Source organism: Pleurodeles waltl, chromosome 5, assembly GCF_031143425.1.
Source record: "Pleurodeles waltl isolate 20211129_DDA chromosome 5, aPleWal1.hap1.20221129, whole genome shotgun sequence".
In the NCBI taxonomy this organism is placed as follows: Eukaryota; Metazoa; Chordata; class Amphibia; order Caudata; family Salamandridae; genus Pleurodeles; species Pleurodeles waltl.
Window position 1 is genome coordinate 1,122,500,602 of NC_090444.1, and position 288,358 is coordinate 1,122,788,959.

Here is a 288,358-nt window from a genome sequence, read left to right on the forward strand (position 1 = left end):
GGGAGAAAAGGTCTCGGTCCTCAATAAAGGCCCTTTCAGCAATCACCTAAGGTGTGTGCATATCACATCTCCCACCTTCCCGCAGGGTCAGGTAGTTGTGTCACTTTGGGAAGCCAGGAAATACACAAAACTGACTGCTTTTGTTGCAGCCTACGAGCGCCACTGTTCCTGTTGATGACGCCCTGCTGTTGAAATTTTGCTGGGCCCTGTACTTCAGTATATTGTTTGGACATTATGGGGCAGGAACCATGGAACACTTTCATAGGGCGGCATTCTAAGCTATGGCATATTTTTGTCCTCCCCTTCCCACTATATTTGACAAACTCGACTGTGTTAACAATGTCTCTAACAACTACGCACATTTAAACTACTTCTTATGAGGGTAACACATCTGCTGCCCAATCAGGATGCTACATGGAAAATATCAACAAAGGAATGAAGCTAAAACTTATCTCTATATTCTGCTTTTAAAATTATTTTTGTGATTGATTTCATATGCTCTGGCAGACAGTAGCACTGTCAAGCACAATGGAATTGGAATCAATCGTTTCAACTAGAACTATGGCAATTGATTTCAGATTGTTGGTATACAAAGAGAAGATTTAAAAGAACAGATACTCAGATTTTACTCAACATATAAGTCCTTTGAAGTCATGTCATGAGGCACAGATCAAAGAAAAATACATTGGAGCTAATCCCACATTTCCACAGGCGTGAATCTGCATCATGGCTCTAAAGGGAAATTTGATTTCATGCTTTCAGATGAACTTAAGTTATTGTTATTCAGCCTATGAAAAATGGCACTGGTCACTAAGCAGAGTATTTGTACCTGTAATTTCAATTATATAACACTTCCTAATCCCCACCAGGCACATAAATGCGTCAGTGAGACTGGAACCCTGCTACACAATGAGGAACTGCTTGATTGAAGGTGTTGACTTGCAGTGTGACTTGTGTGAAGGGCAGTTTTGTGATATGTGTAAGTGCCAGATTGGTACTTCTATCCTCTTTTAGGTTTGGATGACAGTGTCTTTAATGGGAGGGAAAAAGAAGAACGCAATCACTTTTTATCAATTTAATGTTAACTATGACAAGTCTCAGAAGAATCCATCCAGGAGCAAAAAGGAAGCAGTCCATGACATGCACTGCATACAGATAGTCCTGATGGATGCTTTAAATAAGCCAGAGAAGCACTGGATGCAGGTGCTCTGAGTGACAACAAAGCTACCCAATGTAGATTGTCTACAGCCAACATAGAATATCCCCCAGGGATGCATAGGAGAAATGCAGACACAGGAAGTGCTCTTTAGAGACTATCCAGGAGCAAATGAGAAACAATGAGGAAAAAGTAGTCTATTTGTTCCCCCTGGAGTGACAGAGGAGCAGCACATGTATGCACTGTTTACATGATATTTGACAAGCAAGCTATAAACGTATCTCCTTTTTTCTTGCCACTGTATATTTAAGCCCATCTGTAAAGTACGTACCTTCCATCAGTGCATACCTTCCTAGCTAGTGTGTTTATTGCCATTTATTTGGGTTTCAAAGAACTTCCTTAGCAACCCCTAGACTGTCTGCACCTAAAACCTCTAAACAAAAATGGGAAAAATTGCACTCCCACACTTAGCTTCCAGCTGGCCTCCTTAGCCATCATAACAGCTTCACTGTACATGAGAATATATATTTGCCTTGCTTTACACCTCCCACAAAGGCAAACCATTAATGTAGATCCCATCAGATTTCCTTTATGGTGCTATTATAGAATGTATTGAATTTAAATGACTGGTAATCATTACATAGATGATTACCATTTGCGACAGCAAACTGTTTATCTTATTTCTTTCCACAAGCCCCAGACGTGCTTCTCATCCTAAAAATAACTTTTCTCTAAAGTACTTTGTATTACCTTTCTACAACGTCTAAGTACTGGAAATTCCTAGTGCTAACTTTGCTCAAAATATCTGTCCTCAGCAAATCGACTTTGCCAAGATTTGAATTTGTGATTTGCAGATCACCACATATCTCAGCAGGATGTGTTTAGCTCAATTAATCATTTTTTCAACAAGACATGGATGACAAAGAGTAGGTTTAGTAGGATTCTAAGGGCCATATTTATACTTTTTGATGCAAAACTGCACTGATGCAGTTTTGCATTGAAAATATTACCGCCGGCAAACTCCATTACTGTGCTCTGTGCGGGCGTCAAATTTATACTTTGACGCACGGCGGCGCAAACCACAGGTGTAAGTAATTTTTTTTGGACGCACACCGCAGCGTCACGTCGTAAAGGAAAACTACGTTAACGCAGCGGAAATGACTGTGAGCCGATTTACGACACCGCAAACCTGATATTGGGCGTTTTTTGACGCAATAGCGTCAGAATTCCCCGCAAGCACAGCCATTTCAGCAGAGGCGAGACAAAATGGATCCCAGATGCCTGTACAGACCCCAGGAAGATGACAACAGACCAGGAACCAGCCAGGAAGACCCACACAAGAACCAGGACAGGGAGAAGAAGAAAAGAAAGTGTTGCTTCAGTGCAGAGGAGCAGGAAATCCTGGTAAAAGAAGTGACGGAACACCATCACCAACTGTTTGTCACCTCAAAGTTGCCAATCGGTGGGAGAGAGGCAATATGGCAACAAATTGTTGACAAGATTAACAGTGTGGCAGAAGTACGCAAAACAGTCATCAAGTGCAAGAAACGCTGGCATGACTGCAAGCGCAGGACCAAGGAAAAGATGGCCAGGAACAGGACGGCGGCTCTGCAGGCTGGAGGTGGGAGTCCAGCACACCAGGAGCCCCGGGACCACATGGAGGAGATGGTGGCAGCCGTCATCCCTGTGGAGATCGTCAGAGGGATTCAAGGACAGGACAGCGCAGACTACCAGGAGACAATGCACATGCAGGGTAAGTTGCATGGGAAACTAAAATGCACTAATGTTAACTGCAACCGGGGGGGAAAACCTACTACACAATGCATGTAAGTCATCACATACATGGAGTGGCATGGGTAAAGGGGTACGGCACAGGGGCATGGCCAGTTCAGAAAAAAGCTGGGGCACACCATAACACAACACCAACAGCAGTTCCATGGGGGTATGCTGCCATGCCAACCATGTAGCAAAGGTAAAGCCACGCCAGGAGGGAAGGGCACAATGTCAAACTGACATCCTGTCACACGTCAGCCACCATACTCCCTATATTAACTACAGCCCAATTAACAACCTCTAGCCATACCGACAACTGGAATGTAACAGTGACAACAGTTGCCACTACCACCTCCGCTGTGTGTGCAGCTCAAGTAGCCAATGGCAGTAACGTCCCCATGGATCATACACACCTAAATTAGAGGGTTTAGGATGACAACGTTAACAATCCCCTGAAACAAGACAAATGTTCCAGTCCTGTCAAATGTGAATGCCCATAGTTGCCGCAAACATCAGCCAATGTCATCAACATTAGGAGGTACACAGCACTAATGTCATACCCATGCTGCATATGTCAGGGTCCACCCTGTGCTTGGGTCACAATGCAACATCCCAAATGTCATACTGCTCAGACAACAGCATTGAGGGGGAGGACACATGTAACTGCTCACTGAAATACACCTGCACAGTCAGAGGAGGAAATAGGACACTGCTACGACTATAAGTGCAATCCAATGTACCACACATTCCCCAACATCAGCTGTACACATTACCAATGCTGATATCCATATCGTGCCATAACAATGCTATACATTGTATACACTACATTTCAACTACATATTGGTGGATGTGAAAGATCAGAGAATGGGGCAGGTCCAGATTGTTAAGTGTGCTGCTAGTGCCATCAGAGCACCCACAGCCAGTGAAAGGTCTCACCATGAGAATGGAAGTAGACGGAGGGTTGAGTAGGACAAGAAGGTGGCAATGCACTATTTGGCCAAAAGCAACACCTAGAGGAGATGATGCTGACAAGTCTAACAACTGACCACAATACATGTAACATGCAGGTGGGGCATAGGCATGGGAGAATGCTAATATGAAAGACAGGAACAATGAACAGGAACCAAGATCACAATGCAAAATCATCACAAGGCAGGCATGTCACATCACAAATGCCACAACACAGACACACTAATTGTACCGAATTTCATTGCAGAGGACGATGAATCTCCTGCGGATATGCCTGTCCAGGACTACCCGGATGACATGAATGACGAGCTGACAAACATCAGCCACCAGACCCTCCAAGATGTCCTTGGAACCCTCCAGACCCCACCTTCAGTCACAAGGAGGAGCACAGAACAAGCAGCCATCACAGAGGACCCACCCACCATCCCAATTGTAAGACCTTCCAGCTCCAATACAGCTGAGGACTCAGACGACACAGGCACCAGCTTTGAGAGAACTGTAGTCGGAGGACAGCGAGAGCTGACCAAGGAGGTGCGGGTGGGGATGCAAAATATGGCAGCCAGCCTTGAGGGGATGCTTTTGTGTATGATGTCATCTGTAGATCAGGCAGCAGCCATGCAAGCGCTAACATCCATCCTGCAAGGACTGCAACAAACTGTAAAGGAATTCACCACTGCAGTAAGGGAGTTGCCACAACACCTCGCACCCCAAACCTTCCACTGCATGCACAAATGCAATCATGACCCCCTCAGGGCCGACCTGGATGCCTACCATCGTGATGTGGTTCCTATTCCTAAGAACCAGCAGATCCTCCTTGCAGCAGTACTTCCCTTAAGACCCCCACAGGTAGCAGCTATTGGGATGTCTGACTCCACGTCTACACACACTGAGGTGTGTGTTGCCCCTTCACAACCACCGCCACCAAGGACAGAGGAGGCAAAACACACATCAGAAGATGAAGACATGGAACAGATCACCTTCACACGTAAAAGTACCCGGAAGCACTAGTCCCTGCCACATGGTCACCTATTACCAAGGTCCTGCGCTTTGTAACAACTGTACTCAAGCACTGTTCTGCAAACCACTGTCTATCTTGTCAGCCTGCCTTGTGATTGTCTCTCACTAACTGATTGGTAAATCCTGTCCCTCTACGCTGTCTGACACATCACCCCAGCATGTCCAATGAATTGTCCTTTAGCACCTGTGTAGAATCACAATGGAAGATGTCACTATAATGGACTCACAATCATGGACAATGTACATATAGCACTACAGCACTTTTCAATAAATAACACTTACACAACCACTTTGTCTCTGTGTAATGTGACACATCAACTGTGCAGTAGACCATTGAATTTTGCCTCCTGTCAAATTACATAGCTTGTCAATACAACTGTCCTGAAATAATGTAGTCTGATAACTATGCACAGTGGCCTGGATTCTACCATACTCTGCCCTTCCTGAGGGTAATATCTGATGAAAAGAGAAACTATAGCCCATAATGCTATGTTGGACAGAATAATGCTTCCACAAGGGATATCTAAACCATAAATTTTGCCTTCAAAATGTTGCCTTCATGCAAAACTAACACATGTAACATTTCCCACAAATCTAAGCGAACAGTCACCAAACTGCATGAATGGAGGTGTATGAGTTTACATCCAAACAAGTAATCATGCTGAACAGTGTAACAAATGATCTCTGTGAGTCATGTACACTATACTACAAGAGAGCTTAGTACCACTCACCTTATAAGGGTTTCCTTGGACATTAGACTGCAGTCAGACATAACACAGTGTCCCCAATCATAAATCTGGAAGCACTGTATGTGACATTGAAAACATACTTAATGAAAAAAACACGTTGGGACCCATAGTAACGGTGATTGGTGGTTGCAATAAATGGTCTAATCTTTGCAAGGTAGCTTTGGGGTAGCTGCCAATGTTATAGCTCAGTTGGGATTTGTTTGCAGCATAGGACACAAAAAGTAATACAAAAGAAATACTGTACACTCATGCCAAGGCCCTGATCTACAAGCATGTCACACATACTGTAAAGGGTTTACTACATATTTATTAAACTGTAAAAACAGAAGTGAAAACTCGGGGAAAAGCCTTACCTACCCTAATCTACTCTAACTACTCATTACCCACAACTGTCCTTAACTAAACTAAGCTAAACTTACTTATCACATTTAACAAAACGTTCTAAACATCAACCCCCCACCCCTCTTATGAGACGGGACACATGAAGGACAACAGATACTAACCTAAACACATACTATCCTATGCTAAACAAATATATATTTTTTTGTATTTTGTTATACATTTTTTATATATTTTTTTATTGTTTTTTAAACACACAAGAACCCCAACATTGCCCCCCACCCACCCACCGACACACTCAAAAAGAAACAGTAGAAATAATCAGGACCCCCCCCACCCACTAACAATAACTAAACTAACATCCTATACTAACCTAACACTAAGCCCCCTAAACCCACAAAGTATAAGAATCAGGAAAGAGGAGGGAGGGGAGGGAATCATGTCTGTCAACACTGCTACAGGTTGGCCCTCCGGAGGGTCCTCTTGATTGACCGCACCCGCTGGTTTACATGTCGCACCTCCTGCCGCAGTCGACTCAATTTCCACAGGACACGGTCCAATTTACGCTGCATCTGTACAAAAGCAGCAGGGTCAATAGCTGCAGCTGGGGTGGTCTGGGTGCCAGCTGAGAAAGTGTGGGGCCATGTAGTGTCCAGGGCTGTGGGCTGCCCTGCAGGTGGTGCTGTGCTAGGGCCTGGAGCACTTGCTGAGCTGGTTGCCGCAACTGTCCCAGCTGCTGGTGGTGCCACCTGGGTGGTAGTGGTGGTGGTGCTGGTGGTGGCTGTGGTGTGCGAAGAAGGGCCGCCTTGTGGGAATGGCCTCCAGGCACCGGAGGCCTGTTTGTGCAGGTATCTGCGGGCCATTCTTTGGTACCCAGACTCTACCTGAAGTATGTGCTGATACCTAATTGCCTGCCTGTGAAACTCCCAGACCTGGATGGGTGTCATATTAGCAGCTGTGAAGACAAATATATAAACTAGCATTAGGAACTGCATTGTGTGAAATGGCACAAGAAGTAAATCAGACAATACATCAATTGTACTTGTAATACAGATCATTGATTGTCCCTGAGGAAGTACATGGCAGGCCAGCCTACAAAGGTTCTATCACACATAGCACATCCAAACCCTACAAGATGGGTGACAACTGGCATGATTTTGGCATCATAGTTCTGTCAGTTGTCAGCTAACAATCATGCAGTACATCCTCCGCCAATGCCAGGGCTACAAATGTCATTGTACAGGATGGAAATCTAGGGCCACATGATCTGCAAGTTGTCAATGGACTTGCTAGTATAGTACTCATGTGTGAAAAATGAGTGTGTATACTAGGTTCAGAGAAAAAGATTCACTGATTTACATGTCTGTGTACCAAACTTGTATCATCAGTCCTAGGTACATTACTCACAAACCCATGCCTGTGTTTGAGGGTGGGGGGTGGACTAACAACTAACAATTTCAAACAACATGGACACCCAGGAAGTTTAAAAAACTGGACATGTGTTTGGCTCAACACACACACCACAGGTAAGGAGTATCTACAAATAGGTGACAGCAAACCCTTGACCAATCCCAGTGCCATACATGTCTGGAAATGCAGACCTTTGTCCACATCATATACTTCCAGTAAGCCATGACTTACAACAAACACAGAGATGCATGCACACCTAGGTCATTGCACTCAAGTGCCACATACTCGTAGCACTACAAATGGAGCTACATGCTGCTAGGAAGTTCAACCTACAGTTTTATAAGTACATTAGTGAATTGGGAAGCAGAAGTCTGTGGGTAAGCATTTAGCAGCCCCATTCTGGGAGAATGTGGGTCTGACAGGCTGACTAAATCACAGATTAGGTCCAGTGCAACTCTTGCTGATACAAGTGTTATCCACATGACTCATCCCCATTCACACAGCGGGGCCTACAGGACTGACCTAGAATCCCTAAATAAGACAATAGGATAAGGATTGGCCTACTCAAAGATGGTGATAAAATGAAATCCCACTCATGGAACAAAAAAAATGATTGGCCAGCGCATCACACCTTGCTATGTGTTAAACACACAGTAGTCCATCACACATCACCAGCAAACACAACACATAACCGACATATCAACATTACTGGAGTTGTCTGGGTCCTCTAATGTAGCCACCTCGCCAACAGTGTAGGGTGCGGGTCCACCTGTAAGGCATGGAAGGGAGAAATGTGCTCAAATTCTGTGCACTGTCCAACAATTCCAAAGACAAATACTATGTGTAAGATTACATAAATAAGTAAAGCCACTCAGACATGATGATACTGCATCCGATATAGCACGGCTAACATGTACATACCATGGGTCTCCTGTGAGTTTTACACACATATCTGCACACATGCAGTGGCCCTAACTATCATGTGGTGGCAAACATGCTCCTTCATTAGTGAACAGACATAATAATGGAGTGTATTCATCTCATCATGTGTATCAAAGAGAGACATCCAAAGCCACTTTCCTTGAGGAGTGCATTACCATTCAACCAGCCATTGTGCCCATGACAAATTTATGACACACAGGTACAATGTACAGAGGGGCAGGGACAGTTGTAAGCCCTCATGTTGTTACAGTTTCTTCATTTGATGAGGCGAAGCTATGATGAGTTGCAGCAACCATAGAGATGTGAACCCATGTGCATACCTTTGGCCAGCCATCCCTAAACGAAAGGTGGAACAACAAACACCAAATACCTGTCTAAGATGTTAGCTGAGGGCAGCTTGAACTTGTTCCCTATGTCTCCAAATCCAGATCTGACATGTATCCATAATGACGAAGGCCCACAATAATCCCTAAGATTTCATTAATTTCCGTGATCGCTTTCCTTACACACTCAACAGACACACATGAGACATATGTTTGGGCCACATTGCTATCATCAATTGACGTGAAGCCTGCACTAATTTTCAGCCTCATGTAGTGTTTCAAAAGTCAGTCTAGCTGTTGGGTCAACAAATGTTGGTAATGATTTGGAAATTTCTATACCTCACAGGCAAATGTGACCTATATCTATACATACATAATTGGCTCCTGATTTGTGACGCTGTTTGACACAAAGGTGGCACCAACTTACGTTAAGCAAAAGTATTCAGTAAGTTTGCAGAGCACTTGCTTCCTAACAGCTAGCAATTGTGGTCCTTAACATAGTACATAAATGACCCTGTATGCTTCCAAAGCATTCCATAAACTCAACAGCATTGCTGGCAGAGATTGTACAAATCATCTGATGACACTACAGAGCATTTAATTGTGCACATTTACATGATGTGTACTCACCAACAGGGCCACCAATCACAATGCCCAGGTGGTCCAGCAGATCTTGCTCCCTGGAGATGAGGTCAGCCCAGCGGTGTTTCAGCTGGTGGTCATTCCTTGGTCACCAATAAATGTGTTGCAATTGATGCAAGACCTTTCCCCACCAGAGCCTCCATGCCTCAGTGTGATACCCCTGTATCACCCGCCCACCTTCCTCAATCACAATGGGGAGGAAATGGCACACCAGCCATATGAAACCACCAAGCTCCTCCTCACCCATCTTGCCAAGACTAGGTCTACCCAACATCTTAGCAGCAAAAGATAAATAGGGGATAAAGGGGAACAAAGGAGAATAGGTGGAAAGTAGAATATGAAAAAGTTAAACTAAAAAACTAAAACAGCCCAACTAGACCCAAACTATCACTACCCACAACAGACTCCCAAAAACAAAAAAGACAATACTATACAACACAATTGTACACAATAAACACTTAGACAGGATACAACAACAATATTTTATTCACAAAATGACAAGAAATGGACCACACAGGAGTCAAAAGCACAATTTAACCAGACAAAACTCTCAACACAGCCACACAGTCTAGAAGAATCACAGACTGCAAAGTGAAATTGAAAGTCAACCCACTGTACATAATATGTAGACAGGATATCCTATTACATCTCTTCCTGCCTAAAATGGTGGCCGTTTTAAAATTGTTTGACGCATACAGTCAGGGCGTAATTTTTTTCGACGCACAGGAGTAGAAATGAGCCCGCATCCAAATATTTGGAAATAGTCTAACACTTAACCAATTTTCTGAGGTACAGTGTGGAAGAGTCAATGGTGTTTTCAGGGCATTATGCGTCGTTTTTCGGGCATAAGCGTCACTTTTTGACCCTTGTGCATCTTTTTTAACACATATGTGTCAAAATTTCAGAGCATTAACTGGGTTTGGGTCATTTTACCATTTTAATGTTATGTAACATTTATGACACAACTGAGATAGGCTGATTGCACCCACTTTGGTCTTGACGGTGTATGGGCACATGTGAGACATCATACTACTGCGGACCATGATCCGCTACTTCATTAACAGGATTTTCACTCTTGGCTGACGCACTAGATGGCCATATGTGTGGCCTACATATATGTATTGCACAAATTGGGCTTGTTTGGTGTCAGGAGAGGATAGCAATGTGACGCACAGAAGTACATTACCTCAATGCCTATGGCTCAATGTGCGTGCATTGGCTACTAATGTAGTTGTTGACCAGTGTGTGTGCATGACAAGATGCATTATTGCAAATATCTTTGTATGAATGTGAAGTCAATGTGTCCAAACCTCAGATGCAAGTCAGTGTGGAAATGAGAGAGGACATGTGTTAGTCATACATGTAGCAAAATCTGTTGTCTGCACTTCCAGGTTTTTGGGTAACGTAGACACCACAAATGACAAAGCATGCACCGGATAGATGGCAGACGCTTGTTCATGTCAATGGTCCAAAAGTTGCCCATCACATGTCCTGGAAATTTGGATACTGCTTCCTAGGCACTTGTTGGTGAACCCACCGTGAGTAAGGCACATGTACAGACTAAGTGGGTACCATTTTATTGACACGGAAAGCCAAAGGTGACCCACAAATGTAATATCACCCCACAGTTGTGGTCATATGACTGAGCCACAACTCTCCTGTGGCAGTGGTGGACCAGCAGACAAGGCAGCACGTGGCCACATATTTCCAGTGATCAATTGCACAGAGGTGTCTGGTTCATGTGTGTGGTCCAATGTTGATTCTGTATATTTTTAGGGGTCTATGTTGTCACAGTTACGTCCAGGTCTCATCATGAGTCAGTGGCGGCTATTCCTGTATCTACTGAGTATCCTTCAGAGATCAATGGAAGTAAAGCCAATGAGGACATGAGAACCTACATGGGTATGGTCCCGCCCTGTCACTGCAGACGTGTTATGAGACTGTCAACAGGCCAACCTTGGTGTGTTGAGTGAGATCATATCTCAGGAGTCATGTTCCGGCAGGTGTCATTACAACATTTGTACACAGGTTGGCCTGTAAAGTTCCCACTGCATCTGGGAACATAATAGCCTCTGTGTTGATTAATCTTGCAGCTATTCAGCACGGACAGGCCATCAATATGTTGTGAGCAATCTGGTGTGAACTGTCAGGGTCCTAACATGTGTGGAATTTTCATGCACATTATCAGAGGTTGCTGGTTCTGCTGGAGGCACCATACCCAATCCCTGCATACGGCCCTGGTACACTGTCACACTTTGTTGTTCATGCATACATGAGACCCAGACAAGGGATAGGCCATGATTTGGGTATTTGGAGACAAGTTCACAATTATGGTACAATAAAAATGCAGATTATGCTATACAATGTATTTGAGTATGCATTGAGGAAACACCTGACAAAATACCCCCAGAGGAATGTGAGGGTTGGGAAAGCAAATATGCTACATATGTAGCCACAAGGAACCTTTAGGGTAACGCACAGACAGGTTTGAGTCAGGCTGACAGGATGCAGAGTCAATCAGGATCCAGCAATTTCACAAGGTACATACTCAGTGGTCTGACTACGACTGGTCGGATGAAGAACAAGACAGTTGACATGGAAAACTGTGTTTGTCCTGTGTTTTGGAAGGTGACACATAAACCCAAGGGCTCTGTTACACGGCTTATTTTTCTAGCAATGCATAACAGTGTAATCAACAAAATGGCAGCTTCTATGCTGTTCCCAGCATCTGCAAGGGCAGTGCATGTTCAAATGGGTGGTCTGCATGGAGGTGCTCACAGGTATGTGCTGCATCAGTTTCTCACAAGTCCTGTAGGTGAGATTTGAGTTCAAATGGCCAACAGTAACTTTCACATGGGAAGCAATCTACAGCTGATAACAGGGCTTAGAAACTACAAGCCAGTGCATTATTTGACCTGACACCCATGCAGTCAGATGTACTATGACTATGGCATACCATACGAATGGGTGAAGCACACTGGATTACTATTGTTAGTCTGTGTGTGTGTAGAGGAGGGAATATCTGGGTACACATATTACCATTCCAGGGACCTCTTCAGACAGGTGGGGTGAGACCAGGAGCATAGGTGTGTCAGGAGTTAGGACATGGGCTGACATGTACATGGAATGTCATGTGCGCAGTGCTTGTCATAGGTGTGGCACTTTTGCTGTCTATGTTCTGCTTACACGGAACTCTAGTCACAGATAGTCCTTGCAAAGATAGGTGCAGTACGACTTACTGCTGTCAAGGGTCTGGTCATACATTCCTGTTACAAATGCAATTGCATATCCACTGCCTCATGTATGAGGCATTTTTTTTCCCTTATTGACTGATGGTGTCTTAGTTGTGTGCCATATGCTGCGATGAACCATGTTGCCAACATGTATGTGTGAAAAAAGTGTGGTCAACTGCTATTGCCCTTCAAAGGTGAAATGTACAGGATATATGTAATTTACAGTGTGTGTGTGTGTGACTGTTGTATAATATGCATCACAATTGTTTCGTAATTTTCTGTGTCCTGATTGGTATGTCAGCAATGCTCCATGAGGCTACACTCTTATTCTGATAGAGATAAAGGTGAACACAAATTATTAGCCAGACCATGATATGGTGATTATTATTGGTGTTTATTTACATATGTTGCTATAGTGATGATGGTGAGTTGTTTCAAAAGAAATTGTTCACAATATGTTGGCACCTATACAATCCAGCAGCTGTGTTTTGTTGGCCCCCCTCATATTGCAGGCCAGCATCCTCCTCTTCCTCCTCTTCAGCCATTTGTGGCTCTGGTTCTAATAGGGGAATGTTCCTTCATACACAAATGTTGTGCAGGATGGCACATGTTAAAATGATCTTGCAGACCATTTCTGGTGAATTTAGGAGGCTGCCACCAGTGATGTCAAGGCACCTGAATCTCGACTTCAGGATGCCAAAGGTCCTCTCGACTATGGTGCGTGTCCTCCTATGTGCCTTCTTGTAGGCACGCTCTGCTGCAGTGCTTGGGTTACCAAATGGTACCATAATCCATGGCTGTATCCCATACTCCTGGTCAGCTGAAAGAGAAAATTATTGGGATCATGTTGACGTATCGTACCCCATTCATATCACCTTGCATGGCAGTAGTTGTCTTGTGTTGTCTGTGGCTCTTTTGTGTTATTGTGTTGATTCCTAGGCTTCTAGGATGTACCATCTGCATTGGGTTGTTTCCTTGGTTGAATGAGTGTTTGCCTGCTGACCGGTTGTCAGCAGTATGTTTTGGGATTTTCAGTACAGAGTGCACTCCCTAGCATTGTGACTTGTGATACAGGTGTTCCTGTGTCTTCACTGGGGGTGAGATGATAGTTCCATACACAGATTCAATTTGATAGTGGTGGTAACACGTTAGCATCTATGTACCCTGGACATCCCATACCTTTAGACATATGCAATGGATTAATTTTATTATCAGCGAGATGCTTACATTTTCAAGGTGATAATTAGCCAAACCTCTCCATACGATGTGATCATTGACGTCTTGACATTAGACTGTACACTATTTTCAGATGTGTGACACGTTCACTGCAGACCTATCAAACATGCCTAGCGGTGTCACAACCTTAGTGTGTTCCTGTTCACATGTCGATGTCGTAGTGTATGTGTTATTTGTCCTAGAAGATTGCTGTGCAGTGTGTATATAAGTAGGTTTCTGTACTTACCAACAAGTAGTCCATTGACATATCGTCCATCCTGGAAGTGTTGATTTATGGTACAGTGACGGAAGATGAATGAGTCATGGACACTCCCAGGATACTTTGCCACAATATTGGTGATCAATCCTTGGTGATCCACAATGGTCTGCACATTGATGGAGTGTGTGTGCTTCCTGTTGCAGTATAGGTGTTCAGTTGCAGCAGGTGGCACAAGGCGTACATGTGTTAAGTCAATGGCACCAAGGACGTGTGGGAATCCATTATTGAGGTAAAACCCCTGTTTTGCCTCCGGCTGCTTCTGCTGTGTGTTTGGGAAGTAGATGTGGCGGGGTGTGAGTCCGATGATGGCATCCAATACTTTGGGCAAGAAGGCGGAGAATGATGGCTGTGATGTCCCAGCAACCAGGGCGCCAGTGGTTTGAAAGGAACCACTTGCCAACATGCATAGTACGGCTGCAGCTTGGTTTCTGTTGGGATGGTGCGGGGTGTCAGCAAGCTGGGTGCCAACTGTGGCTCAATGTTGCGCAGCAGCTGCTGAATCGCTTGCCTGTTCCACCTGTACCTCTGGATGATGTCATGTTCCCTGAGGCCATGAAGGGTTGTCCTGGTGCAGACTATCCTCTCCTGCCTTCTGCGTTGCCTTTGGGGTCCCTGCTGGTGTTGTGGTAGCTGCTGTTGTTGTTGCTGTGCTCTGCGTCTGCATGCACGCTGGATGAGAGGCACCTCCATGTCTCCCTTTTGCTGCTCTGCTGTTGCTTCTGTGTCTTCTGATTAAATACATGTGTGTTTGCCCCATTTTAACGCCTGCCCTGACCCAGGCGCTAATTTGTGATGCAAATCGGGCTGTATGTCATTTTCCAACTCCCGGCCGTATGGGATTTTTGCCCGGAAGCATAAATACAACGCACAGGCGTTTAAGTCATTTTTTGGAAAGGAATGCCTACCAGGCATATGATTAATGCAAGGTGGTTTCCCGCATCCAGAAAATGACGCACATGGCGGGATTTTGACATCCGCGGGCTCGGCCGTCAAAGTTTAAATATGGGACAAGGTTTGCGCCGAATGTGCGTCAAACTTTTTGACGCACATTCGGCGCAGACAGAGTATAAATATCCCCCTAATTTTTTGGGTATCCATGTAAACTACCATGTGCTATATTCATGTGCACGTTTGGTAAACTGTTGCTTTAAAACAAATCTAACTGTGGTTTAATAACTTGACATACCCCAACACCATTAAAAGAATGTGAGAAAGTAGGTTCTACCAATAAATAAATCTCGAGTTCATTTTTGGTTTTGAACCTGTATCTTTTGAACTATGTAATTGAGTTTCACCCATTGCAGAGTCCTAGGTAAAATGGTTTTGAGTTGCATTCTCTGGTGCCCCCTTTTGAAAACCAGATTGACTGATGTAGGGGCATGGGGTAATGTGTTTTAGGGTTGCACATGAGACATGTGCACGTGTAGGCACACATGCACGCTGAGGGAGGAAGGCTTCTCTTTGAATCTGTCTACAGGTAGCACTCTTACAGAAGGGCCCTAGACTAAATTGTAATGATTCGATTGGAGACTGCAAGGAATTGCACTGTCTTGCTTGGGTAAAGTGTCTAAAAGTAAATTGTTGTTCATATTTGTGAACTTTATGCAATTCGTGATTAACTGTGACCTAAGATGGGGCCATGATACAAGGGCAAGCATTGCTACCTCCTATGTGCAAAGCAATATGTGATAGTTTTTTAAACATGTGGGTTCCTTAACATAATTTATATTTTGCTAAATTTTTCTGGGTCAGTTCTTATTGACAACCATCCTTTTAGCAGCTGGTAGAGTAATTTAAGCACTCTTTTGCAGTAGCTGACAGATCAAAGGCCCTAGGACATATTATGCCCCTTCCAGGATCTCAGATTTTTATTGGTGGAAGAACAGTATGGGGCTGGAATCTCCATAGCAATCATCCTGAAAATGGTTCCTAATCCTGTTTAGAAATGCTTCCAGAAGTAAATGACAAGGTCTTCCAGAAGTCTATCTCTTCTTCCAAGTAGTAAATGCTTTTAGGTTCTGCGGGGAACAGTTATTCTGAAGTTGACAGAGATTGGTTCGGGCGGGATGTGCCTTACCATTGGTTTGAGCAGTTATCCTACCCACAATACAGCATGGGCATGGAAAATAGAGTGGACTGTTTTCTTTCAGTGACACAAAGGGCAGAGGGAGGATGTGGGACACCCTCACATGACCCTTAGATCAGTAAGATAATAAAGCAAATGAAGTCTCCTAGGATGGAGAATCTCCGTGCCTTTGAAGCGCTTAAAGTTGGAAGACCCTGAGGCAGCTGACACTTCGTATTATGAGTTGAAGAATGGTAATTAGGCAACCAGTAAGCAAAAAGAAACATGACTGCTGATGGCTGCAGGTCTTACTGTTACACGAAAGTCAATAAGCTTATGTTGTTCATGATGAAAGGTATTTTCAAAGGCCGTAGGCCATTTTCGTTATACTAGTCAAAAGTAATGTTGAAGCTATAGGACTTTCCTGTTTAATTGTTAATTCCTTAGCACAATAAAAATATGACATTTGAATAATGGAAAGTGATAAATGCTTTTGCCGTTGATTATGATAGGGCTATTACTATTTTTAGAGTTATGGCATGGTGATGTACAATTTATCAGCTTGTCAGATGTTATCACACAGATAATAGGAAGATGGTAGATAAACAAACCTCGTAGCCCACAGTGGTATTTCCTTAGGGCACGTGAACTGCACCATGGCTGTTCTGCAAGACCTCTTCAGAAAGGGTTCCAGTGTGTAATTACACCTGAAACCTTGTAAATGTATGGAATGTTGGTCATAGGAGTTAACTATATCAGCAATAAAGTGCTTTTCTTAAAAATAAAAATAAAAACAGTGGTTGTACAAGGTTTTATTAAGTGTTATTTTTGCATTCCTGAGATTCTAGTTCATAGCCTCTCCTGTTTTCAGTCTTTGACTGATCTGCCTTGTTAACCAGAGTGAAGGGATACAATGGATATCTATTCCCAAGTATGAGGGATCACAGAATAGACATCTCATGACAGTAGGAGGAAAAAATGTATTTTGCAAAATTAAGGACCAGGAATTCCTGATTTCTCTGAGAAGTCCCTAACGAGATATGTCTCACTGGATATGTCCGCTAGGCTGAGTTTCTCAAAACCTGGTAGTCCTTATAGGCTCCATTCTTACCTGCTACTTGCCCTGCATTTAAAATTACCTGTTTGCTGTTAGTACCTGAAAACAAGGATTGATATAGCCAACAGGTCTCCCAACCTTTTGGCTTTGTCAGTGCTTGTTTTGTTTTGGCACAGTTTTGTAAAACCTTATTTTTGAGGAGCTGTCAGGCCCTTGCCAATGTAAATAAAAAAATAGAATAAACATTTGGCTAAGAGCAAAACTATTTTTGACCTCATAAACATAGACTTTACCATGGCAAAACATGGTACTGAAGTGAAATACTCTGTGCTTTATTTACAAAGTAAAATGTACATGTAAGATATACTTATGTGTACGTCTACTCCTACATCTGTTTTGCGATTCATGATTTACAACTAAAGATTTACACCTATGTGGAGACTTGCTTGACTCCACCCCCTCAAAAAAGGAGTAGAATCTCCAATTAGTTGATTTACAAGTGTAACGTTACTACAAGTAGTGTTTCTCTTGTTGGTGGAGATATCCACTGCCATGGCATAGATTCTACTTTGGCTACATTTAATAAAATTGTGATTGACACAACAACAGACTAGTGTATTAAGAGGTCTGACCAAAAGCCCAAATAAGTAAGTATATTTTGGGCCTGTTCCACAAGGGTAATGAACACATGTATATTTACTCATGTGTATATTTACTCCCACACCTGGGAGTAACTCACCAGCTTTTTGCGATTCACCATTTGCAAGTGGAGTTTTACATCTAGGTAAAGACTTACATGTCACCGTAGTATCATAGGAAAGTATGGATCCCCCTAAAACAGATTGAAAGAAATACTAGTAACTTTTGGCCTGTTGGTTGACATCTCCATGACTTGGGTACATGTCTTCCTATGAGAAAGTATACAGAAATTAAAGAAAGTTTTTTTTTTTTTAAATTAAGAATATTTGAATGTATAATATGAATGTTAACTAATTAAAATAGTTATTATTAACGTGAAAATATTAAAATCAGACTTTACAGCACATTACCCCATCAAATCCACTGTATATTAAATAATAAAATAATTAAACAATATTAACTGTAGGAAAGTACCATCTTCCTTGGCATGTTACCCCCATTGTTACCTGTATATAAGTTTGTCTCACTGGGATCCTGCTGGTCAGGACCCGAGTGCTCATAGTTTATGGCCAAATGTGTGTGTCTGTATGGTGCTTGACTGTGTCACTGAGGCTCTGCTAATCTGAACCTCAGTGCTTCTGCTCTCTCTGCTTTAAGATTTGTCACTGTAGGCTAGTGACATCATTTATCAATTCCAAATGGCACACTGGACTCCCCTTATAAGTCGCTAGTAAATGGTATCTAGGTACCCAGGGCATTGCGGTTCCAGGAGATCCACATGGCCTGCAGCATTTGTTTTGCCACCCATAGGGAGCTCAGACAAACCCTTACACAGGCCTGCCATTGCAGCCTGCGTGAAATAGTGCACACAATATTTCACAGCCATTTTCACTGCACTTTAGTAACTTATAAGTCACCTATATGTCTAACCTTCACTTGTCGAAGGTTAGGTGCAAAGTTACTAAGTGTGAGGGCACCCTTGCACTAGCAAAGGTGCCCCCACATAGTTCAGGGCCATTTCCCGGGACTTTGTGATTGCAGGGACGCCAGGAAGGAGAAAAATGCATTTCCTCTGAGAGCAGGGTGTTACACCCTCTCCATTTGGAAATAGGTGTTACAGGCTGGGGAGGGGTAGCCTCCCCCAGCCTCTGGAAATGCTTTGAAGGGCACAGATGGTGCCCTCCTTGCATAAGCCAGTCTACACCAGTTCAGGGACCCCTGCTCTGGCACAAAACTGGACAAAGGAAAAGGGAGTGACTACTCTCCTGTCACTCACCACCCTAGGGGTGGTGCCCAGAGCTCCTCCAGTATGTCACAGACTTCAGCCATCTTGCTTTGCAAGGTGTGGGGGCACTCTGGAGGGCTCTGAGTGGCCAGTGCCAGCAGGTGACATCAGAGACCCCTCCTGATAGGTCCTTACCTGATAAGGTAGCCAATCCCCCTCTTAGGGCTTTTTAGGGTCTCTCCTGTGGGTTCTCTTCATATTCTGCTTGCAAGATTCCTTCAGGAATCCTCTGCAACTACTACTTCATCCTCTGACCTTGTATCAACCACAGCCTGCTCCAGGAACCGCTGTAACAGCAACAAAGTATCCACAAGGGATACTTTTCTTCTGCAACTTCAGCTCCAGACAGCAACTGCAACAGTTTCCATAGTGTGCACTCCCTGTCTTCATCCTGCACGAGAAGGACTGAAGAAATCTCCTGTGGGGTGACGTAGTCACTCCCCTGCTCATGCAGGCACCTTCTAAGTCATCGACCAGTACTCCTGGACTCCTCTCACAGCGATGAGAGTGCTCATGGACTCACAGAGAGTGGACTCCATCGACACAGACTGTTCTGAGGTCCTGCTGGCGCAATTTGGAAGAGGTAAGACCTTCCCTTCCCTGAGAGCGACAGTACCCCTGTGCACTGTGTCTTCTTCACATCCTGAGGCCTCTGTGCACTATTTGCAAAATTCCTTTGTGCACAGCCTGGCCCAGTTCTCCAGCACTCTATCCTGCGACGCTCAACTTGCTGAGTTGTTCTCCGGCGGCGTGGGACTTTCCTTTGTTGTGCTGTACCAACTGCGTTTTGCACCTCCTTTGTCCCTGTGTCCTGGAAACCCCGTGGGTGCTGCCTGGCATCCTAAGGGCTCTCTGAAGTGCTGAGAGCCCCCCTCTTCCTCCTAATCCAGAGTTGAGGCCCCCAGGTCCCTCCTGGGCCCAGCCAGCGCCATTTTGAAAAAAAATTCACATTTGTCTTAACCAAGGCGTGTTGGCAACTTCCAACAAGAAATCACATGTGCATCCATCTTGATGTTGTGGGACATCCTTTGCATCATGCAGATACCCGCTGGCATCTTCCTAGGGTGCATTCCTGCAGTCTTCGTCCAACCGGGGACTCTTCTTTTGTACCCTCTTCTGGGTTGGCAGGGGCTCCTGTCCTTTTTGGAACTTCTTTTGACTTCTGGACTTGGTCCTCTTCTTTTGCAGGTCTTCAGGTCCAGGAATCCAGCAGTTGTTGTTTGCAGACATGTTTGGTTACTGCAATAATCCATATCACTAGCTGTAGTGTGTCCTAGGAAACTTGCAGTACTTTACTCCTGCTTCTCTGGGCTCTAGAGTGGGGTAATTTACTTACCTTTACTGTATTCTTAATCTCCCAGCGATTCTGCACACACTACACTTGTCTGGGGGCTAATTTGTGATTCGAATTCCACTTTCTTAGTATATAGTTTGTGTTGTACCCTAGACCTATTTTCTCCCATTGCATTCTATAGCATTCCTATTGTTTGCACTATCCCATGCCTAATTACTTGCCTTATTTTGGTGTCTAGTATATATATTGTGTATAATACTTACCTCCAGAAGGAGTATTGCCTCTAAGATATTTTTGGTACTGTGTCACCCAAATACACTATCTTTATTTTTGGTAACACTGAGTATTGTCTTTACTTGTGTATAAGTACTGTGTAACTATAAGTGGTATTGCATGAGCTTTGTATGTTTCCTAGTTCAGCCTAAGCTGCTCTGCTACAGCTACCTCTATCAGCCTAAGCTTCTAGAACACTATTACTTCACTAATAAGGGATAACTGGACCTGGTATAAGTTGTAAGTACCCAAGGTCCCCACTACAAACCAGGTCAGCCTCCTACATTAACTTACTGTGAATTTGTAGCACTCCTTTAAGTAAAATACTCAGTACCACTTTCATTATTATTTAATAAGCTTAGTTTAAAGGTATATATTTAATTACTTTACATGTTTACATATTGAAAAAATCTAAAAGTTAAGGCCCATATTTATACTTTTTGACGCTAAACTGCGCTAACGCAGTTTAGCGTCAAAAAATTTAGCGCCGTCTAACGCCATTCTGAAGCGCCATGCGGGCGCCGTATTTATGGAATGGCGTTAGCCGGCGCAAGCAGACCGGCGCTGCCTGGTGTGCGTGGAAAAAAACCACGTAGACCAGGCAGCGCCGGCGTAGGGGGAAAATGGCGTTAGGGCGTCTTAAAATGGGGCAAGTCAGGTTGAGGCAAAAAAATCGCCTCAACCCGATTTGCGCCATTATTTTCGACGCCCAGACGCCATTTAAATGACTCCTGTCTTAGTAAAGACAGGAGTCATGCCCCCTTGCCCAATGGCCATGCCCAGGGGACTTATGTCCCCTGGGCATGGTCATTGGGCATAGTGGCATGTAGGGGGGCACAAATAAGGCCCCCCTATGCCACACAAAAAAAATTAAAAAATATAAAAAATTATACTTACCTGAACTTACCTGAATGTCCCTGGGGTGGGTCCCTCCATCCTTGGGTGTCCTCCTGGGGTGGGCAGGGGTGGCAGGGGGGGTCCCTGGGGGCAGGGGAGGGCACCTGTGGGCTCATTTTGAGCCCACAGGCCCCTTAACGCCTACCCTGACCCAGGCGTTAAATAGTGGCGCAAATGCGTGGTTTTTTGACCCGCCACCTCCCAGGCGTGATTTTTGCCCGGGAGTATAAATACGACGCATTTGCGTCGCCGTCATTTTTTTAGACGGGAACGCCTTCCTTGCATCTCATTAACGCAAGGAAGGCGTTCACGCAAAAAAATGACGCTCTTTACTCATACTTTGGCGCTAGACGCGTCTAACGCCAAAGTATAAATATGGCGTTAGTTTTGCGCCGAATTTGCGTCGAAAAAAACGACGCTAATTCGGCGCAAACGGAGTATAAATATGCCCCTAAATATTTAAAAAATAAGTGCATACTTTTTTTTTTACAATTGCTAATAAATATTCATATGTACTTTTTACCATTTAATATATACCTCTAGCTTATTTAACATTAGTTCCTATAGTATGTTAGTTAAATTCCCTGACTCGATTTTTCTCTATGGGGTGTATTGCAGTACCATTGGTTTGCCATTTGTGGTGTTTGACTTACATCAAGGCTGGGCTGGTATATGTTTGTGCCTGTTTTGACACCTGTAGGGCTGTAGCAACTTTAGAAATGCATTTTGTGAATTGCACTTGTTTTTTTCTTTTGTATGTGTTGTGTATTAGCAAGTCTCTCCCAAACACCCTCTAATTACCTACACTCTGCACATTTAGTAGTGATCATAACGATTATTCCCACCCCTCCTCTAAAGCAGTCTCACACTTACTAGTAATTTGTTCACCTATGTGTGGGGAATTCGCCACACTGACAACGTAGGTGAGGTGGAGATCTCGGTCTGTACGTTTATGAACTGTGTATTGTAGTGGGATGTAGTAGATGAGAAGTGATGCTATAATGCTACTTTACATACTACAATGCAGTTTGTGAATCTAGCCCTATACATATAATTTTAGCAAAAGCAAAGGAACTTGGCTAACACCATACCCAAAATATGGAATAACGTAAGCTGACATCCAAGAAGTACAATTACACCCCGCTGTAAGTACAGCACTCTCAGGCAGACTTCATTTTCTTTTCCTGTAGCACAGAGAGGAATGCAAAAACAACAAGCCATTATCTTTTCACGAAATAATAGCATTTTCTCAAGAACACACATCACGTTTACAGAAAAACAAAGATGTCCAAGGTGCTATTAGAACGTGCCTTCAGCAGTGAGGAATTACTGCTATTATGGGTCCATTTGAGGAAGACATTGTTCCCAAAGTTGCAAACACAGCTCTACATTCCTAATAATATTAAGTCAATACACAATTATTTGTTTTCCTGTCAGGCTTTGCCGTCTCTGGGGGATAATGTACACTTTACCATAGAAACAAGTAATTTAACCTGGAATCACTTCAGTGGTCATGAGGGTGAGGCTGTTTGTAATGGAGCAATTTTCTTAAGTACGGAGTTTATAAGATAGCCAGTCATTAATCTGGAAAGCCCTGACAGACAAAATGTAGTAGTAATAAAAGCTAATTGCCTGTTAGCCCCAGGTACATTTTCACAGCGCAAGAGCCAGAATCCTTGTCGAAAGTAACATGTATTCAGGAGAAACAAGAATATTTGTCTCAACTTCACGCATCGAGGAACAGTAAGGCCATATTGCTCTACACTGCTGCCATTTCACTCTGCCTTTGCCCGCTGCCAGGCAACAGGTATAGCTGCACCGTGTTCAATGAAAAAATAAGATGGGAGGTCCTAAGTTCTTAACACAACTATGCACAGATTTACAAAAAGTGACAAAGAGCAGCGTTGCGTCAGAAAAGGTTGTGCTGCGTTATGAAACTTTTGCGACATTGGCAGCCATATTTATTATGAGGCATTCTACAATGCAAAGCTCTGCCTCATATTGCAATGTGCCGTAACACAACTCATCCTTCCACGATGCAACTCCTTCATTGGGTGCCACAAGTCAATGTTGTGTCACAGAAGACATACTTGTGTTGCTTCTCTGTTTAAAAAATGTCGCCAATCCCCTGTAAAATGCCAGCTTCTTAAACATGTTAAGCTAGAAATATGCTAACACCCAGGCGGGTACTCATCCAGAAAAAGGGGTTGGCCAAGAGGAGAGTAGAAAAGAAAGGAACATTTTACAAAGAAGGAGAATTACATTATAATTTCCGGGTAACAAAAAAAGAAAATCATCTGTATGTCACCTTAAAATTACCATCGTTCAAGAAGGAAGCTTTTTGGAGAGCTATAGTAGATACAATAAATGCTGTAGTATTAACATACAAACTATTGTAGACTACAAGAAAAGGTGGCATGATTACGAGCAAATGACTAAGGAAAAACTGTCAGGGTCCCGACTTTCAGGGGGGAATTTACACCAGCTGAAGAGCAGGTGGCAGCATTCTAGGATCTTGGAAGGTTGTTGCCATTGGTGGCACTGATACTGATCTCGGGACGTTTCTACATCTCAGGGTAAATTAGCATAGCAGAATAGTCTTGAAATATATACGTATGTTCATAGGTTTTTAAATACATATAAATGTATGATGTATATGTCAGCATGTTCCTCATTGTTATCAATGTGTGGTGTTTTAAACCCATGAAATTTGCATAATATTAAGTATGTTAAGTAAACACATTTATTCAGCATATATTACATTATCCTCCATTAAAAAAAATATCTGGAATGGGATTACCACGTTTTCATTAGTGACCCAATTTTGAGCATATACAACTTGAACCAAGAGTGTTAAAATCGCATGCAGAAAATGTGACCTAACACCATACCTAGAGTTAACAGATGTAGAAACACAAGGGGGCAGATCTACAAGCATCTAGCGTCTCCTTGTGCTAAATTAGCATAATTTTTTTCATGCTAATGTAGAGAGAGGAGGCAATTGTTGCTGCACCAGATTTACAAAGTGGTGCCACTTTGACCCCTCCGCTCCACATTACGCTTGCGTCAGGCATAATGCATACAAAGGGGGTGTTCTGGCATTAGGAGGACCACAAAAATAGCAAAATTGAAATATACAAGATTTCACTGTGCCATTTTTGGTGTCGTACTTTTAACGCCTGCTCAAAGCAGGCATTAAAATGACACACCCATAGACACCTATGGGCCTCCCTGCACCTAGACACCTATAGGCCTCCCTGCACTTTGCTGAACTAGCAGCAACAATTTTTACACTAGTGTAGTAAAGAGCCACAATACTGTCAAAAGCGTTGACACTATTGTCCTAATGACCGCCATGGTGCACCGTATTGTAAATACAGCACACCCCTGCTGTGATTAGGTGGGGCAGGGGAGACACAAGAAAACTGGTGCATCAGTGCTGATGCACCAGTTTCTTGTAAATCTGCCCCAAGGTGTGTTAATTCTAGGTTTAGGAATATCGTTTTTTCCATGTGTCAAAAAATCAGAAGCAGAACAGTGTCTCTTGTGATTTTACTAACCTTAGGAAAATCGTGTATGGGGAAACCGGCTGCGGAACGAACTTTCCTTTTAGTATTTGATGTTTATACTTAGAAACAGGTGCAATTAACACGGAAAACTTCCACCTCCTCGAGGTAAGAGGTTAATTTAAAAAAATGTAAAAATACATTTGAAAACATATTTAAATTGTTTGTAATCCTGGAATATATTTAAAAAAAAACTAAAATATGTACATTTTGCTATCAAAGTTGAAAATTACAATTTAAAAGAGAGTTTGAAAAAAAAAACCTTTAGTTCGGTAATCACTTAAATTAGTATCCCCCTACATAAACACCTGCACACAGACCTGTCCCCTGAAACGTCCATGCCTCACGCTTCAAACCGACACTATGACAGAAGCTGTTGACCTGGACATCAGCCTCAATGCTAGGTAGATCGACGTTGAAATAATGATTCGAGGTCAACATGAGGATTCAGCTCAGCATCAGTAATCAATACAACATCGCAGAAGAAGACACCTAAGTCTAATCAGAGCAAGGTTAAATCCTTTCAATATGACCTCAGCATACATGCTCAGAACATGTATAATAGAGATTCTGTACTTATGAAATGACTGTCAGTGCTGCGTTGTCTTTGCTACGTGTGGGTTTCAGGTTCCAGTGGGCACTATCCATGCTATTTCATAGCTTACATTTGCAAAAGTTTTTTTAAGAACTCATTTTATAAAATTTTCCCAGGCATAAACCGCCCATCGGCCAACAGTTTAAGAACACAGTGAAAACATAACATAACGAAACAGGAACATAAAAATACACCTGTACAATGCACCTTAGGGCCTCACCCACCCCCATGTTCACTACATTCTCAAAAGATTTGAAGCAAATATTACCAGTCGTGCTACATTTAGGCCCATATTTATACTTTTTTAGCTCCGCAGTTGCGCCGCTTTTTGATGCAAAAACGGCACAAGCGTACAAAACACAATTGTATTTTGCAAGTTTGCGCTGTTTCTGCGTCAAAAAATGATGCAAATGTGGCACTAAAAAAAGTATAAATAGGAGCCTTAGTGCCTCAATAAATTACATCTTCACAGGAAACACAGACAGTCAATAATGTAAAAGCAACATTTTATGTAATTTGTGGATTGGACTGAGGACGTAGCATTACTAGCTCCACAAAATAATGAACAGATATTCAGCAATAGCAAACAGCAACTGAAAATAAAGGTGCAGTTTGTGTGTGATGTGGACCTAATCAACACACATTGTTGTGCCAGCTTCCCTTGATCAACTCACCACTTGATGAAAATGTAATTCCTAGAACAATGGCGAAGTAATGGAATAATGAAGGTAACGTTCAGAAAGAACATTGGGGCATATTTATACTCTGTCTGCGCCGAATGTGCGTCAACATTTTTGCTGCACAATCAGCGCAAACCGTGCATCATATTTAAACTTAGACGCCTGAGCCCGCGTATGCCAAAATCCCGCTGTGTGCGTCTTTTTCTGGATGCGGGAAACCACCTTGCGTTAATGACATGCAAGGTAGGCGTTCCCATCCAAAAAATGACTTAAACTCCTGTGTGCCTTATTTATGCTACCGCGCAAAAATGACGCACAGCCGGGAGGGGGAGGCGGAAAATGATGCACAGCCTGATTTGCGTAAAAAAATAACGCCTGGGTCAGGGGAGGCGTTAAAATGGGGCAAACACACCTGTACTTAATTAAAACACACAGAAGCAACAGCAGAGCTCCAAAAGGAAGACATGGATGTGCTTTTCATCCAGCAGGCACGCAGACCCACTGCACAGGACCAACAAAAGCAGCTTCCACAACACCAGCAGGGACTCCAAAGGCAACGCAGAAGGCAGGAGAGGATATTCCACACCAGGACAGACCTTCTGGGACTCCGCCAACAAGACATCATTCAGAGGTACAGGCTTAACTGGCAAGCCATTCAGCAGCTGCTGCACAACATTGAGCCACAGTGTGCACCCAGCTTGCAGACACCCAACACCATTCCGCCAGAAACCAAGCTGCTAGCTGTACTGCACATGTTGGCAAGTGGCTCCTTTCAAAACACTGGCGCCCTGGTTGCTGGGATCTCACAGCCATCATTCTCCACCTTCCTACCCAAGGTACTGGATGCTGTCATCTCCCTCACACCCTGCCACATCAGCTTCCCCAACACACAGGCGAAGCAGCAGGAGACAAAACAGGGGTTTTACCAAATTTATGGCTTCCCACACATCCTTGGTGCCATTGACTGCACACATGTCCACATTGTGCCACCTGCTGCAACCGAACGTCTATAATGCAACAGGAAGCACACACACTCCATCAATGTGCAGGCCATTGTCGATTACCGGGGATTGATCACCAACATCATGGCAAAGTATCCTGGGAGTGTACATGATTCATTCTTCTTCCGTCACTGCACCATCAATCAACACTTCCAGGATGGACGATATGGAAACAGACTACTTGTTGGTAAGTACAGAAACTCAGGTATATACACACTGCACAGAAACCCTCTAGGACACACAACACATACACCACAACATCGACACATGGACAGGAACACACTGAGGTTGTGACACCGCTAGGCATGTTTGATATCCTCACCCAATGGGATACACACCTAGGGACAAATTACAGTTCCAAATAACAACAGATGCCACTCCAGAGCCACAAAGGGACAATTTAAAACAACACAATGACAAAGACATGGCCCCAACTGGCAGTACAATTTGGAAGATTAATCTTTCAATATCACATTCATAACACTCAATCCAACACTCTTCAAACCAATACGTACTGTGTAAGGGGTGTGTAATGTTTTTTGCTGCAGGTCAAACACCATGACACACATAGCATGATGATGACTCCAATGAAGGTCACATGCAATCATTGAGGCTGTACCAATATCTCACATCACTCCTGCTGTCACATTGCCCACTATCAATAAGCAAGTGGACTGTGCGCAGAACACATCTTGATGGGACAATGTTGAAAGTGCACATTCTTACACATACGCATTGCGACAAATTAACACACACACAACAGATGTACTGCCATACAGACCTTCTAAAACTCTAAATGACAACCTCACAACCAAGTTAGCCATCGGAACCTGAACATGTTCAGTAGTATAGGAACACGTAACAACCTGAGTCGACTTGGCAAGGGCAGAGAAATAGGTCTGCAGTGAAATTGTCACACATGTGAAACTAGTGTATAGTCAATTGTTAAGATGTCAGTGCTCACAATGTACGGAGATGTTTTGCACATTGTCACCTTGCAAAATCTAAGGGTCTCACTGATGGTTAAATTAATCTATTGCATATGTCAAATTGTATGGGATGTCCAGGGTACATAGATGCAACCGTGCTACCACCACTGTCGAATTGATTCTGTTTATGGAACTATCATCTCACCCGAAGTAAAGACACAGGGACACCTGTATCACAACTCACAATGCAAGGGAGTACACAGTGTACTGCAACTCTCCAAAAATACTGCTGACATCCAGTCAACAGCCAAACGCCCGTTCAGATAAGGAAACAACCCACTGTTGATGGTACATCCTAGAAGCCTAGGAATCGACACAATAACACAAACACCAATAAGTCACAGACAACACAAGAGAACTACTGCCATGGAAGGTGATATTTATGGGACAAGCTACATCAACATGTCCTCACTCATTTTCTCTTTCAGCTGATCAGGTGTATGGGATCCAGCCATGGGTTGTGATCCCATTTGCCAACCCAAGCACTGCAGCAGAGCGTGCCTATAATGAGTCACATAGGAGGACACGCACCATAGTCGAGAGGACCTTTGGCATCCTGAAGTCAAGATTCAGGTGCCTCAACATCACCGGAGGCAGCCTCCTATACTCACCAGAAATGGTGTGCAAAATAATTTGGACCTGTGCCATCCTGCACAACATATGTGTAAGAAGGAACATTCCCCTATATGAACCCGACCCACAAATGCCTGAAGAGGAGGAAGAGGAGAATGCTGGCCATCAAAATGAGGGGGACCATCCAAACACAGCTGCAGGATTGCGTCAGAAACAACATATTGCCCAAAATTTCTTTTAATCCTACTCACCTATCACCGCAGTCTTACCATATATGTCAATACACACCTATACTAATCACCATATCATGCTCTGGATAATCATTTTTGCATAACATTATCTCTAACTATCAGCTTCAGAGTGTAGCCTCATGGAGCATTACTGAAATACCGATTAGGGCACAGAACATTGCTAAACTAGTTAGATGCGTATGAATGTACAGCCACATTCACTCACACTGCAAATGCCATATATCCTGTACATGTCACATTTGAAGAGCAATAGCAGAGGACCACACCTATTTCCCACATACATGTTGGCAACATGGTTCATTGCAGCATATGGTACACAACTAAAACACCATCAGTCAATAGTGGAAAAAATACATCATACATGAGGCAGTGGATGTGCTATTGCATAAGTAACAGGAATGTATGACCAGACCCTTAACAGCAGTAACTGTTACATCACCTATCTTTGCAAGGACTATGTATGACTAGATTTCCATATAAGAAGCAAAGTCATAGCACAAATGCCCCAGGTATGACTAGCATTGCTCACATAACATCCCCTGCACATGTCAGCCCATGTCCTAAGTCCTGACACACCCATGTTCCCGGTCTCACCCCACAGTCTTCAGAAGTCCCTGGAATGGTGATATGTGTACCCAGATAATCCATCCTCTACACACTCCCAGACTCACAATGTAAATCGAGTGTGCTTCCCCCTTTAGTATGGTATGCCATAGTCATTGTACTTCTGTCTGCATGGACCTCACGTTAAATAATGCACTGCCTTGTAGTTTCTAAGACCTGTTATCACCAGTACAGTGATTCCCATGTGAAATGTACTGTTTGCCCTTTGAACTTGAATCTCACATACAGGACTTGTGAGAGACTGATGCTGCACAAACCTCTGAGCACCTCCATGGAGACCAGCCATTTGAACATGCACTGCCCTCGCAGATGCTTGGAACAGCATAGAAGCTGACATTTTATCTATATCACTGTTATGCCTTGCCGTTTAACTCAGCTGTGTAACACAGCCCTTGGGTTAATGTGTTACCTTCCAAAACACAGGACAAACACAGTTTTCCATTTCAACTGTCTTGTTCCTCCGTTGACCAGTCTCAGTCTGACCACTGTGTATTTACCTTGTAAAATGTCTGGATCCTTATTGACTCTGCATCCTGTTAGCCTGCCTGGCTCCTGTCTTTGCGTTACCCTAAAGGTTCCTTGTGGCTACATTTGTATCATAGTTACTTTCCCAACCCTCATATTCCTCCTGGGGTATTGTGTCTGGTATGCATACTTGTAGGAGGCTGGCCTGGCTTGTAGTGGGTACCAAGGGGTACTTACACTCTGTACCAGGTCCAGTTATCCCTTATTAGTGTAGAAGAGGTGTTTCTAGCAGCTTAGGGTGATAGAAGGTAGCTATAGCAGAGCAGCTTAGGCTGAACTAGAAGACATGCAAAGCTCCTACTATACCACTGGTGTCATATGCACAATATCATAAGAAAACACAATACACAGATATACTAAAAATAAAGGTACTTTATTTTTATGACAATATGCCAAAAGTATCTCAGTGAGTACCCTCAGTATGAGGATGCCAAATATACACAAGATATATGTACACAATACTAAAATATGCAGTAATAGCAAAAGGAAGTAATGCAAGCAATGTAAAGTTACAGTAGATTGCAATAGTAGCACATAGGTATAGGGGCAACACAAACCATATACTCCAAAAGTGGAATGCGAATCACGAATTGACCCCAAACCTATGTGAGCTTGTAGAGGGTTGCTGGGACTGTAAGAAAACAGTTAGGGTTAGAAAAATAGCCCACCCCAAGACCCTGAAAAGTAGGTGTAAAGTGCACCTATATTCCCCAGAGAGCACAGAAGTCGTGATATGGGTTTTCTGCAAGAAAGACCAACACCAGCAATGCAACCAAAGTGGATTTCCGGACGAGAGTACCTGTGGAACAAGGGGACCAAGTCCAAGAGTCGCGACAAAGTCGAGAGTGGGCAGATGCCCAGGAAATGCCAGCTGAGGGTGCAAAGAAGCTGCCACCAGATGGTATAAGCTGTGGATTCTGCAAGAACAAAGAGGGCAAGAAACTTCCTCTTTGGAGGATGGATGTCCCACGTCGTGTAGAAGCTTGCAGATGTATTCCCACGCAGAAAGACCACAAACAAGCCTTGCTAGTTGCAAGGGTCACAGTTAGGGTTTTTGGATGCTGCTGTGGCCCAGGAGGGACCAGGATATCGCCACTTGGATGAAGAGACAGAGGGGGGACCCAGCAAGCCAGGGAGCCCTCACAGAAGCAGGCAGCACCCACAGAAGTACCAGGACAGGCACTTGGAAGAGGAGTGAACCGGAGCTCACCCGAAGACACAAAAGGGAGTCCCACGATGCTGGAGGACAACTCAGAAGGTTGTGCACTGCAGGTTAGAGTGTCAGGGACCCAGGCTTGGCTGTGCATGAAGGAAATCCTGGAAGAGTGCACAGGAGCCGGAGCAGCTGCAAATCACGCGGTACACAGCAATGCAGTCTAGCATGGGGAGGCAAGGACTTACCTCCACCAAACTTGGACTGAAGAGTCACTGGACTGTGGGAGTCACTTGAACAGAGTTGCTGAGTTCCAGGGACCACGCTCGTCAAGCTGAGAGGGGACCCAGAGGACCGGTGATGCAGTCTTTTGTTGCCTGCGGTTGCAGGGGGAGGATTCCGTCATCCCATGGGAGATTTCTTCAGAGCTCCTAGTGCAGAGAGGAGGCAGGCTACCCCCAGAGCATGCACCACCAGGAAAGAGTCGAGAAAGTGGCAGGATCAGCGTTACAAGGTTGCAGTAGTCGTCTTTGCTACTTTGTTGCGGTTTTGCAGGCGTCCTGAGCAGTCAGCGGTCGATCCTTTGGCAGAAGGTGAAGAGAGAGATGCAGAGGAACTCTGATGAGCTCTTGCATTCGTTATCTAAAGAATTCCCCAAAGCAGAGACCCTAAACAGCCAGAAAAGGAGGTTTGGCTACTTAGGCAGGAGGATAGGCTAGTAACACAGGTAAGAGCCTATCAGGAGGAGTCTCTGATGTCACCTGCTGGCACTGGCCACTCAGAGCAGTCCAGTGTGCCAGCAGCACCTCTGTTTCCAAGATGGCAGAGGTCTGGAGCACACTGGAGGAGCTCTGGGCACCTCCCCTTGGAGGTGCAGGTCAGGGGAGTGGTCACTCCCCTATCCTTTGTCCAGTTTCGCGCCAGAGCAGGGCTGGGGGATCCCTGAACCGGTGTAGACTGGCTTATGCAGAGATGGGCACCATCTGTGCACACCAAAGCATTTCCAGAGGATGGGGGAGGCTACTCCTCCCCAGCCCTGACACCTATTTCCAAAGGGAGAGGGTGTAACACCCTCTCTCTGAGGAAGTCCATTATTCTGCCTTCCTGGGCCACGCCTGGCTGGACCCCAGGAGGGCAGAAACCTGTCTGAGGGGTTGGCAGCAGCAGCATCTGCAGTGAAACCCCGGGAAAGGTAGTTTGGCAGTACCCGGGTCTGAGCTACAGACTCGTGGGATCATGGAATTGTCTCCCCAATGCCAGAATGGCATTGGGGTGACAATTCCATGATCCTAGACATGTTACATGGCCATGTTCGGAGTTACCATTGTGACGCTATACATAGGTAGTGACCTATGTATAGTGCACGCGTGTAATGGTGTCCCCGCACTCACAAAGTCCGGGGAATTTGCCCTGAACGATGTGGGTGCACCTCGGCTAGTGCCAGGGTGCCCACACAGTAAGTAACTTTGCACCCAACCTTCACCAGGTGAAGGTTAGACATATAGGTGACTTATAAGTTACTTAAGTGCAGTGGTAAATGGCTGTGAAATAACGTGGACGTTATTTCACTCAGGCTGCACTGGCAGGCCTGTGTAAGAATTGTCAGATCTCCCTATGGGTGGCAAAAGAAATGCTGCAGACCATAGGGATCTCCTGGAACCCCAATACCCTGGGTACCTCAGTACCATATACTAGGGAATTATAAGGGTGTTCCAGTATGCCAATGTGAATTTGTGAAATTGGTCACTAGCCTGTTAGTGACAATTTAGAAAGCAGAGAGAGCATAACCACTGAGGTTCTGGTTAGCAGAGCCTCAGTGGGACAGTTAGTCATCACACAGGGAACACATACAGGGCACACTTATGAGCCCTGGGGCCCTGGCTGGCAGGGTCCCAGTGACACGTACACTAAAACAACATATATACAGTGAAATATGGGGGTAACATGCCAGGCAAGATGGTACTTTCCTACAATACTCAAATAAATTGTATAGCATAATCAGTTTATTTATCTACCATGGATGGGAATTTGTCTCCAAATACCCGAATCATGGCCTTTCCCTTGTCTGGGTCTCATGTATGCATGAGTGACAAATTGTGACAGTGTACCATGGCTGTATGCAGGAATTGGGTATGGTGCCTCCAACAGAACCGACAACCTCAGATAATGTGCATGAAATGTCGACACATGTTAGGACCCTGACAGTCCACACGCTGATTCACATTGCTCCCAACATATTGATGGGGCGTGCGTGGTGAATAGCTGTGAGATTAATCAGCACAGAGTCAATGATGTTCCCAGATGCAGTGGGAATTTTAGAGGCCAACCTGTGTACAAATGTTGTGCCGGTACAAGAATCCTGAAATATTTACTTTTTCAGCACATCAAGGTTGCCCTGCTGACTGTCTCATAACACGTCAGCAGTGACAGGGTTGGACCATTCCCATGTGTGTTCTCAAATCCTCATTGGCTTTTCTTCTATTGATCTGTGAAGGATACTTTGTAGATACAGGAAATAGCGCCACAGACTCATGACTAGACCTGCACGTAACTGTGACAACATAGACCCCAATAATTATACAGTCTAAACATTGGCCCACACACATGAACCAGACACCTATGCGCATTTGACCACTGGAAATATGTTATCACGTGCTGCTTGGTCTGCTGGTCCTCCACTGCCACAGGAGAGACATGGCTCAGTTATATGACCTCAACTGTGGCGTAACATTACAAATGTGGTTTATCTTTGGGTCTCCATGTCACAAACACGGTACCCACATAGTATGTACCCGTGCCTGACTCATAGTGGGTTAACAAACAAGTGCCTAGGAAGTATCCAACATTCCAGGACATGTGATGGCCAAGCTTTGGACCATTGACATGCACAACTGTCTGCTATCTATCCAGTGCATGCTTTGTCATTTGTGGTGTTTATGTTACAAAAAAACAAGAAAGTGCACACAGCAGTTGTTGCTACATGTATGACTAACACATGTCCTCTCTCATTTCCACACTGACTTGCATCTGAGGGTTGGACACATTGACTCCACATGCATACAAGCATACTTGCTAAAATGCATCTTGTGATGGTCACACAGTGGTTCAACAACAATAGTAGTAGCCAAATCACACACATTGACCCATAGGCATTGAGTTATTGTACTTATGTGCATCGCCTTGCTATCCTCTCTTGACGCCAACCATGCCCAAATTGAGTGATACATATTTGTAGCCCACACATTTGGCCATCTATTGAGTCAGTGAAGAGTAAAAATCCTGTACACCAAGTAGCAGATCATGGTCTGCAGTAATATGATCTGTCACATGTGCCCATACACCGTAATGCCCAATGTGGGTGCAATCATATTATCTCTGTATTGTCACAACTGTCATGTACCATTAAAATGGAAAAATGACCCAAACCCAGTTAATGTCAGAAATTTTGAGGCATACGCATCAAAAAATGACGCACTTGTGTCTAAAAATGATGCTTATGCTTCGAAATATGACGCACAATGTCCTGAAACATCCATTGGCCCTGAGCGGTATTTCCCACACTGTCCCCCTGGAGATTGGTTAAGTTTGAAACATTTTTTAACCATATGGATGCGGGGTTAATTCTACTCATGTGCGCCAAAACAAAAGCGTCATAATATTTTGACGCATAACAATAAAACACACCGCATTTGAGACAGGAAGTGATGTAATAGCAAATCACGTTTACAGAATTGGTACAGTGGGTGTACTTTCACTTTGCAGTCTGTAATATTTCCTGACTGTGTGGCTATGTCTAGAATTGTCTCTCTGTGCATTTTGTGATTTTGTCTTCAGTGTGGTCTTTAAATTGTCTTTTTGTGTTTCATAACTGTCTGTGGTATCCTGTCTGAGTGTTTTTGTGGTCATTTGTGTTGTCAACATTTGTCTTTGTTCCGTTGGGAGTCTGTTGTGGGTAGTGGTAGTTTGGTTATAATTGGGCTGTGTTTGTAGTTTTTTTGCATTTTTCCTGTCCTACTTTCTCTCTATTCTCCTTTGTTCCCCTTTATCCCCTGTTTATTTTTCTGAGATAATGTTGGGTAGGCCTCGTCTTGGCAGGATGGGAGAGGAGGAGCTGGGTGGGTTAATTTGGCTGGTGTTCCATTTCCTACCCCTGATGATTGAGGCAGGTGGTCGTGTGATCCAAGGTTATCACAGAGAGGCATGGAGGCTCCGGTTGGCAAAGTTGTTGCGCCATCTGCAGAGGATATACAACACACCACAAAATGACCACCAGCTGAAGCACTGCTGGGCTGACCTTGTATCCAGGGAGCAAGATCTGCTGGACCACCTGGGGATTGTGATTGGTGGCCCTGTTGGTGAGTACAAATTAGGTTATTGTGCACGTTTAAATGCTCTGTAGTGACAGTAGCTGATTTTTTCATAATCTGCCGGCAATGTTTTTGAACATGTGGAATGCTAGTGAAACATACAGGGCCATATTTCTATTTTGTTAGCACCGCAATTGCGACCTGTTTTGAAGCAAGAGTGGCCTAAACTTACAAAATACAATTGTATTTACTAAGTTTGCACCGCCTTTGTGTCAAAAAGCAACACAAATGTGGTGCAAAATCTGTTTAAACATGGGCCATAGTTGCCTGTGAGGTGTAGACATTTTTGACACATTACCGTCATTTGTTGACGCAACAGCTAGACTAACTTTATAAACACAACAGGAGCCTGAAAATTAGTGCAGGCTTCACGTAAATTGATGATGGCATTGTGGCGCAAACATATGTTTCATGTGTGGTCGGTGAGTGTGTCAGGAAACAGATCATGGAAATCCCAAACACTTTCAGAAATATTGTGTCCGTCCATTGTTTTCGGATACGTGTCTGAACTGGATCTGGACACATACGTAACAAGTTATAGCTGCACTCAGCTAACATCTTAGACTGATATTTGGAGGTTGTAGTGCCACATTTCAATTAGGGATGGCTGGCAAAAGGTATTCACATGGGTTCATATCTCTATGGTTGGTGCAACTCACCGTAGCTGTGGCACATCAAATGAAGAAAATGATACAAATTGAGGGCTAACAACTGTCCCTGGCCTTCTGTACATTGTATCTGTGTGTCTAAAATTGGTCTTAGTCACAATGTCTGGGTGACTGGTATTGCAGTCCTCACAGGAAGTGGCTTTTGGATGTCTCTCATGAAAACACATGATGAGAGGAATACACTCCATGATTTTGTCTGCTCACTAATGAAGGAGCATGTTTGCCACCACATGATAGTTAGGGCCACTGCATGTGTGCAGATATGTGTGTATCACTCACTGGAGTCCCCGGGTCTGTACATGTTTGCAGTGGTATGTAGGATGCAGTATAATCATGTCTGAGAGGCTTTACTTTCTGAGGTCATATTCCACATAGTATTTGTATTTTGAATTGTTGTACAGTGCACAGACATTGAGCACATTTCTCCCTTCCATGCCTTACAGGTGGACCGGCACCCTACACTATTGGACCCAGACATCTCCAGTAAGTGTTGATATTTCTGTTATGTGTTGTGTTTGTTGATGATGTGTGATTGACTCCTGTGTGTTGGACACATAGCAAGGTGTGATGAGCTGGTCAATCATTTGTTTTGTTCCATGAGTGGAATATCATTTTATCACCATCTTTGAACTGGCCAATCCTTATCGTATTTTCATATTTTGTGATTCTAGGTCAGTCCTGTAGGCCTGGCAATGTGAATAGGGATGAGTCATGTGGATAAAACTTGAATCTGAAAAAGTAGCAGTGGACTATATTAGTGAATTAGTCAGCCAGTCAGACCGTGATTCTCCCAGAATAGGGATGCCAAAGTCTTACCCAGAGACTTCAGCTTCCCTATTCACTAATGAACATGTTTGACTGTATGTTAAACTTCCTAGCAGCATGTAGCTCTACATGTAGTGCTACGAGTATGAGGCACTTGAGTACAATGGCCTAGGTGTGCATGCAGATCATGGCCAGAGGTGTGCTTGCATCTATCTGTTTGTTATAAGTCATGGCTTACTGGTAGTAAATGATGTGGACAAAGGTCTGCATTTCCAAAGATATGTGTTGATGGGATTGTCCAAGGTTTTGGGTGTATCCTATTTGGAGTTCCTCCATACCTGTGGTGTGCTGGCCAAACCCATGTCCAGCTTTCCAAAGCTTCCTGGGTGTCCTTGGTGTTAGAAATTATTAGTTGATTGTCTACCTCCTGACTCCCATACACTGGCGTAGGGTTGCGAATAGTGTACCTAGGACTGATGATCCAAGTTTGGTACACAGACATGTAAATCAGTAAATCACTTGTCCAAACCTAGGATACTCACTCCTGATTAGCACATACTTTCTATACTGGTAAGTCCATTTACAACTCGCATATCTTGTGGCCCTAGATTGCCATCCAGTACATAGAAATTTGTTGGCCTGGCAGTGGTGGAGGATATGCAGCATGATTATTACCTGACAACTGGCAGAACTATGATGCCTACATACATTGCACCGACAAGGGCCCATACTTCCTCGGCTGGCACCCAGACCACCCCTGCTGCAGCCATAGACCCTGCAGCTTTTGCAGAGATGCAAAGGAAATTGGACCGTGTCCTTCGAAAGATGACCAGACTGCAGCAGGAGGTGGCACAGGTCAACCGGCGGGTGCGTGCCATTAGAAAAAGACCCTGAGGAGGGCCAGCCTGTAGGCATCAACGCGGACATGATTCCCTCCCCTCCCTCCTCTTTCCTGGTTCTTAAACTTTGTGGGTTTAAGGGGCTTAGTGTTAGGTTAGTATAGGCTGTTAGTTTAGTAAATAGTAGTGGGTGGGGGTTTCAGAATATTTCTACAGTTTTTTATTATGTGTGTGGGTGGGTGGGGGTCAATGTTGGGGTTTTGGTGTTTTAATTTTGTTTTACAAAAGAACATTTACAAAAAAATATATATTTGTTTAGTATAGGATAGTATGTGTTTAGGTTAGTATATGTTGTCCTCCATGTGTCCCGTCTTATAAGGGGGGTGGGGGGTTGATGCTTAGATCGTTTCGTTAAATGTGATAAGTAAGTTTAGCTTAGGTCAGTTAGGGACAGTTGTAGGTAATGTGTAGTTAGAGTAGATAAGGTTAGGTAAGGTGTTTCCCCTAGTTTTAACTTCTGTTTTTACTGTTTAATAAATATCTAGGTAACCCTTTACAGTATGTGTCAAATGCTTGTAGATCAGGGCTTGCCATGAGTGAACAGTGTCTCTTTTGAATTAGCTTTTGTGTCCCATGCTGCAACCATATCCCAACTGAGCTGTTACATTGGCAGCTACCCCAAAGCTACTTAGCTAAGATTCGGCCATTCATTGCACCCATCACTCACGGTTACTATGGACCCCAAAGTGTGGTTATTTTGTGATGTATGTTTTCAATGTCACATACTGTGCTAAGTCTGCCTGCAGCCTGATGTCCAACAAATCCTTATAAGGTGAGTGGTAGTATGGTCTCTTGTAGTATAGTGTACATAACTCACACATATCATTTGTTACAATGTTCAGCATGGTTACTTATTTGTATGGAAACGCATACACATCTGTTCATGCAGTTTGTTGTGTGTTAGGTTAAATTTGGGGCAAATGCCAAATACAAAGGTTTTCACTTTCAGCAACAATTGAAGCCACTATTTTCTGGCTTAGACATCCCTTGAGGAAGCGTTATTCTGTACAACACGGCATTATGGTGTATAATTTATATTTTTCTAGGAAATAACCTTCAGGGAGGGCAGATGATGGTACAATCCAGGCCACTTTGCATAGCTATCAGACAAGATACGTTCAGGTCACGTGTATTGACAATCAATAATCATTGACCTGAGGTAAACATCACTGATGGCCATCACGGTTGATGTGTCACATTACACAGAGACAAAGTTGTTGAGTAAGTATGATTTATTTAAAAGTGCTGTAGTGCTATATGTACATTGTCCATGATTGTGAGTCCATTAGTGTGACATCTTCCATTGTGATCCTAGAGAAGTGCAAAAGGACATGTCATTGGACATGCTGGGCTGAAGTGTCAGACAGTGCAGAGGGACAGGATTTGCCAATGAGTTAGTGAGAGACAATCAGAGGGCAGGGTGACAAGATAAACAGTGGGTTGAAGAACAGTGCTTGAGTACAGTTGTTGCAAGACTGGCATGTTACAAAGCACAGGGCGTTGGTAGTAGGTGGCCATGTGGCAGGGCCTAATGCTACTGGGTACTCTTAAGGGTGAAGGTGATCTGATCCACGTCTTCATCTTCTGATGTGTGTGTTGTCTCCTCTGCACTTGGTGGTGGTGGTTGTGAAGGGGCAACACACACCTCAGTGTTTGAAGACATGGAGTCAGACATCCCGGTAGCTGCCAACTGTGGGTCTCATAAGGGCAGTACTGCAGCAAGGAGGAGCTACTGGTTCTTAAGAATAGCAGCCACATCATGGTGGTAGGGAGCCAGGGGTTCAATATTGCATTTGTGCACACGTTGACAGGATTGTTGTTGTAGGTGTTGGGACAACTCTATTACAGCTGTGCTGATTTCCTTCAACCTTTTTTCTAGTTCCTGCAAGATTGTTGTTCACCGTTGCATAGCTGCTGCCTGTTCTTCAGTTGACATCATGCACAAATGCACCCCCTCTAGGCTGGCTGCCATAGTTTGCATCCCCACCCACACCTCCTTGGCCAGCTCCCGTTGTACTCCAACTACAGTTCGCTCAAAGCTGGTGCCAGGGTCGTCAGAGTCCTCAGCTGTAGTGGAGCCGGCAGGTCTTACAATTGGGATGGTGGGTGGGTCCTCTGTGATGGCTGCTGTTCTGTGCTCCTCCTTGTGACTGAAGGTGGGGTCTGGAGGGTTCCAAGGACATCTTGGAGGGGCTGCTGGCTGATGTTGGTCAGCTCGTCATCTGCAATGAGAGATCGTACAATTAGTGTGTCTGTGTTGTGGGATTTGTAATGTGACATGCCTGCCTTCTGATTATTTTCACATTGTGATCTTGGTGATCTTGGTTCCTGTTCATTGTTCATGTCTATAATATAAACATTCTCCCAGGGCTATGCCCTACTTCCATGTCACATGTATTGTGGTCAGTTTGTGAACTTGTCAGCATCACATCCTCTAGGTGTTGTTTCAGGCGAAATTGTGATTTGCCACCTTCTTGTCCTACACAACCCTCTGTCTACTTCCATTCTCATGTTGAGTGCTTTCACAGGCTGTGGGTGTTCTGATGGCACTAGCACCACACTTAACAATCTGGAACTGCCCCAGTCTCTGATCTTTCACATCCACCTATATGTTGTTGAGATCTAGCATATACTATGTATAGCTTTGTTATGGCACAATATGGATGTCAGCATTGGTAATGTGTACTGCTGATGTTGGGGAATGTGTGGTACATTGGATTGCACTGATAGTCCTAGCAGTGTTCCATTTCCTCCTCTGACTGTGCAGGTGTATTTCTGTAACCTGTTATATGTGTCCTCCCCTTCAATGCTTTTGTCTGAGCAGTATGATATTTGGGATGTTGCACAGTGTCATTGGAGCTATTGTGAACCAGACACAGGTTGGGCCCTGATACATGCAGCATGGGTATGGCATTAGTGCTGTGTATCTCCTAATGTTTATGACAATGGCTGATGTTTGCAACAACTTTGGACAATCACATTTGACAGGACTGGAACATTTGTATAGATTTCAGGGGATTGAAAACGTTGTCGTCCTGAACCCTCCAAGTTGGGTGTGTTTGATCCATGGGGATGTTACTGCCATTAGCTACTTGACCTGCACACACAGCAGAGGTGGTAGTGGCAACTGTTGTCAATGTTACATTCCACTTGCAGGTATGGCCAGACGTTGTTAATTGGGCCCTAGTTAATGTAGGGAGAATACTGGCTGACATGTGACGGGCTGCCAGTTTTACGTTGTACCCTATCCTACTGGCCTGGCTTTACCTTAGCAACATCCTTGGCATGGCAGCACACCCCCATGAAAAGGTTGTTGGTGTTGTGTAGTAGTGTGCCCCACGTTTCCTCTGAACGTGCCATGCCCCCGTGCCGTGCCTTACATGCATTGTGTAGTAGGTATGTCTACCCCCCTGCTTTCAGTTAACATTTGTGCATTTTAATCCCCATGCGACTTACCCTGCATGTGCGTTGTCTCCTAGTAGTCTGCGCTCTCCTGTCCTTGAATCACTGTGACGATCTCCTCAGGGATGACGGCTGCCACCATCTCCTCCATGTAGTCCAGGGCCTCCTGCAGTGCTGGACTCCCACCTCCAGTCTGCAGTGCTGCCTTCCTGTTCCTGGCATCTTTTCCTTGGTCCTGCACTTGCGGTCATGCCACTGTTTCTTGCACTCGATGACTGTTCTCCGTACTTCTACCACACTGTTGATCTTGTCAACAATTTGTTGCCATATTGCCTCCTTCCTACTGATTGGCAACTTTGAAGTGACAAACAGTTGGTGCTGGTGTTCTGTCACTTTTTTAACCAGAATTTTCTCCTCCTCTGCACTGAAGCAACACTTTATTTTCTTCTTCTCCCTGTCCTGGGTCTTCTGTGGGTCCTCCTGGCTGGTTCAAGGTCTATTATCATCTTCCTGGGGTCTGTGGAAGCATCTGGGATCCATTTTGGGTCACCTTAGCACATTTTGCAGTGCTTGCGCCGCTTTTTGATGTAATTGTGTCAAAAAACGACTCGTATCCAGTTTGCGATGTCGTAAACTGCCTCACAGTCTGTTTTGCTGTGTTAACGTCGTTATCGTTTACAACGTGACGCATTGGTTTGAGTCCAAAAAAATGACACACACCTGTGGTTTGCACCGCCGTGCGTCAAAGTATAAATTTGATGCCCACATGGCACAAAGAAATGGCGTTAGCCGGCGGTAATATTTTTTACGCAAAACAGTTTTGCATCAAAATGTATACATTTCGCCCATTGTTTTTAGGTATGTTGCAAAATAGTTGTGTTGTCAACGTATTAACAATACATTTCAGTATTAATTGGATTGTTTGTAAGATACATTTCTGATGTTTGAACCAGAGTTCCGGAACATTATAAAACGTACCGCAAAAGTTTGAAAAAGAATTATGCCTTGCGGTCTTCTGTATAATATCTGTCAAAGAAGATTAATTCATAGGCCTAAAGAAAGTCATGATGACATTCCAAATTTAGCAACATGGTGAAAAATATGATGTAAATCAATATAAACAACACTGCCTTGAGGGTAATGCAGCTGGAACTAAGGATGACATTATTTCAAATTAATTTGAAAAGTTAAGAATGAAAAGGCAATTTATAGAAAAAATGAAATAAAGCATTTGTGTTAAAGATACAAAATGTACATTTACAAAAAGGAATATTTCTGTGAATAAAACAAAGTAAATGCAGAAGATTTTCTCTGAAAAATTAAGCACAAGTATGTCAAATATTGAAGATAAACATAAAAAGATGTTCTTTTTTAGTCTTTGAATTTTTTGCATTATGCTTCAGTTATGCCCGATTTTAAATTGGTTCAAGTTTGTTCAATCCCGATGACTCAAAAATAAACAGGTAATGATTGCACCTCCCTTGAAATAGCCCTCTACCAGTTTAATGCAAAAAAGTGAAAACACTGACCAGTCTTCTCGAAGTGGACTAAGCTTGAAAGAGGCAAGAGAATGACTTACCTTTCTCTGCTTATACAAGAATATGAAGAGCAATGAGGACTACCATGAACAGCCCACAGGTATCAGGACACTGCAATGGAGATAGCAAAGCATTTTCTGCAGCTAAGGATATGAAGCTTCAATAGAGGAAATGTTATGAAGTAGCCACCTCTGTGCTGCAGATGAAAGAGGATAGAAGACAGTGTAGTGTGATGTGAGTATCAATGATGGAACCCTTTTGGCTCCTGACGGACAATGTAGAGCTGTTATGTAAGTGTTAGAATGTGTTGAAATGAATGCAGGTTTAGAACGTAAAGTTCATGGTTACTTGCAGATAAATAAAGATGTGTAATATATAGCTCTGTGTGGGGGATATTCATTGGTGGGTACCCAGGTGGGGAGGATGCTCCAACTGGTGATAAGAGAGATTGACAGTGCTCTCCCACAAAGTTTTCCTTGGCCCACGCACACTGCTCATACATGGCACATGTGCCTTCGTCGAACTGCAGAATCAATGGTTGGTGTATTTGGAGTCAAAGCACAACTCCAGATGGTGTGAAATATTTGAACATAAAGAAAGCTTTACTGAAAAGTCTATGGCCCTGATTTATACTTTTTTTGTGCCGCATTAGCGTCATTTTTTGACGCAAAAGAGGCGTAAACGTTCAAAATACAATTGTATTTTGTAAGTTTACGCCTGTTCTGCGTCAAAAAATGACGCTAATGTGGCATAAAAAAAGTATAAATCAGGGCCTATATGTTTTGGCTAAGAAGCTGCTGGCAAGGCCATACTGGGAGGTATTGCATTACTATTTAATATAAAGCTATACAGTGAATGAAGTAATAATGTGAAAGGTGATCACAAAGGGATACAGAAAAGAGCGCTAGCTGACAGAACAATTGATAAGAAAGCATACCATTGTTACACTTACTGGACCCATGAGCAGAAGAGCTCTATAACCTCAACCGTGAGCGAGGAGACCCAAGGAGAAGCGCAAGGGTTGTTCTTATTGATCTATCCAATACCTGAAGCAGCATACCACCAAAGCTGCCAGGTGGTGGCTCAGCACAAAGAGAAAAGCTCCAATGGAGACCAAGAAAGAGGTCACATTTCTACAGACTATCCAAGATGACCCAGAGGCCTCCATGTCACAAGGCCTCAGAGATGGTGTGCATGAACAAATTTGCCAAGACCACAAAGTAAAGTTGGAAAGAACTCCAGTTGCAGTGTAAGCCAATCCCATTAATAGTTACAATGCTGCTTCCTTACTCAAACTACCATTACCATTCAAAACTGCCAAAAAGCATAATATTGGCTATAGATGGACTGCCTGAACAGAGTCATTTGATGACTTCATTGATGTATTAGAAGAAACAGATAACAAAAAAGATTTTCCACTGCCTGAAGAATCTAGCTGGTAATGCTGTAAAAGAAGTGTGAACAACCACAAATGATGGAAGGAATGCTGAACCAATCAAACATTCACCCCCACTCACAGATCTGGGTTTAATCCATCAATTCTTTTGCTCACCATGCCACCCCAGTTTGGACCCAGCCAAATGTAAATCAGTCTTGACCCTGTTCTCCATCTGTGCTAGAGTGGAGGGAGGAGTGGCCACTTACACCTGAATGGGCTGTGGCTGCCCTCTCACAATGCAGTCTCCAACCCCCTGGTGTGTGCCTGGTGTCTGCCCTGGGCAAGGCAGGATCTTGTGAACAACAGAGACCTCCCTTTGAAGTTTACCTACTTCAAAGGCAGAAAGTAGTATAAGTAGTGGACCAAAAACCTCAGACTTTAGATCTTTTTCAAGATTAGTTCTGGAACCAAGAGGAACCTCTGCCAAGGAGAAGTACTGCCCCTTTGCCTGTGACTGTGCTTTGCCGGGTTGGCCTGCAGTAGCTGCTTCTGCCTGAAAAAGGACAGTGAATGACTTTTGTGCGACTTCCCACTGGTGAATAATCTCTGAGGGATTGAACTGAGCTTCCCACCTACTGTTGAAGTCTCAGGGACATCAAAGATTTCGCTCTGCCAGCACCTGGACTCTCTGCTGAGAATCTTGCCCTGCCAAGTAGTACCCTAACCTGTCTTTGGCCCGTTGAAAGGTAAAGCAGGTGGAAAAGGACAGAAATACATACACAGCCCACTATGTGGGGAAACCCTGGACCCACCATCCGCAGTGCAGGTCATAAACAACGCCCACCCAGCCTTGAGGCTAAAAATAGACACTCCACCTGCATCCCGACTGGGATTGCAGCTGGAGAAACGACGCATAACACTGGCTAGCAGTTGCTGATAACGACCCACACAACGTGGTTTCCTGACATTGTGCAACCAGATGCAACATCACTGGGCATGAAAAATCAACGTAAAGCCTGCCCGGATCTGAGGTGCCCATCTGGGAATCAATGCATTGCTCTCTTGTGGGAGAGAGAAAACGACGCACGCTGACCCGACCGGAGAAGGAACGACACACAGTCTAGCTTGCAAGTGAGAAATCAATGAATCGCTGGTCTTTTCCAATGCACGCTCGCCCGTGTGGCTTTTTTTTATGCTAATCAGGTACTTTGTGTATCAATAGCATTCTCACTCTTTTCTAAGGATTAAAACTCTTTTCTAAAATTCATATCTGGACTTGTATATATTAGATTTTTGTCATTCTGGTCTTGTTTAATTTAGATAAATATTACCTATTTTTCTAAACTGGTGTGGCATCCCTTTTGTAGCGTTTTCACTGTATTACTATGTGTGTTGGTACAAATACTTTACACATTGCTTTTGAAGTTAAGCCTGCCTGCTCGTGCCAAGCTACCAAGAGGGTGATTGGGGGTTAACTGAGGGTGATTCTCCTTCACGCTGACTAGAGTGAGGGTCCTTGCTTGGACGGGTGTAACCTGACTGTCAACCAAAGATCCCATTTCTAACACCTGGTATCACAGGATCTTGTCCATTTAGCTTAAAGACTCATGTATTCTGAAATAGAAATACATTTCTGCATTCACTCGTTCCCACAAACTTAGTATCAGTTCTGGATTGAGGCCTTTAAATACAAAGCTTCCCTATATGTTGATAATCTAAACCAAGCTTTCCTTGTGTGTTAGTTACAGTACATGCATGATCATTCTTGTGATTGTGTTTCTCTAAACCCTTCCCTATTGTCTCCTTCATTGCCTTTCTTCTATCATCAGTCTGATCTAGAAAAAACATTCTCAATTGATGAAAGTGTCTATGTGAGGTTGTTCCTGTGTGCATAGGCTGTACCAAATGTAAATGTAGGTTCAAAGAAACCACCTCCAATGTCTATGTTCCTGGCTTTAGCAGTACTACTCAAGGGTTGGTTAACTGAAATAAAAGAAAACTCTAAATCAAAATTTGAATAGAAACACAGTATGTACTCCTGATTATAAAGTCTTGATAATTGAAGACAACTACTAATCCCATAAATTAGTGGTAAGAAATGATATGTAATCCCTTCTTGTATTGATGAAGAAACTTGTGTGCACACATAACATCTTCTCACATCCATAGTCTCAAATATCAATACAGCAAACGATATAAAACATTAGAAGAAAGATCTTCTTGTGAACTGTCTAAGTGTAAGTAACTCTCATCTTTACAACACTTGTCTAATTCAGAAAGCATAGTAGTCTCTTGTATTGGAAAAAAGTGTATAAGTAGTTTCAGCTTTATCAGAAACACTCATGCTCATGATCAATAGCAAATTCATCAACATGCATACAATTTCCATTCCAACACCAGTACTTGCACCTATTGTTTCTATTGCGATTGGTATCCATGGCCTGTAACGAAACAAAAAGTGAAAGAAAAAAAAAGATATAACTATGCAGTCAAAATTAATCTTCAGTCTTCTTTTCAATTATTTACAGCTGGGTTGTGGTTTGTACTGGATCACTTGGTTGGAATGCGGTGACAATCACTTTGAGGTCACAACATTCCAGGGAGAGTCAAGCTTTTGGGGGAGATTTGAATTTGGTCAATTTCGATTGATTTGTTGCCTGAGGAGGTTGGATAAACATGCTACAAAACTAATAAAGGTTTATGAAGAACCTTTGAAGTAAAAAGCATACTCTTAACAAGCAGCTTATGGGCTCTCTAGAATTTGTCAAAAATCAGTTTAGCAGCTTTGAAAAATCAGTTTTCAAATGTCTCTTACTAGATCAAAATCTGCTGATCACTATTACTTCCAGTGTGCAGTGTCTTTCCTGCTCATTGGGAAATGTAATTTCAAACATTAACTCAATTACAACTTCAAGTTCCAAACTGTTGATTCTCACAATCAAAACAAAGGAAATAAACTTGTGCTCCCACTCATCAGCTGCAGAATATGCCCGGTAAGGACCTGATTATCTTCAACTTGCAACTCTCTTTCTCTTTCATTGTCAACCGGCACTTATTTCTTCTTCACTCAAATCTGTTACGTCTCTTGTTTCTGCTTCCTCATTTACACTTGTTAACACATCAGAAACTTTTCAGTTGCACGCAAAGAAGGTCATTTTTCTACTTTCACAGTTGTTCTAGACAGTGATGGCACTACAGGACTTACAATTCTTCTTGGTTCAGCAGGAATTTGACAAGCTCTTCTTTGACTTGCATCATCTGCACCATTAGCCACTTCAGGAGGAGCCAAATCTGCATGACCTGCATCAACTCAACTCCACTTTTGGCTCTTCAAGAAACAAGATCTGTTTTATCTCTTTTTCCCAGTTGTCTGCTTCTGGGACTGTCCTCCTTATACTTGACTCTCCTGCTACATCAACTTCCACTTCAGCTGATAGAAGAGTATCAGGATTGTCCTCAATTTAATCTGATAGAGGAGTACCTGGATCTGGGTCTTCACCAGTTTGCACTGTCTTTACATCTGCAGTCTCTTGTTCTGTCTTTGTCACTTGTTCTTCTTGAGACTGTACAGTTTCTACTGGTGCTTTTATGAACACTAGATCTTCATCATCCAAAAGATATGGCATGAGTGTGTCTGGCATGAATCTAGTTTGAAATCCCAGCACACTTCACAGCAGTCGTCGTTACCAGGATAATTTGGTAAGGTCCCTTCCACCTAAGTTCCAAACAAGTCTTCCGCATATGTTTCTTGATCACCACCCAATCATCAGCCCGAAGACTATGACACTGGTCTTGGGATGATGGCACAACTGTAACTTCCACCTGGTGAGACGAAGAGTGAACCACATCAGATAGACCCTTGCAGTGTTCTAGCACCAAGCTATCTGTTATGTTTACCAATGCATTTGCAGGAACAGCTGGTAAACTAATTTCTCTGCCCATTAGTATCTCATGAGGGCAGAGACCAGGCTTTCTGTCAGGTGTACTTCACATGTTCATCAGAACTAAAAGTAAAGAATCAGGCCATGTCAGATTTGGATACGCACACATGTTTGCCAATCAAACTTTTAGAGTGCCATTCAATTGCTCTACTAGTCTAGAAGCTTCAGGGTGGTAGCTTCAGTGGAGCTTCTGCTCAATGTTTAAGGATGAACATAGCATTTTTATTACCTCAATATTACAGTGACTTCCTCTATATGGTTCTAAAGAGGCCAGAAAACCAAATTGTGGGATCCACTCTATAAGTAACAGCTTTTCTACTGTGATGCTATCATTTCTATGTGTAGGGTAGGCTTCAATACAATGACTAAATATAAAGACAATCACTAACATGTATCTCAAACTACCACAATGAAATCCATCTGCATTCTGTTAAATGTACCACCGGATCTTCCAACGAGAGTCAAATTGACAACAGTTCTCTCGTTTTATGTACAATCACACCATGAATGGGAAAAAGTGGAACTATAAAGAATAATTAATATATATCACCTAGTACATCCGGCATGCCTGTAGATACTCTGAAAATAATTGCATTCAAGGGGGGTAAGAAAAAGATTGCAAATAACAATCATATAGTTAAATAATAACAAATAACATATGTATATGATTTCACAATTCCACTCATTGTGGCGGCCATCTTAACACATTCTCGAATCACGGTGATGATATTAAGTGAAAAGTATATGTACTTTATGGGAATGTAATGTTTTTTTTGTGGGTGTGTTATCTGTTTTACTTTGCAGAATTTTGTCTATGAATATGTCCTGTGGTCATTGGGAATTATCATTTCTTTTATAGGAAATCTCTTTTAGTTTAGAGGAAACTAATGATTATTTTTTTTAACTTTGATTTCCTTTTTTGGGTTTCTGCAAGCATTTCTTTTTCAAACAGTTTTTCAGATCTTTTATGGTCCCTTGATACTTTGAATTACTTTGAGGGATCTATTAGATTGCTTTATTTTTTTTATTTTTTTTTTAATTTGTATTTTTCAGGTTTGGGTAGGAAATGTTATTTTTTAATTCTTGTGTAATTTCTATGTGATTGTCATTTGGAAATGTGTAGTTTATGCCTTGTATTTATTTTATCTGACAGATATGGTTTGTTGGTTAAGTTTTTTGGGCGGTGAGATTCAGATTTCTCATGTGAATAATGCAAATATTTTATTTTATCAGTCATGTTTAAGATTGTTTTTTTTATTTCATGTTTTGACTAATGTAATAAAATATTATGTGAAATATTTATTTTAAAAATATTTTGTCATATTTGTTAAAAATTGTTATCACCTTTTTGGGACTTTTTTTGCTATGTTTAATTTTATAATATGCTTTTGGCTATAATTTCTAAGTAATCGGCTCTTTTGTTGTTTTATTTTAAAGTGTAGCATGCCATACATTCTTTTGTTTGCCTGCTACATTTAGGAGCAGCTTGGGTTGCAGATTGCTTTATTCATAATTTTGGTACCTTTGCTCTTTTTGTAATGCTTCTATACATTTATAGAGTGTAAGTTGGGTTGTGATTAGTGTGTATTGGAAGGCATTATGCCATCCTTCCACTGCATTCTTTGTTTTGGCTTCCTGTGCCAAGTTGTGTGGAATTTGAGTTGGCATCTCTATCCAAAGGAATGCAGTCTACCAACCCAAGTGTCTTCGAACGGAGCTTAGTTTGTCTTCATTTTGTTGATAGAAACACCTTTGGGTCTGATTCACAAAGGTAAACTTACACGTTTGCATAAGTTTATGGCTGTTTGCTATTCACAAAGGGATTTATGTATATTTATGAGTGTTGAGTTTTTGCACAGAAAAAGATAGGTCTATAGATTTTTTGCTGGTTTGTGATCGGTGTTGTTATTCAGAGGGCTAGCACTTTTCAAAGTTGTGGTATTTTAGGAAAGTACATGTAAGTATGTACTTTAGGAAGTACATGAAAAGAGATAACAGTTGGAGAGTGTTTCATTAAATATTTGCTATTTTACATTTATTATTTAAATTATAAGAAAGGTTTAGTTTAAATAATATTTGAACATAATTAGCAGGGTAGTTTTTATGTATGTATTTCATTTTTTAAGGATCTGGTCAGAAAGTTTATCTGCAACGTTTCCTTGTCTTGCAGCATTTGTAATTTTAGAATTATTTAGTAGTTGATTAAATGTGTGTGCCTTTTATATTGTTGATTTAATTGTTTGTCAAAATGTATCTGTTACATTTATGGCCATGTATGTTAAACACTAATTTAGGTTTTATTTAAACTGTTTGAAATATAAGTTGATAGTTTTGAATGTTATTTATTTATATACAAGTATTACTTTGTAGGTTGTTTTATAAATGTTTGTAGTTAAATCAGATATGTGGGCTATATTGTTATCAGTTTAGTTATATATTTTATTGGGGTAATTTATAAATATTTTTGTCATGTTATATAATTTGTTTACTCAAACATGTGTATGCATAATTGTTTAAAAATGAAGTGATATTTGTATATTACAATGTAATCATTTTTGTTATATTATAATAATCAATATTGTGTGAATTAATATTTTTGACATGTTATATGTTTGTTTAAGCTCTCAATCTTTTTGTTTACAAATATTTGTGTTTTCGATATAAGTAAAAATCAATATTTTCTAACAATGATATTTGTGTTGTCGATATTTGTCATTGTATTAGTTAAGTATAGGAAGGTGATATTTTTTAACTAGGTGTTTTAAATTATATTTTTGTGTTTCAATTTTATATAGATCAATATTATGTCAGTGATCCATTTTTTAGAGCACCTAAATTATGAACGTCCTCCCAAGGCTTTGCCATAGTGATTCATAGTATGATTAATCCATTTTATTTGCATATTGCACCAATAATATTTACTGTACAGTTCCCATTGTCCTAGGGTGGATATGCTATCTCCTCTCTCCAAGGGATCACTGTGTTGTACGTTTTGGTGCTTAGAGCCTGTTCCTGGGTCACATGGGTGTAATTGTCAGTTGGACTTTGTTTATTACTCCCAGACAGGCACACAATGAAGAGATTAGGTGTGTCTAATGGGTCATTAACTGGCAGGTTGATAGGGAACGGATCTGGGCCAGGCTCCACTTTCAACTGAATAGGCTGTGCTCTACGTTCACACAAAGGACTTGTCATCTCTGCATTGTTCATACAGCCAGCTTGGATCCAGGACAGGGGAAAGAGGGAAATTTAAACACTTTAAAGGGAATTCTCTGGAAACTACCCCTACTTCAAAGGTGCACCAGGTATGAAAATAGGACTCACAAATCCACTCTTAAATTCACTTTCTAGGCTGCCAGAAGGACTTTCAAAGGACTGCCTTCTGTATACTTCAGAAGATTGTCTTGCTGTACCTGGAAAGACTGCTTTGCTGCCTGAAGTCTGTCTTGAACCCTCAGAGGCCTGGCCTGCTGGTTGAGCCCTGTTCTAATGATCACCAAGTGCTATTAGAGTGACTCTAAGGAACTGTTGGCTGACCTCCTGATAAGAGCCTAAAGGACAGAAAAATCTCCAACCATCCAGAACCCACACCAGGGCCTAGCCTCAATGAGTCCTAACCCTGCAGGTGGTGCCCTTCCAGTCCTGGTCCTATGGTGTTGGGGGCTAAAGGTATCCGGCTGGCCAAAAGTGAAAACTTTGGACTTATAAATTTTTTGACTAAGAACTACTCGGCAAACCAAGAGAAGGCTGGGACCAACCTGCTCATCCATTGGCCCAAGGTGCATCGCTGGTCAGCCTGATTTCACAACAGCTCCTGCTATGCTCTTCTCCATAGCAGCAAATCCTATTCTGTGGTCTTTCACCTAAGGGTCTACCAGCGTTGGAGAACTCTGATTGGCTACAGCCTCTAGCTCCATGCCACTGGAGATGTTCAATCTCCCAAAAAGTGACTAAATCTGAACAAAGAAATCTTCACTGTGGCTTCATCATCAGCTGTTCCACAACAATGATGCTCCTTCCTCCGTAACCACCTGCAGCCTTGATCCACTGAGCTTTATTTTCTCAGAACAATTTCTTCAATATTTCTTCTAAATCCAAAAGTAAGCGCCAACCGGGCCCAATCCACTCTTTATGATTTATGCTCCAGTGCAGTCGGCCATATTTTTCAACTTTGGCCCTGACATGAGCAACTAGATGTCCGCGGTTAGCGCTTTGATCTTTAAGTTGCTTGTTTTTACCTTAAAGTTTTAAAATTCATAAGTTATGTTCTAGTCTTTGGATTTTTTTCATTTTGGTGTCAAATAATTTATTAAATTTGCTCTATCTACCTAAATTAGTGTGGAGTTTTTCTTGTGTTGTGTTTACCCCCAATTACTGTTTGTGTGACACATGGATATTTTACACATTGCCTCTATGTTAAACCTGACTATCTGCCAAGCTACCAGAGGGTGGAGCACATGTTAAATGAGAGCTTTTAGTGGGTCACCCTGGCAATGGTTGCAGTTCTTACTTTAGCAGTGTTAACATCCCACTAGACCAACAACCCATTTTCTCAAAAGCAGGTACTGTGATCTGCAAGTGCAAGCAACAAAACATCTTATATTCAGGGCACACTAGAAGAAAAGGGTGTTAAGCCACACCACTCCAGTCCATTGCTGCATTTCCTGATTCCACACATCTACATGCTCAGCTCTAGCCTTTGCGTTCATTCAGAAATCCCTCCTTTCACTGTTAAAGGTGAAACAGTATTACAAAAATCAGAGTCTGAACTGAAAGTACTTTAGTGCTCAGAAATTGCATTCTGAAGCTTAATTATAAAAGAACTAAGCTCTACCTCATTCATTTCAAGGCAGTTACATAGATCCATAGAGAACATCTCCATGTGTATAATCCAGAACATTGATCATTAAAAAACCAAACACAAACATTACCTTTTTGAATGCCAGTAATTTGTAGATCACACACTGTCTCCTTGCACAGATCTGACTGCCACATTCAGGCCGATCCGTTTCAGCTTTTGGCTTTAATCAGTTAGATCCATTCCTAATCAAGGCTATAAAACATTAGGTTTAAAAATGCTAATGCTCAGAGATCTGGTCTCCTAGTTAGACCTATCTGTGGGTGCCATCTGTGTTAATATGCAAGGGAAGCAATCCAGAACGACCTCTGAAACTCTACTTGCCTTTCAACTAACTATAATGGCACCCTTCCTGTTCCTCTCTGTCTCACATGCATATAACATCCTACTTAATTTTGCAACTGAATTGGTATTTGCTATAGGGTAGCCTTGCTGCTAGCTCCTTTTCTGTCATGAGAGTTGTGGTTCTCTTGTGGTTTTCCTTCAAAAGTGCTCTTCTTTCTTATCCCAACTTTTGCAGAGCCTTCTTTAGAAAGAGTAGCAGATGATGTGACTTTCTCACAGTTATTGAAATGAATACCATGTGGATCCTGCAATATCTTCTATTGTTCTTGCCCTCTAACCATCAAGGGTCTCATCATTATGGCCTGGACTTAATCTTTTGCCTTCTTTAAGGTTCTTCATCCCTTCTTGTCTGCTGTTCCACACAGAATGATTAACATGTTATTTTAAGGTAGTAGCATCAAATAACCTTACGCAAACACAATGTCGGTACAATTTAACTGCATCTACCAGCTCTTAAAAGAGTAATGTAATTTCAGAGCATTACCCTTATTATTCAGATATAAATATAATGTATGTCTCTTGAATACCTGTATTAAGTATCAGCAGAGTGTTACATATTCACACTCGAACCACATGTTCCACTTTCACCCTGACTCTAGCTCAGTGTTGGGATCTGTAGACTGACAGAATGATGAAAGCATTCCCCCTCCTGTGTTCTTACAAGAGTCCATGGAACAACTGCAAAGGGGAAGCAACCATAATATGAGTTTTAATCCATTAGGTTTGTCCCCACCTTCTATCAAGCACCTATCTAGATTGCCACTTCATCCAATTCTACTCTTACCTTTTGTAAGTTGCAAAATGGGCCATATGGTACATCAAAGAAGGTTGTCTCTGATGTGGTTTCCATTGTCACCTGCAATGTGGCAGGCTGAAGCCTCAAAGTGAGCTTACCTGATCAGTGCTCTTTTGTCAATGGGTTAGACATTTGCTTATTTCAGGAGACGTGTGGTACCACACCCGTATGCAGGGTTGGGTATCTAAATCTTTTATATCAGCAATTATAAATTACATGGGTGTCCATCTGATGGATTAGCAGTTTTGGTGAGATCCTCACTTAATTGTAAAATAGATAGAATTGTGATAGATTCTCCTGATAACCTAGGGCTGCACTTGAGTATAGACAAGTACTCAAAAGTTGAAGTCTACAATGTATATGTGAGAGGAATGCAGGGAGGCAGGTTGTCCAATTTTGAAGCTAGAAAATCTCTAGGAAGCCAGAAATCAGTCCCCATATATCATTGCAGATGGGGACAACAATACCACTTTTGAACCTCTTGATAGGGAGGAAGCAATGTGGGCTGGAGATGAGGTTGAAAGATCGCCTATACTGCAGCTTGACGTCCCTCCAGTTAAAAAGTGGAAGTTGGTTTTGAGCTCAAAACACTTACAATAGAACATGGACTAAGAGCTCTAAATGGTAGAACATGTTCTGACAGCAGAGGGGCAGCCACCTAGAATAAATCTCACCACAAGAGCTATATCCACTACATCAGTGGTTTCCAACCTTTTGACTTCTGTGGACCCCCAATTCATCATTGCTGGAACCCGGGGACCCCCTCTGAATCATTATTGGAATCCGGGGACCCCCCACTGAGTCATTACTGAAAGCTAGGTACCTAATCTGTCAATATTATTTAATTGTCTAAGCATTCGCGGACCCCCTGAAAAGGCTTCGCGGACACCCAGGGGTCCCCGGACCACAGGTTGGGAACCACTGCACTACATATTCATTGATTTAGGGTTGTGGCAATAAGTAGATGATATGGTCATGGAAAGTAGGATTGAAAATGATCACAACACAATATTTTTTGATGTCTATTGGGGGAAACACACTTCTGATCCCTAATCCTGTTGTGTTACCAAGGATGTCCAGTTAGCCAGTAACAGATATTATCTTTAATGGAGTCAGTTGTCAGCATGAGAGTACGCCTTACCCTCTATTGAGAATGAACTGTCAAGTCTATTTGTAAAGCTCATAGCTGTCATGGTCACAGGTATAATCCACAGGAAGCTACAAGCTTCCACTAAAGTTTCTTCAATCAGCTAATCTGTCATTTCCTTGTGCCTCACACCATTTGAAGAAGAGCACAAAAAGATATATCCTAGTATAACTCAGCATGCAGGAAATTAAAATCTAAAACAACATTAGCTATTAAGAATAAAAACACAAACCAAATTTGCACTTTGTGTAAGGCCTATAAATATGCGCAATAAAAAGTTAAGTGAGATTGGGAAGAACAAAGGTAGTGCAATCTCCTATCTACATGTCAAGAGAAAGACATGACAAACTTTTGGTCACTAGTTCGAAGGGGAAGAACTGATGCAGTAGCTTATCCAGCAAATTACATTTTGCCCTAGTGTGGGCTAAATATTTCCGATCTTTGAATGATGATGACCTGACATATAGTATCAGAGAAGACCAGGTTTCCATTAGTATAGAACAGACAAATCTTGTGGAGACATTTTATCTCCAGTATGTAGAACTTGCTATAGGTGCCATTGCACAGGGGAAAGGCCCTGCACCAGATGGCATCACTAATAAGATCAATCTCTCTGCGAAAGCAATCGTATTCTATTTTTTTTATTGAACAATTGCTCAGTGCACCATGCATAACACTGATAAATTTGCAACAAAATCAACAGTATTTGATTCTCAATCAAAGTCCATACAGCAGAGGTGATCACATCGTACATATCAACATTACCATAACCATAACCATGTTGAAATCCCAATCCTAATAGTGAAGTCCTATTCCCCCTTGGCTTCAGTCACTGTAAGCTGACCACTGCCCTGTACCTTCTCCCACTTTTTAGTGCAGCCCCTACTTTGGTAGACCACATTGTTAGACTTTTCATCCTTGTTGTGGTCTCCCTTAACTTTTTGCCTCAGTTTCCCAGGTGGTTCATGTGTGCTGGACTCTGTTTTTGCTGTTTTTGTTACCCTGGGCATTTTACCACTGCTAACCAGCGTTAAAGTGCAAGTGCTCCTTTACAAAATGTGCATATAATTGGCTTATTCATGATTGGCATATTTGATTTACTAGTAAGTACCTAGTAAAGTGTACTAGAGGTGCCGAGGGGCTGTAAACCAAATGCTGCTAGTGGGCCTGCAGCATTTGTTGTGCCACCCTTATAAGTAGCTCTGTAATCATGTCTCAGACCTGCCACTGCAGTGCCTGTGTGTGCAGTTTTAACTGTAAATTCAACTTGGCAAGTGTACCCACTTGTCAGGCCTAAACCTTCCCATTTCTTACATGTAAAACACCCCTAAGGTAGGCCTTAGGTAGCCCCGAGGGCAGGGTGCAGTGTATGGTTAAGGTAGGACATATAGTAATGTGTTTTATATGTCTAGACAGTGAAATATTTCTAAATTAGTTTTTCACTGTTGCAAGGCATGTCCCTCTCATAGGTTAACATGGGGGCTACCTTTAAATATGAATAAAGTGTAGATTTCCTTTGGGAGCAGATAGACATATGGAGTTTGGGGTCTCTGAGCTCACAATTTAAAAATGCATCTTTTAGTAAAATTAATTTTAAGATTGTGTATTTGAAAATGCCACTTTTAGAAAGTGAGCATGTTCTTGCTTAAACCATTCTGTGACACTGCGGCCCATATTTATACTTTTTGACGCAAAACTGCGCTAACGCAGTTTTGCGTCAAAAAAATTAGCGCCGGCTAACGCCATTCTGAAGCGCCATGCGGGCGCCGTATTTATTGAATGACGTTAGCCGGCGTTAGCCGCCGGCGCCGTCTGGTGTGCGTTAAAAAAAACGACGTACACCAGGCAGCGCCGGCGTAGGGGAAAATGGAGCTTGGGCGTCAAGAAATGGGGCAAGTCAGGTTGAGGCAATTTTTTCGCCTCAACCCGATTTGCGCCATTTTTTTTCACTCCCAACCCTCATAGAAATGACTCCTGTCTTAGCAAAGACAGGAGTCATGCCCCCTTGCCCAATGGCCATGCCCAGGGGACTTCTGTCCCCTGGGCATGGTCATTGGGCATAGTGGCATGTAGGGGGGCACAAATCAGGCCCCCCTATGCCACAAAAAAAAAAAAAAAAAACACTTACCTGAACTTACCTTAATGTCCCTGGGATGGGTCCCTCCAGCCTTGGGTGTCCTCCTGGGGTGGGCAAGGGTGACAGGGGGTGTCTCTGGGGGCATGGGAGGGCACCTCTGGGCTCCTTCAGAGCCCACAGGTCCCTTAACGGCTGCCTTTTGCAGGCGCTAAAAAACGGCGCAAAAGCGGCCGTATGTCATTTTTTTTTACCCGCCCACTCCCGGGCGTGAATTTTGCCCGGGAGTATAAATCCGACGCACATGCCTCGGAGTCGATTTTTTAGACGTGAACGCCTACCTTGCATCTCATTAACGCAAAGTAGGTGTCCACGCTAAAAAATGACGCAAACTCCATGGACTTTGGCGCTAGACGCATCTAACGCCAAAGTATAAATATGGAGTTCGTTTTGCGTCGAAATTGCGTCAAAAAAAACAACGCAATTCCGGCGCAAACAGAGTATAAATATGCCCCTGCCTGTTTGTGGATTCCCTGTCTGGGTCAATTTGACAGTTGGGCCGCTTGCACCTCTCTCAAGACAGTGACACAAAGGGAGCTGGGTGTTAGTCTGCATTTCCTGATGAGACATCTGTGCTAGGAGGGAGGGGAGGAGTGGTCACTCACACCTGAAAGGGCTGTGCCTGCCCTCAAACTATTCAGTCTCCAACCCCCTTGTGCGTGTCAGGGGTCTGGCCTGGGCAAGGCAGGATTTTACAAACAAAAGAGACTTTCCTTTGAAGTAGGCCTACTTCAAAGGGCAAAATGGGTATAAGAAGGGCACCCAAAACCACAGACTATAGAATACTTCTGGAAACCAAGAGGAACCTCTGCCTGTAGAAGAGCTGAAGAGCTGAGAAAGAAAAGCTGCCCTGGCTATGACTGTGCTTTGTGGAGCTATCCTGCAGTTGCTGCCGCTGCCTGTGCTAGTGGACAAAGATAGGACTTTGTGTAGCCTTCCTTCTTGTGAAGATCTCCAAGGGCTTGATTTAGAGCTTGCCTCCCATTGTTTGAAGTCTCAGGGAAAGCAAAGACTTCTCTCTGCTAGCACCTGTAGCCTCTGGAGAGACTCCTACTCTGCCAAGTGGTGCCCATTCTGTTCCTTGGACCCTGAGAAGACAAGCTGGCAGCCCAAGAGTGAGAAATCCACACACAGATCGCTGCGTGGAGGAAAAATCAATGCATCTCTGATCCGTGGCTGAAAAATCAACACGCTGCCAGCTTTGCAGCTGAAAATCAACGCTCGCCTGCAATGTGACCCAAAGATCAATGCCTGGGGCTGGAGAAACGACGCACAGCATCACTGACGGAGGCAGGTGAGATCGCAACCCTGCTGCATGGTTTTTGGATCATCGTGCGGCTGGATTTCTGACGCAAGCATCGCTGGGTGCGTAAAAACGACTGAAGGCCTGCCCGGACCAGACGGTGCTGACCGTATCGTCGCATCTCTCTCCTGCAGAGAGAAGAAACGACTCACACCACTGCAACAAAAGGAGAAACTACACAAGGTCTCGCTCGTGATTGAAACCGATGCATCGCAACCCCTTTTTGACGCACACTCGCCCGTGCGGGGTTATTTTAGATGCACCCATGGTACATTTTCACGCTAACAGCATTAGCGTTGTGTTTAAAACTACATTAAGACTCTTTTTGCTTTTTAATTGATAACATGACTTGTGTATTGTGGATTTTTGTAATTTTGGTCTTGTTTTGTTTAGATAAATATTTCCTATTTTTCTAAACATGTGTTGCGTCATTTTGTAGTGTTTTCATTAAGTCACTGTGTGTGTTGGTACAAATACTTTACACCTAGCAGTCTGAAGTTAAGCCTACTGCTCGTGCCAAGCTACCAAGGGGGTAAGCAGGGGTTAGCTGATGGTGATTCTCCATTACCCTGAGTAGAGTGAGGGTCCTTGCTTGGACAGGGGGTAACCTGACTGCCAACCAAACACCCAATTTCTAACACACATGCTCCATGCGTTGGCACCGATATAAGTCAGATTCTGACTCTTCAACCATAGGTGATCTGTTCGCACCCCAGGTCCATGCTATATTGTGTTTGGCCACCCAGGCTACCAAATTCAGCTAGAACATCCGGCCCACAATTCTTTCCCCATTGCTTGTAATAGAATCCAATGGACTTTTAACAACACGCTGAGGTCAGTAACAAGGGCCATTATTTGGGTTATGTTTCTCCAATATTGTTGGACAGACGAGCAGTCCTAAAGTAAGTGGAAGAATGTTCCTCTAGTGCAAATATCAGACTCACATGTCCCTAGTTTAGACAGAAGAGTTCTGGAGTAATATGACCTGTGCAGTATTCTCAACTGGACAATAAGAAATCAGGACTGGATGGTCACTTCCCGGGGCTCTGTACTGCCTCCACCCAATCGTTGTCCTCAATGAGCCCAAGGTCCGCCTCCCAAGAGTGCATCCTATTCTACAGCAATTCTTTAGGTACGTGAGCACCAATCCCCATGTCATGGAAAGACACTGAGATATTTTCTATCTGCAAAAAAAAAAAGGGATTGTAGACTGCCAATCAACTGTAGACTGGCCGGATTGACTTGTTCCAAAAGATCTTGTGCCAGGTCATTTTAGATCAAATTTGCATATGGATTGATAAAGGGCAAATACTCTCCCTCTTCCAAGCAAGCTGCAGGGAAAAACTTAGCATTGTGGACCAGGTATTCTACTTTCTTTTAATGTACCGGATAACAGTGATTATTGGCAAGGGCCACTTATATTATATGGCCTTTGTAGACCTAAAGTCTGCATTTGATCTGGTCCCTCAGCAAAACCTGTGTAAAGGGTTATGGCAAACAGGAGTGCCTCCTAACTTACTCTCAATTATTGTTCGGCTCCATGAGAATAATTATGGTATTGTATGTTGGGGTAAACAGGGGCAGCTTACAAATCCAATTCACATTAGGAATGGAGTTCAGCAAGGCTGTGTAGTTGCCCCCACCCTGTTTTCCCTATACTTGAACAAAGTGGTGCACTTCCTTTTGGTTGTACCTTTGGATGCCCCATCCTCAGCCAATGTGAAGGTCTCCACTCTATTGTTTGCTGACAACACCCTGTTTCTGTCACAGACATCTAAAGGGTTGCAAACTCTACCATCATGCTTCAAGGAGTTTTGCTCACTAAGAGGACTCAACGTCAATGCAACTAAATCAGAAAGGACAGATGATGGATGGAATGCTGAACAATGCAAACATTCATCTCTACTCCCAGAACAAGATTTATCCTATTGTTTTTGTGCTAACCACACCACCTCAGTTTGGACTCATCCATATGCAAATCAGTCTTGACCCTTCTCCCCATTTGAACAGTCTTACCTGAACTGCCAGGCCAGGTCCTCCTTGGACCGGAAACAAGCATCCTGGTAATAGTTTTGGATATCACCCCTCCTCAATCAGGCTAGCTTGAATCCAGTGGCAGAGTGATCATGGGACCCATGTCTGGGCACACCCTTCCCACTCAGGGCGACAAAAGAAAATTGAACAGATGATGGACCGAAGGCTGAATATAGCAAACATTTGCTCCCAAGTCACAGATCTTGGTTTAATACATTGTTTTTTTGCTCACCACACCACCCCAATTTGAACCTGGCCATATGCAAATCAGTCTTGACCCTTATCCCCATCAGAACAGTATAGCCCAAACTACTCCTAAACTAGCTAACTATGCAGAGTTCTTTCAGGATGAAATAAGGCTTGACAGATTCCACAAAATTGAATGGTATAAAAACATCAGAAAAGTGCTATTTTCCCTATGCCTGTCGAGGTATTGGGAGTTTACATTGTCCGAGCCGATTCCCTCGAAATACCAAATCAAGAAACTGTCCTGGCATTGAGTGGCTCAAAAATAATCTGATAAGAGCTCCAGAGGGTCTCCTTCTATGAATTTTGTGTGGTTCAATTTAGGTCTTCTATATGAAAAAATCTGGACTGTATTACCAATTCCCTAGTTGGGAAAACTATAAGTACAGTTCAGAATGGGCTCTTTGCCTCTCAAGAAATTCACCACAAAATAGTCACCCTATTCTGAGTCCTCATTGACCTGTCTAATCTGTAAAAGAAAGGCTTAGAGATGATACAACCCATGTATAGTTTGTTCACAGGGCTTACATGCTTCCAAGGCAGACATGGATCAGGTCAATCGGCAAAACTTTAGGCACAAGAAACTGTGCAACAGCCATGAGAATTTCATTCTAGACCTCTTAATGCATGTGCCATTGCAAAGTTTCTGGACTGGATGTAGACCATTAGACGCAAAGCCTTAGTGGTTGCCTTGGCATTTTGTTCTGTATTGCCTATTTTGTTCTTTCCAGTATAACACCAGTTATCTCTTCTAGTATCTTTGCAGTGTGAGCACTGCCTTCCATAACTTAGCAATTCCCATCACGTTGTGCTGTTAATTCAACTATTTGCCACTTTTTCACAGTTTGTTGCTAATAATTACTATACATGGTGCCCTGTAGCAATTGCATCTAGGAGTTCAGATGTTATATCTGATAATGAATTTTGAGTCATCTACACTTTGAACATTATATGAAATATTATAAGTCTATTTTAATAGTGAATGGTTTAGCGCCAACAATGTTCTCTTTTTGCCAGGTCCTTAATCCATGTGGGTGCCGGCCCTGAATCCTCTTATTCGTACTTTTTAATATTGATATTATCTGTTCTTTTTCTTTTTTTTGTTATTGGTATTCATTGTTTTATTTATAAAGGTTAGGCAAAAATTTGTTTATCCTTGATTGTTGTTATTCAAATAACAATAGGTATTGTTTTCCATATATAGCATTGCTTCTTACTAATACCTGTTCATGAAAGTCTTCCTTTTTTTACAAGATCACTTGTAAATAAAGACTGGGCGACTGTCTTTGGCCCTACCTCAAGCACATGTTTGAACTACGGTTGAACCATGGTTGAAGAAACAAACAAGCTGTGACATACGCATCTCCTACACCCTGAGAAAATGAGTGTTGGATGACAATCAAATACTGCGGGAACCAGTCATGAAAGCATTTAATATAAGTGTGAGTTTTAAAAATACCTTTCACTGAAAATATTTTATTTACATATTCATGTTTTGATTTAGTTCATATAGAGACACCAGGAGTCAGGGCAGGCCCACAATGTCCTGCTACAAGCCAGGAGGTGGTGCATGAATGAACCACTCCAGATGGTCACATTTACCACACAGAGCAGGACGCACCAGGAATTAGGGCCAGGGCCTCAAGGGCCACAAAGCCCTGCTTCAAGCTAGGAGGCAGGAATCATCAACGCCTGCTGAGTGCTTTTAACTGCTGCATTTACCACATGGTTTCTGATGCACAGGCGTTAGTGCCAGGACATCAAGCCCACAGAGCCTTGCTACAAGTCTGGAGTGGGGCCAGGAATCATCGCACTGGCTGGATGCATTTATCCATAAAATGTCCCCCACTGTGCGACAATCCAGGAGTCAGGACCAGGACATAAAGGCACAAAAAGCCCTGCTGGGCAGGAATAAACTGTGCCAGATGGTGTCTTGTCTGTAGACATGCAAGCACGCTGCTCTTGTTGCACACATGCAGTGCTGCTAGCGCAACATAAATTAGACAACGTAGAAAGCAAAGTTTGCATCAGGCGGTGGCCCAGCAGTCGTGGTCACCCATTACTCAGTACTTCCAACTCTGAACACGCCTGCCTGCCGCACCGTATTTATTGGACTCCACACATGACCCGCGGGTCACAACATAACTGCCCAACAGGAGGGGGTGCATCTGCAACACCCCTCACATCTTGAAAAAGATGGTAGTGCACGGGACCCTGTTTTGTCACAGGTGCGACACTACATCCCTACCAAAATTACAAAATAAAACAAAACAAACTTCATCTGCACCGGAATCAGCAGCCAGACTCTCTGTGGTCAAGCTTATCGCACCACTCAGTTATACCAGATAATCATGCAGTCTAGTCAAAGGTGCTGGGTTGCTCCTCAAATTATATTGCGACACAGCAGCCCGTCCAGCAGGTGACACCAGCCCTCCGGGGATGATGGTAGAGCCACTGTCCTGCTCAGAGGCCTCCGGGTCACTGTCATCAGAGCCTCCATTTGGCAGGGGTCCTTCTGATCGACTATCAACCGATGCCTCATCGGAATCTGCTGGACTAGAATCATTTGGGTTGTTTCGTCAGGCACAGGTAAGGGGGGTTGAAACCTTTCAAACCACGAGATCTTGCAAGCAATTTGTTCAGATCCCCTTTTCACCACCACAAAGGATCCCTTGTGCCTAGTAACAGTCCAGGGGCGATCCTAGAATGGTAGCCAGAATTAGCTGCCAGGGAACCTGTTCTGGATTAGAACTCCGTCTCCTACTTGGAAGTCTGAATGACGTGATCACTGGTGACGGCTTGCCATGTCTTTAGACCACTGCCTTTTGGAATACTCTTGGTTCTCATTCACCGGTGCAGGCGTCCAGGACTCATGATGGGGAATGACATCTGTCACAACGCGACCCATTGAGAGGTGACTTGGGGCAACTCCTGTGTGGAATATGTTTTTTTAGGTTTTTTTTAGGTCGTTTCTGTGTCTCTATGGGGACAGGTGCACTAGGCTCTCCCGTTTCTGGACACCAATGGCAGGAGCGTACTTACTCATCAACTCTCTCATCCATCATCGGGAACCACACTTTGGTTCTCAGTCGGCTTTTGGTTTTCACCATGCCTTGGTGGCCAGCATGAGATATTTGGAATGCTCTGTTAGCAAGGCTGGCAGGAATCACTAACCGGTGCCCTCTGTGGAGATACCCTTTGTTGCTGATGGAAAACTCTGTCGTACATGGTACAGCCCTTCCATGGTCTTCTGTGCTTCCAGGGTGAGAAGACGCCACTGTTTCTGCCTGGTGTACCAGGTATTAGTCCTCATGGCTTGCAAGGCTTACTGTATGTTTTCATCTGCTTGGGTGGCTTGATGTATAGCTTCCACGAGATGAACAAAGGCCTGGACCTCTCCACCACACACCTCACGTGCTTTTCTGTCTCTAGAGCTTTGAGTTCTTCTGTGGGGGTGGCGGGCCTCGGGTGTCTTGAGAGGTAATCCATCAGGTTGCTTGTTCCAGGGCGGTATTCAACCTTGCAATTGTATTCTTGCAGTTAAAGCATCTATTTTTCTAGGCGTGGGGGCTGCTTGGAAGCAGTGCCGTTTAACAATGGAATGAGCAGTTTGTGATTGGTGGTGACAATGAACCGATGTCAGTACACATACAGATGAAAATGTTTGCACCCCCAATGAATAGCGATCGCTTCCCGTTCAATCTGGGAGTACCTTCTCTCGGTCTCAGTCAGGGACTGGATCACGTAGGCCACCGGGGCACATTCTTCTGCTTGAACTTTCTGCAGGAGCACCGCACCAAGCCCGTCGGGCTGGCATCTACTGCTATGGTGGTTTCTAGTTGGGGTCAAAATATTGCAGCGTGGTAACTGCAGATAACGCATCTTTTGTCGCCTTGAATGTGCTGTCCTGGGCTGGACCCTATGACCACGCAGCGGTGGCTTTGCTCAGATCCCTCAGGGGTAGTGTTAGGGACGTGAGAGCCTTAATGAACCACCCACAGTAGTTCACCATGCCTAAAAAAACTGCGGACTTTTGTTACATTTGTCAGGGGGAGAGCGTTCTTGATGTCTGCAACTTTGTCAGGGTCGGGAGTGACTCCTTCTGACGAGAATGTGCAGCCAAAAAATGGCATCCTTTTTTTCAGGAACTCACATTTCCCTCTGTGAAGGGTGAGGCCAGAGCCATATATGCGCTGAAGAACTTTCTTTAGCTGCGTATGATGTTCCTGAATGGTCTTTATGTCGATCAAAATATAATTGCTGACATTGATGACACCTGATAGGTCTCTCAGTTGCTCACGAATGGTGTTTTGAAAGACTTCTTCAGCACTGGAGATCCCAAAGAACAACCTTCTGTATGGCAAAGTCCGACGTGGGTAGAGAACATTGTGATGTATCTAGACTCCTCCACCAGGAATAATTGGTGATATCCAGCCCTTAGATCGAGCTTTGAGAACCACTTTGCTTCACTCAATTTTCCTATGAAGTCATCAATAGTAGGAATAAGGTGTTGTTCTATTTTTAGCGCAGCATTGGGTAGCCTCATGTCGACAAAAATTCTGACTTTCCCCAGTTGTTTAGGTTTTTTGGTGACTACAATCGGGGATACCAACAGTGTGGGGCTTTCTAACTTCTCAATGATCTCTGCAGCTTCCAGTTTTTTCAGTTCTCGTTCAACAAGGGGTCTGAGGTGTAATGCTATTTGTCGATGTCTGGTTGGATCGACTGGTCAATATGTAGGGTGATTTCCTTGTTCCTGAGACACCGTATTCCTTCGAATACCTGGGAGAATGACTCTAAGATCTCACTGAGAGACTCAATGTAGACGCCAAGGGGCATATATATACTCAGTCTGCGCTGAATGTGCATCAAAAATTTTGACGCACATTCAGCGCAAACCATGCCCCGTATTTAAACTTTGACGCCAAAGCCCGCGGATGACAAAATTCCGCTGTGTGCGTCATTTTTGGGATGCGGCAGCCCGCCTTGCGTTAATTATTTGCAAGGTAGGCGTTCCCGTCCAAAAAATTACTTAAACGGCCGTGCGTCATATTTATGCTTTCTGGCAAAAATGACGCACGGCCGGGAGGTGGAGACGGAAAATGACGCACAGCCCCCTTTGCGTCAAAATTTCACATCTGGGTCAGGGAAGGCGTTAAAATGGGGCAAACACACCTGTATTTAATCAGAACACACAGAAGCAACAGCAGAGCAGCAAAAGGGAGACATGGAGGTGCTTCTCATCCAGCGTGCACGCAGACGCAGAGCCCAGTAGCAACAAAAGCAGCCACCACAACACCAGCAGGGACCCCAAAGGCAGCACAGAAGGCAGGAGAGGATATTCCTTCCCAGAACAACCCTTCATGGCCTCAGGGAACATGACATCATCCAGAGGTACAGGTTGAACTGGCAGGCCATTCAGCAGCTGCTGTGAAACATAGAGCCACAGTTGGCATCCACATTGCTGACACCCCGCACCATCCCAACAGAAACAAAGCTGCTTGCCGTATTTCACATGCTGGCAAGTGGCTCTTTTCAAACAACTGGTGCCCTGGTTGCCAGAATATCACAGCCATCATTCTCTGCCTATTTGCCCAAAGTACTGGATGCCATCATTGGACTCACACCCGCCACATCTTCTTCCCTAACACACTGCAGAAGCAGCAGGAAACAAAACAGGGGTTCTACCTCATTAGTAGCTTCCCACACGTCCTTGGTGCAATCGACTGCACACATGGATGCCTTGTGCCACCTGCTGCAACTGAACACCTCTACCGCAACAGGAAGCACACACATTCCATCAATGTACAGGCCATTGTCGATCACCAAGTATTGATCACCAACATCGTGGCAAAATATTCTGGGTGTGTCCATGACCCATTCATCTTCCGTCACAGCACCATCAATCAACACTTCCAGGATGGATGGCATGGCAATGGACTACTTGTTGGTAAGTACAAAAACCTACTTATACACACAATGCATAGCAACCCTCTAGGACACACAACACATACACCACAACAGCAACATGTCAACAGGATCACACTGAGGTTGTGAAATCGCTAGCCATGTTTCTTAGGTCACCATTGAACCTGTCACACATCTGAAATTAGTGTACAGCCTAATGTTAAGACGTCAATGATCACAACGTTTGGAATGTGTTGCCTAAATGTCACCTTGCAAATTGTAAGCGTCTCAATTATGTTTACATTAATCCATTGCATAAGTCTGAAGGTATGGGATGTCCAGGGTACATTGATATGAACGTGTTAACAACACTGTCAATTTTAACCTGTGTATGGAACTATCATCTCCCCCCCCCCCAGTGAAGACACAGGGACACCTGTATCACAAGTCACAATGCTAGGGAGTGCACACTGTACTTCAAATCCCAAAACATACTGCTGACAACTGATCAGCAGCCAAACACTTGTCCAGCCAAGGAAACAACACAATGTAGATGGTACATCATACAAGCCTAGGATGTGACACAGTAACACAAAAGAGTCACAGACAACACAAGACAACTACTGCAATGCAAGGTGATTTCAATGGGGCTAGCTACATCAACATGATCCCATTAATTTTTTCTTGCAGCTGATCAGGGGTATGGCATCCAGCCATGGATAATGACACCTATTGGCAACCCGAGTACTGCAGCAGAGCGTGCCTACAATGACGCACATAGGAGGACACACACCATAGTTGAGAGGACCTTCGGCATCCTCAAGTCGAGATTCCGGTGCCTCGACATCACTGGTGGTAGCCTCCTATATTCCCCAGAAATGGTCTGTAAGATCATTCTAACATGTGCCATTCTGCACAACATTTGCATAAGAAGGAACATTCCCCTCCTGGAACAAGAGCCACACATGCCTGAAGAGGAGGAAGAGGAGGATGGTGGCCTGCAACATGAGGGGGAACAACAAAACATGGTCGCTGGTTTGCGAAGGCGGCAACATATCGTGAACAATTTTGTTTAAATATAATCACCATCACCACTTTATGAACTACTTTAAATAAACAGCTATAATAATCACCATATCATGGTTTGGCTATTCATTTTTGCACACCTTTATCTCTAACTATCAGAATAAGAGTGATGCTGATATACCGATTAGGACACTGAAAATCCCAGAGCAAATGTGATGCGTACGATACAACGGTCACACACACATACACACACTGTAAATGACATACATCCTGTACATTTCACCTTTGAAGGACAATAGCAGAGGACCACACCTATTTCACACATACATGTTGGAAACATGGTTCATCGCAGCATATGGCTCACAACTAAGACACCATCACTCAATAAGGGGAAAACAAGCCTCATACATGAGGCAGTTGATCTGCTTTTGCATCAGTAACAGGAATGTATGACCAGACCCTTGACAGCAGTAAGTCCAACTGCATACACTCTTTGCAAGGACTATCTGTGACTAGAGTTTCATATAGGCAGAACATAGACAGCACAAGTGCCACACATATGAGCAGCATTGCGCACATGACATTCCATGTACATGTCAGCCCATTTCCTAACTCCTGACACACCCATGCACCTGGTCACAACACACCTGTCTGAAGAGGTCCCTGGAATGGTAAGATGTGTACCCCGATATCCCCTCCTCTACACACACAGACTGACAATAGCAGTCCAGTGTGCTAAACCCTTTCCTATGGTATACCATTGTCATAGTACATCTGACTGCATGGACCTCAGGTCAATTAATACACTGGCTTCCAGTTTCTAAGCCCTGTCAGCACCTGTAGATTGCTTCCCGTGTGAAAAAATCTGTTGGTAATTAGAATGCAAATCTCACCTACAGGACTTGTGAGAAACTGATGCAGCCCACACCTGTGATCACCTCCATGCACACCACCCATCTACATGCACTGCCCCTGCTGATGCCTGGAACAGCATAGGAGTTGCCATGTTGTCAAATACACCGTTAAGCATTGCTACTAATTAAGCCATGTAACACAGCCCTTGGGTTCATGTGTCACCTTCAAAAACACAGGACATACACAGTTTTACATGTCAACTGTCTAGTTAGTCCTCCAAACAGTCTTAGTCAGACCACTGATTATGTAACTTGTGAAATTGCTGGATCCTGATTCACCCTGCATCCTGTCAGCCTGACTGGCATCTGTCTGTGAGTCACCCTAAAGTTTCCCTGTGGCTACATATGTACCACACTTACTTTACCAAACCTCTCATACCTCAGAGGGTATTTGGTAATGTCCTTCATCAATGCATACCCAAATATACTGTATAGCATCATCTGCCTTTAAATTGTACCATATGATTTAAATCCGCTGTGAATACAAAAATTCATGGCCCATCCCTTGTCTGGGTCTCATTTATGCATGAACGACAAAGTGTGACAGTGTCCCAGGGCCGTATGCAGGGATTGGGTACGGGGGCCTTCAGCAGAACCAGCAACCTCTGATAATGTCCATGAAAAGTCCACACATGTCAGGACCCTGACAGTTCACACACAGAATTACATTGCTCACAACATATTGATTGGCCGTGTGTGGTGATTAGGTGCAAGAATAATCAGCACAGAGGCTATGATGTTCCCAGATGCAGTGGGAATTGCAGAGGCCAACGTGGGTACAAATGTTGTAATGACACCTGCCGGAACATGACACCTGAGACATTATCTCACTCAGCATACCAAGGTTGCCCTGTTGACAGTCTCATTACACGTCTTCAGTGACAGAGTGGGACCATCCCCAGATAGGTTCTCATGTCCTCATCCACTTTACTCACATTGATCAACAAAGGATACTCAGTAGATAAAGGAATAGCTGCCACTGACTCATGATGAGACCTGGACCTAACTGTGACAACATACACCCCTAAAATATACAGGATCAACATTGGGCCACACACATGAACAAGACAACTCTGTGCAATTGATCACTCGAAATATGTGGACACGTGCTGCCTCGTCTGCTGGTCGACCACAGCCACTGGAGAGTTGTGGCTCAGTAATATGACTTCAACTGTGGTGTCATCATACATTTGTGGTTCACCTTTGGCTGTCTGGGCCAACTACATGGTACCTACTTCCTCAATGCATGTGCCTGACTCATTGTGGGATTCACCAACAAGTGCCTAGGAAGCTGTTAATCTAGGACATAGGATGGTGAAATTGTGGACCATTGACATGAACAAGCGTCTGCCATCTATCTGGTGCATGCTTTGTCATTTGTGGTGTCTACGTTACCCAAAATCTTGGAAGTGCACATAACGGATGTTGCTACATATATGACTAACACCTGTCCTCTCTCATTTCCACAATTTCTTGCATCTAAGGTATGGACACATTAACTTTACATTCATACAAGCATATGTTTAATAATGCATCTTGTGATGCACCCACACTCGGTCAACAACTACATTAGTTCCCAATGCACACACATTGAGCCATAGGCATTGAGGAATTGTACTTATGTGAGTCACCTTGCTATCCTCTCCTGATGCCAAACATGCCCAAATTGTGCAATACATATATGTAGGCAACACATATGGCCATCTAGTGCGTCAGCCAACCGTCAAAATCCTGTTAAGGAAGTAGCGGGTCATGGTCCACTGCAGTATGATATCTTACATGTGAACATACACCATCAACACCATAGAGGGTGCAATCATCCTATCTCTGATGTATCCCAAATGTAACATAACATAAAAACCGAAAAAATGCCCAAAACCAGTTCATGCACTGAAATTTTGACGTTGCTAGCGTTATGCGTCATTTTTTTTCCACCAATACAGATTGTGCATCATATTTTTTTGCGCACAGGAGTGAAATTTAGGCCACATCCAAATAATTGTACAGACTATTTACTATTATTTGGACGCGGCCTAATTTTCACTCCTGTGCGTCGTAAAATATGACGCACAAACTGTATGCGTGAAAAAATATGACGCATAATGCGAAAAATGGCAGACATTTTATGCAGGAAGTGATGTAATAGGATATCCTGTTTACAGATTATGTACAGTGGGTGTACTTTCACTTTCACTTTCACTTTGCAGTCTGTGAATCTTCTAGACGGTGTGGCTGTGTTCAGAGTGTTGTCCAGTGATTTTGTGCTTTTGTGTCCTGTGTGCTATCTCAATTGTCATTTTGTGAAATAAATATTGTTGTTGTATAGTGTCCTAGTGTGTTTTGTTTACTTTTGTCCAGTATTCTAGTGTTTTTGTTGTTTGTGGGAGTCTGTTGTGGGTAGTGCTAGTTTGGGGATAGTTGGGCGCTTTTAGTGGTTACGTTTATTTTTCTTCTATTTTTGTACCTCTACTTTCCATCTTTTCCCCTTTCTACTTCTTTATCCCCTATTCCCCTTTTCATTGCCGAGATGTCTGGTAGGCCACGTCTTGGCAGGATGGGTGAGGAGGAGTTGGGGGCTTTATATGGCTTGTGTGCTATTTCCTACCACTCATGATCGAGGCAGGGTGATACAGGGGTATCACACTGAGGCACGCAGAATCCGGTGGGGAAAGGTGCTGCATCACCTGCAGCGCGTGTATGCCAACCAGAGGAGTGACCACCAGCTGAAGCACCGGTGGGCTGACCTCATCACCAGGGAGCAAGATCTGCTGGGCCACTTGGGAATACTGATTGGTGGCCCTGTTGGTGAGTACTAATCATGTAAATGTGCACGATTAAATGCTCTGTAGTGACATTAGATGATTTGTACAATATCTGCCAGCTAAGTTGCTGACTGTGTGTAATGCTGGGGAAACATACAGGGTAATTGATGCACTATGTGAAGGATCACAATTGCTAGCTGACAAGAAGCACGTGCTCTGCAAACTTACATGATACCTTTCTGTTAAGTAAATTGGTGCCGCCTTTGTGTCAAACAACCAAACAAAATAGGAGCCAATCATGTCTATATAGGTCACATTTGCCATAGAAGTAAAGATGTACTAAAATATTGGCTAACTTTGTTGACGCAATAGCTAGACTGACTTTAGAAACACTACATGATGCAGAAAATGAGTGCTGGCTCAAAGTCAATTGATGATAGCAAAGTGGCCCAGACATATGTCTCATGTGAGTCTGGTGAGTGTGGAAGGAAAGTGTTCGTGGAAGTTCTATGAATGTTAGGGATTATTGTGGTCCTTCATCTTTTTGGATACATGTCAGATCTGGATTTGAAAACATCGTGAAAAGGTGTAAGGTGCCCTCAGCTAACATCTTAGACTGGTATTTGGAGTTAGTTGTGCCACATTCCAATTAGGGATGGCAGTCCAAAGGTATGCACATGGGTTCACATCTCCATGGTTGGTGCAAGTCACCATTGCTGGCCCACATCAAATGAAGAAACTGTAACAACTGGAGGGCTTACAAAAGTCCCTGCCCCTCTGTACATTGTACCTATGTGTAATAAATGTGTCATGGCCACGTGGGCTGTTTGACTGGTAATGCAGTCCTCACGTAACCAGGCTTTGGATGTCTCTCTTAGATGCACATGATGAGACGATCACACTCCATTATTATTTCTGATCACTAATGACAGAGCATGTTTGCCACCACATGATAGTTAGGGCCACTGCATGTGTGCAGATATGTGTGTAACTGTCACAGGAGACCCATGCTATGTACATGTTGGCCGTGAAATATCAGATGCAGTATCATCATGTCTGAATGGCTGTCATTTCCTTATTCAGCTTACACATTGTATATGTCTTTGAAATTGTTGGTCAGTGCACAGATTTTGAGCACATTTCTTCCTTCCATGACTTACAGGTGGACCGGCACCCTACACTGTGGGAGAGGTGGCTACATTTGAGGACCCCGACCACTCCAGTAAGTGTTGATATGTCTGTTATGTTTTGTGTTTGCTGGTGATGTGTGATGGACTCCTGTGTGTTGAACACATAACAAGGTGTGATGCGCTGCCCAATCATTTGTCTTGTTCCATGAGTGGGATTTCAGTTTCTCAAAAGTTTTGAGTTGGCCAATGCTTATCCGATTGTATTATCTAGGGATTGTAGGTCATTCCTGTAGGCCCCACAATGAGTACTGGGGTGAGTCATGTAGATAACACTTGTATCAACAAGAGTCGCACTGGAACTCAGCTCAGATTTAGTCAGCCTGTCAGACCCACATTCTCCCAGATTGGTACTGCAAATCGCTTTCCAACAGACGTCTGCTTCCCTATTTACCAAAGTACTTATTAAACTGTAGGTAGAACTTCCTAGCAGCATGTACTTCCACATGTAGTGCTACAGGTATGTGGAACTTGAGTGCAATGGCCTAGGTATGCATGAAAATCATGGCCAGGGGTGTTCTTGCAACTCTGTGTTCGTTGTAAGTCATGCCTTACTGGAAGTATATGTTGTGTACAAAGCTGTACATTTCCTGACATGTGTGGCGCTATGATTGGTCAAGGGTTTGCAGACTCCTAATTGTTGATAGACCTTACCTGTGGTGTGTGTGTACAGCCAAACACGCGTGGAGTTTTTTATACACTCCTGGGTGTCCATGTTGTTTGGAAGTGTTCATTGTTTCTCCACCCCCCCTCAAACACAGGCATGGGTTTTTGAATAGGGTACCTAGAACTGATGCTACCAGTATGTTACACATACCTGTGAATAAGTGACTGTTTGGTCGGAACCTACTATACACACTCAGGTATGGCACATGGGTACTAAACTGGCAAGCCCAGTTACAACTTGCAGACCATGTGGCTTTAGTTTTGCATTCCGTACACTGACATCTGTAGCCCAGGTATTGGCGGAGGATATGCAGCATGATTGTTAGCTGATAACTGGCAGAACTCAGATGGCAAGTCAATGCCAGTTTTTACCCATCTCGTAGGTTTTGGATGTACTAGGTGTCATGTGACCTTTGTAGGCGAGCCTGTCATGTACATCCTCAGGGACACCCAACCAGGTCAATGAGTTCTAGTTGCAAGGAAATGAGATATCAACATATCCTGCTGGTAGAGTTGGGGTTCAGGAGGATGGCCTGTCGATACCGCCATGAACGGGCCTCCGGAGCATGGAGGGCTTTCCCAAAGGGTGGCCCTACTTTGCCCACCACAGCCACCACCAGCACACTCACCAGTTCCACCCACTGTTGTCCCAATGTCTGCTGTAGTTCCAGGCCCTAGCATTGCAACAGCTTCAGGACAGCCCACTGGCCTTGGCTCTACATGCCCACAAAACTCCTCCACCGGTACCCAGACTGCCCCACCTCCAACAGTTGACCCTGCAGCATTCCACGAAATGGAACGTAAGATGGACCGTGTGTTGAGGAAGATCAGTAATCTGAGCCGGGATGTTCGCCATATTAACAGGCGTGTGAAGTCCATAAAGTGGACCCTCCGGAGGGCCAACCTCTAGACTTTGTAGACAATGGACATGATTCCCTCCCCTCCCTCCTCTTTCCTTGTTCTCATACTTAGTGGGCTTAGGGGGCTTAGTGTTAGGTTAGTATAGTCTGTTAGTTTAGTTAGTGTTAGTGGATGGGGGATGGATGGTCCTGATTCTTTCTATTTTTACTTATTAAGTGTGTGGGTGGGTGGGTGATGGGCTATGTTGGGTTTCTTTTGTGTTCAATAAAATAAACCCCCCCAAAAAATGTATATATTTGTTTAGGATAGTATAGTATGTGTTTAGGTTAGTATGTGTTGTCCTCCATGTGTCCCGTCTCATAAGGGGGGTGGGGGGTTGATATTTAGAACGTTTCGTTACATGCGATAAGTAAGTTTAGGTTAGGTAAGTTAGGGACAGTTGTGGGTAATGAGTAGTCAGGGTAGATTAGGATAGGTAAGATTTTTCCCTCAGTTTCCTCTTCTGTGATTACCATTTAATAAATATATAGATAACCCTTTACAGTATGTGTTAAATGCTACTTGATCATGGCCTTGGCATTAGTGTACATGAATTTTGTTCTATTACATTTGTGTCCTATGCTGTGAACAAATCCCAACTGAGCTGTAATATTGGCAGATACCCAAGAGCTACCTTGCAAAGATTCCACCATTCGTTGCAACCACCAATCACAGTTAATATGGATCCCAACGTGTTTTTGTCTGTAAGTATGTTTTGTAAGTCACAAAAGGTGCTTCCAGACTTGGTATTGGGGGAACAGTTTTAGGTCTGACTGCAGTGTGATGTTCAAGGACACCCTTATAAGATGAGTTGTCGTAAGCACTCTTGTAGTATTGTCTTCATGAAACATACTGTATAGATCATTTGTGACACTGTTCAGCATGATTACCTATTTGGATGTAAACTCAGACACCTTCATTCATGCAGTTTATGTAGTATTAGCTTAGATTTGTGTGCACTGTTAAATGTGTTAGTATTGCATGGTGACAACATTTTGCTGACACTATTTGATGACTTAGATATCCCTTGAGGAAGCATTATTCTGTCCAACACAGCATGATGGTGTATGGTTTCTCACTTCATCAGATATTACCCTCAGGAAGGGCACAGTATGATGCAATCCTGGCCACTGTGCAGATTTATCTGACTACATAATATCAGGACAGTTGTATTGACAAGCTACATTATTTGACAGTAGGCACATTTCAGTTTTCTACTGCACAGTTGATGTGTCACATTACCCAGAGACAGATTTGTTGTGAAGTGCTATTTATTGAAAAGTGCTGTAGTGCTATATGTACATTGTCCATGATTGTGAGTCCATTATAGTGACATCTTACATTGTGATCCTACACAAGGGGTTAAGGAAATGCTTTTGACATGCTGGGGTGATGTGTCAGACAGTGCAGAGGGACAGGATTTGCCAATGAGCAAGAGAGAGACAATCACTGTGCAGGCTGACAAGATATACAGTGGTTAGCAGAACAGTCATTGAGTAGAGTTGTTGTAAGACTGGCATGTTACAAAACGCAGGACCTTGGTAATAGTTGGTCATGTGGCAGGGACTGGTGCTTCCAGGTACTTTTCTGTGTGAATGTGATCTGTTCCAAGTCTTCTTCTTCTGATGTGTGTGTTGCCTCCTCTGTCTTTGTTGGTGGAGGTTGTGAAGGGGCAACACACACCTCAGTGTTAGAAGACGTGGAGTCAGACATCCCGGTAGCTGCTACCTGTGAAGGTCTAAAGGGCAGTACTGCAGCAAGGAGGATCTGCTGATTCTTAAGTATAGCAGCCACATCACAATGGTAGGGAGCCAGGTCGGCCCTGAGGGGTTCAATGTTGCATTCGTGCACGCGTTGACAGGATTGCTGTTGTAGGTGTTGGGTCATCTGTATTACAGCTGTGCTGATTTCCTTCAGGCTTTTTTGTGGTTCCTGCAAGATAGATGTTGTCCCTTGCATAGCTGCTGCCTGATCTGCAGATTACATCATGCACAAACGCAGCCCCTCTAGACTGGCTGCCATAGTTTGCATCCCTACCTGCACCTCATTGGCCAGCTCCCGCTGTACAGCAACTACAGTTCTCTCAAAGCTGGTGCCTGTGTCGTCTGAGTCCTCATCTGTATTGGAGCTGGCATGTCTTACAATTGGGGGGGTGGGTGCGTCCTCTGTGATGGCTGCTTGTTCTGTGCTCCTCCTTGTGTCTGAAGGTGGGGTCTGGAGGGTTCCTAGGACCTCTTGGATGGTCTGCTGGGGAATGTTTGTCAGCTCGTCATCCATGTCATCAGGGTATTCTGGGACAGGCATATCTGAAGGAGATCCATCTTCTTCTGCAATGAAACGGCGTACAATTAGTGTGTGTATGTTGTGGGATTAGTGATGTGACATGCCTGCCTTGTGATGAATTCACATTGTGATCTTGTTTCGTGTTCATTGCCCCAGTCTTTCAGATGGGCATTCTCCCAGGCCTATGGCCCACCTGCATGTCACATGTATTGTGGTAAGTTATTAGACTTGTCGGCATCATCTCCTCTAGGTGTTTGTTCTGGCCAAATAGTGAATTGCCACCTTCTTGTCCTACTCAGGCCTCCGTCTACATCAATTCTCATGGTGAGGCCTTTCACTGGCTGTGGGTACTCTGATGGCACTAGCAGCACACTTATCAATCTGGACCTGCCCCAGTCTCTGATCTTTCACATCCACTTAAATGTAGTTGACATGTAGCGAATCCTATGCATAGCATTGTTATGGCACGATATGGATGTTGGCATTGGTAATGTGTACAGCTGATGTTGGGAATGTGTGGTACATTGGATTGCCCTGATATCAGTGTCCTATTTCCTCCTCTGACTTTGCAGGTGTATTTCAGTGACCAGTTACATGTGTCCTCCCCCTCAATGCTGTTGTCTGAGCAGTATGACATTTGGGATGTTACATTGTGACCCAGGCACAGGATGGACCCTGACATATGCAGCATAGGCATGTCCTTAGTGCTGTGTGGCTCCTATTGTTATTGACATTGGCTGATGTTTGTGACAACTATGGGCATTGACATTTGACAGGACTGGGGCCTTTGTCTTGTTTCAGGGGATTACTGTAGTTGTCATCCTCAACCCACTAATTTAGGTGTGTATGATCCATGGGGAAGTTACTGACATTGGCTACTTGAGCTGCACACAGAGCAGAGGTGGTAGTGGCAACTGTTGTCGCAGTTACATTCCAGTCATCAGTATGGCTAGAGGTTGTTAATAGGGCCCTAGTTAATGTAGGGGGTATGGTGGCTGACGTGTGCCGGGTTGTCAGTTTGAGGTTGTGCCCTTCCCTCCTGGTGTGGCTTCACCTTTGCTCCATCGTTGGCATGGCAGCATGCCCCCATGGGACTGTTGTTGCTGTAGTGTAATGGTGTGCCCTAGCTTCTGTCTGTGCAGGCCATGCCCCCATCCCATACCACTTTACCCATGCCACTCCATGTATATGATGACTTCCCTGCATTTTGTGGTCGGTATCCCCCCCTGCTTACGGTCAACATAGTGCATTTTAATTCCCCACACGACTTACCCTGCATGTGTGTTGACTCCTGGTAGTCTGCACTGTCCTGTCCTTGAATCCCTGTGATGATCTCCTCAGGGATGATGGCTGCTACCATCTCCTCCATGTGGTCCAGGGCCTCCTGGTGTGCTGGACTCCCACCTCCAGTCTGCAGTGCTGCCTTCCTGTTCCTGGTCATCTTTTCCTTGGTCCTGCGCTTGCAGTCATGCCAGCGTTTCTTGTACTCGATGACTGTTCTGCGTACTTCTGCGACACTGTTAATCTTGTCGACAACTTGTTGCCATATAGCCTCTCTCCTACTGATTGGCAATTTTGAGGTGACAAACAGTTGGTGCTGGTGTTCCGTCACATCTTTAACCAGAATTTCCTGTTCCTCTCCACTAAAGCGACACTTTCTTTTCTTCTTAAAAGTGTCCTGGTTATTGTGTGGGTCCTCCTGGCTGTTTCCTGGTCTGTTGTCATCTTCCTGGGGTCTGTAGAGGCATCTGGGTTCCATTTTGGCTCTCCTCTGCTGAAATGGCTGTGTTCGTGGGGAATTTTTACGCTATTGCGTAAAAAAACGCTGCATATCCGGTTTGCGGGGTCGTAAAATGACCCACAGTCATTTCTGCCGCGTTAGCGCCGTTTTGCTTTACGACTTGACGCTGCGGTGTGCTTAAAAAAAATGACTCACACCTGTGGTTTGCGCCGCCGTGCGTCAATGTATAAATTTGACGCCCACACGGCGCACCAAAATGGCATTAGCCGGCAGTATTATTTTTGACGCAAAACTGCACCGATGCAGTTTTGCGTCAAAAAGTATAAATATGGCCTCAAATGTGAAAGTCTAGATGTCTAGGGTGTAACATCCCAGAAGGGTGTACTGGCCTTCTTCAGCAACATACACGTTCCGTGTGACCCATGACAGATGGGAGCTCGGAACCTCCCTCTCATGGTGAGTGGTAGGACTTGTCCATAGGTGAACACTTTGATTGTGTTGGAGTCAGGGATAGTAGCTGCTACAGGGTTTCATATGTCGCAGGTGACATGATGTTGATGGATGCACCAGTGTCTACTATGGCTACAACTGGACACCCTGCTACTAACACCTTGCATTTGGGCAGTCGTTTGTTCCTCCGTGTAGCAGTGCTGATGTGAAAATGAAATGGACTTTCTGTGTTTCCTCTTTGTCATCATCCATGTCACTGCCACGGGACTGATCTTCGAGGGCAGTATTCATTGTGGTATGGGTGGGTACTCCCTTCGCCGAGTGGCACACCTTGACGAAGTGATTGAGTTTTCCACATCCTGCTATTTCTTACCCTCGGCTGGACAGTTGGACATGGGATGGAAAAATCCTCTGCATCTCCCACATGTTCTCTGTGGTGGTGTTGGTTTCTGCAATCTGGATTTGGAGGAAGCTACCATGACTGCAGCAGCTTGTTCGACTTTGACCGGGCTCTGGAGTGCAGCCTCCATGTGGGAAGCTGTCGCTTTTGACAAGTCTTTCATCCTCCGCATCATCAAGATGTCTACGAGGAAGCGTCCTGATTCTTCTAGGATGCATTCCCTTAGTTTGGATGAGATGCACCCTTGAATAATCTGGTCCCTAATTCCATAGTTCTCATTGTGGAACTCACATGAGATAGCTAGTTTTTTTAATCTCATATAGAACATATCAATGGACTCTTTGGGATGTTGCTGGGCTTGCCTAAATATGAACATCTCATAGTCGACGTTGACCATAGGTTTGAGATGTGCTTCTAAGGCTGCAATGATTGTTATGTGCATCTTCGGCTCTCCCTTTACTATCATTTTAGATATGCGATGTATGTCTTTCCCTCCCAAGTGGGCTAATATGGCTCTTTTCTGTGCATCTTCAATCTTCATGGCTTCAAAGAAGAACATTAGTCTCTCTACCCAATCTTTCCACCTGGAAGCTTGTGCGGGGTGCCTCTACTATGAAGGGCTCCATTGGGGATATGGAGTTCATTGTGCAGATGCCGTGCACCCAGTGGCTAACACTCTGGCAGTTGTGTGGCAAGGTCTTTAATGGCACACCCTTGTGTGCTGAGGGCAGTAATTCACTGGAGGGGTGCTCTGGATGGTAAGTTAATGTGTAGCTACCTTGTAGGACTCCCTTTATTGAATATACTGGTGTCTCCAGTGTAGCACAGCACTGTGCCTTTAAGAGGTTTTATTGAGCAGAAGGGGGTGTGACCAGCAAGCGTCTCTGGCATTAGAGGGCACTGTATCTTTCACTGTTGTCAAGGCTTGGGAGGGGACGTGTCCAGCAGTGACTCTCCGGCCATCTGTATCAGGCACTTTACTCCATGGAGGCCAGGCTGGGGGCTGCCCTCTGTTAGGCTCATGTCCTGAATATGCCCGCACTGTCACTGCAGCAGTCAGAGCAGCCTGATGTGAACCGGGCAGCAGTGGAGGATGGGGCACGATCACCACAAGCCATGTGGTGAAGCATAAATTAGACAACATAGACAGCATAGTTTGCATCAGGCAGTAGCCCAACAGTCGGGTCACCCGTTACTCCTTGCTTCAAACTCTGACCGCGCCCACCTGCCACACCCTATTCATTGGAGTCCACCATGGGTCACAACATAACTGAGCAACAGGAAGGGTTACATCTGCAACATCCCTCTCATCTTGAACAAGATGGTAGTGCCCGCAACACTGCAGATTGTCATATTTACAGGTCACATTTACCCTGTGGCATGGGACGCACCTGGAGTCAGGGCAACGACATCAAGGCACACAAATCCCTGTTACAAGCCAGGATGCGGGACAGGAATCAACCGTGCAGACTTGGCACATTTAACCATCACATTTACCCCACTGCACAGGATGCACCAGGAGTCAGGGCCAGGACATCAAGGCCCACTAAGCCTGCTACAATCCAGGAGATGGAAGCAGGAATCCCCTCACTGGCTGGGTGCATTTATCCACCAAATGAACCCCTTGGCTTGGGATGCACCAGAGTCAGGGCCAGGGCATGAAAGCACACAAAGCCCGGCTTCAAAAGACAGGAGGCAGAGGTAGGAATCAACCATGCCAGCTGGGCACATATGCCCATCACATTTTCCCCATGGTACAAGATGCACCAGGGGTCAGAGCCAGGACATTAAGGCCCACCAAGCCCTGCTACAAGCCAGGAGGTGGAGCCAGGAATCACCACATTGGATGGATGCATTTAACCATCAAATTTACTTAATGGTGCAGGACACACACCAGCCATCAGGGCCAGGATATAAAGTTACACAAAGCCCTGCTACAAGCCTGGACGTGTGGCAGGAATCAAACGTGCCAGCTGGGTGCATGTAACCATCACATTTACCCTGCTGCGAGGGATGCACCAGAAGTCACAGTCAGAACATCAAGACCCACAAATCCCTGCAACAAGCCAGGAGATGACAGTAGGAATCCCCTCAGTGGCTGGGCACATTTAACCACCAAATAAACCCCACAGCATGGGATGCACCACGAGTCAGGGCCAGGGCATCAACACCCTCAAAGCCCTGCTACAAGACAGAAGACGGAGGCAGGAATTGACAGCACCAGCTAAGTGTATGTAACTGATACATTTACAGCACAGGGCAAGCGCGGCACATGCCCAGGGCATGTGCCCAGATGAAGACAGGGCTAGGAGCAGGCCCTTCTGTACCCATCATTGTCTGGAGAAGGCTGGGCTGGGCCCAACCTTTTGGCCTCGAGTCAGAGGTCCACCTCCAGGAAGTAAAGTACTGTGTCTAACTTTCAATCTTCAATGTATAATCTTTTTAGATAGCTGTATGCCTAAATAATATGCTTAAAATGGTCAATAGGATGTGATGGGGCTGACAAATCGGAAATCAGCTGAGGGCAGACTAGACTGAAGCAATTATTTTCTCACAAAGCTTGAGCACAGGCTTTGGATGATATTTTACAATATTATTTTGAGCAAAAATACACTTGTGGTCCATGATGTAAAATGTTAACAAAAGCATGTGAAGCTTTTTGCACATTTGTTTAAAGCTATTTTATTCCCTTCTGATTATCATATTATGCGAACATATGACATATGAACTATTGATACACTATCAGGATTCAAGAAACATTTTGTTAAACTGTGAATATATATAAATGAAATTGCAAATACCATTATGCATTACCAAGGATATATAAATGATAATGTGGTCACAAATAAAAGTATGCTGTGAGAGAATACAAAACCTGATATGAGGCAAGGCATACCATGTGTTCATATTTTTCCAGTTGACTACAAATCCTTGGGCAAGGCCACATTTTGTCTCTGTTTTGTTGATGGGTTGCAAAGAATGTGATTGCATGAAACTGGTATGGACTTAAAGCAGACTGTTGGTTGTAAAAGCTTTTATAGAATGGCTGAAGGTAGTCTTGTCTCAATAACTTTGAGCACAGTCTTTATACAAGGTTTTCCAATACTATTTTGAGAAAAACTAAACTTGTGATCTTTGATGCAGAATGTTAACAAAAATGTGAATTCCTTTGCACATATTTCTGAATCTACTGTGTTTCCTTCTAAATATCATATGACATTTGAACTATTGATACACTAACTCTCAAGCATTAAAAACAACCTATACTCACACTGTGAAAATATAAATGCCTTTTTATTGCTAAATATTTTAGTGCCATTTTGTGAATCTTCACAAAACGTTCCCAAAAAATTCTCGTTTTTGACTTGGTTCTTTGTGGAAAGCTATGGGGTGCTCTATCAAGTGTGGGCTCAGAAAAAGGATGGGTCTCGAAACATAAAATTCCTGTGACGTTTTAGTCAGTGTTATGGCAAAAACTGCTGAATGGAACTACACCAAATTACACAACTAGGAAGCTAGATCTTGGTGCCAAAATCGTGATTTTTGTGAGTTATTGTAAATCTGTTTGGTGTCTTTTAAGAAATGAAGGATGGAAAATATTCCCAAGAGTCCCTTGAACCCAACTTAAAAAATTAGAGCATTCTGAATGGCCTAGTAGGCTTTTCTCCCTATAGGCCTCCTCTCTCCTGCAGAAGCGAGCGCTCTGCTTGACTGGAGACAACATGAGAGTAAATGTTGTGGCAGCCATTACAGCACTCTGGGGACTTTGTCCCCATCCTGAAAATAGTTGCTATTTGGAATCTCTCAGAAAGATCTTTCCTGGGGCCAAGGTATAAACTAAAATGGTACTTTTTCTGCGATCCCGCAGGACTCTCATAGGATAGCAGCAAAGAAAACAGCACCCAGGGTCCACTGTGTAAAGCAAAGATGATGGGAGTGCATCCTCAGGGGTCAAAATATAATAACAGAGGGGCACATGGTTCCACCTCCCAGGGCCAATCACTATCCAATACCTTGGAGACCCCCATCACCAGGGTGACTGATAATTACACAGAAGGGTGGCATGAAGCTCAAAGCCTCTAAAGCCCACAGTGACCACATCACCCAGGGCTCGCTTCACTGTGGTGTCACAAAGAGCCCACCCACAGGACACCATTGCCAAGCCTACAAGATTATGGACAGGAAAGACATGTCTGCTCCCACCTGACAGGTGCTTTAAAAATGCTCCCGCTAGGTGGGAGCAGACATTTGGTTTCCGACCCATGGTTTTGCAGGCAGGGATACTCAGATTGCTCAGGCAAAGATGGAGCAAGCAAAAAACCTACTCCTGCTGGGGTGGAATAATGTGATTTCTGATGCATTTATGATAGGTACATTCAGAATGCTGGCAGTGCCACAGAGGCCCCTAAAATAGAGCCTCATTACAACTTTGGCAGTCTTTTTGGAAGACTGCCATGGTGGTGGCCACCGAAAGATCACCATGTTGGCAGTAATATGACTGCCGCATTACGACTCACACTGTGAAAATCGCCAAAAAACAGCCACAAATTCGACAACGTCAGGACATTGGAAAATGAGAAAGAGGCGGTTCCATCGCTGCCACTCAAACACGATTCCACCCACCAGATTACGAAGCACAAATCAGCACAGTGGTTCTTTCATGGTGGAAAACCATTGGTGGTGTGAACCTCGGCACTCGGAATCTTCCAGAGTCAGAACACAACACCACATTGAATAGTTTGAATATCCCACACCTAACACACATACACACACCAGACACACCTACTCACAGCACTGTATAACACACCCCAACACAACCCACAATCATTTGCCACAAAATGGACTTACAAATTCACAGAGAGCAAACACATAGACACATACAGTACCATTACACAAGAGGCACGGATACTCATCCCACCCAGCACACACAACATAACTGCACTACCAACACAAAACACATATAATGGCACACACACACACACCACAAGCCTCCATCACCAACTACCCACCACTCACACCTATTAATCATGAAACACTGCACTCTTACACACACAACACCCCCCTCTCACTCACAATACAACCACCACCATGTCGCAACAAAAGCACCCACAGTTCACAGACGAGTCGAGGGTCATGGTGGATTAAATCATCAGGGTAGAGCCACAACTGGTTGGTGCACATGTCCAGCAAATCTCAATTGCCAGGAAAATGTAGTTATGACAGAGAATAGTTGACAGGGTCAATTCAGTAGGCAACCATCTACGCACGCAGGAGGACGTCAGGAAGAGGTGGAATGACCTCAGGCAGAAGGTGCATTCCATGCCATCACGACACCTGATTGCCATGCACAAGACTGGCGGTTGGCCCCTACCTCCTTCCCCACAATTCACATCTTGGGAGGAAAATGTCTTGAACATCCTGCATCCTGAGGGCCTGACTGGATTACCTGGTGGACTAGACTCTGGTAAGTGCACACAGCCTCCATGTTACACAACTGTCTTGCACTGCATGCTTCCTCACCACCCAAATACTCCCCAATGTACCGCCTGTCTCACTGCATATCCCACCTATCCACCTAATGCCCCTATCTGCAAGCCTCACCTCCACGCAGCTCAAATGCCCACACAGCCCTTGGCAAAGGTACACCTAGTATGGGTTAAAACTAACACTACGACTGCCACAATGCACAAGCCCACCTACCTGAATACCTGAAATGTGCACAGTAGATCACATCCCTTGCCTGAATGCCTATTGGACTAGCCATACTAACTAGATATTATGAAAGAGGACCACAACATGGCAATGACAGCATTGAAATGGAACAATGTAATGCCAAACAAGGCTAAACACAGCTGCAGCACTGTGACTAACCAATTGTCCACTAATCAGGATCCACCACCCAGAAAGTCACCCACCATGGTATGGTATGTCACATGGCAGACTCCATACACATGCACAGCATGGACCGACAGCTGATCGACCTTGCATACTCCCATACCCTCCACCCACTGGGACACCATGCTCCTATGTCCAGCCCTTTACAACTCACAACTAACAGGGCTGAATAGTCAGTAACAAACAGTGCAGAACAGTCATGTGAACTATCAGTCTGCACCAGTTCCCTTCTACACAGCCAGATGTACTAAACCTGAATGACACCAACCTAAATCGAGTATGAAACACATGTCACACATCACTACCTAACACCAATGCTATGCTGAGCAGCATCTGTCATTGCCATTGCTGGGAATCAAGTCAAGCCAGCATATGATAAAGAGGGAACCAAACACATCTTCAATATGTAACTCACTCTCTCACTCCATCCAAGTAACCTTGCCAGTGCCACCATGGTTAGTATACCAGAGACTGCAGCCAACCACAGGATGAAGGCCCCAATGAGGAAAACACACATAGATGTCTGGACACTGATGACCTACCTGGTCCATCTGGGACACCCCATCAGTCTACAACTCCCTGCCTCACCTTGCCCCCCCAAAAAAACCCAAACCATGTGGCCTAAACATCACAGCATATCCTTCATCCCAAAACATGTGCCCCAAGGACAGAACAAACTACTGTATGCACCACAGTACAGGGATCGGAGTCGACCCCCTCACACCCAGACAATGAAGGTCCTGCGAACACTGGGAGTAGGCACGCCGTGCCAGGGGCAGAGACACATGGGGACAGGGAGCATGGGAGGGATGCTGTGGAGCAGAGAATGGGGCCCACAAGAGACTCTACTGACCAGGCTACCATCTCCCAAGTCCTGGGAGCATACCAACAATCCCAGGACAGGAAGGGCCAGATCATGACCATGTTGGGGGAAAACCAAAGGCCACAGAGGAATACCACTAGGAGGTTATGCAGCAGTGACAGGCCCACAGTGCTACCATGGCCTCCATTGCAGGGGTGCTGTGGGATATCAACACCACCCTATGTGCTTCCTCCACCCACCAGCAGGCCCCTTCTTCTACCAACATAACATCAGACCCATTAACATCAGCGGTAGCCAGCGGAAGGAGGCCCTGTCAGGGAAATCACAGACCTTAGACACCCCTCCCTCTGTAGTTGATGAACCCCCCCACAAGCGTGTACATCAATCCAGACATCTGGCTGGAGCAGGTGGCAAGACCACACCCACTGCCAGGAAGTGACCCTCCCCTTATTTGTCTCCCTTTTGTGCCATGGAGACACCCTGTTGACTGTTCAATGACATAACTCCATCTTCTAATTGGCAATTGGACACTGGACCTGTGAAACCAACAGCTTTACCATCTACTCTGATGATTTCATCTACCATGACCCCACTCACCACCTCTTAGACAAGGTTTGTATCATATATGTTTGTTACGATTTCAATTTATGCACAATAAACACCAATGGAACACAGCTACTGTATGTGCCTTCATTACAGCATCAACAAAAGTCATGATTGCCATATGTGAGATGGCTATGCACATGTACATCCAACAGGCAGAGTAATGGAAAGGAGAGGGAGACATCCTCAGCAGGAGATAAATTTCTTAAGATACATTCCAAGACACGCCAGTCAGTCCACAATCATGAGCTACATAAGAGTATAGTCAGCCTGGAAACCTGCAAAAAGACAATTACAGAGAGTACCATCAGGATGGAAGGCATGGATCCACACAAAGCACATATGCAGCAAATAGAGGACAACCCAGTGTAGATTGCCACCTAACTAGGGTTCCTCAGAGATTACCTATTCAACACCAGTCACACAATATTCATTGTGTAGCACTGTAGCTTACATCTCTCATTTACAACTCAATTCTCTAATTATTCAGCTATCGCTAGTGACTATAAAAGCCCAAGCCATAGGTATCAGAGGCACATTTATTCTTAACACAGTCAGTAGGTGGAATGACATAACTACAGGAGAATGCAGCGCACATTGCTCATTACTGGTCTGTACATTGGAGATTAAAATCAAGGACACTTCAGTCGGTACACTTGTTAGTTCTGAGAAATTGTAACATCACACCACCACTGATGAGTTAACTCTGGAGGACTATTGTCAGCATTTCATGTGGACATTCAACACTTGCCAAACCAAAATCACCACATGTGTACGTCACTGGAAGTACTGATTGATGAGCTCAGTCCTAGAGTCAGCTACACCTTTCTCTTCTGCCTCCTCATCACTTGCCATGTCAGTATTGCCAGCCACTGGTCCAGCTGCCTCACCATCATCAGCTAGGAATGGTATCTGGATTCTCAGGGCTGGATTTTGGAGCATGCAGCAGGCTACTACTATCTGCCATACCTTTTGGGGTGAGTAGAGGAGGGCAACTCCATATAGGTCGAGACACATGAATCTGGCTTTCAGAAGGCCAAATGTCCTTTGTATTACATGCCTCATCCTCCCACAGGCCTCATTGAAACAGACATCCTCACCTGTGGCAGGGTGTCTCACTGGTGTCAGCAGCCAGGGGATGTTAGAATAGCCAGAGTCACCAGTGTGAAAAAATGAATTACCACCGACATAACGGGTACATTGACAGGGAAGTATATGATGATAGATGCAACTACAGTGAACCACGTTCAAATGGATACATGCCAAGGAGGGAGGCCGTCTCTGTGTGTAGTCGTGCAATCATGTGTGGGACATTGCTGTTCCTCAAAACCGAGGAGTCATGTACAGATCTAGGAAACTTGGCTGTGACCTGTCTGATGTACTGGTCTGCCAGATACGCCAGCTGAACATTAAGGGAGTGAAAGTTCTTCCTTTTCTTATACACTTGTTCATTGGCACTGGGATGAACCAGAGCAATATGGGTGCCATCAATGGCCCCTATCACATGAGGGATGTGTCCCACATAATAAGTCTGCCTTTACATAGGCCAAATCCGCATGTTGAGGGATCCTGAGGTAGCTATTCAGGTGTCTGAACAATGCACTGCTGCCAAACCCACTATATTCCAAAAGGAGCATGTGGCAAGAAAGTGTAGCTCTGACAGGACTTGTACTGTGGGAGGGGTGGAATAGGGATTGTGTATAGCTGGTAACAGATCAGGCTCCATCTATGTACATAGATCCATGATGGTCTGATGCTTCAGACGATAGGTTTGGATGATATGCCTGTCCTCCAGGGTTACAAGGTCAACTAGTGAACCGTAAACTAGTGGTTGTCTCAATCTCCCCATGGCATCAAATCTAGGTTGAGAGAAGAGAATGTACTATGACAAAAGGACTTTATACATGTAAGCTTAACATTTCATAATTAGCACACACCTAACACTGTTGGACAGGCGTGGCACTGCAGACATTTACAAATAGGCATGCAGATGTCCTTTGGGCACCATCCTTGCAACACAATGCTGAACATGTAAGTTGTTTAGGACACATGTCACATGTCTCAGCACTACCTTGATGGCACAACATGGGGTTACTCCCCAGTTTGTCCTCATATGTATTTGGCACACATAAATTGGCACATCAATGCATTAGATGTGTACAAAGTGGCAGCGGCCTGACCTGCAGCACCGGACAGATGGAAGTGACCTAAATCTGCTGGCATATATCTCGTCCTGGCAGTAGGCGGTCGCCACCGCTGTGCAACTTGTCATTGGTTAACATTGCTGCCTATGTGGGATTGGGACCAATCGCGATGACCACCAGTGGTGATGGTCCTGTACGTGATGGCTGTGACTGACATTTTCTGCAGCCATACTCCCTTGACTACTTACACTGTTGTCAGAAAGACCTCCATGACCTGAGCTGCTGAGTACTGTCTCTAGGAGCCATCATGCAATGACCTGCGGGTGATAGAGCCCCAGCCTTCACACCAGAATAGCTGGAGAACCTTGTGGACGGGGTCCTACTCCTATATAGACAGCTATATGGGGCATGTGACAAACAGGTGAGCCCAATGCCACAGTCATGTGTGACAGGGGTGCGTGTGAATGTCGTAAGTGTATAGTTGAGGGAGTATAGATGCCTGCAGAGGGTATGAAGTGAAGGTGTGTGGGCAGTGAGGACAGGTATGTGTGGGAACTTGGTGAGTCTGAAGGGTATAGGCCTCTCCTGTTAGCATGGTACCAGTGTACATGACTTCCTCCTTTTATTTGTGTCATCTATGCAGGTCAACACCCATCAGAAGAAAAGGATCTGGTGTACCCTGGGGGTCCGTAACTAGCAGAGCACCCATTGTCACAAGCGGTGAGAGGACCTGAGATGCTGCCCCCAGAATACCGCAGAGGCCCAGCTGAGGATGTCTTCCCAAGTAGGTAGGGGTGCCAGTCAAACCCTGACCCCCCTAAAGGCCCGCATAGTGGCCTACCCTGAGGTGGATGGGTGTTTGAGGTCAGCACAGTGGTCACAAGGGGATAAGTACTGACTGTAAACTGGGACTTGCTTAAAGTTTATGGGGTTAGTTTTTTACTGTAGCTATAGTGAAAATGTAGTCTATGCTACATGAAAATAGACATAGGCATAATGGTTAGTAACCACCTGGCCTGAGCATTAGTTGTAGATGTGTCTTGATGGTTTGCTGTCAGTGGATGTACTGCTCATATATCCACTATTATCCATGTCTCCATTGTGGGTGGAGATTGTCAGATCCGATTGTCACATGTGTGACTCCATTTTACTATGGATGTGAGCTTGTGTATCACCCTAGCCACTGAGTATTAACTGCTCCATCCCTCAGTATTTGGGCATTTGTGGCTCTAAGGTGTCATTTCACTCCCATTTGTATGTTACACCGGCATATGCAACAGTCTGAATCTACTTTTATCATAAGGACACTAGTAATCACGTACTGGTAATGGTGTTGACTCCATGTGAGTCAGCCATTACATTTCTACCACAGATACAGCTTGTGTATGACTGGACTAATAGCTTGACACGTGTATGCCCACATATTGGTAATCTGCTATCTATTAGTTAAAGGTTAGTCAAGTAGGCTCATTTGTAATGTAGCTTTGAAATGGTCTGATCGCAAACATCATGCATTTGTAAGTGCTAGACTTGTGGGGAGGAAACCTTAAACACAATGGGATAGTACTAGAGGTGGTAAGTGCCTAAACAGACCCCTTCACTCACAATGTGTAATGTAAATACCAGGTATGCCAATGCCCTTGCAGTTACAGTGCTACATAGCTTATTGTCTGCCAACATCATATCTCAATTGTTACTTGGGGGCACATCTGATGAAATGAGAACATGTCAGCTAGCCTTGGACTCACTGAAGTGAGTGATTAGGACAAGATTGGGTATTGTATTACTACTGATATGTTGATGTGAGATGTATGTTGTATTTCCACAGCTGATACAGCCGTATGTAGTAGTGTTATGTATTGTCAGTGCAAAGGCGGGGATGTTGGGACATGTATGCATACTGCAACCATGTATTGAGTGTCAGACTTCTGTGTTTTCAGGACTTACATACAGGTATTTTCTAATCAGAGATGGTGTGGTTGAGGGCAGTGTTATGATGTTGTGAACTCCTACTTGTGAAAATGCATGTGTGGTAGTTTTGTCTGTGGACCATGATGTCATATGTGTGTTCCTGATGTTCATCAGTTATGACACTGCACTCAGTGAATGGATATAGATGTGTTATATGTGCAATATGGGCTAGTGTAGATGCACTTAGCTGAATGGTTAGTTGTGATAAGTATGTAATTGACATTTGGAGATATTCCTCTATGATTGATTTAGACCAATCACATGCCTGTACCCATTACTTGAAATGTACACATCACATGTCACCTGTCAATGTTCAACCTGTAGTGGCATAATCAGTCATTAGTGAGAAATGACCGTTACTGTCCAGAGTGTTATGTCAGTTATGTACTGTGAGAGGCAGATGCTGTGTGGTGTGTGAGTGTAGTAGTAATCACAGTCATGAATATCTCACAAAGGATATGGAACGATAAGCTGTTGTAAATGTACAGGCCTGATGTGTCAGATCAATTCAGCTGCACTTACACCTGGTGACTGGAGTATGGAGAGCTCTTATGTGAATCCAGGTACACATTTGTACTTCACCGAGGGCATGATGTGCATGGAGACATGGCTTTGGTTGTGATCACGTGGATGACTCCAGTGGTGCAGACTTACCTGCAAGTTGATGTGGGTATGAGTGTTGGCACACAAGGGTGGGTATTGGTGACATGTTGTGACATGTTGTAGGACATGTGTATTGGCACCTGAGATTGCCCAGGCAGGATATGTATAGTCAATGATGTTCCTACTTACAAGTGTGTATGTGAGGTCTGTGTTAACCCTCTCTTTCCCTATCTCTCTTCCTCCCTCCTTTACTCTCTCTATTCATGTGCATCAGCAGGCAAGAGAAGGGGCACAGGTGAGTTGGGATGCTGCAGACCACGGGACACGGAGTGCTGCTACCAGCAACACCAAGGGACCCTGTAGCACAGAAGGCGAGGGGAGTGCCACAGGAGAGCCTGGATCATCAACATCATCTTCAAAATCCTCCTCCAGTGGGCACTCCCCGGCAGTGGCAGACTTTTCTGGGACCACCCCAGCCCCACCATTGTCCGCCACACTCCTTTCTACCACCGCCTTCCCTGTAGCTCCCCATCCAGTTGCCCGTGCCTTCTCAACCAGTAGGGTGAGCGTCTCCTTCGCTGCAGGCACCTCTGCCCCAGTCAGCCCTGCTGACCTCTGTGAAGAGGCTATTGACCTCCTGCAGTTGATTTCAGTGGGTCAGTCAACCATCCTGAATGCCATCCAGGGACTGGCATCTCAAATATAGCAGAGCAATGTGTTCCTGTAGGGCATTCATGGTGCACTGACTAGCCTACAGAGAACCTTTCAGGCTCTGGCCTCCACACTGATGGCAGCCAGTCACCATTTATCTACCACCCCCCCACCGTATCTCTACCCAAACCCAAACCTCTCTTCCCAAACCCAGCCAAAGCACACAGACACACAAACATGCATTTACCTCAACAGCCAAACGTACCACTAACAAACACAAGCACCACAAGACCCACCACCGGCATGCACACAAACAACACCCACCTGCATCTACACCAACATCCACTACCTGCACTGACTCCCCTACCACCTCCTCCTTTACAGACACTACACCAAAGACACCTGCACCCACACATGAACTTTGACAAATCCATCCACAACTCCTATCTTACCCACAGTCAGCACAACAGCAGATCCACAGACATCCAGCCTAGTCACCAGTTCCACAGCCACCACAACCACCAACACACCCACATGCAGAACATCTATCATACCTGTAGTCACCACCCTGAAAGACAGTCACCCACCCAGCATGACATCTCCCAGCACCTCTTCCTCCCTTCCCACAAAACACATAAACGCCCAACTGCTCACACTCACCCAGCCAACAGACACCCACCACCTGTAAGCATTCATCGCACATACTTGCACCCAAGACATCCACACCAACACCTCCTACAACCACTCCCTCTACTTCCACTCCCAAATCCTTTGGTCATGACTGCCTGTGTGTCTAAAGAGCATTTACTCTCTGAGCTTTCCCTGTTCCCTCTCCCACCCCATGACACCCATAAATGGTCTGTGTGCATCCCCAAGACCAGCCCTTCTACCTCCAAGTCCCCCCTGCCCCCCTGCTAGTACCCATGCCTCTCCCCCTGCCAAGAAGTCAATCCCTCCCAAGTCCAAACTCAAGCTGTAAGACCCCCTCCCAAGACCATACCCAAAGGCCCCCTCCCAAACCCAAACCCCCATTCTGCTACCCAATCCCTAAGGTGTGTGCCTGCACCCTTGATGCCCCTATCCTGTGGAGGTCATTCGGCAGTCAGGAGTCACGTGGGGGCACACAGAGGTGCCATTTGTGCATTTGCCATTTTGGACTTTGGACTGCCTTATGGGATTATATTTGTATATAGTTATTCATTTTCTTGCCAAACAAATGCTTTTAATACATCTGTCCCAAACTTTTGTTGGCTTTGATGGTAACATGCTTGTCTTGCCTTTCTTTTCACATGGCTGTATTGATTTTGGCGCCTTTGGTTTGTTTGTGTGTGACATGTGTGTGTTGTGCTAGCTGTAGTGTCTGGCTTTATGTGTGTGTGGCCCTGTCTTTTGTCATGCTGTGATGGCTGAGTATTTTGTGTAGGATATGTTTGGGTTTGGTACATGCATGTATGTATATACCTTGTGTATTGTTTGTGTTGAGATGTGTAATGGTGGTGTTGTGTGTCCTTGTGTCATTGTTGTGTGTGGTGATGGATATGTCAGATGTGTTGTGTGTTGTGTTAGCATGGGATGACGTATGTTTCGTGTATGGCTGTGATTGTGTATATTGTATGTCAGGTGTTGTTAATTATTGTAGTATGTATGTGGTGTCATGTGGAGGTGTGTACTGGAAGCGCTTGACGTAGTTTTAGAGTAATTACGGTTGTGGTGGTGTTGTGTGAATCGGTGCTGTTGTGTATTGTTGTGTACGTCTGTGCCAGTGCTGTGTATCTATGAGTTGCTATGTGTCTTGCATGTGTGGGTTGGCTGTAGTGTGTGTAGTATAGGTCTGCGTATGTGTTGTGTGGGTGTGAGTATGTGTGTGTTTATGTAGGTATGTGTATGTATGTGTGGGTGTTTGGGTGTGTGGTTATATGTGTGTGTTGCCATCACCTGCTGCCCTGGATGTGTATGTTGTGTGTGCGTGTGTACTTTGGGTTTTCCTTCCTGTATCAGGTATGTGTGTATACTCGGTACCATGGCAGATGGGTATGTGTTCCTGAAGGTGAGTGTCTCCTTTTATAGAATTGGTTTCCGCCAGGGTGTTTGTGATGGTTCAACCGTGGTGGAAACCTTGGCTGTGTGCAGCCTTGTAATGTGTTCGGCGGGAACATGGTCCCCATCGGCCTGAAGGTGTCTACCGCCGTCCATGACAGCCTGACCGCACTGGTGGTACTGCCAATAGTTTGGCTGTCTTCTGTTGGGAAGACTGCTATGCTCATAATTTGGTGGTCTTTTCTGCTGATCCATTGGCGGTATGACTGCCGATGACAACATGGCAGTAATGGAACCGCCAAACTTGTAATGACCCCATATGACCCACCGGGGCACCAATATAAAGCCCCTTGGGATGGGATTCAAAGGGCCATTCTTGTCTCAGGCAGTGGGGTGGCGTGTCCCCCTTAAAAAGGACCAGAAAGATGGGGGCCTTGTGACCTGTCATGGCTTGGGGAGGGGGGTGCATGCCCCTCTTCTTAATAAAAAGGAAAGACTCCAAGGGATGCCATGCGGGGGCCATAACTGCTCAAGGATGAGGGCTGCACACCCCCTTCCCTCAATAAAAAAGAAAGGCTGGAGTGGATGAGGTACTCAGGTTCAAAAAGGCTTGGGTAAAGGAGCTGCGTGAATCACCTTAAAAAAAGAAAGATAACCGAGGATGGGGTCCCGGGACCTTAAAGGCTTAGGTAGGAGGACACATGCCTCCTTCCCTAATAAATATAAAAAGGATGTCCTGGGTGGTCACTGGGACACTAAAATGAATAATAAAGGAGGGGCAGGATGTGCCATTTATTGTTCTCTGCTACTTGAAGGAGTGAACCTTAATAACCTGCAGCAGCATTTAATACCTTTTCAAGCTTGATTGCCCCATAAGAAAGGGGTCCCACCACCAAGCCTTTTTTAATGTTTTGGGGGGGGGGGGTGCAATGGGTGCAGCATTCCCTCAGCAACATTTAGAAAAAGAAAACAGTAAGTCATCTGGGTCATTAAATATATGACTCGAGGAAAACTTACCTTATTTTTTTAAAGCTCTCTTAGCTGAAAGTCTTTGCTCTTCAACTGAAATGCAAGACATACTTGTGTTTGCTTCTATTATTGCATTGTCTTGGCATGAAAACGTTAAAAGAAAAACTCAGAGAAAAGTTGTTTTTTATTCAAAACATATCTCTGACCATTACTTTGACATTTTTTACCCAAAAAATGCATTAATGAAAGCTATGTTAAAAGAAAGACTCACAGACATTTTTTTTATTACAATTTAATTAAACAGTCTTATAAAAACCAATATTAATACACATTGCATTGTGTGAATTATTGAAATATACATTAGTTGAAAAATATTGGTGATTTTTGGAGAATACATCTGCCTTATTTATATTGCTATTTTCCCTCCCTTAGAATGTCAATGGGCAACCTTTTTATACTTTGGTGTTGTGACAAAGTCAGTAAGTCTGTCTGAGTGTGGGCCTGCAAGACCAACTGAGCACTCCATATGCTGGAAGGTCATCCTTGGCCTGGGGTTAGTCTCTTGTAAGGGGTTGGACTCAGGGCCTGGCTGTGGAGGGTGTTGAGATTGATTTATGTATTGTAATAAAGTTTAAAACATAAAAAATATTGAAATTCACCATTTATAGTTATCTGAAGTAACTATAACTCATGAGCTTAGTTAACTGTAACATGTGCTCACGCCATGCATAGGTAGTTACCCCACATATTACATTACTATTAGCATTTTCTTTACAATAATTGATAACAACATCACAACACTGGAAATTACATAATTGGTGACAAAATTGTGCATGGTGGGAGCGCAAGTCATAGTTACCTTAGAGAATGAGCTATAGTTATGTAAGATAACTATAACTGGTGAATTTCAGTATCTTTTGAGTTTAAAAAGACACGGTGTCACTGAAATTAGTAACCATAGTGTTGCTTAAAATTTTGCAAAGATAAAAAAATATATATATATATATATATATATATGTGTGTGTGTGTGTATGCGTGTGTGTGTGTGTGTTTTTTTTCTTCACTAGTATCCCTACCAACAAGTTACACCACTCCAGGGACCAAATTTACAGCACCACAGACACTGTCATATATTTTTTTAGATATTTATTGCAGTTATTGTCTGTGCTTGTTTAAAGTGCAGTGCAAGAAAATAGGAGGAAATTAAGGTCAACCCGGTTTCGGCGTTATGCCTTTGAATGGACTATAGAGTTCTATATTGTTGATAGCCTCATTTTAAAGTGTCCACACAGTGCATTCCCTCTTCTGTATCCATTAAAAGACTAGAGCATGCATATTTGCTTTCCACCATGTAAACATTCCAGCACCATAATTGTGACAATTCCTGTAAAGCAAAATGCTAATTTTGAACTTCATATCCAAATTTTAACTTAAATTTGCATCCATTTGAATAATATAATTCTCAATAAACAGAGGATTCAGGGAAACATACATAGTGAAGGCTGACCCACATATAATTACTGATGAGACGTCTCATCCGTTATACTTATCTCTCATAAAGAAGCCATGCTCACAGAAATAAACTGTTAATAATCTACAATGGAAATATTAATTTCATCTATCAAATTTTCTCACAAAGCTATGAACCTAGGAACAAAGAAAGATCATGTCTACTGCCATTACCATTCTCATATTTCAGCCTGTATTCATTACTCTCAACTCCAAAATCCTATAAAGTGCATTGTGCATTCTACGATTTCATAATTAAGAGATAGGACAGATTATTAACATTCACTTGTATATAAATAAAGCATTAAAATATTACACACACTGCATTTGTTTGCTATAGTAATACCCTATCTTTTCACAGTCACTAAAGTGCAGATAGTCCAATTCTTATTAAATTTAACATTCTTTGGAGTACATTTATAGATACTTCCCCCCAAGGATTCAGTATGTGCAAAATCAGTGTCAAGATTTTTAAAATAGTCAAGTAAAGGTCAAAATTGATAAGCGTTACTATAGAACACACTCTGGCCCTCATTATGGGTCTGGCGGTCCTACGACCGCCAGACTCGCAGTGGCGGTCTGACCACCACCAAAGCCACGCTATGACTATGGCGAAAGCGCCACGGTCGGACCACCGGCACAGCCAGCTTTCTTCCACAGGAGGGGCTGGCAGTGCCGGCCATCCTAATCTGCCAGGTTAATGCTGCATGCAGCACAGCCCTGGGAAATAAGAGTCCTCACTCTGCCAGCTTTTGTATGGCAGTACCACTGCCATGTAAAATCTGGCGGAGATGGGTTTCGGGGGCACCGTAGGGGCTCCTGCACTGCCCATGCACTTGGCATGGGCAGTGCAGGGGCCCCCATGGACAGCACCTGACCATGGACGTTTGGCGGGTGGCCTTTTCCACCCGCCAAACTTGTAATGAGGGACTTACTGTGTTCCTTAGGTAAGGATTCAGTTCAATTATTAAGATACATTTACTATTGCACAACCCGTCTATGTGCGAATACTGCAAATATATCCACAAATTGCAAACTATGAGCACCCTGTGACACAAAAATGTGTTTATATATTCTTCGCGGCCTCCTGCATTTCCTGCTACTGCTGAATTACATGAAAGGATGTTCACTACTATTACTGATCAATGATTCATACACGGACAGATGTGTGTGTGGAAAAAAGATGTAAATATCTAGGGATAAATGATTTTCTATGATGCCAATAAATCATGCGCATCCATCCCAACTGTACTATATATTATGATTACTATAGTCCCAAAGATTCATATATCAACGCTCCAGACAAATTGCCCCACACTCCTAACCACCATATGTCCAAAACAAATGCATGCTGTGATCCCATTACAATAATAAAGCATAAACCCAGACCCACTAATTTAACATCCATATCTCATATGATGCTCAAAAGGCTAGACCCACAATCTCCTGATACAGTGTCCTCAACTAAAATCCCATAATCATAATTCATCTCCTATAAAGTACATTTGTGATTTTTCTGTTTCCTTATTTATGTCAAACGAGTGGGATCTAACTCTTACCATATACAGTATATATATATATATATATATATATATATATATATATATATATATATGTCAAGACATGTATCTCACAGGTGTACATGTAATTCCGCATCTAGATTTTGCCCATATAGAATCCAGTTCCTAGTAGTATTAATAAATGTGATTCCATTCTCCTTAACCACTTCACTGCCAGGCCTTTTCCCCTCCTGTGCCGAGCCTGTTTTTGGCTGTTTGGGGCAATTCGCGCTTAGGCCCTCAGAACATTTTGCTCACATAAGCTACCCACGCCAAATTTGTGTCCTTCTTTTCCAACATCCTAGGGATTCTAGAGGTACCCAGACTTTGTGGGTTTCCCTGAAGGAGACCAAGAAATTAGCCAAAATAGAGCAAACATTTCTGTTTTTTTAAACAAAAAATGGGAAAAAAGTGCTGCAGAAGAAGGCTTGTGGTTTTTTCCCTGAAATTGGCATCAACAAAGGGTTTGTGGTGGTAAAATCACCATCTTCCCGGCTTTAATGAACAGGCAGAATTGAATTAGAAAACCCAATTTTTCAACACAATTTTGACATTTTACTGGGACATACCCCATTTTTACTATTTTTTGTGCTTTCAGCCTCCTTCCAGCAGTTAGTGACCGAAATGGGTGAGAAACCAATGCTGGATCCCAGGAAACTAAACATTTCTGAAAAGTAGACAAAATTCTGAATTCAGAAAGGGGTCACTTGTGTAAATCCTACAAGTGTTTCCAACAGAAAATAACAGCTGAAATAAAAGAATATTGAAATTGAGGTTAAAAAAAAACAGCCTTATTTTTCCACGTTTTACTCTGTAACTTTTTCCTGCGATGTCAGATTTTTGAAAGCAATATTTCATTATATCAGCTGGACTCTTCTGGTTGCAGGGCTATATAGGGCTTGTAGGTTCACCAAGCATCCTAGGTACCCAGAGCCAATAAATGAGCTGCACCTTGCAATGGGTTTTCAGTCTATACCGGGCACATGGCAATTTATTTGCTGAAATATAAAAAGTGAAAAATAGGTATCAAGAAAACCTTTGTTTTTTTCAAAACGGCCACAAGATAAGGTGTTGAGAAGCAGTGGCTATCTGCACATCTCTGAATTCCGGGGTGCCCATATTAGCATGTGAATTACAGGGCATTTCTCAAATAGACGTCTTTTTTACACACTGTCTTACATTTGGAAGATAAAAATGTAGAGAAAGACAAGGGACAATAACACTTGTTTTGCTATTCTGTGTTCCCTCAAGTCTTCTGATAAAAGCGGTGCATGGGTTGGCCTAGTGCCCGCGACAAGAAACACAAAATGGACACATCACATTTTCACACAAAAATCAGAGCTGTTTTTTACAAAGTGCCTAGCTGTGGATTTTGGCCTCTAGCCCAGCCGGCACCTGGGGAAACCTACCAAACCTGTGCATTTTTGATTAGTAGACACCTAGGGGAATCCAAGATGGGGTGACTTGTGGGGCTCTGACCAGGTTCTGTTACCCAGAATCCTTTGCAAATCTCAAAATGTGGCCAAAAAAACACTTTTTCCTCTCATTTCAGTGATAGAAAGTACTGGAATCTGAGATAAGCCACAGATTTCCTTCCACCCAGCGTTCCCCCAAGTCTCCTATTAAAAATGGTTCCTCACTTGTGTGGGTAGGCCTAGCGCCCCTGACAGGAATTGCCCCAAAACACAACATGGACACATCACATTTTCAGAAAGAAAACAGAGCTGTTTTTTACAAAGTGCCTAGCTGTGGATTTTGGCCCATAGCTCAGCCGGCAGCTGGGGAAACTTAGCAAACCTGCAGATTTTAGAAAACTAGACACCTAGGGGAATCCAAGATGGGGTGACTTGTGGGGCTCTGACCAGGTTCTGTTGCCCAGAAACCTTTGCAAACCTCAAAATGTGGCCAACAAAACACTTTTTCCTCTCATTTCGGTGACAGAAAGTTCTGAAATCTGAGAGGAGCCACAAATTTCCTTCCACCTAGCATTCCTCTAAGTCGCCTGATAAAAATGGTACCTCACTTGTGTGGGTAGGCCTAGCGCCCGCAACAGGAATTGCCCCAAAACACAACATGGACATGTCACATTTCAGAAAGAAAACAAAGCTATTTTTTACAAAGTGCCTACTTGTGGATTTTGGCCTCTAGCTCAGCTGGCACCTGGGAAAACCTAGCAATCCTGCACGTTTTTGAAAACTAGACACCTAGGGGAATCCAAGATGGGGTGACTCTGACCAGGTTCTGTTACCCAGAATCCTTTGCAAACCACAAACTTTGGCCCAAAAAAACATTTTCCTCTCATTTCGGTGACAGAAGGGTCTGGAATCTGAGAGGAGACACAAATTTCCTTCCACCCAGCATTCCACCAAGTCTCCCAATAAAAGTGGTACCTACCTTGTGTGGGTAGGCCTAGTGCCCGTGACAGGAAATGCCCCAAAACAGAACGTGGACAGATCACATGTTCAGAAAGAAAACATAGCTGTTTTTTACAAAGTGCCTAGCTGTGGATTTTGGCCTCTAGCTCAGCCAGGACCTGGGGAAACCTAGCAAACCTGCATATTTGTGAAAACTAGACACCTAGGGGAATACAAGATGGGGTGACTTGTGGGGCTCTGACCAGGTTCTGTTACCCAGAATTCTTTGCAAACCTCAAAAACTGGCCCAGAAAATTATTTTTCCTCTCATTTCTGTGACAGAAAGTTCTGAAATCTGGGAGGAGCCACAAATTTCCTTCCACCCAGCGTTCCCCCAAGTCTCCAGATAAAAATGATACCTCACTTGTGTGGGTGGCCCAGGTTCCTGCAACAGAAAAATAGCATTTCTTAGCGCCACCAGGTCATTAAATGTATACTTTGATGCTCTGTGGTGCAAACCACGGGTTAGAGTCATTTTTTTTTACTCAAACCATTGCACCATGTCGTAAAGAAAAACAACGTTAACGTGGCGAAAATGACTTTAATCCTGTTTATGATGTCCAAACTGGATACAAGCCTTTTTGCCACAATAGCGTCAAAAATTGGCTCAAACACAGCTAAATGTGCAAAGGAGCCCCAAAATGGATCCCAGAAGCCATGAGAGACCCCAGGAAGATTACAAACGACCAGGAACCAGCCAGGAGGACCCAGACAAGACCTAGGAGAGGGAGAAGAAGAAAAGGAAGTGCCGGTTCAGTGCAGAGGAGTAGGAAATACTGGTGAAGGAGGTGACGGAACACCAGCATCAACTTTTTGCCACCTCTAAATGGCCAATTGGGAGGAGAGAGGCAATTTGGCAACAAATTGACGATAAGATCAACAATGTGGCAGAAGTACAGAGAACAGTCACTGAGTGCAAGAGATGCTGGCATGACTGCAAGCGCAGGACCAAGGAAAAGATGGCAAGGAACAGGAAGGCAGCACTGCAGACTGGAGGTGGGAGTCTAGCACCTCAGGAGGCCCTGGACCACATGGAGGAAATTTTGCCAGCCGTCTTCCCAGAGGAGATTGTCACAGGGATTCAAGGACAGGACAGCGCAGACTACCAGGAAACCACACAGATGCAGAGTAAGTTGCATGGGGGAAAAAATGCCTAAATGCCTAAATGTTAACTGTAAGCAGGGGGAGAACATACCTACTACACAATGCATGTCAGCCACGATAATCAGGTAGTGGAAAGGGCAAAGGGGCATAGCACGGGTGCATGGGCTGTGCAGGGGAAACCTGGGGCACAGCACAACACTACACCAACAACCTTTGCATTGGGGTACTCTGCCATGCCAAGGCTGTTGGAAAAGCAAAGCCAGTCCAGGAGGGTAGGGTACAATGTAAAACTGTCCTGCTGTCACACAACAGGTGGTATTGTTGCTACATGAGCTAGGGCTCAATTTCTAGTCTGAGGCCATATCCGCAAGTGGTATTTACCATTGACAACAGTTGCCACTACCACCTGTGCTGTGTGTGCAGGTCAAGTAGTCAATGGCAGTTATGTGCCCATGGATCAAACACACCCATAATAAAGGGTTCAGGATGACGGCATTATCAATCCCCTGTAATTACTAACAATGTGCAAATCCTGTCAAATGCTCATGTCTATAGGCGCTATCAACATCAGGTATTGTTAGTAACATTATGAGGTACACAGCAGTAATGTCATACCCATGCTGCACATTTCAGGGTCTACCTTGTGCCTTTGTTACAATAGCTGCAATGCCACCATGCAAGATCTCAAGTGTCATAGTGCTAAGACAACAGCATTGAGGGGGAGGACATATGTGTCTAGCTAGTTAAACACACCTGCACAGTCATAAGAGGAAATGGAACACTGCTTGGACCATCAGTGCAATCCAATGTAGCACACATTCCCCAAAATCAGCAGTACACACTACCAATGCTGACACCTGTATCGGGCCATGGCAATGCTATACATAGTATATGCTAGGTCTCAGCAACATATAGGTGGATGTGAAATATCAGAGACTGGGTCAGTTCCAGATTGTTAAGTGTGGTACAAGTGGCATCAGAATACCCACAGTCAGTGCAAGGCCACACCATGATAATGGAAGTAGACAGAGGGTTGAGTAGTACAAGAAGGTGGCAACATATAAATAGGCCAGAACCTACACCTAGAGGATGTGACGCAAACAATTCCCCAAACTGCCCACACTACATGTGACATGCAGGTGGGGCATAGGCCTGGGAGACTGCTAATCCTAATGACAGGAACAAAGAACAGGAACCAAGATCACAGTGTTCAACTAATAGGAAGCCAGGAACGTCACATTACAAATGCTACAACACAGACATTGTACAATATCTCATTGCAGAGGACGAAGGCGCTCCTGGGGATATGCCTGTCCTGGACTTCCATTATGACATGGATGACGAGCTGACAAACATTAGCGAGCAGACCCTCCAAGATGTCCTTGGAACCCTCCAGACCCCACCTTCAGTCCCAAGGAGGAGCACAGAAGTAACAGCCATCACAGAGGACCCACCCACCACCCCAATAGTACGACCTGCCAGCTCCAACCCAGCTGAGGACTCTGAGGACACTGGTACCACCTTTGAGAGGACTGTATTTGGAGTACAGCGGGAGCTGGCCAAGGAGGTGCAGTTGGGGATGCAAAATATGGCAGCCACCCTTGAGGGGATGCGTTTGTGCATGATGTCATCTGCAGAACAGGCAGCAGCCATGCAAGCGCTAACATCCATCCTGCATGGACTACAACAAAGTGTAAGGGAATTCACCACTGCAGGAAGGGAGTTGCCATAACACATGGCACCCCAAACCTTTCACTGCGTGCTCGAATGCAATCATGACCCCCTTAGGGCCTCCCTGGCTGCCTACTACAGTGATGTAGCTGTTATACTCAAGAACCAGCAGCTCCTCCTTGCAGCAGTAATGCCCTTAATAGCCCCACTGTTGGCAACTGCCGGGATTTCTGACCCTACATATTCAAACACTGAAGTGTGTGTTGCCCCTTCAAACCCACCACCACCAAGGGCAGAGGAGATGACACACACATCAGAAGATGAAGACGTGGAACAGATCACCTTCACCCATAGGAGTACCCAGTAGCACAAGTCCATGACGCATGAGCACCGATATCCTAGGTCCTGTGCTTGTTAGTATGCCAGTCTTGCAACAGTTGGTCACATGTACTGTTCCACAGCACACTGTTTACCTTGCTCTGAGATTGTCTCCCACTACCTCATTGGCAATTTATGTTCCTCTGCACTGTATGACACTTCACCCCAGCATGTCCAATGACATGTCCCATTGCACTTATGTAGCATCACAATAGAAGGCATCACACTAATGGACTCACAATCGTGGACTATGTAATTATTGCACTACAGCACTTTCAAATAAATAGCACTTACTCAACCACTTTGTCTCTGTGTAATGTGACACATCAACTGTGTAGGAGATTAGTGATGTATGTCACATGTCAATGGCCAAAGAATGTCAATACAACTGCGTCAAAAGATTGTCGGCTAATAAATGTGGATAATATCATCATCTGTGCTTCCTGAGGCTTATTTCTGAAGTAAATTGAAAAATAACAGTATAATGCAGTGTTGGACTGAAAAAGTCCGCTTCAAGGTATGAATAATCTGAAATTCAATGTGTCCAACATTCCCTTCAAGACAATCTTCATGTATGTGATATCCGACTATAAACTTTCATCACACACACACCATACAGCAAGAATGTATGTGTATGAGTGTATGGACAATTATGTAACCTAGGAGTACAATGTAAGAAATGATAGGTGTGAGTTATGTATACAATACTACATAAGAATATAACATCATTCAGCTTCTCAGGGTTCACATAAACATCAGGCTGCAGGCAGACATACCACAGTGCCCAAGATTTCAAATCAGGTCTCAAACTATGACAGATTTAAAAACACATCTAAACTTCATAACACATAGGGAACCATAGTAACCTTGAGTGGTGGGTGCAATGGATGGCAGATGCATTGAGAAGTAGCTTTGGTGTAGCTGCCAATGTGACTGCACATTAGGATTTGTGAATAACCATGTCAATACTGGGATTCGGATGCAGGATGGAACACAAATACTAAATTAACACTGTTCACCCATGCCAAGGCCCTGATCCCAAAGCATATGACACATACTGTAAAGGAGTAGTTAAATATTTATTTAACAGTAAAAAAGGATAATAAAACTAGGGGAAACACCTTAACTAACCTAACCTATCCTAACTACACATTACCCACAATTGGCCCTAACTACCCTAATCTAAACTTACCTATCACATTTAACTAAACTCTCTAAACATCAACCCTCCACCCTCTTTATATGACGGGACACATTTAGGACAACATATACTAACCCAAACACATACTATCTTATCCTAAATAGATATATATATTTTTTTTATTTTTTTTTCATATTTTTTAATATATATATATATATATATATATATATATATATATATATATATATATATATATATATATATATATATTTATATATATATAATATACATTTATTTTTTCATACACATAAACACCAACATCATCCCCCACCCACCCACCCACAAAAAACACACTTATACTAACTAAACTAACAGCCTACTCTAAACTAACACTAAGACCCTAAACCCACTAAAGATAAGAACCAGAGGTGGGAGGGAAGGGAATCATGGCTGAGGGTCCAAAAGTCACAAATTTGCCCTCTGCAGGATCTTCTTTATACCCAGCAGTCTCCTGCTATTGCGGGACACCTCCTGCTGCAGCCTGTCCATCCTGCGCAACATCCGTTGCATGTCACGTCTCATAGACTGAAATTCGGCATTGTCTATCACTGCAGCTGGGGTGGTCTGTCTGCCACTAGTGAATGGCACTGCTGGTGCTGGTGTGGTGCTTGGAGGGGGAGGTGCAGGAGCTGTTGTATGTGGGCCTGGAGCTGATGAGGTTGACGAGCCTGCAACAGTGGCTGTCCCTTTGGGCGACTTTGGTGTGAGTGGTTGTGCTGGTGGTGGTGGATGTTGTGGGCAAGGATGGCCCCCCTTGGGCAAATGCCCTCCAGACCCCTGTGGCTCTCTCATGGCGATAATGCCATGCCATATATTACAGAACCCAGAATCCACATCTAGTATGTGGTGGTAACGCATCATCCGCCTCTGGAATTCCCTGATTTCATGGGCATTTATGTTGGCAGCTGTAAGAATCGAGAAAGCCAAACATTAGTGACCTCATTGTGTGATACATCTACAGATGATATTCTAACACTTCCTCAAAATTAGCTGAAACGGTCCAAATCACAGTACAGATCATAGAATATCCCTGAGGAATGACAGGCCAATGTAGCCTACACATCTACTATCTGACAGCACAGCAATGCTGAAAAAGGTGTGTACCTACTTAAATGTTCTGTACATCATTGTACTGCCATTAGTCACATAACAAATGCTGCAAGTACTCCAGATGTAACAGGCCAACTAATGATTATCTTCTGGATGACAATCAAGGCCCACAATTCCCTAGTTTGAGAAGTTGGTGCATCAATAGGATTGCAAGGCTACGCAACTTAAATAATTCACTCATGGCCTGTGTGTTTATGTCTGTGAATTGGCTATTTCAACTGTTGTTTGGCCTCGGTTTGAACGTCACAATACATGTTTGCATAATGTTCTTGTATGCATGTGTTGTTATTGTGGATAACCATCAGATGCCATTCATTGAGGTACATCAGTCATGATATGTGTTTGTCATATCTGTGCCGTCTTATGCTGTGTGCACTTCCCTGACTTTGGGAACAAAACATCTCCTATGACAAACTATATACAGGATAGATAGAGGACGGTTAATAATGGCAATGTTATAAATGTAAGCCATCACATGTAATGGAATGTAGGATACCACTTCATGGTCACTTGTGTGACTACTACCCATGAGTCCATCATTTTAACATGCTAGGTAGGTACGGTGTTTGTGACACAGTGTCCCAAATCGAATCCAAAAAAGTTATGATACACCACAGTTGGAGTCTTGTAAATGACCTATGTTTCTCCTGTGGCTGTGGAGGACCAGCAGACCATGGTGCATGTGTTCATATATTTCCAGTGGTTCAGTGTACAAAAGTGTCCAGTTCAAGTGTGTGGCCATATGACCCTGTGTCAGTACTGGCCTCTATGTTGTCACAGTTACGTGCAGGTCTAGCCATGAGTCTGTGGAGCCATTCCCTGAATTAACCGAGTATCCTTCAAAGCACATTTGAACTAAAGCCAAAGAACAACTAACCACACACATTGGGATAGTCCAGCTATGGCGCTGCAGAACTCTAATAAGGCTGATGACAGGGCAACCTTGGTGTGCTTAAAAACTTTATGGATCAGTAATAGGAAACAGGCAGCTTTCATCACAACATTTCTACACAGGGTGGCCTCTAAAATTTCCACTGCAACAGGGAACATCAGTGCTTCTGTGCTGATTAATCTCACAGCTAGTCACCAAGCAAGCACCATAAAAAGGTGGCGGCAGAAGTGAATCTGGGTGTGGGCCGTCAGGGCACAAACATGTTTCGTCCTTACCTACACATTGGCAACCCTTGTTTGTTGTGCTAGAGGCACCATACCGAATCCATGCATACAGCTATAGCACACTGTCACTGTTTGGCACTAATGAATACATGCAAAACCAGACAAGGGATGGGGGCTGGATTAGGCAATTTGAATATATGTCCCAGAACAGAATACAATAAGGAAACTGATTAAACTATACTATATATTTGAGGATTCATCGTAGACCTACCAGACACAATACCTCAGGAGGAAAGCGAGGGCATGGAATGTAACTATGAGACAAATGTAGCCACTGGGAACCTCTATGGTGAACGCAAAAACAGGATGCAGGCTCTGTCAGGAACTAACATGAACATGGTGAGCAGACTCTGACTGGGAAAAGCTGGAACAACACTGTGGGAACTAAAAACTGTTTTTGTGCTGTGGTTTACAACGTTACACAATCCCCAAGGTCTCTGTTACACAAGTGATTTGTATACCTATCCACAACAAGGAGATTCAGAAAGAGGCAGCTTCTAAGCAGTTCCAGGCAGCAGCAATGGCAGGGCAGGCTCAGTTTGGCTGGTCTGCATGGGAGTGCTCACAGATGTGTGCAGCTTCAGTCTCTCACAAGTCCTGGAGTTGAGAATCACGTTCAAAGGACCAACTGGACCTTTTACATTGAAAGCAATGGACAGCTGATTACAGGTCCTACCGACTACCAGGCAGTGCATTATCGGACCTGAAGTCCGTGCAGACTGATGAACTATGACTATTGCATGCCATACTGAAGAGGGAAGCAAACAGGAGTCAAAATGGGAGTCTGGGTGTGTGCAGATGAAGATTCTCAGGGTACAGATAGTCCATTTACAGGGCCCCCTAGAGAAGAGTGGCCAGACACTGAAAACATGGCACTGTTTACCTAGGATGAACTGCGCAGAGCATGTCTTGTGAGCAATGCTTGTCATGTCTGGGGCACTTGTGCTATCCATTTTCTGCTTAGATGGACTCCTTGTCACACAGGCTCCTTGGAAAGATAGCTGATGTCACACAGACTGCTGTGAAGGGTCTGGTCATACATTCCTGTCAGCAATGCAATAGCACATCCACTGCCTCATATATGGGACACTTGTTTTCCTTCTGATTGATGGTGTCTTAGTTGTGTGTCATGTGCTGCAATGGACCATGTTGGCAACATGGATGTGTGTCATAGCTGTGGTCCTCTGATAGTGCCCTTCACATGTGAAATAGACAGGATACATGTCATTTACACTGTGGGTGATGTTGGCTGTACATTCATACCCATTGTTAGAAATTTGGTTTCTGGTTGGCTAGGGTATGCACCTCAGCCAGGCAGAACTTACCCACTCTAGTCAGGGCAAGGGACGTACATGTCTAAGATAACTCCTGCTCACCCCCTTGGTAGCTTGGCACGAGCAGTCAGGCCTATCCCAGAGGCAATGTGTAAAGCGTTTGCACAACACACACAAGATACGTGACGCAAAATGCACACCATAAAGTAAACACAACACAGAGCTATGTAAAAATAATCTGTATTGCACAAAACATAATTAGACCAACATTACATGAAAGTAATACCCTGCTACCTTAGCAGTGGTCAGAATGTAACACAAGTTACTAATACTCTGCAAGAATATGCATTTGTCACATTAGAACACGTAAGTACTCAGGATTCTGCAACATAAGCAGTAGTCAGGAATTACAGTAAGAATTCTATGCACTAGTAATAAATAACTCCTAAATACCCATAAGGAACATTAGAGAACATATCACAAGTCATAAAAAAAATATCAGCTAGTTATGCCCATAAAAGGAACATCCGCATACATATGTAGGGACAGGAAAGCAGGTAGAACATATAAGTTCTCCTAGGTCTATACTTGGCTCATTGAGCCATTATATTACTAAAAGTACCTGAGTTCCTGGAGCAGAGGCGCTCCTCGTGCCTAGAAGTGGAGCATGGGGGCCCCCGGCACTCCTATGTGCAATACGGGGGCCACGCAGTGCTCCTTGAGGAGAGGGGCGGTCTGCACCCTCTCTACTGTGCACGTGCATGAGCCGCTCTCCCGGCTGCCACAACACTTAGGATGAGGACGGTGCCTGCTGGTGCCCGGGGGGCGCCTCTTCGAGTGCGCTTTGGCCCGGGGGCATGATAGGAGCACGCTCGCTCCTTAACTTGAATTAGTGATGCCTCGGGGGTCCTGGAGAAAGTGTGGTTTCGGCCCGCTGCAGGCCAGCAGTCTCCCGGGTCACGCAATGATTTTTATCAGCACAGGAGCACTTCCCAAAGCGTGAAGGCTCTGTGCTTCGACCCAGGCCGCAGAGGTGATTTTTGCAGAGGAGCGCTTATCAAAGCACAAGGGCACTTTTATAAGCCTGGGCTGCGACGGTGATTCCAGCATAGAAAAGGTGCCTCCAATCGCACATGGGCACAGAAGAGCGCTCTCTCAGTGCTAAGGATAAATCTTCAGGGATCGTTGCAGGGGTTAGGGGCCACAGCACCCTGCCCCTGGGAACAAGCAAAAACAAGAAGAAGCACAGGGCTGGTGGGTCCAGCTACAGGCCAGCACAAGGGGTGCAGATGGTGGCAGTTCCTTCCAGTGACCAGGAAGGTCACAGGTCAGCAGCAGCAGTCCAAGGTGGTTTCCTGGTGAGTCAATTCATCATCGTCCTGTGTCCAGTTTCAAGTCCCAAGAATGTTCAAATTGTGGCGAAAAATTCCCCTGTACTTATACTGGGTTTACAGTGTGTTTTACAATGGCCAGGAGAGGGGGTTCCAACCAGTTACAACTGGTTCTGGGAGTGCCCTTTCTCTCCTCCAGCACAGGCTCCAAACATCAGTGGGGGGTAAACGACCCTATTCTGTGAGGCCAGGGTACAGCCTTTACAAATGCAGGTGTGCCCCGCCTCTCCCTTCTCTTAGCCCAGGAAGGCTTTACAAAATGTAGATGCACCTCTGTGACACCTCCACCCTCCCTGTGTTCAGGCTGTCTGAGAAGTATGCACAAAGCCCCAACTGTCAGTCTGCCCAGACGTGAATTGGAGGCAAGCTGCAAAACCCCAAAGTCATAAGCACAGATAAATGTGCACTTTCTAGAAGTGGCATTTCTGTGATAGTAATAAAAAATACACTCACACCAGTAAGCAGCATTTCTCGCCACTATCACAACCATACCAAACATGCCTACGCCACCCCTCATAAACCAGACAATACCCCTTACACATAAGGCAGGGCATTTCCAATGCAATCCTGTGAGGAGGCAGCACTCACAGCAGTGAGACACCAAGTTAAGCTGTTTGTCACTACCAGGACAGGCCACGCAACATGGCACATGTCCAGCCTTCTACATATATGGCTCCCTTCTCAAAGGGCTAGCTGGGGCTTACCTTAGGGGTAACTTACATCTAGTAAAAGAGGAGTTCTGGGCCTGGCAAGTAATTTTAGATGCCAGGTCCCTGTGGTAGGAAACTGCGCACACAGGCTCTGTGCTAGCAGGCCTTAGATAGGTTTGGCAGGCTACTTCAGTGGGTGGTGCAAGCAGCACTGCAGGCCCACTAGTAGCATTTAATTTCCAGGCCCTGGGTATAGGGATACCACTTTACAAGGGACTTGAAGGTAAATTAAATATGCCAATTAGGTACAATCCAATCATACCAATTTTGTAAGGGAGAGCACATGCACGTTAGCAGTAAAAAAGTGCTCAGAGTCAAAACGTCAGCCAACAAAGGTCAGAAAAATAAGGAGGCAAAAAGCAAAAAGTCTGGGGAATGACCCTGTAAAGTCCCCTGCACCAACTCCTGAAGAAATCAACCAGCTGACCACTGCCCAGTGGCCAAAAAGGCGTTTGCACCAGGTGCATTCTGGGAGTTGGAGTCCGCACCCCCAAGGATCATCTCAGAGCCTCTGGAACCTTGGGGTGAGCTGTGGACGCCAAAAGAACCTCAAAGGAACATCTGGGAGAAGATCCAGAAGTTTGGAGGAGTTTGGAGAACTTTAAAAAAAAAAGCTCTATAGAGGGACCAACCCGCCGCAGCAACTCTAGCCGGCTTGCCTCAACCACAACCTGGCCTGATTTGCAGGTTCGTCCCGGTGACGAAAATCTCAAAAAAAGAGACTAAGGCCCTCATTACAACATTGGCTGTAAAAGACTGTAATTGCAGAAGACCGCCAACACACCGCCGCGGAAATCTGCCACAGCTATTATGACCCACAGCTCGGAATCCGCCAAAATTCTGACACCCACACAAGTCCGCCACACCAAAGGTCAGTGATAAACTGGCGAAAAAAAAACCTCCACCGTCACGCCAACAGAAATACGCCCACACTATCACGACACGCAAGTCCATGCGGCGGTCTTTCAACCGCAGTATTCCATTGGCGGTACGCACCGCCGCGCTCAAAATCACACACTTTTACAAAACACTACCACATTGGACAATTCCAAATACACACACCTGATACACATACACACACCACTCCCACACACCCAATCTAATATAAAACACACATCCACATCACCCACAAACCCCTACGACCAGAATCACCGAGAGAAGGGCAGAGAGAAACACCACAAACAACTACCAAGCATCCACAGGCACACAATACCATCACCCACAGAACTTCCACGCACCTCACACAACACACCACTAAATATCCCCCCACACATCACAACACACACCACCCCACACAACACCCACACCACCCCATGGCACGGCAAAGACACCCAGGTTCTCTGAGGAGGAGCTCAGGGTCATGGTGGAGTAAATTGTCCGGGTAGTGCCACAGCTATTCAGAGCGCAGGTGCAGCACACCTCCATAGCTAGGAAGATGGAGCTATGGCGAAGAATAGTGGACAGGGTCAACGAAGTGGGACAGCACCCAAGAAATAGGGATGACATCAGGAGAGGTGGAACGACCTAAGGGGGAAGGTGCGTTCCGTGTCAAGACACCACCTTTCGGTTCAGCGGACTGGCAGCGGACCCCCACCTCCTCCCCCACAACTAACAACATGGGAGGAGCAAGTCTTGGTGATTCTGCATCCTGAGGGCCTCGCAGGAGTAGATGGAGGAATGGACTCTGGTAAGTCAAATCTTAACTATTGCATTCCCCACCCTACCTGCATGCTATCACATACCCCCACCCTCGCCCTCACCCCCATCACTCCAACTCCTCACAAATGTCCCAATATCACAAACCACACATCCCAACACCAAGCCCTGCATGCAACAACAAAGCATGGACACCCATCACCAATGCATGGCCACTGCACAAACCCATACACCACCCTAAAGGACCCACACAGGAATGCAAGCACTGGGGTACACAGTCACCCACCTATTGCACACCAGAGCACACACTGATGTAATAAACATCCTTTTATACCCCTGCTGGACCCCTACCCAACGTCACCGGACAGGAGGGTCCAGACATGCCCACACTACCAACAGAAGATGCCCACAGTGATGACAGCAGCTCTGTTCAACTGGATCTAGATGAGCAGCCCGGCCCATCAGGGACCTCGGGACAGTCGGTTCCCCTGACACAGTCACATGCCACCACAGAGCTTCCCCCCTCTGGAAACACCAGCACAGCACCCACCCAGCGGCCCATACCTCTGTCCCCAGGACAAGTCAATCAGCAGTGTGTCCACCACTACAGGGAACCCAGGCTATCCCACCACCCCAAAAACAACAGGGACCTGGGGGCAGTGGTAGTTGGCACACTGTTCAGGGGACAGAGGCCCAGGGAAACAGGGGAACTGGGAGGGCTGCTAAGCGACAGGGGGAGGACAGGCCAAGGGAACCCACTCTCCACGAGGCCCTCTCCAACGTCATGGGAGCCAACCACCACTCCCAGGAGACAATGGCAACGGTACTGGCCAAGTTTCAGGAGACCCAGCGCCTGCAGGAGGAACGGTATTTGGGCTTCAGGGAGGAACTCAGATCCATCAATTCCACCTGGGCACCATCGTAGGGGTGCTGAAGGAAGTACTCAACACCAGGAGGGACACTGTGGCACAACAAGGGGCCCCTGACACTAGCCTGGATGATGAACTGCCCACCACCTCTGCCGGCGCTAGTGGACAGGACGCCCCGCCACAGGACCACCACACCAGCACCCCACCCCCTGCAGAGGGAGAACCACCCAGCAAACGGTCCCTGAGATCCAGGACAAAGACAGAGAATGATGCCAAGACCCCCTCCAAGAAATTAGACCACCCTGATTGTCATCCTTTTGTCCCACTTTGTCACCCTTTCCCTCCTCAAACCGCCCCAGCTCCACTTCCTATGCTCATTTGTGCAATGCACCTGTGAGATCAATAGACTGGACTCTGCCATGGACATTCCTCCACCATCACCCCTCACCATTTTACAACCCCCTCCAATATTGAGCACTTAAATAAACACCCTCAAAGCACAACACAATCTGGAGTCAGTCTGTGATTTTGAAATAGTGTATTAGCAAATACAGGGGGTCATTCCGACCCTGGCAGTCCATGACCGCCAGGGCCGGGGACCGGCGAAGCACTGCCGCGGTCAGAAAAGTGCAACCGGCGGTTTCCCGCCGGTTTACCCCTGGCCCAAGGAATCCGCCATGGCGGCGCTGCTTGCAGCACCGCCATGGGGATTCCGACCCCCTTCCCGCCATCCTGGTCCTGGCGGTAAATACCGCCAGGAACAGGATGGCGGGAACGGGTGTCGTGGGGCCCCTGGGGGCCCCTGCACTGCCCATGCCACAGGCATGGGCAGTGCAGGGGCCCCCTAACAGGGCCCCATAAAGATTTTCAGTGTCTGCTGTGCAGACACTGAAAATCGCGACGGGTGCAGCAGGTGCCACTGCACCCGTCGCACCCCTTCAACTCCCCCGGCTCCATTCGGAGCCGGCTTCATTGTTGAAGGGGCTTTCCCGCTGGGCCGGCGGGCGGCCTTCTGGCGGTCACCCGCCGGCCCAGCGGGAAAGTCAGAATAACCGCCTCGGTCATTTGACCGCGGTACGGTCTTTTGGCGGTTCCCGCCAGGCGGGCGGCTTCCGCCGCCCGCCGGGGTCGGAATGACCCCCACAGTGTCAAAATGCTCTTTCAAATGTAATGTCAACATACCTATGTCACACAGCTCTAGTCCATGAGGAAACACAGCAGATGTCACACAGTGGGACCCACTTCTGTGAAATCGTAAGGGAAAATGACAACTCAGTGACCATACACTGGGTGAAAACGACAGACAGTGGAGAGGTAGTAGTGTTAAAGTACATGTAGTAGGCAGGTTTGTATTCTTACCTGTGTCTCACTGGAAGTATTGCAGGATCACAGAGGTCCTGTTGTCGATGTCCTCTTCTTCTGCTTCCTCGTCTTCACTGTCCATAGGCCCCACTGCTACAACAACACTGCCATATGGACCTTCCTCCTGCAGAAAAGGCACCTGTCGTCGCAAAGCTAAGTTGTGAAGCATACAGCAGGCCACGATGATCTGACACACCTTCTTTGGTGAGAAGAATATGGATCCACCTGTCATATGGAGGTACCTGAACCTGGCCTTCAGGAGGCCGAAGGTCCGCTCTATTATCTGCCGAGTTCACCCATGGACCTCATTGTAGCGTTCCTCTGCCCTTGTCCTGGGATTCCTCACTGGGGTCAGTAGCCATGACAGGTTGGGGTAACCAGAGTTGTTAGACACACATTAACCTGTAGGGATATCCCAAGACCCAGACAACCATTCCCACTGACTTGCTTCCAGGTGCTCACCTAATAGCCACACACGGTGCCTCTGGAGTTCACCCATCACATAAGGGATGCTGCTATTCCGCAGGATGTAAGCATCATGCACTGAGCCAGGGAATTTGGCAAACAAATGGGAGATGTGCTGGTCGGCCAAACAAACCATCTGCACATGCATGGAATGATAACTCTTCCAGTTTCTGTCCACATGTTCACTCCTGCGGGGGTACCAAAGCCACATGTGTCCCATCAGTGGCACCTATGATGTTGGAGATATGTCCCAGGGCATAGAAGTCACCTTTCTCTGTAGGCAAATCCTCCACCTAAGGGAAAACGATGTAGCTCAGCATGTGTTTCAGCAGGGCAGACAACACTCTGGACAACACAATGGAAAACATAGGCTGGGACATCCCTGATGCTATGGCCACTGTTATTTAAAATGTCCCACTTGCAAGGAAATGGAGTACTGACAGCACCTGCACTTGAGGGGGAATTCCTGTGGGATGGTGGATAGCTGACATCAGGTCTGGCTCCAACTGGGCACACAGTTCCAGGATTGTGGCACGATCAAGCCTGTAGGTGATGGTCACATGTCTTTCCTCCATTGTCGACAGGTCCACCAGTGGTCTGTACACCGGAGGATGCCGCCATCTCCTCACATGTCCCAGCGGACGGTGCCTATGAAGGACAACAGTGAGCACAGAGTCAACCAACTCAGAGGTACGTACCCACAGGTTACACAGAACACGAATCATAATCCTAAATTTGGCCTGTATGAGTGTTGAGGCAAGGCCTAGGTATGTGTGACGCAGTTAAAAATGAAGCTATGTGGGTCCCTGAAATGGCGGCTGCCTGACCTGTAAAGTGGGACAATGGGATGTGATGCAACTGCGCTGGCGTTGTACACCATCGCGGTAGGCGGTCGAAGACCGCGGCGCAAATCTGCATTGGTTAACATTGGGCCCTATGGGTTCCAGGAGCCAATCACGATGTACGCCGGCGGTGACGGTACGCACCGCTGCGGACGTGACCGGCATTTTCTATCTGTTCAATCACTCGATACCTGATCTTCGACAGGAGAGGACCTACACTGCAGTGTGACATCGGTCTGGAAGAGACAATAGCTTGTGCGTCTGGGGAAAGGGCCCCTGCCTTCACATCGGAGGACTTGGAGAAACTCGTGGATGGAGCCCTCCTGCAGTACACGCTACTCTATGGTCCTCCAGACAAACAAGAAAGTACACTGGGAGCATGCTGTATGGGCTATGCCTGTGTGGAGTGGGGTGGATGAAAGATGGGGGGGGGATTGAGGCGTGCATGAAACGGCGTTGAGTGCATGTGCCACATGACAAGGGTAGGGATGGGGGCCAATGACTGTGACGGTGCAGTTGGTAATAACTTTTCTTTTCCCCATGTACAATTCATGTAGGTCAGCGCGCACCAGAAAAAGGATATTTGGCGTGCCATCGCCAAGGAAGTCTGGACCCTGGGGTCCACCACAGACGGAGCACCCACTGCCGTAAGAGATGGGAGGACATTCGCCGCTGGAGCAAGAAGACGGCGGAGTCCCAGCTGGGGATGGCCTCCCAACGTGGGAGGGGTGCCCGTCGCACCATGACCCCCCTGATGTTCAGGATCCTGGGGTGGCGTACCCGGAGTTGGATGGGCACTTGAGGGTATCACAGCAGCCACAAGGGGGTGAGTACACTCTCATTCTGCTGATTTTGCGTGCAGAGGAGGTGTCTGGGTGGGGGAGGTGGGCTGTGGGTTTCCCTAGGCCAGGGAGAGTGTGCTGGTTAGGTCCCCTTGTTCTGGCAGAATCTGTGGCACCCCACCCCACCTGTGTACAGTCCCAAGTTCACCTAGTCAGGCTCCTGTGTCATCCATCTGTGCAGATGTCGGCCCTTGCCTTGTAGGCCATGTCCCAGGGATTGAACAGTGGAGCCTAAGTGCGCGGCGTAGTACAGGGGGCTTCTGTGTCTGTTGTGTCCACCAACGGTAGCAGTAATGCATGGACTCAACATGTCTTTCTTCTGTTGTCCCCCCCCTTTTTGTGGTCTCCCTGTTCATGTGTGCATTAGCATCATCAGGCAGAGGAGCAGTGGCACCGGAGCAGGAGGGAGCTGTATCCCACATGGCCCTGGAGGGCGAGACTACAGACTCGGAGTTCACCATTGGGACGGAGAGTGGGGGGAGCTCCAGGGCGGGGACAGGAGCTGACACCAGTGACACGGACTCGTCCTCTGATGGGAGCTCCCTTGTGGTGGCGGCAACATCTGTGCCCCCGCATCTACAGGTACAGCTGCCACCCCCCTCCAAGCACCGCCCTCCCAGCAGTCCCTCACTCCTTTGCCCCGTGCCCGCTCACCCAGGAGGGTAGGCATCACCTTCGCCCCAGGCACCTCAGGCCCTGCCCCAGTCACCCCTGCTGACCTCAGTGAGGAGGTCATTGACCTCCTCAGGTCCCTCACTGTTGGGCAGTCTACCATTTTGAAAGCCATCCAGGGTGTAGAAAGGCAGTTGCAACAAACAAATTAATTCCTGGAGGGCATTCATTCTGGTCAAGCGGCCCTTCAGCGAGCTTTTCAGACTCTGGCCTCAGCACTGATGGCAGCCATTGTCCCTCTGTCTAGCCTTCCCACTCCAACTTCCTCCACCCAGACCCAATCCCCTCTACCTCAGCCTATCCCAAGCACACCTTCAGACCAGCATGCACACACCTCAACACACAAGGGAAGCTCAGGCAAACATAATCACCACACATCCCACAGGCACTCACGCAAGCATCACACACATGCAGACACACCAACATCCACTGCCTCCACTGTGTCCCCCTCCTCCTCGTCTCCCTCCTCCCTCCCAGTCTCGTCTCCACTCACACCTGCATGCACTACATCTACAGCCACTACTTCCATCACCAGCACACACACCACCACACCCCGCTCACGTGCAGTCACCACCCCTACTACCATTCACACGTCCCCTGTGTCCTCTCCCAGTGTGTCTGTGACACCCCCTCCCAAGATACACAAATGCAGGCACACACCCACCCAACAGCCATCCACCTCACGACAGCCTCTAGCGCATGCACCTTCACCCAAAGTCACCAAACGAACACCTCCTACAACCACAACCTCTTCCTCCACTCCCAAACCCTCACCAGCTACCCATCCCAGTGTTCCCAAGAAACTCTTCCTGTCCAACCTTGACTTCTTTCCCTCACCTCCCCCACCCCGTCTGTCTCCTAGGGCCCGACTCTCCAGGTCCCAACCTAGCACCTCAGCCACAACATCTCTGGGACCAGTGGTGCCCGTAGTCACCGGAATCTGGAGTTCACCGGCCACCAGGGCAGCCAGTGTGGCACGGAGTCCCCCACCTGTCAAGCATCAAAAGTTGGCCAGTGCCCGGTGGGAGAGGGGGAAGACTCCAGCCACCAAAGCCGCTCCCAGGCGTACAGGTGGGAGTGTGGAGTCAGCTGCGACACCTTCCAAGCTGGGGAAGGCCCACAAGAAAGTCAGAAAATCTCGGAAGAGCAGCACAGCAGAGAAGACCGCCATCATCCCCGCTGCCCAGGAGGCCACCGCCAGCACCAGCCCTGCTGCCCAGGAGGCCACCGCCAGCACCAGCCCTGCTGCCCAGGACAGGACCGCCAGCACCAGCCCTGCTGCCCAGGAGGCTACCGCCAGCACCAGCCCTGCTGCCCAGGACAGGACTGCCAGCACCAGCCCTGCTGCCTAGGACAGGACCGCCAGAACCAGCCCTGCTGCCCAGGACAGGACTGCCAACACCAGCCCTGCTGCCCAGGACAGGAGCGCCAGCAGCAGCCCTGCTGGGCCAGACAGGACCGCCAGCACCAGTCCCGCTGGGCCAGACCGGACCGCCAGCACCAGCCCCGCTGGGCCAGACAGGACCGCCAGCACCAGCCCTGCTGGGCCAGACAGGACCGCCAGTACCAGCCCTGCTGGGCCAGGAAGGACCGCCAGCACCAGCCCGCTGGGCCAGACATGACCGCCAGCAGCTGAGTCACTGCAAAGGACCCCTCCGCCACAAGCACTGCTGAACAGAGCACCGCCGCAACAAGCACCGCTGAACAGGGCACCGCCGCCACAAACACCGCTGAACAGGGCACCGCCGCCACAAGCACCGCTGAACAGAGCACCGCCGCCAACAGCACTGCTGAACAGGGCACCACCGCCACAAGCACCACTGAACAAGGCACCGCCACCACAAGAACCGCTGAACAGGGCACCGCCGCAACAAGCACCGCTGGCCCATGAGCGCCAAGGGCATTGACTCTACTGAGTCCGTCACGAGCAGGATGAAGCACTCTGGGCACAAAGCCCCCTCCAGAACCAGTGGAATATCACATACACTACCTCTGTCCTTGGCAGGATGAAGCACTCTGGGCACAATGCCCCCTCCAGAACCAGTGGAGACAAACATCCACTACCTCTGTCCTTGGCAGGATGAAGCACTCTGGGCACAATGCCCCCTCCAGAACCAGTGGAGACTGTTATCCACTTGAGAGACTGTGGCTTTGCACCCCCCAGGATTGCACAGTGGGCAAACCACTCACTGTCAAGACTTGAGAGACTGTGGCTTTGCAATCCCCAGGATGGAACAGTGGGCAAACCACCCACTGTCAAGACTTGAAAGACTGTGGCTTTGCACTCCCCAGGATTGAACAGTGGGCAAACCACCCACTGTAGAGACTTGAGAGACTGTGGTTTTGCACTCCCCAGGATGGAACAGTGGGCATGTGGCCCCCTCGTGGATTTGGCGTCGTGCACTCAACCGGCTGAGGTGCCCCCCCCTTACCCTTCCCCCTGAGGTGCCTGTTTTATTGCTATCTGATGCCCCTGCAGTGTTCTCCCCGTCAGGTTTGGGGATTGAGTGTGGGCCTCGCCCATACCGTGTGGGCCCAGTGTTCCACGGACTTCAATGGAGCACTACCTGGACTACTATTCTTGGTGTATATTTTGTTTATAGTGTATATATATATATATATTTTTGCGTACTGGATTTTAATATATTACAATGGTTACACTCATTTCCTTTTGTCCTTGCATTCTTCCCGGACGGGTTGGGGGGTGTAACTGTTATGTATCATGCTGTATTAGTGTGTGTTGTCGTGGGTGAGGGTGGGGGTGTTGCATGTCGCGTGTGTGTGTCCCTGTTTTTTCCCTCCCCCCTCCCCTGTGTCGTAGGTGCAGTACTCACAGTGGTCTTCGCCGGCGTTCGTGCTCCTGGTAGAGGAGCAAGAAGATAAGGGCTGGCAGGATGTGGAGTTCGGGTTCCATGGCCTCCAGATTCCTTGTGGGGTGTGTGGAGGTGAGCGTTTTCCCTTCGAAGTCCTGTTTCCGCTGTGTTTTTGTTCGCGGTGAATCCGCCCCATAAAAGGTGGCAGATTGGTAGGTTGTGAAACTGTGGGTGGTACATTGTCTTCCACCTGTCTGTTGGCGGTGACCGCCAAGCTGTTTGTTTGTTCCGCCACGATCGTGGTTCAATTTTTTTTTTTCCGCCGGCCTGTTGGCGGTCTTACCGCCGCTTTAACACCGACCGCCAGGGTTGTAATGACCACCTAAGTCCGAACGTAGGAAGTTGACCCGGACCTCCCATCCAGTGTATCCGAGGAGGGCCCCAAGGACGTCGGATCAAGATCCAGGTTTCCCCGGGCAAAGGATTTTCACCTCGAAAAAACGACTAAGTCCGAAGGTAAAAATCTACACCGAGGGCTCCCGCGACGCGTATCCAGAGAAGAGTTCTAGGAGGTTGGATTGGACTGGCAGGTTTGTCCCGCTGAAGAAAATCTTCAGAAAAACGACTAAGTGCGAAGGTAAACTTTTGACCGAGGCCTCCCGTGGGCTGTGGCCGAGCCGGGCTCCATCGTGGTCTGCCTTCAAATTTGACTTTGCCCCGGTCGAGGTGAGACCAGATGACCAGATTGGCGCTTTTTGTTTCTAGGCGCTAGAAAACAATAATTATTTAAAAAATCATATGTCTGGTTCCCCTAATCCGATTTTATTAGTTTTTGTTTCATTTTAAAGATAGAAATACAATCTATTTTTACAAATTGGTTTTGGATTTTTAGACTGTTTCCTGTGTTTTATTTAATTACTCTTTTTTGAGATTTGAATGCTTTACACTCTGCCTCCTAAGTTAAGCCTTGTCGCTCGTTGCCAAGCTACCAAGGGTTGAGCTGGGTCTAATTGACTGAGACCTAACTGGACCTAAGTGGAGGTTAGTGGCCTATTGCTAAGTGTAGGTGCCTACCCGCATAACCCATTTTCCAACAAGGCTAAATTCTGATTATGATTCCTAGGTATCATGTGATGCATAAAAATTACCCAAAGCATGATTGAGTGATGAAGGTACGTGTTTTATGACATATGATAACAAAGTGGTGATGGTGACTATAGTTAGAAGAAGTTTTGTACAATGTGCTGTCCCCGACACAATCCTGCTGCAGTGTTTGAATGGTCCCCCTCATTTTCACGAACAACATCCTCCTCTTCCTCCTCTTCAGGCATTTGTGGGTCTGGTTCATAGAGGGGAATGTTCTTCCTTACTCAAATGTTGTGCAGGATGTCACAGGTCAAAATGATCTTGCAGACCATTTCAGCTGAATATAGGAGGCTGCCTCTGGTGATGTCGAGGCACCGGAATTTGGACTTCAGGATGCCAAAAGTCCTCTCTACTATGGTGTGTGTCCTCCGATGTGCCTCATTATAGGCACGCTCTGATGCTGTGCTTGGGTTGGCAAATGGGGTCATGATCCATGGCTGGATCCCGTAATCCTGTTCAGCTGAAAGAGAAAATGGGTGTAAATATCTGGATGTTGCTTGCACCTTGATTATCACTTTGCATGTTGTTATTTAGTGTTGTCTGTGAGTCATCTGTGTTTCTGTTATTGTGTGGGATCCTAGGCTTCTAGGATGTTCTTACTGCATTGTGTTGTTTAATTATCAAATCTGGTGTTTGGTTGGTTGACCTGATATCAGCGGTATATTTGTAAACTTGCAGTTCATTGTGTATCTCCCATGAATTATGTCATGTGAAAGAAGTGTCCATGTGCCTTCACTGGAGGTGACACGATACTTCCACACACACACAATCTATTCCACTGTGGTGGTAACAATGTTGTACTATATGGCCTGAACATTCCATCCAATTCAACATATGTAATAGCATGTGAAAAACAACAGTGTGGCCCTTTGATTTGCTAGGTGACAATGTACAACACATCTCCATAAGTTGGCAGCAATGAACTGAAGTGTTCACAATTGACAATGCACAAATATCCCATGTGTGACAAGTTCTAGGCAAACCTATTTTTGTGCCCTCACCGAGTTGGCTCATGTGCAAACGTATGCCCACACTATTGAACCTGCTCCAGGTAAGCTGGCTAACTTGGTTTTGGGGGTGGAGGTTTAAGTGTCAGAAGGTCCATGTGCCTGCACATCTGTTATGCATATGTTTAATTGTCTCAATCCGTATGTGCAGCAGTGTGCACTTTGCATTATTGTCACATCAATATGTGTTCATAACACAGTCCACTTCCTTATTGCTAGTGGGCAATGTCACCCCAGGAGTGTTGTGAGATGTTGGTACTGCCTCAATGATTCCATGTCACCTTCACTAGAGTCAGCATCATCATGCTATGTGTCTCGTGGTGTTTGACCTGCAGCGAAACACATTACACACCCCTTACACAGTACTTATTGCTTGGAAAGGTGTGTGATTGGGTGTTATTGATGTGATATTGGATGATTCATCTTCTAAGTTGTACTGCCAGTTAAGGCCATTTAATTGTCACTGTGTGGTTTTAAATTTGTCCCTTGTGCCTCTGGAGTGGCATCTGTTGTTATTTGCATCTGTCATTTGTCCATAGGTGTGTATCCCATTGGGTCAGGATATCAAAAATGACTAGCAGTGTCAAAACCTCAGTGTCTTCCTGGCCACGTGTCAATGTAGTGGTGTATGTTTTGTGTGTCCTACAGGGTTGCTGTGCAGTGTGTATATAACTAGGTTTCTGTACTTACCAACAAGTAGGCCATTTCCATATCGTCCATCCTGGAAGAGTTGATTGATGGTGGTGTGGCGGAAGATGAATGAATCACGTACACTATCAGGATACTTTGCCATGATATTAGTGATCAATCCCAGATGATCCACAATGGCCTGCACATTGATAAGGTGTGCATGCTTCCTGTTGCAGTATAGATGCTCCGTTGCAGCAGGTGGCACAATCCGTACATGTGTGCAGTCAATGGCACCACGCACGTGTGGGAAGCCATTGATTTGATAGAAGCCCCGATTGGTCTCCTGCTGCTTCTGCTGTGTGTTGGGGAAGCTGATGTGGAGGGGTGTGAGGGAGATGATGGCATTCAGTACCTTGGGAAGGAAGGCAGAGAATGAGGGCTGTGAAATCCCGGCAACCAGAGCACCAGTGGTTTGAAAAGAGCCACTTGCCAACATGTGCAGGACAGCTAGCAGCTTGGTCTCTGGTGGAATGATGTGGGGTGTCTGCAAGCTGGGTGCCAACTGTGGCTCAATGTGGCGCAGCAGCTGCTGTTTGGATTGCCAGTTTAGTCTGTACCTCTGGATGACGTCTTGTTCCCTGAGGCCCTGAAGGGTTGTCCTGGTCCGGAATATCCTCTCCTTCCTTTGGTGTTGCTTTTGGGGTCCCTGTTGGTGTGGTGGAAGCTGCTGCTGTTGCTCCTGTGCTCTGCGTCTTCGTGCATGCTGGATGAATAGCACCTCCATGTCTTCCTTTTGGAGCTCTGACATTGCTTCTGCGGGTTTTCCTTAATTACTGGTGTGTTTGCCCCATTTTAACACCTGTCCTGACCCAGGCATAAATTTTTGACGAAAATTTTGATGTGCACCATTTTCCGGCTACGCCTCCCAGCCGTGCAGCATTTTTGGGCGGTTGGATAAATATGACGCACGGGTGTTTAAGTCATTTTTTGGATGGGAACGCCTACCTTGCATCTCATTAACGCAACGCGGTTTCACGCATCCAGAAAATGACACACACTGGGATATTTTGACGTTAGACGGGTCTAGCGTCAAAGAACAAATATGGTGTTAGCTTAGCGCCGAATTTGCATCAAAAATATGACGCAAATCCGGCGCAAACAGGGTATAAATATGGGCCTAAAACTGTGAAAAGAAACACACTTAGGTTATGTTAAAAAGACCCCTCACCCACCAACCAAGTTGGTGGCATGCTTCATCATTGGCGTTCCACCCGAGACACCTAGCATGTCACAGGTGTGCTACGATGCCTGATTACAACGGAGCAGGTTTTTTTCATTTTTACCACACATACTGGTTGGATTTGGCATGAGGGTGAATGATGGTTAAGTGGATCAAATTTAATTAACAAGAGATTTCACAAAAATGAAACCAATGACACACAGCTCGTGAGCTGTAAAGCCATAGCAAGTCACAAACCGCATTACAGTCTATTCACACACCTTTCATACATGACATGCACAAGACCATTCATGCCGCCAGTCACGGGCCCAGCACATTACAACACTCGCATCGACAGACATCGTCACTCAAGGGCCTATCACTTACATACGCCCAAATGCCTGATACAGCAATCACACCAGCTGATGGGAGTTTGTGGACTGGTATTTGGCTGGCAGTGTGTTGCAGTAGCCAACAGCAAGTCAATACGTGCACCGTCAGCCAAGCGCCACTTCACACAAAATGGCAACACTTTTTTTCATTTAAAAAACAAAGAAACCACTAACTAATTAGAAATAATTACAAAACTACAAACACAAAAGCTCTAACTAAGTACATGACAGACATGCCAACCATGAAACTGAACACATGAAAATATAAAACAGGCAGTTTACACTCATGGTAGTTCCCAGTAATTCTTCTGAGTGTGGTAGTTATTGAAACAACCACCCCCACACAGCCCAGGCTTTGAAGAACAATCTGGGCGGTACATCTGAGTCTCCCTCCGGATACCTCTTCGAACACAGACTCTACATTTCTTAGCTGGAAAGTCTTTTATGGGCATGGGAGTAATGTGCTCAGCAAAGTGGCGATTTTTCAATCTAGCCACATCCTATACCACTGCTTCTCTAAGAACTCTTGCCTGTTCCACCACAGTAAGGCTCTCTATCACTGACTCCTGAAATTTCACAAATGTCATCTTTGACTCTAAAGACCTATCCTTAAACACAATAAGAGCATTAAAAGTTGCCAAGTGGAAGAGGTGAATTTCTAACTTTTTATACCAAACGTAAGACTTAGAATAACAGTATAAGGTTCCAACCTCTGATCAACTCTATCTACACCTCCCATGTGCTTATTATAATCTAAAATGCACAAAGGTTTGTGCACTTCAGCAACCTGGCACCAAACAGTCACGGGGGAAGTACTCTCATAATGGATTTTACTTAGCATGTAGACATCCCTCTTGTCACACACACACACTATCCCTGGTGTCTAAGTGTCTTCTGCCCCTCTTTGGGGCAGATGGGCCTAAAAAAATAGGCCGATCTGCCCTCGGGGGGGGGGGCAGAAATGGCCAACAATTCTATGCCCCCCACATAAATAAACATATTAAAAATAATCCCTGGTGTTCTAGTGGTTTCTGCCCCCCAGCCTAAAAATAATGGTCCAATCTGCCCCCAATGTCGAAGTAAACCTCAGCATGGCCTATTAGTGCAAGGGGTTCGCCATTCTCTGCGCAAAGTCCGCAGACCATATAGGAAGAAGTTGGCACAGAAACGTTTATTAAACCTCATGAGGTGGTCCTACAGTTCAAACAGCACCCTTCGATAATGTTTGAAGTAGCACACTGAACTAAGAGAGCATGGTCCTTTTATACCCACGTAGGGGCTAAAAGAAGGTGGTACAATTATAGAAGCAAGATTTATATACATATATGGTCATATGGAAATGCACAGTCAACAGGTAGGAGGGGCTAACAGTTTTCAAGGACTAGTAGACACATTACTGTCAGTTACTAATTACTAACAGCTGCAGACCTTACTTGGCATGTGCAAAGTGGGAGATGCTAAATATAACTTGTCACTAGACAGATTTTCAAGAGTAGTTAACAGGAAGGTAGGACAGAGCACATGGCAAGCACATGGCAGCATGTGTCAGAGATAACGGCTGCCATGAATTCAAAATGGATTCCGCGAAATGTTCACAATAGTTGCTAAATACAAGATGTCTTCTGCTAATGCTTAATCTAATCACTACTAAATTACAACAGACAACCCTTTCAGCATTAGCTGAAGACATTTGTCTTTCTGGGATAATCTAAATATTCAACTTGTATATTTATGCTCATCATTTCAGCTATTTCCTTATCTAACATGTGTTCTGCTTTCATTTCTGTAATACTTCTTTTGGTAGGCATACAAGCAGTAATACATATGGAGCAGAACATTGGACCACACTGAATACAGATACAGCATGTGTACACACAGGATAGTCAGTAGTTTCCCGCCCCAAGCGGAAACAAGAGCCCAAAACCATCCAGAAAAAGTCCAAGTACCAGTCTCTGTGTGAATTTCTGCAGCAATTTCATGCAATTTAGATATTGCATCATATACTGAAGGTGAGTGATCTGGAATGAGAACGCAGCAATTACTACCGATGATGCGACATGTACCACCTCGATCAGCTAATATCACATCTAGTACCATACGATTTTGGAGCGCTACAATCCTCGCAATTTGGAGCTCCTCTGTAATATTCCCAAGTGCCAGAGCTGCCTGATTGGTAACAGCTTCCACAACCCTAGTCAATCGTCTCACTTTCCTACTGTTTAACGCAGAACCCACAAAGGAGAACAACCCTAAATTAAAATCAACATATTGTTGCAGGCTATTGTCCGTTTGGTCTACCTCATTTGTACTTATTGTCCTTTTATATCTATTTTTAATTATGTCATTGAACAGTTTAAAATCTCGGTGATATGATGCAGGTGCCAAAAACACAGGGGGTAATAGAAAAGATACATAACACACACCTGACCACCCAACAGGTAGTTGGTAATATCCATAGTTACCACAAACAAAATATGTATTATGTGAAGCTGTAAAACTACTATTATTTACACCCTCAATAGTTAAAATCATGGTACAATTGCTTGTCCCCACTGGAATTCGCCCAATGCTACGTATACATAAATCTGCTTTAGTTTTTGTAACAGAAATCACAAATTGTTCTTTCTTGTCAGAGTCTCTTATATTTGTGAAGACATATGGTATTGAAACATTGTCTGGTTGATACTCTTCCCATTCCCATTTAGTTCCTTCGGCTTGGGGATACCCATCTTTGTCTTGGTAGCATACTTTATTAAGGCGAAAAAGAAGTCCGCCTTCTGTACGTTTTCCAGATGCAAACAAAAGCGTATACCAAGCTTGACAAGAACCATTGTGTGAAAAAAGAAGAGGAATGAAAGGTGTTCCTCCTTTCTTTTGATGCGCATGTATCATTCCACATACCCAACAGTTAGTAGTATTTGTAGCATTATGAGTATGATGCAACATCTGAATGAAAGTATTATTGAAGTACGATTGGCGGTGCTTCTGCTCCTGATAGGGAAGCGTAAAGTAATAGTGATCCTCTGGTACTGGACTAGTGGCAACAAAAAACTCACGAGCAGGAGCCTTCTTTTCAATAAACCAGGTGATTATTGCTATAAGCACCAAAACAACAACAAACCCCATAGTACTAATGATCACTTTGTTATTCATTTTAGCAACAGTGATAATCGACCCTTCCAGAAATTAATTAAAAACAATCGCTGGAGCTCTTATCCCTGGGCAGACGTTGATTTCTTCACCACAGGCTAAGACGGGTATCACTACTCTAATGCATGGCTGATCCCCCCCCTTGCCACATTGGCTCTCCGTTTCACTGACCCAGGGCGGTAGCTCAACCAGTTTTTTCCAGCACTACAGAATCTTTCCTCGGCCTCAAATTATATCGCAACACTCCAGAAGTTGATTGGTCCGGGAAGAACTCCGCAGATTCGTCAGGTGATATAGCACGGCCTTTCTCCGTCGTCAAAATCTCTCGATGAACGGTCAGCACAGCAGGTTCCACCAAGGTAGGTAGCACTGAGTACTATGGACCCAATTATTTTGGTTCGTCACTCAAACTGCTGTCCTTGTCGCAAGGAGCACCTACTCTGGGCCTCGCCACCTTGATTCCAAGCTGCTTGATCTTTCAAAGGACTTAATCATCACCTGGTCACCAGGTCGGAGTTCATGGCCTTCACCTGTAGATCTATCAGGAAGTGCTTCTCGAACCTGTTGATGAATAGAAACCAAATTGTCGGTTAACTGTGCCAAATAATCATTCATCAGGACACAAGGTACATCATATACAGAATTTGGCTTAGGAACTCCCCAATTGGTCATTGGCCTTCCAAATACTATTTCATAGGGAGCAAGGCGTGTTCAAGAGTGTGGCATTGACCTAATAGACAATAATGCCAACGGTAATGCATCCGGCCAAGTTAAAGATCTGGAAACCTGTATCTTCGCTAACTTCAGCTTCAAAGTAGCATTATACCTTTCCACCAGCCCTGCTGATTGTGGGTGGAAAACCACATGGAACTTCTGTTTGAGACCTAATCCTTTCAGGACATACTTAATAACTTCCCCAACAAAATGAGGTCTGTTATCATTCCGTAAAAGTCTGCACACACCAAACCTAGGGAAAAATTATTTCAAAAGCACCTTTGCTGTGGTAATGGCAGTATAATCCTTTGTGGGGTACACCTCTCTCCATTTACTGAAGGCACATACCACCACCAAGACATACTTTAAATTGTTGCAGGGTTCAAGCTGAATATAATCCATTTGTAGAACTTCGAAAGGTGCAGTTGCTGTAGCAAACCCCTCCCGCAGGAGTTTGTGTCCCCTTTCCAGGATTGTATTGTAAATAGATCAAACAAGACTGTAATACTCTCTTAGCTGTAGTGGAAATTTCTGGATGCTCCCAAACTTGCGTTAGCAACTTCGTAATTGTTGAAGCTCCAATATGTGCCAGCCCATGTGCCATCTGAACCATAGGTTGTACAAAAGCTATAGGCAATTTCCATGTATCCATCTGCATATGCCGCCAACAGCCCTCATCATCCAATTCTCCTTCTTCAGGCCATTGCTCACGTTCTTTCACAGAAGCAGATTTCTGTATATCTAATACGTCTTGTCTAGCATTATGCCAACGTTCAGCTTGTGACTTCACTACATACATAGAAGTAGTACTTTGCTGCATTGCAGTCTCACGAGCTACGCGGTCCGCAAGGGCATTACCTTGCCCTATCTTATCGGTCACTCTCTTGTGTGCACTACATTTCACAATAGCTATTTTCTTTGGATATGTCAATGCAGTCAAGAGGTTATGCACTAATTCTCTGTGCATTATCTGCATCCCGTGGGATGTGAGAAAGCCTCTCTCCTTCCAAAGCAAACCAAAATCATGAGCCACTCCAAAAGCATGGCGGCTGTCTGTATAAATATTCACACATAAGTCAGTACTAAGCTCACATGCTTGTGTCAAAGCTATTAGTTCAGCTGCTTGAGCTGACTTCTGCGGTATACGAGCTGTCTCCACTACCGTGTGTATTGTGGTGATTGCATATGTAGCTGAGGTCGTACCATCTGGCAACTTCAAACATGACCCATCAATCTACAATTCCCCGTCTACATCTGGAAGGGGTGTATCTTGCAAATCAATACAACCCTTTGTCTGTTCTTCAGTAAGGAATATACAATCTTGTGTTTCTTGTGACTGAGGCTGAGTCACCGAATATGGCAACAAAGTGGCTGGATTTAGTGTTGCACATCTCTTCAGTGTAATGTGAGGAGCCAGCAATCTCAATTCATATCCTGTCAGGCGAGCGCTATTTAAATGTTGCATCTTTGTTTGATTTAAAAGAGCATCAACCGCATGGGGTACTAACACCAACAGCTTATGTGCCAAAACTATCCCTTCACTCTGACATATTGACACAGCTGTTGCCACAACTGAACGAAAACACCTAGGCAATGCTCGAGCGGCAGGATCAAGTACTGCTGAAAAATATGCACAGGGACGCTGCTTATCGCCATTGTGTCTGTACTAAAACTGGCAATGCACATCCATCTTTCTCACGTACGTAAAGTGCAAAAGGCTTAGTGTAATCTGGAGCACCTAACACTGGTGCTGAACAAAGGGCTTGTCGTAGCTGCCGGAAAGCAGTCTCACATTCATCTGTCCATGGGAGGGACATTGGAGTATCTTTAGTCAAAAGTGCTAGCAAAGGTTTTACAATGTGTGAAAACCCTAATATCCATTGCCTACAAAAAGAAGTAAGACCAAGGAATGCACGAACATCTTTCTCAGTAGAGGGTACTGGCGTGTCTAAAATTGCTTGAATACGATCTGATGTAAGTGCACGGCCCTCCTTAGACAAAAGGTGACCTAAATAGGTTAACTTTGGTCTACAATATTGCAATTTCTTTCGTGACACTTTATGATGGTGTGAAGCAAGAAAAGAAAGTAAGGACAAAGTGCACTTTTCACATTGCTCAGGGGTATCAGCTGCCAACAAAATATCATCGACATATAGTATGAGAGCCACACCTTCAGGCAAAACAAATGAATCAAGTTGTCGTTTTAACGCCTGACTATAAATACTAGGACTCTCAGTATAGCCTTGAGGAACTCTGCAAAATCAAAATGATCCTTTATTCAAAGTAAAACCGAACAAATATCGGCTGTCAGGATGAACAGGGATCGAAAAGAAAGCATTCTTCAAGTCTATCACAGAGAACGTAGTTGCTGTCAGGGGAACCAAAGTAAGAAGTGTTGTGATGTCAGATACCACAGGATATTGTGGTATCACAATCTTATTTACTTCTCGTAAATCAATAATGAATCGGTAACTCCTAGTATCAGTATCCTTTAAAGAATAGGAAGAATCAGACTGTTACAAACATTATACGGAACTTCCTCAACAACTCCAACTGCAATAAGATTATGCACAATTCGTGTGAGTGCTTCTTCGCCCTCCTGTGAAATTTTGTATTGAGGCAAACGTGGCAATACAGCTCCCTCCTTGACACAAATATGTACCGGTGAAATAATCATTTGTCCCACATCATTATCTGAAGTAGTCCACAAAGTACTAGGGAGTGAAGCTAATGCAATATCCTCTTTAACAAGACAAACTCTTTCCATCACAGGATGATTATCATTCAAAATAACACGCAGTCCTTCCGGAGAGCATAGTATTCTAGCCCTGAAATACTTGAGCATATCAAGACCCACAATATTGTCTGGTGTATTTGGAGAAAGCAAAAACGGACATGGAACAGTAAATTTATCAACATGGAATGCAAGTGGTTGTGACAATGGGCTAGGGGGAGGTGTTCCATCGAAACCTATTGATGTAATGGTTAAGCCAGACAGGGGAGCCCTTGGAACCAATTGTTTAGACAAGGCGCCACGAGTAGCTCCTGTATCAACCAGAAACTGATCAGTAGAACCCAAAACATGTGCTGTAACATAGGGACCCCTCTGCTCTACTGGAACTTCAACTGATTCCTTACCCCATCCTAGGCAATCCTATGCATAAGCAGAATCTTGGAAATCAGGCTGCACATAGTTAGACATCTGGTATTGGTTCCGTCTATCAAAAGTGTTAAACCCATCCTGCCTTCGTACATTAGCATCAAACCTAGCATGATCATCTAGGCCCTGAATATTCTGAGCGATTTCTCATTTGTCCCCGACCACGTGAACACTGCTGAACACGTAGTGCTGGACAATCGGCAGTCCAATGCCCAAATTTCTTGCAATACGCACACTGATCAATAGACAAATTCGAACGAGTGTAAGAAGAACCATAAGATCCACGTCCACCTCTATCACTACCTCTAAAAGGTGGACCATAAGCTTGAGCCAACATAACCTTCGTCTTTAATTCTTTAATCTTTAATCTTTTTATCCTCGCTACCTTTTGCTTCTAATTCCTGACGTTTAGAATACTGAGCCATAGTCAAAAGAGAAACTGGAGTAGAGGTAGTCCATGAACTTTAACTAGCTTTTAGACGACTAGCTATTCCTTGTAACAGATTTGTGACATATTTATCGACGAACAAATGTCTGCCCATATCATCTGACAATAACTGGCCGCTAAAATCATGAAATGCTTCTTCAAAGCGTGTAAAGAAATCAGAGACCAATTCATCTGCCTTTTACTTACAAGACGCTAAAACAGTCCAATCTATCTTTTTAGGGGGAATAATCGTTTTTAACTTAACTAATATGGCTGCTGGAAGATCTAGAATCAACTGATACGGCTTTTTTGCAGGATCCCTTTCCCCGTCCATCTGTTCTAATTCTTTCCATGACGCCCCAAAAACTACACGATCATCAACTTTACGAACAGTTCTCCACACATCTGGTGGTAATATCATTCCGAAAAATAAATCAATGTCAGCCAAAGTCATAGTACAAGAACTAATCGCTCCCTCAACTTCCTCATAAAAGGCGGCTGGATTTTTCTGCGGGTCAGGTAATGCTGTTTTAAGTGCCATTACATCTTCACTATTCCAAGGAGTATACACCCAATTATAAATAAAATAACCCTTAGCATCAACAGAATACCCGATCCTTGAGGAGGAACATACAAAGGCGCGACCTCCCACATTGCTTTCGCGTGAACTATCATAGTCTTATCTGTTCCGAAGATGGAAGCTTGTACCCTGCCGGTCTGAGATGTCCTTGCAACTACATCCACGGCTGTTTTCTCCTCTTGCAAACGGACTGCCGCAACACAGAATTTCACCAAAAGCCTGATTGCATCAGCCACCTGGAAGAAAACAAAAAGACCATCACGCATTTGCTTATGATCAGCTGCTACATCATCGGGCTCTAACTCATTAGAATATTTCCGATATAGTTCAATAACTTCTGTGCCAAATGCCTCAGTAAAATATAGCTGCTCCTTTTCTGTCCACCCTTTCATGTTGTTTAAAAGTTCAGAAGCAGAGACAACGTTACAAATTGTTTTACGAGCAGTAGATCTAAGCTCAGACGCACGGTCAGCAGGCAACATAGAGCGACTGTCTTGTATCTTCTGTTGCTCTGTACCGGAGTCCTCAGCTAACTCATGAGGGGCAGAAGGAACTACCTACGGAGGTGGAGGGGGATCTAGTAACACAAATCATTGTGTTGTTTATTAAGGATAGGATAGAGAGATTGCCGAACAGTGTATTGGCCAGTTACCTGTAATTTACGTTCTTTCTCTTCTATCTCCTTTAAATCGTTTCTTTCTTTCTTTCTCATTTCCAATGCTTTCACATATACATTCTTCCCCTGCTCTTTCTCAAGCAAGGCTTGCTCACGCTTCACTCGTCCACGCTTCACTCGTCCACGCACTTCTTTCTCCCACATTTGTACACAATCAAACATATCTTGCCTACACCTTCTCTTATACATACATTGTTCCACATACTCAATCTTTCGCAAATCAAATGACCCATGCATAGGCCAACGTAACTCAGGATACGCACAAGTGTATTTATTCTATAATGTGCTGTACATTATAGAAGAAAGACCATGTTTAACATACATATCTCTATTGGACGTCCCCTCTGGGGGTGCCGGTTGCAATTCTTCCAGTCTCAAATGGTACCATTACAAAAGCAACAAATCCTACGAAGTGCGCTAAAAAGAGGCATGACAAAAATAGTGCAGGGTATGCAGTATTATAATCAAAGTAGCACTTAAGGTGCCGTTCAAATCAAAATTAAATTGGAGAAAATTCTCCTCATTACCTGCCTATATAAATTGCAATTTATATATCAATTCAAAGGACAAAAATTGACTAGTCACCCAAAACACGAGAGCCACAGTAAGTGGTGAAACAATGGCATCAAAACCCACAGCAAGTGCCGTAAAACAGCTCTTACCAATCACAGGGCGTCCAGGTTCCAACTGCCAAGTTCTAAAATTGACCAAATGATGAATGAACAAAAAGGATCTCAGTCGAGGACCGGCGCCACCTGGATGGTCAAATCAGAAAAAGAAGGGAAAAACGCTGTGGTTGCCAAGACTCAGGTCTCCTCAGGCATTGATCGTGCACAGCGAGATCCCAATCCTTCGTCGTGACCAATCCGTCGGGCGTCCGAGTCACCAATGAGTCCCTGTTCAGGCGCCAATTTGTCGAAGTAAGCCTCAGCAAGGCCTACTGGTGCAAGGGGTTCGTCCTTCTCTGCACAAAGTCCTCAGACCGTTTAGGAAGAAGTTGGCACAGAAACTGAAATAAAAGACAAGGGCCCATATTTATACTTTTTTAGCGCCGCAGTTGCGTCGTTTTCTGACGCAAATGAGGCGCAAACTTACAAAATACCATTGCGCCGATTTTGCGTAAAAAAACAACGCAAATGAGGCGTTAATAAAATATAAATATGGGCCAAAGTTTATTAAACCTCATGAGGTGGTACTACAGTTCACACATCACCCTTCGGTAATGTTTGAAGTGGCACACTGAGCTAAGAGAGCATGGTCCTTTTATACCCACGCAGGGGCTAAAAGAAGGTGGTACAATTATAGAAGCAAGACTTATATACATATAAGGTCATATGGAAATGCACAGTCGACAGGTAGGAGGGGCTAACAGTTTTCAAGGACTAGTAGACACATTACTGTCGTTTACTAATTACTAACAGCTGCAGCCCTTACTGGGCATGTGCAAAGTGGGAGATGTTAAATATAACTTGTCACTAAACAGATTTTCAAGAGTAGTTAACAGGAAGGTAGGACAGAGTACATGGCGAGCCCATGGAAGCATGTGGCAGAGATAATGGCTGCCATGAATACAAAATGGATTCCGTGAAATGTTCACAATAGTTGCTAAATACAAGATGTCTTCTGCTAATGCTTAATCTAATTGCTACTAAATTACAACACCAAGGGGGGCAGAAATGGCCATAGTACGCATGCCCCTAAAGGGGGGCAACCCTTGCCCAAGGGGCCTCTCTCCCCCATCCACTAACATACACATACATACACACACACACACACACACACACTATGCCTGATGTCTAAGTGGCTTCTGCCCCCCTTGGGGGCAGATGAGGCTAAAAACAAATAAGCCCATCTGTTCCCAAGGGGGGCAGAATTGGCCAAAAGTTCAATGCCCCCCTTGGGGGGTGCCCCTTGCCAATGGGGTGCCCCCCACATAAATAAACGTATGAACAAAAATCCCTGTTGTTCTAGTGGTTCCGGTCCCCCTTTGGGGGCAGATCAGCCTAAAAATAATAGGCCGATCTGCCCCCAAGAGGGGCAGAAATGGGCACAGCAAACATGCCCCCAAATGGGAGCAACCCTTGCCCAAGGGGCTGCTCCCCGACACAAAATACATCTAAAACAAAAAAAATAAATCCCTGGCGTCTAGTGGGCATTTCTGCTGCCCGATCGCAATGCGATCGGGCAGCATGAATGCTCAAAGAGACACCGGTAGAAAAGAAAACCCTTTCCTTTCCCCCCGGTGCCTCTTTGATTGAAACCCCCCACCCACCGGAGGAGAAACTCACCTGTTTCTCCTAGGTTGCACTGGAAGCAAATGGCTTCCAGTGCGACCGGCACCCTGTAATGATGTCAGTGTGTGATCACGTGCTGACGTCATTAGGGGTGGGGGAGATGGAAGGGGAAGGGCTTCCCCTTCCATCCCTGCCTTGGGGGGGTGGGATGGAAGCCCACAGAGGGACCGCTAGTGCTCCCACTGAGCTCAGTGCCAAGGACGTAATGGTTACGTCCTCGGCACAGGAGTACTGTGCCGGTGCAAGTAACCGTTACGTCCCCGGCACAGAACGGGTTAAAACCAATTGTATATTGTCTCTTGTTCCTTTGCTTTAATGTGTTATATTCCAAAGTATTTAAATCCTCTGATGTCTACATCATGCTTCTCCTGAAAGTGCTTAGCCAGTGGATAGGAGAGGTCTCTTTTTTTTATAGCTCTCAGATGTTGTAAAATTCCCAATTTCAATTTATTCTTAGTGCTACTCACATATTGCTTTCTTAAAGGACATACATCACAAATTTAGATTCACAAGTGATATGTTCAAAACCTTTCCTTTTTCTCCATCATGAAGTATATATGTTGACATGAACAAGCAGAACCACTGCAGTCAAATGGCATATTGTTCAGATATAGTACATAGAATCATTTTGGCGTAAAAAATACATAAGAAAAAAAATTCTAGATCCTTCTTGTGTTCCAGTAGATCCTTTATTCGGATTCCATTGTATGTTCATACAAAGCACACCCAACACGTGTTTCGTTACACCTGTGACTTTATCAAGGCTGTAAAACACATACAGTAAAACGTTTTTGAGAGATGAAAAAAGAACAAATACACTGGAACAAAATAGTAGAGAAAGCGATATCAAAGTGGCAAAGTGAGAAAGACATGGCAAACTCCAAACGTGTGTGTAAGTGACAAATCATACCAACGGTGTTGATAACATCAGAGCAGATTGCGGTTTTAATGTCAAAACAATATGTGGAGACCAAAATTTAAAGCCCCGGAAGTGAAGAGTACACGCGTTTAAACCGAAACGTACGTATAACTATCAATGCTACAATATAAGAAAAAAGTAGTTGAATAATTCAGTGCGTAAAAGTGTATGGAGATCACAAAAAATGCCTACCTATAGGGGTTGTGTATGAAAAAGTAACTCCCAGGATGAAGTGTGAGTCGTACCTGGGGAACACTAGAAAGGTAAGAAGAGAAAGAAAAATTAAAACAGGGTAGGGTAAGTATCAGGACGGTCAAGGAAGTAGGAGGAAAGTAAGATAGGGAATTTGGGCTGAAAATTACCTGTAATGTACAGTAGTCAGGTGTACATTCGAGTCTTCAGGAAAACCAAAGTTATATTGACGAATGACCCTGGTAGTAAACACAGGGAGAAGGTTGTATGTAAAACCCCAATTTGAAGGGGAGGTGTGGACCTTGGTAAGTCCTGAGGGAGGTAAAGGTAATTATAAAGATGTAGTCATGTAAAAAAGGTCATATGACAGTGTGTGATAGTAAGAATGGACTGAAGGTGATAAAGTGAGTATTAAAATGAGTCCGTATTAGTATTGGAGCATTGAGCATAAGTGTGAATTGTTAAGTATAAAGGAAGCGCTTTTAAGTAAAACGAGCGTGCATGAGCTTAAAGCAAAACAAAAGGTAGTGATTGAACATGTTGTCCGGTAATAGCTGAACATTCTACAGTAAAGAGAGGCCGGGGTCAGTGAGAAGTGTGCAGGCAAGAGTAAGTATCATGACCTACGTTGCGCCGGCGTAAATATGGGCAGAGGTGCAAGGCATCAAAGCAAGGCAAATTTGTAACAAGACTAAATCCCAAGTTGAGGGAGGTCTGAGTGGGGGATGAGTTAATTATATGAGTTAATTATATGCAAGGTAGGCGTTCCGTCACTGCACCATCAATGAACAGTTCCAGGATGGACGTATGGCAATGGACTACTTGTTGGTAAGTACAAAAACCTACATATATATACACTGCACAGCAACCCTCTAGGACACACAACACATACACCACAACAGCAACATGACGACAGGAACACACTGAGGTCGTGACATCGCTAGCCATGTTTCTTAAGTCACCATTGAACCTGTCACACATCAGAATTTACTGTACAGCCTAGTGTGAAGACGTCAATGAGTGTGGTTGCCGAAATGTCACCTTGCAAATTGTAAGTGTCCCAATGACCTTTACATTAATACATTGCATAAGTCTAAAGGTATGGGATGTCCAGGGTACTTTGATATGAACGTGTTAACAACACTTTCAATTTTAACTGTGCATGGAACTATCATCTCACCCCCAGTGAAGACACACGGACACCTGTATCACAAGTCACAATGCAAGGGAGGGCACACTGTACTGCAAATCCCAAAACATACTGCTGACAAACAGTTAGCAGACAAACACTCGTTCAGCCAAGGAAACAACACAATGCAGATGGTATAGCCTACAAGCATGGGATGTCACATTAGTACACAAAAGAGTCACTGACAACACAAGACAACTTCTGCCATTAAAGGTCTTTTCAATAGTGCCATCTACATCAACATGATCCCATTCATTTTCTCTTGCAGCTGATCAGGGGTATGGCATCCAGCCATGGATTATGACACCATTTGGCAACCTGAGTACAGCTGCAGAGCGTGCATACAACGAGGCCCATAGAAGGACACGCAGCATTTTCGAGCGGACCTTCGGCATCCTCAAGTCAAGGTTCCGCTGCCTCGACATCACTGGTGGTGGCCTCCTATATTCCCCCGAGATGGTCTGTAGGATCATCCTCAAATGTGCAATATTGCAAAACATTTGCATCAGAAGAAACATTCCCCTCCTGGAACCAGAGCCACACATGACTGAAGAGGAGGAAGAGGAGGATGATGGCCTGCAACAGGAGGGGGAACCACAGAATACAGCTGCTGGTATACGCAGGCAGCAACAGATTGTAAATAATTTCTTCTGAATATGATCACCTTCACCACTTTAGTTAACTAATTTAAATAAACACCTATTATAATCACCATATCATGGTCTGGCTATTCCTTTTTACACACTTTCATCTCTTCATCAGAATAAGAGTGTTGCCTCATGGAGCATTGCTGAGATACTGAGTAGGACACAGAACATCCCAGAGCTTATGTGATGCCTAACATACAATGGTCACATACACACACACTCTTAATTACATATATCATGTACATATCTCCTTTGAAGGCCAATAGCAGAGGACCACAACTATTTCACACATACATGTTGAAAGCAAGGTCCAACGCAGCATATGGCACACAACTATGACACCATCACTCAATAAGGGGAAAACAAGCCTCATACAGTCAATGTGCTTTGGCATCACTAACAGGAATGTCTGACAAGACCCTTGACAGCAGTTAGTCCAACTGCATCCAATATTTGCAAGGAATATCTGTGACTAGAGTTCCATAGAAGCAGAACATAGACAGCACAAGTGCCACACATATGACATGCATTGCGCACATAACATTCCATGCACATGTCAGCCCATTTCCTAACTCCTGAGACACCCATGCACCTGGTCACAACCCACCTGTCGGAAGAGGTCCCTGGAATACTAAGATGTGTACCCTGATAATACCTCCTCTACACACAAAGACCAACATTAGCAAACCAGTGTGCTACACCCTTTCCTAAGGTATGCCATTGTCATAGAACATCTGACTGCATGGACGTCAGGTCAATTTATACACTGACTTCTAGTTTCAAAGCCCTGTTAGCACATGTAGATTGCTTCCCCTTGTGAAAATGTCTGTTGGCCCTTAGAATGCAAGTCTCACCTACAGGACTGGTGAGAAACAGATGCAGCCCACACCTGTGATCACCTGCATGCACACCACCCATTTAAAAAAACACTGCCCCTAATGAGGCCTGGAACAGCATAGGAGTCGCCATTATGTCAAATTCACCGTCAACCATTGATACTAATTAAGCCGTGTAACACAGCCACTGGATTCATTTGTCACCTTCAAAAACACAGGACGTACACAGATTGACATGTCAACTGTCTAGTTTGTCCTCCAAACAGTCTCAGTCAGACCACTGATTATGTAACTTGTCCAGTAGCTGGCTCCTGAATCATCTTGCATTCTGTCAGCCTGACTGGCAACTGTCTGTGCGTCACACTAAAGTATCCCTGTGTCTACATATGTACCACACTTGCGTTAGCAAACCTCCCATTCATCAGGGGGCATTGGGCATGGGCTTCTTCCATGCATACACAAATACATTGTATGGCATCATCTGCCTTTTAACTGTACCATTTGAGTTACATCCTCTTGGAAAAGCAAAATTCATGGCCCATCCCTTGTCTGGGTTGCATATATGCATGAATGACAAAGTGTGACAGTGTCCCAGGGTCATAGGCAGGGATTGGCTACGGGGCTTTCAGCACAACCAGCAACCTCTGATAATGTACATGACTAACACACAAATGTCAGAACCATGACAGTTCACACACAGCATCACAGTGCGCACAACATAGTGATGGGCCGTGTGTGGTGAATAGCTGCGAGAATAACCAGCACAGAGGCTATGATGTTCCCAGATGCAGTGGGAAGTGCAGAGGCCAACCTGTGTACAAATGTTGTAATGACACCTGCCGGAATATGACAATTGAGACATTATCTCACTCAGCACACCAAGGTTGCCCTGTTGACTGTCTCATTACACGTCTTTAGTGACAGAGTGGGACCATCCACATGTTGGTTCACATGTCCACATCTACTTTACTCACATTGATCAACAAAGGATACTCAGTAGTTACAGGAATAGCTGCCACTGACTCATGATGAGTCATGGTCCGAACTGTGACAAATTACACCCCAAACAATCTACAGGATCATCATTGGACCACACACATGAACAAGACACCTATGTGCAATTGATCACTGGAAATATGTGGACACATGCTGTCTTGTATGCTGGTCCACCACAGCCACTTGATAGTTGGGCCTTACTTATATGGCCTCAACTGTGGTTTCATCATACATATGAGATTGACCCTTGTCTGTCTGTGCAAACAACATGGTACCCACTTCCTCAATGCATGTGTATGACTCACTGTGGGATTCATCAACTAGTGCCTAGGAAGCTCTTACCAATACTCTAGGACATAGGATGTAGAAATTGTGGACCTTTGACATGAACATGCGTCTGCCATCCATCTGATGCATGCTATGTCACATGTGGTGTCTACGTGACCTTAAAACTTGGAAGTATACTTTGCGGGTGTTGTTACATGTATGACTAACACATGCCCTTGCTCATTCCAATTTTTACTTGCATCTTAGGGTTGGACACATGGACTTCACATTCATAAAACCAAATGTACAATAATGCTTCGTGTGATGTACACACACACTTGGTCAACCAACAAATTAGTTGTCAAAGCCAAAGGCAATTAGGTATTGTACATATGTGTGTCACATTGCTATCCTCTCCTTATGGCAAACATGAACAATTTGTGCCACACATATATGTAGGGCACACTTATGACCATCTATGACGTCAGCCAACTGTGAACATGCTGTGAAGGGTGTAGTGGATGATGTTCCGCTGCAGTATCATGTCACACATGTGAACATACACCATCAACACCATACTGTCTTTAATTAGCCAATCTCTGATGTGTTCCAAATGTAAAATAACCAAAAAAGAAGTAAAACTGCCCCAAACCAGTTAATGCACTGTAATTTTGACGTCCCTAGCGGTGTGCGTCATTTTTTGTTTACCAAAACTGTATTTGCGTCATTTTTTTTGACGCACAGGAGTGACATTTAGCCCGCATCCAGATATTTGTACAGTCCATGTATCATTATGTGGATGCGGGTTAATATTCACGTCTGTGCGTCAAAAAAAATGACGCAAATACAGTTTTGTGCAACAAAAAATGACACATAACGCGGAAAAGGCGGGACTTTTCATACAGGAAGTGATGTAATAGGATATCCTGTTTACAGATCATGTACAGTGGGTGTACTTTCACTTTGCAGTCTATGATCCTTCTAGACTGTAGCTGTGTAGAGAGTGTTGTCCAGAGATTTTGTGCTGTATTTGTCCTGTGTGCTATCTGTAAAGTCCTTTTGTGAAATAAATATTGTTTGTGTATACTGTAGTACTGTGTTTTGTCTACATTAGTCCATTTATCTTGTGTATTTCTTGTTTGTGGGAGTCTGTTGTGGGTAGTGTTAGTTTGGGGATAGTTGGGCTCTTTTAGTGTTTAGGTTTACTTTTTTTCTGTCTTTTTACCCCTACTTTCACCCATTTCCCCTTTCTATTTATTTTACCCGTATTCCTTCTCTTCAATTATAAGTATGTCTGGTAGGCCACGTCTTGGCAGGATGGGGGAAGAGGAGTTGGGGGCTTCATCTGGCTGGTGATACATTTCTTGCCACTCATGATCCAGGCAGGGTCAGACAGGGGTACCCGACAGAGGCGTGCAGAATCCGGTGGGGAAAGGTGCTGCATCACCTGCAGCGTGTGTATGCCAGCCAGAGGAGTGACCACCAGCTGAAGCACCGGTGGGCTGACTTCATCACCAGGGAGCAGGATCTCTTGGACCACCTGGGAATCATGATTGGTGGCACTGTTGGTGAGTACGACTAATGTTATTGTGCACGATTAAATGCTCTGTAGTGACATCAGTAGATTAGTGCAATGTCAATGTCTGCCAGCTAACTTGATGACTGTGTGTAATTTTGGGGAAATAGAAGGGGATCTTTGATGCACTATGGCAAGGATCACAATTGCTAGCTGTCAGGTAGCACGTGCTCAGCAAACTTACAGGTAACTTTACCATGAAGGAAATTGGTGCAGCCTTTTTGTCAGCACAGCTAACAAAATAAGAGCCAATCATGTCTATATAGGGTATTATTGACAGAGACGTACAGATGTACCAACATTTAGGCCAACAATGTTGACGCAATTGCTAGACTGACTTTAGAATCACTACATGATGCTGAAAATGAGTGCTGCCTTCACGTCAATTGATAATAGCAAAGTGGCTCAACCATTGGTCTCATGTTAGTCGGGTGAGTGTGGAAGGAAAGCGTTCACAGAAGTACTATGAATGTGTGGGATTATTGTGTTTCTTGATATTTTTGGATACATGACAGTTAATGATTTGAAAACATCGTGAAAAGGTATAAGGTGCCCTCAGCTAACATCTTAAGATGTTTGTTGGAATCAGTTGAGCCACAATCCAAATATGGATGGCAGTCCAAGTGTATGCATATGGCTTCACATCTCCATGGTCGGAGCAAATCACCATAGCTTGGCCACATCAATTGACTATACTATAACAACAGGATGGCTTACAGGAGTCCCTGCCCCTCCCTCTGTACATTGGGCCTATGTGCACTAAATGTGTCATGGCCACAAGGCATATTTGCTTGGTAATGCAGTCCTCAAGTAACCAGGCGTTGGATGTTTCTCTTGGATGCACATGATGAGACGATTTCACTTCATATTTTTTAGTGCTCACCAATTATGGGGCAAGTTTGCAACCACATGATGGTTAGGGCCAATGTATGTACAGATATGTGTGTAACTGTCACAGGAGACCCATACTATGTACAAGTTGGCCGTGAAATATCAGATGCAGTACCATCATGTCTGAATGGCTGCCATGTCCTTATTCAGCCTACACATTGTAAATGATACTGAAAATTTTGCACTGTGCACAGATTTTGAGCACATTTCTTCTTTCCATACCTTACAGGTGGACCGGCGCCCTACACTGTGGGAGAGGTGGTGACATTTGAGGACCCCGACCACTACAGTAAGTGTTGATATGTCTGTTATGTGTTGTGTTTGCTGGTTATGGACTCGTGTGAGTTGGACGCATAGCAAAGTGTGATGCGTTGGGCAAGTTTTTCACTTGTTCCATGAGTGGGAATACAGTTCTCACATGTTTTGAGTTAGCCAATGCGTATCCAATGGTATCATGTAGGGATTGTAGGACATCCCTGTAGGCCCCACTGTGAGTACAGGGGATAGTCATGTGTCTGACACTTGTATCACCAAGAGTCGCAATGGAAGTCAGCCCCTATTTAGTCAGCCTGTCAGACCCACATTCTGTAAGATTGGTGGAGCTAATAGCTTCCCAATAGACATCTGCTTCACTATTTACCTACGTAAGTTTGAAACAGTAGGTAGAACCTCCTAGCAGCATGTACTTCCACATGTAGTGCATTAAGTCGGTGGGACCTGAGTGTGATGGCCTAGGTGTGCATGCAATTCATGATCATGGGTGTTCTAGCAACTCTGTGTCTGATGTAAGTCAGGCCTCACTGGAAGTATATGTTGTGTACTAAGTTCTGATTTTCCTGACATGTCTGACCCTATGAGTGCTCTAGGGTTTGCTGACTCCAAATTGTAGATAGACCTTACCTGTGGTGTGTCTGTAGAGATAAACATGTGTGGATTAGCCTATACACTCCTCGGTGTACATGTTGTTAGCAAATTATAGTTGTGTATCCACCGCCCCCCCTCAAACACGACCATGGGTTTGTGAATGGGGTACCTAGTATTGATGCTACCAGTATGTTACGCATACCTGTGAATAAGTGACGGTTTGGTTGCATAGTAGTATACACACTCAGGTTTGGCACTTGGTACCATACTGGACAGTCCAGTTACAACTTGCAGACCATGTGGCTTTAGTTTTGCTTTCCGTACACTGACATTTGTAGCCCAGCTCTTGGAGGAGGATATGCAGCATGATTCTTAGATGTTAACTGTCAGAACTCAGATTGCAAGTCAAGGCCAGTTCTTACCCATCTTGTGGGTTATGGATGTGCTTTGTGCGATGTGACCTTTGTTGTCTGGCCTGCCATGTACTTCATCAGGGACATTCGATGCTCTGTATCGTGATATGAGCTGTTAGAAGTACAGTAGATGTAATGTCTGATTAACTTGCTGTGCCGTTTCACACAATGCAGTTACTAATGTGGCATATCTGCATTTGTCTTCACAGCAGCTAACATGACTCCAGACCAGGTCCGTGAATTTCAGCGTCGGGCCTTGCGATACCAGCACATCCTGCTGGTGGAGTCGGGGTTCTGGAGGATGGCCCGGCGATATCGCCATGAACGTGCCTCCGGGGCATGGCGAGCCTTCCCACAGGGTGGGCCTACTGTGCCCACCACAGCCACAACAGAAACAACCACCAATCAGAGCCAGGTGGCACCACCCACAGCTGCCTCTGTTGATTCTACATCTGCTGGACTTCCTGGCCCCAGCATTGCCACCGGTGCAGGACAGCCCACACAGACCTCTTCCACCGGTACCCAGACTGCCACTGCTCCAGCTGTTGACCCTTCAGCCTTCAATAGACTTCAACACAAGATGGACAAAGTGCTGCGCAAGGTGAGCCACCTGAGCCGGGACGTGCGGCACATTAAATGGCGGGTCATGGATATAAAGAGGACCCTCCGGAGGGCCAACCTCTAGACAGTTGAATAGATGGACATGATACCCTCCCCTCCCTCCTCTTTCCTTGTTCTTATAGTTAGTGGGCTTAGGGGGCTTAGTGTTAGGTTAGTATAGGCTGTTAGTTTAGTCAGTGTTAGTGGGTGAGGGGTAGGGGGTCCTGCTTGCTTCTTTTTTGACTTATTACATGTGTGGGTGGGTGGGTGGGGGGCTATATTGGGGTTCTTGTGTGTAAAAAAATATAAAGAAAACCAAAACAAGCAGAGAAATTAAAAAAAAAAAATACCAAAAAAAATATATATTTGTTTAGGATAGTATAGTATGTGTTTAGGTTAGTATGTGTTGTCCTCAATGTGTCCCGTCTCATAAGGGGGGTGAGGGGTAGATGTTTAGAACGTTTCGTTACATGTGACAAGTAAGTGTAGCTTAGGTTAGTTAGGGACAATTGTGGGTAATGAGTAGTCAGGGTAGATTACGGTAGGTAAGATTTTTCTTCAGTTTCCTCATCAATGGTTAGCTTTTAATAAATATTTGGTTACCCCTTAATAGTATGTGCTGAATGGTACTTGATCTTGGGTTTGGATTCCGTGTACATCTCTTTTGTACTATAACATCTGTGTCCAATGCTACAAACAAATCCCAACTGAGCTGTACGATTGGCAGCTAACCCAGAGCTACTTTGCAAAGTGTCTACCCTTTGTTGCAACCACCAATCACAGTTAATATGGTTCCCAATGTGTTTCTGTTGATGAGTGTGTTTTCAAAGTCACTAATAGTGCTTCCAGACTTGATATTGGGAAAACAGTTTTAGGTCTGACTGCAGTGTGATGATCATGCACACCCTTATAAGATGAGTTCTCATTGGCAATCTTGTATTCTTGTCTTCATGACCCTCATACATCATTTGTGACACAGTTCAGCATGATTACCTATTTGTATGTTAACTCAGACACCTTCTTTTGTGCAGTTTTTTTTTGTATTTAGTTAGATTAGTGTGGCATGTTTATTGTGTTATTTCTGCATGTTGACAACATTTAGCGGGCACTATTTGATGACTTAGTTATCCCCGGAGGAAGCATTCTTCTGTCCTACACAGCATGGTGGTGTATGGTTTCTCAATTCATCAGATTATTCCCTCAGGATGGGCAGAGTATGATGCAATCATGGTCACTGTGCAGATTTCTCTAACTACATAATATCTGGACAGTTGTTATTGACAAGCCACGTTATTTGACAGTAGGGACATTTCAATTATCTACTGCGTAGTTGATATGTCACATTACCCAGAAACAGATTTGTTGTGTAAGTGCTATTTATTGAAAAGTGCTGTAGTGCTATATGTACATTGTCCATGATTGTGAGTCCACTATAGTGATATCTTCCATTGTGATCCAACACAAGGGTTTACCAAAATGCTTTTGTTTTGCTGGGTTTGCTGTTTCAGACAGTGCAGAGGGACAGACTTAGCCAATGAGTAGGAGAGAGACAATCACTGGGCTGGGTGACAAGATATACAGTGGTTAGCAGAACAGTGCTTGAGTACAGTTGTTGTAAGACTGTCATGTTTCAAAACGCAGGACTTTGGTAATAGTTGGACATGTGGCAGGGACTATTGCTTCCGGGTACTTTTCCTTGTGAATGTGATCTGTTCCATGTCTTCTTCTTCTGATGTGTGTGTTGCCTGCTTTGTCCTTGTTGTTGTTGGTTGTGAAGGGGCAACACACACCTCAGTGTTAGAAGACGTGGAGTCAGACATCCCGGTCGCTGCTCCCTGTGAAGGTCTTAAGGGCAGTACTGCTGCAAGGAGGAAGGCCTGCTGGTTCTTGAGAATAGCAGCCACATCACGATGGTAGGCAGCCAGGTCGGCACTGAGGGGTTCAATGTTGCATTTGTGCACGCGTTGACAGGATTGCTGTTGTAGGTGTTGGGTCACCTGTATTGCAGCTGTGCTGATTTCCTTCTGGGTTTTCTGCAGATCCTGCAAGATAGATGTTAGGGCTTGCATAGCTGCTGCCTGATCTGCAAATGACATCATGCACAAACGCACCCTTCAAGGCTGGCTGCCATATTTTGCATCCCCACCCGCACCTCCTTGGCCAGCTCCCGCTGTACTCCAACTACAATTCTCTCAAAGCTGGTGCCAGTGTCGTCTGAGTCCTCAGCTGTATTGGAGCTGGCAGGTCTTACAATTGGGGTGGTGGGTGGTTCCTCTGCGATGGCTGCTTGTTCTATGCTCCTCCTTGTGACTGAAGGTGGGGTCTGGAGGGTTTCAAGGACCTTTTGGATAGTCTCCTGGGGAATGTTTATCGGCTCGTCATCCATGTCATCAGTGAAATCTGGGACAGGCATTTCGGCAGGAGATCCATCTTCCTCTGCAATGAAACAGGGTACAATTAGTGTGTCTGTGTTGTGACAATTATGACGTGACGTGCCTGCCTTTTGATGAATTCACTTTGTGATCTTGTTTTGTATTAATATCTGCAGTCCTTCAGATGGGCATTGTTTCAGGCCTATGGCCCACCTGTGTGTCACATGTATGTTTTTGAGTTATCAGACTTGTCAGCCTCATCGCCTCTAGGTGTTGGTTTATGCCAAATAGAGAATTGCCACCTTCTTGTCCTACTCGATCCTCTGTGTATATCCATTCTCATGGTGAGACCTTTCACTGGCTGTGGGTGTTCTGATGGCCCTGGCAGCACACTTAACAATCTGGACCTGCCCCAATCCCTGATCGTTCACATCGACTTAAATGTAATTGACATGTGGCATATCCTATGCATGGCAATGTTATGATCCGATATGGATGTTGACATTGTTAATGTGTCCTGCTGATGTTGGGTAATGTGTGTTACATTGGATTGCCCTGATAGTCGTATCAGTGTCCTATTTCCTCCTCTGACTGTGCAGGTGTATTTCAGTGACCAGTTACATGTGTCCCCTCCTCAATGCTGTTGTCTGAGTAGTATGACATTTGGGATGTTGCCTTGTTACCCAGGCACAGGATGGACCCTGACATATGCAGCATGGGTGTGTCCTTAGTGCTGTGTCGCTCCTATTGTTGTTTACTTTGGCTGATGTTTGTGACAACTATGGGCATTGACATTTGAGTGTACTGGGGCCTTTGTCTTGTTTCAGGGGATTGTTGCAGATGTCATCCTCACCACCTAATTTAGGTGTGTATGTTCCATGGGGAGGTTACTGCCATTGGCTACTTGAGCTGCACACAGAGCAGAGGTGGTAGTGGCAACTGTTGTCGCAGTTACATTGCAGTTGTCGGTTTGGCTAGAGGATTGCTAATAGGGCCCTAGTTATTGTAGGAATTATGTTGGCTGACGAGTGCCAGGATGTAAGTTTGACGTAGTGGCCTTCCCTCCTGTCGTGGCTTTCCCTTTGCTCCATCGTTGGCATGACAGCATGCCCCCATGGGACTGTTGTTGGTGTTGTGTAATGGTGTGCCCCAGGTCTTCTCAGAACGGGCCATACTCCCATGCCGTGCCCCTTTACCCATGCCACTCCATGTATTAGATGACTTTCATGCATTTAGTGGTCGGTATCCCCCCCCGCTCACAGTTGACATTAGTGCATTTTAGTTTCCCATGCGACTTACCCTGCATGTGTGTTGTTTCCTGGTAGTCTGCGCTGTCCTGTCCTTGAATCCCTGTGATGATCTCCTCAGGGATGACGGCTGCGACCATCTCCTCCATGTGGTCCAGGGCCTCCTGGTGTGCTGGACTCCCCCCTCCAGTCTGCAGTGCTGCCTTCCTGTTCCTGGCCATCTTTTCCTTGGTCCTGCGTTTGCAGTCATGCCAGCGTTTCTTGCACTCGATGACTGTTCTGCGTACTTCAGCCACACTGTTAATCTTCTCGACAATTTGTTGCCATATAGCCTCTCTCCTACTGATTGGCAACTTTGATGTGACAAACAGTTGGTGCTGGTGTTCCGTCACCTCTTTAACCAGAATTTCCTGCTCCTCTGCACTGAAGCAACACTTTCTTTTCTTCTTAAAAGTGTCCTGGTTCTTGTGTGGGTCCTCCTGGCTGGTTCCTGGTCTGCTGTCATCTTCCTGGGGTCTGTAGTGGCATCTGGGATCCATTTTGGCCCTTCTCTGGTGAAATGGCTGTGTTTGCTGTGTTTTTTTACGCTATTGCGTCAAACAAAACGGCGCATATCGCTGCATTAACGTCGTTTTCCTTTACGACTTGACGCCGCGGTGTGCGTCAACAATAATGACTCCCACCTGTTGTTTGCGCCGCCATGCGTCAAAGTATAAATCTGACGCCCGCACGGCGCACCAAAATGGCGTTAGCTGGCGGTAATATTTTTGACGCAAAACTGCGCCGGCCTAGGTCTTCTTGGGGAACTGGTGCTGTTTTATTAATTTTGAGTAGCATAAAAACATGGGACCATTGGCTTGTCAATTTTCAAAAATTGAAATTCTTCAAAACTCAAAAGCCGCCTGTGGCGCCATTTACTCTGAAGGACATGAAATCTATTGACAGTGTTTTGAGATAGCTTGCTGATAATTTTTCATACCATCCAGATGAATCCAACTGCCTCCTAGCTTCCCCATGATACCTGTCCACTCCCCATAGCACCAAATTTCCATCCTTGTCTTCAGGTTTAATTACACAAGTAGGGTTATCCCCAAAAGGTTTTAAAGCTTTCCTTTGCCCAATAGTTACATTACTCACACAATTAATATTACTGTCTTTCCGTAGTTTCATCAGATCTCGAATGACCACTTCCTGGAAGCAATCAATTGTATCGTGGGGAGTAACTGGACTGAACCTGGATTTGGCTTAAAGTCACTGTTACTTGCTCTGTCCACCACAAGGTCTAACGTTCAAAGGAGTTCCCTTTCAGACTCCCAATCTCATTGCCATATTCCAGTCCCCTTGTTGATGCCAGCCCCTCGAAATGCCCAATGCACAGATCATCTGTTGCGAGTTCAGCATCAATCCTATTGCTATTATACTACCAGGTTTTTGTTTCTCCTGATGTGGTGTGAAAACCTTTAAATGTTTCAATTTCCTGATAAAAAAGTAACAAATCTTTGTGAGTCCTGGAATAATTAAAGTTTGCTGTGGGACAAAAGGATAACCCCAATTCCAATAATGATCTTTCATCATCTGTTAATTTGTGAGTGGAAACATTAAAAACAGTAAGATTGTACTCACCCATTATCTGTTTTTCTTACTTTGTCTTTTATTTCTCCCATGTGGCATGTTGTTGCAGTTTGTTGAATCTACCCTTCCTTGTTTTGTTTCTCCTCCTTTATTTTCTCCCTTTTCTCTTGGGGGTTTTCATCGAGAACCTTGATTTGTCTGTGAAAACAATATTCCTCCAATGTGGTAAAAGGGACCAATCCTGCATTTCCTGACAATTGCTGTTCTTCAACATATGAATAACATTGTAAGCTAGATTCTGAGGTGACTAGTTCTTGTTGCCTTAGAGATATTGTGTGCCTAAATTCTTGAAGAGCAAACATTTTTTGATTTGCCTAAATCTTTTTTTTAAAGTGTGCTGGTGATTCTTGTTGCACATGGGCAGTTTTGGGGTGATCCGTCAAGTGGGAGCCATGAAAAAAGGAGGGGGTTAAAAACTTGTGTTTCCCATGTTAATTACCATAGATGTTTTGAACACAACTACAGACAGAACCACTGGATGGAATTGCACCAAATTTGGAAAAAAGATAGCTGTCGGTATGCAGATTGTGCTTTGGGTTATTTGGTGTAAATTCATTCAGTAGTTTTTGAGAAATTAAAGGAAATCCAAATTTGTAAGTCTTTGTTCATAATAACTTTGTAAAGAAAAACAAGCTCATGCAGAGCTCTGATTGGCTGCCAACACTTCAACCAGGAAGTGCTGGCAGCCATCTTGAGACTGGGTTTCAGCAGAGTCCCTCAAAAAAAGTTAAAAAAATAGGACAAGAGGCCAGGGTAGAAACACCCTAACCCCTAATCTCGGGTGCTGCAGAGGGATCACTCCAAGGCTAAAAAAACTTTAACCCCTTCGCTGCCAGGCCTTTTCCCCCTCCTGTGCCGAGCCTCTTTTTGGCTATTTGGGGCAGTTCGCGCTTAGGCCCTCATAACTTTTTGTTCACATAAACTACCCACGCCAAATTTGCGTCCTTATTTTCCAACATCCTAGGGATTCTAGAGGTACCCAGACTTTGTGGGTTCCCCTGAAGAAGACCAAGAAATTAGCCAAAATACAGTGAAAGTTTTGTTTTTTTCAAAAAAATGGGAAAAAGGGCTGCAGAAGGCAGCTTGTGTTTTTTTCCTTGAAAAGGGCATCAACAAAGGGTTTGCGGTGGCAAGATCACCATCTTCCCAGCTTTCAGGAACAGGCAGACTTGAATTGGAAAACCCAATTTTTCAATACAATTTTGACATTTTACTGAGACATACCCCATTTTTACTATTTTCTGTGCTTTCAGCCTCCTTCCAGTTAGTGACCAAAATGGGTGAGAAACCAATGCTGGATCACAGAAAGCTAAACATTTCTGAAAAGTAAACAACATTCTGAATTCAGCAAGGGGTCATTTGTGTACATCCTACAAGTGTTTCCTACAGAAAATAAAACAGCCATTTTTCTCCACGTTTTACTCTGTAACTTGTTCCTGCGATGTCAGATTTTTGAAAGCAATATACAGTTACGTCAGCTGGACCTTTCTGGTTGCGGGGATATATAGGGCTTGTAGGTTCATCAAGAACTCTAGGTACCCAGAGCCAATAAATGAGCTGCACCTTGCAATGGGTTTTTATTCTATACCGGGTATACAGCAATTCATTTGCTGAAATATAAAAAGTGAAAAATAGGTATCAAGAAAACCTTTGTATTTCCAAAATAGACACAAGATAAGGTGTTGAGAAGCAGTGGTTATTTGCACATCTCTGAATTCCGGGGTGCCCATACTAGCATGTGAATTACAGGGCATTTCTCAAATAGATGTTTTTTTTTACACACTGCCTTACATTTGGAAGGAAAAAATGTAGAGAAAGACAAGGGGCAATAACACTTGTTTTGCTATTCTGTGTTCCCCTAAGTCTCCCGATAAAAATGGTACCTCACTTGTGTGGGTAGGCCATGCGCCCACAAAAGGAAATGTCTCAAAACACAACGTGGACACATCACATTTTTTCACAGAAAACAGAGGTGTTTTTCGCAAAGTGCCTACCTGTGGATTTTGGCCTCTAGCTCAGCCGGCCCCTGGGGAAACCTAGCAAACCAGCACATTTTTTAAAACTAGACACCTAGGGGAATCCAAGATGGGGTGACTTGTGGGGCTCTGACCAGGTTCTGTTACCCAGAATCCTTTGCAAACCTCAAAATTTGACCAAAAAAACACTTTTTCCTTTCATTTCGGTGAGAGAAAATTTTGGAATCTGAGAGGAGCCACAAATTTCCTTCCACCCAGTGTTCGCCAAAGTCTCCCGATAAAAATGGTACCTCACTTGTGTGGGTAGGCCTAGCGCCCACGAAAGGAAATGGACCAAAACACAACGTGGACACATCACATTTTTTCACAGAAAACAGAGGTGTTTTTTGCAAAGTGCCTACGTATGGATTTTGGCCTCTAGCTAAGCCGGCCCCAGAGGGGGCAGAAATGGCCTAAAAAAAATGTGCCCCCAGCCCCCCTGGGGAGCGACCCTTGCCTACGGGGTCGCTCCCCCTGCGTGACATTGGCGCAAAAAATAAAAAATCCCCGGTGCCTGGTTGTTTCTGCCCCCCTTGGGGGCAGATTGACATAAAATCCGCTGATCTGCCCCCAAGGGGGGCAGAAATGGTCTAAATACAATTTACCCCCCAGGGGAGCGACTCTTGCCTAATGGGGCGCTCCCCATCTCTAAAAAAACAAACAAACAAAAAAAAACACAAAACAAATTTTGCCCTGGCGCCTAGAGGTTTCTGCCCAATAGGCCGATCTGCCCTGAGGGGGAGAAGAAATGGCCTAAAATAAATTTACCCCCCACTCTCCCCGGGGAGCGACCCTTGCTTACGGGGTCGCTCCCCTTGCGTGATTTTGGTGCAAAAAAAAAGATCCCTGGTGCCTAGTGGTTTCTGCCCCCCTTGGGGGCAGATTGACCCAAAATACGCCGATGGTCTAAATACAATTTGCCTCCCAGGGGAGCGACCCTTGCATAATGGGTCACTCCCCCAAAAAAAAAAAAAAAAACACACAAAAAAATTTGCCCTGGCGCCTAGAGGTATCTGCCCCCGGGGAGGCAGAAATGGCCTAATATAAATTTGCCCCCTCCCCCCCAACCCCCTGGAGAGCCACCCTTGCCTATGGGGTAGCTCCCCTTGCGTGACATTGGTGCCAAAAAAAAGATCCCCGGTGCCTAGTGGTTCTGCCCCCCTCCCCCCCGGGGGCAGATTGACCTCAAATCGGCCAATCTGCCCCCAAAGGGGGCAGAAATGGCCTAAATACAATTTGCCCCTCCAGAGGAGTGACCCTTGCCTAAGGGGTTGCTCCCCATCTGTAAAACAACAACAAACAACAAAAATCCCTGGTGCCTAGTGGTTTCTGCCCCCTTTAGGGGCAGATCGGCCTAATTTAAATAGGCTAATCTGCCCCCCAGGGGGGCAAAAATGGCCTAAAATAAATTTGCCCCCAGGGGGAACGACTCTTGCCTAAGGGATCGCTCCCCTTGCGTGAAATTCACGAAAAAAAAACAAAAAACTTCCTGGTGTCTAGTGGTTTCTGTCCCCATTAGGGGCAGATCGGCCTAATTTAAATAGGCTGATCTGCCCCCCAGGGGGGCAGAAATGGCCTAAATAGAATTTGCCCCCTAGGGGAGCGACCCTTGCCTAAGTGGTCACTCCCCACCTCAAAAATAAAAAATAAAATAAAAATGATCCCTGGTGCCCAGAGGTTTCTGCCCTCCCCCCGCCCCCCCCCCCCCCCCCCCCCCAGGGGCAGATCGGCCTAATTATAGGCCCGGGGGGTAGAAAAGGCCTTTAAAAAAAATGCCCCACCTGGGAGCGATCCTTGCCCAAGGGGTCGCTCCCTCATGCCAATTTCATTAAAAAATAAATAAATCCCTGGTGACTAGTGGGCATTTTAGCAGCCGGATTGCTTGCAATAACTTTCCTTCCCTTTGAAGCCTCTCGGCCTCCTCCAAGTGATCGAAAGAGAAGCTGAGCTTCCAGCGCAATGGGAGGAGGCCTTGTGACAATCAGCGCGCGATCGTGCCTTGAAGTCACAGGGGGGGAAGGGAGGGGGGGGTCGGGGGTGGAAGGGGAAGGGCTTCCCCTTCCATCCCTGCCTTGGGGGGGTGGGGGGGAACCCCCAGAGGGAGCGCTAGTGCTCCCTCTGGGCTCTGTGCCCAGGACGTAATGGTTACGTCCTGGGCACACGAGCACTGTGTCGCAGGACTTAACCATTACGTCCTGGGCACAGAAGGGGTTAAAAAAAAATGTTGCCACGATTTCGCAACAACGCAAATTTGCAGAAAAAAAGAAACCAGAAAACAAGGAAAGGCTGCTGTGCTTGTTTATAAGAAGCCCACGGGAGGGCTACGTCCTGGGGGCATTGATATTTTGAATGTGAAGGGGCTGCCCACCCACCTCATAGCTCTGGGATCCACCACCACCACAGGCCTGAACTAGTTATGTGTGCATCTTCAGGAACCACCATCTACCAGGGGGCAAAAATATTCTGTGTGCACGGGGGGGCACGTGGTCCTCCTGTAGCCCCGGGACTGCCACCTTCCTAGGGCTTTAAACAAATATAATTGTCACGGTTTCAGACGGGTCTGATCAGGACTTTGGTTGGGACACCCCTTGAGGTCACCGAATATCCTAAAGAGGTAGTACACTGGGGCAGAGGAGCAGCTAAAGGCATACACGGAAAGGACAGCTATGGACAGGCACAGGAAACAGGAAAGTAAAAGCAGAGCAACCCTTGTGTGAACAAACAGGAGACGGATTACCAGTGGACAAACACGCTGGGGTTGTACACAGAGTAAGGCGCAGAACCTCCCACAGTGACAGGGAATCTCAATGCCTCTGTGCAGTTTGCTCTTACAGATAGTCACCCTGCCAGCCCCATAGAAAGGAGGCAGCAGAAGTGATTCTGTCTCTGGACCCTAGAGCACAAACAAGGATAGTACTTACATACACAGGACACGCTCTTGTGGGTCCAGCTGGAAACACAGTGGCAATTCCTGAGAAAACAGCAATAGCACACTGTCACAGTTAGGCACGAAATACAACGTATAACACTGGACAAGGATGGGGGCTGGAATTGCCTCCTGGAAACCAGGAGCCAACCCCAGTACACAGGAAGACACGTATACACTGGTGAAGACTGATAGAACACTTACCAGACACAAAGAACCAAGAAGAAACAGAAACAGAAGGGAACAAACAAAGAGGCAGAGGCAAGAATTAGGAACAGGCTCAGGCTGAAGCAAAGGCGGGACTAGGACTTGAAAACAGGGCACAAACTTCTGGCTGGGACAAACAGAGACAGGACTGGGAAACTGAGAACAGGCAAGGACAGGACTGGAATACAGGGAGTAGGAAATGAGCAGTAAACAGGACTGGGAAACAGAGAGAAGGTTCAGGCTGAAACAAGGAAGGAGCAGGGCAGAGAAACAGGAAGCAGGCTTTGGAAGAAACAAACAGATACAAGGCTAAGAGATAGGGAGCAGACTCTGGCTGGAACAATCAGGATCAGGCTGGAACAGAACAGGAACAAAACTGGAACACCATCCGACAAGGGGTCTGTAACACAAAGGAATTGAAGTCCAATGAACGACGGGGAGCTTGAGGAAATGGCTGCTTATAAGCAGTTCCAAGCTGGGCTGCACAGGAGAGGTTTCAGGTGTGTGTGGTTTCGGACACTTGCAAGTCCTGGAGGAGAGGATCCAGTGAAAAGGAGCAACTGGACTTCTCCCATTGAAAACAATGGGAAACAGAATCCGGGTTTTCCTGACTACCAAGCTGTGCATTATGGGATTTGCAGTCCCAAGAAGCAAATGTAGTCCTACACAAGTGTACCATGGAGAAAAGAGAAACAAACAGGAGTGAGCAAGGGACTCTAGATAGGTGTTCAAGGTGATTCCCAGGCTTCTGACAGTCCCCTTACAGCGCCCCCTGGAAATGGGACGACTGAGTCGTAACAATAATGCAGGGGGTGGTGTGGCCTCCCCACATCCCCAGTAACCACTACCACCTGGGGCATCTAAGTAAATGAATGTGAGGGGTGCCCGTACCCCCTGGCCCTGGGGACCACCACGTCTCTGGGACTTTAAACAAATACAATGCGAGGGGACTGCATGGCCCCCAGTAGCCCTGGGGATTACCACCTCCCCAGGGCTACAACAAAAGAATGAAGGGGGTATGTGCGGACTCCAGAGCTCCATCTCCGGGATAGCTGTTTGCTCTGACTTGGCAGGAGCTTTGACAGCTCCTGCCAAGTCAGAGCAAACACTTCACTTTCTGCAAGTGAGAGCTTCAAAGAGTTCTCACTTGCAGAACGTTTTCACCTGTTTCCCTGCACACAAATATGTGCGAAGAAAAACATATGAAGGCATTTCTCCCACAAGCAGGGATCTGCTATTTAATGCATCTTCCTGCCTGTGGGAGGAATGCTGGCTCCCGCAGGATGTGGGGAGCCAGCTAGGACCGCCGGGCCATAAGGCTTCCCCGACAGTCCTGTCACTCTCTCTTTCTCTCTCTCTTCCGTCCCCTAGTAGGATGAGACAGAGAGAGATTGTCATTGCAAAGGTCTCGCCATACAATGACATCAAAGAGTCAGACTAGCAAGATGTTTGGTATGAATGTTATAATTACATTTGGATGGAGAGCAGAACATAGTCACTTCTGGCCTGATCTCGGTCTTGTGCAGTCACTCAGTTATCTGAAAGTTCAAATCCTAGTATTGCTTGACAGTGTGTCTGTTCATTTTCTAGTGTTTTCACTATTAAATCATCCTAGTGATGGAACATTGAAGTCTTTTTACCTTCAAAATCGGCGGGTTGAAGGTCATGGCTATGTCTCGGGGAGGTGGTGGTCCAAGGAGCTTCGATAAGCCCTAGGAGGAGGGACCCTGCGCCTCCCTCCTCTATTTTAGAAATTCTCTCTGGACCTGGCCCACCCAGGGTCAAAATAAAAAGCAAGCATGGGAGACTGCGCTTTTTTCCTTAAAAAAATCCATGAAATATGTGAATATTCACAACTTTTGTTGTGAATTAAAAAAATGCTTATTAACCCAGGGGGTCCTTGGGCTTCCCGTGGACCAAGGCCAGGGGGTTAAAGTAATGGTGAGCTTCCACCCTTTTTCTCTTTTTTTTTTGTTTAGACTCAGCTGAAGCAGAGTCTCAAAATGGTTGTTAACACTTCTTCGTGCCCCCGACATGCAGTTTTTTCATCAAAAATGTTACTGCAAATATTACATTGATATTATCAATGATGTTATCAAAGATGTTATGACTGCTAACGTTTGTGACGTAATTAGCAGTTCATTGCGAGGGTATGAGTTATAGTTACCTTATGGCACGAGTTGTAGTTACTTGAGGTACCTCTGTGTATAAGTGGTGAATTTCTCTGGTTTTATACATTCACAATTTGAGCCTAAGTATAAAGTCCCTGTAACCTTTGGTGTTTTAAGTGAATTTCTATGGTGTTCTTTAATTCTATTTCCTAACTATAACATCCCTGTAACCTTTGTTTTTTTTTAAAGGTATAGTAATTTTCATCACTATATGGTAATCCAATACCACCGAGCATGGCCTTCAGGGTGCATAGCAGCTGTTGTCCAGGGGGCCTGAGGCCAACCCCCTATAAGCACCCAACCTTACACCTTGCACAGCCTTCAACCAAGTGCAGCGGAGGTTGCCCACAACACCTGGCCTGCAGCCAGACCCTACGGCCAACCTCCCTCACCACCCAACCCTGTGCTGGGCACAGCTGTTTGGCTGTGCACAGTGGGATTTGGCTGCAGCCTCTATGGCCTTATGCCTCTATCTGGTGTAAGAATAGATGTGAGAGGGTATATCTGGGGGTGAGAGTGGCTGAGAGAGTGTCTGGGTGGGAGAGTGCCTACATCCGTGTTTTAGTGAGTGCATTAGTGTGTGCATGGGTCTGTGAGTGGGTGCATGAGGGTGTCGGTGGGCCTGTGAGTGGGTGTGTGAGTCTGAGTGGATCTGTGAGTGGGTCCATGAGTGTGTGCGTAACTATCTGAGTGGGACTGTGAGTGGGTGCATGAGGGTCTAATTGGGGCTGTGAGTGGGTGCAAGAGGGTCTGAGTGGATCTGTAAGTGGGTGCAAAAGTGTCTGAGTGGGTATCTAAGTGGGAGAAAGATTGAAAGAGATAGAGAGACAGAGCGAGAGAGGGAGAGGGAGAGTGGCTTTGATATATGATATACTTAAAATTAGATACTTCTTGACAGATTGAAAGGAAAAATGTATTTGTCATTTGAAAAGATTAAGATCACTTTTCAGTTTGAGGCTTAAAGTAGTTAAAACAAGGAGGGAAACAAATCTGGCTAGACTCCAACCCTCAACACAGTGTGAAGGTCTGTGACCTGCACACTGAGATATTCCTTTTGTAAATGTTTGATTTTTTTAGCCCTTTATGGGGGACTCCCCCGTGGTCTCTACATGTTTTCTTTTTTAATTTTCTTGTTAATTTTATAACAAGACCTTTACTGGCTTCAAGGACTCCACGTGGTCTCATTGCTTCAGCAACCAAAGAGCTGCTTTAAGTAGCAACTTTGTGGGTGCTGAAGCAAACCTTTCAACTCTGTTCCCTGCATGCATACCTGCGTGCAGGGAACAGAGATGAAATCAGATATTTGACAGGTTTTGCTGTCAGAAATTGGAGTATTTGCTGTGACTTGGCTGCAGCTTCAAAGCTGCAACCAAGCCTCAGCAAACAGCTATGTCCTGGGAGTGGGCACCCCAGGACACAGCAGGAGCTGATACTGAGGGTTAGTAGTCCCCAGGGCCTTCAGTTGTTCCATGAGGGGGGCCGCATAACAATATATGGAGTGCCCCAGGAGTCAATAAAATGAAGCCCCAGGGAGGTGGTGATGTGTCAGCCTTCCCCCAAATTCACACTTTTCTCCCGCTGTCTGACATCCAGGCAAACACTGTGAGAGACACTCTTACACCTACAGAGTTGCTGTTACATCCACTGTCACATGCACACAGATACTCTCACACTCACTCTCACAATCAGAGAGACTCTCTCACACCCATCCTTACATCCAGGCAGACACTGTCCCACTGCCTCTCTCACTGAGAAAGAGGCTCCCATGCTCAGTCTCACACTAACATAGGGACTCTTACATGTATTGTCAAACCCAGAGATACACTATGACACTCACCTTCACACTCAGACAGCTACTCTCACACTCAGGTGGTCATTCTGAGTTTGGTGGTAACCTGACCACCACGCCGGTGGCGGTGTTTTGACCACCATCAGGGTGGCAGGGCAGACCACCATATAACGAGTAAGGCGGTGAACCCAATGTAACACAGACAACTCAACACCAGCACCGCCGATGAGCAGCATCTGGAGGGGGAAGCCAACTTCAGGCTGGCAGAACCCAATGTCCCACCCACCATATTCCAAGTCACCGTATATCCGGAACGGGCTGGCTGTGACGAAAAACCTGGCAATAACAGAAAGTACAGAAGGAAACACCTACCTCCACGCACAGAGAAGCGTCCCCGGCCACCCTGGTAAACTAACTGCTAGTCTTCCCAGCATTGTATCTCACCATACAACTTCAGGGCCACTGACAACAATTAAGATGACAACCATAAATGCCTAGCACAGAGTGGAGGAAATGGCAATGACACACTCCCACACATGACATACATTCCTCACACGGAGGGGGAAGGACACACACAGGCATACATAAAATACGTCAATGCCAAGTACCCAATACACACAAAGCCAAGCAGATATGTGCCAGACATAACGCACAGTGCACACCAACACCACTAACACACCTCACAACCACACAATAACAACTAAACCACACACACCTCAATACAGGCATAGACAAGCACGTAGTGCAACATCACACATACACAAACACCATGAACTTCATGTAGCAGTGACACACAATCAATAGCAGAAAACACACATCTAAACAATGACACTGATGACATATCACGTACAACCAACAAACAAGCAAATCCACACATGCAGCACCGTACACACGGATGCACACTACACCCCATGCAATCACACAAGCAAGCAGTCAGGCACATTACAACATGCCCATGGCACAACCCATCTACCCAGCACATGCAACAACACAGACACAACCCATACACATATCTCACACACCGTTTCACACAGATGTCACACCACCAAGTAGAAGGAAACCAGGACTAGCATCTCATCTGGCCAACCACAGCAATGTGGGCAGATGTAATTGGAACCATCAAAAATATTAAAACTATATACAAAATCTGACAAATGGCAAGTCCAATCTGCATTAATGCAGAAACTCGTAAAGTTCTTCTATCATGGCCCCAACTTCACTCATGACAGCAAATAGGCCTCCACGTCATAGGGGCATCAGTGGGACAGGCTGGCATCTCAGGGGTTTGGGGGTGTAGGGGAGAGGGTGGCTTTACTTTGAAAGGGGCAGGTCTCGGCTTGGGCTTGGGAGGGGAGACTTTGGCTCTGGGAGGGGTGGATTTCTTACTGGGTGGAGGAGCATGCAAGACTCCAGAGGAGGCACCCTGCAGAATGGGAGGTGGGAGGGACCAGGGAGGGGCAGGGGGACATGACATTTATGGGGAACACGGGGTGGGAGAGGAGTAGGGAAGAGTTGAAGAGCGGCAAGAAAAACTTTCTTAGAGGCACGGGAACAGTCACATGATTGAGGGTTGGGAGTAGAGGTAGAGATGTATGTGTTGGTGTGCTGTGCATGGAAGCTGCTGTGTGCAATGTGTACATGTGTGTGGTGGGTGAATGCTGGGTGGGTGAGTGGGTGCATGTGAATTCAATAAGAGGAGGGGAAAGAGATGCAGGGAGAGGGAATGGACTAATGTGTGAGTGAATATTGCAGTGGTGTGTGCATGTGAGGTGGATGTGCTGCAGGTGGCAGAGATGGTAGTCATGGTGAGTGTGGATGTGGTGTATGGGGTGTGTGTCTGAGTCTGATGTTGTGGTGAAGTAGGGTATGACAGGAATGATAGCAGGACGAGTGTGTGATGATGCAGTGCTGGCAGGTTTGAGTGGAGCTGTGACTGTAAGGGAGGAAGTGGAGGGGGAAGTGTATGCAGATTTGTGTTGTATGAGTGCATGCATGTGGGAACGTTTGTGATGCCTATGTCTGTCTTTGCACACCTTGTCTGTTGTAGTGGGTGTATGCTTGTCTGTAGGATTGCTTCAGACAGGTGTAGGGAGAGGGGTTGTGGAATGGGAACAGGTAGCTGGAGGGGGGACAGAAGATGAAGGGACACTGGTTGCCACCAACAAGGAGGCCAGAGCCAGAAACGATCTCTGTAGGCCAGACAAGGCACTGTGAATGCCTTCCAGGAACTCACTGGACTGCTGTATCTGGGATGCCAGTCCCTGGATGGCATTCACAATGGTTGTCTGCCCCACCGAGATGTACCTCAGGAGGTCAATAGCCTCCTCATTGAGGGCAGCAGGGCTGACTGGGGCAGGGGAAGAGGTGCCTGTGGCCAAGGAGACATCCACTCTCCTGGGTGAGCAGGCACGGGCAAATGGGTGGGCTGCTACAGGGAGGGCAGTGCTGGTAAGGGGGTTGGCGGACAAAGATGGTGCTGGGGGGGGTGCCAGATGGGTCTGTCGCCGCCAGGGAGCCGCCATTGGAGGAGGAATCTGTATCAGATGTGGTGGTTGCTCCAGTCTCCCTCGTGGTGCTCCCCTAACCCTCCGTTCCACTGGTCCCTTTGGCTTCGCTGATGAGAGACTCCTGGGTCCCATGGGCTGCTGCATCCCCACTCGCAGGTGCCCTTCCTCCTTTGCCAGATGATGCTCATGCACACATAGACAGAGGTGGAGAGAGAAGGGGGTGGGGGTAACAGAAAGGGAGGAGATGTGGATAACCCACACATCCACTTCACATACACACAATACGTAATTCAGGCACTTCCATTTAAACAAGAGACCATTTTGCAATCACTTACAATTGAGTCATGCAAGCAAGACCCACGCCCATCAGTGATCATCTCAACCCTGCAGCCTATACACCTGAATGAAGACCACCACATGCCAATCACCTGGCTAAGTGACTGATCCAACGATCCAGGCCCGGAACATACCCGACCACGTCATCCGTTACGGATTACACAATTCTGAGCTCAGAGGAACTGAGCATACAAACCAACTGACAGGAATGTGTGGAGTACATGTGGTACAGAGGTCGATTACCACATGTAATCAATTGCAATGTTCACGAAACATGCCTATCATTACCAAAATTCATTGCCAATATGATCACCTTGTACTACAACAGTACACGCAGAGATGGAGGATACAGCCAGTGACATGATAGAATACTTGAACAACTCATACATACAGGTGAACCTGTGTGTAAGTACCAACACCTCTTTTTCTACATGGCTCAACATAGCTAACCTCTCACACTCCTACATGAATGGTGGGACAACCAGGACTGTACATTCCCTAAATCTCATCTGACCATGAAAATCCCAATTCCAGTGAGGGTCACAGTACACAACGATGCAGAAGTCACCGAACAGTCAACACTTACCCCCTTGTGGCTGCTGTAATGCCCTCAAACGTCAATCCAACTCTGGGTTGGCCACCGCCAGTCTACGGGCCATTAGGGGGGTCAGTGTCCAATGGGCACCCCTCACACGTTGGGAGGCCATCCCCAGCTGGACCTCTGTGGTCTTCCGGGCCCAGCGTCTCAGGTCCTCCCTCCGCTTTCTGCAGTGGGTGCTCTGCCAGCTATGGACCCCCCAGGGTGCGCACTTCCTTGGCGATGGCTCTCCATAACCCTTTTTTCTGGTGGGCACTGACCTGCATGGGAAACATTCCGAAAATGGGGGACATGATGTAATCAATACCAATACAGCTGAAACCTTTGGCGACACACAACATAAACAGACCATCCACACTGCCAGTATACCCCATATATCATGTGCATGCAAAACACCTGATCAGTCATGACATGTCAATGTGCACACACATACATTGTCAAACTCCACCCGACATGTAGGACAAAGGATGATGTACTGTCCTTTTGCCCTGGAGCATGTACAACCACCGATACAGGAGTAGGACCAGTTTCTCCAGTTCCTCTGTAGCGAAGCAGTGCATGCCATCGTTGCTCCAAGATACAGGACACAGCAGCACATGAAGTGGTTGTCTGTCTTGCCCGAATGCCAGGTGTCAAGTGAGCTGGCCCATACAAAATGGCGGTTTCGACCGCAGTGGTCATGACCGTCAGAGCCGGCAGTGATCATCATTGGTCCCAGTCTTCCATAGACGTCAATGTTAACCAATGAGAATTTGCACAGAGGTTTAGACCGCCTTCTGCCACAACAACTTCCGCAGGAGAAACAAGGTCACTTCCAGCTGTCCAGTGCATGTTGGACAGGTGGATGACAAATTGGTCTGTCACATGACTGTCCTGTGTTCACAATGTGTAATTACCTGCATGTCATCACAAATTGATACATTAGGTTACACATTGTGGATAATGACATATGTAGTGAGTATCTGGTGACATTACCACACTTGTCACTACAGTTGTCACTATTTATGATCCGTATGATGGAACACATGGAAGGTGTATGCTTGCATGTCCTGTATATGTCCATTGTCACAGGGATTATGTGCCATTGTCTGGTTAGGAATGGAGTGTGGAGTAATGTGTCTTCCCACAACATGACAGCCAACTTGCATGAGCAAAATTTTGTGACTGTCATATGTAATACTTGGTGCACAACATTGTGTGAGGTTCCCAGATTGTTGTTTGTCTCACCACCCAGATATCGCCACTATGGAGTGATGAGGAATGCACCAGATACCGGCCACTTGTAGATCTTGATACCATGGAAGAGTGCCACATCATCCTGACCTATCAACTGAACCGTTTGTGCATTAGGGAGCTGCTCCCCCAGTTGGAGCCAGACCTCATTCCGGGTTTAAGAAATCCCCATGCCATTCCTTCAACAATCCAGGGTTGTCAGTCCTGCATTTTCTGGCAAGTGGCTCTTTTCATGTTATAGGGATGTCACAGCCGCAGTTCAGTAAGGTGTTGCAGGATGTGTCAGTACTCAAGCATGTGCACAGGAACATTATGTTCTCACAATGTGCTGAATTGCCTACGGTAGAAGCAGCCTTCTAAAGCATATCAAAAGTCCTACATGTAACTGGGGCCATTGATGGGACTAACATCGCCTTGGTACCTCCAAGGACCACTGAACAGGTCTACAGAAACCGGAAGAGTACATATTCACTAAGGCCCTGATTCTGACTATGGCGGGCGGCGGAGGCCGCCCGCCATAGTCCCGCCGACAAATGACCGCACCGCGGTCAAAAGACCGCGGCGGCCATTCTTACATTTCCGCTGGGCCGGCGGGCGCTCTCCAAAAGAGCGCCCGCCGGCCCAGCGGAAATGCCCCTGCAACAAGGATGCCGGCTCCGAATGGAGCCGGCGGAGTTGCAGGGGTGCGACGGGTGCAGTGGCACCCGTCGCGTATATCAGTGTCTGCATGGCAGACACTGAAATACTTCGTGGGGCCCTCTTACGGGGGCCCCGCGGCACCCCCTACCGCCATCCTGTTCCTGGCGGGAGACCCGCCAGGAACAGGATGGCGGTAGGGGGTGTCAGAATCCCCATGGCGGCGGAGCGCGCTCCGCCACCATGGGGGATTCTGCAGGGTGGCGGGAAACCGGCGGGAGACCGCTGTTTCCCGCATCTGACCGCGGCCGAATCGCCGCGGTCAGAATGCCCTGCGGGGCACCGCCGGTCTGTCGGCGGTGCTCCCGCCGACCCTGGCCCCGGCGGTCTCAGACCGCCGGGGTCAGAATGACCCCCTAAATATCCAAGTGGTGTGTTTTACAGATGAATACATAACACATGTAAACACAAAATTCCCTAGATCAGTACATGACTCCTACATCCGAGGAACAGCAGTGTCCCTGCAATGATGTCACAGCTACAGGGAGAAAGGGTCTGGCTCATTAGTATGTGTACTGTTCTCCATGACAGACATTTGTACCCCTCCCAACACAGTCTGCACTCTGCCTAACATTGTTACCTATAGTCATATTCCCTTTTCCACACAGATGACTCCAGATACCCCAACCTGCACTGGCTCCTGACACCTGTGAGACATCCAACTACAGGAGGGGAGAACAGGTACAATGAGGCACATGGCTGGATGAGGCAAGTGATTGAGTGGACTTTCGGTCTCCTGAAAGCTGGATTACGTTGCCTCCATGTGTGCCCTACAGTACCGACCAGGGAAAGTATGCAAGATCATTGTTGCATGCTGCATGCTCTATAATCAGGACTTCAGAAAGCACATTCCACTGTTGGAGGAGTGGGACATTGATGCTGGAGCAGTGTTTTGGGCCCGTGACTCTGATGCTGAGGAGAGGCAGACTCGGATGAGGCACGTGACAACAGGACTGACCTGATTCATCACTACTCTCGGTGATGTACAGGTATGTGTGATTTGTATGTTATCTGCACTTTGAATATGTATTGTTGAAGCTAGTCTGTATCCAGTATTTGCATGCATCATAGTATGTGGAGACTACAGCATTCCATCTTGGTTTCCGACCCTGAAAGGTAGCTGACTTACCATGAGGGGTAGTGGAAATGCACTTCTGCTAAGGCCATGTGTGGTATGCTGGTACCAGTGCTTATAGTTCTACCAAAGGTTCAGAGCCCTCAGTCTGCCCGGTAAATATAACTGAGACTTATCTCTCTTATCGTGCTGCATAGGCATGTCATGCTGCATTGTCAGCTGCTGTGTGGCAAGTACCTGTTCCTGATTACTCACGGAGGTGAACAATAGAGGATTTTACCTATGTGACATCTTTCCTGTCCTACACGTGTGTGAGTTCCTATGCAGGCCCCTACATATGTAGTATCATAGTTGCTGGGCCATTCATTCTGTGTATGTGTTCATATGCTGTGGATGTATGACTGTGGTTCACATGCCTTAGAACATTGTGCCTGATTCCATTTCATTTTCACTCTTCATGTCACATCTCTGTCTGCAAGCTGATTACTGTGTTGCCTGTTGGCATTGTTGACACTGGATATCATTACAATTTGGATGTACTTACACACCTGCTGGATTGTCCCACTACCTCTGTCACTTCAATATTATTGTGTGCTGACATGTGTATATATTTGTTGCTTGGAAACAGGATTGCCACTATATACAATGAAGAGATGCGCTCCATGACTTGTGTTGATTTGTGTTCATTGAGTATATGACATCACAGTCCAGAGGAGTGGGTTAATGGTCTAGGTGCTGATCAGAATGGGTGGTACAGCTGTTTGTCTCATAGGTCCTGTATCCATTTGACCGGTATGATATGAACTTGGTTTGTAACAGTGGCACACAAGGGTGATAGTTCAGAAGAGGGATCACTTCCTGGTGGGGGGATTGGTCTTGGCCTCAGGTCCTGCAGGATGTCTGGATGGGTGACCTCTTTTAAGGGGGAGGGTCCCTCAGATACAGGGGTAGGGGTGTTGGTGGCCCGTGGGTCCTCCTGCTGGGCCTCCATTCCTGTAGCAGGTGCTGATGTTGATGGCAGTGGTGTTGCCTGACTACTGGATGGGGCCTGCTGTAGGGTGGAGGTTGTCCACAGGATATTGATAAATTCCTTGAACTCCCCTAATATGGAGACCATGGTGGCATTGAGTGCCTACCACTACTGCATGGCCTTCTGGTGGTATTCCCCCTGCAGCCTTTGGGTGTCCTCCAAGGTGGTGAGTATCAGGTCCATCTTCTCCTGGGTTGGCTGGTAGGCTCCCAGGACTCTGGAGACGGACTCCTGGCCAGTTGTGTCCTGCACCTGCCTCTCCCCTTGGCCCATGATTGCCCTCATACTTGCCCATGTCCCCTGTGCCCCTGGTGACGTGTGCCCCCTCCCACTAACAACAGGACTACATTGTCTTCGGTTTGCACCGTTGACTCCTGCCCCTGTCCTATGGGCCACACTGATGTTTGATGTGATCTTGGGACACAGGTATGGGAAAGTGGGCTTTGCTGTGCCATGGCTGCCACAGGGGAGGTGGTTTCAGTTGTGGGTAGGGTGAGGCTGGTGGGGGTGGACTGACAACTCATGCCAGATATGCCAGGTTCGTCATCTATATCGTCATCTATATCTAGACTTCCAGGGGAGTCCTCTGCTATTGCAGGACGGGGCTTTCTGTCACTGGCCTCCTCTGCTGTGTGGGAGTACTTGGGAGACCTGTGGAATGAGAGAGGTATTGTGTTAGATGATGATATTGTGGCAGTGACACACATGATTGTATGCCATCATTGACTGGATTTGCAGGGCAGTAATGGCATTCAACACAAGTAAAGGAATGAGAACCCACGTTCATCAATTGAGTGTGTGTAGTCTTTATTTAGAACTTCATAAGTCCAATTTGGTGCAAAGGACAGAAATTGAACCAAAAGACGATCATTGTGGTAAAGTAAATCTAAGGAGTTCAAAGAGTGTAGAACAGATTGCAACAGCCAAAATCTGTTTCACCCCCTACGGTAGTTCCACCTGGGTCTTTTTCAAGGCTGGAAACAATTCAAAGTAAATAGAATGAGGCCACTTATCGACCTATAAAATCTAATTTTTTAAATAATTAAAATCTGAGCATGCAGAATATCATGCAAGGCTGTGACCATTCCAATATTCCAGTGGACTAAACATAAAGAGGAAAAATTAGTTGAAATGAAAGATAAAGAGACATTAGGGATCCCATTACCCCAGTGTATAGCAAAGAAAATGTAATTATTTACCGAAAAATAGGAAAAAAGGAAGATATAGTGAAACAATTCTAGTCCAAAACAGACTAATTGTGACTTTTTAGTCCCGCAGTTGAAGCGATAGTTCAATAAGATCACCCATGAGAGAAGTGCAGTTCTAGAACTCGACTATTTATTAGCAAAATGCTAGTATTTAAAAGATCAATAATTAGTATTTTTAGTGGGTTATAATCAAGACTGAATATTGATGAGCATTTTATAAAGACCACCAAGAGAATAACAAAGTACATAGATTAATCATACCAATGTAGTATTCATAGTCATTCATCACATCATCATGCTCATTGGTCTGAGTTTAAAAAGAAAACATTTGGCTAATTAAGGAACTTAGGAAAGATCGTTTCCTAATTTAAAGACAAATATAACATTTGTACAGATACCTATCTTATAGTGCAACAAATAATATGCAGTGCTATAGAATTGTTGAGAACGATAAATACGAAAAGTACAAGTCAAATGTAGCAAAATCATTTAGCAATATATTATGTAGTTATTAATTTGCGATTATGCATTTTCCCCGAAGATTAGTCATTAATAAGTGAGTACCCGAGTACTTAACATTATAAATGAAGTATTAGAGGTATGGTGTAGAAATTAATTAAAATACGGGCAGCACTGATATTCAAGGCTTTCAAGGACGGAGTAAGTGAATATCAGAGTCCTCAACATTGGGAGTGAAATTTAGAGGTAAAGTATAGAGATTAATTAAATTTCTTAAATTACGGGCAACACTGATATCCAAAGAAAAACTTTCAGGGTCTGAGTAGTGAAGGCTTACCAGAATACCTAGTAAAGGCGATTTCTCGTGAAGAACGGCAGAAAGTTGCAGAGAATGCGTCTTATTCGGGCACCATCTTGGAAAGGTGTTCCCCCGTGTGTACGCGTTTATAAAGGGGACTAGCCTGGACTTGTGTAGTCCGTTTTCGCATTATTTGTCGGCAAGTGTGATTATAGAAGGAAATTGTCGCCATATTTAAGTGGGCCCAGATGCCCGAGTTTCTAAAAATAGTGTATTTTTTATTCAGTGGTAACTGATCAAACGCTCATAATAAGCTATATATAATTTCATAAACATTATCAGGTACATCTAAAGTAGATTAGTCCTATGAAATTATGAAATTACGAGCGCCATGTTCATATGAATCAAAAAATTGAAAGATTAAGAAGAAAGAAAGAAGAGAAAAGAAACAAGAAGAGGGATATATAGATATATACCTCCATATGTTACAAAAGAAAGGAAAAAATCTAAAAAAATAAGGCGGAAAAAAAGAAGGAGGAAAAAGAAAGCAAATAATGAAAACAGAAGGATAATGTAATAATACAGAAGAAAGATTATATTAGGGAGGGTAGACATATAAGTGGTATGGAGAGTAAATCTTTTTCAAATACAACAAGAAAGACCAAATAGATGGTACACAGAACATTACGTTTCATCTTACATAATCTTAAAGATAACGTAATAATTAAAGCCAGTAATGCCCTTCCGGATCCTTATTTAGTCCTCTCCGTATGGTGTCATAGCGGATTATGAGGCGACTTTCGCACTGACGTAGTTGGAGTTCCAGATTGCCCCCTCTGCAATGGGGTTTCAGCTGTTTAAGACCACTGAATGAGAAGTCCATACCCCTTAAACCTTGAGTTCCCACTCAATTATTTCTCCTAATTGGGCATTTAAGAGGAAGGGAATTTTTGGACCATCTATACTTTACAGTAATGGCATTGACAGTTACTAGTTCATTGATTGTTCTACCATCAGTGGAATGTTGCAATAGGCCTATTTTGGAGAATAGGTAATGTTTGTCTTGCTACTGCCATTGACATTTACTGATGTGCATTCCATATACTTATTGGTGATGGGGAGTGACATGGTTTAACGTACAATTGCAAGGATGTGAAGTGGATGTAGCAGTCATGCAAGGTTAGGGAGAGTTGCATTGTGGTAGTTGTGGTACTTGTTGCAGTGTGGGGTATCCATGCACTGGGTGAGCCTGTGAGGGAATGGTGGCAGTATGGGGCTGTGGCATGCAAGGGTGGGTATTGGGTCCACGGTGGACTTGTTCACAATACAGTGGTGTGAGGGGGTGGTCGGGGTACATGCTGTGCATGGGGACATGTTGGTCGGGGAGTGTATGAGACGTATTCCTGTCAGCCCTTCTGGATGTAGAATGGCCAGGACCTTCTCCTCCCACGATGAGAATTCTGGGGGGAGGTGGTAGGGGCCCACCACCAGCCCACATGGCGGTGACTTGGTGCCTGGAAGCCTTGGCCTGTATATTCCCCCTAAGGTCGTTACAGCTCTTCCTAATGTCCTCCCTTGTGCGGGGATGGTTCCCCACTGCATTCACCCTGATGACTATCCTCTGCCATAAGTAGTTCTTCCGGGGTATGGATGTCTGCTGGACCTGTTCTCCAAACAGTTTTGGCTCCACTCTGACGATTTTGTCAACCATGACCCCCAGCTCCTCGTCTTTGAATCGTGGCTTTTTTTATGGTGCCATGGTGGGTGGGTTGTGGGTGAGGGTGTATGCATGTTCTGCAGGGATGCTGGGTGTGCTGTTTGTTGGTGTGAGTTTGGGTAGTGGTATGTACATGGGCTCTGTGGTCTTTGTATGCAGTGGTGTGTTTGTGTAATGCGTGTTCGGAGTGATGGTGCCTGTGATATGTAGGTGCAGTGCCTCCTTTCAGTGTGCTCTTGCCTCGCTCTGTCAAAGTTTCTGGTTGCAAAGGGTTCTGGGTATGTGTGGGGGTGTTTTGTAGTGCTGTCGACAGGTGTGTGTATGTGTCTCAGGTGTGGGGTAATGGTATTGTCCGATGTGGTGCAGTGTTCTGGTGGTGGTGCCTTTTTTCCCATGGCGGTTCAGACCACCAATGGATTGCCCAGTGTTGGGATCGCAGTGCTGAGTTGTGATTTTTTTATTTGGCAGACGGGATGTTCTCGGCATGGATGTGCTGGTGGTGCAGCCACCTCCTTCACGCCATTGTTTAGGCCGACTGTGTCTTTTTTTGGGGTGTATTTTGTGCGGTGTTCTTGGGTGATCATAATGCGGCGGTCTTCAGACTGCCACCACTGGTGGTCTTTCAGAGGCTGCTTGCACAGCAGTCTTTGGTAAAGCCCGCCAGACTCGGAATCACCACCTCAGTTTGACATCCAGGCAGACATTGCTACAAGCACTCTCACACTCACACAGTCTCACACTCACTCTCACACTCAGTGAAAAACTCTCACTCCCACCCTTACTTTCAGGCAGACAGTGTGACACTCTCTCTCATACCCAGACACAGACTCTCATGCTCAGTGGCACGCAAATTGACACAGGGGAGCCGCACTGAGCACCGCAGTCGATCCACAGATCCGGCAAAACTCACATGGTATTGGCTAACTTTTCAGGAGCACTGCAAAGGGTTAACTGTACAAACCAGTGAGAAGTTGTAGAACATTGCATTAACATGAAAGGAAGATTGTGATTGGTTTACTGACTCAGCAACTTTGAAAGGAGAGTTGAAGAGGTTGCCATTACTGGTTGCCTGATATGAGAGTGGACTTCCATTCTTGTGGTTGGTTTAATGAGGTTTGTTCAGTGAGAAGAAATTCTAACTGATACTGAAAGAGAAACATAGAGCACAAGAAAGAGTATCATCCTGTATGTCTAGTGAAATGTACCTTATTTTACAAAATGTTAGTATAGGAATAAATTAATATTAGGTTGAAGAAAGTGAGTAGTGTGTTCACAACATGCCATAAATGATATAAATACAAGGTTTGTGATTCTTGTAAAGGAATTATACAAATAATTCAATATATAATAAAGGTATTCAGCTGAACTTGGATAAGGGTGTTTCCAGTTTCTATCAGTATATTACAGTGATTTCTCATGTGTGCTAAAGCTATTATGGATGATGCACTAACAAGTAATGTAATGGTTAAAAAAATGTTACACTGATTTCTAAAATTGTAATACATTTGTCTACACAGAAAGGGTATGTATAAAAGCAGTTTTGAATTCATGCAGAGTCACACATGTATTGAGATGTGATAGAAGTTATTTCATTATGAGTTAGACATTGATATGAGTTAAGTATATTACTTGAAAAGGTAAGAAAAAAGATTGGGTGATAGCAGGTTGAACTGTTTTTGCTGTAGAAGGTGAATGGGTCAGATATACTATATGTAGGCTGAAGATGAGGTTGCTGGGTTTATAGAAGAGAAATAAAGTGTTTTTAATTTTTATTGTGTTAAATGTGCACTTGCTATTTTAAGGTATATATATATATACAGTCTAATGTATACTGTTAAGGAGATAGACAATAATGCAAATATAAAGGGAGACATACTAATTTAGATGCATTAACAACCAATTGTATGTTGATGTACAGCAAGAGATGTACTTAGGATGTAATATACTGAATGCAACGTGTTGTTTTGTATACTGATAGTATAGATTCTTATTTATATAAATTGTTGTTTAAATATGGTTTATGGTACTAATTGTGAGCATAAGTACACATTTTTATTTTTAAGTTCACTTGGCATTAGAAAATGTGTTTAAATAGGTTTATACTGTGTGTTGTGAGAATAAGCATTGTTTAAGTGAGATGCATGTAGACTATAGAAGAGAGTTTACTTTTATTAAAAGATGCAACAGGTTGATCTAAATTTCAGTGACTGAGATGAAAGATTGTGGAGGCCTATGTCAAGGTATATATGCACTCTACTAGAACATATGGTATTGATATAGCTAATACAAGATACAGCCAGTCTTGTATCTAGTGAAATAATGATAAAGTCACTTGTGTATCCATCAGTGCAGATATTAACATACCAAGCTGCACCCCAAGAATCAAACAGATAGGATCAATAACACAATCAGGGACACAATGATGCATACACTGATACATCTAAGTACACCATGATCTGAACACTGATACACTTATGCACACTACACATTAATGGATAGACTAACACACCCAGATACACAGCTTTGCAGAGGCTGATATAAACAGTTATATGCTTATGCACGCAGACATGAAGAATGTGAGACATCTTAAGAGAGATTAATATATAAAGTAAGAGAGTCAGTGAGGCACATGTTCATAGAGAGACATTTGAGTGGACATTGATCCATATAGAAAAGCTCTGAAGAAGACAGTGATACATATAGTGGCGTTAAGAAAGTAAGAATTATGAATACTGTGACACTGGTAGGCATACAGTGTTACATTGAGTGGTAGATGTAGGAGAAAGTCTGGTGTTCAGTGATGCAGTAATACACAATCTAAGATAGTCTCACAGATATGGGTAAACAGTGATGTAGTGTATGCTTGAAAATTTAGTATAGAGTAAACTTTGTATTAGAAAATGTTGTTGTTAATTTACTTTCTACATGTGTAAATGTGTTCTGGATTTGGTTTCCAGGTATCGTTTTTTGTTTTAAGTAAGAAGATTGGGAATGCCAGACAAACAAAGAAAAAAAATTAAACAAATGTACTATTTGGTCAAAACTGACGTTAAATCACAAAATAAAGTGGAAAATGTTCAGAAGAAGAAACGAGATACTGGTAAGAGTACTCAGTCCCTGATTTATACTTTTTGGTGCAAAACTGCACTAACGCAGTTGTGCACCAAAAAGTTTAGCACCGGCTTGCACCATTTCTGTGCACCAGCCAGGCACCACCTTTATGGCATGGTGCAAGCTGGTGCAAAGGGTGGGCTAGCGTAAAAACAAATGGTGTTAGTTGGGGGGGCTGGCGCTATGAAGAAAGGGGTTTTACACCAAAAAATGACATAGAGTAAAAATAAAAATGACTCTATTCTGTCTAGAGTCATTTTCTTACACAAAACCATCCATACCACATGACTCCTGTCTTAGAAAAGACAGGCGTCATGCCTACCACCCCAATGGCCAGCCCAGGGGTCCTTGGCATGGCCATTACACCCAGTGCCATGTAGGGGAGGCCCATTTCAGGGCCCCTTATGGCACTTTAAAAAATAAATTGCAATACTTACCTGTACTTACCTGTTCTAACTTGGGATAGGGTCCCCCATCCTCCGCCGTCCTTCTGGTGTTGAGGTGTGTGTCCCTGGGGCGGGCACCTGTGAGCTTATTCCATGGTGTTCCACCATGGAAATAGGCCCACAGGTGCCCTATCACCTGCCCTGACCTGAGTGTTAAAAAATGGGGCAAAGCAAGCTTTGCTCCATTTTTTGACCCTCTCCTCCTCCAGTGCACCATTTTTGCATGGGAGTATAAATTAGGCGTTAAGGCCATAGATTCATTTTTTGCACAGGTACGCCTACCTTGCATCTCATTAAGGAACATCCAAAAAATGACTTTAACTCCATAAATTTGGCACTAGATGGGCCTAGCGCCAAAGTATAAATATGAAGTTAGTTTTGCACTGAATTAAAGTTTAAAAAAAAAACTCTAATTTGGTGCAAACAGAGTATAAATATGCCCCTAAGAACTGAACAAAAAATCCCTTAAAATGCAAAAAGGTAGGAAGACGTTAAATAAAAGTGAAAATTTGAAATGTAGTGATGAATTGCTACGTATGGATGATTTAAGAATTAGGAAATCCAATAAGATTTTTAGACAGCAACAATTAAAAAATTGGGGAGTAAAAATGTTTCAAAACAGAGTATTTCAAAATTTGTGGAAAAAGATGATAGGGCCAGCGATGTTTAGGCCGCACAGGCAGCCTGATTGCATAACGAGTTTGGCGGACGGCGGACTCACAATGAGGACCTAAATTATGTGAAGACTTCAGCTTTATGTTTTGGTGATTGGAATAGAGCTCTCTTACACAGTACTCTAGCAGAGGTCGAGAAAGTTTCTGAAGACATTCAGTTCCGTTTCTTTGGCCCTGAAGAAGAGAATAGGGTAAATGACTTGGTACGGATTGAAGCTGTACAGGAAATAAAAACTGAAATTGATACTGAAAAATGTAGAAAAGAAATAAACTAATTCAAATAAATGTGTCTTGAGAAACCCGAGGATATTTGTGTCTCTCGTGATATGTTCAAGACAAAAATCAAACTCCTTATGTTGATATATTTTCTAAAACTGAAGAAGATGATAATGATAAGTTTCACGAATTAGGTGCATATCTATTTGTTGAAGAACGCTTAGTTTTAGGTTTAAAGCAAATTATATATAAGTATTGTTATGATAAGTTGAAAGAGAATAAAATGCCTGCAAGAGCAATTCATAACAAATTAGAGTTGGTACCTATACCAGATTAACTTCGTGAATTAAATGTGTATGAATCAATTTTAACTGTACATCCATTTCAAGCTATTGTTTGAATGGAGCCAAAACAGGGAAACTGTCACCAACAGAACTACAAAAAAGGTCTAAAGGGAAGAGTAGTATATTTACCTCTAAATTTAAAAGAAATGTTGACACTGTAGGTGTTGAAAAAGACGTAAATGAACCACTGATCATTCTAGTAAATGAAGTTCCAAAAAAAGTAAAACAATCTGGCAAAAATTAGTATATGCCAATAGAGTGAAATAAGCTACAATTTATTTAAAAGAAAATAACATTTTTTTTACTAACATTGATAATACTGGAGATGTAACCTGTGTTGAAGATGAAATAGTACAATCTAGTAGACAGATTGGAAAATTGGACAAGCAAAAGTCAGAAACAATATATGAACACTATAGTATTCATCCACTACATTCCAAAGATGTTGTAGGGAATTCTATTGATTTGTTTCAAATGAAACAAGCAACAGGAGCTCCTTTGAGTGTCTGGGAAAAAGGTTTAGAGGCTCGTTGCTTTCTACATCTATTTCCTACAGGAGTAGGTGGACGTTTTGATTCCCAGCCTGTACAAATACTAGCAGCTGAGTATTGGTCAAGACTATATTCAGAGGATCCAGGTTTTCAACAATGTATTCCTTATATATATGAGAGTGATTTGTGTGGACTCTCATATGCTGTTAACCATATTCTTAAAACAGGATTTACTCTCCAGAATCTTTCTGCAAGAGTTTTTGTGGATAAGATACAAGGAAAAGGTGAAAATCTGGAGATCATATTAATCAATGAGATGGCTTGTCAACATGGAACTAAAAATACTGGTACATGGAGAAGTTAAATGTTTGCTACCTAATCTAGGCCCTCCTACTTGGTATGTAACACTTAGTTGTGTATGCATTGGGTAATTTAAGATAATTTCTAAGAGTAGCAAACTCTAAAATAAATACTATGAATTTGAAGACAACAGGAGAACTTTGCGCTTTGGATCCAGTTAATGTTTGTAGATACTTCAATAGCAATTTTCAAACTATGCTTTTTTCATATGCAATAAAACAAATCCTCCTCTTGGAGAGGTTACAGATTGTTTTGGGGAAAAGAATACCAAGCAAGAGGAGCCCCTCGTGTACCCATGCTATTATGGATAAAGGGTGCCACAAAATTTGGAACTGACCCTGATATGCACTTCAGCAGTCCCTGGCTGGCATTGCTGCTGTCATGAGGCAGAAGCTTCAACGACTGCCCTCCCAAAGTAGCAACACCATGATAGACAACAGGCTGGGGGCTATTCAGAATACCCTGGGGTCCATAAAGTGGGAAGTGGCCTCCCTCAGGGAAAACATGGCTGCCTACCACTGTGCTGTTGCTGCAGTGTTGAGAAATTAGCAGTTCCTCCTTGCTGCAGTGATGCCTTATGTTTTCCCTCAAATGGCAGATGCCAGGACCTTTGACTCCACATCTCTATCCCCTGATATGTGCGTGGCTCCTTCAACCTCAACAACAGTACCACCCACGGCCCAGAGGCACCACACACATCTGTAGTAAAAATAGATGTGTTGGACTACTGACTTTGTGTTGCACCATTGTGCATATTAGTTGTTCAGGCCCATATTTATACTTTTTGACGCAAAACTGCGCCGGCCCAGTTTTACGCCACAAATATTACCGCCGGCTAACGCCATTTTGGTGCGCCGTGCGGGCGTCAAATTTATACTTTGACGCACGGCGGCGCAAACCACAGGTGAGAGTAATTATTTTTGACGCACACCGCAGCGTCAAGTCGTAAAGCAAAACAACGTTAACACGGCGGAAATGACTGTGGGTCGATTTATGACCCCGCAAACCGGATATGTGCAGTTTTTTTACGCAATAGCGTCAAAAAAACCCGCGAACACTGCCATTTCACCAGAGGAGAGCCAAAATGGATCCCAGATGCCACTACAGACCCCAGGAAGATGACAACAGACCAGGAACCAGCCAGGAGGACCCACACAAGAACCAGGACACTTATAAGAAGAAAAGAAAGTGTCGCTTCAGTGCAGAGGAGCAGGAAATTCTGGTTAAAGAGGTGACGGAACACCAGCACCAACTGTTTGTCACCTCAAAGTTGCCAATCAGTAGGAGATAGGCTATATGGCAAAAAATTGTTGACAAGATTAACAGTGTGGCAGAAGTACGCAGAACAGTCATCGAGTGCAAGAAACGGTGGCATGACTTCAAGCGCAGGACAAAGGAAAAGATGGCCAGGAACAGGAAGGCAGCACTGCAGACTGGAGGGGGGAGTCCAGCACACCAGGAGGCCCTGGACCACATGGAGAAGATGGTCGCAGCCGTCATCCCTGAGGAGATCGTCACAGGGATTCAAGGACAGGACAGCGCAGACTACCAGGAGACAACGCACAAGCATGGTAAGTCGCATGGGAAACTAAAATGCACTAATGTTAACTGTGAGCAGTAGGGGGATAACGACCACAAAATGCATGGAAGTCATCATATACATGGAATGGCATGGGTAAAGGGGCATGGCATGGGGGCATGGCCTGCACAAACAGAAGCTGGGGCACACCATTACACTACACCAACAACAATCCCATGGGGGCATGCTATCATGCCAACGATGGAGCAAAGGGAAATCCACGCCAGGAGGGAAGGCCACAACGTCAAACTGACATCCCGGCACACGTCAGCCACCATATCCCCTACATTAACTAGGGCCCTCTTAACAACCTCTAGCTATACCGACAAACTGGAATGTAACTGCGACAACAGTTGCCACTACCATCTCCGCTCTGTGTGCAGCTCAAGTAGCCAATGGCAGTAACCTCCCCATGGATCAGAAACACACCTAAATTAGGGGGTTGAGGTTGACAACTTCAACAATCCCCTGAAACAAGACAAAGGCCCCAGTACTGTCAAATGTCAATGCCCATAGTTGTTGCAAACATCAGCCAATGTAAACAACAATAGGAGCCACACAGCACTAAGAACAAACCCATGCTGCATATGTCAGGGTCCATCCTGTGCCTGGGTCACAATCTAACATCCCAAATGTCATACTGTTCAGACAACAGCATTGAGGGGAGGACACATGTAACTGGTCACTGAAATACACCTGCATAGTCAGAGGAGGAAATAGAACACTGATACGAATATAAGGGCAATCCAATGTACCACGCATTCCCCAACATCAGCAGTACACATTACCAATGCCAACATCCATATTGTGTCATAACATTGCTATGCATAGGATATGCCACATGTCAAATACATTTAAGTGGATGTGAAAGGTCAGAGATTGGGGCAGGTCCAGATTGTTAAGTGTGCTGCCAGGGCCATCAGAACACCCACAGCCAGTGAAAAGTCTCACCATGAGAATGGATGTAGACGGAGGGTTGAGTAGTACAAGAAGCTGGGAATTCTCTATTTGGCCTAAAACAACACTAGAGGAGATGATGCCGACAAGTCTAATAACTCGATAACATACATGTGACATGCAGGTGGGCCATAGGCCTGGGAGAATGCCCATCTGAAGGACTGGAGCAATGAACACGAAACAAGATCACAATGTGAATTCATCACAAGGCAGGCATATCACATCACTCATGCCACAACACAGACACACTAATTGTACCCTGTTTCATTGCAGAGGAAGATGGATCTCCTGCGGATATGCCTGTCCCAGATTACCCTGATGACATGGATGAAGAGCCGATAAACATTCCCCAGGAGACTATCCAAAAGGCCCTTTAAACCCTCCAGACTCCACCTTCAGTCACAAGGAGGAGCACAGAACAAGCAGCCATCGCAGAGGATCCACCCACCACCCCAATTGTAAGACCTGCCAGCTCCAACACAGCTGAGGACTCAGACAACACTGGCACTAGCTTTGAGAGAACTATAGTTGGAGTACAGCGGGAGTTGGCCAAGGAGGTGCGGGTGGGGATGCAAACTATGGCAGCCAGCCGAGAGGGGGTGCATTTGTGCATGATGTCATCTGCAGATCAGGCAGCAGCTATACAATCCCTAACATCTATCTTGCAGGAACTGCAAAAAACCCAGAAGGAAATCAGCACAGCTGTAATACAGTTGACCCAACACCTACAAAAGCAATCCTGTCAATGGCTGCCTACCACCGTGATGTGGCTGCTCTTCTCAAGAACCAGCAGATCCTCCTTGCTGCAGTACTGCCCTTAAGACTTTCACGGGGAGCAGCGACCAGGATGTCTGACTCCACGTCTTCTAACACTGAGGTGTGTGTTGCCCCTTCACAACCCACACCAACAAGGACAGAGGAGGCAAAACACACATCAGAAGAAGAAGACATGGAACAGATCACATTCACAAGGAAAAGTACCCAGAAGCACTAGTCCCTGCCACATGGCCAACTATTACCAAGGTCCTGCGCTTTGTAACTTGCCAGTCTTACAACAACTCTACTTAATGACTGTTTGCTTACCACTGTATATCTTGTCAGCCTGCCCAGTGATTGTCTCTCTCCTACTCATTGGCAAATCCTGTCCCTTTGCACCGTCTGAAACATCAACCCCAGCATGTCAAAAGCATTTCTGCAACCCCTTGTGTAGGATCACAATGTAAGATGTCACTCTAATGGACTCACAATCATGGACAATGTACATATAGCACTACACTATTCAATAAATAGCACTTACAGAACTAATCTGTCTCTAGGTAATGTGACATATCAACTGTGCAGTAGATAACTGAAATGTGCCTACTGTCAAATTATGTGGCTTGTCAATACAACTGTCCTGATATTATGTAGTCAGATAAATCAGCACAGTGCCCATGATTGCATCATACTCTTCCCATCCTGAGGGACATATCTGATGAAGTGAGAAACAATACACCATCATGCTGTGTTGGACAGAAGAATGCTTCCTCAAGGGATATCAAAGTCATCAAATAGTGGCCGCTAAATGTTGTCACCATGCAATACTAACACATATAACAGTGCACACTAATCTAAGCAAACACTACAAAAACTGCATAAATGAAGGTGTCTGAGTTTACAACCAAAAAGGTAATCATGCTGAACTGTGTCACAAATGACGTATGAGAGTCATGAAGACAAGAATACAAGAGTGCCTTTGAGAACTCATCTTATAAGGGTGTCCTTGATCATCACACTGCAGTCAGCTTAAAACTGTTCCCCCAATACCAAGTCTGGAAGCACAGTTTGTGACGTAGAAAACACACTTATCAACAGAAACACATTTTCATCCATATTAACTGTGATTGGTGGTTGCAACGAATGGTGGAAACTTTGCAAGGTAGCTCTAGGGTAGCTACCAATCGTACAGATCAGTTGGGATTTGTTTGTAGCATAGGACACGAATGTAATAGTACAAAATTCATGTACGCTGATTCCAAACCCAGGATCAAGTACCATTTAACACATACTGTTAACGATTAATCAAATATTTATTAAATGCTAATCACAGAAGAGGAAACTGAAGGAAAAATCTTACCTACCCTAATCTACCCTGACTACTCATTACCCACATCTGTCCCAAACTAACCTAAGCTACACTTACTTATCACATGCAACGAAACGTTCTAAACATCCCCCCACCCCCCTTATGAGACGGGACACATGGAGGACAACACATACTAACCTAAACACATACTATACTATCCTAAACAAATATATCTATTTTTGTATTTTTTTATTTTATTTTTTGTTTTTGTTTTTGGTTTTCTTTATTTTTTTTAAACACACAAGAACCCCAACATAGCCCCCCACCCACCCACCCACACACTTAATAAGTAAAAATAGAAAGAATCAGGACCCCCCCACCCACTAACACTAACTAAACTAACAGCCTATACTTACCTAACACTAAGCCCCCCTAAGCCCACTAACTATAAGAACAATGAAAGAGGAGGGAGGGGAGGGAATCATGTCCATTTCAGAAACAGTCTAGAGGTTGGCCCTGCGGAGGGTCCTCTTGTTTGACTTAACACGCTGGTTAATGTGGCGCACATCCCGGCTCAGGTGGCTTAACTTGCGCAGCACACGGTCCATCTTCTGTTCCATGTTGTGGAAGGCTGCAGGATCAACAGATGGAGCTGAGGCAGTCTGGGTACCGGTGGAGGAGGTGTGTGTGTGTGTGTGGAGCCAGGGCCAGTGGGCTGTCCTGCACTTGTAGCAATGTTGGGGCCTGGAAGTCCAGCAAATGTAGGCACAACAGTTCCAGCTGTGGGTGGTGCCACCTGGCTTGAAGTGGTGGTTGTGCTGGTGGTGGCTGTGGTGGGCAAAGTAGGCCCACCCTGTGGGAAGGCTCTCCATGCCCCAGAGGCCCGTTCATGGCGATATCGACGGGCCATCCTCCTGAACCCCAACACCACCAGCAGGATGTGATGGTATCTCATGGCCCGGCGCTGGAATTCACGGACCTGGTCTGGGGTCATGTTTGCAGCTGTGAAGACAAATGCAAATATTCTACATTTGTAACTGCATTGTGTGAAATGGCACAAGAAGTTAATCAGACAATACATCTACTGTACTTGTAACAGCTCATGTCACAATACAGATAATTGAATGTCCCTAAGGAAGTACATGGCAGGCCAGCCTACAAAGGTCACATCACACATAGCACATCCATAACCTACAAGATGGATAACAACTGGCTTTGACTTGCCATCTGAGTTCTGCCAGTTATCAGCTAACAATCATGCTGCATATCCTCCGCCAAGACCTGGGCTACAAATGTCAGTGTACGGAATACAAAACTAAAGCCACATGGTCTGCAAGTTGTAACTGGACTTGCCAGTATAGTACCAAGTGCCGTACCTGAGTGTGTATACTAGGTTCCAACCAAACAGTCACTTATTCACATGTATTTGTAACATACTGGTAGCATCAGTACTAGGTACCCCATTCACAAACCCATGCCTGTGTTTGAAGGTGGGGGGGTGGATAAACAACTATTAATTTCCAACAACATGTACACCGAGAAGTGTATAGAAAACTCCACACATGTTTGGCTCTACACACACACCACAGGTAAGGTCTATCAACAGTGAGGAGTCAGAAAACCCTAGACCAATCATAGGGCCACACATGTCAGGAAATGCAGAACTTGGTACACAACATATACTTCCAGTAAGACCTGACTTACATCAGACACAGAGTTACAAGAACACCCATGATCATGATTAGCATGCACACCTAGGCCATTGCACTCAAGTTCCACATACTTGTAGCACTACATGTGGAAGTACATGCTGCTAGGAGGTTCTACCTACAGTTTCATAAGTACCTTGGTAAATAGGGAAGCAGAAGTCTATTGGAAAGCAATTTGCTGTACGAATCTTGGAGAATGTGGGTCTGACAGGCTGACTAAATCGGAGCTGACTTCCAGTGCGACTCTTGTTGATACAAGTGTCATCCACATGACTCACCCCAGTACTCACTGTGGGGCCTACATGAATGGCCTACAATCCCTAGATAATACCATTGGATATGGATTGGCCATCTCAAAACATTTGAGAAACTGAAATCCCACTCATGGAACAAGAGAAATGATTGCCCAACGCATCACACCTTGCTATGCGTTCAACACACATGAGTCCATAAACAGCAAACACAACACATAACAGACATATCAACACTTACTGGAGTGGTTGGGGTCCTCAAATGTCGCCACCTCTCCCACAGTGTAGGGTGCCTGTCCACCTGTAAGGCATGGAAGGAAGAAATGTGCTCAAAATCTGTGCACAGAGCAACAATTTCATAAATATATACAATGTGTAGGCTGAATAAGGAAATGGCAGCCATTCAGACATGATGATACTGCATCTGATATATCACGGCCAACTTGTACATAGCATGGGTCTCCTGTGACAGTTACACACATATCTGCACACATACATTGGCCCTAACTATCATGTGGTGACAAACAAGCCCCGTCATTGTTGACCAGAAAAAAATATGGAGTGTAATCGTTTCATCATGTGCATCCAAGAGAGACATCCAAAGACTGGTTACTTGAGGACTGCATTACCAGTCAAACATACCTTGTGGTCATGACACATTTATTACACATAGGTACAATGTACAGAGGGAGGGGCAGGACCTTTTGTAATCCCTCCTGTTGTTACATTTTATTCAATTGATGTGGCCCAGCTATGGTGACTTGCACCAACCATGGAGATGTTAACCCATGTGCATACCTTTGGACTGCCATCCATATTTGGAATGTGGCACAACTAACTCCAACAAACATTCAAAGATGTTAGCTGAGGGCACCTTACATCTTTTCACGATGTTTTCAAATCCAGATCTGACATGTATCCAAAAAGATAAAGGACCACAATAATCCCAAACATTCATAGTAGTTCCGTGAACGCTTTCCTTCCACACTCACCAGACTCACATGAGACATATGTCTGAGCCACTTTGCTATAATCAATTGATGTGAAGCCAGCACTCATTTTCTGCATCATGTAGTGATTCTAAAGTCAGTCCAGCTATAGCGTCAACAAAGTTAGCCAATTGGTGGTACATCTTTACTTCTCTGGCAAAAGCACACTATATAGATATGATTGGCTCCTATTTTGTTTGGTTGTCTGACACAAAGGCTGCACCAATTTACTTCATGGAAAAGTATCCTGTACGTTTGCTGAGCACGTGCTACCTGACAGCTAGCAATTGTGATCCTTACCATAGTGCATCAATTATCCCTGTATGTTTCCCCAGCATTACACACAGTCAGCAAGTTATCTGGCAGACATAGTACAAATCATCTGATGTAATTACAGAGCATTTAATCGTGCACATTTACATGATTAGTACTCACCAACAGGGCCACCAATCACGATTCCTAGGTGGTCCAAGACATCCTGCTCCCTGGTGATGAGGTCAGCCCACCGGTGCTTCAGCTGGTGGTCACTCCTCTGGCTGGCATACACACGCTGCAGGTGATGCAGCACCTTTCCCCACCGGATTCTGCGCGCCTCTGTGTGATACCCCTGTATCACTCTGCCCCCTGCCTCGATCATCAGTGGCAAGAAATGGCACACAAGCCAGATGAAGCCCCCCAACTCCTCTTCACCCATCCTGCCAAGATGTGGCCTACCAGACATATTAGAAATGTGAAAGGGAATAGGGGTAAAGAAATAGACAGGGGAAAAGGGGGAAAGTAGGGGTACAAATACAGATGAAAAGTAAACTTAGCCACTAAAAGAGCCCACTATCCCCAAACTACCACTACCCACAACAGACTCCCACAAACAACAAAAGAACTAGGTAAATGGACAAATGTACACAAACCACAGCATGACACTATACACCAACAATATTTATTTCACAAATTGACAATAGAGACAGCACACAAGACAAAAAAGCACAAAATCTTAGGACACCACTCTCTACACAGCCACACAGTCTAGAAGAATCATAGACTGCAAAGTGAAAGTGCAAGTAAACCCACTGTACATGATCTGTAAACAGGATATCCTATTACATCACTTCCTGTATGAAATGTCCGCCCTTTTTTGCGTTATGCGTCATTTTTTGTCCATTACTGTATTTGCGTCATTTTTTGGGATGCACAGGAGTGAAAATTAGCCCGCATCCAAATAATAGTACATGGCCTGTACAAATATCTGGATGCGGCCTAATGTTCACTCCTGTGCGTAAAAAAAAATGACGCAAATACAGCATTGGTGGGAAAAAATGACGCATAACGCTAGGAACGTCAAAATTTCAGTGCATGAACTGGTTTTGGGCATTTCTTCTCTTTTTCTGTTATGTTACATTTGGGACAGATCAGAGATTGGGTGATTGCACGCACTATGGTGTTGATGGTGTATGTTCACATGTGTGACATCATATTGCAGTGGACCATGATCCACTACTCCCTTCACAGTATTTTTACGGTTGGCTGACGCAATAGATGGTCATAAGTGTGGCCTACATATATGTGTTGCACAAATTGGCCATGTTTGGCATAAGGAGAGTATAGCAATGTGACGCACATATGTACAATACCTAAATGCCTTTGGCTCAATGTGTGTGCTTTGGCAAATAATGTATTTGTTGACCAAGTGTGTGTGTATCACATGAATCATTATTGCACATATGCTTGTATGAATGTGACGTCCATGTGTCCAATCCTTAGATGCAAGTCATTGTGTAACTGAGAGAGGGCATGTGTTAGTCATACATGTAGCAACATCCGTAATGTGGACTTCCAAGATTTAGGGTAACGTAGACACCACATGTGACAAAGCATGCACCAGATAGATGGCAGACGCTTGTTCATGGCATTGGTCCACATTTTCAACATCCTATGTCCTAGAGTTTTGGTAACAGCTTCCTAGGCACTAGTTGGTGAATCCCACAGTGAGTCATACACATGCCTTGAGGAAGTGGGTACCATGTTGTTTGCACATACAGACAAGGGTGAATCACAAATGTATGATGACACCACAGTTGAGGTCATAGAAGTGAGCCACAACTCTCAAGTGGCTGTGGTGGACCAGCATCCTAGGCAGCACATGTCCACATATTTCCAATGATGAATTGCACATAGGTGTCTTGTTCATGTGTGTGGTCCAATGAGGATCCTGTATATTGTTTGGGGTGTAATTTGTCACAGTTCGGTCCAGGACTCATCATGAGTGAGTGGCACCTACTCCTGTATCTACTGAGTATCCTTGGTTGATCAATGTGAGTCAAGTGGGTGGAGACATGAGAACCTATATGGGGATGGTCCCACCCTGTCACTAAAGATGTGTAATGAGACAGTCAACAGGGCAACCTTGGTGTGCTGAGTGAGATAATGTCTCAGGTGTCATGTTCCGGCAGGTGTCATTACAACATTTGTATACAGGTTAGCCTCTGCAATTCCCACTGCATCTGGGAACATCATAGCCTCTGTGCTGATTATTCTTGCAGCTATTAACCACACACGGCCCATCAATATGTTGTGAGCACTCTGATTCTGTGTGTGAACTGTCAGGGTCCTGACATGTGTGGATTTTTCATGGACATTATCAGAGGTTGCTGGTTCTGCTGAAGGCCCCGTATCCAATCCCTGCAAACGGCCCTGGGACACTGTCACACTTTGTCCTTCATGCATAAATGAGACCCAGACAAGGGATGGGCCATGAATGTTGCTTTCCACAGAGGATTTAACTCAAATGGTACAGTTAAAAGGCAGATGATGCTATACAATGTAATTGGGTATGCATTGAAGAAGCCCATGCCCAATACCCCCTGATGAATGAGAGGTTTGCTAACGCAAGTGTGGTACATATGTAGACACAGGGATACTTTAGTGTGACGCACAGACAGATGCCAGTCAGGCTGACAGAATGCAGGGTGATTCAGGATCCAGAAATTTGACAAGTTACATAATCAGTGGTCTGACTCAGACTGTTTGGAGGATGAACTAGACAGTTGACATGTCAAACTGTGTATGTCCTGTGTTTTTGAAGGTGACAAATGAACCCAAGGGCTGTGTTTCATGGCTTATTTAGTATCAATGCTTAACGGTGTATTGGACATAATGGCAACTCCTATGCTGTTCCAGGCATCAGCAGGGGCAGTGCTTGTTGAAATGGGTGGTGTGCTTGGAGGTGATCACAAGTGTGGGCTGCATCTGTTTCTCACAAGTCCTGTAGGTGAGATTTGCATTCTAAGGGCCAACATACTTTTTCACATGGGAAGCAATATACGGGTGCTAACAGGGCTTAGAAACTAGAAGACAGTGTGTAAATTGACCTGACGTCCATGCAGTCAGATGTTCTAATGCAATGGCATACCATAGGAAAGGGTGTAGCACACTGGATTGCTATTGTTAGTCTGTGTATGTAGAGGAGGGTTTTGATCAGGTACATGGGTGTGTCAGGAGTTAGGAATGGGGTGACATGTACATGGAATGTCATGTGTGCAATGCTGCTCATATGAGTGGCACTTGTGCTGTCTATGTTCCGCTTCTAAGGAACTCTAGTCACAGATAGTCCTTGCAAATTTTGGATGCAGTTGGACTTACTGCTGTCAAGGGTCTGGTCAGACATTCCTGTTACTGATGCAAAAGCACATTGACTGCCTCATGTATGAGGCTTGTTTTCCCCTTATTGAGTGATGGTGTCTTAGTTGTGTGCTATATGCTGTGTTGGACCTTGATTTCAACATGTATGTGTGAAATAGGTGTGGTCCTCTGCTATTGGCTTTCAAAGGAGAAATGTACATGATATATGTCATTTACAGTGTGTGTATGTATGTGACCATTGTATGTTAGGCATCACATTAGCTCTGGCATTTTCAGTGTCCTAATCAGTATATCAACAATGCTCCATGAGGCAACACTCTTATTCTGATAAGTAGAGATGAAGGTGTGCAAAAATGATTAGCCAGACCATTATATGGTGATTATTATAGGTGTTTATTTAAATTAGTTCATTAAAGTGGTGATGGTGATTATATTTAAAAGAAATTGTTGACGATATGTTGCCGCCTGCGTATACCAGCGGCCGTGTTCTTTAGTTCCCCCTCATGTTGCAGGCCACCATCCTCCTCTTCCTCCTCTTCAGGCATGTGTGGCTCTGGTTCCAGGAGGGAAATGTTCCTTTTGATGCAAATGTTGTGCAATATTGCACATGTTAGGATGACCTTACAGACCATCTCTGGGGAATATAGGAGGCTACCACCAGTGATGTCGAGGCACCAGAATCTTGACTTGAGGATGCCGAAGGTCCTCTCGACTATGCTGCATGTCCTCCTATGTGCATCGTTGTAGGCACGCTCTGCAGCAGTACTCGGGTTGCCAATAGGTGTCATTATCCATGGCTGGATGCCATACCCCTGATCAGCTGCAAGAGAAAATGAATGGGATCATGTTGATGTAGCTGGCCCTATTGAAATGACCTTTCATGGCAGTAGTTGTCTTGTGTTGTCTGTGACTCTTTTGTGTTATAATGTTGCATCCTAGGCTTGTAGGATGTACCATCTTCATTGTGTTGTTTCCTTGGCTGAACGAGTGTTTGTCTGCTGACCGTTTGTCAGTAGTATGTTTTGTGATTTGCAGTACAGTGTGCCCTCCCTAGCATTGTGACTTGTGATACAGGTGTCCCTGTGTCTTCACTGGGGGTGAGATGATAGTTCCATACACAGGTTAAAATTGACAGTGTTGTTAACACGTTCATATCAATGTACCCTGGACATCCCATACCTTTAGACTTATGCAATGGATTAATGTAAACATCATTGGGACACTTACATTTTGCAAGGTGACATTTAGGCAACCCACTCCACACGTTGTGATCATTGACCTCTTAACATTAGACTGTACACTCATTTCAGATGTGTCACAGGTTCACTGCAGACCTAGGAAACATGGCTAGCGATGTCACAACCTCAGTGTGTTCCTGTTCACATGTTGCTGTTGTGGTGTATGTGTTGTGTGTCCTAGAGGGTTGCTGTGCAGTGTTTTTGTACTTACCAACAAGTAGTCCATTGCCATTCCGTCCATCCTGGAAGTGTTCATTGATGGTGCAGTGACGGAAGATGAATGAGTCATGGACACTCCCAGGATATTTAGCCACGATGTTGGTGATCAATCCCTGGTGATCGACTAAGGCCTGCACATTGATGGAATGTGTGTGCTTACTGTTGTGGTAGAGGTGTTCAGTTGCAGCAGGTGGCACAAGGTGTACATGTGTGCAGTCGATTGCACCAAGGACATGTGGAAAGCCACTGATGAGGTAGACCCCCTCTTTTGTTTCCTGCTGCTTCTGCAGTGTGTTAGGGAAGCAGATGTGGCGGGGTGTAAGTCCAATGATGGCATCCAGTACTTTGGGCAAAAAGGCAGAGAATGATGGTTGTGAAATTCCGGCAACCAGGGCAACAGTTGTTTGAAAAGAGCCACTTTCCAGCATGTGAAGTACGGCAAGCAGCTTGGTTTCTATTGGGATGGTGCGGGGTGTCAGCAAAGTGGGTGCCAACTGCAGTTCAATGTTTCGCAGCAGCTGCTGAATGGCCTGCCAGTTCAACCTGTACCTCTGGATGATGTTGTGTTCCCTGAGGCCATGAAGGGTTGTTCTGGGGTGGAATATTCTATCCTGCCTTCTGCGCTGCCTTTGGGGTCCCTGCTGGTGTTGTTGTAGCTGCTGTTGTTGTTGCTGGCTCTGCGTCTGCGTGCACACTGGATAAGAATCACCTCCATGTCTCCCTTTTGCTGCTCTGCTGCTCTGCTGTTGCTTCTGTGTGTTCTGATTAAATACAGGTGTGTTTGCCCCATTTTAACGCCTGCCATGACCCAGGCGTTAATTTTTTCCGGAAATCGGGCTGTGCGTCATTTTCTGGCTCCACCTCCCGGCCGTGCGTCATTTTTGCCCGAAAGCATAAATACGACGCACGGCCGTTTAAGTCATTTTTTGGATGGGAACGCCTACCTTGCATATCATTAACGCAAGGCGGGTTGCTGCATCCAAAAAATTACGCACACAGCGGTTTTTTGCAGTCCGCGGGCTCATGCGTCAAAGTTTAAATACGGGGCAACGTTTGCGCTGAATGTGCGTCAAAATGTTTGACGCACATTCGGCGCAGACGGAGTATAAATATGCCCCTCAGTGTTCACCAGCTGCAGATTACATTTTGCATTCAGTCTAGCTGCCTATTGTCTTTATCGTGGCGTTAGACATTGTAGTTGAGCTGTGTTTTTCCACATGATAATCTAAGCTTGTTTCTTCGTATTTCTCTCACCGAACACAAACAGTTCATGATAAAAGAGCTCATATTTTTTGTTCTCTTCAGTGCAGGGAAAGGTGCGGCCTTGGAAGGAGAGCCTTGAAAGGCTGGCCAGTTTTCAACGTTTTTCTTCCAACTCTGACCTACAGTAGCCAGCATGTTTGAATATTTCCATCTGAGAGGGGAGGGCCTTTCAGAAGGCTCTTTCCATGGTTATTTAAACTATAAAAGAGGTGGCTCTGCTCAGTAGCAGGGGAATTTCCATGACCTCGGTCAGGATTAGATGTCAAATGCCTGACATTTGCCTGTGAGGATCTCTTTCTCACAGTTAAACAGGGGTCGTCTTCTTGCTAGCATGAGAAAGATGAAGAGCTTGGCAGGCCCTACGGTGATGAATTTTTACTTTAACTTTTGCTTTGCAAATATGCTATAATGTAATCTCACATATTTGCTGTGTACATTGTAGTTGAGAATCATTTTGATATATTTTCCTTTCATTGCTGTGACTATTTTTAAACGTGTGCCCTCAATCTACTCATCTCCTTCATTTTTTAGGAACCTCGTGGTGAAGTAATAATTAATGTCTTTTTTAAACTAAGAAGTGCATTTCAGAGATTTTTGCCAGCTCAGTCATTAGTGAAAGCAAAACATCATCAGAGGATGAAGATGGGAAGGAACAACATCCACACGGAAAACCACCCAGTAGCACCAGTCTGTGCCACATGTACAGTATTTCCTTAGTTCTGTGCTTATCATGCCAGTGTTGTGACAGTTGGCAATGTGCCCTCTTCACTCAACAACTGTTGACTTTTCTGCTATGGGCTTTCATTGTCTCAATTCCTACCTATTGCCAATTTGGATAACTCCTGACTAATAATCACTTCTCCTGCCTACCTATGTCTCGTGACATGTCCCTCACCCATGGACTCGGAGGCCCATATTTATACTTTTTTAGCACAGCATTTGTGCCACTTTTTGACGCAAAAGTGGGTCAATCGTACAAAATACAATTGTATTTTGGAAGCTTGCACCGCTTTTGCATAAATAATGACGCAAATGCGCTGCTAAAAAAGTATAAATATGGGCCTGAATGTCCAAAAAATGGCTCAGGGTCTCTCATGGGGTCTGTGAACTGGGCATAGTATTGCATAGGAATACACATTTTCACATTTAAATAAATCAGCATAATCACATGTATCATGTCACATTTTACTCTGATCCATTAAAACATCTAAATGTATCCATTGTGTGAAGCTATGTCAATGAGAACAGAACCTATTTACCTGTGTGGCTTCCCATCAGACAGAAAGCCACACACTAGGACTGTAACATGAAAAAGGTGACTAATGGTGTTGTGGGCTACAACCAATTTACAGAGCCTTAAAAACATGTTTTGAACAGCAATCCATGCAAGGTGACATATGGCATGTATGGATCAGAACAAAGGGTCAGGAATTTTCACAGATAAGAGCACTAGTACAGCTAATATGTGTGGAAGAGGTAAATGTCATCAGTGATGGGCAGCTGTCAGTGTGCCAGGATACATTACATACTTTTCGAAGATTCTGTATACATAAATAATGTGAATGTCCGGAAGCGGGGATGACAAATGTTTTGAGTAGCTGATATCATATTGCAGCCAATCTGACAGCTCCTTGGTCATAGGGGTACACATTGTCATACACATAAATCAATACAGAAAGCATACCCTAAGGCATTCCTCTAGCTTGGCCAGTGCACACATGAGAATACCCAGACACTTAATCAACACGGAGACGCAATTGTCTAAAACTAACTGGATTTATTTAAACATTAAAAGAACACCTTATTAAAATATTAAAATCTAACCTACACACTACCCTACACTATGCTAACCTATACTAACTCATCGTAACTTACCCCTACAGCTATCTATCCTAATCTAAACTTGTCTTAAACATTTAATGCCACACACTAAACATTGTCCCCCTGTCCCCTTAAGAGACAAGATACAAGTAGGACAACATAAACTAAGGCTACGCATACACTAACCTGAGATATATCCTAAACAAATATGTATGTTTTTTTTAATGGATTTTTTTAAAAATTATTTTTATGAGCATAGAAACCCATACATAACCCCCACCCAACCCCCCTAAAATAACAAAGATATTAAAAGCCACCTCCCCAACTATACTTGCACTAACCTACAACTATCCTAAACTATTTAACTAACCTATGACTACCCACTTAAAACTCACTAAAATAGATAACAATATAAAATGGGAGAAAGGAAGCAACTGGGAGGCTATGCAACAAAATGTCTACACCTACTTTACCTTTTTCTGGCAGGCCTTTAATAACTCCCAGTTCCTTGCATTGTCCTTCTCTCAACGGTTTAACCTTGCCAGCATGGCTGCCACGTCCCTTCTTGTGTCTGACTCAAAGTTAGAGGATGTGGCTGTTGCAGATGGCTATAGCTCTACCTGTAAGTGGAGAGATGCAGATGATGTGGAGGGGTTAGGGCCAGCGGAGGCCTCCCGACACCAGAGCTTGTGCCTAATCAGGCCTGCACTTTTGTGGCCTATAGCAGAGGTCCCCCATGTGAAAAGGCAAGCCAAACCACAGTAGATTTCTCTCGCTGATACTTCTTGGCTATCCTTCGGTACTCGGCCTGTACCTCTATGATGCAGCGGTAACATTCTGTTGTCTTTTCAAATGCACATTTCTGTGTTGTGGTCATAGCGGCAGCTAAAACATGAGGAGGACATGGCATCAAATACACCATTGGGTAGAGATAGAAAAAACATGTAATGTATATAGCATCCTCCGATAACACATGTTGTCAACCTCACATTCCACAACAATATCCTTCTCCAAATCAAGACCAAACTTTCTACCAGCCAAACTACTGTATCATCTACACGTCACTGGGTTAACGGCTATCCATTGTTGACCATCAGGGCCCAGAGGAAAAATAAATAGACTACTGCATCCTTGCCCAACATATGTGTCATCATACCAGTGAGGATCAAGTTGCCCAACAAGTCCCAAATCCCTGTCCCATAGTCAATAAGCGGCACAATTTATGCAATCCACCACTTTACCACCCTAGTGCTACATCAAGCCTAGGCCATGCATCATGTATGCAAGGTGGGGGTCATCTGGTAGGTGGACAGGATAGTTGACAACGGCATTTCTTTCATGTGTCCTTGGGTTAACACCTGCTAAGAGCACGCGTTACAATTGGCCATACTAGTGCTTACAATGGGCCTCTCTGTACAGTTCAGGGTTTGTGCCCATATAGTTTGCCCTGAACCTGAACTGTACATCTATATTTTCTACAGATGTTGTACCAATTGCCCCCTACCCTGTGGTATGGTGTGCAAAATATGCCATGCAGCGCACACATGGTGCCTGTATGGGAGCCCTAAGGGGCATAGGATGATTGGCACTGCACTGGGTGCAGCTACAGTATTACTACTTATTGAAATACCTGTGCACATGCATATCAAACATCTCCTAAGTACCAGGTATACACTCAGCATTCACATCCTATACACATGTGATGTGACAAAGATCATTCACAAATATCATGATGGGTAGACCATGTTGGTAAATCTGCACACATGTAGTTTGCTACAATCTGTAGGCATGACCCACATCCATCTGGAGCAAGGCTGTATTCTCATTGTGTACTCAACTGACTGTTGGCCAGCACAATAAGGCTCCTTGCACTGCCGCTGCCTCACTTAAAATCTGAAGAGTAGTGACGCACTGGCAGTGCAAGTGTCTCCTACATGAGCCCGATAGAGACCTCAACACATGTACATCATCTGTACCATTTCCTGAGTAACCAAAAGTTACATGTGGCACACAGTGCTGTAAAAAGTGCTGTGACAAATATGTTGGCAACAGGCATGCTATTCAGATAAACAGCACCTCTGACACATATCTTGGCTGCCATCACTGTGTATGTGGGTATGCTTTCCTTTTCTTAACACCCACAATTCCATAGCAGCACACATTGGCACTTGTGCAAAAATCAACTCATTCCCCGTCCTCAACATAGCATCAGAGATGATGTCCATATCTTAACTCAGATTATGTCATCTAATTGGTCACACATTACATGTTATTATTGCATTGCACACACCGTACTCTCTCACACAAAACCCTGGAATGACACATGCGACGCACAAGGTGGCACTTACTGGCTGCATCAGGTTTTTCTATTAGGGACACTTCTCAAATAGTCAGAGAGGAGGCCAACCTGCACGACATGACAGGAACACATAGCTCAGTGATTTTTTAACATTTCTGTGCTTGGACAACTGTTACACATTCAACTTGTTAAGCTAAGTAAGCACGTCAACTTAGTGGTAGGACAGAACAACTGCCAAACATTAAAAATCTGTCTGCAAGACAAAGGGCCAGATAATGAAGGACCTGGAACCACCAAAGAGTCACGTTCCCTGACACTCTTGTGGTGCATTTCACTACACCATATGTACATGGATTTCTTATGCAGCTTTTTGTAGGGTTACACCTGCATGTACATATGGGGCAGTATCACACAGTATTCTGCATCAGAGAGCGGTGCATTGGTTGCTGCAGTGGACGCCCCATTGTAACACCCATTGCTTTTGGCACTGCTCCAGAAGTTAAAGACATCTTACTCATTATCAGCCCCAAAAGACTAACAACTGCCTTGGGTTGGTGTGAACATAGCAATGTGTTGAGGAATGCATTGATACATCCTTGTTTCTTGCTTCTTATATGTGTGCACCTTTTGAAGGCACACACAGTAGAGCTAACATGCCATGGATGTTTCCTAATGTGCACATAGTTATCCCTTCCTGCACAATAACAGAATAACATCATGATGCTTTGCCACTAATTTGTGGGCAGCCATTGTTGTCATTGTAAACTGTTTATGTCCCGGAAGGGATACCAACCTGCACATAGACACTCCCATCAAAAAAAGACATATTTGCAATGTGGTCCAAGTATGCCTGCATTGGTGCAGGCCGCTGAGAAATGTGCTGTTCTAGTGCAGATGCAGACCTATACCATATTCTTGGTAATACGGGGCAGGCCTGTGGTACAAAATCAGCACATGTGTGTCTGATATTTGACACTTTATGGTGTGTATGTGATACACAATGTACACAAAGAGGAATGTACAAGTAGTCTGTACCCGATGCATAGCTAAGCTCCCTTAAATACCATTGCCTAAAGACTCAAATGGGCAGATTTAAGAAAAGTGGTGCTGCACCGCTGGACTATAGTTGGGTCAATTTCAAGTAACCCATGGCAATATAAGTGCATGTGTGTCCACACTGTGATGTGTTGTATGGTTCAGGGTCCATGATGCTGTGCTACACATGTAGCATATGGCTCCCCATGCATCTATGATGCAGAAGATGGTGTACTCACATGTGTCAATGAAGGTTGGTCTGTGATGTGTGTGTGGAAGGGCATGTGTAATGTCATATGTGTGAAAAATGCCATAGCGGTGTGTTCATGGGATATGAAACCTCACAAATCTATCTTCCTGCTTGGACACATGTTGGACATTGTTAAATGATGTGTAGTCATATCAGTGCCACCTATGTTTCCGTATGTGGGAACACATCTGAAGATCATTTAAGTCTATCAATGTGCATGTGATACAAATGCATTTTCATTAGTGGAAAGTTGACTTTTGTGCAGACTCCAGCACACAATACCAGGACTGTACCATTGAAGTGGTACATGTGTGCTGAGAAATCAGACATATGTGTGCAAGGAATAAACTAGATACATACAATTGACCACTGCATGTTTGTTATGACTATAAAATACAAAGGCATACAACTGTGTAGCAGGGTTGCAGTCAGGCAATGATGGCACCCTAGTCATCATTGCTACTGTGGGAATTGTTGTGCCCTCACAGTCCTGTGGTTGCATGTTTTGATGCAGGTTAAAGGTGCTCCACTCAGCTCAGTCAACTGTGCACCAGGTCCCTAACTGTGTCAAGGGTCAATGTAGCCTCAGGATGGGAGTTAGGAGTGTTAGGCGGTGATCTACCCTCATCATGATAGCTCTTCAGCAGCACAATGTGCAGCCCACTGCACAAATGTGATCCCATGGTCTGGGATTTTCAATTTCCTTTGGGGTACTTGATGTCAGGCTTGCCCTGTCATGTACAGGGGGATGGTGCTTGTACTTGTAGGACATGTCTCATCATTTGACATGTTCTGACACAAATGGTTATACATTGTTAGTATTTTCCATGTGCAGCTTGATTAGGGCATGTATCTCTAGTGTAACCTGTTTATGTTTTTCGACCCAGGGGGCAGATGATGTAATCTGTCACTGCCTTCTGTCAGAATAGTGTGCACTGAACAACTACATCGCTGTCGTTGTTGCAAACATGAATGGGTTATGTACTGACCTAAATATCCTCTGTGAACATATGTTGGGTGATCAAATGGTAACATTGTTATGTTGCACAGTTAGTACAACATTAACAGCATATCTTGTTTGGAATTGATTTGGTCCTACATTTCTGGTATTCTCTAGGCTGCTTTCACTTTGTACACATCTTCTACTGCAACATTTTCTGGTTATACATGGACAGGATGCTACGTGAGACTTGTGTAATTTGAAAATTTATACATCTTCTACTACTGGCTATGTGACAGTTTCCCTCCCATTTCCAGGCTTTGTGAGATTACATGACTTCCACACACACATATCAGTATACCAGCCACAGCACTTGTGTAGTGTCCAAGTGACCTCCCCATGTTCTATCTCCAAGTGTCTGAGGGAGTCACTCAGCTATTCTTCCACATCCTTTGGTGTACATGAGCATGCACTTACATCTGCATTCCACAATCAATGTCACTGTCACCATGAGTGTATCTTGTTAGTGTGTGAAATCATCTCAGCTATGCTTTTTAGATTTGCCACATGCAACATATCTGTCTCCTTCACCTATACAATTTAGGGTGGGTCTGTGACATGTTTGGACATTGCTAGACTTACATGCACATCCAAACCTGGATTGGAATGTGTGAGACCTAGACATTTTAGGGTATTGGTTCCAGTTGGTTACTTTCTCTTGGTCAGGCATGTGAGTATCAACAAAAGGTGTGTTTTCATTGGTGGCGTGTGAAGGTATCATACCTGGGTTACCATGCTTACACATATCAACCATTGTATGCAATTGCAAACCCTTTCCTACCTAGGCCATATACCTGTACCTCAGTCTTCACATGTATGTCTGGATTAGCTGCAGGCATATGTCACGACAGCACAATTGTGTGACATGTGTGTTAGAATGTACTTAGGAAGTGCTACAGACTCTGCCTACATTCCACCCACACATTCATGTGGTGGTCCATTCTCCTATTTCATTGATCATTTCTGGCTATGGGGCATGTGTATGCAAAATGGATCAGCATGCATTGCAGCTTCACTTGTTTAGCCACCCTTAGGCACTCCACAGCCAACATGTATGTGCTTTATTTGAGGTACAGCACACAATTAGGCAGGGTCGGGGCCATTAGTGCTCACAGTACATAACACCATTAATGTACAGTGCAGGATTAGGCTCAAATATTTGTCCCAATCCCCAAACAGTCCATAAAGGTCCATTGATCCCAATAGTGTTCCTCCTTGTCACATGTGCTCAGTCCTAGCGTAAAGCTACCTGCCTGAGATGTGACACTGTTTATTTCCTTAATTTCAAATACACCATTTGGAAACAGCCCCTACCGTATGTGCATGAGGTATATGCAACTGATGTGTGGCAAGGAGGTGCTAGACTCTCTTTCATCACCACCTATGTTCCAACATTCTTTGTGACTGTTGTGTTTTTTTCCTGCTTTCCTGGTCCACTGTAAAGTCCATCCCCTGTAGGGAAATGGACCACCTCACCCCTCATCTGCATTAAACATCTGAGGGGCCTGTGATCGGTCTGAACCTGGAAGTGAGTCCCAAACAAGAAGGGCTTTAGCTTCATCAGCGCCCAGACCACAGCAAATGTTTCACACTCTATTGCACTCCACCTTGGTTCCCGGGGAAGTAACCTCCTGCTAATGAAGGTTACAGGTTACTCTAGGCTCTCTTCATTAAGCTGGGAGAGTACTGCTCTTATACCATGCTCTAAGGTGCCTGCACAACAAATGCTTTTGAATATTCAGGTGCCTTCAGCACAGGCCCTGTGCACGTCAGCCATCAGGGTATTAAAAGCGGTCTTGCAAGTCTTTTTCCAGATCAGCTTTTTGGGTTGCTTCTTTGATGAACCTCCTGTAATAGCCAATGAGACATAAAAAGGCCCTCACATCAGTCTGGGGTTGGGGAGGCTCCCAAGCCAGAATGGAGTCTATCTTTGGCTGTAGGGGTGTCACCTGGACACTCCCCACCTGCTGTCCCAAATACACCACTGAACCCTGCCTTATTTGGCACTTGCTTGCCTTAATAGTGAGGCCTGCCTTCTGCAGGGCCTCCAACACTCTGCAGAGGTGCTGCAGATGTTCCTTCCAAATGGAACTGAACACTGCTATGTCATCCAGGTATGCTGCACTGAAATCATCCAACCCAGTCAACAACTGGTTGACCAACCTTTGGAAAGTGGCAGGGGCGTTTTTCATCCCAAATGGCATCACTTTAAACTGGAAGTGTCCATCTGGGATAGAAAATACTGATTTATTCTTGGCCTCCTCAGTCAAGGCAATCTGCCAATATCCAGACGTCAAATCAAACGTGCTGATGTATTCGGCAGCTCCCAACCGATCTATGAGCTCATCAGCTCGGGGGACGGGGTGCGCGTCAGTTTTCCTGACCGCATTGAGACCTCAGTAGTCCACAGAGAACTGGAGTTCTCGGGTGGCACCCAGACCAGCAGTCTTTGGGGCCAAGACCTCAGGGCTGGCCCAAGGACTGCTAGAGAACTCAATCACCCATAGGGCTAACATCTTAGACATCTCCTCTTTGATGCTGGCCCTGACCTTATCAATCACCCTGTAAACCTTCTGTTTAATGGGTGGACTGTCCCCAGTGTCCACATCATGTGTACATAAGTGTGTGACCCCTGGGATCAGGGAGAACAGGGAGGCGAAATGTCCCAACAACTGGCAACAGTCCATCTGCTGCTCTGCGTTCAGGGAGGGGGAGAGGTTCTCTCCCTTCACAGAACCATCTTTCTCTCCTGCAGACAGGAGGTCAGGGAGAAGCTCACTCTCTTCCTCCACCCCATCATCTGTCGCTAGGAGCATGGACAATTCAGTCTGCTCAAAGTGTGGCTTGAGACAGTTTACATGTAGGACCCTCAAGGGGTTCCTTGGAGTCCGCAAGTCCACCAGGTAGGAAACTTCACTCTTACACTCTACCACCTTAAATGGCCTAGTCAACTTGTCCTGGAGCACCCTTGACTCCACTGGTGCCATCACCCACACTTTTTGCCCAGGCTGAAACTCGACCAGAGTGGCATTCAGGTCATACCACCTTTTCATACCTGCCTGGCTTGCTTCTAGGTTCTCGTGGGCAAGAGCTCTGAAGCAGGTAGTCTGGTTTTGAAAGGCCAGCATGTAGCTAAATACTTCCTGGGGAGGTTTACTAGGGTCTTTCTCTAAGCCCTCCTTCACCAGACTCAAGGCTCCCCTAACAGGGAGGCCATACTGCAACTCAAAAGGACTAAAGCCAAGCCCTTTTTAAGACACCTCCTTCTAGGCGAACAGAAGACATGGCAAAAGGACATCCCACTTCTGCCTCAAGGGCTCTGACAGGCCCATAATCAAGCCTTTCAAGGTGCGGTTGAATCTCTCAACCAGACCGTTGCTTTGGGGGTGGTAAGGAGTGATGAACTTATCAGTTACCCCACACTCCTGCCACAGGGATTTCATACATGTAGATATGAAACTGGTACCCCTATCAGATACCACTTCCTTGGGGAACCCCATGCAGGTAAAAACACCTATCAATGCATGACCCACCATAGGAGAAGTGATTGATCTCAGCGGAATGGCGCCGGATATCGGGTGGCATCGACTACCAAGACCAGGATGAACCTGTTGGCCATGGATGTCTTGGGATCCAGAGGCCCCACAATTTCAATACTGACCCTTTCAAAGGGGGAACTAACTACAAGAAAAGGTTGGAGGAGAGCCTTACGTTTCCCCCTACTCTTGCCACTTGCCTGACAAGTTTGACAAGACCTACAGTGAGCATCCGAGTGCCTCCACATTAGGGGATAGTAATTGTGGGTGACAAGCCGTTGAAACGTCATGAGCCAGACCCATTAGGAAGGCTCTGAAGCACTGGGGTACCACCAGCACATGGAATGACCCAGGTTCAGCAACCTTAGGCTCACTATACAGGAGACCGTCCTCCCAAAAGATTAGGCGAGATCTGGGCTCCTTGCCAGCCACCTGGTCTGCAGCCTGCTGCCACAAACCCACTAAAGTAGGGCATGTCCTCTGGGCCTAACAGAATGCCTCCCTGGTGGGCCTCCCTTTCTGCTGCCATTGTGACAGCTCAGGGACCTCCTCCAGTTCAGCCACCTGTTCCCCTGTAGGCTCCAGGGTGTCACCCTCAGGGTCCACCTCTTCTCGGACCATGGAAACTTTTGGGACTGGTTTCCCACGCCCCTTGTCCTTCCTCTTTTTGGTGGTCCCCTGGGCCACTATTTCAGGCTCCAGGGGCTTCTGATCACCCTCCTGGGCTTCCATTGACCTGGTGTATATGCACACCCCACCAGGCAGAACCAACATCTCCAGGTGTGACCTGTGTTCCACCTCCTTCCAAGGGGAATCTTCCAGGTCATTGCCAAGCAAACAATCCACTGGCATGGTTGGACACACAGCTACCTTCAAGGAACCTGAGACCATCCCCCCATTCAAAGGGAACCTGTGCCACTCTGCACTGCTTTGTCCACTGCAACTACTTGGTGAAGTACACGGGGACCTATCTGCTTTTCAGACACCAGGTGACTCCTCACACCTCACTGTAGTCACACTGGCTCCGGTGTCTCTGAGAGCCTACACCCTCTGTCCAATAATGGTCACCCACTGCCTGTACTTCTTGGTGTTCTGAGGTACGAGGGTTCCCTGGACAATCTCACTGTCCCCTAGCTAGACAAGGGTCATCTCAGCTGGCTCCCACCCATCTGGAAGCAACTCCTCCCTAAGCGCTACACTAGCCAAACCCTGGGACTGCACACCTGTGGGTGGTGGTTTACCCTTGGGGCATTTGGGGCCCCCCTCACGTGACCCAGCTGGTCACATGCATGGCACTTATTTGGGGGGCCCCCTTCTACAGGTTTCACTTTGGAGAACTATGGGTTCTTTCCACTTGGGGGCTAGGAATCCTTACCCAGGGAATGAGATTGAGGCCCTTTAGGCAACTCCCTCTGTTTACCCTTACCCTCCTTTCTTCTGAGAGGGACAATGTCCACCCTTGGCATGGTCTTCCCCATACCTGTTGTGGACCCTGGTGCTCTCTCAGTGGTCCGCTTCCTGCACAAGCTTCCTGGGGTCAGTCAGCTTGCTGTCAATCAGGTGCTGGTGCAGCTCTGGAAAACATAAACTGTACAAGTGCTCCCAAGCAATTCAATTGTGAAGCCCCTCATACTTTGTCACCTTACTGCCCTTCACCCAACCATTCAGGTACCTGCAAAAGGAATCCACACACTACAACCAGTTTTGAGACTCTTTCTTCTTGTAAGACCTAAATTTGTCCTTATACTGCTCAGGGGTCAGATCATATGTTGTGAGTAGGTTGCCTTTCATTATGGTGTAGGTGAATCCCTGCAGATCCCCTAAGGATTCAAGGTGTCCTTCCCCTCTACCTCAAAGTGATTCCACAGACCTGCCCCCCAATGAGATTCAGGGACCAGATTCATATGGAGAGCAGACTCATACCCCTTGAACTACAAGAATATGTCATCTTAGCTTTTGTAGTCTTTCACTAGGGGGCATATTTATACTCTGTTTGCGCCGAATGTGAATCAAAAAGTTTGACGCACAATCAGCGCAAACTGTGCACCATATTTAAACTTTGACGCCCGAGGCCGCGAATGCCAAAATCCTGCTGTCTGCGTCATTTTCTGGATGCAGGAAACCGCCTTGCGTTAATGACATATAAGGTAGGCGTACCCGTCCAAAAAATGACTTAAACACCCGTGCGCCTTATTTATGCTACAGCGCAAAAATGACGCACGGCCGGAGGCAGAGTCGGAAAATGACGCACAACCCGATTCGTGTAAAAAAATAACACCAGGGTCAGGGCAGGCATTAAAATGGGGCAAACACACCTGTATTTAATGAAACCACACAGAAGCAACAGCAGAGCTTCAAAAGGAAGACATGGAGGTGCTTTTCATCCAGCATGCACTCAAATGCAGAGCACAGAACCAACAACAGCAGCTTCCACAACACCAGCAGGGACCCCAAAGGCAACACAGAAGGCAGGAGAGGATATTCCGCACCAGGACAACCCTTATGGGGCTCCGCCAACAAGACATCATTCAGAGGTACAGGCTGAACTGGCAAGCCATTCAGCAGCTGCTGTGCAACATTGAGCCACAGTTGGCACCCAGGTTGCTGACACCCCGCATCATTCCACCAGAAACCAAGCTGCTAGCTGTAATACACATGTTGGCAAGTGGCTCCTTTCAAACCACTGGCACCTTGGTTGTTGGGATCTCACAGCCATCATTCTCCGCCTTCCTACCCAAGGTCATGGATGCCTTCATCTCACTCACACCCTGCCACATCTGCTTCCCCAACACACAGCAGAAACAGCAGGAGACAAAACAGTGGTTTTAGCTAATTAATGGCTTCCCACACGTCCTTGGTGCCATTGACTGCACACATGTACGCATTGGGCCACCTGCTGCAACCAAACATCTATACCGCAAAAGGAAGCACACACACTCCATCAATGTGCAGGCCATTGTTGATCACCAGGGATTGATCACCAACATCGTGGCAAAGTATCCTGGGAGTGTACATGATTCATTCATCTACTGTCACTGCACCATCAATCAACACTTCCAGGAAGGACGATATGGAAATGGACTACTTGTTGGTAGTTACAGAAACTTACTTATATATACACTGAACAGCAACCCTCTAGGACACACAACACATACACCACGACATTGACATATGGACAGGAACACACTGAGGTTGTGACACCGCTAGGCATGTTTGATATCTTCACCCAATGGGAGATACACCTAGGGACAAATGACCGTTCCAAATAAACAACTGATGCCACTCCACAGACACAAGGGAACAATTTAAAAACAAATCAAAAATTATATATACACAGTTCCAAAAAGGTGTTTCTTTCAAAATTATAGTTCTATATTCAGATTGCTGGAAAATCAATTAGTTTGAAGCAAGTGCCCTTTGGGGGAGTTTAGACATTGTTTTATTATCTCCCCCATGCTGTTTTTAATCATGCCAGAGGTTCTAATATCCCAATAAATTGCATTTTACCTCTAGTCATTTTTAACTACCTCTATACCAATCCAATCCGGTTGTTCATCATTTGCAGAAGATCTCTGGCAAAGAGCCCCCCCTGTGGGGCCCGCCAGGCATTGCAGTGCCGGCCTGACGAGGAGCATAGCCCTATGATGAAGCATGTCACCGAAAGGTGAGTGAGGGCACTTGCTTCAAACTAATTGATTTTCCAGCAATCTGAATATAGAACTATAATTTTGAAAGAAACACCTTTTTGGAACTGTGTATATATAATTTTTGATTTGATCACTATTAGGAGTCATATACACAGGACCAGGAGTTTGTTCTCCGAACCTCCTTCGCTTGCCCCTCCTTTTTGTTGTTGTTTAACAATTTGAAAACAACACAATGACAAACACATGGCCCCAACTGGCAGTACATCTGGGAAGGTGAAACGTTCAATATCACATCAATAACACTCAATCCAACACCCTTCAAATCAATGCGTACTGTGTAAGGGGTGTGTAATGTTTTTTGCTGCCGGTCAAACACCATGACACACGTAACATGATGATGAGTACAATGAAGGTCACGTGCAATCATTGAGGCCGTTCCAATATCTCACATCACTCCTGCTCTCACATTGCCCACTACCAAGAAGCAAGTGGACTGTGCGAAGAACACATCTTGATGGGACAATATTAAAAGTGCACATCCCTACACATACGCATTGCGACAAATTAACACACACACAACAGATGTACTGCCATACGGACCTTCTGAAACTCTAAATGACAACCTCACAACCAAGTTACCCATCAGAACCTGAACATGTTCAGTAGTATAGGAACACATAACAACCTGAGTTGACTTGATAAGGGCAGAGAAATAGGTCTGCAGTGAACTTGTCACACATGTGAAACTAGTGTTTAGTCAATTGTTAACATGTCAGTGCTCACAACATACGGAGATGTTTTGCACAATGTCACCTTGCAAAATCTAAGGGTCTCACTGATGCTTAAATTAATCTATTGCAAATGTCACATTGTATGGGATGTCCAGGGTAAATGGATGCAACCGTGTTACCACCACTGTCGAATTGATTCTGTGTATGCAAGTGTCATCTCACCCCCAGTTAAGACCCAGGGACACCTGTATCACAAGTCACAATGCAAGGCAGTACACACTCTACTGCAACTATCCAAAAATACTGCTGTCATCCGGTCAATAGCCAAACACCTGTTCAGATAAGGAAACAACCCAATGCTGATGGTACATCCTATAAGCCTAGCAATCGACACAATAACACAAACACCAATGAGTCACAGACAACACAAGAGAACTATTGCCATGCAAGGTGACATTTATGTGGCAAGCTACATAAACATGTCTTCACTCATTTTCTCTTACAGCTGATCAGGGGTATGGGATCCAGCCATGGATTATGACACCATTTGGCAACCCAAGCAGTGCATCAGAGCGTGCCTATAATGAGGCACATAGGAGGACACGCACCATAGTCGAAAGGACCACTGGCATGCTGAAGTCAAGATTCAGGTGCCTCGACATTACCAGAGGCAGCCTCCTATACTCACCAGAAATGATGTGCAAAATAATTTTGACCTGTGCCATCCCGCACAACAGATGTGTAAGAAGGAACATTACCCTATATGAACCCCACCCACAAATGCCTGAAGTGGAGGATGCTGGCCATCAACATGAGGGGGACCATCCAAACACAGCAGCAGGATTGCGTCGGAGACAACAGATTGCACAACATTTCTTTTGACCCTACTCACCCATCCCCACTGTCTTACCATATGTAAATAAACACCTATACTAATCACCATATCATGCTCTGGAAAATAATTTTTGCATAACATTATCTCTAACTTTCAGCTTCCGAGTGTAGCCTCATGGAGCATTGCTGAAATACTGATTAGGACACAGAACATTGCTAAACTAGTTAGATACGTATGAATGTACAGCCACGTTCACTCACACTGTAAATGACATATATCCTGTACATGTCACATTTGAAGGGCAATAGCAGAGGACCACACCTATTTCATACATACATGTGGGCAACAAGGTTCATTTCAGCATATGGCACACAACTAAGAAACCATCAGTCAAAACTGGAAAGACAAAATTATCATACATGAGACAGTGGATGTGCTATTGCATTAGTAACAGGAATGTATGACCAGACCCTTGACAGCAGTACCTGTTACATCACCTATCTTGGCAAGGACTATGTGTGACTAGATTTCCATATAAGCAGCAAAGTCATAGCACAAGTGCCCCAGGCGTGACAAGCATTGCTCACATGACATCCCCTGCACATGTCAGCCCATGTCCTAAGTCCTGACACACCCATGTTCCCGGTCTCACCCCACCCATCTTCAGAGGTCCCTGGAATGGTAATATGTATACCCAGATAACCCCTCCTCTACACACTCCCAGACTCACAATGTAATCCAGTGTGCTTCCCCCTTTAGTATGGTATGCCATAGTCATTGTACTTCTGTCTGCATGGAATTCACGTTAAATAATGCACTGGCTTGTAGTTTCTAAGACCTGTTAGCACGTGTACAGTGATTCCCATGTGAAAGGTACTGTTGGCCCTTTGAACTTTAATCTCACATACAGAGACTGATGCTGCACACACCTGTGAGCACCTCCATAGAGACCAGCCATTTGAACATGCACTGCCCTTGCTGATGCTTGGAACAGCATAGAAGCTGCCATTTTATCTATAACACTGGTATGCCTTGCTGTTTAACTCAGCTGTGTAACACATCCCTTCGGTTAATGTCTTACCTTCCAAAACACATGACAATTACAGTATTCCATTTCAACTGTCTTGTTTCTCCTTTGACCAGTCTGACCACTGTGTATTTACCTTGTGAACTGTCTGGATCCTGATTGACCCTGCATCCTGTTAGCCTGACTGGCTCCTGTCTTTGCGTTAGCCTAAAGGGTCCTTGTGGCTACATTTGTATCATAGTTGCTTTCCCAACCCTCATATTCCTTCTGGGGTATTGTGTCAGGTGGGTTTACAATGCATACTCAAATACATTGTATAGCATAATCAGTTTATTTATCGTACCACGGGTGGGAACTTGTCTCCAAATACCCGAATCATGGCCTACCCCTTGTGTGTGTCTCAGGTATGCATGAGTGACAAATTGTGACAGTGTACCATGGCTGTATGCAGGGATTGGGTATGGTGCCTCCAGCAGAACCAACAACGTCAGATAATGTGCATGAAATGTCTACACCTGTTAGGACCCTGACAGTCCACACGCTGATTCACCTTGCTCCCAACATATTGATGGGGCGTGTGTGGTGAATGGCTGTGAGATTAATCAGCACAGAGGCAATGATCTTGTGATGGTCACACAGTGGGTCAACAACAATAGTAGTAGCCAAGTCACTCACATTGACCCATAGGCATTGAGTTATTGTACTTGCTATCCTCTCTTGATGCCAAACATGCCCAAATTGGGTAATACATATTTGTAGCCCGCACGTTTGGCCATCTATTGCGTCAGTGACGAGTGAAAATCCTGTACATCAAGTAGCGAATCATGGTCCGCAGTAGTATGATCTGTCACATGTGCACATACACCGTAATGCCCAAAGTGGGTGAATCAGACTATCTCTGTATTGTCACAACTGTCATGTACCATTAAAATGGAAAAATGACCCAAACCCAGTTTATGTCAGAAATTTGACACTTACGCATCAAAAAATGACACACATGCATCTAAAAATGATGCTTATGCTTAGAAATATGACACACAATGCCCTGAAACATTCATTGGCCCTGAGCGGTATTTCCCACACTGTCCCCCTGGAAATTGGTTAAGTTGGAAACATTTTTGAACCATATGGATGCGGGGTTAGTTCTACTCATGTGCGTAAAAAAAATTACGTGCAGACTGTAAGCGTCATAATATTTTGACACATAACAATAAAAACCCACCGCATTTGAGGCAGGAAGTGATGTAATAGGATATCCTGTTTACAGAATTGGTACAATGGGTGTACTTTCACTTTGCAGTCTGTACTATTTCCTGACTGTGTGGCTGTGTCTAGAATTGTCTCTCTGTGCATTTTGTGATTTTGTCTCCAGTGTGGTCTTTAAATTGTCATTTTGTGTTTCATAACTGTGTGTGGTATCCTGTCTGAGTGTTTTTGTGGTCATTTTTGTTGTCAACATTTGTCTTTGTTGTGTTGGGAGTCTGTTGTGGGTATTGATAGTTTGGGTATAGTTGGGCTGTGTTTGTTGTTTTTTTAATTTTTCCTGTCCTACTTTCTCTCTTTTCTCCTTTTTTCCCATTTATCCCATTTTTATTTTTTTTATATAATGTTGGGTAGGCCTTGTCTTGGCAGTATGGGGGAGGAGGAGCTGGGTGGGTTCATTTGCCTGGTGTGCCATTTCTTACCCCTGATGATTGAGGCAGGTGATTGTGGGATCCAAGGTTATCACACAGAGGCGCTGAAGCTCCGGTTGGGCAAAGGTGTTGCACCATCTGCAGAGGATATACAATACACCACGATTGCAATTGCGACCTGTTTTGAAGCAAGAGCGGCGCAAACTTACAAAATATAATTGTATTTAGTAAGTTTGCGCCGCATTTGTGCCAATCAGCAACACAAATGTGGTGCAAAATATTTTTAGATATGGGCCACAGTTGCCTGTGAGGTGTAGAAATTTCAGACACATTACCATCATTTGTTGATGCAAAAGCTACACTAACTTTATAAACACAACAGGAGCCTGAAAATGAGTGCAGCCTTCACGTTAATTGATGATGGCAATGTGGCACAAACATATGTTTCATGTGTGGTCGGTGAGTAGGTCAGGAGACAGATCATGGAAATCCAGAACATTTTCAGAAATATTGTGTCCCTCCATTGTTTTCAGATACTTGTCTGAACTGGATTTGGACACATACGTAACAAGTTATAGCTGCGCTCAGCTAACATCTTAGACTGATATTTGGAGTTTGTAGTGCCACATTTCAATTAGGGATGGCTGGCAAAAGGTAGGCACATGGGTTCATATCTCTATGGTTGGTGCAACTCACCATAGCTGTGGCACATCAGTTGAAGAAAATGATTCAATTTAAGGGGTAACAACTGTCCCTGGACCTCTGTACATTGTACCTGTGTGTCTAAAATTGGTCTTAGTCACAATGCCTGGGTGACTGGTTTTGCAGTCCTCACAGAAAGTGGCTTTGGATGTCTCTCATGGATACAAATGATGAGAGGAATACACTCCATGATTTGGTTTGCTCACTAAGGAAGGAGCATGTTTGCCACCACATGATAGTTAGGGCGGCTGCATGTGTGCAGATATGTGTGTATCACTCACTGGAGTCCCGGGTCTGTACATGTTTGCAGTGGTATGTAGGATGCAGTATCATCATGTCTGAGAGGCTTTACTTTCTGAGTTCATATTACACATAGTATTTGTATTTAGAATTGTTGTACCGTGCACAGACATTAAGCACATTTCTCCCTTCCATGCCTTACAGGTGGACCGACACCCTACACTATAGGAGAGGTGGCTCGATTTGCGGACCCAGACATCTCCAGTAAGTGTTGATATTTCTGTTATGTGTTGTGTTTGCTGATGATGTGTGATTGACTCCTGTGTGTTGGACACATAGCAAGGTGTGATGCACTGGTCAATCATTTGTTTTGTTCCATGAGAGGAATATCATTTTATCACCATGTTTGAGTTGGCCAATCATTATCGTATTGTCATATTTGGGATTCTTGGTCAGACCTGTAGGCACAGCAATATGAATAGGGATGAGTCATGTGGATGAAACTTGAATCTGAAAAAGTGGCAGTGGACCATATTAGTCAATTAGTCAGCCAGTCAGACCCTGATTCTCCCAGAATAGGGATGCCAAAGTCTTAGCCACAGACTTCAGCTTCCCTATTCTCTAATGAACACGTTTGACTGTATGTTAAACTTACTAGCAGCATGTAGCTCCACATGGAGTGCTACGAGTATGAGGCACTTGAGAACAATGGCCTAGGTGTGCATGCAGCTCATGGCCAAAGGTGTGCTTGCATCTATCTGTTTGTTGTAAGTCATGGCTTACTGGTAGCAACTGATGTGGACAAAGGTATGCATTTCCAAAGATAAGTGTTGATGGGATTGTCCAAGGTTTGGGTGTACCCTATTTGGAGTTCCTCCTTACCTGTGGTGTGCTGGCCAAAGCCATGTACAGCTTTTCAAAGCTTCCTGGGTGTCCTTGTTGTTAGAAATTATTAGTTGATTGTCCACCCCCCCTCAGACATAGGTGTAGAGTTGGGAATAGTGTACTTAGGACTGATGATCCAAGTTTGGTACACAGACATGTAAATCAGTAAATCACTTGTCCAAACCTAGGGTACCCACTCATGATTAGCACATACTTTCTATACTGGCAAGTCCATTTACAACTCACAGATCTTGTGGCCCTAGATTGCCATCCAGGACATAGAAATGTGTTGGCCTGGCAGTGGTGGAGGATATGCAGAATTATTTTTACCTGACACCTGGTAGAACTATGATGCCAAAATCATTACAGTTGTTACCCATCTTGTAGGGTTTAGATGTGTTATTTGATGATAGGACATTTGTAGGGTGGCTTGCCATGTACTTCCTCAGGGACTGTCAGTGATCTGTATGATTATATGGGCTGTTACAGATACATTAGATGTAATGTCTGATTTACTTCCTGAACCATTTCACACAATGCAGTACCTAGTGTTTGGTTTTCTATTTGTCTTAACAGCTGCAAATATGACTCCCATCCAGATTCGGGAGTTTCAACGCCGGGAAATGCAATACCGTCACATTCTTGATGTTGAGTCTGGGTACCGCAACATGTAAAGAAGATATCGCCATGAAAGAGCCTCCGGAGCGTGGAGGGTATTTGCACAAGGGGGAGCTTCCATGTCTACCACAGCCACCACCACCAGCACCACCACTACCACCCAGGTGGCACCAATAGCAGCTGGGACCTTTGCGGGACCATCAACTGCAACAGCTCCAGGAGCAGTCACAGCACCACCTGACCCGCAGCCTACAGACATTGCACCGACAAGGGCCCATACTTCCTCAGCTGGCACCCAGACCACCCCTGCTGCAGCCATATACCCTGCAGCTTTTGCAGAGATGCAAAGGAACTTGGACCGTGTCCTATGAAAGATGACCAGACTGCAGCAGGAGGTGGCACAGGTCAACCGGCGGGTGCGTGCCATTAAAAAGAGCAGGGCCAACCTGTAGGCACCAACACGGACTTGATTCCCTCCCCTTCCTCCTCTTTCCTGGTTCTTAAACTTAGTGGGTTTTTTGGGGGCTTAGTGTTAGGTTAGTATAGGCTGTTAGTTTAGTTAGTAGTAGTGGGTGTGGGGTGGGGGTTTCGGAATATTTCTACAGTTTTTTATTATGTGTGTGGTGGGTGGGTGGGGGGGGAAATGTTGGGCTTTTGGTGTTTAAAAATAAATAAAAAATATCAACAAAACAAATTAAGAAAATTTACAAAAAAAAATATATTTGTTTAGTATAGGATAGTATGTGTTTAGGTTAGTATCTGTTGTCCTCCATGTGTTCCTTCTAATAAGGGAGGCGGGGGTTGATGTTTAGATTGCTTCGTTAAATGTGATAAGTAAGTTTAGCTTAGGTTAGTTAGGGACAGTTGTGGGTAATGTGTAGTTAGAGTAGATTAGGTTAGGTAAGGTGTTTCAACTAGTTTTAACTTCTGTTTTTACTCTTTAATAAATATGTAGGTAACCCTTTACAGTATGTTTCAAATGCTTATAGATCATGGCCTTGTCATGAGTGAACAGTGTCTCTTTTGTATTAGCTTTTGTGTCCCATGCTGCAACCATATCCCAACTGAGCTGTTACATTGGCAGCTACCCCAAAGCTACATAGCTAAAATTCAGCCATTCATTGCACCCACCACTCACGGTTGCTATGGATCCCAAAGTGTGGTTATTTTGTGATGTATGTTTTAAATGTCACATACTGTGCTACCAGATTTGGTACTGGGGACACTGTGTTAAGTCTGCCTGCAGTCTGATGTCCAAGAAATCCTTATAAGGTGAGTGGTAGTATGCTCTCTTTTAGTGTAGTGTACATAACTCACACATATCATTTGTTACAATGTGCAGCATGGTTACTTATTTGTATGGAAACTCATACACATCCCTTCATGCAGTTTGGTGTGTGCTAGGTTAAAATTGGGGCAACTGTCATATACGAATGTTTTCACTTTCAGCAACAATTGAAGGCAGTATTTTCTGGCTTCGACATCCCCTGAGGAAGCGTTATTCTGTCCAACACAGCATTATACTGTATAGTTTTTATTTCCCTCAGAATTAACCCTCAGGAAGGGCAGATGATGGTACAATCCAGGCCACTGTACATAGTTATCTGCCCACATTATTTCAGGGCAGTTGTATTGACAATCTATAATCATTGACAGGAGGCAATTATCACTGATCTACCACACAGTTGATGTGTCACATTACACAGAGACAAAGTGGTTGTGTAAGTGCTATTTATTTTAAAAGTGCTGTAGTGCTATATGTATATTGTCCATGACTGTGAGTCCATTATTGTGACATCTTCCATTGTGATCCTACAAAAGTGCAAAAGGACATGTCATTGGACATGGTGGGGTGAAGTGTCCGACAATGCAGAGGGACAGGATTTGCCAATGAGTTAGTGAGAGACAATCACAGGGCAGGTTGACAAGATAAACGTTTGCAGAACAGTGCTTGAGTACAGTTGCTGCAAGACCTGCATGTCACAAAGCAAAGGACCCTGGTAATAGGTGGCCATGTGGCAGAGACTAGTGCTACCGGGTATTCTTACGTGTGCAGGTGATCTGTTCCACGTCTTCATCTTGTGATGTGTGTGTAGTCTCCTTTGCCCTTGGTGGTGGTGTATGTGAAGGGGCAACACACACCTCAGTGTTTGAAGACGTGGACTCAGACATCCCGGTAGCTGCTAACTGTGGGGGTCCTAAGGGCAGTACTGCAGCAAGGAGAATCTTCTGGTTCTTAAGAATGGCATCCACATTACGGTGGTATGCAGCCAGGTCGGCACTGAGGGGTTCAATGTTGCATTAATGCACGCGTTGACAGGATTGCTGTTGTAGGTGTTGGGTCAACTGTATTACGGCTGTGCTGATTTCCTTCAACCTTTTTTCTACTTCCTGCAAGATTGTTGTTCGCCCTTACATAGCTGCTGCCTGTTCTTCAGTTGACATCATGCACGAACGCACCTCCTCTAGGCTGGCTGCCATAGTTTGCATCCCCACCTGCAACTCCTAGGCCAGCTCCCACTGTACTCCAACTACAGTTTGCTCAAAGCTGGTGCCAGTGTTGTCAGAGTCCTCAGCTGTGTTGGAGCTGACAGGTTGTACAATTGGTGTTGTGGGTGGGTCCTCTGTGATGGCTGCAAGTTCTGTGCTCCTCCTTGTGACTGAAAATAGGGTTTGGAGAGTTCCAAGGACCTCTTGGAGGGTCTGCTGGCTGATGTTTGTCAGCTCGTCATCCATGTCATCAGGGTAGTCCTGGACAGGCATATCCACAGGAGATCCATCGTCCTCTACAATGAGATATGGTACAATTAGTGTGTCAGTGTTGTGGGCTTTGTAATGTGACATGCCTGCCTTCCGATTATTTTCACATTGTAATCTTGATTCCTATTCATTGTTCCTGTCTTTCAGATTTGCATTCTCCCAGGCCTATGTCCCACCTGCATGTCACATGTATTGTGGTCAGTTTGTGGACTTGTCAGCATCATATCCTCTAGGTGTTGGTTCTGGCCAATTTGTGAATTGCCACCTTCTTGTCCTACTCAACCCTCAGTCTACTTCCATTCTCATGGTCAGGCCTTTCACTGGCTGTGGGTGCTCTGATGGCACTAGCACCATACTTATCAATCTGGACATACCCCATTGTCTGATCTTTCACATCTACCTATATGTAGTTGAGATGTAGCATATACTACGTATAGCATTGTTATGGCACGATATGGATGTCAGCATTGGTAATGTGTACTGATGAAGTTGGGGAATGTGGAGCATTGGATTGCACTGATAGTCGTAATAGTGTCCTATTTCCTCCTCTGACTGTGCTGGTGTATTTCTGTGAACAGTTACATGTGTCTTCCCCCTCAATGCTGTTGTCTGAGCAGTATGACATTTAGGTTGTTGCATGGTGTAATTGGAGCTATAGTGACCAAGGCACAGGGTGGAACCTGACATATGCAGCATGGGTATGACATTAGTGCTATGTACTTCCTAATGTTAATGACAATGGGTGAAGTTTGTGGCAACATTTGGCAATCACATTTGACAGGATTGGAACATTTGTATTGATTTCAGAGGATTGATGACGTTGTCATCCTGAACCCTCTAATTTGGGGGCGTTTGATCCATGGGGACGTTACTGCCATTAGCTACTTGACCTGCACACACAGCAGAGGTGGTAGTGGCAACTGTTGTCAATGTTACATTCCACTTGCAGGTATGGCCAGAGGTTGTTAATTGGACCCTAGTTAATGTAGGGAGTATGCTGGCTGACGTCTGACGGGCTGCCAGTCTTATGTTGTACCCTGCCCTCCTGGCCTGGCTTTATCTTTGCAAACATCCTTGGCATGGCAGCATACCCCCATGCAAAGGTTGTTGGTGTTGTGTAGTCGTGTGCCCCAGGTTTCCTCAGTACGGGCCATGCTCACGTGCCGTCCCCCTTTACCCATTCCACTCCCTGAATATCATGACTTACATGCATTGTGTAGTAGGTATGTCCACCCCCCTGGTTGCAGTTAACATTAGTGCATTTTAATTCCCCATGCGACTTACCCTGCATGTGCGTTGTCTCCTGGTAGTCTGCGCTGTCCTGTCCTTGAATCCCTGTGACGAGCTCCTCAGGGATGACGGCTGCGACCATCTCCTCCATGTGGTCCAGGGGCTCCTGTGGAGCTGCAGTCCCACCTCCAGTCTGCAGTGCTGCCTTCCTGTTCCTGACCATCTTTTCCTTGGTCCTGCGCTTGCAGTCATGCCAGCGTTTCTTGCACTCGATGACTGTTCTGCGTACTTCTGACACACTGTTGATCTTGTCAACAATTTGTTGCCATATTGCCTCTCTGCTACTGATTGGCAACTTTGAGGTGACAAACAGTTGATGCTGGTGTTCCGTCACCTCTTTCATCAGAATTTCCTGTTCCTCTGCACTGAAGCAACACTTTCTTTTCTTCTTCTCCCTGTCCTGAGTCTTGTGTGGGTCCTCCTGGCTGGTTCCTGGTCTGTGCAAGCATCTGGGATCCATTTTGGCTCTCCTCTGCACAAATTGCTGTGTGTGCAGCGATTTTTTATGCTATTGCGTCAAAAAACGCTGCATATCCGGTTTGCGGTGTCGTAAACCGGCTCACAGTCATTTCCGCCGCTTTAACGTCGTTTTCCTTTACGACGTGACGCAGTGGTTTGAGTAAAAAATAAATGACTCACACCTGTGGTTTGCACCACCGTGCGTCAAAGTATAAATTTGACACCCGCATGGCGCTAAGAAATGGCCGGCGGTAATATTTTTGACGCAAAACTGCTTCGGCGCAGTTTTGTATCAAAAAGTCTAAATATGGGCCTAGGTCTTTTGGAATGTGCATCCTTTTCCTCAGGCTGCACTGTGCTGTTGCTGCCACAATCTCTACTAGATTGGCTTTCCTGATCCAGCTGCCTCAAGCTGAGCTCATGAGCCATCACTAACTTCTTCTCCTCGATGGACATCCTCCTCTCTTCCATCCTAAACCTTTCTAACACCAACTGGTGAGCTCTCTGCCTGTCTGTCCTCCAACTCTTTAGGAGTCAGACTCTTAGATGAGACACTGCTACCTGCCCTGGAGACTCTCTGCCTGGACATAACAGGCCCACCCACAATACCACTGTGAACGGATTGTTCTTTCTCTTCCTTATCCTCCTCCTCCTCTATGTGCCCTTCAGCTTCCTTGGCTGCCCACCAGGCCATCAGCAACTTTTGGAGCTCCTTCTTCTTGGTGGAGCCCTTAATGGGACAGGCCAGATTTTTACAGAATTGCTTCAATTGAGCCACTGTATAGCTCTCCAGTTTCCCTAGGTAAAAAGCAGCTCCAACTGATGCATCCCCAGATTGAGACATGATTAGGAGTTAGCAGAAAGTTCAAAGTTCCAAAGGCAAAACAGAGTTCCCAATGAAGTTCAAAGAAAAGTCAATCAAGGATCACCAAAATATAGAATTAGGAAAAAGTCCAAAAATAGAGCTGTACATGGTCAAGTACTGGTATGCACTGAAAACAGTTGTGTGCAATTAATCACTGTATGTCAAGTACAAATACAAGTTCAAATCCTCACCGCTAATCACCAATGTTAGAAATGGGGTCTTTGGTTGGCAGTCAGGTTACCCCCTGTCCAAACAAGGACCCTCACTCTAGTCATGGTAAAGGAAAATCATGGTCAGTTAAGCCCTGCTTACCCTCTTGGTAGCTTGGTCACAAGCAGGTAGGCTTAACTTCAGAGACAATGTGTTAAGTATTTGTATAAACACACACGGTAATACAGTGAACCACTACAAAATGACACAACACAGGTTTAGAAAAATATTAAGAGGCATATTTATACTCTGTTTTTGCCGAATGTGCGTCAAACATTTTCACGCACATTTGGCGCAAACCCTGCCCCATATTTATACTTTGACGCCCGACCCCGCGGACGTCAAAATTCCACCATGTGCGTCTTTTTTTGGAAGGGGGAAACTGCCTTGCGTTAATGATATGTAAGGTAGGCGTTCCCTGCCAAAAAATTACTTTAAGGCCTGTGCGCCTTATTTATACCCCAGCGTCATTTTGACGCACAGGAGGGGGTGGGCCATAAAAAACGGCACACAGCCTATTGTGCGCCATTTTTTAACGCAAGGGTCAGGGCAGGGGTTAAGGGATCTGTGGGCTCGGAAGGAGCCCAGAGGTGCCCTCTTCTGCCCCCAGGCACACCCCCTGACACCCTCACCCACCCATGGATGGGCGGACCCATCCCAGGGAAGTAAAGGTAAGTTCAGGTAAGTATTTTTTACCCTTTTTCTAAAGTGGCATAGGGGGGCCTATTTTGGGCCCCCCTACATGCCACTATGCCTAATGACCATGCCCAGGGGATAGAAGTCCCCTGGGCATAGCCATTGGGCAAGGGGGCATGACTCCTGTCTCGGCTAAGACAGGAGTCATGTCAATGGGTTATGTGTGTCAAAAAAATGGCGCAAGTCCGGTTTGAGGCCTGATTTTTGCCTCAGACCTGACTTGCACCATTTTTGGACGCACAACCCCCATTTTCCCATACGCCAGCGCTGCTTGGTGTGAGTCTTTTTTTTTTAGACAGACCAGTCCGCAGAGCCGGCTAACGTCATTCCATAAATAAGACGCCTGCATGGTGCGTTGGAATGGTGTTAGCCGGCGGTAAAAATTTTGACGCACAACTGTGTTGCCGCAGTTGAGCGTCAAAAAGTATAAATATGGCCCTAAGAATGTTATCTGACTAAACAAGACCAAATACAATAAAAATCCACAATATAAAGTTAAAAATATGAATTTAGCACTTCAGAGCAAGAAAACAGTGATTTGAGGTGAAAACACTGCAAGTTGGTAAAACACGGCGTAGGAATGACGTTTTTTCCTACAGTGTGATGCCAATGGTGCTGTTCATGGAGTAGGTCAACCCCCAGTTACAGTACCTTCAGAAAAATTAGAAAACAGGCCGATGCAAGGAGTTGGGAAGAGCAGCTTCGCTGGATCCGATGCAGCATCGGTTCCTGTGCCACGGGGCAGGAAGATTGCGGCGTCGCACAGCAGCGTCGGATCCTCTCTACAGGGCAGTGGAGGTGAGACAGCATCAGATGCGAAGTCGTCCCTTGGTTCCAGCAGATGTGAAGTCTGGCGGATGTACGATGCTTCAGGGTGACCTCACGGGGTCGGGATGACATTGGGTCGCCAAGAACGTTAGACTTACAACACTTTGGTGTCAGCAAAGTTGGGCAGGATCAGTGATTACAGCAACGCGAGGCCTACAGGGTAGTCAGATTTTTACGAGGTCCATGGCCTCGGGGCTGGTGGTGTCACAGTTCCGGGGTTGCTGTGTCAGCTCACAGAGTCGTCGGGTTTCCAATCAGCGATGCCCAAGGCCTCGGGCAAGCAGCTTCCCAGTTCCGGGCAGCGGCATCCTTTATGAAGTTGCACGGCATCATCCAATATCGCTAGACTGTTTTTTCTCCAGGAACTCACTTCCAGGGGTCCAGGAACTGCATGGCACCCTTTGGCAAGCTAGAGCCACAACAAATAGACTCATGTCTGGTTGGTGAAGCCTTTGCTTTCCCTGAGGCTTCAAAACAGGAGGCAAGCTCTACTCCAAGCCCTCGGAGTCACTTCTCAAGCAGGAATGCAACAAAGTCCAGTCCCTGTCCCCTTGCACAGGCATAAGCAGCAACTGCAGGTTAGCCTAGCCCAGTCACAGGCCAGGGCAGCACTTCTCCTCAGCGCTTTAGCTATTCTCCAGGCAGAGGTTCCTCTTGAATCCTTGACGTAATCTAAAGTCTGGGGCTTGGGGTGCTCTTCTTGGACCCATTGCTTTACTTCAAAGTAAAGTCTCGAGTGTCTGTGAAAACCTTCCTTGTCAAGGCAGGCCCCAGCAACACACCAGAAGGTTGGCAAATGCATTGTGAGAGGGCAGACACATCCCAGCTAGGTGTGAATCCTCATACCTCCCTTCCCCTCTAGCACCAATGCCTCAGCCGAATATGCATCTACACCTGGCTTCCCCCTTTGTGTTACTGTCTAGAGAGAGGTGCAAGCAGCCCAACTGTCAAACTGACCCAGACAGGGAATCCACAAAACACGCAGTCACAGAATGGTTTAAGCAAGAAGATGCCTACTTCTGAAAGTGGGATTTTCAAGCACATAATCTAAAAACAAACTTTACTAAAATATGTATTTTTAAATTGGGAGTCAGAGACCCTAAACTCCACATGTTTATCTGCTCCCAAACGGAATCTATGCTTTAATCATATTTAAAGGCAGCCCCCATGTTAACCCCCATGTTAACCTATGATAGAGCTAGGCCTTGTAACAGTGAAAAATGAATTTGGAAGTATTTCACTGTCAGGACATGGAAAACACATAAGTACATGTCCCACCTTTTACAGACACTGCACCCTGCCCATGGGGCTACCTAGGGCCTACCTTATGGGTGCCTTACATGTATAAAAAGGGAAGTTTTAGGCCTGGCAAGGGGGTACACTTGCCAAGTCAAATTGGCAGTTTAAAACTGCACACACAGACACTGCAGTGGCAGGTCTGAGCCACGTTTAAAGGGCTACTTATGTGGGTGGCACAACCAGTGCTGCAGGCCCACAAGGATCATTTGATTGATAGGCCCTGGGTACCTCTGGTATACTGTACTAGGGAGTTACTAGTAAATCAAATATGTCAATCATGGATAGTCAATTACACAAATATTTTTGATAGGATCACTTGCACTTTAGCAGTGGATAGCAGTGGTAATGTGTCCAGAGTAACAAAAACAGCAAAAACAGAGCCCAGCACACATCAATAACCTGGGAAACAGAGGCAAAAAGTTAGGGGAGACCACGCCAAGGATGTCAAGTCTAACACTACTAACCTGAAAATGTATAGTACAATTGGTTAACTGCAATATACATCTACAGAAGAGAAAAAAAAGTGATGACATACTATAGTCCTCTTAACGGATGAGTGGAGTTCCTGATATCATGCGGCCTACCAAGAGTGATATTTACAGACACTTTTTAAACTAGTAGTGTGATTCATACACATTAATTGCACTAAAATCTGTAATATTCTTTATATAATTTGAGAACTATAGGTGGCAAAGTTTGGTTAATATTGGTAGTGAGGATTGCACATAGTAATGTTAATTTGAAATAACTTGCTATGAAGTTATGGTTTTAAAAAAAAGTCTTTATGACTATTTCTCCCCCACTGTTCAAGGATGAGTATCTATATGCACATAATGGAGAACAGTGGATTAGGAAATTTAACATGTTTAAATCATATTTGTAAACTTGTATATAGTGCTAAAAATTTGTCATGTGTTAAAATTTGATACATTATTTTTTATTATAGATTGAAAACTTTGAATGGATAACTTAATGCAATCAAAGTTTAAGCTATATTTATGAACTGGGTATTTCTATACATGTAAAAAGTTGAGGTTACAGTAGTGATGAAGGTAAGCAAGTACCTCTGTGTCTGTCCATAAATATATGCAGCTACAGATAGGTAATGATAATAATAGAGGAATACACTAATGTAAATACAGGTGTATTTATGTATCTGTATATACTAAGAAACTCACAAAACACTGAAGTTTAACCTTAGAAACATTGACAAAGACTTTTACATAGAGAGAAATATTGAAGGATACACAGGAATAGAGTCTCAAACATCTAGTCACACACTGATGCATTCATCTAGACACACAGGTGCACTGTCATGAATGCACTAAGCCACCCAGGGATACTTTTCTGCATAGAATGATACACACAGATACACAGTGATCTGTAGACTAACACACCCAGATGCACCTTCATGCACATACTGATACACCCAGGCAAATAGTTATGCATATACTAACAAGCTAGGTTGACTGTCATTTGTACACTGACATACCCAGGTACATACTGATGCATACACTAACATACCCACATAGACTGTCCATCACCCAATGACACACCAAGGGAAACTCTTATACATACACCAATACACACAGGCACACAATGATCCATACACTAACATAGCCAGGTACACTCCCATGCAGAAAGAGAGGCACCCAGAGAGACACTGGTGCATATACTAACACACCAAGGTAGACTGTCATTTCTACACTGACACTTCCAAGTGCACACTGATGCATATACTAACACACCCAGCCAGACACGTATGTATACAGTAAGACACTGACATACACTTCATAGCATTCAGAATAACACACCTGGGGGGGGCCACTCTTACACATATATTACAACACAAAGGTACACAATAATCTATAAACTGTCATACCCCAGTACACTGTTATTCACTAATGACCCACTCAGACAAACACTTAAACACCGAGGTACACTTTCATTCATACAGTGAAACACCCTAATGCATACTATTGCATACACTTACAAACCCACATGGACACTGATGTACACACTGATACATCCAGATACATTCTAACATATACAGTGACACACTTTAGCACACACAAATGCATATACTGACATAGACAGGCAGAAACTGATGCATACACTAAGACAGCCATGCACAAACCTATGGAATCACTAATACGGCTATACAGTTACTACTGCATGTACTGAGACACCCAAATGCAAAATCATGCATGAACTGATACATCCAGGCCTATATGATTGCATATACTGACACACTCAGATGCACACTGATGTATAGATTAATAAATCCACAGGCACATTAATACACACACTAACACACCGAGATACACACTAATGCATACACAGAGAGACCCAGGCAGACACTAATGCAGAAACTAAGAAAGACAGTTATATAGAAATGCTTCTATTCAAACATACAGGTAGACACTATTATATACACTGACATACCCAGGATCAGATTATCACATACACTAATACACCTAAGGACACAATTTTGGATACATGGAGACACCCAGACAGAAATTGATAAACAACTATATAAAAAGAAATGAAAAGGTATATATGCACTCACACAGGTATGGAAATACTGATGAGTAATAAAGACTAAATCACAACTCTTTTTGATTCAGTGGTGGTTCTAACAAGACCTTTTTTGTAGTTTTTTTTATAGAACATGTCTTCAATTATTTGTTTTCAAAAAATGTATTGGAAACTTGGGAAAAAATTAAATGCAATACTTTTGCATTATGAAAGCACAACAGAGTGCAAAAACAGCTATGTTGAAGAAAAACACTATGAAAAAAATTAGCAGTGGTTTTTGACCTGTAAAAAGAAATTGTTGACATTTTGAACTTTTGCAACCACAAGATTATGGCAGATTTTGAGCAGTAGCTTGGCTAGATGACGATGTAACAGGTTCTACATCAAAATGTGTCAGTTCTTTTTCTCTCATCATTCGTTGATATGTCTGTTCATGGATTGTGCACAGATGCTTCCACATATTCAATGTTCTGTGGCTGTATTTCTTTGATATACCACATGAGAGATTGTTTTTCACATTTTTTGGACTGATGTTTTTCCCCACTAGGTGTTGTAAAAAATGTCCATACATCACTCTCTATTCTAGATGAAGAAGGCATCTGTTCAGAATCATATTTTTCAGGAATATCTTGAGAATCTCGAGGTGATGGTTGAGCACTCCCTTTAGCCATTCTGGGAACTAATGAACCGATGAAATGCCAGATTACTCTTCACACATCGAGCGGCTCTGCGGTTCCGCACTGGAGTCGCGGATCCACGAATCTTGTAATATAAGTTTTGTGTTCTGCTGTAAATAAATACAATATGTTCGTGAGTTGTAAATGTGCTCAGCAGTCTGTTTATATGGGAAAGAATGGGGTGCATATCTTTTTTTTAAAATGATCACAAATCCGCAGTTCTGACCCGTGAATTCATTCCGGTCACATGATCAGAACAGAAACCACAGAGCTTTGTCGCTCTGCCTCTGCGGAATAACAGTATTACAGTACTACTTCAGAACTGTGTGATACTGAATATAATATATAACAGTATGAACAGCACTTTTATAAGGAGATTTGTGCTTCAATTCAATTTGCACCAGTGTACAGGGTTGCTGTATTTCATAGTGGCAGAGAGCTTAATGAAAGGATTCCTAACACTTTTTTTTCCATAGACATCACAGGTTAATATCTAAGTATGACTAAGAAAAATATTTAAATACCTAATTATAGATCATAAGCAGTGCATTACAGGGTGCAAGTTATAGCTAGCTCGGTTAACTATAACTGCAGAATTTCTACAGTTTTGTATGAGTAAATTCAAAACCTAACCATAACGTCCATGTAGCAAATTGTTTTTTTCAGTGAATATATGGTTATATATATCCAAACCAAGCAGCTCCACTACAGAGCCAGGGGCATTCTTGGATTCCACTTCCTCACCCCAGCATGACGCGTTTCGGCGAAGTGCCTTCTTCAGATGCCGGAAATTACAGGACACACGCCCACAAGTGTTTAAATATGTTTTTACTCCTTCAATTCATTCATGATTACAAACAGACTTCATTTCCCATAATGTACCAAGCTGGATATGCTACCACTCTGATTTTTCTTAATTGTTTTTACACAGTCCCAATCAGATTTTCTCTCAGTGGATTGTAATACCAAGAACATTTTGGTTTTGGGCACTTATCTGTATTGTAAGTGCATTCCCAGCCTCCATCACTCTCTACTCAAATTTCAAAACATGCCTGTGTCCCTTCATCAGTAGTTCTAATGATACATTTCACCTTGCCACATCTCACCCCTGAGACTCCTCACACAGCCTGGAAACGCTGATTATTGTAATCTGCGCCACTTCATGCAAGTCATGTCCTGTCTCTGCAGCAGGCATGTGTTTGAAAAGGGGACAATGGCGATTCAGGTAGCAAACAAAAGTACATTCAATCAATCAACACAAGCTTTATTCGGTCACATTTAACCATCAAAGCAAGAAAAATTACATCAAATAAAATACTAGTATACATAATATCATAAGAATAAGGAACAAAACAAAAATACGTATATGGCATGCGGTCGCAAGGGACTAGCTAGCCGCCTGAATAAAAAGGGAAAAGGGAAAAACTGTCACTCATCAACAACCTAAATGCAGCTTACAATATCTCATATTACTTTTAACATCAATCAGAAAAAAGTCACAGAAATCATAAAACCTTAGTATGCAATAAATAGATAAAAAGCTTTAAAAAACGATAATCAATTGAGGACAAGTAAATTTGTTATTTTTGGAAAAATGAGTACAAACTTGCTGACCGCATAGATTAAAAGGGGAGAACTATCACTCATCAACATCCTTTGTGCAACCTAACAGTGTCTCAAGCCCATGACCCTACAAACTGTGCGAATCCACTTTCACCGAGCAATTCCATAAGCTAGGCAAAAAAACATAAAATGTACTATAGTTTCAGGGGTACAGTTGCAACTGGGGCATAGATCAGATGTCAAAACAGGTCACCAGTTACCGGTAAGGGACTTCAATGGCAAGCATACAAACTTTCACTTACTAAATCGGGGATTAAATCAAGGAAGGGTTCAAAATGGGGATACCATTTGAAATCAAGAAATTGTGATGTCAATCGACCATATGACATGCATAACACATGGTTGTTCCTAACATAGGACCAGTAGACTGATTTCAAGTGTTGCTTCTGAGCCCTCCCTAGATTATAGGGATGGGTCCAGAAGTCACCAAGTCCCAGAATCTGGATCCACCTTGAAACATGATTGAGTCAGGGAATAGAAAGTGCATTTCATCTGCCTAAGATGTCTTGTAAGGACTCCTTATATACAGCTAACTCGGGGGTGGTCCAAATGCGCACCCAAAAGAGTAAAGGCCTTAGTACTATTACATCGGAAATACGGAAAAACCCGAGTTCCAGAAAAACTGGAATCAGTGGTGTATTGCGAGGGCATGCAAGAAGAGCTCTTGAGAAGTTATTTTCTCCTACAGTTTGGGGCATATTTCTACTCTGTTTGCGCCGGATTTGCGTCGTTTTTTTTTACGCAAATCCGACGCAAAGCTAACTCCATATTTATACTTTGACACTAGACCCGTCTAGCGTCAAAATTTTGGGAGTTTGCGTAAATTTTTTGCGTGGACACCTACAATGCGTTAATGAGATGCAGGGTAGGCGTTTCCACGGTAAAAATGACTCTAAGGCCTTTGCGCCTTATTTAAACTCCCGTGCAAAAATGACGCACGGGAGGGGGCTGGCCTTAAAAAATGACGCGCAACCGCATTTGCGTCATTTTTTAACGCCTGGTCAGGGCAGGCGTTAAGGGATCTGTGGGCTCGGAAGGAGCCCAGAGGTGCCCTCCCATGCCCCCAGGGACACCCCCTGCCACCCTCGCCCACCCCTGGAGGACACCCATGGATGGGGGGACCCATCTCAGGTAAGTACAGGTAAGTAGAGGTAAGTATTTTTTTTTTAATTTTTAAGTGGCATAGGGGGGCCTAACTTGGGCCCCCCTACATGCCACTGTGCCCAATGGCCATGCCCAGGGGAAAGAAGTCCCCTGGGTATGGCCATTGGGCAGTGGGGCATGACTCCTGTCTTTGCTAAGACAGGAGTCATTTCCATTGTGGTTGTGCGTCATAAAATGACTTGCACCATTTTTTGACGCACAACCCCCATTATTCCCTACACCAGCGCTGCCCGGTTCGCGTCATTTTTTTTTACGCTCACCAGGCAGCAGCGCCGGCTAGCGTCATTCCATAAATATGACGCCCGGCTGGCGCGTTGGAATGGGGTTAGCCCGCGTTAAACGTCAGCCTGTATACTCCCTACATTAACTAGGGCCCAATTAACAACCTCTGGCCATACCTGCAAGAGGAATGTAACATTGACAACAGTTGCCACTGCCACCTCTGCTGTATGTGCAAGTCAAGTAGCTAATGGCAGTAACGTCCCCATGGATCAAACACACCCAAATTAGAGGGTTCCGGATGACAACGTTATCAATCCCCTGAAATCAAGACAAGTGTTCCAATCCTGTCAAATGTGATTGCCAAAAGTTGCCACAAACTTCACCCATTGTCATTAACATTAGGAGCTACACAGCACTAATGTCATACCCATGCTGCATATGTCAGGGTCCACCCTGTGCCTGGGTCACTATAGCTCCAATGACACCATGCAACAACCCAAATGTCATACTGCTCAGACAACAGCACTGAGGGGGAGGACACATGTAACTGTTCACAGAAATACACCAGCATAGTCAGAGGAGGAAATAGGACACTGCTACGACTATCAGTGCAATCTAATGTACCACACATTCCCCAACATCAGCAGTACACATTACCAATGCTGACATCCATATCGTGCCATAACAATGCTATACATAGTATATGCTACATCTCAACTACATATAGGTGGATGTGAAAGATCAGAGACTGGGGCAGGTCCAGATTGTTAAGTGTGGTGCTAGTGCCATCAGAGCACCCACAGCCAGTGAAAGGCCTCACCATGAGAATGGAAGTAAATGGAGGGTTGTGTAGGACAAGAAGGTGGCAATTTACATTTTGGCCAGAACCAACACCTAGAGGATATGATGATGACAAGTCCACAAACTGACCACAATACATGTGACATGCAGATGGGGCATAGTCCTGGGAGAATGCCAATCTGAAAGACAGGAACACGGAACAGGAACCAGGATCACAATGTGAAAATAATCGGAAGGCAGGCATGTCACATTACAAAGCCCACAACACTGACACACTTATTGTACCGTAATTCATTGCAGAGGACGATGGATCTCCTGCGGATATGCCTTTCCAGGACTACCCTGATGACATGGATGACGAGCTGACAAACATCAACCAGCAGACCCTCCAAGATGTCCTTGGAACCCTCCAGACCCCTCCTTCAGTCACAAGGAGGAGCACAGAACTAGCAGCCATCACAGAGGACCCACCCACAACACCAATTGTACAACCTGCCAGCTCCAACACAGCTGAGGACTCTGACGACACTGTCTCCAGCTTTGAGAGAACTGTAGTTGGAGAACAGCGGGAGCTGGCCAAGGAGGTGTGGGTGGGGATGGAAAATATGGCAGCCAGCCTAGAGGGGGTGCGTTCGTGCATTATGTCAACTGAAGAACAGGCAGCAGCTATGCAAGGGTGGGCAACTATCTTACAGGAAGTAGAAAAAAGGTTGAAGGAAATCAGCACAGCCGTAACACAGTTGACCCAACACCTACAACAGCAATCATGTCAACGCGTGCATGAATGCAACATTGAACCCCTCAGGGCTGACCTGGCTGCCTACCACCGTGATGTGGCTGCTATTCTTAAGAACCAGCAGATCCTCCTTGCTGCAGTACTGCCCTTAAGACACCCACAGTTAGCAGCTACATGGATGTCTGAGTCCACGTCTTCAAACACTGAGGTGTGTGTTGCCCCTTCACAACCACCATCACCAAGGGCAGAGGAGACTACACACACATCAGAAGATAAAGATGAAGATGTGGAACAGATCACCGGTAGCACTAGTCCCTGCCACATGGCCACCTATTACCAAGGTCCTGTGCTTTGTAACATGCCAGTCTTGCAACAACTGGACTCAAGCACTGTTCTGCAAACCACTGTTTATCTTGTCAGCCTGTCCTTTGATTGTCTCTCACTAATTCATTGGCAAATCCTGTCCCTCTGCACTGTCTGACACTTCACCCCAGCATGTCCAATGACATGTCCTTTTGCACTTGTATAGGATCACAATGGAAGATGTCACAATAATGGACTCACAATCATGGACAATGTACATATAGCACTACAGCACTTTTAAAATAAATAGCACTTACACAACCACTTTGTCTCTGTGTAATGTGACACATTAACAGTGCGATAGACCAGTGATGTTTGCCTCCTGTCAATGATTATAGATTGTCAATATATCTGCCCTGAAATAATGTGGGCTGATAACCATGCACAGTGGCTTGGATTGTACCATCATCTGCCCTTCCTGAGGGTAAAATTCTGAGGGAAATAGAAACTATACAGTATAATGCTGTGTTGGACAGAATAACGCATCCTCAAGGGATGTCTAAGCCAGAAAATACTGCCTTCAATTGTTGCTGAAAGTGAAACCATTTGTATTTGACATTTGCCCCAGTTTTAACCTAACACACACCAAACTGCATGAAGGGATGTGTATGACTTTCCAGACAAATAAGTAATCATGCTGAACATTGTAACAAATGATATGTGTGAGTTATGTACACTATACTACAAGAGAGCATACTACCACTCACCTTATAAGGATTTGCTTGGACATCAGGCTGCAGGCAGACTTAACACAGTGTCCCCAATACCAAATCTGGTAGCACAGTATGTGACATTGAAAACATACATCACAAAATAACCACACTTTGGGATCCATAGCAACCGTGAGTGGTGGGTGCAATGAATGGGTGAATCTTAGCCAAGTAGCTTTGGGGTATCTGCCAATGTAACAACTCAGTTGGGATATGGTTGCAGCATGGGACACAACAGCTAATAAAAAAGAGACACTGTTCACTCATAGAAAGGCCCTGATCTACAAGCATTTGACACATACTGTAAAGTGTTACCTACATATGTATTAAACAGTAAAAACAGAAGTTTAAACTAGGGGAAACACCTTACCTAACCTAATCTTCTCTAACTACCCATTACCCACAACTGTCCCTAACTAACCTAAGCTAAACTTACTTATCACATTTAACGAAACAATCTAAACATCAACCCCATCGGTTGATGAAAAAGTGGCGCAAACTTATAAAGTACAATTTTGCATTAAAAAGCGGCGCAAATGTGGCACTAAAAAAGTATAAATATGGGCCATACTATCCTATACTAAACAAATATATATATTTTTGTAAATTTTCTTTAGTAATTTTTTTTTTTTACACCAAAACCCCAACATTGCCACCCACACATATAAAAAAAAAACTGTAGAACTACTAACTAAACTAACAGCCTACACTAACCTAACTCTAAGGGGCAGATGTACCAAGAAGGCCTTTTGCAATCAGAAATAGCGATTTTTAAGAAATCGCTATTTCTGATTCGCAAAATGCAATGTATCACATTTGCGGTTCGTAATAGCGATTTCTTAAAAATCGCAAATGCTATTACCGAATCGCAAATTGCGATACCAGCCCCATTTGCACCTATGGGCCTGTAGGCCCATATCTGCGAATTTGTTTGCATTTCCTAAATTGCGATTTCTTAACTGGAAATCGCAATTTCGGAAATGCAAAACCCCAGGGTGCTGGGGGCCTAAGGCCCCCTCTGCTGCACCCCAAAATAATGTTTTACAACATGTAAGGTGCACACATGCCAAAAGGGCATGTGTGCTTTACATGTACATTTTTAAAATGCATTTAAAATGCATTTTAAAAATTTGCACATGGTTACCACCAGGTTCAACCTGGTGGTAAATAGCGATTCCTAAAGGCCCAATTCGCATTTAGGAATTGCTTCTTACATGTGCTTTAGAAATCGCAAATAAGGAATACTTATTTGCGATTTCTTATTTAGAGAGTAACAATTTGCGACTCTCTCAACAGGGTCGCAATTATAAGGAATCGCTATTTTAGCGATTCCTTAAAATTGCTTTCAGAATGCCTTTAATACATTCTGTAATGGCTTTTTGGATTCGTAAACTGGCATTCACACCGTTTGCGAATGCAAATAGCTTTCATACATCTGGCCCTAAGCCCCCTAAACCCACTAAGTTTAAGAACCAGGAAAGAGGAGGGAGGGGAGGGAATCATGTCTGCGTCGATGCCTACAGGTTGGCCCTCCTCAGGGTATTTTTAATGGCACACACACGCCGGTTGACCTGTGCCACCTCCTGCTGCAGTCTGGTCATCTTTAATAGGACACGGTCCAAGTTCCTTTGCATCTCTGCAAAAGCTGCAGGGTCTATGGCTGCAGCAGGGGTGGTCTGGGTGCCAGCCGAGGAAGTATGGGCCCTTGTCGGTGCAATGTCTGTAGGCTGCGTGGCAGGTGGTGCTGTGACTGTTCCTGGAGCTGTTGCAGTTGATGGTCCCGCAAAGGTCCCAGCTGCTGTTGGTGCCAACTGGTAGTGGTGGTGCTGGTGGTGATGGCTGTGGTAGACATGGAAGGTCTCCATGGTGCAAATGCACTCCACGCTCCGAAGGCTCTTTCATGGTAATATCTTCTTGCCATGTTGCGGTACCCCGACTCAACATCAAGAATGTGGCGGTATCGCATTGCCAGGCGTTGAAACTCCCGAATCTGGATGGGTCATATTTGCAGCTGTTAAGACAAATAGAAAACCAAACACTAGGTACTGCATTGTGTGAAATGGCTCAAGAAGTAAATCAGACATTACATCTAATGTATCTGTAACAGCCCATATCATCATACAGATTACTGACAGTCCCTGAGGAAGTACATGGCACGCCAGCCTACAAATGTCCTATCATCAAATAGCACATCCAAACCCTACAAGATGGGTAACAACTGGAATGATTTTTGCATCATAATTCTGCCAGTTGTCATGTAAAAATCATGCTGAATATCCTCCACCACTGCAAGGCCAACAAATTTCTATGTACTGGATGGCAATCTAGGGCCACAAGATCTGCGAGTTGTAAATGGACTTGCCAGTATAGAAAGCATGTGCTAATCATGAGTGGGTATCCTAGGTTTGGACAAGTGATTTACTGATTTACATGTCTGTGTACCAAACTTGGATCATCAGTCCTAGGTACACTGTTCACAACTCTACGCCTGTGCCTGAGGAGGGGGTGGACAATCAACTAATAATTTCTAACAACAAGGACAGCCAGGAAGCTTTGGAAAGCTGTCCATGGCTTTGGCCAGCACACCACAGTTAAGGAGGAACTCCAAATAGGATACACCCAAACCTTGGACAATCCCATCAACACTTATCTTTGGAAATGCAGTCCTTTGTCCACATCATTTACTACAAGTAAGGGCGAGACTACAGAGTCAGAATTCACCAGTGGGACGGAGGGCGAGGAGAACTCCACGGCGGGGACTGGAGCAGAGACCAGCAACACCGACTCCTCCTCTGATGGGAGCTCCCTTGCGGTGGTGGGCCCCTCCGTGCCCCCGCATCTACAGGTACAGCCACCATCCTCCCTACCAGGACCGCCCTCCCAGCAGCCCCTCAGTGTGTGCCCCGTGGCCGCTCACCCAGGGGGGTGGGCATCTCCTTCGCCCCAGGCACCTCAGGCCCTGCCCCAGTCAGCCCTGCTGCCCTCAGTGAGGAGGCCACTGACCTCCTCAGATCCCTCACTGTTGGGCAGTCTACCATTCTGAATGCCATCCAGGGTGTAGAGAGGCAGTTGCAACAGACAAATGCATACCTGGAGGGCATTCATTCTGGCCAGGCAGCCCGCACTTCAGACTCTGGCCTCAGCACTGATGGCAGCCATTGTCGCTGTGTCCAGCCTCCCCCCTCCAACTTCCTCCACCCAGACCCAATCCCCGGTACCTCAGCTTATCCCAAGCACACCATCAAAGCAGCATGCACACACCTCAACACACAAGGGTAGCTCTGGCAAACATAAGCACCACACATCCCACAGGCACTAACACAAGCATCATACCCATGCACACATACCAACATCCACTGCCTCCACTGTGTCCGCCTCCTCCACATCTCCCTCCTCCCTCCCTGTCACGTCTCCACTCACACCTGCATGCACTACATCTTCAGCCACTACCTCCATCATCAGGATGCCCATCACCACACACCGCTCATGTGCAGTCACCACCCCCACTACCATTCACACATCCCCTGTGTCCTCTACCAATATGTCTGTGAGCCCTCCTCCCAAAGCACACAAACACAGTCACACACCCACCCAACAGCCTGAAAAAAAAGGCAAGTCGCCGCCAACCTGCATGGCGGACAAGACCACCACCGGCACCGCCACCTGCACCGCCGCCACGTCCACCGCCACTAGCACCCAAGATACTAAGCCCTTCCCAATGGCTGCAGCAAGCACCGCCGCTACTGAGCCCGCCGCCAGCACTGCCAGCGGCCACGCCACATCCTCAGCCAGTGGCACCACCGCAGACATGGCTGCCATCTCCAGTGGTCATTCGTACGAGGCTGGTGGTCAGTTCCAGGGGCCTGGGCAGCTTCCATGTTGCCCCACCGTCAGTGGAGTATCACATCCACTACCTCAGTCCTTGGCAGGATGAAGGACTCTGGGCACAAAGCCCCCTCCAGAACCAGTTAAGTATCACATCCACTACCTCAGTCCTTGGCAGGATGAAGCACTCTGGGCACAATGCCCCCTCCAGAACCAGTGGAGTATCAAATCCACTACCTCAGTCCTTGGCAGGATGAAACACTCTGGGCACAAAGCCCCCTCGAGAACCAGTGGAGACTGTTATCCACTTGAGAGACTGTGGCTTTGCACTCCCCAGGATAAAGCAGTGGGCAAACCACCCACTGGAGAGACTTGAGAGACTGTGGCTTTTCACTCCCCAGGATAAAGCAGTGGGCAAACCACCCACTGGAGAGACTTGAGAGACTGTGGCTTTGCACTCCCCAGGATGAAGCAGTGGGCAAACCACCCACTGGAGAGACTTAAGAGACTGTGGGGGTCATTTTGACCTTGGCGGTCTTTTTTGAAGACCGCTGAGGGACCGCCGTGCGGAAGACCGCCATTGGTGGCAGTGTGCCGCTCGGCTTATTATGACCGTTGGCAGCTCTCCGTCCTTTTAAGGACAGAGAGCCACCAACAGCCATACTGGCGGGAGGTGGGGAAGTGGAGGTTGCTCCACCTCCACCGCCACGCCAACAGAACACCGCTCAGCGAATCACGTCCTGTGATTCGCCGTGGCGGTGTTCTGTTGGCGGTGTGGTGTCGGCGGAGCTACCCCCATGGCTCCCGTCCCCTCCCGGAGGATCGTCGCACCAGATAAGTCGATCGTCCGTGAGGGGAGGGGGGTGGGGGAGTGTTGTGTGGGTGTATGGGGGTGTGCGTGTGTGTATGTAGAGGGGGTGTGTGAGTGCGTGTATGCCTGCGGGGGTGTTGTGTGTATGGGAATGAGTCTTTGGGTATGTCTGTATGGATGTGTGCGTGTATGTTTGAATGTGGGTGTGCGTGTATGACTGTGTGTCTGGATGTAGGCATGTATGTCGGCGTGTGTGCGTGTAAGTATGTAGGTGGTGCCTGCGTGCGTGTCGTGTGGGTATGGGTGAAGTGATGTTGGGGGTCAAGGTGGGGAGGGGGGCCCTGCCACCTTTGGGGGGTGGCAGGGGTGGTGGGGGGGTAGGGGAGGGAGTCGGGTGGTGGTGGAGGGTGGGGGAGACCACTATCAGTTCCAGGGAAGGTATTCCCTGGCACTGATAGTGCTTACCGACATGGATTTCATGGCGGTTCAAACCGCTGGAAATCCACGGCGGTAAGCCAGGTCCAAATTCGGCTGGCGGTATAGTGACGGCTGCCGGGCTGGAGACCCAGGTCTCCAGCCCGGCGGTCGTCTTCGCCCTGGCGGGCGAAACGGAGAACCGGCGGATGACCATGGCGGTAACCGCCATGGTCATAATTCCACAGAGTGAGACCGCCAGCCTGTTGGCGGTCTTACCGCCGGTTCTCCGCCTTCCGCCAGGGTTGTAATGACCCCCTGTGTCTTTGCACTCCCCAGGATAAAGCAGTGGGCAAACCACCCACTGGAGAGACTTGAGAGACTGTGCCTTTGCACTCCCCAGGATACATCAATGGGCATGGAGCCCCCTTGTGGAGCTGGCATCGTTCACTCATCTGGCTGAGATGCCCCCCCTTCCCTTCCCCCTGAGGTGCCTGTTTTATTTCGATCTGATGCCCCTGCAGGGTTATCTCCATTTCGATCCGGTATCTTGTGTGGGCCTCGCCCATGCATTTGGGGCCCAGTGGTCCACGGACTATATAGGTGCAGTACTTGGACTTGAATTCTTGGTGTACATATTTGTTAATAGTGTATATACATTTTTGAGTAATGGATTTTTCCTGATTACATTCGTTCAAATCATTTCCTTTTGTCCTTGCGTTCTTCCAGGGGGGGGTTCAGGGGGAAATGTAACGTTTCAGCATGTATTTGTGTGTGGGTTGTTTTGGGTGAGGGTGGGGGTGTTGCGTGTTGCGTGTGTGTGTCACTCTCTTTTCCCTCCCCCTCCCCTGTGTCGTAGGTGCAGTACTCACCGTGGTCGTCGCCGCCGTTGGTCGTGCTCCTGGTAGAGGAGCAGGAAGACAATCACAGGGAGAATTTGGAGTTCCGACTCCATGGCGTCCTGGTTCCTTGTGGGGTGTGTAGAGGTGAGAGTTTCCCCTTCCAAGTCCTGTTTCCGCCGTGTTTTTGTTTGCGTTAAATCCGCCCCGGAAAAGGTGGCGGATTGGCCTGTCATAATAGTGTGGGCGGTACATTGTCTTCCGCCTGTCTGTTGGCAGTGACCGCCAAGCTGTTTGTTTGTACCGCAGTGGCGGTCGGAGTGTTAAAGTGGCTGTCTCTGTTGGCGGTTTCTGCCACGGTCGTGATTCCATACCGCTGCTCTACCACCGACTGCCAGGGTTGTAATGAGGGTCAATATTTCAGAAATTTCTGGATTTCCACTATCTGTTTCCTGACACACTCACCGACCACACATGAAACATATGTTTGTGCCACATTGCCATCATCAATTGACATGAAGGCTGCACTCATTTTCAGGCTCCTGTTGTGTTTAAAAAGTTAGTGTAGCTGTTACATCAACAAATGACGGTAATGTGTCCGAAATTTCTACACCTCACAGGCAACTGTGGCCCATATCTTAAATATATTTTGCACCACATTTGTGTTGCTGTTTGACACAAATGCGGTGCAAACTTAATAAATACAATTGTATTTTGTAAGTTTGCGCCGCTCTTGCTTCAAAACAGGTTGCAATTGCGGTGCTAACAAAGTAGAAATATGGCCCTGTATGTTTCACTAGCATTCCACATGTTCAAAAACATTGCCGGCAGATTATGAAAAAATCAGCTAATGTCACTACAGAGCATTTAAACGTGCACATTACCCTGATTTGTACTCACTAACAGGGCCACAATCACAGTGCCCAGGTGGTCCAGCAGATCTTGCTCCCTGGATGCAAGGTCAGCCCAGGGGTGCTTCAGCTGGTGGTCATTTCGTGGTGTGTTGTATATCCTCTGCTGATGGTGCAACACCTTTGCCCACCGGAGCCTCCCTGCCTCTGTGTGGTAACCTTGGATCACACGACCACCTGCCTCAATCATCAGGGGTAGGAAATGGCACACCAACCAAATGAACCCACCCAGCTCCTCCTCTCCCATTTTGCCAAGACAAGGCCTACCCAACATTATCTCAGAAAAATAGAGAGGGGATAAATGGCAAGAAAGGAGAATAGAGAGAAAGTAGGACAGGAAAAATGCAAAAAAAACTACAAACAGCCCAACTATACCGAAACTACCACTACCCACAACAGACTCCCAACACAACAAAGACAAATGTTGACAACACAAATGACCACAAGAACACTCAGACAGGATACCACAGACAGTTATGAAACACAAAAACACAATTTAAAGACCACACTGGAGACAAAATCACAATATGCAAAGAGAGACAATTCTAGACACAGTCACACAGTCAGGAAATATCACAGACTGCAAAGTGAAAGGGAAAGTACACCCACTGTAACAATTCTGTAAACAGGATATCCAATTACATCACTTCCTGCCTTAAATGCGGTGCATTTTTATTGTTATGTGTCAAAATTTTATGACGCATACAGTCTGCGTGTCATTTTTGTTTGACGCACATGAGTAGAATTAACACTGCATTCATATGGTTCAAAAATGTTTCAAACGTAACCAATTTCCGGGGGTACAGTGTGGGAAATACCGCTTAGGGCCAATGGATGTTTCAGGGCATTATGCGTCATATTTCGAAGCATAAGCGTCATTTTTAGACGCATGTGCGTAATGTTTTGACGCGTATGCGGCAAAACTTCTGATATACACTGGGTTTGGGTCATTTTTCCATTTTAATGGTGCATGACAGTTGTGACAATACAGGGATAGGCTGATTGCACCCACTTTGGGCATTAGGGTGTATGGGCACATGTGACAGATCATACTACTGCGGACCATGATCCGCTACTTGGTGTACAGGATTTTCACTCTTCACTGAAGCAATAGATGGCCAAACGTGTGGGCTACAAATATGCATTACCCAATTTGGGCATGTTTGGCGTCAAGAGAGGATAGCAAGGCGACACACATAAGTACAAGAACTCAATGCCTATGGATCAATGTGTGTGATTTGGCTATTACTATTGTTGTTGACCCACTGTGTGACCATCATAAGATGCATTATAGCAAATATGCTTGTATGCATGTGGAGTCAATGTGTCCAACCCTCAGATGCAAGTCAGTGTGGAAATGAGAGAGGACATGTGTTAGTCATAGATGTAGCAACAACTGCTGTGTGCAATTTCTAGTTTTTTGTAACATAAATACCACAAATGACAAAGCATGCACTGGGTAGATAGCAGACAGTTGTTCATGTTAATGGTCCAAAATTTGGCCATCACATGTCCTGGAATGTTGGATACTACTTCCTAGGCACTTGTTTGTTAACCCACCATGAGTCAGGCACGGGTACATACTATGTGGTACCGTGTTTGTGACATGGAGAACCAAAAATAAACCACATTTGTAATGTTACGCCACAGTTGAGGTCATATAACTGAGCCATGTCTCTCCAGTGGCAGTGGAGGACCAACAGACCAAGCAGCACGTGTTCACATATTTCCAGTGGTCAAATGCACAGAGGTGTCTGGTTCATGTGTGTGGGGCCAATGTTTAGCCTGCATATTTATTGGGATCTACTTTGTCACAGTTTCGTGCAGGTCTAGTCATGAGTCTGTGGCACCATTTCTGTATCTACAAAGTATCCCTCGCAGATCAATAGAAGAAAAGCCAATGAGGATTTGTGAACACACATGGGGATGGTCCAACCCTGTCACTGCAGACGTGTTATGAGACTGTCAACAGTGCAACCTTGGTGTGCTGATACAGTTAATATCTCAGGGTTATTGTACCAGTAGGTGTCATCACATCATTTGTACACAGGTTGGCCTCTAAAATTCCCACTGCATCTGGGAACATCATTGCCTCTGTGCTGATTAATCTCACAGCTATTCACCACGCACGCCCCATCAATATGTTGGGAGCAATGTGAATCAGCGTGTGGACTGTCAGGGTCCTAACATGTATAGACATTTCATGCACATCATCTGACATTGTTGGTTCTGCTTGAGGCACCATACCCAATCCCTGCATACAGCCATGGGACACTGTCACAATTTGTCACTCATGCATACATGAGACCCAGACAAGGAATAGGCCATAATTCGGGTATTTGGAGACAAGTTCCCACCCATGGTACGATAAATAAACTGATTATGCTATACAATGTATTTGCGTAAACATTGTAGACCCACCTGACACAATAACCCAGGAGGAATATGAGGGTTCGGTGATACAAATGTAGCCACAAGGAACCGTTAGGGAAAGACAGGAGCCAGTCAGGCTACCATGCCGGAGTGAGGAAGTGGAATCCAAGAGTGCCCCTGGCTCTGTAGTGGAGCTGCTTGGTTTGGACATTAACCCCTTAGCTGCTGGGCCTTTCCCCCCCCCAGTGCTGAGCCCTTTTTTGGCTATTTGTGGTAGTTCGCGCTTAGGGCTTCATAACTTTTTGTCCACATAAGCTAACCACGCCAAATTTGCGTCCTTTTTTTCCAACATCCTAGGGATTCTAATGGTACCCAGAGTTGGTGGTTTCCCCTGGAGGAGACCAAGAAAATAGCCAAAATACAGTGAAAATTTAGTTTTTTCCAAAAAAATGGGAAAAAAGGGCTGCCGAAGAAGACTTGTGGTTTTTTCCCTGAAAATGCCATCAACAAAGGGTTTCTGGTGCTGAAATCACTAGCTTCCCACCTTTCAGGAACGGGCAGACTTGAATCAGAAAACCAAATTTTTCAACACAAATTTGGCATTTTACTGGGACATACCCCATTTCTACTATATTTGGTGCTTTCAGCCTCCTTCCAGTTAGTGACAGGAATGGGTGTGAAACCAATGCTGGATCCCGGAATGCTAAACATTTCTGAAAACTAGACGAAATTCTGAATTCAGCAAGGGGTCATTTGTGTAGATCCTACAAAGTTTTCCTACAGAAAATAACAGCTGAAATAAAAAAATATTGAAATTGAGCTGAAAACAACAGCCATTTTTCTTTATGTTTTACTCTGTAACTTTTTCCTGCAATGTCAGATTTCTGAAAGCAATATACCGTTTGGTCTGCTGGACTCTTCTGGTTGCGGGGATATAAAGGGCTTGTAGGTTCATCAAGAACCCTAGGTACCCAGAGCCAATAAATGAGCTGCACCCTGCAGTTGGTTTTCATTCTATACTGGGTATACAGCAATTCATTTGCTGAAATATGAAGAGTGAAAAAGAGGTATCAAGAAAACCTTTGCATTTCCAAAATGGGATCAAGATAAGGTTTTGAGGAGCAGTGGTTATTTGCACATCGCTGAATTCCGAGGTGCCCATACTAGCATGTGAATTGCAGGGCATTTCTCAAATAGACGTCTTTTTTACATACTCTCTTATATTTGGAAGGAAAAAATGTAGAGAAAGATAAGGGGCAATAACACTTGTTTTGCTATTCTGTGTTCCCCCAAGTCTCCCGATAAAAATGATACCTCACTTGTGTGGGTAGGCCTAGTGCCCGCGACAGGAAATGCCCCAAAACACAACATGGACACATCCTATTTTTTTTATAGAAAACACAGCTGTTTTTTCCAAAGTGCCTACCTGTAGATTTTGGCCTCTAGCTCAGCCGGCACATAGGGAAACCTACCAAACCCGTGTCTATCCTGAAAACTAGAGACCTAGGGGAATCCAAGGAGGGGTGACTTGCGGGGCTCGGACCAGGTTCTGTTACCCAGAATCCTTTGCAAACCTCAAAAAGTGGCTAAAAAAACAAGTTTTCCTCACATTTCGGTGACAGAAAGTTCTGGAATCTGAGAGGAGCCACAAATTTCCTTCCACCCGGCGTTCCCCCAAGTCTCCAGATAAAAATGATACCTCACTTGTGTGGGTAGGCCTAGCGCCCGCGACAGGAAACGCCCCAAAGCGCAACGTGGACACATCCAAATTTTTGGAAGAAAACAGACGTGTTTTTTGAGAAGTGCCTACCTGTAGATTTTGGCCTCTAGCTCAGCCGGCACCTAGGGAAACCTACCAAACCTGTGCATTTCTGAAAACTAGAGACCTAGGGGAATCCAAGGAGGGGTGACTTGCGGGGCTCGGACCAGGTTCTGTTACCCAGAATCCTTTGCAAACCTCAAAAAGTGGCTAAAAAAACAAGTTTTCCTCACATTTCGGTGAGAGAAAGTTCTGGAATCTGAGAGGAGCCACAAATTTCCTTCCACCCGGCGTTCCCCTAAGTCTCCCGATAAAAATGATACCTCACTTGTGTGGGTAGGCCTAGCGCCCGCGACAGGAAATGCCCCAAAACAGAACGTGGACACATCACATTTTTTCATAGAAAACAGTGCCTACCTGTGGATTTTGGCCTCTAGCTCAGCCGGCACCTGGGGAAACCTAGTAAACCAGCACATTTTTGAAAACTAGAAACCCAGGGGAATCCAAGATGGGGTGACTTGTGGGGCTCGGACCAGGTTCTGTTACCCAGAATCCTTTGCAAACCTCAAAATGTGGCTAAAATACCACGTTTTCCTCACATTTTGTTGACAGAAAGTTCTGGAATCTGCGAGGAGCCACAAATGTCCTTCCACCCAGCGTTCCCCCAAGTCTCCCGATAAATATGATACCTCACTTGTGTGGTTAGGCCTGGTGCCTGCGACAGGAATAGATCACACAACGGTCAATGTTGGTCCTTACGTGAGGCAGCTGTTGACCCTGGGGTGATCCATTCCTGACACAGGCACTAGGTGTAGGCACTCAAGTGGGGTAGTGTTTTTATCAGGACAGGTGAGGAGTCACTGGGTGGTAGGAATGTTGTGGATCCCAGCATATTCCTGTAGTTTGTGTGACAGAAATGCGAGAAAAATAGAGTTTTTTTTCAACATTTCAGCTTTGCAAGGTATTCTGGGTAAGAAAACTTTGGGGAATCCACACATGTCACACCTCTGTGGACTCCCCTGAATGTCTAGTTTCCAGAAATGTTTGGGTTTAGTGTGTTTCTCTATATGGCCGCCGAATCCAGGACCAAAAACACAGGTGCCTACCTTACAAAACCAGTTTGTTTTGCCATAGACAATTTTGATGTCTCCACAATATGATTTGGGTGGTGGAATTTGGGGCTGAACTAAATTGGTGAGCTCCCAAGAGAGCACTCTCTCTCTGCTTGCCGCCGCATTCACGTGCTCTCTGGGTTGGCCTAACCCACTATTACCCAGTTGCACGAACAGCTTGCGAAGGGACAGCAGGACTGTCCTCATCACCTCCCTCATAATGTACTGGAAGAGGAGTTTTCGAATGGGACTCCTCTGACTGAAAAATCACTCCCAGAGTCTGCGCCATTGTCCTATCCCTCAGATGCTGTCTCAGTATCTGATGTCTCAGTCTCTGATCCTATGTCAGAGCGGTCCTCTACAACCCGAGTGCAGGCAGCAGTCATCCATCAAGATGCCATATCTGCTATTGGCTAAACTGTTGCTCTAAAACACTAGCCTACGTAGACAGTCACAAAATCAATGGTGTGTGTGAGATACGTGCAACAGTAGAGGCCACCTTACCTGCGCTTCTTCCCTCAATCAGCACGTACTTTCAAGACACTCAAAAAACACCTTGTCACATACCATTCGTCACAGTCCAACAATCATTATTGGTGCTCCCACTCCCTCCTCCTCGGATTCCCTCATTACCACCCAGCAAAAGTGCCCTTCATCTCTCCATAGACTTTACTAATGTACTCAGCTATTTACATAAAATACAGATGTGCTCTTTGCAGTAGGCATATAAACCTTCTGCGCTTCTTTATGGCACTAAAACTGCCACTAGACAAGTCGGACCCTTTTCCCCCCAGGGAAACCACACACATATTGACAAAAGTGATGTATATATGACAGCCAACCACCTGAAACTCAACTCAAGCAAAACCGAAATAATCCTCTTTGGCCCACACAAAAACACCTGGGACCCCCCATGGTGGCCCACCACGCTAGGCCCTGCACCCACCCCCGCCAACTACGCACGCAACCTCAGCATCATCCTAGACTCCTCCCTCTCTATGACCCAACAAATCAACGCTCTTACCTCCTCATGCTTCAACAAACTCCGTATACTGAAAAACATTCAAATGGATCCCCACAGAGACCAGAAAAACTGTCACTCACGCACTCATCAGCAGCAGGCTGGATTACAGAAACGCCCTCTACGCCGGCACCACTCTAAAACTCAAGTGCAAACTACACGCATCCAGAACTCAGCAGCACGACTCATCCTCGACCTCCGCCGACACGAACACATCTCTCCACACCTCAAATCCCTCCACTGGCTCCCCATTGACAAAAGGATCACCTTCAAGATCCTCATCCTCGGACACAAATCACTCCACAACACAGGCCCTGCCTACCTCAACGAGAGTCACCTTCCACACCCCCACACGAAACGTCCGCTCAGCTGACCTCTCTCTCGCCTCTGTCCCCCGCATCAAACACACCACCACCGGGGGCAGATCCTTCTCCTACATTGCACCCAAAACCTGGAACGCACTCACAACCCACATTCGCAAGACCCAAAACCTACTTCTTTTCAGGAAGGGCCTCAAAACCTGGCTTTTTGAACAGTGAACCTCCTAGCCCCTTTCCCTCCCCCCAGCGCCTTGAGACCCTCACAGGTGAGTAGCGCGCTATATAAATCTCTTTGATACAGATCTACCTATATATATATATATAAATATATATATATATATATATATATATATATATCTACATAGATATATCTATAGATATATCCATGTACCTAGATATATCTATCTACATAGATATATATATATAGATATATACATATATTTTTTTTTAGTTGTTGCATGGTTTCCTTGGGGGCTAAAATGTCTACAACATCTAAAAAAAAAATTGCCCCCACAGGGGGTCACCCTGCCCACGGGCGACCCCCTGTCATTTCATTTTCTTTTTTTAAATTTTTTTTTTAAATCCCCTGGGGGGGGGGGGGCGCGATCGCGCCACCCCCCCCCCTCCCAAGGGGCACCTACCTTTTTTTTTATAAAAAAAAATTATGCTGGGGGGGGCCGCCCCCCAAAAGTGAAATCCCTGGTGTCTAGTGGGGTTTCCTGGCCCAGCTGTGCTGCGATCGGGGGCCAGGAAACACTTTCAGGAAGGCCTCGTAAGAAAGGGGAGACTCTCCCCTTTCTTACGAGGCCTTCCCGAACGTGTAAAAGGCCGTTTTCCCCATGAAAGCAGGAAGCGGCCGCTAGGCTGCTTCCTGCTTTCATGGGGAAAACACCTTTGCAACATCAGCGCGGTCACAAAGGGGTGGGTGGGGGGCGGGGGGAGACACAGTAGCTTCCGTGTCTCCCGGGGGGAGTAAAAAAAAATAATAATAATCCTCGGGTGCGACGCACCCGAGGATTTATTAATGCCCTTCCTGGTGTCGGCCACTGGTCGTGACCCGCACCAGGGAGGGTGTGTGGGCGTCGGCCAGTGGCCGACGCCCGCACCTAAGAGGTTAATTACGCGCAGTGCTGCTTGCACGACGAGGCACCCACCTGATAGAGTTCGGTAACAATGAGCAGCATTTGGGTGAATGTATATATATACATATACATATATATATATATATATATATATATATATATATATATATATATATATACATATATATATACATATATATATATGTATATATATATCTCTCTCTCTCTCTCTCTCTCTATATATATATATATATATATATATATATATATATCTATATATATGTATATATTCAAAATCCTGTTTCCCAATCATACAATCATTCATCAGAAGTGAGCTCAATAGGGTCCACTCTCCATGATACTTTATTCCCGCGAGATGCCAATGATGCATTTCGGCTTGCTGAGAGCCTAGTACCCATCAAAGGGTAGCGCCATGATGTCACTGTATTTACATACATCATGTGGCACATCACAATAAACATAAAGGAAATACTAAAAGCATTTTTCTTCTGATAGCCCAATTGCACACCAAATACTGCCCAATAACATGACAAAACTTGAAAAAATAATTGTACCCATAAAAATACTTTGGAATGAACTTAAAGTGCTCACAAGTGCAGAATCTATTCCAAAAACACAATCGCGTACAAATAAAATACAGTGTAATTGCAAATCTCCGTTATGGACATGAATTAAATGCACCTTTCCTGTTCATATTATATTACATATCACCACAACACCCAAAGGTTACGCTTCTGTTATTAGAATTTGAAACCCCACAGTTTTATTACTGAAAGTAAAGAGTATACGAAATTGCATTCCAAATATTACATTCCATAGAATATGGTGTTCCTAGCACTTAGCGGAATTGCATCACTGTTAAGCCTCATAAAATTTATTTACAAAACTAAATGATCTCACATCTCAACTTGCTATGGCAATAAAGTGTGTGATTGTGCTAATTGAATACCACATTGTTAAGACATGTTGTATAAACCAAATTACATTTCAGTCTCTGCTACAAAGTGCATGGTGGTCATAATCAACCTCTGACAAGGCATGAGTGCAAAAAAAGCTCTTAGTGCAAGCAGATCAGCATCTGATTACGCCCAAGTGAGCAAAGTTTAGAGAAAATATTCCCAATAAGGAAAATAGAGTGGAGCAAAACATAATTTGATAAAAACATGAAATAACAATAAAGTGTGCAGCTGTGCTCATTAAGAGCCAGATGTACGAAGCTTTTTCCTTGTCCCAAATGGCCCGGTTCACAGATTTGTGCTGTTTGCGACACGAAAAGAAAATTTCTCAATGCACTGACCCACTTTTGGTAATCTATTTACTGATTCGCAAAAAGGGTTTGCGAGTCTCAATTAGGAAGGGGCATACCCTTCCTAATTGCGAGTCACAGTGCTATGTATGATTGTTTTGTGACCGTGAATGTGGTAATAAAACAATCGCAACTAGCACCAATTTCAAATTGGTGCTAGCCCATTTGCAAATGGGAGGGGGTCCCCATGGGACCACTTCCCCTTTGTGAATGGATGCAAAAATATTTTTTCCGAGCAGGCAGTGGTCCTGCTGTGATTGATAATATGAGTACTCATTGCTACACTGCATAAATGGCAGCTTTTGCCATACAGAACAAGCTTTACCAACATTATTTATATAATGTACTACTTTTAATGGGCGTATTTTATAAATGTTATAAGTATTTTTTGAGGCGTCTTAACATAGCTGGCAGCAAAACAACTCACAGTCACACCATAGCACCGCAGTTTTTCCGAGACTTTCAACTAATAAAAATCTAAATTGACTGGTTTCAGTGATCAGAAAAATAATTTGTAATGTTTTGAAATTCATTTTTTATGCAATATCCGTTTCACTAGATGGAAAGTAATACATATGTTATGCTAATTTACAAAGTCAGTTACACCATAACACATACACACTACCGTTTACTACGTTCTTGGGGGCATATTTATGATTATGTGAAGCAGCACAGCAAGTCACCTTGGTGGTCTGTGCTGCGTGACAGGGAAAGGGAAAGAATGCACCCTATTTAAAATAATACAGAGTATTCCTGTGTTTTCCTTACAAAGCACCCGTATAGAATGTGCTGACTAGTGCCAATGCTGGCACTCTTAAACCATGATGCAAGGGTACCTGCATTGTAGGCAGGATTATTTTTGTGCAGGAAAGGGGCACCTTCTTCCACACAAAAATCCCCTGATGCATTGATCTTCTTATGTGTGTACTGCAGAATGCATCACACAAAGAAAGAGGTAAAAATGGGGAGAAATGAAGATATTTCTCCTCCTTACGACTCACATGGAAGGCATAGCAGTTCTGGCATACTCACGGGTCCTGATATGTAAGTGAAGGAATACACTCCTTTAATTCAATTAAAAAATGCTTTACTATTGCTCAATGGCATAATTTTCTGCATGCGACTCTGGGGCATGTTCTGTCCCAGACTTGCTGAACATTGACACAAAAACTAGTGCCCACGGAGTGCATCAGACCCAAGGTGCACTATTGAATGCACATAGAAAAATAATCCTTACTCATCCAAGTTCTGAACTTCAGCATTTTAGTTAAGACATGATGATCCCATTTTCAACATCGCTCAAACCATGACAACGTTGCTCCAACATAGATTATTTCCGAGATTCATGGCAACAATAAACCCAGCCCAAATACATTTCGGGACAAGTCACTTCCTCAGAGGTAACTGTAATATGAAACATAAAAAGAGTCTACATCAACACAATGCATTTCGGGTTGATGTCGTAATTGTTACCATTAATCCCGGAAATATTCTATTTTTGGTGCAATTTTGCATGGGTTTACACGATGCTGAAAATGGGATCATCACACATAAAAGTTTGCCATTGAGAAAATAGCAAACCGTTTTTACTTGAATTAAAGGAGTGCATTCCAATACTTACATGTCAATATTTCTATCTCTTTCCTCTCGATTGCACCTTGAAATAGTAAAACCTGTAAAATAAGGAACATGTTTAAAACTGTTTAAAACAGTGCAAAGCGTTTGTTTACAATAAGGCAGAAAGGGTGGGATTCATATTTTGTTTCATATTTGAGCCCATTCAGCTGGTCAGCAACATTCGTAATATTCGAGTTTTAAAACTAGTCACCATGAATTTTCAGGTATAATGGTTTTTCGGTAAACATCAATGTTGTATAAATATACTTGATTTAGGTATCTCATGGTTGTCATATGTTTACAATAACAGTTTAACTTACTGTTTTAAACTGTAGTGTGATGTTGATTTACAGGCATAGGGATGAATATTTTCTATTTTTCTGAATGTAAAGCACATTATAGCAGTAGTATTGTGTTTATTTCTTTGTCGCTGGTTTGTCATTGGGGCATGTGGTTTTAATCAAATTCACTTGAGTGCTTAAAATATCCTTGTTTCAGTCGTTCGCTCTCATTGTTGGAGGATGCATGGATGGCCTGACTGTGGAAGTCATTTAGGGGTCGCCAGGGATCACACCTGTGACCCCCAGCTTGCCCTTGGAACCCCTGGCACCCCTTCTGCGACCATTGGCCACAGAGGTGGCAAAATCAGTGTCAGGAGCACAGGGGGAGCTTTTCCTTATGGGCTTTGTTTGGGGCTCCACTTCCTTCTTTTCAATTAGTCTTTTTATTACAATATTAGTGTAATAAAAATGGAGTACAGTTTTCTGGAATATGACCCTCCTTGGTAGCTGAGGTAAGTAAAAAATACTTTTAAGTGTATGTTGTGTGCTTGCTTGCAGGTGAGAGTGTGCTTATGCAGAAGAGAGTGTGTATGAAAGAATGTGTGTTTGTGTAAACATATGTGTATGAATGAAAGTATAGATAAAATGACATCTGATGTCAGTCCCACTACCCCTGGCATTTTGGTGAATTGGTGTCCATGGGCCTGACTGCTTGCTGCTAGTCAGCTCCGGGGAGGTAAACTGCGCATCTTTCGTCACAATGGCTAATGTTTCTTTCACTAGAAGCGTCTGTTTAACTATTTCATTGTTACAGCATGCCTTTTCAACACTGGTCTGATGAGCCCTTTGTTTCATTGATATTATGGTATATTCGTGCCTTAATCCTCAGATGTGACAGTGGATCTCTTAGACTAATGAACAGCACATGAGTGAATTGTGCATTTGTATTTGAGCTAGTGTTGTTGTTTTCATAATAGATGAAGGATGAGCACCGATCACAAAGCGTGTCATTTAGCATGATGTTGAAGGTCTGTACAACACAATCACTGAGCATGTGTCACTTTCGTTTCCTAAGGATTAAAATGGTTTCATTATTTAAAGGGGCTTACATGCATGTCTAGTTTTCAGGGGGTTATTTTATTATTTTATACGGTGTCATAATTACAGATTAAGGCCCTCATTTTGACTTTGGCAGTTTTTTTGTGAAGACCGCCGTCGAAGCGGGTGCCAAAAGACCACCGTATTACGAGTCACCTATGGATTTCTGCCCATAAACAGGCAGAAATCCAACACACTCGGCCTGACAGATGGCAGGTGAGAGGTGGTTCCTCCGCCAGTACTGCCATACTGGAAGGACTCCACCTGCCATATTATGAGAAGAAATAAGGAGAGGTGGTCCTTGCATGGTGGTGCAGCACTGGCTGTGGCATCACTGACATCCACCCCCTCGCGGAAGACCACTTCGACATAAGCTGCTGTGCAGCCCAGACAGGTAGGTGGACCGACTGGAAGGGGGCGTGGTAGGTGCATGTGTGTGATGTGTGCTTGTATGTGTGTGAGCATGTGTGTGTGTGTTAGAATGGGTGTGCATGCGTGTGTGTGTGTGTGTGACTATGCATGCGTGGTGGTGGGGGTGTGTGTGTGTGTGCATGAATGCGGAGTGTGGTGGTGGTGAATGTGCATGAATGTGGAGGATGGTGGTCGGGGTGTGGATGTATGCGGAGGGTGGGGTGTGTGTGTGCATGAATCCGGAGGGGGGATGCGTATGCTTGTGAACAAGTGGGGGTGCTTATCTGTTTGTGTGCAAGCAAGTGGGGGAGTGTGTCTGATTGTGTGCAAGCGAGTTGGGGTGCATGTCTGTTCATGTGCGAGTGAGTGGGGGTGCATGTCTGAGCGTGTGAGGTTGGGTGGGGTGCCTGTCTGCGTGCTGTTGGGAGGGGTTGTCTGTATGTATGCGTGCAGTTGGGTGGAGGTGTTTGGATGTATACGTGCGGTTGGGTGGGGGTGTTTGGATGTATGCGTGCAGTTGGGTGGGGGTGCGTGTGTTTGTGTGCGGTTGGGTGGGGGTGTCTGTATGTATGCATGCGGTTAGGTGGGAGTGTTTGGATGTATGAGTGCGGTTGGGTAGGGGTGTTTGGATGTATGCGTGCGGTTGGGTTGGGGTGCTTGGATGTATGCGTGTGGTCAGGTGGGAGTGTATGTCAGGAAGTGCGTGGGCGAGTGGGGTGTCTGTCTGCAAGTGTGTGGGTGAGTGGGGGTGTGTGTCTATAAGTGTGTGGAATTGTGGGGTTGCAAGTGCCAATGACAAGAATGGGGACTCCTGTTTCTGGGTGCGTTACCGCCGGGGTCTGCACCGCGGGGCGACTACCGCAAAAACTCTGGGGGTTTGCTGCCTCGTAATATGGCTGGCGGACTTAGACATGCCGCTAGCCCGGAGAAGCTCACCGCTAGCCACGCCGGTCCGACCGCACCGACAAAGGGTCGCACACATAAAAGTTTCTTATTGAGCAATAGTAGAGCATTTTTTAATTGAATTAAAGGAGTGCATTCCTTCACTTACATATAAATATGATATCACATTTATAGGTCCACCACCTATGATAAATCTAGGAATACATAAAAATCCATTGGTGTTGCATGGGACCCATGAATCCCTCCCTGGGCCAGAGTAACAGAAGGCAGTCATGCAGTTCTGCATTGCATTATCCTGGTTTTATCAAGCCACTCAGGCCACACATGTTGGCCTTGCATGGCTTGATGAATTGCATTTATTAGTTGCATCAAACTTGCACACTGTTGCATGGCCAAAAGCAATGAATCTACTTCTTAAATGTGGCCCTTGGTATTTTAGAAACTCCATGGATAAGCCACCAATGGCCGATCCATTAGTGGTGAATTGCAGATTCTAGAAAGGTGAAGCACACATAGCTTAGAAAATGTAAGATAAGTCTTCAGTTTGCAGCATATTGTTTGGAGAGAATACAAAATCAACCCAATCTCCAAAAAGTCACAAATTACACTAGGACAATCAACAGTAGAATGCTTTATTTGACACATTCAAAAAGTTAAATGGCAGGAATCAGCACAGCCCACACGTTTGCTCCATACAGGAACTTCATCAGGGCTGTGAAAGACACATATGTGCAAAACAATAAGACAATGATTGAAATACAATATAAAACATAGAAATCCGAAGTAATACAACCATTAGAACCCATTAAACCCAAAATCCATGCTGTCAAATAAATTGTCCTGTAAAATGTGCATATTATTCGCAATAGAAAAAGCACTTCCATAGTGGACAAAAAGAGAAGTAACTGCACCCTAACTAGTTCCATGTACATATGACAATCCCTATTTGGTGATTTTTTATATGCACCCAGCTCCAATCTTTTTTTCCTCATCAGTGGACATTAATTCTCTGTGTGCTATACATTCCACACTATCTCCTAAAGAACATATTAAATATAATAAACATACTCATACCGAAATTTGTACACAAAGGGCAGAAATGTGTATAACAAGGCAGGTTTTCAATGTTTTATCGATCACAACATCTGCAAAAATATTAAATACACCATAAATGTGTGCGCTTCCTATTAAGAGTAAATCTCGGTGGTTGATATGAGAGTACTGTATTCACAAACCTATTTCATAAGATAAAAAAATTACAACAAAGTGTTTACCTTCATATTCTCGCTGTACACATTGCTGATTGAAGTTGGAACCCATCTTCGACATCTCAGGATCATTCATATGAACTAGACATACTTGCATTTACAAGTATTATCCATATTAGTTCCTAACCCCTACTGTACACTGCAGGTTTGTAATAGGGAACAGTCAGCATTGTAATCTATCGCTTAGTAATAAAAATTATCACAACACAGGTATTTTCCATATCCATCCTACACCTGTATTGTGCCTAACCAATTTGCCAGTAAACACAATGTGAACCTATATCTTATAATAAATTATACTATAGTCTGCTTTACTCTCCAACTTAACTATTTCAGAATTTATGTCAATAACTGTTTCCAATTATTTGCTAGACTTTTGGGATGCACCATCTCAAAATCTTGTAAGAATTAATCTTCCGACAGCATGTATTCTCATGTTTCATCATTTCACAGCTTGCATTATTATTTGACAATTGAAGAAACATCGGACTGACTTTGGTGGTACATTATAAGCCATAAAAATAGAAGTCATTAGTGTAGCTGCTTCTGAGGGTATTCGAATACAAAACAGAGATACTTCTAATCTGTTTTATCAATAGATGAAACACATCTCATAATTACTCATCTGATGAGCTACTTGTACACAAATTAAATTGGTTTCAGACGTTGGAATGAATTTAAAGGCTCCTTCTAGATGGGTTTAAAATATATTTTTTATTCCCTCATCATCATATTTTATGTTCACATCTATCAGGATTTATCTTCACAGAACTCGTGTTTCGTGACATAATTGCCACTTCATCAGGGCTGCTGATAGTAGAAAACATTTAACATCAATTACACTCTAAAAATATACTTTCAATTAGGCTCATTAAGCAGATACAATGATCGTAGTTGCTTTTAATATAACTAATATATAGCATATTTTATAGACCAGTTCATTAACTATTCCTCAATTTCAGGATAAGTATCTTTCCAGCAGCGGGGGAGTCAGCTGAAAAGTATGCAGAAAAATAGGGAAAATATGGCTTTGAAAGATTTGAAGGGAAGATGCAATCACTAATTGATCACGACAAAGTATAAAGAGCGAAATTGCTGAAGAAATAGAAAATACTGAAAAACAGATCTCAGATATTTGGAAAAGGCTACACAGGGTAATCAAAACTATAAATATTTTACGAAGACCTAGATAAGTTTCAGGATTTGTAGCGAAAGAGAAAGAGCCAGAAATTCAAAAGATACCAAAATGATCATGGACTGCAATATTTTTTTCTCATGCCTGTAAATACAATATCGTATTTAAAATGTTGTCATGCACCAATATTGTTCACACAGAATTAGCCACTGAACAGAGCTGGAAAGGTGTAAAATAAGAAGTAGAACTTACTTCCACAAACAATGTGGGATCCATTAATAGGAATAAACACATTGTTTCACACGAATTAAAATAAATGAGATTGCAAGTCACCCAATCACAGACGGAAAGGAAAGAATGGAACAAACAGCAACCATAAAGACAAATGAAAAACATTGTGGTAAATGGTTAACAAGGAGAAAAGAACGAAGAAAGTTTGGCAGTGTTTATGTGATCAAAGACAAGAAAGGTCAATTAGACTCAACACATCTTGTGATGAACCAATCAAATAGACTAATTGCAAATATTGACCTGAAAGTTCTCAAAAGAATTTCACCATTGCCCCACCTTTTCAAGCGAATAAAAAGGGTTGTAAAGTAGATGCATCTCAATTTGTAAGAACATTTTATTCAAAAAGTATTTTGCAACAAGAACAATAAAAAAATAACTTTTAAGAGATGAAGGCCCATATTTATACTTTTTGACGCACAACTGCGCAAACGCAGTTGTGTGTCAACATTTTTACCGCCGGCTAACACCATTCCAACGCGCCATGCGGGTGCCTTATTTAAGGAATTACGTCAGCCTGCGCTGCGGACTGGTTTGAGTAAAAAAAAAATTACTCACACCAGGCAGTATCGGCGTAGGGGAAAATGGGGGTTGAGTGCCAAAAAATGGTGCAAGTCAGGTCAGAGGCAAAAATCATGCCAGAAACCGGATTTGCAGCATTTTGTTTTTATGCACAGTCCCCATTGACATGACTCCTGTCTTAGCAAAGACAGGAGTCATGCCCCCTTGTCCAATGGCCATGCCCAGGGGACTTCTGTCCCCTGGGCATGGTCATTGGGCATAGTGGCATGTGGGGGGCCCAAATTAGGCCCCCCATGCCACTTAAAAAAAAACTTTAAAAAATACTTACCTGAACTTACCTTTACTTATTTGGGATGGGTCCCCCATCCATGGGTGTCCTCCAGGGGTGGGCGAGGGAGGCAGGGGGTGTCCCTGGGGGCAGGGGAGGGCACCTCTTGTCTCCTTCCAAGCCCACAGATCCCTTAACGCCTCCCCTGACCCAGGTATTAAAAAACGGAGCACAACAGGCTGTGCGCTGTTTTTTAAGGCCCACCCCCTCCTGTGCGTCAAAATGACACTGGGGTATAAATAAGGCGCACAGGCCTTAAAGTCATTTTATGGACGTGGATGCCTACCTTGCATATGATTAACGCAAGGCAGGTTGCTGCATCAAAAAAATTACGCACACCGTGGAATTTTGACATCCGCGGGCTTGGGCGTCAAAGTTTAACTATGGGGCAAGGTTTGCGCTGAATATGTGTAAAAAATGTTGACGCACATTCGGCGCAGACAGAGTATAAATATCCCCCGAAGTTTTAAATGATAAGCCATTTGCTGATCTGAGAGATTTACAAACTTAGATGAATATTTAAGAACATGAGTGTCCTGCCATTGAAGATTTAAGTCTGGAAACGTCCTTAACAATACGTCCTTAAGGAAGCAGTCGGTGTTCACACAAGCGTAACCACGGTTACCTGAACAACTCATGGCTTTTCTGAGCCTTAACCACACAGGTGCTGAACTATGCATATGTGTGGTGGATGCACAGAAAATACCATGGGGTGTTTGGTAGAGGATGTGGAGGACGCGGTGAGGTAAGTTGGGGTTGGGCCAGGGTTGGTGGGTACTTTTTAACAGTGGGGTTTATTTAGGGCTTAGGTTGGGTGGGGGTGTCAGGGTATTTTAGGTTTTAGGGGCGGGGGAGGTACTTTTTTCAGGGCTCGGGTAGGCAGGGGTTGGAGTAATTTATTTTTTAGGGGCGGGGTAGGGAGGGTTGGGACAGGTTTTTTTAAGGTTTTAGGGTTGGTGGAGATGTTGGGGTAGTTTGCTTATTGGGGGAAAGTTTTAGGGCTCAGGGCGGATGAGGGTATTGAGGTAGTTTAGTTTTTTGGGGTGGGGGTCAGAGTAGTTTTTTTTTAGGGCTCATTTGGGTAGTTTACTCTTTAGAGATGGGTTGGTTGTGGGGGTAGTTTCTTGGTTCGAGGCCTCATGGTGGGTGAGGGGTGTTGGGGTAGTTTAGTGTTATGGGGTGGGGGGTCAGGCTAGAATTTTTTAGGGGTCAGGGTAGGTGGGTGAGTTGGGGTACTTCAGTTTATAAGGGTGGGGGTAGGATAGGTTTTTTAGGGCTCAGAGCTGGTGGGGGTTGCAATAGGTTAGGTATTAGGGGTAGGGGTATTTTTCTGCCTCAAGACAAGTGGGAGGGTTGCATGACATACCACACTTGCTGTTTTGCATGCGTTTCCACACATGCCTTTACTTGGCATGCTTTTACAATGAAATATGTTGTAAAGGCATGCGTGGTAAGGGCATGCGTAGAAATGACGTGGTCATGGCTCCAACCACATTGTTAAGGCATGCGTTGTTCTATCATACAACCATTACTGACACCCATAGTACTCCAAACAGTACTAAAATCAACAATAACTTTTTCACCTACTGTACCTACTGGTGCTGTTCATAATTTTTTTGTGACTTACACTTAGTATTGATGAAAGGAAAATGTTTTGCAAATGCAGTTATCTGAATAAAGCAGAGATATTATATTGAGAGATGATGAATCTATAAATGGTGGTTATAATGAGTTAAGAGGATTATGGGAATGAAGCAACAAAACAACAACAAAAAATGACTTCCCTGAAAAGATATCATAATTTGTGAAAGACCATTATATAATACAATTTCGAAAATTTGGGGGGCTTCCTTAATATTATCGAATGGCGAATATACATTTATTTAAAAAAAAACATTCTTTTACTCTGATAATATATTTTATCAGACACGTAAAGAGGGTAATTTACCACATTACCCCTCTATCATAGGTGGTATCATTTCACTGATTGAAAACATATTTTAATTTGAAGTTCCAATCATTGCTGCTTTGATTTGTAATTTGCCATCAAACTTGATAAATACAAAACAATTTCTAAGGAAGTGGGAAAACTGGGCTGCCTGCAGAAGCCCCCTCAGTTTTAGCCTCAATCTTCTACACATGCTGGTGTCTTTATACAGTAGGACATGTAAGTTTAGGGAGACCAGCATTATAAGTACACCCATAGGTGCACTGCTCAGTGCCATTTTAAAAGCAGACCTGCCTTGCTGGCTGATTGTAGGTTAAAGTTAACTCCAAATTTGACTTTGAAATTAACAGTACTTCCAAAGTCCTAAGCTACCATATTTTTACAAGTCAAGTCACCCCTATGGCATGCCCTAAGTGCCCCCAGGGTTGGGTGCTGTGTAACTATAAGCAGGGGCTTCATAAAATATGTTTTATAGCCCTGGTGATGGAAACATAGCCACATTTGTTTTCCCCTTTGTAGCGAATAGGCTCCATCGGCTAATATGGGGAGACTTTATTTTAATATAATAAGAAAGTCCTATTTTCCTTAGGAAGGAGCTTAAAATGCAAATTTGGTATCAAATTAAAAGTTATAACAAATCCAACAACTTTTCACAGTTAAATTTAACATAACTTGGACAGGGAGAGAGTTTTAGAACTTTTTCTAAAAGTTTCCAACTTCAGCCCTGTAGTGCCCTTCTCTGATTGGTCAGCCTCTGGCAGCAAGAGCCAGGATGCCTTGATGAGCTGATAACTGGCCTGGGCTGAAACAAAGGAAGCATCTGGAGGGAGGAGATCTGCCTCAGCAGATGGAAGAACAGGATTGGGGGAGAACAGCCAAATGGATTTCAAAGGAGAGAAGGACATACAGGACAGGAACTGGACCTCCCATTTCCTGCAGCCCCCAGTCACCCAGGTGCTCCCCGACTAGATTAACAGAGGGCTGGAAAGGGGCGTGTAAAGGGAAACTTAACCACAGCAGTGGGTGGACTCAACCATATATACACTCTAAGATTGAATGTTTGCCATCTTAGATTTTGAAGGAATGTTGCTCCCTGGGATTGATGTTTGCTATACTTCCCAAGAAGTGTTCACTTAAGAGGGTGGTATCCTGCACATGATTGGACAGGAGCATTCACCTGCTTGCCAACCCAGGAGCAAGGATAAATATGGAAGAGCTGCCCTGCAGTTCAGATCCCTATTGGAAAAAGACACGAAGATGAAGGGCTGCCCTACTGGACCCCTGGCCTTCACCCGAACCTCGCTCTCAGAAGGACTACATCAGCTGCACACTTTGGGCTTCAGCAAGAAAGGGACTTTGCATTACTTCTACAACCTCAAAAAGGGACTCCCTTTAAGCTATAGGTAGAAAGTAACTGACCGGAGTCCCCTGAATCAAGCCCTGCATAAATAGCCAAGCTGACCAGTGACCATTCAAGGATTTGAACCGTGGTGCATTCTGGAAGTTGACGTCCTAACCTCCAGGGAGCAACTCAGAACTTCTGGAACCTTGGGGTGAGTTGTGGACACTTGAAGGACCTTAAAAGAGATTCTAGAAGAAGATCCAGAAGTTTGGAACAACTTTGGAAAAAAGCTCCTTAAATGGACTGACATGACGGCGAGTCAAGCCAGCCAATGTGGACAGTGACCCGGCCTGACTTGCAGGTTTGCCCCGCTGAAAAGCAAAGGAGCCCAAGACTTCCAGGATGTTACCGGGGCTTGCGGAAAGGCAATTGGATGTTGTCACATTGAAATTGGCTTGCTGAGGAGGGTCATCCAATGTCAGGGAAAAAGAGCTCCAAAAAAGTTTCTAAGTCTGAAGGTGAAAGTTTGACCGAGGCCTCCTACGCAGTGTATTTGTGTAGGGCTCCTTCATTGTCAGCCTCAACTTGAGACTTGGTCCTAGACGAAGGGTTCATCCCAAAAAAGTTTCTAAATCCAAACAGAGAATACTTGACTGAGGCCTCCCGTGACACATATCCGAAGAGGGCTCCAGCAAGGCTTCCTCAAATTGTGACTTCGTCCCAGCCAGTAAGAAATCTTTGAGACTTTTTTGACGTGTGAAGATAAAACTTTGACCAAGGTCTCCCGCTCACTGTAGCCGAGCGGGGCACCATCGTGGTCAGCCTCAACTGTTGACTTTGTCCTGGTCGAGTGTGACCAGATGTCCGGAGTGGCATTTTTGATTCCTAAATACCGGCGCCGCTGCTACCAGCCGTCCGTCATATTATGACCATTGCCGGAATTCCACCAGAAGGATGGGCAAATTCTGGCTGCGGCCATGGTGTTGAAGTAAGCCTCAGCAAGGCCTACTAGTGCAAGGGGTTCGCCCTTCTCTGCACAAAGTCCTCAGACCATATAGGAAGAAGTTGGCACAGAAACTGAAATAAAAGACAAAGTTTATTAAACCTCATGAGGTGGTACTACAGTTTAAACAGCACCGTTAGGTAATGTTTGAAGTAGCACACTGAACTAAGAGAGCATGGTCCTATTAAACCCATGCAGGGGCTAAAAGAAGGTGGTACAATTATAGAAGCAAGACTTACATACATATAAGGTCATATGGAAATGCACAGTCGACAGGTAGGAGGGGCTAACAGTTTTCAAGGACTAGTTGACACATTACTGTCTGTTACTGATTACTAAGAGCTGCAGATCTTACTGGGCATGTGCGAAAGTGGGAGATGCTAAATATAACTTGTCACTAGACAGATTTTCAAGAGTAGTTAACAGAAAGGTAGGACAGAACACATGGCGAGCACATGGCAGAGAAAATGGCTGCCATGAATACAAAATGGATTCTGCAAAATGTTCACAATAGTTGCTAAATACAAGATGTCTTCTGCTAATGCTTAATCTAATCACTACTGACTTACAACAATGGTGGCGGATAGCGGTAAGGTGCCACTGCTGCCAGCAGCAGCGCCATGCCAGTAGACCACCGCAGACTGTTTCATGACCCATGATATGGCTGGCGGTGTTCTGCTTGCAGACAATGCTGCTGGCAGCAGCACCCTGTCTTTTCTCCTGCCAGAAGACCCCCTGCAATCAGGTAAGTCGGGTGCTCCGACAGGGGAGAGGGGTAGGTGGTGTTGTGTGTGTGTGGGGGGGTGTGTGTGTGACTGTTCATGCATGTGTGAATGCAGGTGTGTGTTGCGAATGGAAGGCGTGTGTGCATGTATGGTTGTGTGTGTGCGTGTATGTTGTGTGAATGCGTGTGTGCCTGTATGTATGTCTGTTTATGTGGATGTGTGTGTGAATGGATGTATGCATGCGTGGGTGAATGTGGGTATGAGTGTGTATGAGTGTATGCGATGGTGCGTGAATGGGCATGTATGTCGTGGAGGGTCTGAAGAGGGAGAGGGGTTGGGGTTGGGAGAAACCAGGGGAGGAATAGGGGGATGGGGAAGACCCCTATCAGTGACACAGAAGGGATTCCCTGTCACTAATAGTGCATACCGCTATGGTTTTCGTGGCAGTAAGGGAGCCATGGAAACCATGGCAGTAGGCGGGGTCATAATCCCACAGGTGGAACAGTGACGGCCGCCTGGCTGGAGACTGAAATCTCCAGCCCAGCGGCTGTTACTGCTGTGGCAGACGGAGTGGTACATTGGCGGTTTGGCTTGGGCCAAACCGCCATTGTCATATTATGTGGAAAAGTACCACCAGCCTGTTGGCAGTACTTTTTTCCATTATACCACCGTCCGCCAGGGTCGTAATGAGGGTCCAAATCATTAAAATTTCATGTCTCCGGTTCCCTACATTCGATTTTTGTTATTTTGTTGTCATTTTAAAGATAAAAAATGATCTATTGTTCATAAATTGGTGTTGGATGTTTATTGCATTTTTGTGTTTTGCTTATTTACGGTTTTGTTGATATTAAATGCTTTACACATCTGTCTCCTAAATTAAGCATAACTGCACATGGCCATGCTTTCAAGGTTGAGCAATGATTAATTTACTGAGACTTTCACTGGACCTTGTGTGGGTTTGTAGCCTATTGCTAAGTGTTGGTACCTACTTGCCCTCACCAATAATCCACTTTCCAACAAAGGATAACTTTCTACATTCCATGGTTTTATATTCTAGTTGTTATGAATGTTCATAATGCTTTTTGAAACCAGATGATCCATTTATTTAAACTGTGCTTAGATAAGTAATAACATGATTCAATTCTGTTTGCACAACAGCTCGGTTTTGCGGGAACAGCTATATCAGCAATGTAAAGGCTCTGGAGGGGACTGAGGGGATCCACCGTCATTTACACATCTATTTATGGGTGTTTGTGAGCAAGGGATAGCATGGAATGAAATGAGCACCAATATCAGAGTTTATTATCTTTTTGGTGCAGGTTTACTGATGATGTTACATTCATTTGAAAAGATACAGTGAAGATGTAAACACAGTTTCATATATATTTTAATCAGAATGATCACAAAGTCAACCTGACTATTGTATATAATTGAGAGAAAATTGTGTTCTGATGTGTTGAAATGTTTATATAGGAAGGCCATGAATATACCAGATAAAATAGAAAACATACTGCTACTAATCAAACTATACATATTACTACTGACAAACCATATAAGTAAAACTAAATAAAAGGCTATTACATTACTTAGAGACATGCTAAGAGCTAGGAAATTATATAGTATAGAGTCAGATTTTTTGCAGGAACTTGAAATTATAAAATGTTCATTTATTCAGTCAAGTTGTAATCCTGACTGTCTCCATAAATTAAAATCAACAGCTGGAATTTACAATAAGGATAGCATGCTTTTGACAAATAAAAAGAAACAGGATAAGGAGTTATTATTCATAACAGGCTACAAATGTAGAAAGCCATGTAATTTGGTAAATTCTAAATCAGCACTGGCATCTTCTAAAACAGATTCAGATATTTTTCATTTAATATCTTATAAACCATTGATGACATTTAACAAATCTAAGCCTCTCAAAAATGTCTTAAGCAACAGTTATAAAATTAAGCAAGAACCTCTGTCAAGAATTCCTGATAAATAGAAGGTCATTTATATATGTGGTGGATGCAATAACAATGCTCTAAATGTAAAAGTATCCACTGGTTTTGATGATTATCGATCTAGGAAAAAATATTAAATCCCACACTAAATAAATTACAAAAAAAATCCTTGCACTTATACAGTAAGATGTATTTATTGTACACTGCATGTTGACTAAAGATTATAGTGGTCAATTTGATAGATAATCATTTGCTGTCTTAAATTAGCAATTTAAGATTTGTAGGTATTGCTCAGATGCCACACCAAAGATTAGATGGCAACAGAGAAATCATGCTACAAAAACAGGAAGCTATTTTGCTATACAGAATCTTCATAATGAATACAGTCATTTTCTGTAAGAAACATACAGGTTGGAATAAATAACTGATGGAACCCTCTAAATGAGGACTGATCAGCTATGTGATTATTATAATGTTAGACTGATAGAAAAACCTACTTTTGAGCTAGAGGTTCAATTCATCCTTGATACTTCTAATTAGTAGAAAATAACAATAACATTGTGTTGCAATCCAATGACAGATGTCTTGGTTGTTATCTATGCATGTTAAGGATTAAGCATAAAGGTTAATCTGAATGGTCAAATATAAGAAACTGAGTTACCAGTTTAAGTGGAGTAAAACCTTAGTGTGAGAGGAACAGGACTGATTGCAGAGGCCCCCTAACTTTTTGCCCCATTTTCCACTTTTTGCTGGTGTTTTCCGGACTCTGGTGGTGCCCTGGGTACTGCTAACCAGTACCAGGGCCTGTGCTCTGTGTAAAATGAGTATGCAAATTAGGCTAATTATAATTGGCTAAGTCAACCTACCTATAGGTCCCTAGTGTATGGTAGGGCATGTAGGTTTAGGGACCACAGCTTAGGTAGTGCACCCATAGGTGCACCGCTGAGGGGCCCAGTGTCATTTTAAAGGCAGGCCTGTCTTGCTGGCTGTTTTTAAATTAAAGTTATATGCAAATTCGACTTTGGAATTAAAAGTAGTTCCAAAGTCTTAAACAACCTTATTTTTACATATAAGTCACCCCTAAGGTGTGCCCTATGTGTCCCTAGGGCTGGGTGCCATGTAACTATAAGCAGGGACCTTATAAAAATAGTTTAATAAGCCCTGGTGAGATAAAAACAGCCATATTTGTTTTTCCCTCATTGTAGTGAATGGCCTTCATAGGCTAGAATGGGGAGACTTTATTTTCATTTCAAGTCTCCTTAAAGTGACAGATACGAAGAGTTTGGTATCAAATGAATTGCTATAATAAATCCCACAACTTCCAGTATTTGGGTTTAATATAACGTGTTCAGATAAAGAGTTTTAAACTTTACCTGAAAAGTTGCAAATTTCAGCCCTGCATTGTTTTTGCTGCTGTGCTCTGATTGGCCAGCCTCTGGCAGCCTGGCCAGGCTGCCTTGATGAGGTGTGAAGTAGCCTGGCTTCACACAAAGAGATGTGCCTGTGGGAGGGGATCTCCCCTCAGCAGATGGTGAGGCAGGAAGGGGGAGGGCTGCCAAACTGGTCCTCAAAGGCAGAGAAGGACATTTGGAGCAACCCAGCAACACCCCCACATCCTGCAACCCCAGACAACTAGGTGCCCCCTTGATTAGATTAGGAGAGGGCAGGAAAGGGGTGTATTTATGATTTTTAGCCACACCAGTGGGTAGGCTCAGCCTGATGTAACCTCCAAAAATCACTTTCAGCCATGATGGATTTTTGAGGAATGTTGCCTCCTGGGATTGATTTTTGCCACCCTTCCCAGGAAGTGGTCCTCACAGGGGGAAGGACCCTGCACCTGATTGGAGAATCAGGATCCCCCTGTTTTTCACCAAGGAGCAAGGATAAAACTGGCAGGCCTGCCCCCACACCTCAGTTCCCTACCAGATTCCTACCGGAAAGAATTACAGAAGAAGAAGGACTGCCCTGCTGGACCCCTGGCCTGCACCTGGAACCTGCACTCCGAAGGACTGCACCAGCTGCACACTTGGGCTTCACCACAAGAAGGACTTTGCTTGGCTTCAACTGGTTCAAGGAGGGGCTCCCTGTTTGCTACAGGTGAAAATTGCTAACCGGAGTCCCCTGCACCAACTCCTGAATAAATCAACCAGCTGACCACTGCCCAGTGGCTAAAAAGGAGTTTGTGCCAGGTGCATTCTGGGAGTTGTAGTCCACACCCCCAAGGATCATCCCAGAGCTTCTGGAACCTTGGGGTGAGCTGTGGACCCCAAAAGAACCTTAAAGGAACATCTGGGAGAAGATCCAGAAGTTTGGAGAACTTTTGAAAAAAAGCTCCATAGAGGGTCCGACCCGCCGCGGCAACTCTAGCCGGCTTGCCTCAACCGCGACCCGGCCTGATTTGCAGGTTTAGGACCTCCCAGCCAGAGTATCCGAGGAGGGCTCCAAGGACGTCAGATCAAGATCCAGGTTTGCCCCGGTCGAAGGATTTTTACCTCGAAAAAACGACTACGTCCGAAGGTAAGAGTCTCCACCGAGGGCTCCCGCGACGCGTATCCGGAGAAGAGTTCCAGGAGGTCAGATTGGACTGGCAGGTTCGTCCCGCTGAAGAAAATCTTCAGAAAAACGACTAAGTCTGAAGGTAAACTTTTGACCGAGGCCCCCCGCGGGCTGTAGCCGAGCCCGGCTCCATCGCGGTCGGCCTTAAACTTTGACTTTGCCCCGGTCAAGGTGCGACCAGATGACCAGATTGGCGCTTTTTGTTTCTAGGTGCTAGAAAACAATAATTCTTTAAAAATTCATATCTCCGGTTCCCCTTATCCGATTGTATTCGGTTTTGTGTCATTTTAAAGACAAAAATATAATCTATTTCTATAAATTTGTTTTGGATTTTTAAACTGTTTCCTGTGTTTTATTTAATTACTGTTTTGTGATATTTGAATGCTTTACACTCTGTCTCCTAAATTAAGCCTTGTCGTTCATTGCCAAGCTAGCAAGGGTTGAGCTGGGTTTAATTTACTGAGACCTAACTGGACCTAAGTAGAGGTTAGTGGCCTATTGCTAAGTGTAGGTACCTACCTGCCCTTGACAATAACCCATTTTCCAACACCTAGTGAAGCAGCAACCACAATCCTTGTCAGAGAGAAATTACAAGCAAAGCCCAGATTAACCAGTGCTCAACCCTCTAGTAGCTTAACATAGAAGAAATGTGTTAGGTATTTATGTATCACTTCAAACAGTAATAAGGTGAAGGCATCACTCAAAAAGGATGCCACACCAGATTAGAGCAATAGAGTGTATTGCAATAAATAATACACAACAAAAATGAGAAAAATCCAATTGGTAGAACCAAAGATATACAAATGTTTAAACTTTTAGTCAAAAGAGTACCAAAAAACAAAAACACACAGTACCAACTGTGGATTTCTAGTCACACTGGATCAGGACAAAGTCACCAGTTCAGGTCAGCCACGATGGAGCGCAGGCCCACTACAGGGACCCAGTTAGGCCTTCTGAACAATAATACCTTAAATCCTGGTTAGGAAGTGCTGCAAGGTCCCACACCAAGGATGCACCTTGCAGCCAAGGCGATGCATCAGTTCCAAGATGTTGCATATCCATGGTGCAGTAAAGGAACATTAATTATTCCTTAAGTGTGTAACCCTAGCAACCCTCTACTCTCTAATCAATTAAACTAACCTTTTTGGTTTCTGCTATTGAACAGGAAAATATATCAAAAACCTTTAGTGGGGTCGATTTGATGAGAAATCATACTATGGATGCCCTTGTGGTTAACTCACACATTCTCCCAAAAGAGAATTTCACTAATATGATTTGGCCGAATTAAAGCTGTGTTTAATTTAATAAATATTAAACATGTGGAAAACATTCCATCACAATCCAATCATTATGATCCTATTCTTTATGCTGACACATACGGGATCTACGGCCCATATTTATACTCTCTTTGCACCGGATTAGCATCATTTTTTTTTCCGTTAATCTGGCGCAAACTTAATACCATATTTATACTTTGACGCTAGACCCATCTAACCACAAAATATCCTAGTGTGCGACCTTTTTTGGATGCGAGAAGCCACCTTGCGTCAATGAGATGCAAGGTAGGCATTCCCGTCCAAAAAATGATTTAAACACCCGTGCGCCATATTTATCCAACCGTGCAAAAATGGCGCACGTCAGATAGGTGGAGCTGGAAAATGGCGCAAATCCCGATTTGTGCCAAAATGTAACACCTGGGTCAGGATAGGCATTAAAATGGGGCAAACACACCACTACTTAAGGAAAACTCACAGAAGCAACATCATAGCTCAAAAAAGAAGACATGGAGGTGATACTCATGCAGCATGCACGAAGACGCAGAGCACCGGAGCAACAGCAGCAGCTACCACCACACCAACATGGACCCCAAAGGCAACACAGAAGGCAGGAGAGGATATTCAGGACCAGGACAACCATTCAGGGCCTCAGGGAATATGACATCATCCAGGGGTACAGACTAAACTGGCAAGCCATACAGCAGCTGCTGTGCCACATTGAGTCACAGTTGGCACCCAGCTTGCAGACACCCCATATCATTCCACCGGAGACCAAGCTGCTAGCTGTCCTGCACATGTTGGCAAGTGGCTCTTTTCAAACCACTGGTGCCCTGGTTGCTGGGATCTCACTGCCCTCATTCTCTGCCTTCCTTCCCAAGGTACTTGTTGCCATCATCTCCCTCACACCCCGCCACATCAACTTCCCCAACACACAGCAGAAGCGGCAGGAGACCAAACAGGGGTTCTATCAAATTCATGGCTTCCCGCACATGCTTGGTGCCAATGACTGCACATATGTCCGGATTGTGCCAGCTGCAACCGAGCACCTATACCGCAACAGGAAGCACACACACTTCATCAATGTGCAAGGCATTGTGGATCACTGTGGATTGTTCACCAACATCATGGCAAAGTATCCTGGGAGTGTACATAATTCATTCATCTTCCGCAACAGCACCATAAATCGGCACTTCCACAATGGACGTCATGGCAATGGCCTACTTATTTGTATATACAGAAACCTAGTAATTTACACACAGCATAGCAACCCTGTAGGACACCCAACACATACACCACTACATTGGCACTTGGGCATGAAGACACTGAGGTGTGACACTGGTAGTCATGTTTGAACTCTTGACCCAATGGGATACACACCTATGGATGAATGACAGATGTAAATAACAAGAGATGCAACTCTAGAGCCACATGGGACCAATTTAAAACCACACAGTGACAATGACATGGCCTTAACTGGCAGTACAACTTGGAAGATGAACCTTTCAAAATCACACCAATAACACTCAATCCCACACCATTCCAAGCAATATGTCCTGTGCAAGGGGTGTGTAATGTGTGTTGCTGCAGGTCAAACACCATGAGACACATAGCATGATGATGCTGACTCTAATGAAGGTGACATGGATTTATTGAGGCAGTAACAACATCTCATATCACTCCCGGGGTGACATTGCCAGCTAGCAATGAGGAAGTGGACTGTGCTATGAAAACATGTGGATGTGACACTAATGCAAAGTGCACACTGCTACACATACGGATTGAGACAATTCCCCATATACGTAACAGATGTACAGACAGATGGACCTTCCAACACTAAAACCTTCACCCCCACAACCGAGTTAGCCAGCTTACCTGGAGTAAGCTCAGTAATGTAGGTACACTTTTGCACATGAGCCAACTTGGTGAGGGCACAAAAATAGGTTTGCATAGAAATTGTCACACATGGGATAATTGTGCATCGTCAATTGTGAACACTTCAGTGCTGCCAACTTATGGAGATGTCTTGTGCATTGCCACCTAGCCAAATCAAAGGACCTCACTGTTGCATTTCACCTGCAATTATATATGTCAAATTGGATGGGATGTTCAGGGCATATAGTGCAACCATATTAGCACCACAGTGGAATCGATTGTGTGTGTGGAATTATCATGTCACCTCCAGTGAAGGCACACGGACACTTCTTTCACATTACATAACACATGGGAGATACACACTGAACAGCAAGTTTCTAAATATACCACGGATATCATGTCAATCAGCCAAACACCAGTTTTGATAGTTAAACAACCCAATGCAGAAATAACATCACCGAAGCCTAGGATCCCACACAATACCACAAACACAGATGAGTCACAGACAACACAAGATAACAACTGCCTTGCAAAGTGACACTCACAGTGCAACCCACAACAAAATACTTACCCTCAATTTCTCTTTCAGCTGATCAGGGTTATGGGATCCAGCCATGGATCATGAACCCGATTGCACACCCAAGCACAGCAGTAGAGCGTGCCTATAATGAGGCACATTGCAGGACACGCACCATAGTTGAGAGGACTTTTGGAACCTGAAGTCCAGATTCAGGTGCCTGGACATCACCGGAGGCAGCCTCCTATATTCCCTGAAATGGTCTGCAAGATCATGTTGACCTGCGCCATCCTGCACAACATTTGTGTAAGGAGCAACATTCCCCTCTATGAACCGGATCAACAAATGCCTGAAGAGGAGGAAGAGGAGGATGCTGTCCGTGAAAATGAGGGGGAACATCCAAACACAGCTGCAGGATTGCGTCGGAGACAACACATCATACAAAACTTCTTCTAACTATAGTCATCATCACCACTTTGTTATCATATGTAATTAAACACCTCACTTCATCACTCAATCATGCTCTGGGTAATTATTTATGCATCACATGATCCCTAAGAATCATAATCAGAGCTTTGCCTCACGAAGCATTGCAGAAATACAAATTTGCATACTGAAAACACCCCATCAATTTGATGGGTATTAATGTACAGCAAACATCACACACAGTGTTGATTACATATATCCTGTCTATTTCACATTTGAAGGGCAATATAAGAGGACCACAGCTATGAGACACATCCATGTTGCCAACATGGCCCATTGCAGCATATGACACACAACTAAGACACCATCAATCATAAGGAAAAAAAAGTGTCCCATACATGAGGCAGTGGATGTGCTATTGCATTGCTAACAGGAATGTATGACCAGACCCTTGACAGCAGTAAGTTTGACATCAGCTATCTCTGCAAGGAGCATGTGTGACAAGAAGCGCATCAAACCTGAAAATGGATAGCACAAGTGCCCTAGGTATGACAAGCATTGCTCACAAGACATGCCCTGCGCAGCCCATCCCAGGTAATAAGTCCTGCCACTGCCATGTTTTAACTCTCTACCCACCCTTCTCTAGGGGTCCCTGTACGTGGACTATCTGTACCCTGAGAATCTTCATCTACACACACCCAGACTCCCATTCTGACTCCTGTGTGCTTCCCTCTTCAGTATGGCATGCCATAGTCATAGTTCATTAGTATGCATTGACTTCAGGTCCAATAATTCACTGCCTGGTAGTCGGTAGGACCTGTAATCAGCTGTCCATTGCGTCCCATGTGAAAAGTCCAGTTGGCCCTTTGAACTTGATTCTCAGCTCCAGGACTTGTGATAGACTGAAGGTGCACACATCTGTGAGCACTTCCATGCAGACCAGCCATTTGAACCTGCCCTGCCCTCGCTGCTGCCTGGAACTGCTTAGAAGCTGCCATTTTCTGATTCTCCTTGCTGTGCATTGGCATACAAATCACGTGTGTACCAGAGCCCTGGGGGGATTGTGTAACATTACAGACCACAGCACAAACTGTTTTTTGTTCCCGCAGTGTTGTTCCTGTTTGTCCCAGTCAGTCAGAGTCTGCTCACTGTGTATTTGTCTTGTTCATGTTTGTTCCTGACAGAACCTGCATCCTGTTAGCCAGACTTGTTCCAGTCTTTGCGTTAACCATAGAGGTTCCCTGTGGCTACATTTGTCTCATAGTTTCTTTCCATGCCCTCTGTTTCCTCCTGGGGTATTGTGTCTGGTAGGTCTACGATGAATCCTTAAATGTATGGTATAGTTTAATCAGTTTACTTATTGTATTCTGTTCTGGGACATGTATCCAAATGACCTAATCCAGCCCCCATCCCTTGTTTGGTTTTGCATGTATTCATTAGTGCCAAACAGTGACAGTGTGCTATAGCTGTATGCATGGATTCGGTATGGTGCCTACTGCCCAACAAACAAGGGTTGCTAATGTGTATATAAGGACAACACGTTTGTGCCCTGACGGTCCACACTTAGATTCACTTCTGCCGCCACCTTCTGCTGGGGCTTGCGAGGTGACTAGCTGCGAGATTAATCAGCACAGAGGCACTGATGTTCCCTGTTGCAGTGTGAATTTTAGAGCCCACCCTGTGCACAAATGTTGTGATGAAACCCGCCTGTTTCCTATTACTGATCCATAACGTATTTGAGCACATGAAGGTTGCTCTGTTGTCAGCCTTATAAAAGTTCTACTGTGCCATAGCTGGACTATCCCCTTCTGTGTCGTTAGTTGATCTTTGGCTTTTGGTCAATTCTGCTTTGAAGGATACTCTGTTAATTCAAGTGTTGGCTCCACAGACTCATGACTTGTCCTGCACGTAACTGTGACAACATGTAGGCCAATACCTACACAGGGTACACATGGCCACACACTTGAACTGGACACCTTTGTGCAATGAACCACTGGAAATATGTGAACACATGCAGCATGGTCTGCTGGTCCTCCACAGCCACAGGAGAAACATAGGTCATATACATGACTCAAACTGTGGTGCACATAACAATTTTAGGATTGGATTTGAGACTCTGTGTCACAAACACTATACCTACCTAGCATGTTCAAATGATGGACTCATGGGTAGTATACACACAAGTGACCATGAAGTGGTATCCAACATTTCCTTACATGTGATGGGTACAATATCTGACATAGCCATTATCAACCGTCCTCGATCTATCCTGTGTATAGTTCATCATGGGAAATGTTTTGTCCCTAAAGTCAAAGAAGTACACATAGCATAAGACGCAAAAGATATAACAAACACATATCATGACTGATGTACCTCAATGAATGGCATCTGATGGTTATACACATGTATAACACATTCATACATGCACATTTTGCCAAACTTTTCGTGTGACATACCCACAGAGGCACAACAACAATTTAAAGAGCCAATTCACAGACATAAACACACAGGCCATGAGTCTGTTTGTTTAGTTGTGTAGCTTTGCTGTCCTGTATTGATGCAACACCTGCTCAAACTAGGAAATACCAATTTTATTCCCAAAGTTTATGTTGCATCAGTTAAGAGAGATAATCCTGCACAACAACATGAGTATTATGGGCCACAGTAGTATGGTCTGCCACATGTGCCCAAACACTAGAACACACACTGCAGGTCATACCATCCTATCTTTGTATAGTTATAGGCTGTATGCATGTACAAAATTGAAAAATCACACAAACACAGTTTAAGACATATTTTTTTGTGCAAACGCATAAAAAAACGCATACGCGTCAAAATATAACGCATATGCGTTAAAAAATTACACTCACACACATTATACATCAGTTGGTCCCTAGAGTTAATTTCAACACCGTACCCCAGGAAATCGGTCATCCATTTAAAATGTATTGATCCTTGAATGCGGGGGAACTTTCTTGCAGATGCATCAAAAAATAGTGACGCAAACCCCGTAAGCATCATAAGATTACACACAATGCAAAAATAACGCCCTGCAAGTGAGACAGGAAGTGATGTAATAGGATATCCTATTTACAGAAATGGTACAGTGGTTGTACTTTCACTTTCACTGTGCAGTCTGTGATTATTCTAGACTGTGTGGCTGTGTCTTGAGTTGTCTCTGTGAATATTGTGCTTTTGTCTCCTGTGTGCTATTGCTATTGTATTTTGCCAACCATGGCACCAGCACCAGCTTCTACAAGTGGTACCCAGCCAACCCCAGCTGCTATAGTGGACATTCAAGAATTCCAGACACTAAGACGTAACATGCAACATATGTTGTGCCGGATGGACAGGCTGCAGCAGGAGGTGGCCCCCAATAGCAGGAGACTGTGGGTTATTAAGAAGATCCTGCGGAGGGCCAACTTGTGACTTTTGGATCCTCACCCATGATTCCCTCCCCTCCCCCCTCCCTTCTCTTTCCTTGTTCTTTTCTTTAGTGGGTTTAGGGGGCTTAGTGTTAGGGTAGAGTAGGCTGTTAGTTTAGTTAGTATAAGTGGGTTGTGGGGTGGAGGGTGCTATGTTATTACATTTTTTTGTGGGTGGGTGGTGGGGGATGCTGTTGGGGTTTATGTGTATAAAAATAATAATAATTAAAGAAATGTACATATATATATATACATATATATTTGTTTAGGATAAGTTAGTATGTGTTTAGGTTAGTATATGTTGTCCTACACGTGTCCCGTCATATAAAAGGGGTGGAGTGTTGATGTTTAGAGTGTTTAGTTAAATTTGTTAAGTAAGTTTAGCTTAGGGTAGTTAGGGCCAGTTGTGGGTAATGTATAGTTAGGATAGGTTAGGTTAGTTAAGGTGTTTCCCCTAGTTTAAGTTTCCTTTAATACTGATATAATCAAATTTTGGGTACTCCTTTACAGTATGTGTCATATGCTTGGGGATCAGGGCCTTTGCATGGGTGTACAGTGTCAATTTAGTATTTGCATTTGTATTCCATCCTGCATCCAAATCCCATTCTTGACATGGTTATTCCCACTTCCAAATGAGCTGTCACATTGGCAGCTACAACAAAGCTACTTCCCTATGCATCTGCCATCCATAGCACCCACCACTCTAGGTAACTATGGTTCCCAATGTGTTGTAAAGGTTGGTGTGTTTTTAAATCTGTCATCTTTTGAGTCCTTTGTTGGAATGTTGGGCACTATGGGACGTCTGCCTGCAGCCTGATGTTCATGCAAACCCTGATAAGCTGAGTGATGTTATAATCTTATGAAGTTCTGTATACATAACTCACACCTATTATCTATTACATTGTACTCCCAGGAGACGTTATTGTCCATACACTCGCACACATCCATTTCTGCTGTACGGTGTGTGTGTGTGTGATTAAAGTTTATAGTCAGATGTCACATACTTAATGATTGTCTTGAAGGGAATGTCAACCAGATTGAGTTTCATCTTGTAAATACTTTGGAGCTGACATTTTCAGTTCTACACAGCATTGTACTGTTTGTGATCTTTTAACTTCAGAAATAAGCCTAAGGAAGCACAGATGATGATTAAATCCGGACCCCAGTGCATAGTTATCGGCCCACATTCTTTCTATACTGTTGTATTGACATTCTGTGGCCATTGACATGTAACATACATCACAAATCTCCAACACAGTTGATGTGTCACATTCTATAGAGACAAAGTGGTTGTGTAAGTGCTATTTATTTGAAAGTGCTGTAATGCAATATTTACATAGTCCAGGATTCTAAGTCCATTAGTATGATGCCTTCTATTGTGACACAACACAAGTGCAATGGTGAGGGACATGTCATTGGACATGCTGTGGTGAAATGTCATTAATTGCAGAGGAACATGAATTGCAAATGAGGTAGTGAGAGATGATTGCACTTCATAGTGTTAAGGTAAACAGTGCATGTTGCCAACTGTAGCAAGACTGGCATGTTAACAAGCACAGGACCTAGGAAATCAGTGCCCACGTGGCATTGACTTGTGCTACCAGGTACTCCTATGGTGATGGTGATCTGTTCCACATCTTCATTTTCTGATGTGTGTGTCGTCTTCTCTGCCCTTGGTGGTTGTGGGTTTGAATGGGCAACACACACTTCAGTGTTTGAAGACGTGGAGTCAGAATTCCCAGTAGCTGCCAACTGTGGGGCTATTAAGGGCATTACTGCAGCAAGGAGGAACTGCTGGTTCTTGAGTATTGCAGCAAAATCACTGTTGTAGGCAGCCAGGTCGGCCCTGAGGGGGCCATGATTGCATTTATGCACGCAGTGAAAAGTTTGGGATGCCAGGTGTTGTGGCAACTCCCTAACTGCTGTGGTGAAATCCCTCACACATTGTTGTAGTCCTTGCAGTAGGGATTATAGCGCTTGCATGGCTACTGACTGTTCTACAGATGACATCATGCACATGCGCATCCCCTCAAGGCTGGCTGCCATATTTTGCATCCCCACCTGCACCTCATTGGCCAGCTCCCGCTGTACTCCCACTAATGTCCTCTCAAAGGTAGTACCAGTGTCATCAGAGTCCTCAGCTAGGTTGGAGATGACAGGTCGTACTATTGGGGTGGTGGGTGGGTCCTCTGTGATGACTGCTGCATCTGTGCTCCTCCTTGTGACTGAAGGTGGGGTCTGAAGGGTTCCAAGGACATCTTGGAGGGTCTGCTGGCTAATGTTTGTCAGCTCATCATCCATGTCATCATGGAAGTCCAGGACAGGCATATCCACAGGAGAGCCATCGTCCTCTGCAATGAGATATTGTACAATTAGTGTGTCTGTGTTGTGGCAGTTGTATTGTGACGTCACTGACTTCCTTTTAGTGAGACATTGTAATCTTGGTTCCTGTTCACTGTTCCTGTCATTAGCATTAGCATTCTCACAGGCCTATGCCCCACCTGCATGTCACATGTAGTGTGGACAGTTTGGGGAATTGTCTGCGTCAAATCCTCTAGGTGTAGGTTCTGTCCAAATTGTGTGTTGCCACCTTCTTGTCTTACTCAACCCTGCCTCTACTTCCATTAGCATGGTGAGGCCTTCCAATGGCTGTGGGTGTTCTGATGACACTTGCACCACACTTAACAATATGGAACTGACCCAGTCTCTTATATTTCACATACACCTATACGTTGCTGAGACCAAGCACATACTACGTATAGCATTGTCATGGCATGATACAGATGTCAGCATTGGTAGTGTGTCATGTTGATGTTTGCAAATGTGTGCTACATTGGATTGCACTGATGGGCCTGGCAGTGTTCCATTTTCTCTTATGACTGTGCGGGTTTGTTTAACTAGCTAGACACATATGTCCTCCCCCACAATGCTGTTGTCTTAGCAGTATGACAGTTGAGAGGTTGCAAGGTGGCATTGTAGCGATTGTAACACAGGCACGGGGTGGACCCTGGAATGGGCAACTTGGGTATGGCATTACTGCTGTGTACTTCATAATGTAAGTAACAATATCTGATGTTTATTGTGCCTATAGACATGAGCATTTGACAGGATTTACACTTTGTTAGGCAATACAGGGTATTTATAACATCATCATCCTGAATCCTCTATTTTGGGTGTGTTTGATCCAAGAGCACCTAACTGCCATTTGCTACTTGACTAGCACACACAGCACAGGTGGTAGTGGCAACTGTTGTCAATGGTACATGCCACTTGCGGATATGGCCTGAGATTTCAAATTGAGACCTAGTTCATGTTGTGACAATACCAGCTGTCCTGTGACAGGCCAGTTTTACTTTCTCCCTACTCTCCTGGACTGGCTTGGCCTTTTCAGCAGGCTTGGCATGGGTGAGTACCCCATGCAAAGGTTGTTGGTGTAGTGTAGTGTTGTGCCTCTGGTTTCCCCTGCACAGCCCATGCACCCATGCCGTGCTCCTTTCCCGTTTCCCCTGCCTGATTTCCATGGCTGACATGCATTGTGTAGTAGGTAGAAGACAGTGTGTAAAAAAGACGTCTATTTGAGAAATGCCCTGTAATTCACATGCTAGTATGGGCACCCCGGAATTCAGAGATGTGCAAATAACCACTGCTTCTCAACACCTTATCTTGTGCCCATTTTGGAAATACAAAGGTTTTCTTGATAGCTATTTTTTACTCTTTATATTTCAGCAAATGAATTGCTGTATACCAGGCATAGATTGAAAACCCACTGCAGGGTGCATGTCATTTATTGGCTCTGGGTACCGAGAGTTCTTGATGAACCTATAAGCCCTATATATCCCCGCAACCAGAAGAGTCCAGCAGACGTAACAGTATATTGCTTTCGAAAATCTGATATTGCTGGAAAAAGTTACAGAGTAAAACGTAGAGAAAAATTGATGTTTTTTTCACCTCAATTTCAATATTTTTCTTTTTCAGTTGTTATTTTCTGTAGGAAACCCTTGAAGGATCTACACAAATTACCCCTTGCTGATTTCAGATTTTTGTCTACTTTTCAAAAATGTTGCGGTTTCTGGTATCCAGCGTTGGTTTCATGCCCATTTCTGTCACTGACTGGAAGGAGGCTGAAAGCACAAAAAATCGTAAAAATTGAGTATGTCCCCGTAAAATGCCAAAATTGTGTTGAAAAATTGGGTTTTCTGATTCAAGTCTGCCTGTTCCTGAAAGCTGGGAAGCTGGTGATTTTATCACCGCAAACCCTTTGTTGATGCCCTTTTCAGGGAAAAAACCACAAGCCTTCTTCTGCAGCCCATTTTTCCAATTTTTTTGAAAAAACGAAATTTTGACTGTTTTTTTAGCTAATTTCTTGGCCTCCTTCTGGGGAACCCACAAAGTCTGGGTACCTATAGAATCCCTACGTTGTTGGAAAAAAAGGACGCAAATTTGGCGTGGGTAGTTTATGTGAACAAAAAGTTATGAGGGCCGAAGCGCGAACTGCTCCAAATAGCCAAAAAAAGGCTCGGCACAGGAGGGGGAAAAGGCCTGGCAGCGAAGGAGTTAATGCTAGGTTTCCAACGTCAGAAAGCGACCATGTGAGGTGGAATGTTATGGTTTAATTTGAAGCAATTGCAAAAAGGTCTGAATGGACTAGGTATTTCTAATTAAGATTGGTGTTAAAGTTCCAAAGGAATTGAATTATTTAAGGGTGACAATATCAACAATATACTGGCAACAATGGAAAATTATGCATGGAAGCACCTCAAAATGAAGATAATAATAAGCCAAAATAAAGCCAAAATGAAGGGCTTTGTTGTGTTGCAATATCACGACACAAGTTCATCCAGCACGTAGGTCAGAGGTGGAAGAATTCTGTTGCCACAGTGAGAAGTGTCTCGTGTTACTGAAGGGAGGCGATTTGGAAATGTAGCTCTACAGATGCTGTAGGCCACTTTGCGGAAAGCATGCACCATGCCTTTTAACACTGGAAAGAGCATTGAGCGTGCACAGTGACATCAGAACGTCTGCCAAGCAAGCCTTGCCAGCATAAACAAACACGTGAAATTGTGGCATTAGAGTCATTTTAAACAGTTTGATACAGTGTAATTGACCTCTACGCACCCCACAAGCCTGCATGTTATGGAGGTATAATTCAACACACTTGAAATCAGATCACGAAGAAAGGAAAGACTTGCCTTCTTCATTTGGTGAGAGGCACACCATTTGACAACGCAAAACTGTGCATGCAGTACTTTTTACAAAGGATATTTAGAAGTAAGGGACAACAGAAGGGTTTTTGTCCAATTTACCAATTGAACACAGATACCGGCACATCATTGCAATCTGATATCAGGGCATATCTATGAGAAACTGATGCTTCAGCTTCCATGTGTCTGATTTCTTGCACCTGCCGCAACTGACCTAATGATGCCATGGATTCACTACATTTACAGTACAGAGCTCCATGGTGCACATTTTCACGAATACGTCAGAAATCCTGATGAATCGGTTGGCAATAAAGTGATGCATTGCTGGAATTGCATCATAAAACTGATGCAACTCCAGAAATCGTCAGAAAACAGAGGTGAGTCCCAATTTAAAAAACATGTGTAAATCCTAACGCCTGGTTTGAGGAGACATAAGGATTTTTATGCAGTCAAGTCATAAAGTGACACAGTGAAAAGTTGTAGATTTCACAGTGTCAGTTCTCCATGGCTTTTTACGTGGGAACGCCTAGCCTACACACAGTATACCTAGAGCAGGTATAATGTGACACAGGTCTCTACCAACTGACGCATTGGGCCCAATGTGTCAAGTTGTAAATCTGGAGCAATGTGGAGCACAAATTGAGCCACCTCTGAGCAAAAAAAAATAAAAAAATGAGTGCAAGCTCCTTGTAAGTATGCCCCAAGGTCTGGCAACAGCATATTTTTTAGACCATTTGAAGCCTGACCATTTCTCGATGATGAACACACCTATATTTGTTGAGCATTTTTCATCATTAAAAGCATATTAAGTACATCGATGGGAGTGTGTCCCTCACTTTTTTTTTACATCTAACTCTAGTGAACCTATAGTTGTTGGAGCAAGTGGAAAAAAGATTTGCTAATCGTGCTAGAAAACGTGACCAATTTAGGCGGTGAAATAAAACACTCTCCAATACTACATTTGTAGGTGCAGTGGGATAGATAGTGTTGAAAACATTCCCATAACTAAGTTGAAATAAAGATAGGCAATAAAACAAGCATGGAGCTTGCATACACAAACTACATCAACATTATTTAACTTGACTCAGTAATTTACTCAGACATTATCATTTTGGATTAAGGGCTCAGGGAAGGAACAAATCGGCTGACTATTTAACAAGCCTAAGAAAATTTGTAACCATGTGCAAATTTACAGTTTCAGCTGAAGAGAAAATTAGAGATCCATTTGTGTTGAAATGCATTAGTGAGAACTTTGAGAAGTATGTGAGGTGATAAGGAATCCTGAGGTACATGAGAGCAGGAACAATTTCATCCAGTAGAGTTTTCAGTGGTGACAATGCTAATGTAAAAGAAAGCCCTGCAATTCAAGTTTTTTGTATTGGTAGCGGAAAGAAAGGACATTACTGGAAATGCAGTAGGAGTAAGTTCAGAAATGAACAATGAAGTGATGTGAGAGAAGTCTCATGTGAGACAGTATTTCAGATTGAAGGGATGGATAAAGATTGCCCAAGTGACTTTTGAGAACTGATAGCATGGAAACTGCTATGAGATTTGACTTGTGCTCTCATTTAACCATTGCATTTAATGTAAAATCTGAGAAAAAATTCAAAGTGAAAGTGAAGTTATGTAAAATAGATGACATAGGAGGGGGTACTGCTTATACCCATAAGCATTTTAGGGTATTTGAATTCATATCTGGAGTTTAAGGGTGCAAAAAAGTGCAAATCATTAATTACAGCGTTTGAATGGCCTGGGAATTATAGAGCAGTGGAGGCTACTGAGTGCTTGGCATCTATTTCAATCACAAGAGAGGCAAACAGTAAGCTTTATCCTGTAATGATCTTAGAGCATAAAATTAGGAAGTGGTGGTTGACAGATACTCACTTCCCAAAATAGATGAGATTTTCACCACCGTTGCTGGGGTCAAGTATTTCACAGTGTTTGGTTCAACCTTCACCTGTTACAAGGTAGAGCTGAATGATGGTTGACAAGAATTTACCACATTTATCATGCCCACAGCTTCACTCACATTCAGGATAGTGCCATTTGGGCTCTGTTCGACTTGGCCATCTCTGCAGGGTTATCCCCAAACACTTGCCTTCTCCCTAAAGTGCTTGTGTTCTTTCACTAAAACAAGGTAAAAATGTCTTACACGTGATTGGTACATTTAATTTGTTTGTACATCCAGAGGTATATGGTGCTACATGATGCCAAAGACCTGTAAACACATACTACTAGTGGCCCTGTGGTCCTCATTGTGCCACTCACAAAAGTAATACTTTGAAACATACCTCAGGCCTGCCAGTACAGACTGTAGTGTTTTTAAGCTGCCAATTCAACCTGGCAAAATAAACTTTTTACCAGGCATAAACCTTACTTGATAATACATATACATCACCCATACATTAGGGACTAAAAGGCTCATAGGGCAGGGCCCATTGTATTCAAAAGGAAGGGCACATGTTTTTAAGATGTGCTGTACATTTCCTGGTAGTGAAATGCATCTAAATCAATAAAGTAGTTCAGTAAGACCTAGCTCTCCCACAGGATAACATTGGGTTACCTTAATACATTTAAAAAGTTGTAACTTTTGATTGTGAACAGATAGGAATGTCATGTTTAGACTCAAATGAATTGTAATTTAAAATCCTCTTAAAGTCAGATTTTAAGCCACAATTCAGAAAATGTCACTTTTAAAAAGTTGGCATTTTCCTGTCCTAACCATTTTTCGTCCCAGCCAGTTTCCTCTGTCACGTGGCAGTGAAAGGCTCTGCTTTTGGGGTTTGTGTATCCCTTCCAGACAGTGAGATCACAGGGACTAGATATAGACACAATGGGCCATCCCATCTGCATTGTGAGGGGCAGAGCATATCCCTGTGCCACTTATATTGAAAAGTACTACTTGCACCACACAGACAAAATAACCGGACACTAGTATTTTGTCACCCCAGACTTAGCGACACGACAAGAACTTTCCCAAGCCAGATGTAGGGTACTAGTCTATATGATTCTCCCACATTAAACACTGGCACTAGCAAAAAATATTGGTCCATCAGAGCAACGCTTCAGGTTAGTCCTGGGTCTGTGGACATTACAGAAGGACTGCCTTGTTCCTTAGAGAACTGCCCTGCTGCTTGAAGCCTAGTTTGTTCCCCAGAACACTGCCTTCTTGCTTGATGCCTGCCTCGTTCCTCAGAGAACTGCCTTGCTGCTTCCAGAGGACTGTCCTGCTGTTTGAGGCCTGCCATGTTCTGCAGAAGACTACCTTGCTGCTTGAGGCCTGCCTTTTCCTCAGAAGACTGTTCTGTTGCTTGAGGCCAGCCCTGCCTTCGCAGAGCAGAGCGGGTCTCAACAATCGCAGGTGATACTGTATAGACTCATGCACACCAGACTAACTTTGAAGCAAGAGAAGTGCACGTTTTGTGTTTGGGGGGTGAATTATTAGAGGGGGATCTCATTTCGAGTTCAGGAGATTCACCAATGAGAACCGTGCAATAAAAGATAATTTGTTTGTTTTCTGGACTTGATAGAGTACTACAGCAAATGTATCAAAGGACATGTATACGAGCAATTTGAAGCTCTAAAGCAAGATTTGGAAAATGCACTAAGTTTGCGGGCAGTCATACCGGGATGAATTAATTATTGTGACAGATGCTAGCTTTAAGTGTGTAGGTGCAGTATTGTTGAAAAAAAGACAAGGAAGATTTTAGAAATGTTTCTCTAGTTGTCAGAGGTATACACCCTTGTCCAAATAGGGACCACAATCCTACATAGGACAAGTCCTAAATTATCCTGTGCCCACCATCTGGTAGCTTGGCACTGAGCAGTCAGGCTTGACTTAGAAGGCAATATTTAAAGTATTTGTGCAATAAATCATACAGTAACAACGTGAAAACACCACAACAATACACCACACAGGTTTAGAAAAAATTATGATATTTATCTAGTTAAAGGTCAAAACGATAAAGATTCAATAAGCACAGGTTGAGATATCCCTTTTGCAAGATTAAAAAGAGTCTTAAATCTTAGAAATCAAGAGTTGCCTCTTGTTTACACAAAGTACCAGGTTTGCATCAAAAATAATATGCACAGACACCACAGAGGAGATGTGTGGAAAAACAGCAGAGAGAATGCGTTGTTTCTTTCCACGCTGCAAGGGGCTTTGCATCAATTTCTGGCACACAGTCTTGGTTCCTCACTGCAATGCAGGAATATTTTTAATTCCCAGAGATGATGCAGGGAAATCCTGGATGTGCGGGAAGAAGCCACAGGCGTTGCATCAATCCGGTATGCAATGCGTCAAATTTTCTGTTGCAAGGCAGGCGCTGCGTCGATTCTTCACTCAGGAAATTGGGCTGCGTCATTCCAATTTGGCTGTGCTTCAACCCGGTAGGCTGTGCATTGAACTTCCAACCACAAGGCAGGTGCTGAGTCCATTCTTCACTCGGGAAGTTGGGCTGCGTTGTTCCGACTCGGTTGTGTGGTGATTTCTCAGTCGCAAAATAGCTATGCATCATTTCCAGCAGGCTGTGCTTTGATTTCCGGCACACAAGGACTTCCCTGAAGAGATGAAGTCTTTTTGCTCCTGGGACTTCAGAAATCAGGAGGCACGCTCAATCCAAGCCCTTGGAGAGCACTTCTCAGCAAACTTAGAGGTCAGCAGGGCATCAGGGCAACAGCAGGGCAGCAGTCCTTCTCAGCAAAGAAGCAGGCTTTAAAATGGGGCATGCCATTGCATACAATGGGCTCCTAAGTACTCCCTAGGAGTAGTACCAATATTTTAGTGCTACTCCTCCAGAGTACATCAATAGCCTCCAAAAAATGACACTAATGCCCCCTGCCACACACCAAGGTGATCCGTGTTTTAAATATGGAGTACACACGGTGGTGGTAGGGGGGCACTAAAGGGTGCAGGAAAAGTGTTGCTGCACTGTGTGCAGCACCACTTTTTTTAAACATGCCCCTAAGTGTTCCTGAAGTTAGTATGGGAGTGGTGGCTGAGAATGAGTGGAAACTGAGTTTGGAGAAAGGACTGACTTGGCTAATGTAATGCTGATGGTACAATAGAGTAAGACTAGTAACTTAAACAATACCTGGAGGATCATCAGAGTGACTTGTCTGTGAATTAAAGGATTTTGTTAAGAGAGACAAGACTAATTTCTCCTGAGGAATGCGGGAAAAGCTCTTGTCTTTGGCTTATGAAGCTCATATATGAATACTAAAAGTTAAAGAAAGAATAAGGTCAAATTTTTGGTGGCCAGGAGTAGATTTGGAAGTTAAGTGGTTTGTGAGAGACTGCATGAAAATAACATTTGTGACAATAATTTAGTTGTGAGGCAAATGCCAATTGAGTGTGGACATCAGACATCTTATTCCTGGGAAGAGGTGGCAAAAGACATAGTTGGTCCTTTGAGAGGAGAACTCTTACCTCCTTATTTAATTGTTTCAATGCATCTTTGTTCTAGGTCATGAAAGTCTCCTGTGTAAGAGAAATATGTGCCACTGGTGTCTTAAAGACTTTAGGTGGATTTTTCAAAGTATGTTGCCTGACAATAGCACTCAGTTTAGTTCATGAAGGAGGAGTGTTTGAGGTCTTGTGAAATTCAGCATAATAAAAAACCCAACCTGGTCCAAACTGGAGTGGCGTGATGAGCAAAGAAATGATAGATTTAACCTAGGTCTGTGACTAGGGGTGAATGTTTGATTCGTTCAGCATTCAGTCCATCATCTGTAATTTTTGCATCAGTTAGGATAGATGGCATCCATTTCATGTTCAGCATTCCGTTTATCATTGTCTTGTGTTGCTATCTATCATAAACTGATAATTTCTCTTCCTCGCAGACTGGTGGATGCTGGTGGTGTGGGAAGCATATGATAATCGGCCACAGCATGTTTCTATTAGCAGAGCATTAAGGTTGTGTTCACTGTACTCTAGGAGTTCTTGAGTCTTTATGAAGACAGTCTCTAATGGTTTGGGGATGATGAACTTCAGAACTTCCAACAAGTCCTCTCCTTCAGAATTCTTAAGGATACCATAAAATATGTCTTATTCGAGCAGGAACAGTCCTCCAAATCAGCAATCATGCACTTTCTTACCTATAGTTTGGTTCCCTGGTTTGGGAGGTGGACAAATCTCAACTCCACTTCAGTTATACTTTTCCCTGTGGCATCAAGGTAGGATTGGAATGCTAATAATCTGCCCACATGGAGTTCATTTCTTTCAATACATCTGCTGACCTAGAGCCAATCTTCTGTATGAAAGAGCCAGCATAGGAGATTTCAGATGTGAGGCAGTCAAAGTTGACTGTTGGGGTACCTTCCATATTTTGTGCTGCAGGTTGCCTGCTTGTAATGCCTTGATATTGGAGAATGCACAAAATAGTTTCCAACAAGAGTAATTGATGGGCTGATCTAGAAAAGGACATATGTTCTATTTATGCCAGTGGATATCCACTCAATATCCTTGGAGCGAACCTTGGTATAGATAGCGATGCAAGTATTCACAGGCTTAGCAGCTTGCAGGTACACGACTGAGTGTCTTGGCATACCTGGTGCAAGGTAAATGTGAAACATGGGTGAAACCCGCAATAATCGGGGTGGTCCAAGTGCAGGGTGGTGGAGGAAGGGAAATAAGTGACCCAAGGAGGAACAGGTGTCTAATATGAAGGTGACATGCTACTCAACACAGGCCTTCTTTAGGTCACAGGTTCAGTCACACGGGTGGCACTATGTGTCACAGGAAATGTCTAGGTGAATGAGACACTCACTAGGTGCAAGTATTCCGGATCATATTGTTTTGGTTTCTGGTATGGGCCCCAAAGTAGATGTTGTGGAAGTAGTGCAGAGGTTATGATACATTCACTCCACTAAACAAAAGCAGTCCTGGGGCTGAGCATCTGTTCCTCCTTCTTGTCACTGGGACGAACAGTAGGTGGCTGTAGGAGCACTTCAGAGGTGGTTAGCTGAAATAGATACGAGAATGTTTTGGTAGTTCGTAAGTTAGAAAAATGATGCATACTTTTCAGGATCCACATCAGCTGTACCAGGTTTAACAAAGGGAAAGTAGGGGTGATGAGTTGTCTGGGGGAAGGTGAGGGATCAGGTCAGGGTGGTTGCAAAGTTCACTCCAGGTGTCTAGATGAAACAGATCTGGAATCTGTGGACGTGTAGTGCATAGTCGGTATAGTCAGTGCACTTTGGGTACTATAATGGATGTGTTTAGCATCCCTGATGTGTGGGTACACCTCTGCATATTTTGTCCAAGTCCCATTCAGGGTTGCCTTTGTAGTAATTGTAAAGGCAGTGCTGCATCCCACTGCCTCTTCTCCACTGATAGGTCTGTTCAGTAAGTGTTACCAATGGTCAAGCTATAGTGTGCTGTGGTGACACCCCGCCCCAAGAGCATGTTGTTGCAGGTTAATTTAAGTTTAGCAGTGCTGGGTGCCGCTAATACCAAGCCTAGTAGTGGGCCTTGGATGGAGTCTCAGGGAAGGTTGAGTATTTAGCACAATTGCAGGTGTGTGGGGCGTAACATTCTAGAGAATCATAGGGGCAGACTACAAACAATACAGAAGCAGGCACTCACTTTTGATACTGGCCAGATAGAAGAGGCCCTTGGTTTAATGTAGCAGTAGGTGCCATTGCCGTGGAACTTTTGAAGTTTGGTGCAGCCCGCAGGCAGAGCCAGGCCCCATCCAGCTAAGCAGTGTGAAGTTTTGGCTCCCCCTACTGGTTCCTGAATTGTGCTCGTTAGATGTCTCAGCGCCCCTCCACTGTTTTCTTAATGCAGTCATGCGGCAAGGCTGTGGGGGGCGTTCAGTGAGGCTCAGGCAACATCAGGAAAAATGGATAGTGTCACAGCTCCTGATAAGCACCATGTCATATCAGGAATGACTATCTTTTCAACTCGGTCAGCAGGGGTACCCCTAGCTTCACTAGGATGGTGGAACAGCCCCTTCTGACGCTTGCCCTCTGAGCTCATATAGGGAGTTGTCATTTTGCCATGGCCACGCTCCAGCCTGGAAAAAGGTATTTTTGATCAAACTTTTGAATTTTTATGAAAAGGCTCAACCAGAAAGCCAAAATAAATCACAAACGTTCTTTAGATCGCCATATTAGCAAATTAAATCGGATCAATATTTTGTTTGGGTGCGATTATGTAATGAAAGAATAATAATGTTTTGATGTTTCAAGAGTGAGTGTAAAAATCAGAAAGGAATGCAGGAATGCCCCTCGGGGTGATGGATATCCTGTTCTTTAAGCGAATCAATAGACACCAAGGGCTACCGAACAAAATGAGATTGGAGCAAAGCTGTTAGAAATGTGACTTAACAATTGCAGATTACATGGATTTGCACGAATTGTCAGTACAAAAACAATATTTGACGGACTGATATGTCTGGTTGGTGCCCGTTGGTGCAACTATCGGTTCATAACTGTCACCGCACCAGTGAAATCTTATTGTTATGCATAAATGCTGGTGCAAGCTTTCTCAGATGCAAGTCTATGTACTCCAGCTTCCAATTCTGCTGTTTAGCAACAAGACATTGGTTCCTAGTCACAAACGCATTTTAAGGTACCTTAAGAGGCACTCCTCTAGTGCTCTTTTTGGTATACTTACATGCCTTTGGTTGGATTGCCCCAGTATAGTTAAAAGGAAATAAAATGGCAATATTCATGAAATATTTATATACTTTTAGTACTAACAGAAAGAACTGTGCTCTCTTTTTACTTTCACTAATAGGGACTTGAACGTTTCGGACCCGATTCACAAAGGCATGTAACAGTACATAAAACAGTGCTCCAGGAGCACTACGTCCCGTACTCATAAATGTTGTTGTGAATGAATCAGTCCCCCAAAAGGGGAAACATTTTTACCAGACATGTGAGCACACAAGCTACTGGTTTCAGAAACTATTGTATAGGTCAGATTCCATGCGTTTGAGGTAATGCAGTTATATTTTATATAAAAAAAAAGAATACGTTAAATTAGAACATTAATTAAAATCCGTCTCTCAAGCATGATTTATACACCTTTCTTTAGAGGCTGACGTGATTTTGGACATTTGCTTAACTTTGCCTCCTTTTTATGTGGTCATGCGGCCTGCGGTTGGCTTTTTCTCCCTGGTAAATGTCCAGAAGTCATTTATGGCCCTTTAACAAGGTGACACGACAATGATTAATGTTCGCAGAAGGCACCGTTTCTCTTCAATTTAAAAAAGAAAAAACTGCTGGGTCTGCTTCTTTAAAAGCACACTGCGTAGATTATCAATTTTATTTTAAGGGAAATATATTTCCCTCATATTTTGCTCAACAAATTTCAATCTCAAAGTGCTGATACACAATTTTGGGTGGTGTTCCAAACCCTGAAACAGCACGATTTGACCTACTTCATGCTGTCATGAACATTTCTGTATTGCAAGTTTTGTTTAAAACGCACTCTGGCTCTGTTAAATTTAATTCTATTTGTTGTGATACTTTTTATTAGAGGTGTTTTAAAATGTTTCCCTCATTAAGCACAACACTTTATTAAAATCTTTTGTAAGGTTTTTTTAATTGACAAATCTGTACAGCAGAAATATACACTATATTGGAAAAAAAGCAAGCATAATATGAAAAGATGCTGATTATTTGAGACAAATTATTCATGCCTCCTTGTCACATTCATTCAGTGGCATTAGTGCCGATAATAGAATGCATTTCGTTCCAAACACGGAGACGTTCATTCCACACTATACAGCTCCATTGTTATTCCTATTTTTCATACATTATCATTAAAGAAGTGCCAAACTTTTCACTTTCCAAAGAAAAGCTCTATAAGTCAACTTTTTGGTTTATAAAATAAAAATAATGGACAACTATGGGATCAACGCATGCATTAGATATGGCAAGCAAAATTTCCCATCTCCGATTATGAGCTGTGAAATATTATTTTTGCCTATTTCATACTCCAAATCTCTCTGTAGCTTAATGGTAAAGGATATTTGGAGCCAGGGTTCTGAATGAACTGCAGTGGAGCAAACGATATGTGCGCAGCACCAATATAAAAGTTTGTTTATGCTTGAATTGATTAAATATACTATCATTATTCCCGTTTCTGCTTCTGGAAAATCGCATTTAAGAAAGTGGACATATTTAATTTGCTCATCATCACCATTTCCCTCTTGCTTAAAACTGGCTTTACTATGAGGCATGCTTTTAGTAGTTGTACTTACAGCTGGGTGTGTGTAAAATTCATGTGATTTCCTTTTGCATAGTTAAACAAACTTTCAGAAAAATGAACCAAATTTATGAGAAGTCACACAAAATGCCGGTTTTGCATTTAAAGTTTAAGCAAAACAATACGGTAAAACAACACAAGTGCCAGGACCAACAGCCACTAACAATATTCACTATGGATCTGGTTGTTCACGTTGTTAAAAGTACAATGCCCCTGAAGTAAGATTTCCACCCAAATTGGCTTATTATGTCAGTGGTTTCCAATCTTTTGACTTCTATGGACCTCCACTTTATCATTAATGGAACCCGGGGACCCCCAATGAATCATTATTGGAATCGGGGGGCCCCCCACTAAGTAGTTACTGGAAGCCAGGGACCCCAGCCTAAACATTATTGATGATTTGAAATGGAAAACAATTTACAAAAATACAGAAACAAGCATTCATCAAAAACATACACAAATGACGACACATTTTATTTAATTTACAAACAAATGTAAAACTAAAAATAAAAAATGTAATTTTAATAGGATGGCTGAAGATCTCTAAATTCAAATAAAGCCACACATCATCCATAGCATATTCTGTTTGATGCACCTGCACTGCTCCCACAAATCAGAGGATACTAATTTCATTTTTAGCCTCTAATTTCAAACTCCTTGATATTAACAGTAGGTTTTGAAATTTTCAATTGTACATGTAGCCCTTTATTAATATTCACTTTCTTAATCTGTTAATATTGTTTAATTTTCTAAGCAGTAGGGACTACTTGAGGAGGCTTTGAGGGCCCCCAGAGGTACCGGTATGGGAACCACTGTATTATGTGACATGGCATAATGGCATATGTTTTTGATTTTAACATAACAAGCATCACATGAAATATCAGGAATTACAAAATGATTAGGCAGAGGGAGCCAACAGATGTGCAAGATATTTTGCAGATGTTATGCTGTTATGAATAATATTGCTGATGAGGAGAATTTCTTAATGTTGGGCATGCCAGTCATGTTGTATGGCACATTAGGTGATGTTCTGAGCAACTTTTGTATATACTGATAATGGATAAGACCTTTTCCTTTGGCACTAAAGCCTGCTGCTAGATTGTCACACAGACGCTGCAAATGGGTGAAGGCCATTGTAGTGGCTTCTGGCTTTATGCAATAATATTGTGGAACTCCCTAACAATACAGGAGGATTGACTAATTTGTTGCTAAATAGTACTTTCCTTTAATTTTTGTGATTGGTGCCTTTACTCACTTTGGGTGATGCCAAACATGATGGAATCTCAGGAATGGTTCCACAGAGGAAGGTGCATAGTTCCCTAAGGCATAGTTTATTCTATTATTTATTCTGCCTTTGTAATTACAAAATGGATACAACATGAGTGTGGTGGTGGTGCCTGGGGAGAGATATGACATATTTATCACTTTAAGCAAATTTCCAACTTCTGAAATTGTTGCCATTTTGGCTGTTGCAAAGATGGTATTGAGGAAGTGTCAATCAGCCCCAGTGGGTCCAATTGCTGGATTAATTGCTTCCAGGTGCGAGGAGAAAGAGTTTATCTGGCAAAATTCTTGCATGTTAAGCAAGGTTTTGAAGTTTCCAATTATGCAGAAGTTATGATGACCCAAAACACAAAACGCTTCTGAGTCTAGAAATTATTTAAGGTATCCCTCCTGCTTGGTATGGTGATTAAGGTCTGCAAATCAGCAACACATGCAAAACTGTGCATCTCAATAATAAAGTCTCTCTTCCTGGACACGAGAATTGAGGTGTTATTGAGATTGTAGATGTGTGTGTTTGGGTCCAATATTTATGAGAGGGATCAGAGGAAAGTTGAGAAAGGGGCATTTCATCCTTTGTGACAGGGCTACATGAATCCACCATTTCAGAGGAACAACCACCCGGGCATCTGATTTGATGTTTAGGAACTATTCTGCTTTTGTAGTTAAAGTCATCTGTTCTGTTCTAAGTATTATTATCCATTTAATTATTTAAGTGACTTCTTATTATGACTGTTTTCAAGAGCTGTTTTGTGTCATCTTCAACACCAGACAGTGAGTGCCATGCATTTCAGTGGCACAAAAATGGAAAGCGGACCCTTATCACCAAAACATCCAAAAGAGAAGCTCTGCAACCATTCACCTAATTGTCCCATGAAGAACACTTGCGTGAATTCCAACTACATTTTTAGGGGGCTGATTTACCATACAGAATTATCCAAGAGAGATGTCACTCCTAGGAAGTTACTGACCGCTGAGGAGTAGGGTCCTCAACTTCACCTCAGTAATAAACATTCCTCAAAACCATTTAACTACCTCACTTTCAACCTATACTCTTTGTCTGCAAAAGCATACATGCTAGGCATGTTATTCTTTTTAACATTCACACATACGTTTTCTGCAATAATCATAAACAGAAGAATCACATTTGTACATTACCTATGACTTTGAATCCCAAATCTACATGAAACCACCCTGAAACAAAATGCACCCTCTTAACTTGGAAGTGGGGTGGTGATGTTATAATGGTGTCATAAAAGTTGTATTTTCCTTTGATGTTCCCTTTTAAGAGTCTCCATTGCTTTAAAAAAGGTCCTCAATCATTTTCTGGTGTCTATGGGCCTTGCCTTGTTTTGCTGTGTGTATGTTATGGGTGATTGTATAATACATGGGATTCAGTAATCTCTGTGTTATCAGCAGTCTCTCATGTCCTTATTATCAGCAATTCATGACACACCCCGTTGCTGATTATAAAGAAAATAGTCAGAGGTCTGACATCGCAGTGACTGATGCCAGCAACGGAGGTGTAAAGTAGGACAGGTTGCAGATTATATTTAAAGCAGCTGTTTCAGCAAGGAAAAGTGAACATTGTTTTTCTTTTTTTCTGCTCTATTTTAATAGCTTGGGATGACAAGCAGTGAGAACATGCTTATTTTTTTGCATATCTTAGAGTTTCTACATTCAAATCTACTGCAGCATTTCTTTTTAAACTGACTTGTCTTTAACTGTTTCTAATATCTACTTGCAACATATATCTAGCAGGTTTTTGATGTGTATGTTTTGAACTAGAAGTTGTATTTTTATTCTCAATGTGCAAACATGCATGCTCTTTCATATGAAAATGTTAAGCACCAAGGTGTTATGTGGTTTATGAGAATGGTGATGGTGTGACTGTGTGCTATACGGGATAAATACCCCCTGGCATGCATGATAAGGATTGCAAGTCATCTCTGAGTTCCATAACCTTATAAAGGAACTCAAGCTTCAACTATGCTCCTCTATATGCTTATGGAACTCCTTGGTGACTTGCAATAGCATTATAATGTACAGCACGGGGTACTTCATTTTTTTCTGTTTGTTTCTATAAGTCCTGTATCTTGCTCAGCTTTGTATGGGTTCTTATTGTGTTGAGTGCATATGTTGGATTGCATTTTCATGAATTATATTGAATAATGTGCAGCCTACTGCTTACCTTTCCTTAAAGATCTTGTGGGCCTCATTTACAAGGCATGGGGTGCAGGGCACCTGCTGTGCCACCCTGAACTATTCGGAAAGGGCAGAAATGCACTGCATCTGCAAGATATGGTGTATTACTGTCCTCTGCCCCTGTGCTGGTCCTGAAATTGCTGCCATGCATCAATGCAGGCACCCTTGCACCATGGTGCAAGGGTGCCTGCATTGTTGGGATGATTGTTTTTGTGTAGGAAGGGACACCTTCCTGCACAAAAACTATCACAAGAGGTGTTTCCTCATTCTACGTGTGCTGCATTCTATAGAAAGTGGAATAACAGGGAAAAATAAATATAGCTCTCCCGTTGTATCATTCTTCCACCACCCCTGAGGTAGTGTAGGAATCTGATACATTCCCAGAATTGTAGATGTGGGAATGTGTCAGATTTCTTCAGGCTCCATGAGTGTTGCTTGGGAACACCCCAAGCAACATCCATGGAACTCCCCTTTCAGTGTTATGTGTGAAAGGGGTCCATATTTACAAGACCATGAAAAACCATGCAAGGTGGCTTTGCGTGGCCTTGTATATATTGGCTGGCACACTGTGTCACCAGAGAGTTAAAAACAATGACAATCCTGTGGCGAAGTGTGCCACTAGGGCCTCATAAAATAGGCCCTTTGTATTTTTCCAAATTTCTTGCATATTGTCATGGTGAACATGGGATCTTGTTTCTTTTTTAGTTCTATCAGTGCATTTCATTCTATTTTATTGACTTCCAGCTGCTGTCCTGTGGGTGCCTTAGGCCTTTCGTGGCTTCAGATAATATTTCTGATTATCTGAATTGTTTCAAAATTTCCAGCATGTTATCTATAGTTTATTTACAAGACTAGATACTGAAAACAAATGTGAAATGAGATCAAACAAGATGCTATGACACTATGTGAATACAGCTGTTGATTAAATTAATATCATATGACACACTGTCATTCTGCTAATAAAATAAAACTTCAACAGATATCGTACCTGAAATTGAGATTTTTCTCCAGTGCAAGCAAAAGTAAGACAGGAGAATCGTTATTAAATCTTATGATACGTCAAATTAGAAAGGTTTTATCACAGACATAGCACTGTTTGCTCATTAGAGTTCTTGCAGGGATTGCAGCTTT